The sequence below is a fragment of the Nyctibius grandis genome, chromosome 2, assembly GCF_013368605.1.
Source record: "Nyctibius grandis isolate bNycGra1 chromosome 2, bNycGra1.pri, whole genome shotgun sequence".
NCBI lineage: Eukaryota > Metazoa > Chordata > Aves > Nyctibiiformes > Nyctibiidae > Nyctibius > Nyctibius grandis.
The window spans coordinates 96,894,815-97,162,578 of record NC_090659.1 but is presented as its reverse complement, the minus strand read 5'-3'; the positions used below and the strand labels follow the sequence as shown (position 1 = coordinate 97,162,578).

The 267,764-nt window shown below is 42.6% G+C and overlaps 10 protein-coding genes across 21 annotated transcripts; 5 read left to right on the top strand and 5 right to left on the bottom strand.

Moving 5' to 3' along the window:
- Nucleotides 1-30,430: 30,430 nt before the first annotated feature.
- Nucleotides 30,431-54,284, bottom strand: MRPS31 (mitochondrial ribosomal protein S31). Of its 2 annotated transcripts, XM_068395265.1 has the most exons (7): nt 54,129-54,284; nt 51,669-51,959; nt 50,847-51,005; nt 44,390-44,536; nt 40,449-40,522; nt 35,967-36,110; nt 30,431-30,786 (listed from the first exon to the last, which is right to left on the bottom strand). In XM_068395265.1, exons 1-7 carry the CDS (start codon nt 54,257-54,259, stop codon nt 30,575-30,577), a joined length of 1,158 nt encoding a protein of 385 aa, XP_068251366.1. In that variant the 5' UTR covers nt 54,260-54,284; the 3' UTR covers nt 30,431-30,574. The 2 variants fall into 2 exon arrangements, with proteins under 2 accessions (XP_068251366.1, XP_068251367.1); XM_068395266.1 differs by lacking the exon at nt 35,967-36,110.
- A 6,600-nt stretch (nt 54,285-60,884) lies between these two features.
- On the top strand, nt 60,885-77,822 carry SLC25A15 (solute carrier family 25 member 15). 3 transcript variants are annotated; one of them, XM_068395523.1, is made up of 10 exons: nt 60,885-61,100; nt 61,795-61,905; nt 62,030-62,109; nt 63,315-63,399; nt 63,700-63,828; nt 67,474-67,732; nt 72,740-72,877; nt 73,202-73,371; nt 74,411-74,569; nt 75,494-77,822. In XM_068395523.1, exons 5-10 carry the CDS (start codon nt 63,774-63,776, stop codon nt 75,616-75,618), a joined length of 906 nt encoding a protein of 301 aa, XP_068251624.1. In that variant the 5' UTR covers nt 60,885-61,100; nt 61,795-61,905; nt 62,030-62,109; nt 63,315-63,399; nt 63,700-63,773; the 3' UTR covers nt 75,619-77,822. The 3 variants fall into 3 exon arrangements, with proteins under 3 accessions (XP_068251624.1, XP_068251623.1, XP_068251625.1); XM_068395522.1 differs by lacking the exon at nt 63,315-63,399 and having other exon boundaries at nt 60,886-61,100; XM_068395524.1 differs by lacking the exons at nt 61,795-61,905; nt 63,315-63,399 and having other exon boundaries at nt 60,886-61,100.
- Nucleotides 77,823-80,434: 2,612 nt separating this feature from the next.
- Nucleotides 80,435-101,871, bottom strand: LOC137677643 (phosphatidylinositol 3,4,5-trisphosphate 3-phosphatase TPTE2-like). Of its 2 annotated transcripts, none has more exons than XM_068425057.1 (19): nt 101,789-101,871; nt 100,197-100,270; nt 98,089-98,166; nt 95,761-95,808; nt 94,869-95,030; nt 94,334-94,453; nt 90,886-90,985; nt 89,984-90,047; nt 89,389-89,453; nt 88,740-88,800; nt 87,748-87,829; nt 87,577-87,665; nt 86,223-86,284; nt 85,172-85,252; nt 84,004-84,109; nt 83,248-83,345; nt 82,777-82,872; nt 82,223-82,293; nt 80,435-80,706 (listed from the first exon to the last, which is right to left on the bottom strand). In XM_068425057.1, exons 2-19 carry the CDS (start codon nt 100,244-100,246, stop codon nt 80,604-80,606), a joined length of 1,536 nt encoding a protein of 511 aa, XP_068281158.1. In that variant the 5' UTR covers nt 100,247-100,270; nt 101,789-101,871; the 3' UTR covers nt 80,435-80,603. The 2 variants fall into 2 exon arrangements, with proteins under 2 accessions (XP_068281158.1, XP_068281159.1); XM_068425058.1 differs by lacking the exon at nt 101,789-101,871 and adding an exon at nt 100,943-100,995.
- Nucleotides 101,872-108,382: 6,511 nt separating this feature from the next.
- On the top strand, nt 108,383-121,233 carry LOC137677727 (fibrinogen-like protein 1). Of its 2 annotated transcripts, XM_068425225.1 has the most exons (9): nt 108,383-108,481; nt 108,665-108,723; nt 110,039-110,123; nt 111,445-111,655; nt 114,923-115,082; nt 116,651-116,748; nt 116,833-116,921; nt 118,279-118,469; nt 119,465-121,233. In XM_068425225.1, exons 3-9 carry the CDS (start codon nt 110,049-110,051, stop codon nt 119,652-119,654), a joined length of 1,014 nt encoding a protein of 337 aa, XP_068281326.1. In that variant the 5' UTR covers nt 108,383-108,481; nt 108,665-108,723; nt 110,039-110,048; the 3' UTR covers nt 119,655-121,233. The 2 variants fall into 2 exon arrangements, with proteins under 2 accessions (XP_068281326.1, XP_068281327.1); XM_068425226.1 differs by lacking the exon at nt 108,665-108,723.
- THSD1 (thrombospondin type 1 domain containing 1) lies at nt 120,586-151,306 on the bottom strand. Of its 3 annotated transcripts, none has more exons than XR_011050313.1 (6): nt 151,129-151,306; nt 143,706-143,845; nt 137,339-138,304; nt 128,881-129,039; nt 121,986-124,672; nt 120,586-121,766 (listed from the first exon to the last, which is right to left on the bottom strand). XR_011050313.1 is itself a non-coding variant. In XM_068425224.1 (5 exons), the coding sequence occupies exons 2-5, from the start codon at nt 143,761-143,763 to the stop codon at nt 123,297-123,299; spliced, it is 2,559 nt and encodes an 852-aa protein (XP_068281325.1). In that variant the 5' UTR covers nt 143,764-143,845; nt 151,129-151,306; the 3' UTR covers nt 120,586-123,296. The 3 variants fall into 3 exon arrangements, 1 of the variants encoding a protein (XP_068281325.1); XR_011050314.1 differs by having other exon boundaries at nt 120,586-121,000; XM_068425224.1 differs by having other exon boundaries at nt 120,586-124,672.
- A 10,344-nt stretch (nt 151,307-161,650) lies between these two features.
- Nucleotides 161,651-186,645, bottom strand: VPS36 (vacuolar protein sorting 36 homolog). The gene is made up of 14 exons (XM_068422059.1): nt 186,472-186,645; nt 185,140-185,208; nt 181,544-181,614; nt 177,532-177,646; nt 175,997-176,086; nt 172,678-172,764; nt 169,385-169,417; nt 169,197-169,274; nt 168,647-168,781; nt 167,650-167,715; nt 167,025-167,089; nt 166,487-166,571; nt 163,917-163,993; nt 161,651-163,830 (listed from the first exon to the last, which is right to left on the bottom strand). Exons 1-14 carry the CDS (start codon nt 186,565-186,567, stop codon nt 163,737-163,739), a joined length of 1,161 nt encoding a protein of 386 aa, XP_068278160.1. The 5' UTR covers nt 186,568-186,645; the 3' UTR covers nt 161,651-163,736.
- A 305-nt stretch (nt 186,646-186,950) lies between these two features.
- CKAP2 (cytoskeleton associated protein 2) lies at nt 186,951-198,809 on the top strand. The gene is made up of 9 exons (XM_068395389.1): nt 186,951-187,011; nt 188,941-189,028; nt 191,410-191,485; nt 193,258-194,063; nt 195,087-195,273; nt 195,854-196,021; nt 196,542-196,614; nt 197,321-197,693; nt 198,572-198,809. Exons 1-9 carry the CDS (start codon nt 186,951-186,953, stop codon nt 198,807-198,809), a joined length of 2,070 nt encoding a protein of 689 aa, XP_068251490.1.
- Nucleotides 198,810-200,800: 1,991 nt separating this feature from the next.
- Nucleotides 200,801-213,562, top strand: NEK3 (NIMA related kinase 3). 5 transcript variants are annotated; one of them, XM_068421551.1, is made up of 15 exons: nt 200,801-201,033; nt 201,289-201,353; nt 202,063-202,291; nt 203,104-203,197; nt 203,415-203,512; nt 204,544-204,627; nt 205,280-205,347; nt 205,467-205,553; nt 206,603-206,657; nt 208,325-208,525; nt 209,671-209,770; nt 210,358-210,480; nt 211,543-211,677; nt 212,325-212,451; nt 213,390-213,562. In XM_068421551.1, the coding sequence occupies exons 3-15, from the start codon at nt 202,175-202,177 to the stop codon at nt 213,454-213,456; spliced, it is 1,356 nt and encodes a 451-aa protein (XP_068277652.1). In that variant the 5' UTR covers nt 200,801-201,033; nt 201,289-201,353; nt 202,063-202,174; the 3' UTR covers nt 213,457-213,562. The 5 variants fall into 5 exon arrangements, with proteins under 5 accessions (XP_068277652.1, XP_068277643.1, XP_068277628.1 ...); XM_068421542.1 differs by having other exon boundaries at nt 210,337-210,480; XM_068421527.1 differs by having other exon boundaries at nt 210,334-210,480.
- A 2,546-nt stretch (nt 213,563-216,108) lies between these two features.
- On the top strand, nt 216,109-245,404 carry LOC137675425 (serine/threonine-protein kinase Nek5-like). The gene is given in 23 exon segments (XM_068421514.1): nt 216,109-216,225; nt 218,008-218,104; nt 219,142-219,239; nt 221,210-221,293; nt 221,400-221,470; nt 225,575-225,661; nt 227,089-227,143; nt 228,655-228,855; nt 228,950-229,022; nt 230,605-230,741; nt 233,199-233,398; nt 234,734-234,800; nt 235,136-235,255; nt 236,513-236,596; nt 236,701-236,805; nt 238,509-238,589; nt 239,421-239,489; nt 241,077-241,221; nt 241,416-241,547; nt 242,621-242,758; nt 244,361-244,454; nt 244,456-244,470; nt 245,152-245,404. Coding segments are annotated over 23 exon segments (2,523 nt in total).
- A 1,523-nt stretch (nt 245,405-246,927) lies between these two features.
- Nucleotides 246,928-252,422, bottom strand: ALG11 (ALG11 alpha-1,2-mannosyltransferase). The gene is made up of 4 exons (XM_068425432.1): nt 252,310-252,422; nt 250,992-251,225; nt 249,338-250,269; nt 246,928-247,234 (listed from the first exon to the last, which is right to left on the bottom strand). The coding sequence occupies exons 1-4, from the start codon at nt 252,420-252,422 to the stop codon at nt 246,963-246,965; spliced, it is 1,551 nt and encodes a 516-aa protein (XP_068281533.1). The 3' UTR covers nt 246,928-246,962.
- Nucleotides 252,423-267,764: the final 15,342 nt, after the last annotated feature.

Genomic DNA, 267,764 nt, shown 5'->3' with positions numbered 1-267,764 from the left:
TGTTTTCAGACCGTGAGCTGGTGTGTTACTCCGTGAGCATGCACGGGAGCTCGGGATAATTTCATTTTAAGTCAACTATTAAACATACTTTATATTTTTTCCTGGCAAACCGCAAGGCCACGCAATTCAGTAAGGCTTGTATCCCCCCTTCCGAAGAGACAGCAGTGAGAGGATTTGCCACCTCTGCTTCCCAAGCCCACGAACATACAGAGAAATACACGTTCGAGGCAACACAGAAGTGCTATTCTGTTTAAAATTAAAAGGAAGACGTTGCTTAAGCTAGAGAAACGATCCCAGGGATGAGGCATGATTCAATGCCTTGGTCAAACTGGCAAACCCTTCTTTTTTAGAAAATCTGGTTTTGTTTTCAGTAGCAGGAGTGCTTTTAAAAAAACATATTTCAGGCATGGGTTAGTAAGTCACCGATTTCACAACTAGCCATGGCATTTGATGTTGCCTGTCAAAGAACCACTGGAGCGGGGTAACTGTTACTGTTAAGCCAGCGAACCTGTTATTCCCTCCTCCCTGAATCAAGGCAGAGAGCGTTAATGTTATTTAAATATGGTTCATTGTTCCTATGAAAATATTTTCTGAAAATGAGTAACAATAACGAAGGAGAGAGAGTGTAAGACTGGATTTAGGCACAGAGCTTATAGTTTAGTGACAGATCATACATCTACATACACATGCTGTCTATTATGAAAACACTTTTTAAGACACGCGATGACACCTAACTATATAGTTAGTGCAGCATATGCATAAGTGCGCAGTAACTGGTCAAATTTTAAAGCACTGTTTTTGTCATGTTTCTTCTCCCAAATGCCAAAGGTGATTATACCTTATTACAGGTTGGCTGCTCGTCAAATTTCAGAGTTGCTTTGCCTTTAAGTCATTTCTATGTTTCCAAATCCTGCAAAGGATTCAACACACAAATCTATATTGTTTAGCCGACGGATTTAAAATAAAAAAACTTTTTTTTCCCCCAGGTTAAAAAAAAAAAAAAAGGCAAAATAGTCCCAGTTCAACCTAATAACTTGCATGCCACATTTCAGCTTGGAACGGCTTTATCCGGCAGTGTTACACAACTCGGCTACAGTAGTTGCCCTGCAATAAGGGAGAGCACCCTGCCTTGGAGAAGCAGAGATTATATAATGGTGAGAAGCAGCCAGGGACGCGCGGCGAATGGACGTGTTTAAATGGGATCCAAAACAAAAGAAGTGCCCGAGAACGCTGAAACATTTTCTTTTTCTTTCCTTGGCATATGAAAAAAAAAAAATTTAAGAGCCAGACTGGCACCCATCCTGCTAAAGGAAATGGATTTATTACCCAGCCTTTCTTCTAAGTTTTTTTTTTAAAATCTTGCACTCCTTGCTTTTTTATTTTGTCAAAAGCAGAGATGTTATTCCCTGACCTCTATTGGTATATGCAGATGTTGAAAAAAAAAACCCTTTCCTTTGTCAGATGTCAGCTGTGAAAATGGGAAAGCAAGGTACTGCTGGGGCATTTTAGGAAGCCCTGGTGTGTGTGCAGTTCAGCCCGGCTCGTTCTGCAGGATATGGGTTGTGTTGCCCTTTCTTGGCCCCACATGGCGTTGCCGTCGCTCACCTCACCTTCTTGGCGGGGCTCTGCCACGTTTGTGCTCAGTGTCACTGATGTTCTTGCAGCTCAAAACTTAGCAGTGAATACAGGCAGCAGTTTGCAGTGAGGACTGAGGGACATGGAGGTAGAGAGCGATAAAACCAGAGCCTTCAAAATGCTGCGTTTGCTCAGCCAGCGGGGCCCCGTGACTCACAACGCAACAGGCACAGCTTAGCTCTGCCACGGGCGTTTTGACTACTGCACGCTATCGGCTGGGCCCAGGTCTGCCAAGGGCTGGAGGAAGGATGAAGGCCGATGAGGCGATGCTGTGCACTTTCCTGGATGAGTAACCCAGGCAGTCTGCTCTAACTTTGGCAGAACACCCTGGGTGAGCGAGTCCTTCTGTAAGGCCCCGGTCCATGCATACGCAATCCTCTGCTTTCCTCATAGGATTTCTTCTCTCCATCAAGGCTTCGGTAAGTATTTGGGCATTGAATCGTTTCACATCAACCAATTTTAGAGTCAAAGCAAGGAAGTGACACACATGCTGTGCACAATAGGAGGGTCACGCGAGCTGTGTGCTGTAACCCCACCTGCACCACTCTCCTAGCACACCCCAACACCGTTGACCACCCTTAGGACACGCTGCTGCGAATGAAACCACCCATTCGGCTGCTGAAGAGGGGCTTCCTCCTAAAACAGCTCAGCAGAGCGGTGGCTCAGTACAAGAAATTTTACCGCATCTACAGATGACAGCGTTAAGTTTATCTCATCTCCCACAATGCCGAAACGCTGATGGATGCACCACAATTCATTTTCTACTCCCACGGTCCTCCTCCTACACTCCACCTTTTCATTTCTCTACTCCTACACCTGCTCCCATTTTCCACTCCTCTACAATACAATATCTCCTATCATCCTTAGCATCAACTTGTATTTTTTCTCAAATTAAAGACCTGAAGATTGCCTTTTATCATCACTGGAATAAAGCAGAGCCTTCTATTCATATTCTGGGTTCGAGGCAGCCAAAATAAAGGATCTGCACTGTCTTTTTACTACTGCGTGTATAATTCACTTTCTGAGGTTTTGATCAAATTCAGCAGGAGATTACATGAAGCTGAAAGCACTCATACTCTATGTACAGCTCTTTTTTCTACATGTATGTGTGTGGTGAGAGAGTACAAACATTTTAACAGAAAAAAAGCAATGATGAAATACCATTTTGTGCCTGGTATCAGTGGAGCTGGGAGAAAGCTTATTTTATGAGGAAGGATGGGGGAGTTCAGCACCCCCAGTTTCTTCCCATGTCTCTCAGAAGGGATTGACTTCGGTTTGCCATCTGTGTTTCCAAGGAGCCTGGGTGCCAGAGGGGTGGCATGGCACCTCAAGCACATCCCCTCCCAGCCCAGCGTGAATGAGAGCCTCCCCACACAGCAGGCTTTGGACATGTCCCCGGTGGATGGGGCATTTGCAGTGTCCAGTTGAGGGAGTTCAAGGTGCCTGAAGCTCTCCCAACCAGTCTGAGGCTTCTTAGGGGGGGGTCTTAGGACTTGAGGGTGATGGTTGATGAGAAGCTCAACATGAGCCGGCAGTGCATGCTTGCAGCCCAGAAGGCCAACCGTATCCTGGGCTGCATCAAAAGAAGCGTGGCCAGCAGGTCCAGGGAGGTGATTCTCCCCCTCTACTCCGCTCTCGTGAGACCCCACCTGGAGTACTGCATCCAGCTCTGGGGCCCCCAACATAAGGACATGGAGCTGTTGGAGTGAGTCCAGAGGAGGGCCACGAAGATGATGAGAGGGCTGGAGCACCTCTCCTATGAAGACAGGCTGAGAGAGTTGGGGCTGTTCAGCCTGGAGAAGAGAAGGCTCTGGGGAGACCTTATAGCAGCCTTCCAGTACCTGAAGGGGGCCTACAGGAAAGCGGGAGAGGGGCTTCTTACAAGGGCAAGTAGTGACAGGATGAGGGGGATGGTTTTAAACTGAAAGAGGGTAGATTTAGATGAGATATTAGGAAGAAATTCTTTACTGTGAGGGTAGTGAGACACTGGCACATGTTGCCCAGAGAAGCTGTGGATGCCCCCTCCCTTGTAGTGTTCAAGGTTGGATGGGGCTTTGAGCAAGCTGGTCTAGTGGAAGGTGTCCCTGCCCATGACACGGGGGTTGGAACTAGATGATCTTTAAGGTCCCTTCCAACCCAAACCATTCTATGATTCTTACACAGCCACTGGAGAAAGGCAGCCCCTCCGCAGCGTGTTTTGGAGCAGGAGCATAACTTCACTGCTGTGAGTTACCTCCTGGGAGTGCGCATCTCTCCTCACCAACCACATGAATCACAGAGGGAATTAAAGCATCTGCTAATCCCTCACCACAATTTGGTGGTGCTAATGTCCCCACCCCCTTTCCGTCCTGCCCTTCGACTCTTGCCTCTCACAGCGGCACCCACATGCGGGTAGAGGTCCAGCTGGCCCAGGGAGAGGTGGGTGTTGCATTTAGGGTCCCTCCACAGTTGATGGAGGGAAACACGTTCCTCTCCATGGGTGATTCACCACCCCAGATGGCGGAGCTGACTGACCACAGGGATGCCAGGCTCTCACTCTGAGTAGTTCACACTCATTTTCAGCCAGCTGCCTTCAGGCCAGCGAATCCCATCCATCGCGTTTTATAGCATTTTATAGGGAAAACACGTAATTGCCGCTTCCCCTGCCATCGTATCCCTCAGATTTTCGGGGGTCCAGAAGTGGCTGGTGGCTCAGTGCAAGCCAGAAGTGATCAGCAGGACGATGCTGATCTCGAGGGATGACTTGCTCAAGCAAAACCAGTGGCACTCAGCCTTGCCTGGCACAAACTTTTACATTATTTCTTCTTATCCAATGTACACTAGCACCTACATACCCCAGAAGGGCTGCAGCCCTCCTGAGCTCAACAGTGAGAAAAAAGCCATGCTGCACAGCGTCGGGCTAACAGGCTAACCGGGCACTATGGAGAGAGGGCAAAAGAAAGGCAAAATGATTAGTCCTGCCTTGCAGGGGGGAAATCAGGCCACCATGAAGTCACATAATGTACAGAGGACCGCAGAGAGGAAGCAAGTGCAGAGATAGACTTTGAAGCCAGGTCTACCAAGCCCCAGTCCTTTTAGGCTTAAAAAAATCTGTATCACCAAATAGTTGTCAGGGCAATTGCTGGTGAGGGGTTTTGAAGTTACCTTGTCTCAGCTCCACCTCCTGCTACACACAGGTGAAAATCCTGAATGCTCCCAGTAGAGGTAGCAAGGCCCTCCTGGATTTACTTCTATATGGCAGAAACTAGGGCCAGGAGAGCTTTGTAAAAGCTGGCCACACTGCCTACCTGCCTCACTGGACATATTTCGGAGTTGAGAACTGCCAGATCCTCGCACAGTATGGTGCAGCTCCAGCCCCTAGAAAGTCTCCACGCAGCGCACCCCTTCTTCTCAGAGGGGATGGGGAACCACAGTTGGAGATGTGAGAGCTGCCCAAACAGCCAAACGTCATCTCCTTCACCTCCTCACCGCCTGCAACGTGGAGCTGGGCTGCTGCAACCGGGGCTCTTGCAGCAGCTGCTGCATCCTCCTCCTCCACCTCTTCCTCTTCCTTCTCCTCCTCTTCCTCCTCTTCTTCACCACCAGCAATCATCAGCAAGCCTCCAAACTGGACAGCAAGAATCTGCAGCTAACCCCCTCCTCCTTCCCCAATTTCTCTATAGCAGCAGTTTGGTGGCAGGGAGCAGCCCCAGGGCTCGGCGGGTGCTGCTGCTAGGAGGAAGGGCAAAAGGGAGCCATCAAGAGGGGTGAAGGTGGGGTTGTGCTCTCCAGACTGGGAGATGGAGATGCTGGGAGGTGAGCTCCCAAAATCTTGATGCAGACCTAGTGGCTGCTGAGGTTGGACCACCCTGGCTTAAAAGAAATGCCGCAATAAATATTTAGTTAAATAAATTAAAAAATTATTTAGTAAAAAAAACCAACCCCCTATTTTTTTTTGTTAAAAACAGCTAGTAAAAATATCTACTACTTATTTTTGGACAATTTCCTTTGATGTTGTTCGTACCTCATTTGTCCTCAGCATCTGCAAAAATGTAAACAATTAAGATTTGAGGACATGGTTTCACAGAAACCATTTCTAAGTTGCACTATTTGAAGGAAATGGAATTTAATTTTAAATTTCCTTGTGCAAGAATTCATGGCAGAAATGCTCGTATGTTTTTCCAGTCAAAGAAAAGAAATAATAATACGACGTTACTGGTTGGTGCAATTAATGCAGCTCAAATTCCTACTAAGTGTGGCTATTACTTATCATTTGGACAAAACCATATTCACTGAATGAGCTCAAAAGAGGCACACATTACTGGGAACCACACTCTGCTGCCACATTTCCTAAACAGAAGAAGAAGGTAAACTAAAGAAAACATTTGACACAAACTCATCTCTTGACCCTCTCAGAGTCTAGGCTCAAGACCTCCCATTTAAACATATATCCTCTAATACCCACGTATACACATCCGTAAGTGAAAGGCTGAAGTACAATACGCCTGAGAAATGATCCTTACTGGGATCGATACGATAAATACCAAAGGTAGCCTCTACGTAGGGATATCTGTTTTTTAATGTGTCATGTGCAATCACTGGCTGTGATGTAAAAACAGAAGGCAAGAGTTTATCGGGTTTCAGATTCAGCTGAATCACCTGGTGCCCCCGCTATGCAAAGGCCAATGTGCCTGGAAGTAAACACAGTTCAAGTGGTGTGTATGTTTTCCAGGGTGTTGGGTTTCTGTTTTGTCGTAAATATGATCTATTACAATACTCTCCCACATCCTACGGTCAATGTTTCAACATTTTCAGGTGCGTTTCTCATTTCTTGTTTTCCTTGATATATTGCTGGAGGAAAAACTGACTGGCTTCGCATGATAGCTTTTGTATATTAAATAATTTTATTGTGTTTGAGCAACAAACTGAAAACAGGACGCTTGACAGTTACGGTATAATTCAGCGGTTTCTCTTCAGACTGTAGGAAGGAAAATTCATGGCATGGTACAATGCAATGCTTGACAACTATTTCATCTTCTTTCCCTTTGTTTCACCAGAAAACTGATAGCTACCTGTCATCAACAAGAAAAATAATGTATAGCCAGAATCAGCACAGAGGCTGTGGCATAATAAAGGCTTACTTTTAAAAACAAATATATTTTTCCACTGTTGAATTTGTGCTTGAAAAACATATTTATATATGTATACAAATGTATTTGCATACCAGTGAGTGCATTATGTATATGTTACACAAATGCATATGCATGGTATTGTTATATACATTTTACGCTAGATTTATATAGATGGACACGTGGTTAGACAATAATAGTAAGACAGTATTTTGACATATATGCATATATTCCTACGCTGCTGGTGACTAACACATTACAGAAGGCAGCGTTTGAGCAGGATGCTCAATAGATAAGGTTTGTAGTGTACAAATACTCTCCACAGCATAAATGTCCACAGCAGAAGGACGACAACCCCAGGCAGCTACACCCTCTTTCTTCTTGTGAAACACAGTAACTCTGTGCTTTTCTTTACCTCTCTATAAAATGGGTATAAAAAATGTCTGCCCATTGCAACCCTGTTAGTTAACAGTTTAAGTGCTTTGAGGTCTGGTGCTGCAAATGCAAACCTTGCTTACACCTGGCCTGCGAGGCGAATATACTGATGAAACTGAAACCAGCAATGTCCCAGCGACAGGTTCTGCCTAAAGGCAGAGGCACACCACGTACCAGCCTGAAAACAGATAAAAGAGCAATCAGTAGTTTCAATTTTGCATTTGCATCTGCCAAACCCCAAATAGTGAACCTCAACCAGGATCAGACGAGCTTGTGCCACGTGATCAGTAATAGGAAGGCATATGGCAGGTGGCAGCTTGATGACTTCTCTTTTTATCCAAGAAGGAGATGGGGATCTCCAATGAGATTTAGGAGGGGGCTTGAAGTGGAGAAAAGCATCGAGTGCAAAGGAGTAAACGGTGGGGCTGTTCAGATCCATCCACCCACACGTTACAGAAATGCTGCTGCAGCTTCAAAGAAATCAGCAGTGGCTCTCTGAAAGCCACCCACTTTGACTCTTCACTCCAGTTGTAGCTACCAACCTTGCTGGCTGCCTTGCAAGAAAAAAAAAACAAAACCAAAAAATTCCCCAAGCAAACAAAAACCAAAGTGGAGTCTCAGGCAGCAGCTGGACTCTCTGGTATCCCTTCTTTGCTGCATGTGCTTGGTTCATTGAGGCACAGACTCATAGGGATGACTTGTCCTTTCCGATGGGTGCCAGAGGTGCTGGAGAATGGGAAATGCAATGAAGGGGGAGAAGGGAAAAGGTGAGCAGAGAGAAAAAAAGGCAAGGAGGAAAAGGTGAAGGGAGAGATGGAAATCACAAAAAGAAGTCACAACAAGGGAAAAATCAGCAAGAAAGGAAAGGAAAATATAGAAACGAGGAAAATGAGCATGAAAAAAGAGAAGTGAAAGATGGCCGGTGTATGAAGAAAGAGGACATGTATCAAAGCACCCTGAATTGGAGCTTTTGCAAAACAAAGAACCCACAAGAATACTTAAAACGCACTGAAGGACTGTCATCCCAGAGCTGTCCCTCCAAGGGACAACAGGCAACCACTGCAGTTGTCCAGGGCAGGTCTGCATGAGTGTCTCCCAGTGAGCTCACCCTGGCTGCATCCACATCCCCACCACAGTATGCCTTGCAGAGATTTAATGGGCAAACAGTTCCAGAGCTCCTGCCCCTGGTGCAGTCAGAAATAATTTTGCATTTCCAAAGTTTACGCTGCAGTGAAGTTCATCTGGTCAAGTGTGTGCTGCAAAGCTGGTCCTCCGCCTCACTTTCTGCCATGCAGCAGCCAGGCAGCGTTTCCTTTCCCTTTAATCCTGGGGCATGGCTGACGGTGCCCTGCAGCAGTCACAAGTCCAGAGTAAGCATTCCCAGGCCATGCTTCCATGCGGTGTTTCCAGCAAAGCCAGGTGGTGCTGCAAAAAGATGCAAGTTCTGTGCCTCCCAGTTCAAGAAAGATAAGGAACTACTGAAGAGAGTCCAATGGAGGGCTGCAAAGATGATCAGAGGACTGGAGCATCTCCCTTATGAGGAGAGGCTGAGGGAGCTGGGTCTGTTTAGCCTGGAGAAGAGAAGACCGAGGGGGCATCTTATCAATGCTTACAAATACCTTAGGGGTAGGTGTCAAAAGGGTGGGGCCAGACTCTTCTCAGTGGTGCCCAGCAACAAGACAAGGGGCAACAGGCACAAACTGAAACGTGGGAAGTTCCATCTAAATATGAGAAAAAACTTCTTTACTTTGAGTGTGACAGAGCACTGGAACAGGCTGCCCAGGGAGGTTGTGGAGTCTCCTTCTCTGGAGATATTCAAAACCCACTTGGACATGACCCTGTGCAACATGCTCTGGGTGAACCTGCTTTGGCAGGGGCTTGGACTAGATGATCTCCAGAGGTCCCTTCCAATCCCAACCATTCTGTGATTCTGTGATCTGGAGCTGGTAAAGGAGACCTCACCCTGCGGTGCTCCGTCCCAAACAGTCAGGCACAACGCATCGACTGGCGAGCTCAGGGATACCAGGGACTGACAGCTCTTGATGAAGTGATGTATCATGCCAAGGCCTCCTCAGCATTTCTTGCTAGCATTCTGCCTGGGAGCACCCAGCAGCAGTGGCCACTGAGTGTTTGGATACACACTTGAAGAAGGACTCAGGAGGCAAAATAAAATGGACAAGAGACAAAAATGTATTTTAAAGAATTCCTTAACATATATGCGTTGGTTAAAGACTTGAGCCTTGTATAGTTTTGTTGCAAAACTGCATTTTTACCTTACAGAAAATTCAGTTCAGAAAAGCAGGACTGCTTGCTTCTTTTCCAGACGTGCTTTTTTGTTTTCAGTTGGTATCTCCCTATAACTTTTCTTTAGTGAATCCTTTTCTTACAGCTTTTTTCTCTCTTCTACTTACACACCTCGTCTTACTCTTTGTAAAATCTCCCTAGGGTGGTTGAAAAGTCACTTTGCAGACAAGCAAGGAGCACACTTTTCTCACAAGACTCAAAAAGCATTACCCTCTCTGCACATCAAACTTCCTGCAAAATAAGACTTCTGTAATGAAAAACAAGAAATGCAATTCTAGATGCTGAAAGTGTTAAGTCTTTAACACAGCCAGGCAGAGCTGCCTTCTCTGTTGTCCCTGAACAAGCCTCTCCAGCCACTCGTGATGTCAGGAGGCGCCATTCAGACAAATAACAGCAACCCACATCTCTGTGGATTTGCCTCAGCCTTCATAAATAGGCACTTTCTTTGCTGCTCCATCATGTGAATCTAATGAGTTGGGTTTTTTTAATATTGGAACTAAATCAGGAGTGCAAATACAGGCACCGGTCTGACATTGTCTAGACCCTTCCTCCTCAAACCCTGTTAGCAGAGGGGCATTTACAGTGTGAAGCAGATGTACTGCCTCCTCCAGAGCAACACCCAAAATCCAGCATAGCAGTGTGTAACCCGTCCAAAGTGAGTTCCCCAAACCAGGCAGGCTCCATGGCTCAGCCTGGCGAAAAGCACAGAGGCGAGGAAAGGACTTACTCTCTCCAAAGCCCCAACACTGTAGAGAAGGAAGCTACAGAGGCAGAAGCCCAAGGCTCAGAGATGACCTGGTTGGTCAACAGCAGTCTCCAAGTTTGTCCCCTGGAGACTGCCCAATGGACAGTAACTACTTTTTACACTTTTTGTCTTATGGTGTTGGCACCTACATCATTCAGACCCCTCCAGAGCACCAGCTTTAACCAGTGCTGTACGTCTGGCAGCTTGAAGGGAGGGAGAAAGAGTGAAGAAGGTGATGTCCAGTCATCTTGTGGAGGTCTCTGTGAAGGGTATGAAGGATAAGAAAAGAAGACAACAAAGAGAGAGGACAAGGACAAAGAAGCCCAAAAAGATGTCACCATGTTCCTAAAAAGCTACCAAAACCTGATGGCTGAGAGGGGACATTGTAAAACTCACCACTGACACACTGAATTTCTCAGCAGCTGACTGTTTATCAAGGGTTGTAGTTTGCAGATAGCAATGGCCAAATATTTCTGACTCGACAGAACAGCTCTTGGTTTTACTTGCTTTTCTGACAGGTCTTCAGGAATATGTCTTTGTCCTCCTGTGGTTTTGCAGCATTATGGGTTTGCATTATAATCTTTGCTCTCGATTCTTGTTTCTCCAGAGACAGGACAGTACTCTGTGGCCCAACACAGCCCAGAACAAAGTCCCTGCAGAAGCAGTCACCTAGATCACTTTCATCCCCTCTTTGGTTTTCAGCTTGATCCAGCTGCAGGTGAGAAAGGCGACTCAGTGCTTGCTGGTGCTCAGCAGCCAGAGTAGCTCAGCGGCCAGATGGGTGGTTTGCAAAACATCAGCTGTGGATCACTGGCACATCTATTACACAACTCTTCATCCCAAACACCGTTGTTACAGCATGGATAGTGACTCCTCCTCCATGATCAAACCCAAGATTTTCTTATGGTGGTGAGGAAAAACATCTATTTGAGCAACATCTGTGAAGTCGTGCAAATAGGTCTACAAAAACACCTACACCAATGGATTCTTTCTTTGATATTTTAATCAAATTCATGTGCCAATGTCAGATGAAATCAGCACATCTTTTCCTCAGTGGGGTTACTGCCTAGCTGACAGATTGCTGCATGTGCAGTAATGTCTGAGCCAACCAATGAGATCTGCAGCTGAGCAAGGAAGTGGGTAAGTGCCACGGAGGTAAATGTAAGGTCGAGAAAATAGCTACACCAAGTGCAAAGGTAAATGCTAAGCAGAGCAGTGACAGGCACCCAGAAGGGGTTTTTCACAAGCATGCTGGCATGCTGTGTTGCACAGCTTGCTCTGCTCCCGTGGGTTTCAAGCAAAAGCAGTCTGTGACAAATATTTTGAGAGTGCTTCGTGGGAATCAAAGCTGCGAGGTGTTGAATCTGCACTAACAGAGCCAAGCACAAAAAGTGGCAAGTGAACTTTTTCCTACACAGATTGCTCCACAGAGTAAGTTTTCTGATTTGCAGAGGCTTTTTACACTTCTTGTCATAGGCAACCCTGGTATGAAAAAGTATCTGGAAACCTCTTTTGCAAAACCTTGCTGGCATATCTTGTTTGAATCAACTGGGGGGAAAAAAGGTCAAAAATTTTGAAAGTCATATGAATGACCCACGAAAGCTGTTGGAATGCTCATGTTGGGCATTGTCTTGCAGCAGACGAGGAGAGCAGCCTGGCAGCTGCTGTGCTCAGCACGGTAGTGGCACCGTGCTGTTCCCTGGTGGATGATTCACAAGGGCTTGGTGAGGGAAGCAGGCAATTCGCGACGGGGATTTCTTCTAATGCAGCGAGTTTAGTTAGAAACCAAAAGAGCAACCCAGGCCGTTGGAAACAATTCAGAAGTATGATTTTCCTTTTGAGAAGACAACAGCTTTTGTTAGCCATATCACTGCAGGCACAGCAAGAACATGTGAGAAAAGCCCTGTTTCTCAATATAGTGCGTGTGGCTTGCATAAAACCTTTGCTCAGCCTAGTTGGGGGAAAATTGAGTTAATTAACTTGTCATGGTGGTAAAATGGGCCTCTGCTGCCTTCTAACAATATCTCCAGGCAAAGGGGAAAGTACCTGCAATCTTCCCAGTCATAAGGTGGAAGAGCATCTTTCAAGTTGGTTTTGTGCTGGCCAAGGTTTCTGGGGAGATGGCTGTTTAAGAGCCCGTGTGTGGCTTCATTCAGCAGGGTAAGATTCACCTGCCATGACTCAGGCATCTAAAACTTAACGTTTAGTTCCTTGCCAACCATCTTCAGCTCCATTTGTAGTTGAGGAAGAACAATAGGCAGGGAAAATTCACTTATCCAAAGCCTGGCCTGAAAGACAGGAGAGCTGAGCGGTCCCCTGTTTTGGTTGGATGGGAATAACATAGAGGTGCTAGCGCTGACCTGGACATGAGTTACCTTTGCACCTCTACAGCTGGATACGTGCAGCTGCTTCAATAGCCTGTGCTCATTCTCCAAGGGTAATCCCAAGCCTCATAAAATCAGACATCAGGGCACGTCAATGAGCAAAAGAATTGGTAAGCATTGGCTCTGGCTCAGACCTTACATTCATGCCACTGACAGGACATTGACCAAGAAAGCCCTTCTCAAAGCAGTATTTAAAAAAAGTAATCTGCCTTCATCACTGAGATTCAACAAGGCCAAGTGCAGGTCCTGCACTTAGGGCAAAACAACCCCATGCAACACTACAGGCTTGGGGAAGAGTGGCTGGAAAGCTGCCTGGCAGAAAAGGACCTGGGGGTGTTGAATGATGGCCAGCTGAATAAGAGCTAGCAGTGTGCCCAGGTGGCCAAGAAGGCCAACAGCATCCTGGCTTGTATCAGAAATAGCATGACCAGCAGGACTAGGGAAGTGATCGTCCCCCTGTACTCAGCACTGGTGAGGCCACACCTTGAATACTGTGTTCAGTTTTGGGCCCCTCACTACAAGAAAGACACCGAGGTGCTGGAGTGAGTCCAAAGAAGGGCAACGAAGCTGGTGAAGGGTCTAGAGCACAAGTCTGATGAGGAGTGGCTGAGGGAACTGGGGTTGTTTAGCCTGGAAGGAAAAAAAGGCTGAGGGGAGACCTTATCACTCTCTACAACTTCCTGAAAGGAGGTTGTAGCAAGGTGGGTGCCGATCTCTTCTTCCAAGTAACAAGTGCTAGGACAAACAAACAGCCTCAAGTTGCACCAGGGGCAGTTTAGATTGAATAATAGGAAAGATTTCTTCACTGACAGGGTTGTCAAGCACTGGAACAGGCTGCCCAGGGAAGCGGTGGAGTCACCATCCCTGGAAGTATGTAAAAGATGTGTAGATGTGGTGCGTAGGGATGTGGTTTAGTGGTGGACTTGGCAGTGCTATGTTAATGGTTGGACTCAAATGATCTTAAGGGTCTTTTCCAACCTAAACGGTTCTATGATTCTATGACTCACGGGTGTCAATCAACTGCCTTTTTTTTTAAAGGCCTGTCAAATGCTTGATCCAATCTACGTCAAATATCAACTGATACTTTTGAGGCAATTTTTGTGTTTGAAGACAATGTGTTGGCTAGCGCCATCAATTCTAGACGGAAAACCTTCACATATTGCTATGTTTTGAGATGACTTACAGGTGCCCAATGGCAGTGAAGACTGAGAGAGTGCGCATTCTCTTTATACAAAGGTGAATCACATCATTCCAGACAAGAAATTGAAGCCAGCAGCCATGCTATATACAGCATCATTTCGTAACCTGGAAGATCTTCAGCTGGAACTGCAAACCGTCTTCTCTTCTGTAAAAGAAATTCATGGCTGAACATAAAATCATATGTATGATAGTACTGTGTAATAATAGTATTGATGTTATTAATAAAAGACTTATTTAAAAGCATCTTTGTACTTTACATAAATTAGTAATCTGTGAGTGTTGTTCAACCTCTGCTGTTGAATTTACTTTGAAATGCCATGTCAATGTTGTAGACTTAACAGCAACTTCAAAATGAATATGTTGACCTGAAAATGGGCTGGTGTCTGTGGAACGGGAGAGAAGACTGGCAAGGACTTTAAAGTCTGATCCTCCTGCATGGGTTATAGTCAAAATTACCGATGGCCTTTAGGAGACCAGAATATTCTTGTTTGGAAGAGCTGCGGATGGAGTCAGCTGGTACTACCATCTCTACAGGATAAGGCAGATTTCCCCCTTTCAGATTGCTCACTTCACCTCTTAACCTGTTATTATAACAAAGACTTGTCTTCGTTAGCCTCTCTGCCGCTGGGCTCACCTTATCTACCAGCAGAGAATGCTGATTTCGTATCAGAAGAGGAGGCAGGGCAAAGAGCAATGGGGAGGAAGGTCAACCAGTGGAGCAGGAACCTCGTGGCAGCAACCAGGGATTCCAGGGTGCTGAAAAATCCCGGGAATGCACCAACAATGGCAAGAGGATTTTTTGCCTTTTTGTGAAGGCAAGAAGAACTACCTTAAAGCAATGTGTGCAAAAAGGGGATACAAACTGAGGGTCCAGGGAGACACCAGCAAGAAGCACTGAGAATGAACTTAGAGGGGATGGTGTGGAAGACTGACTAAAGCATGGGAAGAAACACACACTAGCAGTGTCTGGCTCTCCAAAGAGCTGTTTCACTTAATAGAAGCAAAACCTTTTTGCAAGAATTTTGAGACAAGGGCTTCTAGTACCTACTGAGAAGCAGAGCATGCACAGTCTACACAGTTAAAAAGGGAAAGATTAAATAGTCACAGGAGACACTTTTCAGAAGACAGCTATGTTCAGTGCCAGAAACATCATCTTGACTGTGGGACTCTTTACATTAGAAGTGAGACACTGATTCACAAAGCAATGCTGCACCACGAGGCAGCAGGAAAGGTTTTGAAGAGCAAACCTGCTTTTGCTGAGCACAGTATCTCGTGGTTGGCTCAGAGTTAGTGGATCATTTCAGCGGTGACTATTTGTGAACTAGATAGATAGAAAGGCAGAACACACCCTCAAACATGCAAACCATGAAACTGTTCACAGGAATGGAGGAACAATGCTAGGGTCAGATGTCAGGTATCTCCAAGAGAAGCTATACTATGGGACAAGGGCTCATGAAGGTAAGAACAAACACATACACGAAGGCTGTCAGGCAGCCGTCCAGGTCACCTGGGATGAATGCCAGGGATTAGCATCCTCTGCAAATGCATCCCTCTAACTCAGTAAGTAACAGCTGAGGGTAAAAGTAGGGAATTCTTATAAAGACTATGAAAAAAACGGAGCAAAAAATGCTCTGTGATACCCCATGAGCTGAAACTCTGGCACAGGCAGAACCATGTGTAAATTTGTATGGACGAAGCATAAGGTGCTTGGGGAGGCACTCCTGATTCCTTTCAGGTGAGTATTAAATCGATGCAGGCCCACTGGGGAGACAGCCCTTCGACTTTTACAAAAGGAGGAAGATGATCAGCCTCCAAGACCAGCTGGCCCTTTTGCCGCGTTAAAACACTGGCTTGAAACAGCCCCAGCTCACATCAGCCTGTTAGTCAAGCACTAGTATCCTGATACTATGAGAAATACAGGTTCTTCTTCCCTCCTCACCAGTTTCTTCTCCTCAAATGTTTGCTTATCTATTGTTCTACAGAAGATGCAATTATCAGTCCAGCTCATCATCTCCTTCATCACCACTGGCACCACCAGCAAGGAGAGATTTCTGGTGACTTTTGGCCAGAGCCAGAGGAGTGATCCCGCAGCACCTGGGGCCAGTGGCTGTGCAGAGGAGCAGGGTGAACCCACCCACAGTGCTGACCCACAGCAGAGCAATCCTCCCACAAGGACTCACAGTGAAGCTACAGCCACTCTTCATTAAAACACACCTACCTCATTCCTGTCACTAAGAAGCAATTGCAACAAGAAGCACCGCTTTGTAGCAACACCCTTCAGGGAGATACACTGCACTGGATCTGGGTCACTTCTCCCAGCCTTTGAGGGACATCCATGCTGTGCTGGGATATGGGAGCATCCTAAAGCAGGTGTTGACAGTTCTTCCCAGCAGTACCTCTTCCAGCGGCTGCAAATGAGCTGATGGTGCTCTCGGTGCTGCTGTGCTGGTGTGGACGTGGTTCAGCACAGCACAGCAACTGGAGGACACGGCCTCGAAAGGGGCCTCAGCAGCAGAGTAGCCTGGAGGACAGGTCCTGTGGTGCACAGGTTTCCTTAGGTCCTCACCGTTACCTCTGCCACGCAGAGGAGAGCTGCACAAAGCTATCATCTTGCTACATGGGTGTTTATGGGCTGAAGTAATCTCCCCTCTAAACAGGAAAGGAGTGTGGGTGTATGTGGGGAAGGATCCCAGAACATGATAAACTGGTATTCACCACTCAGCAATTATGCCGCAGCTCTCCCAGGTGTGTGCACCAATGTCTGTAGGCTCATCTTCTGCCTCCCGGCTGGAGCGGTCAGCGGATGTTCACGTCTGTCTCCCAGGGAGCATGGGCAGGCGGGTGCTGGGTAATTGGGGACCTCTTTTTTTATTTTGGATGGTTTGGGTGAGGATAAAACACAGGGACATTATAAAAGGTTTCTGCCATGCAGGCCACGATCACACCAGTGCAGTAGGCACAGAGGAACAGTCGTCCTGTTCTGTCCTCAAAGGACTCAAATTCATTCACGTCCCACCAACTACGTCAGTCTTTCAGGGCTCCCAAGGAGATGGATTAAGGATTACGCTTTATGGGGCCTTCCTCAGACGCTGTCAGCCATGAACATACCCCGGGGACATCCACCACCCTCCGCTCCCAGCCAGCGCTGGCGACAGTGGGCTTTCGGCACAGCCGCATCTTGTCTATCTGCTCTGCAGCCCCAGGAGAGCTGGCTCCATCCTCTGTCCGGGAAGGATCCTCTGGGGTGTGATTCCTTGTTTTCTCCTAGCAAAGAGAGCAAGCAGCCTCTGGAAATGATGCATTTGAGTGCCATGGTTTTATGGCCCTTATAATCAGCATGAAGCAAACACTGAGTTGGAGGAACAGTAAATCATCACGGACCAGAAAGAATAATAATCCTTTGTGAGTATTTTCACAGGAGGTTATTGAAACACCGAACAAACATCATCCAAAAGACTTCTTAAGCTCCAAAATATTTGTGAAGTATGCAAAAAATATATGTTGGAGCTCTCTGTTCATGTCGTGAGTGGGAAAGCACAGCTTCTTGGCCATGTACAGCAACCATAGCACCAGCAGGTAGGCACAGGAAGTTAAGAAGAATACCACAGACAATTTACATGTGAAGAGATAAGTTAGCTAGTCTGAAAGTATATTACCTGAGTAAGGGTGTGACTAGTCTATAGGGGTTAATATCTTTTTAGGGTGTAACAAGCTACAGCGTTCGTTCTTTCGCTGGGCTAAATGTCCCCAGTCCTCCCATGGAGATTTCACCTGGGATGGAAAAGCCGTTTATTGGGACATCAGCTCAACAGAAAAGCTTCCAGCACGCTGGGCGAGAGGGAGGATGAGAGGCACAGGGACCGAGAACCGCAGTGCCATTTGCATGCAATTTCTCATTCATTAATGCAATTTCAGGAGAGATTTCAGAGCTTTAATCACTCTGATTGATTGTGATTAGTAATGACGTGTTGCAGTGGTTTGCAACATATTTCCGTATAATCCAGTTTAAGTATAAAACTGCCTTGGCAGCTTCTGGATAATGCAGATATAGCCTGTAAGAATTGTTCCCGTGGCAGCAAAAACCTAGATCTTGTCAATTTCCATCATAACATGCTTTTTAAATAAATCAAGCCAATTGTTTTCACTCAGGTCTTCGCACTGAAGCGGGGACTGTTTCTTGCCTGGCTGCTGCAAAGCTCTGACCCCATTTTTTAGAAAGCCTATTGTGACAATAAAATTGCTACATAAGCTTTAAAGGAATGAGTATCGACTAGCTTGTCATACCACAACATTCATAACACCGTCAGGGAGCAGAACAAACGGTTAAAAGGAAAGTTAGCTGACTCATTTCATGAGTAGCTGGTGTTAGTCGTAGCAGCTTGGAAGTTAACAGATAAAAATGTTATCACAGCCAGCAGCAATATAGCCCTAACGACGACAGACAGGCTTATGTATAAAATAAGTCAAATTAACAGTCTTAAACATGAGTGCAATTTGGATTTGGTATTAATATTCGAGTAGTATACTGGAGATCAATTGCTGTAGTATGCTTTAGAGGAAAAGTCTTGCACTTCTGCATCTTCCGCTGGAGAATAATTTTATTTAAAGACATATAGAGACTTCAAAGTGCTGCTCCTTTCGGGTAACTAGGCCAAATTTTGTATTCAGTCACACTGGTATAACTTGAGTTTACAGTAACTCCATTGACTTCATCAGCATAATTAACTGCTGGAACAACTTAGCCACCGATGCTGTGGACCCTTCATCACTGGAAATATATTAAGTCCAAAATGTTTGGCTTGTTTACTTGTTTTTTTCAGAAAAAAAAAGATGCTCTAGTTGAAATTAATAAGCCACCCAGCTTGTGCTGCACATGATATCAGATTAGAGGGTTATATTGCCTCACTTTGACTTCGTGATCCATGAACGATGGGTCTTGTTCACCTGGTGGCTTCAGGAGCTCTAGGGTGTCATGGGATGGTGTGGACAGCCTTACCCCCCAGCACGAGCAACTTGGAGCGGTGTAGCTGTCTCCATGTAGGACCATTTTAATGGGGAGTGAAGCACATTCCTCCCATAGACAAACCCTTGTCAGGGACCTTTGAACTGACTCAGCCCTGGCTGTCCTGGACTCAAATCTTCATCATCTCCATTCCTGCAAAAAGCCAAAGCGTGCAACCTGATAATCACAGTTCATTTGTCACCATCAAAAAACCCAGCATTCGAGTGTCTTCCTGTAAGTTTCTAGGCAATTACTCACCTACGTCATCTGGATTATCAGATACCATGGGTTATTTGTTGATTTGTTATGTTTGGCTTCTGTGCAGTAAAATCATGTGTCACCCTTTGTGGGGGTGAGCATGTCTAGCAAATGTTTCTGAAAAGGCTAATGTCTTTCCATAGCCCAGTTAAAATCAGGGACTGCTGCTGCAAAGGCTGTCTGACAGCAGCCACAGAAACTATTCATATTAGTAGCTGCTCTATCTGGCCTAATTACGAGAACTGGGGTGAGGAGAGGCGTGTTAACAGCAACGTCTAATTTTTATTGTAGTTACCTGACAGCCGCTGCCGTCATTTACTCCTGGGCAGGGTCACACTGCCAGGGCAGAGGAGGCACTGCTCGTCCCACACAACACTGTTACACCAGACCACAGCAAATTAGGGGGTTTATGTTCAAAGTAGGGTAGGTTTGGAGCTGACAGGCCAAGGTAAATGCTTGTGGAAGATCCCAAGCCCCTGAGCTTCTCTTCTTTAAGTGTAGGGAGAGTAAAAAAAAATAGGGGAAACTTGCCACGGGATATTCATTTCTCCCCGTGTTTCACATTTTGTGTCTGATTCTGCCTCCTCTTGCAGCAGTAACAACTCCTCCCGACTTGGGTACATGATGCTGGCAACTGCAAGCCACACACACAAGTTGGATGCACGGGGTGCTCTTTCATTGCCCATGACCGTTCCCACGCACTGGAGAGGTGAGCCACGTCCATAACCCTACAGCTGCTTCCAGACCTGCTGCCACAAGTGACCTCCTCCAGGACCAGCGTGTCCCATCTGATGCCCAGACCCATCCCGTCTGGGTGGAAGGGCTGTTTTTCCTTCTCCAAGAGGCTCTCGCCCCCCTCCAGTCATCACACAGAAATAGGCAGGGGCAGGCAGGGGCTGCGCTCCCTCTGCCAGCTTCCCCCTCACCCAGCTGCCTGCCCGCTCCCGCAACCCCAGCGCCCACCACCCTGGCACATACCCCTGGTGCTTGGTGCCAATAAATTGTTTTAATTGTTTTCTTTTATTTGGCAAGCATTAACCCAGCCTCACCTCCACATCTCGGTACCGCTCCACCCTTCCTCATCTTTTTGACCGCCACGTTCAGCTCTTGTTCAAGCCAGGTGTGCAGGAAATCTCAGTGCTCACCAAAGTGAGAATGGCAAAATGATGGGGAAAAAAAAAAAAACAACACAAGAGTTTCCCTGTTTCTTACCAGCTTAGTGCCATTTTCTTTCCTGAGCAGTGTCTTGAGGGGCCTTCTCTGGCTGGGAAGAACTGGGACAAGTAAAAATAATAATAATTAAATGTTATAAATAGCATCCAGCAACGTCCCTGACACAGCCACAGAGGGGACAGTTTTTTCCCTGGGTTGCCTTCCCAGTTTGCCCTGTACTGTTACTGTACGACTCAGTAAACATTTTCTCTACAAGGAGGGGTGCCACACCGCAGCCTGCTCGCCTTGTCTGCCCATTTCAGGTTTCAGCAGACCACAGCATGGTCCTCGATGGGGACACCCCTGTGCAGTCCTCGATGGGGATGCCCCAGACCCCAAGATTCTCCCTTCTCCCTTTCCACATCCCCTTTTCTCCTCCTCCTTCCAGCTACGAGGCGGTAGAAAGTAAACATGGCTTCTCTTTCCCATCGCAGCCAGGAAAGGAGGCCAGTGGGTTTCCCCTTCCCTAGTTCCACGTGGCGGCGAGGAGGCAGAAGATCTGATTAACAGGTCTCAGTGCTTTTCCCAGGGCTGGGTGAGAGGGAAAGCTGCAGCACTCACCCCTTCCACTCCAGCTGATGGCTGGAGGTGATGCTGCTGGGTCTCAAGGCTCTGGAGATCCTGGAGAGGAGCATGGACACCTCCTGTAGTGCTCTGACCAGGCATTAACTCCAGCTTTGGGCCATGCCCAAGCCTGCTGCTGTTACTGACACGGTGCTTTGGCAACCAGAGGAGATCCAGGGAAGGCTCAGGGAGGGATGCAGAACACCCCCCATATCACTGTACAGTTTAAATACTTAGCAGTGGTGATAAGAAAAGTGAAAGCTGTCTGCTTTCTACACTGGCATCTAATTAAACATCCATTTGGGGGATGTCCTGCAGAAGGAGAAGAGACAAAGAACAAGTTATTGCCAGCAGCCATGGAGAATTGGGAACAAGCTCTGCACTGCCTCTTCCAGCCTCCAAATACCACCACTGCTGAGGAAGAAACCCAGGTTCCTTTAAAAATTTTGTGAAATCCAGAGCTTGAGGAGCTGCAGGAGCTACAGCCCCAAGTCAGGGTGGTGTGCAGCCAGGTATGCCACGGTTGGGGTCTGGGGTTCTGCAGGCCAAGCATCAGCCCACCCAAGCCCACCTTGCTTGCTGCCTGGTGCCAAACCGAAACAAGTTCCTGCAAAAGCACAAGGCCTGCTCCCCTCCCCTCTTCACCATCATTTTTCCATGCAGAAAATGAACCACCCTGCAACCCAGGGCAGGGCAAGGCTCGGAAAGGCAGCTGTTCCCAGCTTCTTGGTTCACGACGGCAAAACATCTGGGTTGGGTATTTTAGTTACAGTTTTAGTAAGTCCTATTATCATCATCCTGCAGAAAAACTGCCTTGGGTGGCGGTTATGCTCAAACCGAACCTACACATTGTATGGTACACACGTACCCGGGGAGTTGATGCAGCCTGGAAGAAGGTGCATCCCCTTGGATGCTTGGCAGATGCACAGCCGCAAAGCCTCCTCCAGCAGGAACCCAGCAGCTGGTGAGGCCCAGCCTGACATCCTGAACGCAAGCATTGGTCTTGTCTTGCACAGGGATTGATGCTGGGAGCAATAATATTAATAGTAAAGCTCCCATGGAAGCCAATGCACAGAGTCAGGACTCCACGCCTTCTGTGAGTAAGTGACAACCTGCAGCGTTGGGCTCTGGGCAAGCAGGAGAGGCATGGCAGGCACCTGGAAAGACCACAGAGCTTGCTTCACCAGGTCTTTAAATATTATTAGATAGGGAAAGGAGCCTGGCTTCATTTGTTAAGAATTTTCACACTTGCAAACGCCCCTCAGATTAGGGTCTTTTCCCTATGGAGGGGGCGGACACACGCTGAGCATCCTCTGGAGCAGCCCTCGTGGCAGGGAAGCTTGCCAGTCGCTTTTAAAACAGAAGGCGCTTCCTAAGAAGCAGAAGATCTTTCAGGTCTGGGAGAGGAGGAAGTAGAAAATTAACAGCAGGCGGGATCTCTGGCCACTGCAGGGCACCGAGATGCCCCTCTCCTCCCCGCTGCATCCCAGTGGGACCCACAGCAGAGCAGGACAGCCTGCCTGCATCAGCCCCACCAGCAGCGGGGGTGCCTTGAGTGGCTTTAGGCAGCCTTCATCCCTCTCCACCGCTCTGGTTAGTAAATCACACGGCTTGCAATGACAGAGGAACCAATCTGACAGCAACCCTGAATTCAGGCAACCAACCTTTCACATGCCGGGCAGCTGCTTCTGATTTCAGAGCAATCGGAAACTCAAATTTACACCCTCACGGTACCGGGTCTGGATGTTGCCGCTCGGCATCGCTGCCAATCTGATATAGCACTGCCACACTCAGGCCTGGACATCTTGTGACTGTCCTAAAACAACCCTTTAAAAAAATTGCAATATCAAGTTGCTCTCAGGAGGAAGGGGGAGAAAAAAAGTAACTTCCAACAATTTCATTAGAGCAATGTTTCCCAGGGTTTTAAACTCAATGATCACAGGGCCTCTTTGAGCAAAACACATCGAGAGCAGCGCTGCTGAGACGGTGATTTACAGCTTAAAATTGGACTAAACTTGAAGTGTTCCTATTATTTTATTTTTGCCCTTTTTATCTTATGGGTTGTAGGTTTATAAATCCAGCTTTATAAAACTGGATTTACAAAAATAATGTTGCATTTGCTGCTATCTTATGGCTATCGTACCTTGTGTACATATATATATATATACACATATATAAAATGGAATAAACCCTGGTCTAAGGGACTGGGAGGCTTTTAGGAGCAGCTGTTGGTGTGTGGCTCCAGTTCCATTTTTCCCCTCAGAAAGCACTAAGCAAACATCCCCTCACCAGGGAGGCTTAGGGCGAGTTCACAGTAAAGTCTTCTTACATCCAAAATGGCAATTTGCTTGAGCAATCCTATTGATTTCAGGGGGTAATTGCTAACCTGAGGAACAAGCTCGCAGCTTTGCCCTTAAATCTGGGCGGCTGTTTTGTTTGCACCTTTTCCCTTATCCAACGTGGCTGCAGTGAGCTGAGCATCAGGATTCATTCTATTTAAAAACCAGCTCTAAAGATGAGATTATCACTTATCCTTTAAAAACCACCTGGCTTTGCAGAGCATCCCCTGTCCTGGGCTGTCTGGGAGAGCATCCCAGCATGAATGGCAGGCGCACGGGCAGAGTCCAGCCCTTGAACAGGCAAAACCACTTTGCTAGCAGAAAAATAAGAATAACGCTCCAGCACGGCCGCTGTTCAAGTGGTGCAGGGCAGGAAAACACGAGTGCCTCCTCAGCAACCCCTTGACCCCAGAAAACTTGTCTCTGCTGTCCCCAGGGTAAGCTGGTACGCTATGCACCGAGGGGAGGGGGAGTTTGCATCCCTGTAGCTAGCTGATCTGCACAACTGCAAACACTGGGGAGCGGCTGGGATCTTCTCAAGCAAATTTAGGTGGGAAAACGCTGCCCATAAAGAAAACGGGGCCCTGCTTTTCCCTCCCAGCTGCAAGGCAGGCCTGGGAACGGGGCTGAGCACCGCATTGGTCTTGGTCTCCCTCCCTGCCTCCCCACTTCCCCAGTGAAATCTGAAACGTGGCTATTTCTGCCACTGCTGACAAATACCGTCACCTTTCGCTCCCTCCCCTCCCTCGCGGGTGACAGGGTGCAGCACCGGGGACCATAAATGAATCATCGCACGGCGGCTCCCGCGGCTTTTGAGCATGGTGGTGGGAGCGGGGCCACCCACGCCAGGCCAGCGCCGTGGGGTGGGGGACCACAGCCCCAGCTGCGAGGAGAGGTGGGGGGTCTGCATCACATTTGGCTTTTATTGGAAAAATGGGAATAAATACCAGGGGCTGAAAGGGAAAAAGGGAGGGAAGCTGGCTCTGAAACATCCCGGTGGCTCCTGTCCACGCTGCCTTTCCTCATCGTGGCCACAGCAGCCGGGAGCTGGCAGACCAGGGGAACCTTGGCTGGCCACTCGATGATGCCCAGGGCAGGGTATTATCAGCAGAGGCTGGGCGGCACAGGGGCATGGGGAAGCCCAACCTGGCTGGGGAAGCTCCCTCCCCACATGGGGCCAGACCTGGGCTTGGGTCAGCATCTCCACCACCACCGCCCACTGCCAGTGCTTCAATGAATCTTCTTCGATGGATCTGAATTCACCTCGAAAGGCATTAAAAAGTTTCTCTGGCAGGCAGGGACTGCTACGCAAAAGAGCTCAAAGATGAAGGGGAACTCCCTTGGGCTGGACACTATGTCCTGGTTTCTTTGCAGGGTCCCAGTCCATCGCTCAGCATTGCAAGACCACTTTTTTTTTATATTTAAAGAAACACAGCAAGCTTTGGATACCACACACCAGCAGTCAAGCTTCTCTGATTGATATGTGACTTGATCCAATTGCCCTCAGATCCTTCCTGCCATCCAGGCTGGCCCTTCTAGTTTTAGTTCAGGCTTCCAGCTTTTCCTTCAGTAAAATGTAGAGCGCTTTATTGCACAAGTGCAACATTGCATATTACACATATGCAACTCATTCCCAAGGGGGTGAGGGCACCTCGACGTGAGCAAAGCGTTGCTCTTTTTTGCCAGGAGCCCTGCTCCCATTTCGGGGTGTCACTCGCATCCCTCCCCGGGGCACCAGCGCTCACCGCATCGCTCCTCCACAGGCGACACATTCCAGAGCACAATCAAACCCATTGTGCAAGCTCTAAAACAGTTTTTGCTTTAATCTGCCGTGTGGGGAACAGCACAAGGATTTTATATCTAATCCAATAAATGTACACTGACATCTTGTGGAGATCACGAGACCAGAATGCCGCAGCCCTCGGCAGGGTGGGATTTACACCCTCGTTGTGTCCTCCAGGACCCCATCGCAGCAGCAGCCGGACTTCCCAAAGCACCCACAGGTGTGTCCACAGTGAAAACCAGGCCCCACAATCTCAAACGTCATTGTTCTCTGTCCACAACATCGTTTTGCTAAGTGATCTTCACAAAGCCGACTAAAATGAGACTATTTACTTTTAAGTCCTCACTGAAAGCAATATCGTAGCCCCTCTTCCATAAATGCCACGATGCTTCAGGCTTCTTGTCTAAGAACAAGCTTCCAACAAGGGGCTATTTTCATGCTGGAATTTCATTATCTTTGTAAGCGCTGGAAGAAAATGGACCTGAGTAGCACTCCAGGACTCCTTTAATGCTACTCTTCATCTAAAAATACACAGTTCAAGCAAAAACTGCTTGCAGTCTGGGAACACACGCAAGATTTTCCTCTCTGTTCACGTCATCATTTTAGATCCTCTGCCGGGTCAGAAAGGTTAAATTAAGTCACCTCCTTCTTTCTTCCAGTGCTTGGGAAGTGTTCAAGGAATACAAAGCTCCCGTCAGGCACAGGCCACCATCATTGCCACGCCATAATTGCTTGGTAAGGGTGAAGACCAAGAGCTGAAATCCCAGCACAGATAATCTTGCAACCAAACCATACAATGACTCTTCCAGGTTCTTCCTAACACCACGCTGGGGAGCAAACATTTATGCGTTCTCCATTGGGGGGTGGGAAGTGCTTCATTAATTCTGATTTCTCGCAAACCATTCATATCAGTTAGTTTTGTGAAGACTGAGAGTGACATCAGATGTCAGAGACAAGGTCTGGGCTGGCGTACAACCCAAGGGGCTGGCATTTACACCCCACTGAGACCCACTGTGTTAACACAATAAATTACTCAGCCCTTCATGCAGTTTTCACCCTACTCGCTCCTATCCTTCCCTTTGGGCAAGGGACCATCCCTGAGAAGTTTGTTTTTTTTCCAGTCCAATTTCTGACCTGTCCAGTTAGGGGGGAGAGACACAGAGCCAGATTCAAACCTGGTTGTGAGCAAGTGCTTTGTGTTTAACTTCAATAATCAGTTCAACCATTGTCAGGGCAGAGCAAGATCAGCCGTTGGGAACCAGAAATAAACAAGTTACAGGGACAGAGATAGGCAGGTAATAAATGTTACGTCTTGACCTTCTCCATTACACCTTTATAAACCATATGGGCTTCTTTAATTCCCCCCCTTTCTTCCCTTGCTCTGCCAATGCCGAGTCATTGCCCTCTGCCACATCTTCTACCCACACCAGTGCCACCATCTCCTCCAAGATGGCCAGAGACCCTCTGGAACCGCTGTGGTAGCACCAGACAGGTGGGAAATGGAGATTACCCAGGCGTGACAGAAACAGGGAAAAGGAGCTGGACTTCTTCATGGTGTAGTAACAAACCTGGGGAAGCCATGACCATCATTCACAGTGCTATCAACAGCTACCACCATCACCAACAGCGAGTCTCTGCACCTTTGTGTGCAACTTTGCAGTAGCTCAGCCATCTCCACTTAAAAAGATATTCTCCTTCTGCTACCGATGCTTTGTAGCCACCTCAGAGGAAAAACTGTCACCTAAAAATCACACATGGACAACGTTCCCCGCAATTATGGCTCCAGGTCAATTTGCGCCATCTTCCCACTCTTCTCAGGGCTGCATCAATTGCCCCAGCCCCACCAAAGCCAGACAACTTTCCAGCGCGTGTGCAAAAGTCCCACGTGATGCCTGTGCTGCGGGTGTCACGGAGGTACAGCATTAGCAGCACATTAACAACATCTCCGCTTCATTTGTAAAGAAGGAATTCTAAGACCGCAGAGCACAACGAACGCTGTTTTGCCTTGGACAGAACCTAATGTCAAGTCCATTAAGTTACACGTAATGCCATCTAACCAGTTAAAAGAGGAGGGAAACCAGCCATCATAAGAAAAGCCCAAATGACTCCAGCGTGGGAATTGCTACCTGCAGCACTGGCTCCGCTCTAAACAACGGCAGACAGCTTTTATCCTTTGGGCTGCAGAAGAAAAGGGGTAATTTTTATGCTTCTAAGTGACTAATCTGTAAGCAATGCTTTACATTCCTGCAAGCCTACTCCTTTGGGACTACCAAGAAGTGTACACCCAAGAAAAAACCACCACACATAAAAGTGCTGCCACTTGGCCTCTCTTAATGTGCCTTGAGCAGTGCCAGTAAGCATCCGTACGTACGTATGTGCAGCTACGTCTGATTATTCAAATCCTGTTGCCTAGTATTAACCCTCAAATCTATATTTAAGCATCTAAGTAGGAATTACTACAGCTTTCCAAAGATCCTAAGTACCAAGAGCTCTTGTTAAGAGCCTGTCAAAGTACTGACCTCCTACTGAATCTGTTTAAATGATAACATTCCCCTCGCTCCCGGTGCTCTGAAATTCAGTACTTTCATACACAGCGAAAGCTCACAAACCTCTTCCAGTAAGAGCTGAGCTTGTGAGTCTCCTGTCTTTCATATCAAAACACAGGCTAGACACAAATACACAGAGGAGCTATTTCTAAAAGCCCGTGGTGAATTCAAAGTCACTGTACCTTGTTTGAGAAAAAACTTGAAATACAGCAGTATGCAGGCTGTGCATCATGGTTTGATGGAAATTTGGGATTTTTCAAGTAAAACGTGTCTGGGCATCGAACCGAAAATTAAAACCATCCTAATACGAAATGGAGATACTTTGATACAATTCTCACTCTCTCCACTCCAAAGCCATGAAGCCTCTGAAAATTTCTGCAGAATTTGAACTTTGCTGTTCTTACATCTAGAAAGTCAAAAAGCTGCTTTTCCCTTCCCCAGTCTCGCCCTTTGCCAGACAGGCAAACTCACATACTGCAGACGAGCGGAACACAGCAACAATATTCTAACCCATAGAAAAAGGCCAACTCTTTATTTTTAATTTGCTGTCTTGTAATTCTGATTAAAAATCAGTTTGCATAAGCAGCCAGTTTTTTACCTTCATTCCATAACTTCCTCCTTCCTGCATCGATTATGATGAAATGTGAGGAAAAGACAGGAGCATATTTATAGGGCAAATAGCTGCTAAAGTGGTTGGAGCGAACGCAACAGAACAAGGAAGAACTCAGTATGTGAGGCTGGAAATGCTCTGGAAATTTTAGCAGCGAGACATAATCCAAGATTCTGAATGACTGAGTGAATAATTTTGGATGAAAATTTAACAAAAGGTAACTGAAGTAAAACATATTGCAATTGCTTAACAGATACGAAGGACCATACACATTTAACTAGAATAAGGATCATCTAGAAAACATGAAGTTACTTCACCAGCATCAGAGGACCAGACAGAAAACAGCAGTGGCATCATGCGACAGCAATCTGTAGGCGACAATTCTCTTTGCCAGCAATGTCAAGTCCTCTTTCTAGCCCTGCAGCTGCAGGAGGCAAGGCCTCAGCTCCAAACATTGGAGTCATCATAAAACTGCTTGCTCTGATCAAACAGAACTTTATCACGGAATCACAGAATCAATCAGGTTGGAGGAGACCTCTGGGATAATCGAGTCCAACCATTGCCCTGACACCACCATGTCGAGACCACGGCACTAAGTGCCATGTCCAGTCTTTTCTTAAACACATCCAGAGATGGTGACTCCACCACCTCCCTGGGCAGCCCATTCCAATGTCTAATAACCCTTTCTGAAAAGAAATTCTTCCTAATGTCCAACCTGAACCTCCCCTGGCGAAGCTTGAGGCTGTGTCCTCTTATCCTATCGCTAGTTGCCTGGGAGAAGAGGCCGACTCCCACTCCACTACAACCTCCCTTCAGGTAGTTGTAGATGGCAATAAGGTCACCTCTGAGCCTCCTCTTCTCCAGGCTAAACAACCCCAGCTCCCTCAGCCGTTCCTCATAGGTCAGACCCTCCAGATCCTTCACCAGCTTGGTCGCCCTCCTCTGGACTCGCTCCAACACCTCAACATCTTTCTTGAAGTGCGGGGCCCAGAACTGGACACAGTACTCAAGATGCGGCCTCACCAGTGCCGAGTACAGACGGACGATCACTTCCCTAGACTGGCTGGCTACACTATTCCTAATAGAGGCCAGGATGCCATTGGCCTTCTTGGCCACCTGGGCACACTGCTGGCTCATGTTTAGCTGGCTGTCGATCAGCACCCCCAGGTCTCTTTCCACCGGGCCACTTTCTAACCACTCTTCCCCCAGCCTGTAGCGCTGCATGGGGTTGTTGTGGCCGAAGTGTAAGACCCGGCACTTGTTCTTGTTGAACCTCATGCCATTGGTCTCGGCCCATCTATCTAACCTGTCCAGATCCCTCTGTAGGGCCTTCCTACCCTCCAGCAGATCGACACTCCCACCCAGCTTGGTGTCATCTGCAAATTTACTGAGGGTGCACTCAATCCCTACGTCTAGATCATCTATAAAGATATTGAACAGCACCAGCCCCAGAATTGAGCCCTGGGGAACACCGCTAGTGACTGGCCGCCAGTTGGACTTTGCCCCATTCACCACCACTCTCTGGGCTCGGCCATCCAGCCAGTTTTTAACCCATCGAAAAGTCCACCCATCCAAGCCCCGGGCAGCCAGTTTGTCTAGGAGGATGCTGTGGGAGACAGTGTCGAATGCCTTACTGAAGTCTAGATAGACTACATCCACAGCCCTGCCCTCATCTACTAAGATTGGATTACTTGACAATCAGAGCCATTTTTAAACAACAAATACTGATGAGAAGTTGGTCAAAAGCTTCAGAAGTGATGAATGGATGGTAGGAGAGACTTTTGTATTATTTTATATAATTCATGAGTATCACATGCTGTGCACACATCTCAGGGATGCAATAGCCTTTCATTGAGCAGATGAACTAAGCAGCATTCAAATCAAATGACTTAGTCATTACCAAAAAATTTAAAATGAACCAATGAAGATGATTAGTGAAAGGAGGATAGAAAGGATTAGTATCATCCAAATACCAGTGTACTTAACGAATTAGCAAAATGAACTGCTACTATCTCAATAACAGCTTTTCAAATTAGAGCTGTATCAGAAGTTTTTAAAACTGAAAGCATTGCAAGTGTTCCAGAATGAGAAAGATGAGCAAACCTGTCAAGATACACACCAAGTGTGAAGGGTGCAGGAAGTGGAATTAGACCTATTACTTTGTATGGTCAAAAGACTAATTTCAAATTTAAAAGACAACAATTTTTATACACGAAATTTTAAATGCACATTATACAAAAGCCGTACTTTTCAGTTCCTTCTTTTGCTGTTAAAAAATATCTACATATACATGGACACACAGACGTGAAAGTATGACCTTTCAGTTTATTATTTAAAATACAACTTTCAGGTCACATGGTTACTATGCACTGACAGTATTTCCATTATAAAAAATCATCAATTTTGACATAATGATTCTTCATTTCAAGGTTAAGCACTTTCCCAAATCTCAAATCTCTTGAAGATATTCCTTCTTTTCCTCAAAATACTTCTGAAACCACTCAATATGTTCAATCTTCTGTTTAACACTGAGGTATGGGTTTTTTGAAAGCCCACATATGACTAGTTCCATGAAGTGGCGAATAGGTCCTTGCTTGGGGAAGTCTTCGAGGTGTTTCTCCAGAAAGATATGTTCATGAAATTCAGCATCATCCTCCATCCCTAACAGAAGGGACAAAAAAAATGACAAAGCCATTATCATAATATAACAGCAAATTTAACGAAGTAAAAAAGAACACAGCTTGCAAATAAACCTTAAATTAGTAAAATTAATGGTTCTGTGCCTTTTAATTCTTTTGCACAGTTAAGCCAACCAATACAGAAGTGGAAGCAACTGCAATTTTAATTTCTCCGACCACACAAAAAATGTCAGCGTATATCATAGTCCTGTCTACCATATAACTTCCATTTTGTGCTCTCATTTATAAGAATATCTAATATTTAAATCAACTTTCTGGCTGATAACCTCGCTGAAAGCTGATGCCAGGTGGGGGGCGGGGAATCAATCAATCTTCTTGCTTAAAATCCTGTTTGTTCAATACATGAAAACTTTGATTCATTACGGGTACCACCTTTTAGATTGTGGACACTTTCTTAACAAATTCTTTAAGATAACACTGACTGCCTAAATTCTGCAGAGGATTAAAGAACACAAGCTAGTCTTGAACAAATGAGGCAACCTCCTAAAATACCTAATACTGAAGAACTAACACACACTTGCATGTTTATTGCAAGTCATTGTTTTAATGTCTTATTGCTATCAAATGAGCACAGGAAAGTGTTTTTCTAACACTTTTGGAATCTGTGAGTGTACATTGATGTAAAAACGTTCTGTATCTCACCAGCTGCTACTTTTAAGTTGTAACCAGCGCAAAAGGTGATGCATTTGAAAGCATCCACAGGGCCAAGGGATTATTGTAGATCTCTAATCAAACACAGCTCAGATCCTATGGTAAATTTTTGTTCTCTGTTCTTGGATTTCCTTTGCTGCTGTTCATACTACGATGCTAACGTACACAAGACAAAGACTCAGAAAACAAATTTGTACATAGAGAAAAAAGGCTGCTTTCGCAGTTCCCAATTCTGAGATAAAAAAACAAGGCAAATTGTGATTTGCAATTGAAAGATTTTTCTTCAGTTAAGGATAAATTAAAGTTTTTATTTGATGCCAATCTGCTACAGATTTGTAAATGACATTTGCAACCTTAAGAAAGAGTTTGTCAGTAGAGAAAAAAATATTGCATATGAACATTTCCAGATGACACAAATGGGAAGTCTGCACCATAGACTAAGTGTAGGTGTTTTTCTGTACTAGCTAGGATGTATTATTTGACAACATTAAATCAGGAGTATTAAAATTGACATAATGAAGTCACCTCAGTCCTAGGCTTCCTCCTGTGTTAGAGATTCTTCCATTTCAGAGGAGCATCACTGGGATGGAGAAGTCTCTCTGCTCATATAACCTATTCATTAAGTGCACATTATTTCTTTCCTGTTTTAAACTTTAGGTACTGCAATGCCTGAAGGAGCTGGGAAATACACCTAGTTTTCCCACAGGTTTTTCCCAGAAATATGTCAGTGCCTATCAATGTCAACTACATACCACCTTTATCTGACTTGTCCTTGAAAAAGCAAGCATGTTCCCTTCTTCAGAAGCTCCCTTCTTTTTCCTTTACGTTAAAAGGAAAAAAAAAAAGGTCATTTCAGCTTCAGAAGTTCTATTTCTGCTGTGCTTGGAAACCTATGTCCACTTAGAGAAGCTCAGAGATGATCCTTTTACCATGCCATCCACACCGACTTTCCCCCACCAAGGGAAGGTGGAATCTCCCTGTACCTAGATGCTGCTGGTTGCTTTCACAAGCTAACACCCTTTACGGATTTCCATACTTCTGTTGGTCACAAAAATCCAGGAGAACCAATGAACCCACTACTGAAAGAATCTGCATAATACTGCCAGTAAAATTTGGCCTTTTGGATGCTCTTCTTTTGTGGACAGAGGGTATCGAGAGAGATTATGTCCAATTAATAATTTCTCCAATTTTTTTATCTAACCTGAAACAAATTAAACCATTTATAGTCTCGCACAAAATTCAAGTCAGAAGGAACTATCACATCATGTATTTTGATCTCCCATTTGTCAAAGACATGATATATGGTTTGGGGATGAAGTGCTAAGTCCAAACATTTCAGTTAGACCACATATTTCAGTCCTCAGAAAAGTAAAGCGTGCATCACAAAAAGAGACCACAATTGCCCAAAGCATCAGAGGCTGAGACCTCTGGTGGGAACTGATTAGATGAGATATGCTCACATGACTCCCTCACCCCCAGCAAGCCCTAACTCCTGCTGCATGGGAAGAACAAGCCCATCCCTCAGCCTCTCTTGCACGGTCCTCAGAAACCTAATTTGAAAGAACATGCATGGTGGGAGTCTAAAGTACAGGATGTTCTTTATCAACCTCAAAGCAAAAAGTCACCCACTCTCTATATCTAATTTCCAATCCCCTATGTACCACGAAACAGAAACTCTGAGGAATTTCTCTAGCTAATACACTAACTCTTCCAAGAGATGATGAACTTTGCCTTAAAGATGACATCTCAAATGCACATGTCCATCCTTATAGGGAGTCTTGTTGACATGCTCATACTAAATAAAGAGGACCAAGTATCCTGATCTAGTGAAAGATGTCCAAGCAACCTGATCTAGTGAAAGATGTCCCTGCCCATGGCAGGGGGGTTGGACCAGATGATCTTTAAAGATCCCTTCCAACTCAAACCATTCTACGTTTGTAGGATTTTTAGAGTGAGAAAAATCCTGCCCTTGTAGTAGGTCCCTAGAATAGACCCAGAATTAGTAAAACAATCCCAGCCTAAAATGACTGTGTAATATTTGCCACCTCTCTTGGCAAACTGATCCAAAGTTTCTCTGCTGGAAACAGCATCTCAGCAAAACAGCCACAATAGGACTTGGCAAACCTTTGCCTACAGAAGCCATCATGGGCAACTGAGGCATTAATTTTCCAAGACTTCCATTAAACCTATCACTTCTGCCATAGCAACCTCTGGCCCACCAGAAGCATTAGCTCCTCAGAATGAGGTGCTAAAGCAAAGTAGCACCAATAATCTGCACTGTCCTTTTTAACCACTTCACTCCTCAGGATTTGAGTCATCAAGGCATAAATGCACAGAAATAATTTTAAAAAGAGGCAGAATTCAACTTTTTTTTCCCAACTTTTTGCCACGGCAAGTAATGGAGCAGAACTAAAGCTACTAGAAGAGGCAAGCAGAAAGGAGGAGGAGTGAGAACAATGTTATGCAAGCTATACTAATTGTTTGCTAATCTGGTAAAAATTAATCAGAGGTCAGAGAGATGGAGAGAAAAAAATGTAGTTTTCTGCCTAGTAGGGATTTCAACTGCATCAGAGAAGGGAAAAGACATGCAGGGCAATGGCAAAATAACAGGGCAGAAGTGGGGGGAAGACTGCTACTGGCCATTGCAGCAAGCCAGTATGTCTAGCCACACCTTCAGATGTCTGCATCAGGGCCACAGAAATTTTAGAATTCACAGCCTTGCTCTGATGCCTCAAAGCACAGCACAGTGCCTTGGTAAAGCACTCTAACGAGACCACTGGAGATGCTCTGGAGCCAAGAAAAACAGTTATAAGCGGTCTTTCTTTTTTATATTTAAAACTTTAAAGGCTCTCATAATGCTAAAAGTTGAGTATACATGCTTCCTAAATAGAAAATTTAATTACACGTATGTTTTTAAAGCCACATTCTTGTGGCATAAAAGAAAAATCACACATTTCTTGATACAGAACAAGCTGAGGTAATGTCCTCCTATTGAGGAAGATGACTGCTACAAAACTGCAAAATTAACAGCAGGAAGGGGCATCTTTCTTTTGCAGAGCCACTGAAAGTATGGTACGTTGAAATAATCAGAGCGAGGTTCTCAAGCTTTTAACTATGCTTTGACATACCTGACCTGATTAACAGCTTGTGGCTGGCAGTTTGATAGGATGGAATTTACTGACTTGGTATTCCAGCCTGAGAGGTGATAGATTTTGGAACGCTCCACTGGAATTTTCCACATGACTAGTCTTTGTGGACAAATCAATAAAGATTTTCGTTTAAGTATATGTAAAGACTCTTTGTCCATTCGCCACCCTCTCCCAGACAGCACGGTTCCAGCCGCATTGCTGCAACAGAAAAACCATTGGCCGCCAAAGACGCCTGGTCCACTTACGGCCCCAGACAGCAGAGTTCCAGCCACATTACAACAACAGAAAAACCATTGGCTGCAGTGGTTTTAAGCTTGCAAAAACACGACTAGAATATACTCGGATTTCTACATGATGGAACAAACCAATTCTGGGAGCAGTGATTAAATTCTGTGAAGAAACTGCCAAAATAGGATGAGAATAAATATCAAGAAACAATGAACCACATTATGCAATTTGCAACTCAGTATAGGACAGATTTTCAAAGACTCCCAGCTTCAGATACTAACCTGTTCTGCTTTCAGTGACTGAATCATTCTAAACTAGTTCTGTTTGATGTCTTTAAAGTTTTTAAAAAAAAAAAAACAACAAACCAAACCCACAGCCAAGCTCTCCCTGAAGTTATGAAGTCCCCATTCCTAAAGTGCACACTTACTTTCTGTAGTTCTTCTTCCCTTCCTTAACATTCGCTCTCTCTCTCTGCTGGCTTAACTTCACACAGAGCTGCCTTTTTTTTTTTAATGGTAATAAAAGTAAATACATTGCACAAAGATGTCTAGTTAAGATAGATGCCCAGAGCGAGTGAATATTGTGACTGGTTTTTTTAATGAAACTGATAAAACAAAGGGAGCAAATAACAGTGTAACAGCCAGCCAGTGCAGATATGGAACTGGCAGACAGCTGATTAGGATCCAGCTAGCCACTTGGTTTGAAAGCCACACCGAAGAACAGAATCAGCATTATAAAACACATGTCAGTATTAAGATTTCTTGTCCTCTGCTAGAAGCTTCTTTAAAGAAGTTGCATAGTAAAAGGAATTATGTAATAGACTTGAACAGCCTTTTGGTGTTGAAAGCATCAGGGCTGAGGGAGCGAGGGAGCTCTCCCCTTTTTGGCAGCAGCTAGTCCTCAGATCAGCCAAACCACCTGCAGGACTTCACCTGAAGAGCACCAGAATGAGTTCATCTGAAGCATCTCTGATTTGGGACAGTTGGAAAGTTATATTTGTTTACTATCAAATGCATGACTCATAGCTGAAACACTATATTAAAACAGTCAAAGGTCATAACATGCTCTAATTCTCAAAAAAGATAAATATAGTAAGAGTTAACAGTGCACGTACCAGCTTCATTGTCAATTGGGAACTCCCACAGTATTCCTTCTTTTGTCCACTGGATCATCTCCTCAAAACCATTTCGAGGAGGTTGTGCAGTTACTGCTGCAACCTCCTTCGCAAATTCCAGATCCCAAATTGTTGGTGAAGATACTAAAAAGAAATTTTGTAAAGACCTGTCAGCATGCCAAAGACTTCTCACTAGCTAAAACAAAGTCCTTTTACATTAACCTTTACAGAGACTAATACTTCCAGGTGTGTGAATTTTTCTACCTGAGATGCCAGCATCACCTTTCTCAAATGAGAATTCTCTGTTGAAATGGAAGTGCATTAAATTCTCAAATGTCTGGTGAAAACATCTTCTGAACTCCTAGGGGACAATTTATTTTAAAGCCTTTCACACAGAGCACAAATTTAATTTTTCCACAATCTTTTTTTTCCTTTTTGTCTTTCACAAATTGTACATATGAGAAACTCTGAACTCAACTGGTGCGCTCTGCTAAAGGAATCTTGCTTACTGCAGCAGTTTTCAGATACTTCACAACTACACTCTCCTTCAGGGAGACAACTCAATGTACAAATGATGGCAATTCCTTCCCCAACACTCAAAAAGTGTCCCGGTTTTTGTCTCTTGAGTTTGAGAAATCCTGATTTCCTATTCTTCTCCCAAAGTCAAACAGTCCCTTTAGGGATGCATCTTTCCTGACGCATATATTTATTTTTTTTAATCAAAGTGTATTCATATGGCAGCAGAGTTCCTCTTAAGGAGTTCCTGCCCCTCCACCCAGGAGAACTGGTCATGAGCCCAGACTGAACCGCATCACTGAAGTGAAGGGAACAAGCTGTTACCACAGGACAGGGAGGAACCGCTGGGAGTGCCTCGGGCTGCTGTCTCATGAGCTGGCGTAAATCGTGCTCCCCTTTGTTTTCTCGTCTCACCCCAGTTATCAATTCACCCTAAGCTCCTTGGAACAGAGAACTTGATGTGAATTCAAGTGTTACAGTCCATTTGAAGTGGACCATGGCCAATCAGCTATTATTTTCCTACTCATACGTATTTGAAACTAAGATATAATTTCATCTTTGGCTCAGTGGCTTACAACTCAACTGGATTTAAAAAAAACACTCTCCCCCTTCCTTCAAGAAAAAAACAAAATGAAAGGGTAAACAGTATTTTTACATACTGAAAAGTATTTTCATTTTTTTTGTGTTAAATCAGAAGATACTTTTTCAAATTGTTTCTTACTTAGCAGGGAAATTTCCAGAACTCTATTCCCTAGCTGCCTACTTTGATTGGAGGGCTGGAAGCAGGAATAAAATACAGATAACAGATAATCTGAGAAACTACACCAGAATGAAATTATTGTCCACATCTTAATGAATACCTTCTAATAATGTGCTACTAATAAATCTTTTAATAGAAGAGAACAGAAACTCATTTTTTCAAGCTTGCAGTAAAGGTGATAAACATTACATTTTCACCTCTGTGAAAAAATAATACTAATATTTTATGTTAACACTTACTGGTATTTTATGTTAAGTTATGAATAATTTTTTCAGGATGTCAATTTACTTTCCAGTTAACATTCAGGTTTTCAAAATAAATATTCAATACATAACACAGAACTTGCTTTTCTGTCATGTATAAACAATATTTTAATTCATTATCACCACTAATATGAGCTAAGAAAGTGAAAGCAAATGAATCAAGGTATCAAGTACCATGCTGGTATTTCCCAAGATTAATGTAAAAAAATTTTTTGTCATCAGGCTTAGTCAGTAAGCCAAGTAATAAGCTCCCTGGCTTAGAATATATTGTAGATTTCCTCAAGGTTACCTGCAATAAAACAAGGAAACACCACATAAAAAGCTGAAAGCAGCTTATTTCTTAGTATCTAATTACAAATCCAATAAGGTCCACTTGCTCTGTTGCACAATTTGTGCACATTCCAGTTTCGTGTTTAAAAAAAAAAGTGTATCTCAACTTTTTATCTAGGGTGACTACTATGGGCCGTTGTGTCTGCATTGTGCTCATGCAAAAAAGAAAGGTTAAATTCTCACCATTTTACCTGAGCAAATTTAATCCAACTCAAATGTCAGTTACATGAACATCACATTTGTCAAGATAGCTAAAAACAAATGCTGTCTCATTCTTTTTTTTAATATGTAAAATGGACCAATTTTAAGGAAACTGGCAGTCATCAAAAAACAGCAAATTGAATTCCATTTTAACAAGCAACTTTCATAGTCCACCACAGAGGTGGCTGCATTCAGAAAGCTCACAGCTGCTTGAAAATATGCAAATAGCACTATCTGACATTTTACTAAAGAAATTAAGTAAACAAATTAATTTCTCCCTGCAGTTTCAAGCATAAAAAAAAAGAGAAAACTACTCAGCTAGAATCTGGCAAAAACTAACAGTCCTGCTCTTGAAACAGAAACAAATACAGATCATTTTCTAAGATATCAGAGAGGAATACTATTTCTTCTGCAGCTGCTGGCTTTATATATAGTTCTAAGTCACTACATTGGAATAAAGACTTTTTCCAAAGAGCCTCAGAATAGCTTAGGGAAATCAGCATGTTAAAGATCAGCGCCAAGAATGCACAGTTTCATTCTTCAGAAAGAAAAGGGAGGGAGAGAGTTCTTTACATGACTTGCCCATGTGCACACACTCTTAGCCAAAATCCAGTCTGTAGTAAAGTCGTCTTCATGCTTGAAAGCTATCCCCCTTACGTGGCATTAAGACTGTTCCTGCAGAGCTGTGCCATTCAGTGAATACAAAGGTGGGCCATACCTGTTTTGCTGTTGTTTTTTGTTTTTATCTTACATCAGTTTGGGCATGTATATTTGGTGGATAAGGAATTGGCTAGATGGTTGCATCCAGAGAGTAGCGGTCAATGGATCAATGCCTGGATGGCAGTGATGAATGGTGTCCCTCAGGGGTCCGTATTGGGACCAGTGCTGTTTAGTATCTTCATCAATGACATAAGACAGTGGGATCAAGTGCACCCTCAGCAACTTTGTCGACGACACCAAACTGAGTGGTGCGATTGACAGGCCTGAGGGACACATGCTATCCAGAGGGACCTGGAAAAGTTCAAGAAGTGGTCCCATATGAACCTCATGAGGTTCAACAAGGCCAAGTGAAAGGTCCTGCACATGGGTCAGGGCAACCCCTGGTATCAATACAGTCTGGGAGATGAAGGGACTGTGAACAGCCCTGAGGAGAAGGACTTGGGGGTGATGGTTGATGAAAGGCTGGATACGAGCCAGCAATGTGTGCTCGCAGCCCAGAAGGCCAACCGTATCCTGGGCTGCATCAAAAGAAGCATGGCCAGCAGGTCGAGGAAGGTGATTGTGCCCCTCTACTCCGCTTTCAGGACACCCCACCTGGAGTACTGCGTCCAGCTCTGGAGTCCTCAGTACAGGAAAGACATGGACCTGTTGAAGCAGGTCCAGAGGAGGGCCACAAAAATGATCAGAGGGATGGAACATCTCTCCTACAAGGAAAGGCTGAGAGAACTGGGGCTGTTCAGCCTGGAGAAGAAAAGGCTCCAGGGAGACCTTATTGCAATCTTTCAATACTTAAAGGGGGCCTATAAGAAAGATGGGGACAGACTTCTTATCAGGGCCTGTTGCGATAGGACCAAGGGGTAATGGTTTTAAACTAAAACAGGGTAAATTCAGACTAGATATAAGGAAGAATTTTTTTACAATGAGGGTGGTGAAACACTGGAACAGGTTATCCAGGGAGGTGGTAGATGCCCCCTCCCTGGAAACACTTAAGGTCAGGCTGGACAGGGCTTTGAGCAATCTGATCTAGTTGAAGATGTCCCTGCTCATTGCAGGGGGGTTGGACTAGATGACCTTTAAAGGTCCCTTCCAACCCAAACCATTCTATGATTCTATGATTCTAAACATACATGAACAGCTTTACAGTAGGTAAAGCAAGGCATCATTTCTCAGCCATTTACAGGATCTTTCAAGCTACATATACAACACTAAATAAGACAGGGCCACAAAGCAATCAAATGCGTGGTCTTGGTTTTTTTCTACCCTGCTTATGCTTAGCCACCTGTAGAGCATACTTGTTTCCCTGGGATCACAGTTTTGTGTTTCTTTGCCATAAAATGAATGCAGCAAGTTTACAACTTGACCAAATAAGCTACTGGAGCCAACATACCCATTCTCCAGACTGGTTTTACGCTCACACGAGACTGGCCTTAGCGACAAAAAGCCAGTTTTACCCTTCAAGTTCAATAACAGAACGTCCTCATTAGTACAGAAAACATTAATCTATTACACTGCATGGAAGTTTTGCTTACTAAAAATCAGAGTTACATTAAAGTATTCATTTTTTTATAGGTCTGAAAGCAGGAAGTTAAAAGGTCGCAAGACTCCTTCATAACAGTGAATCTCTTGATATTCTAAAAATTCAGAACTAGAACTTGGCTTCACTGGGTTTTTCATTATTGAATTTCCACTAACCTGTTTTCAGTGCATCTTTTGTTTCTGTAGAAGCCTTAGCGAATATATTAAGCCTTCTTCCTACTTTGAGACTTCTATAAACAAAAAAGAAAAGTGATATTTAGTATTTCACAACACTTCACAACATTGCCAGATAACAAATTTAAAAGCACAAAATATTCTCATGAACTAACAGATCTCTGGAGAAAAAAAAAAATAAGATAGTTACTCTCACTAAATCCTCAGGCTTTTAACCAGATAAAGTGTTTACGACTTTATTATTCGTCCGTAACAGAGCTTCCCAAAACATTTCCATGTGAAAGAATGACCATTAATCTAACATCATACTTGCAGTCATTTTTTACTGAAATATTTAGGAATCTGAACACAGGTAAACAGTATCAAACCACAGAACTCAAGCCATTTTACAAAGTTGCAACTAAAAAGTGAATCTGGTGATTTGGGTTTTTTCTCTGTAAAAAATATTGCACAATTCAGGAAGAGAAAAGGCGACAGCTAAATCAAACAATTCCTGCTTTATGACATAAATAGCCTTTTTGGAAGATTACACCGCCACCTTCTCTGCCATATGGCAAACGCTCAAAGTATATCTGTATGATATATTTTAAATAGCATCACCCTGATGCCCTCTCTTCTGAATATAAAAATACTTCACTCTAGATAAATCTAATAATTTTTATCTTTAGCATAAGCCTATACTAAAAAAATAAAAAATTTCCAAGAGTTCAACAAGTAATCAAAATAAATTTCCTTAAAAATGCAAACAAAGAAAACCCAGCGCCTTTACTGTAGAACCCACTGACCTTCAGAACAAATGATTCTTTTAATCATACAATCTTCCAGGTTTCCACTGAAATTCTAAAATTTCCTACTTCGTGTTATTACACATTCACTGTTACGTTGGCAATACTTGCCCTTCCTGACCTTAGAATTTCACCTCTCTGCATTTACTGCAGATTTCTGATGGCCACAACTACTTCTGCAAACCTGCTCTTATCATGTTACATTTTACTGATCTAACTACCCTGGACCTATTTCAGCACAGAGCAATCTAATTACAGAGTCTTAAAAGAATGTTGATTTAGGATTACATTTTCCTATCTGTGTGTAACTCCCAACAACACTGGCCGAAGATACGAGCATGACTTGGAAGAATGCTTATTTTAAAATGACTAGTTCAAATTACTACAAAGCAACATCACTCATTTCACTGAAATCTACTAACTCGATTTAAACTTTGATATTCTTCCTAACCCATTCTTTTCATATTATCAATAGGTAAGTATACTCGTTAGATTTTCAGGGATGCAGGAGGAAACTCAGGACTGAAACTGGAGACAGTTTGCTCATTACAGGGATTTTAAAAACTATTTTAACGTACTGCTCATGAAGTTATATACCAAGTACAGTTTCATCACACAAAGAGGGTGAGACAGCTTCTCAGATATCATAAATTTAATAATTGTTCTCAAACATAAGTGAAATTCACTTTACTTTGCAGTATGTTAATAAATGAAAAGTTTTGCAAAGATATAAAATAATATACACTGTACAAGCATGTAATAGCTCAGGTTTTCAGTTTATACTTCTACATCATACTATTTCTGTTCTTTCAAACTTTAAAAACTTCTAATCCAACACCTTAAATAAAGTATTTCTCACGGTCAGTGAAGAATCACAGCCTAATAACAAAATTACTTTCATGTGACTACCAACTCTGCCTGATAACTATCCCCAGATTAAAAATATCTATAGAGCTATGTAGCAACTGATAATGGTGTCGGTTCCCTTGCTCCTCAAACCAGCAGTTTATAGCTGAATGAAAATCCCAGGACAGAAATACCTAAGTCAGGAGGGCTTGGTCTGGAACCTTGTTCCACTTCTTCCTTTCAACTTCCATTACAAGAAGCCCCTCTTGCACTTTCTACAAGCTTCGCATCAGGAAAAGAAAACATTGTTTACTGGCCTTGTAACAGTGAAGAGACCCGACAGATACTCCCCTAACACACCTTAACAGTTGGTAGTTCAAGACCAAGGAAGTTACTCAGAAACATTTCAGCAAGCAGGATAAATTCTTCTGATGACTGGCTATAGCCACTTCTTTGAGGTTTTTGCATGATCTACATGGCTCAAAGCCTATGCTCCAGTTTGTTCCTTATGGGACGTCACAATGGTTATGATAAACTGAAATAGATGTCTCGGCCAAAGAGGGCAGAATAATGTACATCAACTCACCCATAAATTTATGCTTTTTTTTTTCTTAGTTATCTAAATTCTGCCTTCAGCATTATCTATCTAAACACAAATTACTCCCTCAACTTCCAGCCCCTAACTCCAAGAAAAGGGGATTAACTTGCAAATTAAATTAATGATTAGAGAAGTTAATCTTACTAAAAACAGAACTGCTAGAGAAAGAATATACTGAGAAGGAATGTGATGATGAGCTGGCCATGGGAAAATCAAAAGACTGCAGGCAAGAAAGCATAGCTTACAGGAGTGAAAAACAAAATATAAGAGTGCTCCTTAATTCATTAAGAAATAGAACGGCCACATAAACCAGCAGCAAGATAAATTTAAGGAGTACCCTGAAATCATCATGTAAATTATAAAGTTCATTTCATAGACAATTATAATGTCACAGACAATACAGAAATCAATTGGAGAATGACTTATCAGTTGCAACAAGGTGGCAAAAAAAAAAAAAAAAAAAAAATTAAAATCTCTTTAAAACCCCAACGGAATTGTCCTGGTTTGGCCTAAACCAGGCCAATTTTCCTTTCGGTGATTTTTACTTTCAGCTAAGTCTCTTCTAAGTAACTGCACTTTCTGAAACTAACTCCACGTTTTGCAGACAGTGTCTGCTTCTAGGACTGATAACGCTTGAAGTTTGTAGTTATCGCTGAGGCACCGGTAGGGATGTTGTGCAGAAAGGCTCTTGCTGTACTTAGTCTTAGAGAAACCAAGGTCACTGCTGAATTCCTCACTGCTTACGAGTGAAAAGCCGAAGGGGGGTCGCAGCTGCAGGGGGGAGCGGACAGGGCAGGTGACCCAAAATTGACCAACGAGGGTATTCCATCCCATACACGTCATTCTCGGTATAAAGCGGGGGGATCACGAGGGTCTCGCTCTCTTTCTGCTATGGCCGGTGTCCAAGGAGGACTCCATCTGTTTTCCTGCTGCCCCCGATCCCGATCCGTGCATCCCTGAATCCAGTTCCTGTCCGTCGCTGGGCCCAGCCTGGGCCTTCCCGGAGCCTGCCCTGCAGTGCCGGTGGTGACGTGGCTGACTTCAGGGGAGCTCAATCTTGGTTTTGTATATATATTTGTATATATTTGATTATTTCTATTATTGTTATTATACTCTTTTTCATTATTATAGTTTATTAAAACTGTTTTAACTTTCCAACCCGGAAGTCTCTCTCCCTTTTCCCTTTCCCTTTGGGGGGAGGGGGGGGGGATAACAGAGAGCATCTGCCACAGGTTTAATAGCCGGCCCAGCTTTAAACCGTGACAGGAATGGATGAAATTTTGCTAAACATGGAACACTTATCAAAGTTTTCTATTAGATGAAGGTAAGCCTTCAAAGCCTCCATTTCCCAAAAAGTTAAGAAAGTGATATAAAATTGTATTATGCGTAAGTGAGAATCATTTAAACTAGTTAAAACAAACACAATTACATTTCAGCACCAAATATTTTTAATTATCTAAAATTTAATATTCAAAAAGTGCACATTACTTGATTAGGTGGTTAACATCAACTAATGTGTTCTCACAGAAGTTTATTTCAACGCTAACAGCACTTTTCTTGAAAAATACTGAAGTGATTTCTTTAAGCTCTGAAGCACCATGGTAACATGAGTATGTACAACTAAATTTAAAATATTATCCATTAGAAATTTTTCTGCACACTCCTTCTATTGGAAGGGAATACAACAAAAATACCTTCTGGAGTCAGAAGACTGAGGTGAGAATCTTCCAAGCTTGATTCTTTGACCATCCTCATCCAGCTCCAAGGAAATGCGACTGGATAGCCTCACACCCCTCTGAGCTGGGGACTGCCTTTTAACTGCCATTTCTGAAATAACGTTGCTGAAATTAAAAATATGAATGTAAAAACTCAACAAATCAACAAAACAAGGAAGTTTGTCACATGTATTAACCAGAAACTCTACTCTCAATTGGTTTCATAAGCCTCTGTAAGACAGAATTATATATTCCTCACAAAATACTCCCATTTTTAAATTATCAAACATTCAAGTCTTACTTTTTAAACCACCTCAGTTGTTACATTCTATATAGATTAAAAGCGCTATTTTAGCCTACTCAATCTACAACAAATGCTTTCTTTGAAATTATTTAGTTTCCAACTAAAAGAAAAATTTCATATATCTGCACATTTAGCTTAGAGAAGAGGAGACTGAGGGGTGACCTCATTAATGTTTATAAATATGTAAAGGGCAAGTGTCATGAGGATGGAGCCAGGCTCTTCTCAGTGACATCCCTTGACAGGACAAGGGGCAATGGGTGCAAGCTGGAACACAGGAGGTTCCTCATAAATATGAGGAAAAACTTCTTTACGGTGAGGGTGACCGAACACTGGAACAGGCTGCCCAGAGAGGTTGTGGAGTCTCCTTCTCTGGAGACATTCAAAACCCGCCTAGACGCGTTCCTGTGTGATATGGTCTAGGCAATCCTGCTCCGGCAGGGGGATTGGACTAGATGATCTTTCGAGGTCCCTTCCAATCCCTAACATTCTGTGATTCTGTGATACCAATATTCACAGAGTGCACAAGGTATATTTTGCTTAAATAAATGAGGAATTTCTCTGGATACGAGGAACATGCTGAAATTGGGAGGTAAAAAATCACCATTTTTTTGGACAGGAACCAACACTGCCCAGGGACAAAGCTGTGCTGCTGCACATCAAAAGGAAGCTTGCTTTCACTAATCAGATGACATGGGTCAATCATGCCACCCCAACAAGTAGGTCACCTTTCCTGATTCACTGCAATCTGTTGCACTGCATAATCATATTACAGCATTAACAGAATCACAGAATCGTCTTGGTTGAAAAGCACCTTTAAGACCATCGATTCCAACCATTAACCTAACACTACCAAGTCAACCACTAAACAATATACCTAAACAATATCCCTAAGCACTACATCTACTCGTCCACTTTAGACCACATCTTCCTTCATAATTCTGTAGTCAAAATCATACATGAAGAACAAATGCTCTGATCTCTTCCAGCGCAGTTTGCAGCTCATTCTGAACACAAAGGGCAAAACACATCACCTTTCTTCTTCCGCTGATTAGTCCCCTTAACTGCTAAGTCTGTTGGTTGGTGAAGACCAAGCTGATAATTCTTCCTCACAGCTATCCTCTCCTCCCAACCACTTCCAGTAACATGCAGTCATCCAAAATTGCAGCACTCAAGTTTTAAGAGAAAAATTTGGTCTCAAAAAAACCAAAAATAGGCCAAGTGAAAAACACTGCATATCCATTGTATGAAAATCTGAATGAAGTTCAAACTATGTTTTTGGTAGGTTAAGTCAAAAGAGATTTTATTAACAAGCAAAAATACTTCTGGAAAATTGTAAAAGCTTATTGCCACAGCAACACAGTGGGATTTTCTCTTTGGTCTTAGATGTGGTTTCGAATGGCAGAACAAGAATAGCATAGCACTTCAAGTACCTACTCTGAAAGAAAGGCATCTGAAAACAAGTTTCAAATAATTTCATTTTAATCATAAAGAAAAAACAATCTCAGATTAGTTGCATATCTCACACTAGAAATTACTCTATGAAGTACCTACTGGCATTAGTGAGCTGGTGTTGGGCCAGAGGCTTGACACACTTCTGAGGGTCAAGGGGACATAATTCCTAAGGTCAGTCACACATGGCCCAGCACAACTGCTTGGCTTGGCTGCGACCTACAAGGGTGGAGTGTTCCCATGCCACAGGGGTATCAGGCGTCCTTGGAGAAGCTGTTCTCACAGCTGACATTGATTTATTTGTGGTTTTGCACAGTAGGTGTGGACAGACTATGCTACCAAGCTATCAGAACATGCAGTCAGTGGTATCATACTATCACTGGAAACTCCTAATGTCACCCCATCATTGGTATATGAACATTTCTGACAGCAACATTCATCACTCCATCACTAAAAGTGCCCCTGTATTAACTAAAAATAAAACTACAAAGATGTCTTTAATGTCTTTTGTAATGAAAAACATTAGATTACAAATTCATACTCCAACCCCAGTGTACCTACAGTGGTTAGCTACTACATGATATTACCTCATGTCACAAAATAAGGTTAAAAAAATAAGCTCCTAGATACTTTCCAGAGATGGGAAGAGGTAGAGCTTTTGTAACAAGCACAGATTCTCTCTCCTTCCTGATCACCAATCAATAATTATGACACTAAAAACGGAGACCCAAGGAGCTCTGGATATACTTTAGCCTAAGCGCTGAACTACTTTACTACTTCTTCACCCAAAACAGGAGCTGAAATTTCAACTTTTAGTGCTGCTGATTCTATTTTGGTATACTGCTGTTGTAATTTCCATTGAGTAAAACTTCATCCCACACTGAGAAAAATAAATTCCTCTATCATTAATATTTTCCCCTCCTAGTGAACATGCTGTCCTCATGCTGTCTACAAAACAAGAGACAAGCGCATACAGCAGTGACCTCTGGAGGCCATGCCACAGTCCTAGAAAAAAAAAATTAGTATGAACCAAAAGATCCAGACAATGTGCAATTTATTTCATACCCTCATAAATCTCAATAGGAGTATCCCAATTTTTTGCAGCTGAGCATTATATGGCTCTACTGCTTGTGAAGGTATCTCATTTTTAAATAGTTTTAAATAATGGAGGAATATATATTGGCTTTTAAAATGTGTCAGTATATTGAATGCAAAACCTTTATGGGAAAAAAAAAAGTTAAACTGCCCATATTCTGTTGTGTCAAAAACCAACAAAAATAATCATGTATGAATAAAAGTAACTGCTTTCTAATATATTAAAAGCATTTTAGTGCCTTCTGCTGGACTTTTTAAAATCAACAGTTTTAACACTGACCAGAAAGCCAAAAGTATCAAATTAATCTCAGAGTCTTAACTGTGAAACGCTGCTATTAACCGAGTCTTCAGTCATGAAAATGAGCAGGAGTTGCTGGTCTTTCTAGAAAACTCATCCACTGACAAAGTTTCAAACTGTTACCTATCTATTACGGAAGAGAATGGAACTTTTACTGTTTAATATCTGCATCAACAACATAAGACAGTGGGATCAAGTGCACCCTCAGCAAGCTTGCAGACAACACCAAGTTGAGTGGTGTAGTAAACATGCCTGAGGGACACATGCTATCCAGAGGGACCTGAACAAGCTCAAGAAGTGGGCCCATGTGAACCTCATGAGGTTCAACAAGGCCAAGTGAAAGGTCCTGCACATGGGTCAGGGAAACCCCTGATATCAATACAGTCTGGGGGATGAAGTAATTTGAGAGCAGCCCTGCCAGGAAGGACTGGGAGGTACTCGTGGATGAAAAACTGGATGTGAGCCGGCAACGTGCGCTCGCAGCCCAGAAGGCCAACCGTATCCTGGGCTGCATCAAAAGCAGCGTGGCCAGCAGGTTGAGGGAGGTGATTCTGCTCCTCTACTCCGCTTTCAGGACACCCCACCTGGAGTACTGCGTCCAGCTCTGGAGTCCTCAGTACAGGAAAGACATGGACCTGTTGAAGCAGGTCCAGAGGAGGGCCACAAAAATGATCAGAGGGATGGAACACCTCTCCTACAAGGAAAGGCTGAGAGAGCTGGGGCTGTTCAGCCTGGAGAAGGCTCCAGGGAGACCTTATTGCAGCCTTTCAGTACTTAAAGGGGGCTTATAAGAAAGATGGGGACAGACATTTTAGTAGGGCTTGTAGTGATAGGACAAGGGGTAATGGTTTTAAACTAAAACAGGGTAGATTTAGACTAGTTACAAGGAAGAAATTTTTCATTATGAGGGTGATGAAACACTGTAACAGGTTGCCCAGAGAGGTGGCAGACGCCCCATCACTGGAAACACTCAAGGTCAGGTTGGATGGCACTCTGAGCAACCTGATCTAGTTGAAGATGTCCCTGCTCATTGCAGGAGGGGTTGTACTAGATGACCTTTAAAGGTCCCTTCCAACCCAAACTATTCTATGATTCTATGACCCTTTTCAGCATATAATAAAAAACATTAACATATATTCCCAGGTAGAAGCAAGCTAGTTCACAAAGCTGCCTCTGGGAGTAGAACTTGCCAACTCAAATCAGAGCAAGCCAGTTACAACATTCCCAGCCAACCAAAAAGGTTGGTTTTGGTTGAGGAAAAGGCATTTTTCTAACCAGAGTGATTCATCCACAAGCATGGTATAGAATATTGTAACAGCACATCTTAACCCATCCACCAACTATATAGAGGCACTATATAGTTGCAGGGACTTGACCTTTTAAATTTCTGAAGAATTTAAACTCTCTTTCAAAGAAAAAAAGCCTTTTTGCTTAGACTACACTTCCTTAGATGCCTTCCTTCTTCCACAGCAGCCACAGCTGGGTAAGCGCTTCAGGGAAAGTGCAATGAGTGGTGAGGAGAGCAAGCCCTTGTTGCCAGCAGGCAGATCAACCATGTTTAGAGAAGACTATGTATACCTGAAGGAAAAGATGCAGGCCCATATGAGGTTAGCCACTGCAGTATTAGCTTAGTTAGTATCAGTACGGTCCTCCAACATCTTATCAGGTACTGAAGTACATTCTAATTAAATTTAAGTTGGCCACCCATAGCTGATGCCATTATTAAGACATTTATGTACTCTGCTCTTTCCAAACCCCAGTGACAGAAATGGAAAAACCTCACTGGTAATTAATAGTTTAATGAACATATGCTCTATATAAAATAGTTCTTATTTATTCTCTTTACATTAGGAAGTGTCTCAAGTTTTTGGTAATACTGCACACAAAAAAAAGGAAGAAACACATCAATTTTACATAAAACAGCCACACCTCTTACCTTTAAAGCCACTCGTTTTGGCTCCAAAAGCCTGTGGTGAGATAAGCATCTATCAAGTTCTCAAGATCTCCTATATTCAGGCTGAGAGGACATTATGAAAACAGAGCACATACAGAGCCTTTGGAGATGCTTGCGTGTACTACCTAAAATCATACTTTCTCCTCAAATAGCACCTACTTTACACATTTGGAGAGAATTTCATTCTGCTCTCCACAACCACCATTAGCGTTGTTGGTAGAGAATCATGAACATAGGCTAAAAGGGAAACTTGCATAGTTTCTTCCTTTTCCCTTTACAACCTCTGAAGAACATGTATTTTGTTTAACAAAGTTATTCACTGTGCATTGTGCTTCCCAATCTATTTGCAACCATCTAACTCAATCTATTTGCAAGCACTCGTCACATTCTTCCTTAGTTCCCACTCACGTAAAGGGCAGACATCAGCCACAAGTATCATTAGCTTGTTGGCTACTCTGTTTGCAGTCCATCAATAAACATACAAAGCAGATCCTTTACTGATCCCTAGAGCAACTTACAAATAATAATTCATGGGTCAAACTTAAATCCTGGTTTGGAGAAATTCATTTTCACAGAATAAATTAAAACTAAGATGATAAGCAGCTTGCAGTTCACACCGCAAATGGCCATAAATAAAGGTTTCACATTCCTATTTTGTTGAAGATCCAATTTTCTATTTAGTTCAGCATTTCATCTGGATTTAATGCCTTATTTTTTGAGTAGTTATTTGAATACTAGCTGGAAAAAAAAAAAAGAGAACGAAAAATCTGTCTTTACCCATCATCCAAAAGAGCAGTATGCACAACTGTTTCAGTTTCCAAACAAATGTTTCTCATCTGTTTGAAAGCCACACTGGAAACAGAGTTAAGCCAAGAGGTGAGTTTCTTAGGTTGACTGGAAAGTTTTGAAAGGAAGGGTGGGACTATAAATAGAGCTGCTGTAGTTCAGTTCTACAGAGCTGTCATGAAAATTCACCAGTCCAGACAGAACGTCTGAAACATTTACAAATCCATCCATTGTGTGAGAATTTCAGGAGCTTAAAAAAAAAAAAAACCAACCCAAACCTGTTATTTTGCTAGCCTGTCCAAGAACGTAATGATCCTGGGCAGGAAAACAATTCCATTTCTGCAAAACCATTTTAGAATGACGAAGGCAAAATTTAGGGAGTTTGGTATAATCACACCAATGACGTTCCCATTATTCATTAATTCCAAGTATAACCTGTCCAAATGTTCTTTTAGGGCCACCTTTCCAACACAGAACCCAGTCACCGTCAAGATGACATTGCAAAATCAGAATTTCGAACATTACTGAGAATAACATTCAACATACAGACCGTATGTTAATAGTTCCCCCCTTTTTCTGTTTATCTGTGGTTTCTTCGTGTCGTCTTAGTTGTGCAATTAGTTCTGATTCTGTCTGCTTCTTGTCGAGTGGTAGGGAAGATGCGACTGCAGAAGCAGCCGCCACCAGTTCTGGATTTAAAGGCCTGCTTCTGTAAGAGACAAAACAGAGATGGAAAAGTGAAAAAATAAAAGCCTTACTATATTTAAATTGTCATTTCTGTACTGTCATTTTATGTCTTAATAACCCAGAAGTTACAGTTACGCATTATCCCCAATGGGGGTGCAGGTGGCCAGAGGGAAGGCTAGGTTTGCCCTATGTTGCACTAATTATCAGTTGCTAAATGACACTGACAGGCTGTTGTACTCAAGTGGCCAAAGACCACAGGCAGCACAGACCCACAAGATTATAAATGCAATGTGGTGGGGAGCCATCCGTGAGTCTCAACAATCATGATGCCATTCTTAATTTTGGGTTTGGCTTTTCTTTTTCCTTTTCCCTCAGCTTTACGGTATTTTATCTGAAACAATATTTTCCTCCTCCCATTACAATAACTTCCCACAGGCAGCTGCTAGTGCTACCTTTCAAGAGTCTCTGCAGAAAAAGGTAAAATATTGTAGAAAGCACGCAACATCTTTTATCCAGATTCTCCCCTGTGACTTACTGCAATCTACATCTACACTACATTCCCTTACAAGACTCTTATCCATACTTGGAAATGGCATTTGATGCTTTATTTTGTCCCAGATAATGAAAAAAAAATTTGAAAAAAAAAAAAGGAGAAAACAGGCTAAGAAAGTTTCTTATACTTTACCGCTGGGTGTCTTCTGTAGTTTTCTGAAGCATACCACCTTCACTGTCTGGGCCTTCCAGCTTGTTTGTGGCTTGGTTTTTGATCTCACGTGTTTTTAACTCTTGGAGTTTCTTCCTGTAGCTCACTTCTACTTTCATATTACCAATAAGGTCTAACAACTTCTGCTTTGGTGTTTCTGCTGTACCCTCCCGACTCTTTGTTGCTGCTTCAGTGGTGCTGTCTTTGGAAGCGGTAGATTCATCTTTCTCAGTAGAAAGTAGGCTGCTTGTGCTGAAAAGTTTCTGTATTTTGCTAGATGATACATAAAGTTTAAGAAAAGTAAATACATAAAAAAATCAGACGTTACAAATAGGCAGAATTTTGTAGACCTACCAAACAAAAAAGCCCATCCATCAGTTACAACTGTCTAGGCCTAACCGAGTGCAAACTGAGTACGTTAAGGACACGTCAAATGTACCTTTTGACTTTTGACAAGGGCTAGGGCACTATTTAAAACTCTTGATTATTTATGGTTTCTTCATCACAAAAATCATGTAAACGAGTTTATTTCCTCCACGAATAAACTGAGTTTAATCTAGGGACTTAAAACTTTTTCAAGTATGGCTGCATTAGGTAGCAGACTGAGAATTTGAATCTAATGGTACCTGATATTTAAATTTTTTAGTACTATAAAAAACTCACTATAACTCTTAAAATAAGGCAGAGAGATCACTCCTAGCCACCTGAAAAAAGATTGTACACACACATTTAGCTTCACATTGTTTTACACTTGTGGCACTACTATGGATCACATTCCCTTACCCTATGTCCTGCAATATAGCAGCCAAGCATTTGTGCAGCCTTATGAGGAAACGGATCCTGCTGCAAGACAACCCAGTAACAAATAAAAAAGTTACTTTGGTTATTTTTCCATCTGGAACAGCTCCTCTACCTAGTTTACCACATCACTGCAAAGAAACTAAAACTGTCACGGTGCAGGCGAGGATGTGAAGCCAGGGACAGCAGGGAGCTGCTTAGTATATTGCTGTAACACAGACACAACTGCATTCTCCGGAAAAACTATCATAAAATTCAAAGAACTGTTCCCTTTAACATTCTCAAATGAAATGTTTAAAGCTTTACATTCACAACTACTTTTTTGCTTAAAAAACACCTTCAAGTTACTAAAATAAAGAAAAAAACCTTACCATTAAATATTTTTTTTTGGTTCAAAATAACACACTTCAACAGATTCGAAAGAATTTTGAAATTCTTTTCCCCGACACACACTCTCTCTGGCTCAAAAAGAAAATCCTGCTAGTATCAGCAGGCACCACATTATTACTTCAGTCACTCTGCACTTAATAAATTGCCAGCATTAAACTGTCAGCGTTAAAATTTTGCTGTTGAAAAGCAACAGAAAAATTTAAGGAAAGCTTCAGAACCACATTACTGAGACGATGGTAGGAACCCTGCTATTTTACACAGAGCTATTCTCCACAGATCTTTTTCAAACACTATCTCCATTAATTCATACCGCATGCTCCTTAATACTATCTATCCATTCAGAGATCTTTGCTTACAGCAATAGGAAAATACAGCAAGACTGCAAGCCTTAAACATTTAAAGCCAGTAGTACATTGCAGTTTACATGACAAGGGTGTGTAGTGGCAGGACGAGGGGTAACGGTTTTAAACTGAAAGAGTGTAGATTTACATTAGATATTAGGAAGAAATTCTTGGCTGTGAGGGTAGTGAGACACTGGCACAGGTTGCCCAGAGAAGCTGTGGATGCCCCCTCCCTTGTAGTGTTCAAGGCCAGGTTGGATGAGGCTTTGAGCAAGCTGGTCTAGTGGAAGGTGTCCCTGCCTGTGGCAGGGGGGGGTGGAACTAGATGATCTTTAAGGTCCCTTCCAACCCAAACCATTCTATGATTCTATTTCACCCACCATCAGGTTTGCGATCTGCTCACAAGCCCCAGCAACCCGAGAAACACAACCCAAACCAGTTCCCCCTACTCGACTTCGCTTTCCCCACAGCTTCTGCCCACCGGTGCCGACAGCACACAGCCCCAGCAGGACGGACGGCCCCGGGCCTGGCCTGCTTGCTGGCCGAGGGGGTTTAATCCCCGAGGCTCCCGGGAACAGAGCGGCTGAAGGCAGGGCACAGCGCGGTATCGGGTAGGCCCCGCACCCCACCCGCCCGGTGCAGGCGCCACGGTCACGGGAGAAAGTGGCTAAAACACGAGGCCCCCGTTTAAGGCAAAGGCGAAGAGCGGCAACCTGCTGTCGGGGCACAGGCCGCGGCGAGGCAACCTGCGGCGAATAGGAGCCGCTTTCCCCGGGGAGCTGAGTAAACCCCGTCCTTCACAAGGGGGAGGTTTGGGGCGCGGCGCTGCCGCGGACACCGCCCGGCCCCCATGGCAAAGCTCCCCCCGCCGCCGGGCGCCCCCAGGGGAAGGATTTACGGAAGGCGACGGTACCTGTGAGGCCTCCCCTGCAGCCGCGCTACCCCCGCCACCTCCCGGCCGCTCGCTGGCCCGGCGAGGAGCCGCGCGGCGAGGCGACAGGAGCCCCCGGCCGCGCCGCCCCAGCCACGGACGCGGCTCCACATCGTGCCCGCGGCGCGGCGCCCGGCTCCGGTCCGTCCCCCTGCGCGGTCCCCCCGGGCGCTGCCGGCTGGGAACAGGAGCAGCGCTGAGCGTTCCGCCCGCCCCGCTCGGCTCCGGCGGGGAGCGGGGTGCCTGGTCCCCTGCTAAACCCATCCCAATCACAGCCGGTTTCTTACAGACCTTCACGTGGTGCCGGGAGGTGCAGGCACGTAAACCAAGTCTTGGTTGGATTAGGAATGACCCTACTGTTCAATATCTTTATAGATGATCTAGACATAGGGATTGAGCGCACCCTCAGCAAATTTGCAGATGACACCAAGCTGGGTGGGAGTGTCGATCTGCTGGAGGGTAGGAAGGCCCTTCAGAGGGATCTGGACAGGTTAGATAGATGGGCCGAGACCAACAGCATGAGGTTCAACAAGAACAAGTGCCGGGTCTTACACTTCGGCCACAACAACCCCATGCAGCTCTACAGGCTGGGGGAAGAGTGGTTAGAAAGCAGCCCGGTGGAAAGAGACCTGGGGGTGCTGATTGACAGCCGGCTAAACATGAGCCAGCAGTGTGCCCAGGTGGCCAAGAAGGCCAATGGCATCCTGGCCTCCATTAGGAATAGTGTAGCCAGCCGGTCTAGGGAAATGATCGTCCCTCTGTACTCGGCACTGGTGAGGCCGCACCTTGAGTACTGTGTCCAGTTCTGGGCCCCGCACTTCAAGAAAGATGTTGAGGTGTTGGAGCGAGTCCAGAGGAGGGCGACCAAGCTGGTGAAGGGTCTGGAGGGCCTGACCTATGAGGAACGGCTGAGGGAGCTGGGGTTGTTTAGCCTGGAGAAGAGGAGGCTCAGAGGTGACCTTATTGCAGTCTACAACTACCTGAAGGGAGGTTGTAGTGAAATGGGAGTCGGCCTCTTCTCCCGGGCAACTAGCACAGCCTCAAGCTTCGCCAGGGGAGGTTCAGGTTGGACATTAGGAAGAATTTCTTTACAGAAAGGGTTATTAGACATTGGAATGGGCTGCCCAGGGAGGTGGTGGAGTCACCATCTCTGGATGTGTTTAAGAAAAGACTGGACATGGCACTTAGTGCCGTGGTCTCGTTGACATGGTGGTGTAGGGGCAGTGGTTGGACTCGATGATCCCTGAGGTCTCTTCCAACCTGGTTGATTCTGTGTGATTCTGTGTGATTCTGTGTGATTCTGTGTGTTACTGAAGCACCTACTGGTTGCAGAAGACCAGATACCCACGAGGGTTTGAGTTAGGGCCACAAAGCACTTTGCTCTAATGATTTTGTGGAAGAAACAAAAATACCTGTGCTTGTGAAGTTCGTGTGTCTAGTCAGAGAGTTCTCATTATTTCCGTCATTGAACACTCACTAAATTGGCTCTGCGTTAGGGACACCAGTCCTGCCCCAGTGGGAGGATGGCTCACCCACGCCAGTTTCCTGAGCGTTAAGTACATATGTCTTGATATTTATGAAACAGATTTAATAGAGTCCACAGATTTAAGTTCCAAAACGAGTCTTTTTTTTTTTTTTTTGACTTGTCAGCAGTACAGATGATGACAAACGAAACAGGTAGCAGCATCCAGAACTGTGCTGCCACGGTATCTGAAGACCAAAGTTACCCCTCCAAAGGACAGACGATCTTGTATTTCAGAGCATAAATTGTTTTAAGACATTTTAAATAATTCCTTTACAGACAGCCAATTCAAGCACCTCTCACCTTTCTCTAAAGCTCATGATACTGAAAACATTAAATATAAAACTAAATATAAAACACCGAGCCTTGGGTTTCAGCCTGTACAGCGCTTTTGGTGCGTGGCAGGTTCCACAGCGGTATTTCAGCACCCAGCTTCTGTTTGCTGCCTCACTTTTTGCTGTTTTCAGAGGGAACTCAGGTGCCCAAGGAGTGTCAAGCCCCTCTCTGTGCCCAGCAAGGCTGCCACACTTTTTCGCTTGCACTTCCCTTCCAGCTGGGTAGCAGGCATCAACCACGGCGTAGGAAGCACAAGCTGGCAAGGGAAGGGAAAAAGGAGACAACCTTCTTTTTCTGGACCAAATCTGTCCACAATTAAAAAATAACTGGGCTTACAAATACCAAAGCGATGAAAACTGGTGGTTTCCCAGTCTCTGCTCCAGGATATGCCCATGATGGCTTTGGGGTGTCCAGCCTGGGGACAGACACATACGGTGTCTTTCCTTAGCTGTTACTGAGGAAAATGGCTTCCTGCTGTGAGCACAAATACTAATGAGAACACTGATCTAGCTGAAAAGGATCAGAGGAATGTCAGATGTACCAGAAATAGAAGGAAAATATTGGTTCTGGCTCAAAGCAGTCTGAAACCAAACTGAAAACAAAAATCCGATTAACTGGGAACTGCTGCTGTTGGCCAGTTTCCTCAAACTCTGTCTGACTGTTGACAATACTCACTTGTCCATGTGCTTTTTGTACTACAAGGTTTTGTTTCCTATTGCATGCAAGAGCAATTTCCAAGTGACTTTTCTACCTTTGATACACAAATGCCCCATATTTCCCCCACACAGATCTTTCAATCTAGGTAACTTCACTAACAAATGACTTTTACTCCTAAAACCCCACTCTTTTGTATCACAACACTCCTTCCCTGTGAGCTGCTGCCTGGTAGTATCACGTTGCCTTGGCTGAGGCAATGTATCAAGACAATTCCCAGAGTTTGGTTGACATTCAGTAACTAACTCTCCATAACTCCATTGCATGCCTGAACCATTAGTCATTAAAAAAATATGTAGAATTCTTACAGAAATGTCCAAGAAACATACCATTTTCAGCTCTTTGTGTTGGTCTTTTGGGTTGCTGTTTTTGCATGAGATTTTAAGGATAAGTATTTGCAGTTGGCTAATAAACAGGCAGAAAAAGCTCATAGTGCACCATAACTCCATAGCAACTGGTAGTTATCACGAATATTAAGCAAACTAAGAAAAACAATTTATTGTGCAGTCAAAGTATAGAAAACAACCTGGAAGTACAATTCTTACACTGCAAAGAAACATTCCTCCAAAGACCTATCTCTACGGGTAGTTTACTCTGCTGTAAAGCAGACCATATCAATGCAATCCTTGAACACAGCTGAACACCTCTGATGTTTTCATTCCTGTTGGAATTAGTAGTCACAGAAATGTTTGTGTCATCAAAGCTGCTCCAAATTATTTTGGTGGTCTTCAGCTCTCTTTTCACACAGCAATGCATCCTGAGATGCCCAGCTGCACCACTTACCTGCATGTTCTCCATTGTTTTAGAGTCACAGTGAGCAAATACCAAGTGATAAAATGGTGGCTGCAGCTAGTCTCTTCACTCAGAATGATCTCTATAGCAAGAACATGAGCTTTTTTTCCCCTCAGACTCACACTGGCCTTCATCCCTATGCTTCCGGATAGATTTGTAGCAATGTCTTCAATCTCCACACTTACTAGGAAGATGCCACAGTCCAGGAAGTTCTGGAGTTCCCAAGGTGGTGGGACCATCTATGCTAGTAATTAATTTGGTGCAACAGAAATGGACTAGCAGACTGAAATGTCTAGTGCTGAGGGTCCTCACCTCTGACTTCAGGAATCTATTTTGCATTAGGTTAGGCCCAAACATCCTTGTGAAACATGTAGTTCAAAGCTGTCCCTCAAACCTTCACTTCACTGACTGCAACCTACTCTGGAAAGGCTGAACTGTCCTCTCACTTGCAACTGACAGTAGTATATCAGTACCCAAATCACTATCACCTGTGTAAGGCCTTACATGCAGAAGCCATCTTATGTTTCCTCCATGTACAACGCCCATGTGGTCCTGTACTTCTTGACCCACTTCTCCAAACAGTCTGGACAACATCCACTGCAAAGTTTTGATGGTCTTGTTTCTGCAGCTCTGGCTGCTATTCTGGGACGATACTTGTGAAGAACTGATGTTCATCCTCCTGCGCAGTCAGAATTTCCCTAAGAATTAGGAAAGGCAAAATGGCTTTCAGGAAGCAAATGGTTTGCCTGTGGTTGGCTGGAGATGGTGAGCCCAGGAGATGGGCTTGGACTGCTGGGATCTTGCAAGATGGAAAGGAACGCACATTGCAAGGAAACGCTTTCATCTTCCATGGCAGACAAGTTTCTATGGCATCCCTCCCCCAGCTTTTCAGCTCCCAGAAGTTACCCATCCCTTCAGTGCCAAAACACTCTGCTCAAGAGCGGTTGTGCCCCTCCCATCACACTGTGGGCCATCGCAACCAAAGCCAATCACCCATGCCCCAAGCCAGACCCCTTAAGTCCCAGAAAACACTTCCATGTTCCTGCAAAGCCCTTGCAAGCCAAGCTCTCTGCACACATATCCCACTTCTGTCCTGTCTAAACCCTTTGAGGGGAAGCTTGGAGTTAAGCCCCAAACAAATTGCCCATTAGGACCTCCACGCCAGCACAACGCAGGGGCAAAAAGTACAATTTGGCTTAGTAGACATGGGTGCAGGTAGCAGAAATAGCCATGTGGTGGCAATATGCTCATTGTAGTGATGCATTTCACGGCTGTAAAATCTCCCAGGCAACATTTCAAGTACTCCCACCATGTCCATCTTTTGTACGGGGTCCAAACAGGAGCAGGGCAGGCCTGGTGGTCTGCCCGAGGAATGTGGGTCTGAATAAGCATCCTGAAACACTCAAGGCCTCTTGTTTCAGCTGGTAAACAGAAACAGCAGGCAGCACGTGATTTAATGGCATATTATTTGCAAGCTTCATTACATTAGGGGTTAGATATTATTCACCAACTGAATCTTCCAACAGTGCTGCAGTCCTGCTAAAAAAGTAGTCAGCACACAGGTCAAAATTCTTCGTGACTAAACAGTAATCTCTATTTCAGATCATTCAAGACGCACAACTAACTCACCATCACTAACTAGTTACCACAGTGATTATTTCTACATTAAAGCAATAAAGTAATTTACTATTTGATGTATTGTTTCTAAAACCATTTATAACCTAGCCTGCTCTTCCTTAACAATTGCCATATTTTGAAGAATAGCACCAAACCATTTAAAAGGAATATTTCAAGAAAATAACCACGTAGAAATATCAGCTGTATCTTAAGCCTATAATTAATTAAAAGTGACAGGAAAAAATGTACATTTAGCTTTCTGGTATTTAAAATGCTTTCACTTTGGTTCGGGCTTTGAATGTAGGAACAGTCAGTTTTTATTTTGGGGAAAACACCACGGATCTAAACTCAAATATGTAGGTCTGCATGTCTCAATCCACACAAACACGAGCAGCTCAGCAGGAATTGCAGGTGTAGCGCTTCCCAGAAACACTGCCTGGTCTGGCAGAATATCTCCAGTATTACTGATCACTGATATATGTTATAGATAATGCTCATTTACCTTTCCACAGGATGTACAGTGTCCTACTGCTTTCACCTGGGCATTGCTTCTGAAAAGCCGTATTGCAAGCACTTCTATTAATTCCTAATCCAAAGAAGAAAAAAAACAAAAAGGAGTTTTGCACAGTTTCAGCTGAGGAAAGTGGTGTTAACCCTCAGCACGGTGATTTAAGCCACCATATTCCACTTCATAGTGCCAAAAAGTTAGGACCACAAAAGTGACGTCTCAGGTTAGCAAAAGTCATTTGTTGATGGGCAGCAAATTGCCTGCTGATTGCTTACAAATGGCTTACAATTGCAATGTCTGCCCGTGTCCAACGGGTGTCTATCTTTTATGTGCAAGTAAAGCTAGAGTTTTTAGCAGACATCTGAGCAGGAACACCTCTTACTTTTTATCTTCACAATTATTTGACTATTCAATTCAACTAAAGAGGCAGAAGAAAATCCTTTTTATTTCAGTATCCAGGATGTCAGGTATAACTTTACACCTTTAGATGTAAAATTTTAGACTAGTGTATCTTTATTTTTTAAGTATAAAATAGCTCCAAACCTGTATGGCTCAGTCCTGTAACACGTAAGTGAAACTTAATGGGGAATTTTGTCTTTTAGGGAAGGGGGAGTAATCATTTTTGTTTGACATAACTGTTATTCAGGCATGCAGTACAAAAAAATGGCCACAGGTTAATTTTCCTTCTCCTGCGTTGCTTCAATGACATTGGAAAAATGTGTCAAATACTGCAACTAGAAGGAGGCAAAAAAATAAAGCTCTGGTCTGACTATGGCTGCTGGATGAATACCTCTGTCGGGAGTTAGGGCAGCTCTGCTGTGTTTCCCCCGTAGGCACACACTGCTGTTATTTCAGGGTACTTAATTCCTAAATAAATCCTCCTTTAAAAACAAACAAAAAAAAAACCGACCCAAAAGATATTGTGGTTCTAATTCATAAATCCAGTTAAGTCCTGCTCAGTAACCTCAAACACAGCCCACCAATCACAGGTTTTTGGGGGGAAGAAACGCGGATGATGTTCTCTCCGACCTGGGCAGCCGCAGCCCGGCTCTCGCCCTCAAAGCCACCACCACGTCCACATGCCCCCGCGGGTCGTGCCGCGCTGCGAGCCGCCGCGCCGGGCAGGGCCCTCAGGGCGGCCTCGGCCGGGGGCTCCAGCGCCCCCGGCCGGCCCGGCCGCAGGGTTTGGGAGGGGAAGCGGGGCGGGGGCGGTGCTGCGGCTGGTACTTGTGGGGACCCCAAAACCCTGTTCCCGACCCCCCACCCCGCAGCCACGCCGGTCGCTAGGCGTTTCCCCGCCCGCCCGGAACCGCCTCTCGCTGCCGGAGGCACTGCAGGCCACCGCCCGCCCAGCGCCTCCCCGGCCCGCGTCTTCCCCGGGGCTGCCGGGGGGCCGCGCCGCCTCCCTCGGCCGCCTATATAGGGAGAGCGGTGGCGGGGCGGCGGGGGCGCCCGGCGTGCTGTGGTGAGTGCTGGCGCCGGGTGGGGGGCGGCCACTTTGCTCTCTCTGTTGGCGGGCGGGCTGTGACTCGATCGGCGTGGAGCGGAGCGGGGTCTCCCCGGGCGGGAGGCGGGCTGCCCCGCGGCCTGTGGGCCTGGCGAGCGGGCCCGGGGTGCGCCGCGGTGAGCGGCCCCTGGGGAAGCTGCGTGCGGCCGCCCGGGAGAGGCGTCGGGCCGGGGGCGGTGCGGGGCTAGGCGGTCTCCTGCCCCGGCGGGCCTCGGCCATCTCCCCGCGCCGCCCCGCCAAAGGCAGGCCGGGGCTTTGCTGCTCACGGTGGGTGGGTGTTGTGGGAACGGGGGGTTAGCGGGGCTGCAGCCTGAGCCTTCCTCTCCTCGGGCCAGCCGCCCGTCGCCTTTGCCCACCCTGGAGGTGGGGGTCTGGCCGGTGAAGAGCCCATCTCCGCGCCGGCCGTGAGCACGTGTGGCAGCCCGCCGCGGCCAGTCCCGGTGCTGCGCCGCTGCTACTGCGGGGCTGGCCTGCCGCGACCTTGGGGAGCAGAGTTACAGACCGCCTTGCTGGGCTCCTGCAAGGAGCGGTGCTGCCTTTTGGGTTTATCTCCTTAGCGTTCGGAGAATGCATCAGCGGAGAATAACGTCTGGGGCTGCGGGTGCAGGACTCTGCGGAACTGTTACACTAACTAATGCTTCTGGGTTTCCAGGTTTCAGGCTTGGAGTCGCTTTGGAAGTAACTGGGAAGTCGTTGCCTCGTATATACAAGCAGTTTTTAATTTGCTAGTGTTATTACAAATAGGAAAAAAATAGGAGAGAAGGTATGTACATGTATAATACTGGTGTAGTGTTGACTAAGTCTTAAATCTTCTGAAAGTGGCAATGTGCTCTTATAGTTCAGGAAACTAAACTTCCTTGGCTCTTAAAACTTCCATATTTTTACAGGCATCTCTGTTTTTCCTTCTACTGCCAAGCTTTCCGTGGGTGATTTGGCACGTGCTCCCTTTGGGGACTGGCACAAGTTGGTAAGTGCTCAACATGATGCAAGCAGTGTACATTTTACTGAATGCAGGCAATTGTTGCTCTCTAGTAATTCCCTTCATTCAGAGGCTGTCTCGCTGATCTGTTGTTCTTTTCCTCTAAATGAGAAGCAAAACTGCAGAGTGCTCTGTGAACGCTAATGAGGTATATAGGCTAGTGAAGTGTAACTTGGTCTTGGAGCCTCTGTTTTGAAGTAACACCTAGCATACTATGCTGTCAGTAGTGAAACGGTTCAAATCTGTAACCCCAGGTCGAAAATAGCATGTATTAGTGCCATTTATTACAAGAATAGTGTTTTGGTTTTGTTTTTGTTTTTTTAAAGCCGTTATGTTCAGATTCATGCAACACGTCTTAAACAGATTGGACATGTGAAGTTACTGTGTGACAGTGTTTGGCCTACTATGTATTTTTTTTAAGCTTCAGTAATAATAAATCTGTTTAGAGGCAGGCTTTCTTAAAGCCTTGCTTGTATGCAAATGTCTGTGCTTGTAATGTAAAAGTTGTACAAAGGATATGGTTCATACAGTGTGTTTTTTTAAATTATTCTTTCAATGTAGCCTACTGGAAATTATGTTTTCCATTCATATTACCCCAAAATATATCTTGGGAGGCAAAAGGCTTGAAAAGAAGCATTACAGTAGGTAGAAAAGAGAAAAATGTTCTGTTTACTGATATACTGTGCTTGAAACCAGGCTTAAAAGTCAATGAGGAGCTGATTCATGTGTGTATTTGTATGTTTTTTAAGACTCATGCAACTTTTTTGACAGCACTGCCAGCCAAGTGTCTTGCTCAGCAGCATGGGTCTGAAACAGTGGGAGCTCTTTGGCCTGGTGATTTTACTCCAGATAAGAAAGCTTGTTTTAACTGCTCGCCCAGTGAAAGTACCTTGCTGCAAACTTGAGAACTGAATTAATTTGAATGTTTTATTTGAAAGTATTGTCTCTGTATTTCTGCTTTCCAGCTGCCTTCCTGAGAGGTGTAATTCTTATTTTTAATATCCTGATGTGTGAGGGACTTACACTCGGAACATTACAGCCAAACACAATTCTAAATGTTCATATTCATTCCTTTTCTACTTATATCTTCCAAGAGCCACGTAGAAATACCTAATGTGCCTGTACCATCATGAATAGAGTTTTCTTAGCTGTTGTTCACCATGAGGAGAGCAGTTCTCTGTTTTGCTTTATAGGTGGGGAGCTGAGACAGGGGGAAATATTCCTGCCAGCTAGCCCTAGACACCTGATGGAGACTATACTTCTATAATCAATAGAAAGGTAATGCTCAACACTGTTCCCTGCAGGTAGTCTTTGCTTTCATTTGAGAGATCCAGGGAGACTAGAAGCTGGAAAGCCCAAGTAATCTGAAGCTAGGCAGTGATGCTCCAGAGGACTTGACTAATGTGGCAAAACTAGTCAGTCTGAATACAAATATGCTACATCTCAGTCGTGGGGACAAGTATTTTCTGTCTCTAAATGGTTTAGAACAAGCTACGTGGAAGAGTGGAAGTGAAAGTATTCGCGTGATGCTTTTGCCATTGTAAATCATCTTTGTACTTCATCTTTCTCTTCCCTCAGGATACAAGTATCTTGACACCTGCCAGGAAACAGGAGACTTCAACTCCAAAGTAACTGATAAACAAGTGTGAAGCATGAGGATCAACTCTGCTATTCAGGCTGCTATTGACCTCACAGCAGGAGCTGCAGGTAATGTTGGAGAGAACTTAATTGCACAAAACTTCTGAGGAACAGTTTTAATAGCTTTGACAAATGTAAAAGCAGTTTCCTGTTGCTATAAAAAGCCTCATCTTCTGTATTTTAAGGATATGGAGATGAAGCAGTTGACCTCAGCCAGTGTTGTAACTGCATCACTGTTGCTCCTCCCCGGTGAAATCCCTGCCACACAGTGAAGGTGTAACCCTTATTTCAGACTAATAATTTTCCAGAAGGAGGTTTAAGTTTCAGTGTTAGTTCTCGTGCTTACATGAGTTAAAGAATCAGTCAAAAGTAGAGTTTTGGAATGAACTCAAACAGTGTGTCAGTGATTGAGGTTCTGCTTTTGTCACAGGAACCCTCTCTAACTGAAGCAGGCAAGAGGCTATCTGAAGGGTTATTAGCTCAGACAACATCCCAGTGTGAATCTTTAAAAGCTGGGAAGCTGAGCAGTAGGACTAATGATGAATTCACTTAACTAACTTCCACTTCGGTCTAGGCTGTGCTATAAAGTTTTGCTGGACCAGTTGTGACAGTCACAAATGTGGAAACAGTTGGATTGTCTCGCTGCCATTACCATGTTGGTAATATCCATGGCTGAAGGATTAATCGATTTTTAGCTCTACCAGGGAAAAGGGGTCTTTTTGACGTTTCTAAGCTGGCAATGTTTATACAGAAAAGGTAGAAGGAAAGATTTGTCTAATGTACTGTTGTAACCTGTTTAAACAGTTTCATGTTTTTTCTTTCTGATACAATAGCTATTACAGTCGCTCCTTTTATGATGGTGTTAATGCTGTGAATATGACAGTATTAGTGGTGTTAAGTGCATTCAAGGGTAGTTATTTGAGGTCATTTGTCAGAGTGGAGTTAACCTTAGTGCAGTGACAAAGCAAGGGGTGACAGATACCATGAGTCCAATGTGGCACCTTTGTAAAGCGTTTCATCTGCCACCACATCTTGCCCCGTGAATACCTGCTTTGTTAGCCTTTGCAAAATACATTATTGACTAGACAACACCCTCTTTCCATGCAAGGGAAGAGAAGTGTTTCTGCTATTACCCCTTCATTGCCTTAGAAAAAAATGTTTCTGTTAGTCTGTTCATTCTCCTTGGTTTTTGTGTCCTCAGTAAAGAATAGCTATTCTATCTGCTCTGTTTCCCAAAGTGGCAATTTAATATCTGCACAGTTCTTGATGGTTTTGTGGGTGTTCCCAGGTGCTTAAATGGGAGGTGTGATCACTTTCCTTCCCGATAGTTCAGCTCAGGAGTGCTGCTGTTAATATCCAGGGCAGTGGAGCACTCTGGCTTAGGAAATTGTCTTTCTGAGTTGAAGCCTGGTGTGTCTCATCTTGGCTGCTACAAGAGCGGGAAACTAGCATTAGCTTAGAATCCATTGCTTGGTGATACTGTTCCGTGCCCACGTTCAGGCTAACAGGGTGGCATGCACTTGAGGTTTGCCTGGTTTTTGGCAGTAGAGCTTAGAGGATCTTCAACCTAATTATGCTGTTTTCTTCTCTGGTATAGTTCTCCTTCCTTCAGGTAAGATGAAGGAATTCAGACCTATTTCACCATGAGTTCAGTAATCCTAAGTATTGTTCTTTTTTTTGCTAGTTCTGTTGTAATAGATAGTTTTACTGTTCCTCTAGTATTTATTTTCCATATTCTTTCCACATAATCGCTTTGTATTGCCTGTGTTCATTGATAGGGCTCATTTCTGTGTTACATATCTCTGCACCCTTTAGGAAGTGTACTTAAACTAGGCAAACAGCTAGTTCCTCCAGCAAATCGTAACCTGGTTTTACCTTACTCTCCAGATACAGTCTTGACTAGCTGATAAGCAATGTCATATTGGGGCAACTAAATTCTGAACAAGAATACATAAGTCATTTAGCTGCCTGTGGGTCATAGTCCTTTGCCTAGGATCTGAGCAACCTCTAATCACTACTTTGATTAAGTAGTTTACTGGACTTCTTGTGCCACCTCCAATGACAGTGTAAGGAGAGCCCTTTCTCTTTTTGGAACAGCCATTCACAGGCAATTCGCAATTTTTCAGCTTTTTTTTTTCCTCAAGACCTTTCCTGGTTATCTTGGGCTTCTTCCAATAGCCAGTATTTTACTATGTGTGGATGTTTTAGGTCTACCTTTGCACAGGAACCTGTACATTTGTCCTGCAGATTAATATCTGCCTGACATGCCTGCAAGTAGTATTGGCTGAGCCTTTCCAGCTCTGCTTTTCATCTGAGGCTCACATGGATGTTGTTACTGGTCTGAGCCAGCTCTTTCTCTCCTTGGTTATCCCTCCCAGAGCAAGAAGTTCTTCATGCTTCCTTGCATGATTTGCTCTAAAGCTTTTAATGATCCATCTGATTGAGAATGACGTTTTATGGGAGGTAGGATCTTGAGTTCCTCTTAAACACCCAAAGAACCTTTTTGCAAAGGAGCAACAACAATGTAACACAAATGTGTTTGCAAAAAGTAAAATCGATTGAAAATCACCCTGGTGAAACAAATACTTGCTTACTCTTCTACTCCCCACTTAGAAGAAAAATAACTAATCTTAATTGAATTCACACATTTGTTTCTGACAGTTTCTTTACATTATCTTCACTTACAGATAATTATTTCAGTTTCATAGCTGAAAAAACATCTTGTTAACTTGCCCTCTTTGAGGTATATGCATGTCAACTGTGCTTTGGTTAAAGATCAGCTTCTGTATTAGGATGGTTCTTCTCTCTTGCTAAAAAAACAAAACCATAAAAGCTTATATAAGTTGCTCCTATCATATGCTTCCTGTTAAGTTTTGGCTCCTAAGAGATTGCTGTCAGTGTACGCTGGTATTTCTTACTGAAGAAGTGTAACATTAGCTCTTTCCGTAGACTGCTGAATTGAGTTAGATCTTGCGGAAGAACGCTGCACTGTGGGCAAAGTGGTTATTGATGGAAATACCTCACAAGTTTTCAGGGTATTGACCTTGCAGTTCCGATTGGAAAAGATAACACGTTGAGAAACTTTGCCCTTTTGCCCTTTTTCAGCTTGTCCTGGACGCTTTCTTCCAGTATGTGGGAATAAATGTAAATAAGAATCATCTGGAACTTTAAAGTAAAGAGCTTGAGTCTTTTGTTATCAACTTGTAATGCATCATCAGTTTTAGCGCTCTCTCAGCAGTGTTCCTCTTGTCCTGGGGGAATCTTTGTCTCACTTGATTACAAATCTTTTAGTTCTTCATTATTTTGGAACGTGAAAGCAGATGGTTTCTGAACCACTGCATTAATGAGCAAGGGAAAATGTTACTTAACTCGTTAACACAAGTGACTTGATTGCAGAACAATACCTCTAATTCAGTACCTGTTTATGTAAGTGCACTGATTCATTTAGATGCTTGCTTTTAGTACGGTAAAGAAATGTTTAATGACAATCAAGCTGTTACTGCTCTTACGCATGATTTTTTTTCTTCAGGTAACTAAACTCATCACTGACAATTGACGCCATTGTGCTAAAATCAGTGCAGTTGTCTTTTTCTGCGGAGAATTCTTTCATCTTTGCTTTCTGTGTGATTTTCCTCATAGTGCTCTTTGTGTGTAGGCATTTCAGTTGTGATAACTAACTTTCAGCCACCCTCTTAACTTCCCCTACTTGCTTAGGTGGGACAGCATGCGTGGTGACTGGCCAGCCCTTTGACACTGCAAAGGTGAAGATGCAGACGTTCCCTGACATGTACAAAGGAATTGTTGACTGTTTTGTGAAAACCTATAAGCAAGTGGGGTTTCGAGGCTTCTACAAGGGAACCACACCAGCGCTTGTAGCCAACATCGCAGAGAACTCTGTTCTGTTCATGTGCTATGGATTTTGTCAACAAATTGTGAGAAGAATTGTTGGAGTAGACAGGAAAACAAAGCTCAGGTTAGTAATAGAAATCTGTTTCGTATTTAAAAAAAAATAAATAAAAAGTCATGCAACTGCTAACTTGCAAAGACTGTATTGTCAGGGTGCAACTGGTGTCCCAGGCCCCCCTCTGCCGGTATGCAGTGTAGTAAGTTTTGGAATATAGACCTTTGTGCTAGGATATGGTGTCTTAACTACAACAGAGCCATCTACTTGTCACTGCAGCTGGCTGGTTTAGATAATCACAACTTAATTGCAATATTCAAGACCTGGAACATCTTACCAGAGGGAATGAGCATTGCAACACCTGAAAGTTGGAATTCCCTTGATCTCTACGTTGTTCTGATTTTGCAGGGGAGGTAATGGTTCCTCTTACAGGGAGCCATACTAAGGGGAAAGGACACTTTTCTAATATAGTCTTGCTTTTCAAATTTATTTATTTAAGTTTCAAAAGCTTGAATGTAATGGTGGTTAGATCGAGGGTCTTTTGTGCAGTGCAGTTGTCTACAATACTGGCAATAAGTGGTTGCCTAAAGAATGAGAAAGAAGAGCAAAAGTGTTTAATACTTACTCCGAGTCCTCTGCCAATCTGTGCTCTTAACTCAGAGGATTTCTTGGGCCTGGTGTGATCCAGTCAGTGATTTTGGATCTTTTTTTGAAGCACTTGTCCAGTCTCCCCTCAAATTTTTGTAAGTTCCTTGCATCTGTGGTATTCTTTGGCAGGAGTTTTGCAGGTGATAATCATTAATTCTGTAACTGGAAGAGGCAGTTGGTCCTTAGCCACTGTCTCCACGCCACTTGGGATTTTGTAGACCCCTAGCCATTGCTCCACGCCCCTTTTCCCCACCTGAGTCTTTTCCTAGGTGGAAGAATCTCATCCCTCCTGGTCAGTCAGCACTCGGGAGCTGTTCCTTTAACTGTCCTTGTTGCCTTTCTCTGAAAGACTTGTAATTCTAATGCTTCTGGGTTTGAGCTTATGAAACCAGAGCTGTGCAGTGTATTCAGGGTGTGAACGATTCATGGATTTATGCATAGGCATAATGATCATCTCTTTCTAGCTAGGATGGCTTTTCTCCAGGTGCATGACTTTAGAGCTGTCAGTGGTCCAGCAGTCTCAGCATGCCTTACTGTTACACATCACGTTTGTCAAGGTATGTCTTCTGTGCAGCACTCAGAGTAGCTGCACTTTCTCCATCTTTGTGCTGCCCCACAGTGTGTTAAAGACTCCTCATACTGTCCTAACTCCATTCATTCAAAGAGTAACACAAGGTTAACCACATTCAGCTTTTTATTAATAGCTTTGTTCTGTCTTGGTCACGTCTGTCTCCAAATGGAAGTAGCTGGGGAGGCCACATTTCTGCATTTGAGATGTCTGACATGATGTGGGTAGCTACCTAAGCGCAAGACAAGTATCTAAAAGTGGCATTATGTGAGGTATTCTCCTGTCACATGTTAAGATGTGCTGGATCTTAAGACTGAGGCATGCTATGAGGGAATATGAAGCGATGAAGAAACTTATATTAATTGCTGTCTACTTGCATTCTCGTTCACTGTTTTCTGGCAGTTGAGACCTCTAAGCTGAGACAGAATTATTTCCATCTTTTTTATTGCTTTCTTAGATCGGGGATTTTCCGCTTGTTCAGCTTACAGAACCCTTATCTTTTCCTACCAACTAAAATGTAGGAGGTAGGCCTGACCAACAGCATGCTTCACTTCGTAACCATGTTTTGTGATCCTCCTGGGAGGCAAACCACAGATTTGCAGAGGTTCTAGGATCATCTCTTCAATTGACTGAGACAGCATTTTTAGGGTGTATGTAGGGGAGGTAGCACAGGAAACATTTGAACAGTATACATAGCTGTACTACTCCACATCTTTGGAGTAGGATACAGAACGGAATGCAGTTTGAATACATTTCAATAAGAAGTGCCTCTGACATTTAACCCTTCTTTCCTTGATCAAGTACTGGTACTTCTCAGATCCAGGATGGCTGTTTAATACATTGTTGATTGAAGAGCAAATAGTGTGACCGCACAGCTGTACTAGGACAAAACACTAAAGGATTTAATTTTACTTGAAAGATTTCTCTCTTGGTGCTACTCCCTTAATCTCTTCATCTGGATCATTGTGGGGGCATGTTCTGAGGTGCATGTATGAGAGAATTGTATCGACAGGGTCTGCAGTAGTGCCCTGAGTACATGTGGTCTGCCGAGGACATCTCTACCCATTCTTGTTGTGGAAGAGTCGAGAAGCCTTTGTAGTGTACTGTAGGGGAGGGAAGAAACCCCGATGAGGTGGCTATCCTCCAGACATGACAAGTAAAGAACTATAATTACCTTAATTGCCCCTGCTGTTTGAAAACTGTCATACTGTCTTAGCCTGAAGAAGTGTGAAGTTGCAAACTGAAGTAAAACTGACCATTTTTCTTAGAATCATCATAGAATCATAGAGTGGTTTGGGTTTGAAGGGACCTTAAAGATTATCTAGTTCCAACCCCTCTGCCATGGGCAGGGACACCTTTCCACTAGACCAGGTTACTCAAAGCCCCATCCAACCTGGCCTTGAACACTTCCAGGGAGGGGTCATCCACAGCTGCTCTGGGCAACCTGTGCCAGTGTCTCACCACCCTCACAGGAAAGAATTTCTTCCTAATATCTAAATCTACCCTCTTTCAGTTTAAAACCGTTTCTTACCTATATCTAAGCAATGGCTTGACACTTTTTCATTGTTTTATAGTGTTTGAGATTTCTCAAAACCAGCTATGATGATTGATAGTTTGGTTTTGCTTTAAGTTACCTTTTCAGTCATACCTTTTAAATGGCTTGGAAATAAGCTTGCCTAGCCTGCCTGTGTTTAGGGATACCCCGGTCAGTGTGCGAAGCTTTGCAAAACAGTTACAAGGATGGTTACAAAACAACATGTTTTCCAGTTAAAGGAATATATGCCACTGATGCATGAGTGAAAAGAAAACAAATGGAGAGAGAAATGCTAAATTCTGTTTATCTTTTAACATCCATTTAGTCCAACCAAACTGATTTCATTCCAAGCTAAAGTCTAAACTGAGACAATCAAATGGAAAGAGAAGTGCTAAATTCCATTTGTCTTTAAATGCCTATTTAATCCAACCAAACTGTTTTTGTTCTGTGCTAAAGTCTAAACTGAGGGAACTGTTATCCTTGTTCACCCCAGTTTGACATTCTCAGTACGTGAGTAGTCATCTTCAGCAGGTTATTTTCTTTGAAAAAACAAGATAAATGCCTTTTATAGAAGAAGCAGTAGTGTAAGAGCAGAGGATCCTTGCTCCTCTGATGTATGATCAAAACTCTCCCATCCAGAAAAAATACTGAATTAGGCATTTTGAGTTGAGAGGGAACTTGAACAGGATTCAAGGCTTATCACTTCTGCAGTGAAGGTCACTATAACAAAGACCAAAGCCTAAACAGTGGCTCTAGTTGAATTTTTGTATGTAGAATTAAGCATCAACAGGCGAAAGCAGAAAAAATCTGAATTAAGGGTAAATCTAGTCCTTTATGTACATGTCAGAATTATTTTCAATTCTGATGATAGCATCTGGGTTTTTTCTCTCCTGAAGGAGGAAGGATCCTATGCACCCTTTAGCGCATAGTTAGAAGGCACCTCTTCCATATTTTCTTACCTAATTTTTCAATGTGTAACCTTATTCATGGAATCATAGAATCGTTTTGGTTGGAAGGGACCTTTAAGATCATCAAGTCCAACCATTAACTGTTATTAAGTTAACCGTTATTGCCTTGCTCTAGCTCATAGCATAATGACTGCAGGGCTCAGCCACGTACTGTATTTTTAACTCTGCCTTGCTCTGTTTTGAGCTTTAGTGGGTTGCATCTCGGATCCCTGTTACACCAAGCTGTGTGCGCTGTGAGAGTGTTGTGCCATCAGTGTTGCCATTTCTTATTTACTGCATATTATTCAGTTGCTGCTCTGCGGGCAGTTACTGATTTCTTCCACTTTGACAGTTCTTGTCACTGCCATATCTGAATGTCACGAGCTTTGCTTCATGTCACAACTTTAGTTCCGTGATGCTTCTGTAAGGTGAAAAGTAGCTTTAAGCTCTGATAGTGTAAGTGTATAAAACTGCCGGGCACTGGGCTAACATCTCCGTTGCACGGAAGGAGATTCTGTGCAGCAGAGAGGTCAATCTGTGCTGTGCTGACTCCCCAGGCTCTGAAAGAAGAGAGAAGCTCCACTTGCTTGTTCTGTGCTACTGTGCAGCTCCTGTCCAACACACCAGTGTCTGTAGGAGCCTGTTTAAAGCGTATCATAAAGCAGCACGATCCTGGAGTACCAGCCTGTTGCGTCCTGGCAGTTTAGCAGCCCAGACTTTGCGATATCTGTAATACCACCGCAAAGTAAGTCCCAGTTTTGGAATCCTGAGTCAATGCGGATTACAGTGCTGTTCGGTGGTGTCATTTATGTTTGTCTGTGCTCTCTCAGATTCACATGGTTACATTCACGGCAGCACATCAGTAGAAAGATTATAGTTGTCCGTTGTGCCTTGGTTTCAGATTTCTAGCATCTTCCATGGAAAACCTGTATTAATACTGGTAAGGTGAATTTGGGAATGCTGACATCTACATGAGGTGATTATTGCTCCTGTTCTCTTTGAGGAAGTAACTAATACCCAAAAGTTTCCCAGTAAGACAAGTCTATGGAAACTTTTATAAAAGCCTAGAAGAGGAAGATCTGATAATGTTTATTCTGCTGCAATCACTAAAGTAAAGCAAAAAAATGTATGAGTTGCAATGTACCTTCTCAGGTGTCAAAAGGATGTATTTGAGTTGTATATGAAGATGGGATGAGTTAGGTTTTTCATCTTCCCAGTTCAAGTAACTGCCCTTTTCCCTTAAGACTCTTTCCCCCAAGGCTGTCTGTCAGTTTTTCTTTATGATATTTAGAGTACAGGTTCAGGAAGCTGATTGCTGGTGCAGTGGCTCCACCGCACTGAAGGTCAGTGCCCAAATACCCTCTGCAGTTTCTCTCTTGCAGTGATCTGCAGAATGCTGCTGCAGGCTCCTTCGCCTCTGCCTTTGCCACCCTTGTCCTCTGCCCCACAGAGCTTGTGAAGTGCCGGCTGCAGGCCATGCACGAAATGCAGTTGTCGGGAAAGATAATTCAGGGACACAAGTAAGTATACACCCTGCACAGTATCTCCAAAACCCTTTTATGTGCTTTTATTATTTTTAATTCTGTATTGGCTCAGTGCCACACTTGTAGTGCGCTGTTAACCAGAGAAGAGTTGTGGCTGGGAGGGTCGCAGCCTGGAGATCTTTCAGGTACTAGTAAAGCTGGATGCCAGTGAAGGGCTCCTGACAGGATCTTGTTCTAAGTCTTGAATTCTGTTGTCTACACAATTGATTTAATCCTTAATTGTCACTGCAGTTGCCTATTGTACTGTAACCATCTCATCTGGCTATTAAGCATCACTAACTGGATCAACCTCTCTATCAGTACAGTTTGGTCAGTAGTGAAGGGTGTTATTCAAAAGGATGGTCCCCTCGGATTTTACCGTGGCCTGTCAAGCACTTTGCTGCGAGAAGTCCCAGGCTATTTCTGCTTCTTTGGAGGGTATGAACTGAGCCGGACATTCTTTGCCTCTGGGAGATCAAAAGATGAATTAGGTAAGGTGCCCCTTTTTCTAGGTGGATTTTAGCATCCTGTCATGGGGGACATGAAAGGGGCAGGGGGGGCATATCTTCCCTGAAGATATGCTAATGATGGACAGCAGTCGTAAAGCACATGTAAAATGAAGGAAAGTAAACATACAAAATACGGAGGTCTGCCTTTTGTGCATATATAGTAATGAATTGTTGAAGTGACCACTTTCCAATGGAGCAGGATGTATCATAAATAATAAATAAAAAGTGAGCTAACAGTAATACTACAAAACTACTTAAATATCTGACCCTACAGTGTAACACAACTCTGAACTATTTCATTTCAGCAGCTGTTTAGAGTGACTTTGAAGTCTTTAGCTGTATTTTCTTGAACAGTGTGTTCAAGTGTATGTTGAAATGTATGCTGACTGTTAGATGTCATTACAACAATAGTAAGAGACTGAAAATTAGTCATGAAAAAATGAGGAGAAGCCAGAATAAAAATTTCTTGTCTCCTGTTGAAAGACTGAACAGTAATACTTTGTCTCGCTGGGAGTTAGCTGGATTTCAGCTGCATGCATTCTGGTCTCTGTTGTTGCAAAATGTTTATAAACATCTGATCTGAAACACAAAATGAAGTTGCATCATGAAAAATGACTGGTCACAAAGTAACTTCACTGTACCAAATAAATCTCTGTATAGGTGAATAGTGACACTATGCGATGCTACTCTAAACCATTTTACAATTAGCACTGGAAAGTGATTACAAGTGTGAAAGGAATGGAGTTAATGTAGTTAATACAGTCAAAACAGAATTCCCAGTTATGCTTTTTTAGCGTGACCAATAATCTAAGAGGCACTCCTTATAACCTTTGAGCTCCTGGTTAGACTTGCAACTTACCAGTGGCTTAAAATTAACTTAAAGGTTTTGTGGGGGAGCAGAAACTGCTCTTTTGTCATAAGCAGGTTCCTCTGTGTTCTCTTTGACTTCTGTAGATGAAATAACATGATATTTATGTTGGTGAATATCTTGTGTATATAAAAGCTTATTTCTTAACTTTAGGTCCCATTCCTTTGCTACTAAGTGGAGGTTTTGGAGGCAGCTGTCTGTGGATTGCTGTGTATCCTGTGGACTGTGTCAAATCTAGAATTCAGGTTCTTTCAATGGCTGGAAAGCAGGCAGGCTTTATGGGAACATTTGTAACTGTTGTGAGAACTGAAGGTGAGTATGCAGCATATCAACTGAATCTGTAGGGCTGCAGGTTGAAATCTATACACTCCAATACCAAAAATTGCTTAAGAAATCTAGTCCACTGATAATGTATTATGAAATAGACAATAACCATTTCTAACAAACAAATATTGATGCTTCATGTAATCTGGAAAGCTTGGAATCTAGAAATTGAGACCTACTGCATCTGCCATGCCTCTTGGTTCAGGAGACAATTCACTTAAAGCTAACAAAAGCTCAGTATGCATTAAAAGCAGATAAAGGATGAGCTCCATTACCCATGACCAAACCTATACATGAAAATTGAAAGAATTGGTTAAGTTCAGTACAGAATTTTTCTTTACCTCTAGAAGTTAATATATGGCTGACTGAGGGCTCTTTGATAAATCAGTCCTATCTATATCTAACCTGGCAACTTGGGACATCTACCTCAGTGTCTCTGGAAAAGGTCTGCACGAGGCACTTCAGAGGTGGTGTAAGAATATACATGGCAGCAGATATGAATCCTGGCCCTGTTACTAGGGAAGATACTCCTCAGAGCAGGAGTCTGTCCTGGGGCACAGCTCCAACATAGTCCTGCTCTTCTTTCTGTCCCCTTGCCAGCTGTGGTACAGCTGCTGTGAACTGTATCCTCAGGTGACCAAGGTAGCCTTCTGAAGACTCCGTCATATCTGAGATAAGCTTCTAACATAAGCACTTAAATGGCTAAACTCATGTTACAACTCTAGATACATCTCCTATATCAATACCCAGTAACACTGTGGTTAGCAGCTACACCAGTGAGTTCAGCTCTGTGTGTGTGCGTGCCCCTACAAGCAGAAGCGTTAATTTGGTATCCTGCAAAGGTAAAAGCACAGTGGTTGATGCAGATAGGTATTTTAATAAATTGCTAACTGGCTCTGATTTCATTTCCAGGTGTACTTGCCTTGTATTCTGGACTAAAGCCAACTATGATCCGTGCATTCCTGGCCAATGGGGCATTGTTCCTTGCCTATGAGTACAGCCGGAAGCTTATGATGAAACAAATAGATTCTTACTGATACCTTCTTAGCAAATGGAGAAGAAAAGGTTGTTTAAGGATCATTTAAATGATTAAAAAAAAAACCTTTAGATCACATCATGGTCTGAGCAGGGCCAAATCAGTGACCTAATTTTAGGAACTCAGCTTCAGTTTAGGATTTGTAATCTCTTAAATTCAGGTGATCTTACAGAGATGTGTACATGCTGCTTGACTTGGACCAGCACAACTGTCTCCATCTTGCAGATTCTGCACTAGGTATATTGCACATCATAAATGTATTTTCCTGACCTGTAATGGTGCTAAAAAGAGTTGTGTTGACCTGTTTGGTTTAATGTAACATGCAGCAGTAGGCTGTGATTTGTTTAAGGCAAAGCACTGTTTTAAAATCTGTGCTGTGGAGGTTAACTCTCCCACTTCTTGCTAGCACGTGTCTGACTCAAAATAACCAGTCCTGTCTAATCTTCCTGAGGATGACTGACTCATTCATATCCCTCAGGCAGACCCCTGCCCTTTTCCAGCTCCCTTCTGCTCTGTGACCTTCCGAGGTCATGGCAGTTGGTGTCTGAGTTGCATACTCTGGCCCAGGGAATGGGCTTATAAAATTAGGAACCATTCACCCCCTACCTTATATAATTTAGAGCTGAGATATGCCTGTATTTGGGATAAAAACATATAGTTACTGGGTTTGAGGAGTCCAGGCAGCATTTGTAACAAGTGGGTGGCAGCATTTTACTGTTTTCTAAGTCCTTCTAAGAAGTGCTGGAGTACACTAAGCACCACTGAAGTAAACACTTAATGGAAGGGAGACTGGTGGAAATAGCTGCTGGCTGTGAGCATGGAGTAGTAACTGTGCAGGCTCCTGTTTGGGTCACCTTGACATGAATGAGTCCATGTGCTTGAAGGACAGGAAGCTGAAGAGGAGCAGAAAGCCAGAACTGAGTTCATAAAGACAACTGACACCACAGTCTCCATGGAGTAGCACACACTTCAGCTGAGTGGAAAAAGCTCATATGACTGGATAGTTTGTATCACGTTCAGGCCTGGAGGGCATGTGCCTGCTTAGTCATGTTACTTGATTAAACTTGCAGTTAGTGAGCGTTACTCAAAATGATGCAATAACACCTATTTCTAGATGCCACGTTCGTTCTTGAAGTAGGATGTTCTTTATATGAGCATGCTGTGCCTTGTAAGAAGCAGCTACCGCCTATCCTGGGAGAAGGCAAAGCAGGTCTCAGAGCAGCACAATTCATGACCCAGGCCTGGAGTTGTACATGCAGGCTGTAAGTGACAACCCACCCTTGCAGAGGGCACAGACAGAGCTCTTTGACCCACTAAGATCATCAGAGCCACATATAGACAGTAAGAGCTTGCCACAGCAACCATAATTTGTCAGTGAGTGACAACAGTCACAGCTGGAACAGCTCAGTTTTGCACATTACAACTTCCCTTTCAGACCCCCAAAACAGGAAAAAGCCTCAGGCATAGATAGAAGCATCTTGGTACCTACTATCTCTTGCTGTGTAGCCAGAGTACACTCAAACTGGCTACTCCACTGCATTGTTGCAACCTCTTTGATAAAAGGGGGTTGCTGCAGTTCCACAAACTCTTTGCTTCCCCAGCCTTCACATGCATGTCTCACTTTCACACACCCATGAGAACTGGCAGTTAAAGCAGGGCATGGCTGAAGAATCTTCAGTGTCTATTGCACCAATTTACCTTGATTGACCAGTACACTAGGAGCAGTAATACTGTGCATCCTCAGTACTTTAAAAGGAACTTATACCAAATGTTTAAATAATTCAGGTAGGAGGGTAAGGCTTTAAGAGTTATTAGACTTTCCCTTCTTTTCAAAGTTGTCTAGCCAAGAGAAATAGTATATTTGTACATCTTTCTAATAGTTATGAAGAGGTAAAGACTGATTCCACATCAGTGGAATATTTTGGTCTGTTTCTTAGATTTGTCTTTGCTTTCATTTTTTAAAGCTCATGGTTGCAGGTTTTAATACGAAAATTGAAGCTTCAAGAGAAGCAGGATATTTAGAACCGAACGTACAGTGAGAAGCTGGTGGCTGAAGTAGACATGCATTTTGAGAGTTTACCTTTTGAAGTTGATGTAAGCAGTAATTTTTCCTGTTTGCTGTTTACATATAGCAGTTGTTCAGCTCAGAACTTCATAAGGTTGGCACAGGAATTCATGGAAATAAAGTTTGATTTGATTAACGGAGTGAGTGCCTGACTGTTGTGTATGCAGCAACACTTAACAAGCTTGTCTAACTGAGGAGCAAAGAGAAGTTGAAGTCAGTGTCACCAACCCTCCAGAATTAAACGAAAAGGCTTTTTGCAATCAATGAATGTATAAAGCCCTCAAAACTGAACGGAAAGGACCAGCTATAAGAGGGTGTTGTGAAACAAGTGCAGATTTTACATAATCTGTTATGAAAAAGCCCTTGGCCTGTTGCTTTGTTAGTACCAAAGTTCTAATATTAAGGTTCAACTCAACTTCCAAGTTTCTAGGGTAATAGGTATAGGTACCCTATAAAGGTAAGTTTCCTGCCAGAAGAATGCCAAGAGTCCAGCACAGATCACCCAAATTCCACATATGTAAGGGATGAGTGTCCACTACCCTGAAGCCAGAGAAGGTCAGTGCTGCAGGGAGTTCAGGAACTATTGTTACCATCCTCTTAGCAGTGGTGCTTGGATCTCTTAAGAGAAATGTAGTATCTCCCTCATACAGCTATTTTGTTACTCATTCCTGTTTATACATCAGTTTTTACTTAACTGCATGCTTCAGCTGGAAAAAAATCTGACTCCCTGTTGCAGCCTTCACTGCTGCTACCTGAGGAGATTAGCTTACTCCATAAGCAGGAAGGTTCACCTTAACAGCCCTGCAAGCTGTTAGAAAGGGCTTCCTAGGACAGTGATATCCAATTGCCTAAGCTAAGCCAAAAGGAATTTAGTCATCAGCCACTTCTAGCTGCAATAAAATGGCATCCTCTTCCAGCTCCTAGTACCTTCAGTGCAGACACAGAGGCCTCATCTGCCTTCTTGCTCCATCGCCCTCTAGTGATGCAGCTTTGATCTCACTCCTGCACAAGTGGGTATTCCTTTTCTCAACCCAGAGATGCAGGGGTTGCATTAACTTTGCCAGCACCCCTTAACCTTGAGGGGCAGTTTACTAAGTTTATGTGCAATAACACGTGCAGCCTCTGAAGCAACACTACAGTTTGGGGAACAACGTTGCAGAAGTGGAACATGAGCCAGCACACCGTTGCAGCAAAGGCCAGGCTGCAATAGCAGGCTCTGGAGACAGCAGATCAGACAGTTCTGACCCTCTGCTCATACCTCTCACACCTGTCAGAGCAGATCTGGAATACCACATGCAGTTTCACATTTCCCAGTACAAGAAAGGCAGTGATATACTGGAGCAAGTCAAGCAGAAGGCAACCAGGATGAATGGTGGAGAGAACTGGGTTTGTTCACCTGTAACAGAAAGTTGAGGAGAGCTCTTACTGCTGTCTGCCATTACTTTGTTCACAGGAGGGGACAGAACCAGGCTCTTCTGGGAGACATACGGGGCAGGACAAGGGTCAACAGCCACAACATGGAACATGGGAAATTCCAACCAGGAAGGAAAAGTAGTTCTAAGATTAAGATCTCCTATCCCTGGAGATCTATAGAATTGAACTAGGGTGTGTGAGCCTGCTCTAGCTGGGCCTGTTTTGCAAAGGAGTTTGGACCACAGGACCTCCAGCTATTTCCACTCACAATATCTAAGTGACCCAGGCTCACTCTATCCTGCACCTAGAACAGCATAGAACAGCAAACAATTAGTGGAACACTTTTTGTCATTGAAGGCAGGTTTCAACCTCCACACTTGAAGTACAGTGCTGACAGAGGCAGCTTCCAACTCTGTGGGAGTTTCCAACAGCCCAGCTGCTAAATATCAAGTAATTACACAGCAATAGCAAAACTTGAGTCCACACGTGTACTTCATAGTATGCCCCTGCCCTCAGGTAAGCACCTGAAAGGTATGAGATCTCTCTGCCTACTCCATTACGTAGTTATTAGCCATGGAAAGCTATGTCAGTCCCCTTCTGCACTCGGTTCCTAACAATAAAAAGACTAAAGAAGCAACAGAACCAAGAAGCTAACCTCAATACATTTCACATCAAGGAAGGCCTGAACAGTGTCCACAGAAGAGATACACTGCTGAGAACAGTTGTGAGCAGAATAAGCATTGTCTGTGCATTACAGGCCTTAGTCCTGCTCACGAGGAGTCAGTGAGCATTTGCAGTATTATCTCAAAGGAGCAAACACACAGATCAAACCCATCACATGCAGGTATTAAGGCAAGCCTGGCTAACTGATCCCAGGCAGCTGGCATGCTCATAAGCTGATGTGCCATCTCAGCCCTTTGTGGGGAGGCAGAGTGGCAGAGAAGCACCTGTGCAGTCTCCAACACCCACAGTCAGCTCCCAGGCCAGGTGTTGCTCAAAACTCTACATCATGGATTGCTGATGAACAGTGGTTCAATACCAAGACTTCTACTCAAGAAGTATTAGTCTGCCTGTGCCAGATTACTATTCCTCCCTCCAAATTCCTATATTCTACCAACCTTTGGGAAACCCTGATGCTGAAAGAAGGTGTCAGATTTTTCCAGCAGTGTCCTGCAGACTTCTGGTCTCCACCCATCATCAGGTTAATGCTCTTCCTTACAGACAATTATCTTAGATTAATAAAGTAGGGATTACCTGTACGTAGATACCTCTAAACTCCAAAGGATCCAACAGCTCATTAACATGACAGTCAGCCAACACTAAGAAACTCTTCAGAATATTATTGCTCTGCACAAGAGAACTTCATGTAAGTTTATTTGAGAAGTTGTATCTACACAGAAATACATTAAGTACATCAAAATGAGACTGCCTCACTTTATACTGAAGCAGCAAGACATTCTCCAGGAAAAGAGATAAGTTTTACATGTTTCCCTTCTTTTGGCTTTCCCTTATGGTTCAATAAAGTTCACCTCCACAGCAAATGTCTCACTATAGACTTTCCACATTTTAGACTTGTGAGGGTTATCCAGCTCATTCCTGGGAAGGTAGAGTCTGAAAGACAAAATTCAGTAGCATACCTTACAGCCTGAGACACGGTTTTTCTTTCAGCTGGCCAAGAGAACTCCAAGCTCAGCCCTGGAATATTAAATGTAGCCCCAGATCTTGAATTCAGACAGACATCAGCCATGTCTGTGCAGGGCTTTGGATATGAAGTAGTCTGAGAAACATACAATCAACCTGATGGGTTTGTGGGTTGGGGTTCCCCCCCCCGCCCCCCCCAAGAGCCCCACAGTGCAAGACTGTTAAGAGTAAAGTTAGTGTTACATTCAGCTCAAGGCCTCCTGATGGGATGCAAGTGGCAGGAATTTAGTAACTGACCTTCCAAATCACAAGGATTTGCTTCAGTACCCAGTCAAGCTCATCAGGCATGTTCTCCACTTTTAATGCTTACCAAATTCATTTCTAGTTATCACTTAATAGAACTTGCACATCAGCTGTGGCTGAATCAGTGATACAGAGATAGGAGCACTGCCTTAACAGCTGTTTCACTTCTGATCAGACCTAGTCCATCTCAGGTCTACCAGAGTTCTCTGGGCAGAAAGGAACATAGTCTCTACTATTGTGTTTAAGAGAAGGTCTGGTGGGGCATACTCCCTAGCCCCAAAGCACTTGGGTGAAACTTTTGAGATGGCACTGTTGCAGGGCTGTCAGACAGCAGGCATACATTTCTGCCACTGGTTTGGTCTAACTAGATGTCTGCACCTAGACTGCAAGGCGCATTGCTGGCTTGACATATTAAGTTTAGAGTTATGAACGTAGATTCATGGCTAACTTTCCTCAAACTCTGATGGGTTCAATTAAATTAAAATGGTTTCCTTCCTATTCCAGTTGTGGAGAGAATAGTAATTATATCTCATAGGTCAAGTTCACTGTTCATCTGTCTAAATCTGTCAAGTTTTATAGACACAAAAGAAGGATCTCATGTCTCTTCATTTCCATATCACTCCCCTAGCGAGACAGACAAGACCAATTTTTGCTAGCTGGAGCTCCCCCAGGAGTTCTAGTCTCAACAAGAACAAACCACAGTAATTTCTAACTTTAACAAAAGCCTGAGAAGCAGTAGAAGAGTCTTTCTTTGGGATCCCAAGCATCAGTACCTCTAACTCTGGTCTTAAGGTTTGCCTGCTAAGCTTCTGAATGAGTTCCAGCCTCTCCGTCAGCCATGCTATAGAGGATGGGAGAGTTGCCTTAGGTTTGAATATTTCGCATCACTTTTCTGAATTCAAGTTCATTAATAATACTTAAAGTGCTGAGGAAAGAGTCCAACAGATTAAGTTGACTAAGATAAAGAGCTCACATGTTTAAAACACTTGGCACAGTGCAAGCAACTGTGTGCCAACTGCCTGCTCGCAAGTTTCAATTGTGAGTCAGAGACCAGTACCCACACAGAAGCTAAGAGAGGCTTGATCAGCCAGCTATCTCAGCTTTCAGTACCATGTTTAGGAACTTTCAGCTCTGTTCAGATGCCAGAAGTTAGGATCTGAAGGCAGTCGTTATGATCACTTACCTGTTATTTTCAATAAAGGAAGTGTTGAACCAGAAGAAGAATGGGCAGTCGTCATAGCCTTTTGGGAGATCCTAAACACAAAGACCTTGTTTAAGGACTCCATTAGACAATAGGACTTATTTTTTGCAGAGCAAGAGTACCCGTCTGCCCTCAGTAGTTTGGTTTACAAAGCTACAGTGCCAGATTCAGTACACTTGAAGAGCCCAATATCACACACAGATCACCATTTTCACTGAAGTTATTTCAGGACTAGGCCACTCAAAACTTAATATGATGAAGTACGAGATCCATGTTAGAAGCAGCAGGTACTCAACTAGGATGTCTTGGTTGTACTGTATGAACAACCAGATGCCTCCCCCACCTGCTCAGGCTGATGTAGCAAAATTTGCTGCATCACTCACTGCACGAGTTAGAATAACAGCTGCTACAGTGGGGCCACCCCACACAGCAGGAGTCACTGGGGAGGAACACAGATTCTGCCCCACACAGCCCAGCCAGCACCCACCTACAGTCTTCTCATACTCAAGTGAGGGTCTCCATGCTGTTATACTTACAGAACGTGATTCAAATCTGACTTTCACATCACCACTTATAACAGGGCTGTCTTCCAAGCCAATGACTACAGAGTCACTTTCAGAATCAAAGAAGAGCTGGATAACAGAATAAAGTATTACTTTTATGAAGAGTTACTACAGAGAGACAAGGGACTGATTCATGACAATACCTACTCATTCATGGTATACAAATACAATAGCAGTGCTAGAGTCATAGACAACAAGTTAAGCTACTGAGGTCAGAGCGAGTTACTGCATTTAACTGACTTCTAGGAAATCTTTCACTATCTTACCACTACTTTTCCCATGATTTAACAAAGCTTAGCTTTTTCATTCTCTCAGAATTTACAGCACCCATTTATCTAGATAGCTTTATGTCCAGCATTCAACTTTTACAGGAAGACACTTTTGACCTATAAGTCAGCTTTCAGCTTCTGTAACTCAACCGACACAATTTCATAGGACTCTTACCTTGCAGTTTCCTTGACTGGCACATATACATTCTAGTACAACTTGCTTCCTCACTATTATCTGCACCTTCATATCAGTTCCATTGCCTTTCCCAACTCCTAGGGAGAAAGAGTTGAATTATACCATGGTACATACATCAGCTGGAAACAGAAGGGGTCATGAAAACCAAGTGCAATCCTATTGGAAAGTGCTTTCTCTCCAGAACGCCTTGTGATAGACTTTAGAGAACTCAAATCCTAAAGGTAGCTCAAGATTCAGTGGTTGAAAGTTGTATTTTGAAGTAGCAGTGAATCCTACTAGTGGAGCAGAAACAGGCTAATGTAGATCCAGTTCCACTGACTGAACAAGAACAGCAATTTGAAGTCCCCTTGAACAAGCAGTGCTGAACTTCCACCCTTTTATTGAAGTTACCAGTACTTATGTACAGAAACAGGTGTGTATATCAAGCTGAGAAACATTAGCAGATCCAGTTTCACATGTGGACTTAATCTCACTTGAAAAGTGGTTCCCCTCCCAAAACAGAGCAGGTTGTAGGTGAGCCACCATTTGACCAAACACACAGAAAGTGACAGAACACACAGGGCAATTGCATTCCAAAATGCTCTCCATTGTATTTTAACTGTGCCATTTGAATTCTCAAATCCCAGTAAGCCTACATTCCTATCATCAGCTTAGGAAGAGAGACAGTAGAGATCAGCTGCCTGTACTAGAAAACCATTACTAGATAGAGGAATGCCCAAATTCAAGAGTTCTTACCATGTATAGAGTGGATTTTGAGGTTTTTTATTTTGAGTTGTCTCTCTGGTGGGAGTTTCAAGTTATACTTGTTTTTCAGGATCTCATAATACCCAACATACCTACTCTGCAATGCAAAAAACCCAGACACATTATGCAGTTTCTGTACCCCACACAGACTAATTCTAGGCAGAAGTAGGATTAAACAGATCTTCTACACCAAGTTCTTAGCTCTCAAGTCCAAAGCTAAGAAGTAGCTATTTTTTCTCCTTCCCCTCCCCAGTTCAAACAATCATCTAGACAAATTAAACATCTACATTTTTAAGCAGTATTTAAACTTAGTGTTCTAAGAGGAATTCTGTACTTTTGAGTTCAGCAAGAAGTGAGGAAATTTTATATTGTAGCTTTTTAAGGGGCAGAATATTTAAATGTACAAGATACTTCCATTTTACAGAAGCACATTCTGAAGGACAGCTGTACTTCCATTCTGTTTTATACCAGCAACTAAAGTACCTCTGTCACTAGTTTCATCTCACACCTCTGAATCTCACGGTATGCAGTGAATCAAAATGAGCAAAGCCCCAAACTATGGTCTGAGGCAATAACTTGTTTAGTATTTCCTTGTGAATGCAGTATCTAGAGGATGCATTCCTCCACCCAGCCACATGAGTGCCATAGCCCTCCTCAGGCCAGGCTGCAGGCTTCAGTGCATCCTTGATAAACAGCCCAATTGTCTTATAGGGTCATGGTCCTGTGAGAGTGGGCAAACACTGCAACAGGTTGCCCAGAGAGATTGTAGAGTCTCTATCTGTGGAGTTATTCTAGATTTGACTGGACACAGCCATAGGCAACCTGCTCTAACTCACCCTGATTGAACAGTGGGGTTGGACTGAAAGCTCTCCTAACCTCAACAATTCTCTTATCTTAGATACCATAATTCACATTTGGTAATATTATGCAGAGAAAAGCATAAGGAATGTGCTTGGACAAAGGGGAGGGAGGGGAAGATGCAGTTCAACCCTACCAGTTGATAGTCTTCCAATCCTTAAAAAAAGGGTACAGAAAGTTCAGGAGTTAAGCATTAGTAGGAACCTAAATCTCTGAAACAAGGCAGGGGAGGTGGGGTAGTGTAAGCACTCACAAGGCTAGTGTTGGTTTGGCTACTGTTACTGGACATGCTCAAGCTTACCTGGGATGGAGTTTCAACTCCTTGAAACTTGGTACTTGTGCTTCTATCAGTTCTTCTCTCCCCAAAGTAGTCCAAACTTTCCTATGTAGGAAGATAATTTCAAGAGTTAAGATATTTTTCCCACTACCATTCCCCTTCCTGAGAAGTGGATAGTAAACTAGAATTACACTAGTCAATTTTAATAAGGGAATGCAAGTTAAAATATGCAATAGTTGTTTTGGTACCTTCTAAAGGGGGAAGCTTTTAACTAAATGAAGTGCTAATTAGGAAGTCAGATACATTAAGTCTGTCATCCACAAAAGAGCACTAATAAAGCTCATTGAATGAGGACAGCAATATGCTTTTTAAGCAATTGCTTTAAAATCATCTATATTTCTCAACTGGTCTGTGGCAGACCAAGCTGAACATTAGTTTGAATCTTCACAAATCAAACTCAGAGGAAAAACAAGTGATTAAAGGGATACACACTCTGGCCAGACTATCTTGAGTGACCTGGGCCTTCTGCAACCCAGATCTCCGGATTAATAAACCAGACCTGGGATACTAAAGCAGCACATGCATCTGTTCTGGCTGGGGCTTGCTGATCTTTCTCTCTTTCCCCAGAAGGGCTTCTTGCTGTAGTGCTGGCAGTCAAGACAAGACAACTCTTGATGCCTCATGCTACTTGGAGGGAGGTTGAAGAAAAAATTGCACTTAAAAACAGTGACACTATTTTTAGTAGAGCATGCTCAGAAACCACCTATAGTTTAAGTTGTTGCTCAAGATCCTAGGTATATTATGCCTCAAGAAAAAAAAAAAAAAAGTGCTTTGAAATTGGTATCCTCTTAAATTCTACTTTCCCAGTTCTTCCTGATCAAGAACAGTCTTCATCAGAAAGGAATTTACATAGTAGCAAGATTTGCAAGAACTTTTTTTGTAAAACAGGTTGTTCACAGTATCCCTTTTCCAGTATAGACTTTTTGCAGATTATTAGTGCATTTCACCAATTAAGTAGGTTCTAAAGGGGCATTTTGAATACTAGAAGAATCAAAAAATAAACACCAGTTTTTACCTTTGCACTCTCAAACTGGTCACTGTCTATGAGCCACGTACAGACCATTGTTCCAGTCCTGCCTGTATTAGAAGTAAGGGACAAGTTGAACTATGGGAGTTCAAAGGTATTTGGGATTATTTTTGTGAAGATGAATTTATAACTTTTGAAATAGAAGAGATAACAGGAGATAAGTGACACCAGAGTAGTCAAGTGCCTGTATTTCTGGGAAGAATGAGTTAAAGATGAAATACTGCAGTTTGTTAACTTGTTCCTTGAAAGCAGTCCCCACATTTCTTTGTAGTATTCCTAGAGATACTTAGGAAGCTGGCTAGTATCTGCCTACACCATTTAGCAGGGGAGAGAGTCAAGTAGACAATACTAGATTAGGTTATAGACTGGCACTTGCCAATGCTCTCAGCCTCAAGAGTTGCTTCTCTGCTCCAACTTTTTCCATCCCCAACCCTACTAAGAATGCATCAAGACTGCTAGCACAAAGACTCCAGCATAGTCTCAGTTTTGAATTTAAAATCTCAGAAGTCAAGTCACCCTCCCTACACTTGTTCTTGAAGCTGCTTTTGGCCTGCAGGTAGTTTCAATGTTCTGTTTCACAAAGACCTTTTAAGCTATAGTTCCAAGCAGGGGAAAAAGCCTTCTTTATGTTAAGTAACCACCTGGTTTAAGCTAAGTATTTGCAGTAGTAACAGCAGGCAGCTAAAGACATGGCAGATGTTTGCAGGGAAATTTGGCTTATTTGCATAGTTATCTATGCACTTCAACAGCTCCTGCACTACTACAGGTTGCAGATAGCACCCACAGGTCAGCTCCTGTGCTAGTAGTAGCTTTGACTAGCCTGTCCCCACAAGACTACATTGCACTCTGCCACATAATACCTTATGCATCTTCATTAAGATACAGCAGTACATACAACATTTCACCCCCCCATCACAAGAAATTAAAAAGCCTGAGGTATATTACAGTGCAGGATATTCAGTGTGTGTGACCAGCTGCCAGGGAGCCAAAGCAGCAGCTTAACACTTTTGATAGTAGCAATTTCAGTAGCTCCAGGTCTCCAGCCTCTCCTGGGAGACTGCTGTCCCAGCAGTCAGGACAGCAGGAAGTTATTGAAGACTGTTTTAAGAGATCAGATGCCATCTTAGATTAAGAACCAATTTGGGCTACCTAGAATGACGTTGTGTAAGGCTAAATACACATCACCATACTGTTGCTAGTCATCCCAGTCTCTGCAGAATTTGTCAAGTTACACTCTAAACCCATGTCATGCCACAGCTTAAGGCCATACTTACATCAAAGAAGCCATGATAAGAATAACAAGTAATTTCTAGCACACACAGTTTACACATTAGAAGTTCACCTTTGCCTCCTTTACAGTGAATTGCTATGATGTTCTTTTCATCTTGATTCATCCATTCACGGACACTGGCAGTGAATTTCAGCATGTCCCTAGATAAGAGGGAAATTAGTGGATCAAAGCAAACACCTACATAGAACTATCATGATGTATGTATCTCTTGACAAGACTCACTGTAGTGCTGGGACATTGTGGTCATCAATAAAGATCCTTTCCACCCTGTAGTGGAAGTACTTAGGGTCATAGCCTTTTTCACCTACAAGGAAAGATCTGGAGTTATGCTAGGAAAGGGATTAGGTTTGCAACAAAAAGTGGCTTGTGACACACAACTGCTGGTCCAAGCATATACTAGTGTTTAAAGTACAGTAGTAAAAATAGATCAAAGTGGAAAAGCTATGAGGTAATTTGGCTAAAACCATGCTTGGTTAGCTTCTAGTCTCACACCTCTCATTTTTAAGTGAAAACTCATCTCCAAGCCCAGATGGCCATTCCTTTCCATAGGGGTTATTTAGGGATCTGAAAGTTAATGTTCTGATGTACTGTCAGGGTCAACCACAGCAACCACCACCTACAAAGTGGTAAGGAGCTGCTGACACCACGCTCCTCATCTGGGACCCCTCATCTATCCCTCTGCTGGCTAGAGGACAGTTTTACTTTTTCAGGACTTCAGTACCGATACTTCTATATCATACTTTGTCTGCTTCCAGCTCTGATGCTCTATTATGAAAGCAGAAACCACAGGACAGTTGTTCCTGAAGTATTTTTCATTGGTTTAGCCACCTCTAAACAGAAGAGCTTTTAACTATTCATTCACATAATTCTTCTAATCCTTCATTAGAAAAAACTTCCAACATCATCCCAACTTTTAGCCCAGGTTTAGTTTTCTACTTCTTTAGTAAGAGTTTTGGAACACTGAAGCAATTGTTCAGCATAAGTAAGGAAGTCTAAACCGCAAAGCATCCAGTATCTCCTTCACAAGCTTCAGTACAATATATTAGATGCTCAAAGTCAATAGCCGCATTCAGGACAGAAGGTAGTCAGAGACAGCTGTGTACTTCTGACAGACTTTAAATTCTTGGAGATCTAGTATTGCCAGCATCATACCTTGAAAAGGTGTTTTTCTGTTTAGCAGTATTTCAATACAGTCAGCAGCTAAACATACTTACTGCAGAGATTGTAGACTTTATAGTGGTCTGTATGTTTGGTGTCCAAAAATCTTGCAACTTCCTGAAGCAATAACAAGATACAAGTTCAGAGTAGTTAGTGCTCTACTCTTGATTTCCACTGCCACCTCATCCCCCACCCCCCAAGTGGTGTCAGCAACTGCATTCATAAACAGCCCTTGGACAGCAGGCTGCTTCAGCCCAATAGCTCACATTCTTGTCTGGAATAAAAGTACTACTGTGACTATCTTCCCTGCCCTACATATTTATGTTTCCACAATATCAGGCAGCATAGCTCTAAAGGGCATTAATGCAGACCTTTTAAACATCTTTATTTAGATGAGTATACTGTTCTCATTACTCATACTCTTACTAGCCTGAGACAGAACTGACTTGGATCTCTGAAGCATTCCCAAGGAACAGGAGCATCAGAGCACCAGTGTGCGCACATCATGAGATATATCCCACTAGGCTTAGCTAAGAGACTACATCACAAGCAGTGAAGCACAGTGGAGACCCCTATTTAGTCATTCCAACCAGCCAAGACAGGACTAAGATTGACTTGACAATCTAGTCCACATGCAAATTAGTGGGAACCTAGAAGTGAAACAGCATTCAGAAATGCTGAACTTGGTAGATGAGGGATTTTTACCTCTATAGGGTTCCTATAGAAAGACTGCTTCCCAGAAGATGGAAATGACATTGCAATAATGCGATCTGTGGAAAGACAGCAATCAGAAGTAACAGGGGGAACCCTCCCCCCATGTAGGGACTACATGATTGAGAGCAACATCATTATGAAACAGCTTATTACTATCTTAATTATAAGAACCACCTACCCATTTCTGAGAGGTTTTCTTCTGCATTTAGTATAGCTAGAGCAGGAGAATAATGCTTCCTGAAGCATCAGCTACCATTAAGTGTCAGTCTCCATAGAATCACAGGCAAAAATACTATGAATTAGTCAATAGTTTCTCAGCTCTGGTTCCCTAGGCCTCAGGAGAATTTCTATCATTTGCATACATCATGTACAGCCTCTCTCCCAGAAGGCTAATCCTTGAGAACAGTGTCAGAGTCAGGAATCCATATTTCAAAATCCCACAGAAAAGGAGTAGGCCTGGTTTGACTTCATACTTGAAATTTCATCAGTCAAACATTGCCTATATTTCATGTCAAGAACTTATTAACTGACTAACTAGTGTTAGCAGGATGTAACATGCTACAAAGCGTCATTTGCTTCTACAAACCAGTAACGTAAGTGAGATCCAGATCAAAGCCATCTTTCATATAACGCCTTTTGTTTTCAGAGACCTGCCAAAAAAAAAAAAAAGAGTAGAGTTTATTCTTCCAAAAATCAACAAGTGTTGCTTGTCACTAGGAGAAACCAACCATCTAGACTCTGAAGTTAAGTCATGAGTAGCAGAGCCTCATTTTGCTATAGCAAAGTTCACAGCGTTAGCCAAGAATAATGTTTATTGTGTTAGCTTTTAGGTAGAAGGCTCCATACAGAACTTTTACCCTGAAGTATTGAAGTTTATTCTAATGGAAAGAACACTGCAGATTCTTTGCAAACTGCAGCATGAATCTGTCATTGCTATTTGAGTGTTTGGGGGCTGAGGGAAGGAATTAAAAAAGGGCAGCATAACCAAGACTGCTTATTCCTGATCAAGAGGACATACTTGAAGCTTCAAGTACCACTTTATTGCCCCTGATGAAAATAAGAAGAGGCATTTACAATGGATAGGGCTTCAACAACTAGGTTGTTCTGTTTTCACCTGGAATAAACAGCAGAATCATTAAAATTACTGTCCTCCCCCCATGTGATGGAAACCAGTCTACATACCACACAAACCAGAAATTATCAATTGAGACACATGGTGGTGTTGCAATCACTTTGATATGCCAGCCCTCCAGGTCAAGTTGCTGCTTACTTGAGCAAAGTTAAGAATTATTAGCTATACTGCAGCTGGAGGCAAAGCTCTAGTACCCTGTCAGGGACACTGAACAGACATGCTGCTTAGGCAATATTATCAGTTGCAGACCAAAAGGCTGTGGGTAGTCTTGCTACTCACCACTGATGGCTACCTGGAGAAAAAGATAAAGTTGGAAACAATAGTAGTAGCCTAGATATATTAAGAGACCAACTTACCATTCTCCTGGTCACCACTTCAAGTTGCTTCTTCTGTGAAGCCAGGCGAAATATTCTTATTAAGATGACAATTCTCAGAACTCGGAGGAAAGTAACCATTCTAGAGAGTCAGATTCACCATGAAAGAAAATTAACACAAACTTAGATGCAAAGCTTGAAACTATTTAAAAGCTGTTTCAGAGACAGTTTAAAGCTTTGTTTCATATACTGAACTAGGACTTCTCAGGCTGGTTTTGGAGGAAGAATACTATGCTTGAAGAAATCATGGTTTTATGGAGGTTTTTTGGAAGGACATGTTCTGAACAGCTAACAGAACCAGGAAACCCCCTACTTGCTCAAATAGACTTTCACAGGCATCTCTGCCCAGCAAGCAACAAATTCCCTTAACACTACCTATGTTATTATCCCCAAACTCTTGTTCCTTGAAGCTTGTTCTCAAATATACATTTAAGTGTAAGTAGCCACCTGAAAAATAGCTGAAAAGAGAAGCTTGACAATCTATATACATCATGCCTTGATTAAGAAACTTGAGAATAGATCAGTATAAACCCTGTGTTTAATCATTCAGCAACCTGAGCTGATGATTTGGTTTGAGGAACTTTGAACTGCTGTTGAACTTTGAAGCAGGCAAGATGCTTATGTGAGTGGTTCTACCGAAACAACTGAACAGGGGTATCTGCTTTCACATACCCTTAGGGACTAGGGCAAACTAACATTCATTCCTTAAGGAGGTATATATAGTGTCAAGAGGATGGAGCCAGGCTCTTCTCAGTGACATCCCTTGACAGGACAAGGGGCAATGTGTGCAAGCTGGAGCACAGGAGGTTCCACTTAAATTTGAGGAAAAACTTCTTTACTGTGAGGGTGACTGAACACTGGAACAGGCTGCCCAGAGAGGTTGTGGAGTCTCCTTCTCTGGAGACATTCAAAACCCGCCTGGACGCGTTCCTGTGTGATATGGTCTAGGCAATCCTGCCCCGGCAGGGGGATTGGACTAGATGATCTTTCGAGGTCCCTTCCAATCCCTAACATTCTGTGATTCTGTGATTCTGTGTGATTCTGTATGTGAGCATATACTTTTAAGGAGCACACACATGTATTTTGGGTCCTGATACACTTGAGTAAGAATCCTGGTGAATACCTACAGTAATGGAGACAAATATTATGGAAACTTTATCTCATCACCTCCAGTTGAAGAAAGTCCGCTCTACACTGACATGGAACTTAAAGTCAGGAAGACAAGGTTGTCCTGGACAGCTGGAGGAGAGCTTCAGTTTTTCCCCCCAGCTCCTTCCTAGTCCAGGATCACCCTGCTGTTTTCAAAACAGTTCCCTTGGAGCTATCAGCCAAGGAGATGAACCAACACTGGAGTGAAGACTTCATAGTTCCTCTCCTCAGCCTGAACCACAACTGTGAGAAGCAGCTCTTCAAGATAAAAGCTGTTTGCATTCTGCCCTTTAGGAAGTTAGCCAGTTAAGCATTAGCTCCCAGACTGATACCCAGCTCTCACTCCACAATGTCCTTTTATAGATCAGACTTCAAGGAAACAGGTAACTCATCCCAACGCACACCCACCTAGACCAGATTAGATATATAGGCCATACCCCTCCCATCAGGGCTCAAAGCTGCTCAAATTATATTTATTCTGAGATGTATCAGGTGCTTTAAGACTGCTATTTGCTTCTTGATGAATGTCTATGAGGAAAGAAAACCAATAAATCCCAGGTAGGCTACTGGGAATTAGTTGGGGAGCTTTCTTTAGCATAGCTGTGGCTGAGAAAAGCCAGCACAGATTTGCCTTCACTTGGCAAGGGAAGCAATTAACCTGGACTCGGTAACCCCAGGGATTTACAAGCTCACCAACAATATTCTCCCAAATTTTGAAAGGAGATTTGGCTGATTTGGTTTTTCCATGCAAGTCTGAATTAATATGATCTAGGTAATCCTGCTCCGGCAGGGGGATTGGACTAGATGATCTTTCGAGGTCCCTTCCAATCCCTAACATTCTGTGATTCTGTGTGTGATTGTGTGGACACTACTGGAGTGTTAGGTGGGAAGATCATCTCATCAGTATTTGGCCAAGTCTGAGGTGTCATCTAGTGCCAGGTAGTAATATTTTGGTCAGAACAAGACTGAAGAGCCCTTAACAAAAGAAGCCTTAGAGGGCCTCAAGAATTGCATGGGTGAGATGGTAGGCCCCAGCTGAGTATCTTCTGAGAGCATCAGTGTGAACTCCTTTTTATGTGACCCAAAAGCCTATTCTAAATCCCCATCAGCTTCAGCAAGTCAGAATACAAGGAACTTGCACACTGATCTACAGCAGGATGGGTCAGTGCAGGATCAGGCCTATTATTAACATTGCCCAGTAAAGACAGCAGAGCAGATTACCCTGTCACAGTGCTATTCCTCCTACCTTTAACTGGATGCTGCCACAAGATGAAAGCTGCTTTAGAAAAATGTGGCCAGAGAAATGGGAAGTAATCATTAAATTCAGATTAATGTTTAAAAGACCTAGAAGGAAACAGCCTTTTATGATTCTGAGGCTGCAAAAACTATTCCTTTGACAGTTCTACTTTTTGAACCCCAAGTTTAGCTGGCATTTGAAGATATGACTAGTACTTCCAGATGTTTATCCAGCTCTGGATTCTTCAATAACTAGAATTGGAGTTGGTTTCTGTTTCTTCTAGAAGAAAGTTTCCCCTCCTTGTACCCAGTAGCCAGGTGTATTGGGGGCAGGGGGGTGATTTTTTTTTTTTTTTTAAAAAAAAAAAGCACAACCTTTCTCCCCTGGCTGATGCAAGCAAGTTTCACTAATTCAAACCTAGTGCGGATAAACTAATCTTAGAGTTGTAGTTCTGTCTTCATCAGGAATGGATTCCTCTCACAGGTTATCATCTGGTAAAGCTACAGAAATCAGGTGGAAATATGACTTGAATTAACTTATGCACACAAACAGCATGTTTCCCCGCCCCAGGCTGAAAAATGCAACATATGTTACTATGGGGCTTGTGGGAAAGCAAGGTGGAAGAAAAGGCAGGGTGGCAACTCCTTCTATTTCAAGGCCCATTAGATAGAGATCCTCCCTCAGTTGTCTATTGCATTTGCTATTACAATCCAACTCTTCTTTCTGACCTTCTTCAGACTCTCCTCTCTATCAGGGCTGGGCACACCTTCCCCCAAAAATGCTTAAGTCAGAGCATTTGATGGCCTTGCTATTCACTTTTAGTTGCCCCAGCTGGTATGTTTATATTATCTCTGCCTTTGAGACAGGGTCAGTCTACAGTATAACTCTAGACCAAAGTTAAGTGTCTCTATCCTTCATGAAATACTATGACAGCCATATTTGTGATCTAGTATGCACACATCTAGCTTAGAGGTGCCCAAAAAATTCTTAGAAGACTATAAAGAAAAGAGAGCTCACATTTAACAGCTGCCATACCATTCTTACCTTGGTATCTGATCTGCTGCAGCAAGGTCTGAGAAGGAGTATGTCATGTTGATTAACAGAGTGCACACCACTATAAATGCATCCAAAATATTCAGTTTGGACCGGAAATAGTTCCTGAAGCTGAAACAAAGGAGAGTTTTAGACAGATGCCCATATGGATAGCAAAGACTGAAACACATCTTCAGGAAGAGAGCCACCTATACAGAACTACTGCTAGAGACAAGCTCTCCTGAAGTAGTTCTTAACACTAAGCACTAGGGAATCACTAAGAAAATAATCTTACACCTGGTCTACACAGATAAGTCATAGCAAAGCTGATGCAGTTTCCAGGTGCTCACTTATACCAAAAGCACTTCAGAGATTATTCTATTGAAGGGTAACAGCCAATATACACAGCCAAGAAAAGATGTGGCCATTGTCTATGACCAGAAAACTAGCCCACAGGGCATCCATGTTCATAGTCCAAGCTTGAAGTATTGCTTCCTTACTAGCCTAAGGGCTTGCCACACTGACTTAACTTTCGCCCATGTCTTACCCTTCAACAAACACCCTCAGGAGAACATCGATGAGAAAGAAGAGTGCTATTGCCAGGGAAACACCTTCAAGAATCTCTCTAACACCTTTCTTCTTCTCACTGATAGCCAGGTCCACAATCACAACTACGATGTCCACAATGATAAGTACAACTCCAAATACTCTGCAAAAAGAAAAATACAAGCCAACTTGAGAGGCAGGAATGAAATACTGACATCGACTGGCTGAAGAGCACAAGCCCAGATTTTTGTTTTAAGCTGTTCCAACAAGAGTGTGCTCTCTTACATACAGATTGAGGCCTGCTTATATAAGCAGCTGAAGAATTCAAGTTGCATTTTTAGTCATCTGCACAGAGAACATCACTCATGTGGAACTGTACATTTATCTCAGACTCAGCTGTAGTTATTAACCCATAATTCCACAACTACCTAGAAGTGGTCCAAACCTGAATGCTTTATGGCACACAAGTGTCAGTACTGTCTTTCAGCTTACTTACCTTGCCTCCCACTCATGACTTAGTGTAGTCCCTTAAAAACAACTGTCTTTAATGGCTCATCTTGTCTCAGCACCTAGACTGCATACAACTGACCAACTGGTTGTTCAAAGGCTGCCACAGCCTGGAATAAGCCATTAAAGAGCTTTTATCCAAGTCAACAGCATTTACAGTTCTGACTTCCAGATCTCCTTGGAGAACATAGTCATATCTGTTTAAGACTTCTTTCCCAATGAAAGTACTTTTCTCAAGTCACCCTTTCAGGAGCTGATGGGGGATTCAGTACTTTCCAGACAGAGCAGACTGCAGTCAATGTTGTTCAAGGAACTCTCCAAGTTCTTACACCAGAAACAAGCACTATTTCTACCATGGCCACATCATTATAAGCATAATCTTTTACCTGAATCCAAATGACATCACAAATGGGGAAATTTTTCTCCTAATTGCACTGCAAGAGAAGAGAATTGGCATCAAGACAAGTGACATTTTGCTACTGATATCAACCACAAGAGCACTGTTACAGAATTCTAAAACCAAAAGAATGCGAACAGAAGAATGTATAGTAGCGATTTCTTTAAGAGGAGATTATTCAGTTGCATTTGTGAAGCATATAGGTTAACATAGTACTTGAAAGCAATACTTTGACCACTTGTTAGAAGTAGTATTCAACAGTTACAGCCTCTAGAAGTACAGCAGTATGTACTTATGCATAATACTATTCAGCATCACAACTCCAGTGACACTAGAAGTCTGCTTTAATGCCCAGTTATAAGCTTTAAGAAGTGGGCTTATACAATAGCTATTGCTCAGGAGGAAGATTAAAGGATAAACATCTCTTAAGGTATCTTGTACAAGATATTAACTTATATCAGAGGATATTTTTTTCCAGGCCTGGAAAAAGCTGCACTTGTTCATAGCTCCACTACTGCTTCTGTGTTCTTGGAATAGAGGAAGACAAATCTCTCTTCTACCTTTAAAAGGAAACATTGGTTTGGCTTTCAGATTGAAGACTCAAGTGCCTTTTAAGAAAATTAGTTACTGAAGCTAAGTTTTTCCAATTGTGAGAGTTATGTCCAGGCCTAGCAGGGTTCCAGCTCCTGTTTCAGTTACAGAAGATTTGTTGCCCCTTTGGTATGCTTTAAGGCTTCCGGTTTAAAGCTAGGCCTTTGTGTAACTATCTTACTAGCTGAAAGTCATTTTAGGCTATACCAAGAACTAAGGTAGAAGAAATTATCTGCAAACCTAAAGTTCTGACAGTTTGAAAAAAAGATTGCCAGTCTGTTAAGTAATCTTGGGGTTACTTAACTACTATAAGCACCAAGTCTTTTCTTAGACACTTAAAAGAAAACACCTTATCCAAGTATATCACTACCAAAAAGTTCTGACATACTGACAAAAAGTACTGGTAGATTCCTTTTGTACTGTTCACATATCTACCCTATCTTTCCTGTTATATACAGTTACTACACTTCCCCTCCCCACCACCCTGTTACAGGAAGTCTTTGCCAGCTCAATAATGCATATTGCACCCCAGTGATCCTGCCTGAGCTACTTGTTTCCTGTAGGGTAACTTGAGCATTGCATTCCACCTGGTGCATATCCTTAACACCTCAATAACTCTGTTTAAGACAAGGCTGGGTATCTTTGAAGTGATGAGGAAGCATCTTGCTGGGCTTATTGAATTAGCTTATACTTCTCATTATTAAGTTCAAACTTTAAATGAAGAAACAGGATCTAGCCAGCAAACATCTGCATCCTTAAGCAGGAAGGAGATGCTTAGGCTGTAGTACCCACTTTCCCCATGGAAGTCAATGATGTAAGAACAAGTCTTGTCTTGAAGGCAGCATAACATAGAGGAGGTTCTCCTTGCACTTAGAATGTCTAATATCTAAGGAAGCACTGCAATAATTACACTAACAGTTTGTTGGTCTAGGCCTTTGCCCAGTCAACCCTACAACACAAAAGTACTAGGTACACCAGGACTTCAACTTCTACAGTCTAAGGACAAGTAACTTCATTAGGTATACTAAAGACTGAAATATATACACACCACTCCAATTTGGCCTGCCAACATCTTAAATCAGTTGAAGAGAATGTGGCACATTTGCTCACAAAATTAGCTTAAAGCCTTTGTGAAATGCATTTGTAAACACCAATGTCTGAATTCTAGAAAGATGTGTTGTCACATAGAAGAACTGAGATCTTATTGTTCTTGAGCTGCAGGAACAGAGAAGTCTATTCACTTGTTACTGACTTGACTGAGTATGCTATAAGTTAGTAATCTGATGAAAAGAGCTAAACACTGTTAGAATTCTAACTACTTCAAGAACAGAGTTAATCACTAGCAAGTTTAGATAGTTTAGTCTTGACAAGGGCATAATGCTTATCATTTGCCTCAGATACTCATTCACCTCATTTTCTCACCAGCATTTTTCTTCTGTGCTCTCCCAAACTCATTCCTTTGGGAAAACTTAATCAATGCAGCTTGGACTATGCATTCTCCATAATATGATGGACTTATAGCTAGTTCTTGGATTGGTCTTTCATCTCTAGAGGCATAAAGAAGCTTCCTGAACTTACTTGTCTTTATTATGTACTAGAACAAATGTCAATATCAAGTAGAGACAAGCCCAGTAAATCACTTCCACAAGCCATCTGCCTTCTTATTTTGGCTCAAAAGTTTCCACTCTTGGGGCTAAGCAAGGCAGTTAGTATATCATCAGCTTACTTGGAACAGCTGTCTGGTTCATTATGCTCATCACGACCATCATCAATCTTTACTGTGGGCTCCTCTGCTGTTGGAGAGCTGGCAAAGGAATAACACAAGTCACATACTGATACAGATGTGAACTTTATACATTGTCACCCTTCATTGTTCCAGACAAAATATTAACTGTCAGCTGAGCAGCAGCCTGGGCCAGAGCACAGGCATAGTACCAGGGAAAGAAATACTTCCCATATGTTGGCACAGCAGAACCCCTTGGCTTGTACTGACCAAGTTCCCGTTAGCAATCCATCTTTCAAAAGTTTCTCTTTTGGGGGAGGATGGGAACAGATGTTTTCAGCAATAGGACAAAGGGCTTTGAAGCTGGGCATCCAAGAGTCTGCTGAGGACTTAATGGTCCAGTCCAGACTCTGGAAGTGCTGGAAACATGCATATGCAAAACTGCTTCAGAGAGTCCAAAAGACATTAATGCTATTACAGTAAAGTACTTGTTCAGAGAATTAAAGTTTTCACCAAGAAAAGCCATAGCACAGAGATGTTTTTGTGCAGAGCAGGATACCAGATCGGAAACTGGAAGACCAAAGCAGCAGCAGCTGAGCTAGTGCTAGAACAGCATTTTTTTTTGGAGTAGTGGCTGCTTGCCATAACTTCCTTAAAAGGGTCTCTTTTAGATCAAGTTTTTGTTCAGCCACCTGAGAGGCTTTGAAGGCCATGTGATGACTTCAGAGAAAATGAAGTGTAACATCCAAATTCAGGAGTTTCTAATTCAGCCTTCTCCACGGAAACGGTGTGCTGCATAATAGCACAGCCACAGCATTTGCTGTGGCTCTGTCTCTGGCATCTTTGCCTCTTGGGCAGGAGCAACTACATGCACATACTCAATATTGATGTTTCCATGCTGTTCTGAGGTAATCTAGCATATTTGAAGCATTAGTGTAACAACTCAGAGGATCCAAGTATTCTTCATCCTCCACAACAGACCCACACACCAGCACTGCTTCTGCAATGTGGGCTAACTCCTTTTTAAGCAAAAAATTTAATGATGCATTTCCTACAGTGTCAGCAACCAGTACTGATGGTTCACCACCTGCACTCAGTATCAGGCTGAAGAGAGGAATGATTCCCCACCCCCTCCCAACAATTTTTGGTATTTAAAGCTAATTTTCCAGCTGCAGTATCTCCAGACACCAGTATCCTCACTTTGTTCTAGAACTGAAGCAAAGCTTTAGTGATGCATGGCCATTCATCTTTGCTTCCCAGCTATTCTTATGGGATATTCACTTGGGAGTTTCCACTTAACTTACAGCTGAAATGCTTCACTCATTAAAGCAAGTTGCTGCTGCTACAGCAATTTTGCTGCAGGTCACTTGCTTATACTTGTAGACACATAAAGTGCACCAAATGCCACCTTCTTATCCTTCTTAGCCAAAATAAGAATGAGCAACAGTCATGTTTTGGGTTAGGAAGCCAATCTTTAACACAAAAGGAAAACAGAGGCCCAGTCAGAGTACACTGTTTTCACTGTGCTCTCACACAAAAATTCAGTTCTAGATAACGCTTTCCTCAGAGGGAGTTTGTTTTGCTAAGCACTCTACATCTACTTGTTTTCCAGGCTGGAACAAGCTCTCTGCCACAAGCTACTACATCTAGTCTTTGACTACTGGTGTGGAAGAGAAGAAAATGAGGATATACTGGAAGAACGTATTTCCTCCCCACACACTGAACTTCAGACTTGAGGCTTTTAAGGAGAGCAGAGCAAGAGCATCTTGCTCTACAAGAGAGCTTGACAGTGTTTCTGGAGGCTAGAAGAGAACAGGCTTTACTGCCATGAGCTTATTATACCAGGGCTGGGTACTTTGTACTTTTTAGTTAGTTCTTAACTACTTGTAAGAAGTCAATCACAACAGCATATTTCTCTCAAAGATATCACTCCTCACAGACAACAGCATTTTAAGAAGGGGGAATACAAAGACTATATGCTATATAAACTTCAAGCACTCCATTGTTATTCTCTTTGTTATATTTAAAGCAGTAAGAAACTCTGGACAGGGGACCACACACAGCATACTCAAATCCCAAACCCATACACTGGTGCAGTTCATTTCACTCACCTGGATGCTTCTGTCAGCTCTGCCCCTTGTTCATACCGCACAGTTGTCATTTTGCCTGTTGTTGCTCTGCTGGTCTTAAAAGACATCAGCACAAGAAACAGTGAGTACCAGCATCCTACAGCAGCCTCACACTCACGTTAACAGCAGGCAGTTGACAAAGCACAATCTTTATCTATAAGGCTAGTGAGAGTCAGTGCATTCAGTATGATGAAGGGTTTTTTGACTACACCTAATATGCCACAGTGACAATAACTTTAAAGAGCATCTTTACCTCATGATGAGGCCTTTTCCCCTGCTTCAAGCTATGAAGCACAGAGGAGCCCCAGGTGGCACCTCTGGCAGGGGTGCAGCCCCAGGCTGCTCCGGCAAGCGCAGGCTGGAAACCCCAGGGAGCGGGTCCAAGAGCTCCTGGCACCCATCAGCTCCTCCGACTCGGTCCCACTGCACCTCCACTCCCTCAGACCCGCCCCACCGGGCGGCAGTCACCGCTCGGGCACAGCTTCACAGGCCCGGGGTGGGAACCGGCTCCCACAGCGGCAGGCAGGGTCCCGCCAGCAGCCTTCCGCACTCCTGGAGAGGGACCGGCACCGGCAAGCCGCCGGCACCCTTTCCCAGCAGAGGCCCCGCAGGCCGAGCCCCGGCCTGGCGGCCGCCACACACAGTCTGCGGCTCCGCAGCCCCAGCGGGGACAGCCCGCGGTAGCCCCAGCCCCCCGGGAGCTCTCTCCCCCCCACCGCCGCCCTCACCTCAGCGCGGCCGCCCACCTCCGGCCGCCGGGCTCGAAGTCGAGCCCAGACACCCGCCCCCTGCGCTCCGCGGACTCAGCGGAAAGTTGCGTTAAACTTCCTGAGGGCTGTTCTCCCGACCCTCCCGCCTTCCCTCACCCCGGCCGAGCTGCGGAGCCCCACTCATCCGCCGAGGCAAAGCCAAGCCGCGGAACGGGAACGCGCCTCATGCCCCCGCCGGGACGCGGCTAAATGGTCCGGCGGCGCCGCACGGCTGCAGCTGGGCCAGGGCCGGGCCGGGCGGCACCGCCCGCTGCCATGGCGATGGGCCCGCCGCCGCTCCCTTCGCACCGCCCGTCACCTCGCAGTCAGCAGCAGCGGCGGCGGGCGGTGGGCAGCGGGTGGGCAACGGGCCCGCGGCGGCCCCAGGCGCCTCTGGGGGCCCGCCGGGCCGGCAGCCGGGCCAGGGCCTGCCCGTCCCCCCGGGATCACGCTGTCCCGGGCCCGCACAGGCCCGCAGGAGCAGGGAGGCCGCCAGGCAGCGCGCCCCGGCAGTGCCTGCCGCCTTCTCCCGAGCCTCGGCCGCGCGGGTTCTGTAGCGTTCGCTGCTGCGCTTTGATGCCTCTTAATGCATTTCCCGTGGCACGGAGGCTTTGGGGGCTGCCATCAGGACAGGGCTGGTGCACACAGGCTGCGGGCCAGTCAGGCCTCCCCGGCCTGTGACAGAGGCTGCCTCCATCCAGAGCACAGACGCGTAACTTCGAGCACTTATGTCTCTCACATAACATCGAGCACTTATGTTTTTGCAGAATCGGATCCTGCAGGGCAGATTTCTGACCCTGCACTCTGCAGAGGCTTCACACCTACCTCATCGGTGACCGACAGTCAAGTAGTAACAGCCCCTGAGCATGAGCATCTTAGGGTGGGGAATGCTGCTGGTGACGCCAGGTCTGCGCTGGAAAGGTTTTCTGCAGGACGGTGGGCAGCAGAGGGAGCTCAAAGCCAGCTTTTGGAGGCTGCTCCCAGGGCTGCTGGAGCCTGGTCAGGGGTAGATGCGATTAACGGATAGCAGGAACCTTTTCAGATGCTTCCTTGCCCAAAAGAAATAAAATCTTTGAGATGAATGCCGAGAATACGGAGCATTTCTGGACAGCAGACTAAATAGAAAGTTTCCCTTTCAAGTCTGTCCTATATATAAATATATGTGTACGTAGCTAGTACAGACAGTGGTAGCAAGTAATGAGCTAGGTATGTTTGGTATATTCAGATAATTATGTATTCAAGAAGCAGCTAAACATGGATAGCGACTAAGCTGGATGATGAGAAGAAACATTCGATTAATTCACTTTTAGTTCTGGAAAAAAGTTTACATGTGCAGGTTATTTAGTACAGGCTTGATCCTGTGGACCATGTGAGTATCCTGTCAGTTATTGTCAGCAGCAGCTTATGCCTGTGGAGCACCTTCACAGGGAGGAGCGTATCGGAGAAGAGTGTAGAAATACATAAGTCCAGTTTCCCCTGCCCTGGGCTGTGAAAGCACCAAGGTGTGAAGGCAGTTTGGGTATAGAAGTGGACTTTTCACAGAACAACCTGTAGCAACCAGTCAAAGGAGGGGTCGGAGGCTGGAAGCTTCCAGTTTGGCATTCAGTCTGAATGCCAGGGCTGTAAATGAACCAGCTTGCTAGAGGCTGCAGATGCACTTAAAAAGGAAAAACCGTTCTTCCCATTTTTCATCAAATAGGTAGACGCTGCATTGCCCGTGATGGCACTATAACTGTTCCTTTCAGTGTTGCTAATCTTAGAGCATTGGTGATGCAGTAGAAGATTTGCCAGCTCTCACGTGTCATTGTGAGTTTCCTGGTGGTTGATCTATTTTCTTAAAACCTAACTTCTGGAGTCAGATGACTAAAATAAAAACACCACTTTTTTTTATTAATAAAATCAAATTTCTAGCTCTCAGCTGGTGGAGAAAAGCATAGGAACAAGACCCAAGGTTCATAAAGCTAAAAATAAAAAGGAAGCATTAAAAATATTCTGGTTTTTAAATTCAGGACTTGTAAATCATTTTCATTATATTTTGCTGGTTAACTCATGATACTGATATTTAAAAACCCCTCAGAATACAGTTCTGATCCCTTGATGATTATTCATCAGTGTAAAATAGCAGAATTGTCAACAAAATGCAGAAAAGATCGAAATGTTCAGTAAATAATGCAGGTACATACTGGGTAGAGAGCAGGATGAAGTATGCATATCTCAAAGGGGTGATGACATACTTTACATTCCAAAAATAACAGAGGGGGTGGTAAACAGAATCTCTTAACTTGACAGATTTTAAAATCAGTAGGTATGGCGCATTTATATGTGATACTCTTAAGAGAGACGGCCAAGAAAAATAATTTTATTTTTATTAAGTCTTGGGATAGCAGAAATATGGAGATAAGTGGGAAAAAATCAATTCTCTGCCAATATTAAAAGCAGGTGGATCAGATGACCTGATGATTATAGATCTGTCAGCTTGGCTTTGCTCCCAGATGAAATAAGAGCAGAGTAGATAGAGGCTTCAACTAATAAAATATTAAAGAATCTTAGTGATAATAATAGTAGTAATAATAAATAATGCCAATCAACATGGGATTCCTGTCAAACTAATTTATATTTCTAAAACAAGATTACAAGCTTTACTGATAAAATAAATGTATTTTGTTGCTTCTGTAAGCAACTGTATGGCTAGAAAATCACATCTGATTAAAAAGGTAGAAGAGTATAAACTCAATCTGGTTCACATTGGTGAAAACTCAGCACACTAGTCTTAAAATAACTAAAAGGAGAACCATCCTTAAGCAGCTCCTTTCCAGAGAAGCTCTGCGGGGATTGAGTGTTGTCTTATGCTGTTCAATGTTGTGTTGTTTCATTTTAAACCATGCCCTGGATAAAATCCTGAGTGATGAAGTTTGCAGCTGATGCAGAGGTTGGAAAAGTGGTTGGATAGAAGGATGGCTGCCTAGCACTGAGTAAATTGTAACATCTGGTAAGTCCAGATGAGCGAGCGACGTTCATTTCCATACATCCACTGTCCATCTCTGAACAAAGGACCTCAGGATAGTGCTTTTCAGCCCTTGGTAGCTGAAGAACCATGCAACATCTTTAAAAGAAATCCTTGGTCTACTTACAGTTCTACTGACTGTCACCGAGAGGCATGTGCCACCTGCATGGGGTATGTGCGTACATGTCAAAAAGCTGGCGAGCATTTCTTAACTGAGTTCTCGTGTGTTGCAAATCACAATCATCCTGAGTGCAGAGAGTAACACCATGGCAGGTCAGACTTGGAGCATCAGTGACTGTATTATGAAAACAGGTAACGCTGAAAAGTCCTGAGGCAGCAGTAGGGAGTAGCCAGCCGCAGGTGATTGTGGCATGTGGCTCTGTGGCAAAAGGAATAACAAGATCCTTGGATCCACAAACAAGAAAGATGTTGGGTTGGAAATATTGCTTGAGCTCTTTACTTGGCTCCTGTGTGCTCTCAGGTCTCCAGTCCTGGTAACCACAGCTCCAGAAGAAAGAGCCATGGTGTGAGTAAAAGGCTATGAAGTGCACCCCATTGCACCTGGGTCGTGGAGCTCAAAGCTGTCCGCCTTCTGAAAGAAAAGATAAGGAGTGACTTAATCACAGTCGGTCAGGGCTGGATCTGGAAAAAAGTCTAGGTGCCCGAAGAGGGGTGTAAGCAGACTTAAAGCTTCAAAATTTAGATCTAGAAATGTACTTGTTCAGCAGCTGCCTAACCCTAGAGGCAATTCAATTGATATGGCACCTCTCTGCTGGGCTGCAGAGATTCCCCCAGAACCTGCAGTTCTGCTCCTGTGCATGCCCTGGACTGTCTTGGCCACATATCTCTGCTGCTTGTCCCTACCTAGGGTGGATCAGAGTCCCGAATCTGGGCAGAGGAGTATTGCAGTCCCCCCTCAACAAGTCCAGTGAGACCACCTCCATCACACACTGCCATACACCACCCACAGCTCTTCTCACCTCTTTGTACATGTTCTGCATTAAACAACCCTGAATGAAAATCAGGAGCAGAACTTGTTCTTGCCCTTCCTCCCTCCCCATGTCAGCTGAGTACCCTACCCACTAGTGCTCTTCCCTCGGGAGGTGCCCAGCCTTGCCCAGGACAAGCATCATGCAAACCCTCGCTCTGTGACCCTGCTGGTTTTCCCCCAGCACGTACGCCCGCAGCCGAAGCAGGTTATCAGGGTCTGGGTTCCCAGGCACGGGCAGACACAGAGCTTGTACGTACTTGGACCTAGCCTTATGCAGCAAAAAAGACCTTTGGCAGCAGAGGGGTCTTCCCCTTTTCACAGTAAGGCATCATGAGATTAAAAGGCTGCAGGATGAGACTTGGCAGATTCAGACTCAGGGCAAAACCCAATAATAAACAATGTGGGTAATTAAGCAGTGGAAGAGCATGCTAAGGTCTGTGGCTGGTTCTTCAGCACTGAATATTTTACACCAAAATGTCTTGTGCTCAAAGAGGTGCTCTAGTTCAAATGGGAGTGAATTAGGTCAGGGGAGTTCTCTGACCTGAGGTAGGTAGAAGATTACGCAGATAATTCACATATTCCGTCTGGCTTTGTGACTAATTCCCTTTGGTACAGCTATTCCTGATGTGAGTGAGATCACTTGGACCTGTGCTTGCCCTCAGGAACTAACTACATTTGTTGTGTCAAGCCACTAGATACTCATAGGCTGCATGCAGATCATTAGTTAGGCTGAATTATGTCTTTGCTCTTTGAACGTTATCAAAACATTCAGATCTAGCATGTTTCATGGTCTGCCACCATTACTTCTTTGTACACAGATTTCTGTGGTTACTCCTTGCTAACAAACCACAGACTTTTAATGCGTATATGCTGGTTTCGGTTATTTCGTAGATTGAAACTACGGTGGCTGATGTCATCCTGATCTTTTAATTTATCTTACTTTTGATGAAACTCTTTATTGTTAGATTTTTTAAAAAATAATATATAGTAGCTCACACATCAAGAGCCTGCAGGCCTCTGGTACCTCCACACCTGCAGTGCCTGCAAAGGAGCCTGGTCTGTGGTCTCTCCCAGTGAGCAGGACGTTCATGGAAAGTGGGATGTGATAGAAAAGTATAAAAAAAATGGCAAATGCATAAAGCACCTGGATTCAGTGCAAATGAGCTGTTTTGCACGGAGCTGGCTCTAGACTACTCTAGAATTTTCCTAGGGCACAGCTAGGCAGTCAGGCTCTTGCTGTGAAAACCTCAGGCCTCTGTACCTCCTTTGGAGTCTGAAGCACTCAACCTCATTTCTCTCTTTAAGAACAAACAAACAATGAGGAACTTGTCTTGGGAGAGTTTTGAGATGCCACCACTGTCTTCCAGCTGCAGTGGTGTTCCATGGGGCCTTACAGGGGGGTGAATGTCCATTATGTGTCATCTTCATGTCTTCATATCAAGCCATTCTTTCTGGGGGAGCCCAGCACCGCTTGAATGAAGGAATATCAAGACCTGCCCCAGAGCCACTCTCTTCATTCACATTTATCCACCAGTTTGCATTCTTGCTGTGCTGGCTGTGCATTTAATCTGTGAATAATAGTTTTTTTATGACTGTTATTCAGCACCTACCTACTTTTGCTGGAAGGAGGGTGGAGAAGAGCAGGGTGGGGAGGTTTTTAGTTAATGAAACTGTTATTATTTGCTGACAAGATCACTGAGTATCTTAAGAGGGAATTTGATCTCCTTCCAAGTAACTAAACAGGAATTTGCACTGCAGAATATGGGTGAAGCATGTGTATTCCAGGAAAAAAAAAAAAAGAAGAGCATTGCCTAGGGACTTCAACATCTGTGAGGAAACAACATCAGTGATCACACAGTGTCCACATTCTTTATGATGACTTGATTATTTTAGCTTCGGGCCAGTGGACCTGTACATGAACACACCCTCCTTCTACACCCACCTCATGTGAACTCAGCCTCATGGCAACCCCTCTCTTGTGCTTCAGATATTCCTGAAGCTTCATCTAGCCTGGGAAAATAAGTTCATAGTGAAGCAGGTATTCAAGAAACACGTTCCAGCTGACTGGGTTTTTCACATGCAGACATCAGTGAGGCTAACACTGGTGGAGTCCTTGAGAGAGCATGAGAGTGCTCCAGGTGTCTTGGCTCTGAGAGACATTTGGGGGGTCCCTGAAGGAGAGTTGGACTTTGAGTCCTGCTCCTGCAAAGTTGCAGTCACATAACATACACGTGTGAGTCCCACTGGGACTGCAGCTCCACCGCCCCCTGCTACCCAGGGACAAGCAGGAGGTAGAGACGTGCGGCCGGAAGCTGTATGGCCCTGCAGACAGCTGCAAGGGCTGACCGTGCTGCGCACACTGTGACTCCAGCACTGCCACTGCAGACCCAGGCCATTGCCCATCCCACCCAGGACTGGAGATGCTCATGGGCTGAGGAAGACATTGGCTGGCTAGGCAAGAGCATAACTTGGTGTGCAGTGTCTCAAGCGCTGGCTGGCTGGCTCCAGCTGAGAAAGAGACACTGCTGTGGATGAAAGCCCCAGGGGATGGCATGCAGCCTCCCTGTGCTCGGGAGTGCAGGACCCAAGCACCCTGCTGTCAGCTGCAGCTGCTGCCCAAAGGGGTGGAAGAAAAAGCCAAGTACCCACTAAGGATGAGAGGAGATGTTTCACTCATTTAATTTCACTGCTTCCAAAACCAGCCTAGAACTGGAGGTAGAGAACAAGTGAGGAGAAAAGCACTGTTTACATAATACTTTGGCAGTGAAATGGGTCAGCGGTTCTTGTGGGAGAAGAGGAATGCAGTTTTTAAGAAATAAACAGCATTGCTGTACTTGGAAATAGCTGGACAGTCCTGCTTTCCTGGAGAGTAACACAGAAGTTTATGACGGGCTTATATGCCTTGTCTTTTTGCCCCATGGTCTCTCCTCTGAACACAGCTCTGTAAAACAGAACATTCCTGCTGTTTTCTTTAAAATAATCTGTAATTCCTTGGCTATAACGCAAAGGGAGGCACCCATCTGTTTGGGTTTTTTTTCCTCTCTCTTCCACAAATGTCCTTGTTTGTGTTCACTAGCAAATCTAATCACCCAGCTCAGAGGAGTTACACAACTGCAAACCTCCTGAGATTTCAGTCGAATAGCAAATCTTACTTAATATCCCTGTGTTCACTTCTTGCTTCAGATTTGCAGCTCCTTTGGTGATACAGCTGTGCTGTGCTTTTACATATAAACCAGATTAAACAGCAAAAGGAATGCTGAACAGACAAGCTGTGTTATTTCCACCTTGCAGGATTTACTGAAATGAGCCTGGCTGTATTAAATGTGAGATAAAACTCCCGCAGGGAGCATTAGTCTGAGTGATTCATATAAACATTTAAAGAAGTCAGTCTTGGTTGAGCTTCCTAGTCAAATAAGGTGGTTAATGGTGCGCAACCAGCAGAGCCCCTCTCCTTGGGCGAGCACCGTTGATAGAAACCTGACTGTCGTTTATCCTCTCTGGGAAGCAGCAGGATGAGTATTGGGTAACAAGACAAACGGGGGTTTGGGTAACTCTTTCACGCGAGGAATGGCAAGTGTCTTTTCTCTGGAACTGTCTAGTGCTGCGAAACGTTCTTTGTCTGCGCCCTTGATGTGGGCCATCTGGAGAGGAAAATCTCCTCAGCCTCTAGAAAAACAGCCAGGTTTATGATCACTTTCTTTTGCAGTTGACTTTTAAGGGAGATAATCTTATCAGGAGGAGGTCGGAAGGAAAGGCGAGTTGCAGGTATGTGCATTTAATACATGTTGATATAGGCGTAGATGCAGTTGCTTTCTTTCCCTCTGGTCTTTACTGTCTGTTTTTCAGGAGCCGTCGCTCAAACCTGTCCTTCCTGTTAGCTTTTTGCCTCCATCCACATGCTACAGGGCCTGATCCTGAGCTCAGCGCCAGTGCTGCAGCCACTGCCACAGCTGCTGCAGGGTGGTGTGAATGAATAGCACCAGCAGTCACGGGCTGGGGGGTCCCCCGCTGTAATACTGAACTACAAGCTGAAAAAATGCTGCGTGCTGGGGCACCCTCCTGCATGACATCTTTTATGGGTGACTTTCACAGGGCACTGCTTCTCTCGGCTTGCTTTGGGCCCTTCCTGCCCAGCTTGGCAGGCAGCTCCCCTGTCGCAGCGGCTTTGCCAGCTCTGGAAGCAGCCCCAGCATCAGCAGCTGCAGGGATGCTAATAGAGCTGTAGCCGAAACAAAGCACGTCGCTGAGAGCGTAGAGCTGGGTAGCCAAGTTTCTGCAGCACTTCCAGATGTGAAACGGGGGAGTTGGTTTTAGCCTATTTTTCAGATTTTTTTAATTCTTTCTGGTTTTTCTTTTAAAGCGTCATGCAAGCATACTGTGAACAGTTTGTGCTGTTTGCTCGTGTTCAGCTGCTTGTTCCCAGAGGCGGTCACTTAGCATTTTTTCTAGCTGAGACTCTCTGATCGATGCTCTGTCTGTGAGCTGGGGCAGGTTGACAGCAGAGATATCTTCCACTGAAATCGAAGCAAAAACTGTGATGTGCCATGCCCACTCAGTCCCATGTGTGACTTCTGCCCTCAGCCTCCAAGCTAATCCCGTTCTGACAGACCACTCCATGGACTGAGGAGGGGCAATGCCTACGCTCACTCAACCAGGAGGCAAAATTCCTCTTAACTTTGGGGAGTTTGGACTGAATAAAGACTGTGTGATTTTGGCCCACCAGTTTGGCAAGGAGTGCTCCAAGGAGGCGTTATTGCTGAGTAACTTCCCATCTGCGTGGGCACTTGGGAGAAGGGGCAGAGGTTGCTGGAGAGTTACGCCGGGTATTTATCCAGGGAAGCAGGAGCTTGGACCCAGACCTCAGTTCCCCTGTCAGCACATTGCACCAGTGCTTCAGATTCTCCCTAACACGCATCTTAGGAATCAATGTCACCAATTTTGTCCTGCCTGTAGTTTCAAGCAAACTCCTTAACAAATATTGCAGCATTTTCTGGGGAATTAAACGTGCTTGTGAGGGGGGATTAAGTTGTGAGATAAACCAAATAAACCTCCAGTGCAGCCTGTCAATGCTTCTTTTCAGGTCATAAGAAATGAGCGTGATGATGGCCTGGTTGCTGCTGCTCCTTCTCCTGGTCAGCTTCGGCTCACCTGCACCCAGGTTGTCGGTGTGTATCTCTTAGCCAGTGTCTGTACAACCTCAATGGTTTACCGTTCCCAGTCATGTAGACATAGGTGCTCCCCCACCAAAGGGACATGGGCCTTCAAGAGCAGAGCAAGAAAGTGTCTGCCTGCAGCTAAAGGAAGGTCACTCTTGCTGTCTTGATAATACAGGCTTTTCATGGCATTAGAGGATGGGCAGCTCTCTGGATGGCTGTACTGACGTTGTCAAGAATTAACAACCCCAAAAAAAAAAACTTAAAGAAAAAAAAAAGTGATTTTACAGCCATCTGCTCCATTCCCTCAGGGAAAACTGCCTTCATTTATTCATTGTGATTTAAAAAGCAGGAAGGGGAAGAGGTGGTAGGCATAATCTGAGGCAATCTGCAAATTACTCTTGGGCCATCCTAAGGAGGTACAGAGCTTGTCAAGGAGAGTTTGGCAAGCTTTGGGCTGTCTGCAGCAGGTCCCTGTGTGCCTCCAACCTGGAAATCTTCCTCTGTGGAGGAAAACCAAGAGGCCTAGGAGAAGGAAAAGGCAGCTGGGAGGCCATGGTTTAGAATGCTCAACAGTCTGCTGTCACGGGCATCTGCTTACTTTTCTTATGCCTAGAACTGGTCCTGACCTGGTATCACTCAAGCCAGCTTGCTCAGAGCAAGAACAGCAACTGATTCTTATTGCACAGGTTTGCTTGGTGGTCTTGGAAGAGATTTTGCTCTGTTTTGTTATATTTTTAATGAAGTAACATCAGCTACGGACTAGATTGTTGCTGAAAATGTTTATCCCAGTCAGTGTGGGCTAGATTCTGGTCTTGGTTATGGTAACGCAGCTCTGAAGCTACTCTACTCTGCTGATCCTGGTAGGCTCACTTTTCACTGTTTGCACCAAATGTCAGCTCTTTTATCTTGAGTTTTACAAGACGTTTCTGGAACCTTGGTTGTTTGGCCTGGCTGCAGTGCAAGAGTGAGTTTTTCCCCCTCTTACTACCCTGAGCAGTTTCATAGTCTGCAAACACTCCTTTTGAGTTCATTAAATGGGAGTCAAGATGAATCATTTTTGTCCAGTCATTTTCTGCATATCTGATCATATTCTGGGATGCTCTGAGTAGTGGCAAGATCATTGTAGAAAACCCCTTTCCACTGGGTTCAACTCAACAGCCCATGTTGTGCACGATTCGTGTTATCTTTGAGACACCACCATCGAATCATCTTGATCCACAGAGGCAGTCTGACATGTTAGGATCAAGAGAAGGCAGATACTCCTTCTCTCTGCCTCTCTGTTCTTACCACTGACTGAAGCGTGGGGTTTTTTGTTTTATTTTCTCCATAGGAAAAAGATATCTGCCTCCTAGACAACAATAAATTAAGGCAAAGGTTAAAGCAGCTTCAAGACTTGCTTTACTTATATGAACTGCAACTGAAGGACATCCTGGAGAACACTTACCACAGAACAAGAAGTGGGCTGTTCTCAGGCAACAGCAGCGTGCAGCATGAGGTGCTTTTACCCACAACCAGTGGCAATTTGATAGTCTATGATGAAGGTACAGTTTGCAGTAGCATATGTGGAAATTCCAGCTTGCCACAATGTTTATTTCTCCCTGCAGTGTCCCATGTGGCATATTTTATTTCTGCTAAAAGTTTTAGAATTTTTAAAGTGAATTGTGTTTTAAAATGCTGTCAGATACATGGGAAGGAGATGGGCAGACTGGTGGCCCTGGTACCAGGAGACGTTCCCTGGGGCCAGAGTCAGCTGGCCCGGCTTTAGGCAGCTATCGCCCAGGTACAAGGCAGACACCTGCAACTGGGCTTCTCACCTGGCACTGTGGTACAGAGAGGAACAGGCACCTCTCAGCTGTTTTCCATCAGACCTACCTGAGACATCAGCTTTAGGAAGAGACAAGTCTTTCTCTTAAAGAGCCCATTTTCCCCAAGTGGCTTACGGGAGCCCAGAGTGGCTGGTTCAGCTGCAGGCACTGAAACCTCTTTGGAGGAGTCCAGCCTCCCTGTTCCTTGGCTCCTCCATCACTTCTGTGGCACAGTAGCAGGTGTGCATACTCTGTTCCTTGGTGTCACTTTGAGAACATGATCATAACTGGAATCATGGACTGCGGCCAAGATTTTCTCCTTCATGGGCATTACATTGAAAGTGTGAGGCACTGAGGTCCTGAAAGGCACTTTGCTGATACAGCCCTGGTAGAGCTGGTCATAGGAACTTAGCCTCTTATTTTAGAAATTTTGGGCCCTGATCCAATCTGAAGTACAGCTGAGGTTACCTTCCACATGGAAATCATCTTCCCTGCAAATGATCTTGCTGACAGAGCCAGTCCTGGTCTTGCATTGCTTAGCAATTAGCAAATGTAATGCCCATCTACAAGAAGGGTCGGAAGGATGATCCAGGGAACTACAGGGCTGTCGGTCTGACCTTGGTGCCAGGCAAGGTGATGGAACAGATCATCCTGAGTGCCATTACACGGCACATGCAGGACAATCAGGGCATTGGGGCCAGCCAACATGGACTCATGAAAGGCAGGTCCTGCTTGACCAACCTGATCTCCTTCTATGACAAAGTGACCCGCTTAGTGGATGAGGGCAGGGCTGTGGATGTAGTCTATCTAGACTTCAGTAAGGCATTCGACACTGTCTCCCACAGCATCCTCCTAGACAAACTGGCTGCCCGGGGTTTGGATGGGTGGACTCTTCAATGGGTTAAAAACTGGCTGGATGGCCGAGACCAGAGAGTGGTGGTGAATGGGGCAAAGTCCAACTGGCGGCCGGTCACTAGCGGTGTTCCCCAGGGCTCGGTTCTGGGGCCGGTGCTGTTCAATATCTTTATAGATGATCTAGACGTAGGGATTGAGTGCACCCTCAGTAAATTTGCAGATGACACCAAGCTGGGTGGGAGTGTCGATCTGCTGGAGGGTAGGAAGGCCCTGCAGAGGGATCTGGACAGGTTAGATAGATGGGCCGAGACCAACGGCATGAGGTTCAACAAGAACAAGTGCCGGGTCTTATACTTCGGCCACAACAACCCCATGCAGCGCTACAGGCTGGGGGAAGAGTGGTTAGAAAGCAGCCCGGTGGAAAGAGACCTGGGGGTGCTGATCGACAGCCAGATAAACATGAGCCAGCAGTGTGCCCAGGTGGCCAAGAAGGCCAATGGCATCCTGGCCTCTATTAAGAATAGTGTAGCCAGCCGGTCTAGGGAAGTGATCGTCCCTCTGTACTCAGCACTGGTGAGGCCGCTCCTTGAATACTGTGTCCTGTTCTGGGCCCCACACTTCAAGAAAGATGTTGAGGTGTTGGAGCGAGTCCAGAGGAGGGCGACCAAGCTGGTGAAGGGTCTGGAGGGTCTGACCTATGAGGAACGGCTGAGGGAGCTGGGGTTGTTTAGCCTGGAGAAGAGGAGGCTCAGAGGTGACCTTATGAGTACAAGTTGGGGACAGACCTGTTGGAGAGCAGCGTAGGGGAAAGGGACCTGGGGGTCCTAGTGGACAGTAGGATGACCATGAGCCAGCAGTGTGCCCTTGTGGCCAAGAAGGCCAATGGTATCCTGGGGTGTATTAGAAGGAGTGTGGTTAGCAGGTCAAGAGAGGTTCTCCTCCCCCTCTACTCTGCCCTGGTGAGGCCGCATCTGGAATATTGTGTCCAGTTCTGGGCCCCTCAGTTCAAGAAGGACAGGGAACTGCTAGAGAGAGTCCAGCGCAGAGCCACGAAGATGATTAAGGGAGTGGAACATCTCCCTTATGAGGAGAGGCTGAGGGAGCTGGGTCTCTTTAGCTTAGAGAAGAGGAGACTGAGGGGTGACCTCATTAATGTTTATAAATATGTAAAGGGCAAGTGTCACGAGGATGGAGCCAGGCTCTTCTCAGTGACATCCCTTGACAGGACAAGGGGCAATGGGTGCAAGCTGGAACACAGGAGGTTCCACATAAATATGAGGAAAAACTTCTTTACGGTGAGGGTGACTGAACACTGGAACAGGCTGCCCAGAGAGGTTGTGGAGTCTCCTTCTCTGGAGACATTCAAAACCCGCCTGGACGTGTTCCTGTGTGATATGGTCTAGGTAATCCTGCTCCGGCAGGGGGGACTGGACTAGATGAACTTTCGAGGTCCCTTCCAATCCCTAACATTCTGTGATTCTGTGATTCTGTGATTCTTATTGCAGTCTACAACTACCTGAAGGGAGGTTGTAGTGAAGTGGGAGTCGGCCTCTTCTCCCAGGCAGCTAGCGATAGGACAAGAGGACACAGCCTCAAGCTTCGCCAGAGGAGGTTCAGGTTGGACATTAGGAAGAATTTCTTCTCAGAAAGGGTCATTAGACAATGGAACGGGCTGCCCAGGGAGGTGGTGGAGTCACCATCTCTGGATGTGTTCAAGAAAAGACTGGACATGGCACTTAGTGCCATGGTCTAGTTGACAGGGCAGTGTCAGGGCAATGGTTGGACTCGATGATCCCAGAGGTCTCTTCCAACCTGATTGATTCTGTGATTCTGTGATTCTGTGCTATAGCCTCAGCCTGAACTGCAGCCATCCCGTATCTCAACGAAGATTTGGGAATGACTCCCTCAGAGGGCATGGCTGTAAAGGCTCGCAAGCCTTGCTGCTCTTTCAGACCTAGCAGTTTGCAAACCAGCATTGCTACCACCTTACTGAACCATTTGCTTTTGCTTTGTGGGTCTTGCAGAGCTACACACCCACTGCCCGATTGTCCTTGTCCCATACAGCCTTTCAGCAATGCCTTCTCTTGGCTGCACATACCCCTTTGTTTTCTTGCCCCCCGTTTAACAAACCGATATTATTCTGCCTAGATTGCTCCGCGGTGTATAATCGGAAGAAGACCAAAAACGGCTACTACCGGATCAGGCCCAGAGCAGACCAAGAGCCTTTCCTGGCATACTGTGACATGTCTGACGGCGGGGGCTGGACCGTCATTCAGCGACGGAGTAACGGCAAGGAGAATTTTAACAGGTGGGTGCGCCGTGGTTGCATCAACAGGGCTCGCAGTCAGGCCTCCACCTCCCAGTCCCTTCCTGCTGCCTGGCAAAACCCAATATTTGAGAAGCGGGTTACGTGAGACTAGCGATGGTAACTCTGTGCATTAGGACAACGTGGAGGTACATATTGGTACCAGGAGGCCATTTTCAAAATGGACCTATAACGCCTTTTTCATGGCTTCTCGGCATTTGAGTAAGTGTGTACGTGTTTGCATATTTGTTTTATCATTATTGGAGACTGTTGAAGGCTCCAAATGGGCAGGTATCTGCTGCCAGTGCATGGACTGAGACCCATTGAACATATTATCTGTTCTTATATCAAGAATTATGTTCAGCATGGTGTGACATATATTTCCTTATTCAGATCACTCAAAAAGATATCATACCACTGGTCCAGATTGTTCTTTCTCTATGTAAAAATCCCAGAGAGGTGACTTTCCCCTGGAAATCTCCAGGAGAGATGCTCTGGTAGCACAATGAAGAAGAAACACCTCCATGCAGATTACTTCACTATCACAGCACACACAATTTCAGGGCATGTCTAGTGTCTCTTACAGTGAGTGCAGTCCATTGCAAAGTTAGTTACCTCAACTGGCTCGAAGCTGGCTTGCCCAGAGAGTGGTAGCTACCTAGCAATGGTAGTACAGCTCTCAGCACAGGTGCATGAAAAAACACCCTGAGGAGGAGCACTGCCTAGTATGTAGGTCAGGAAGAATTAATATCCCTAATAATGACATGAGAAAGGGAATAAACACAGGGTTAGTAAAATTGGAAAAGTTGATACACAGGAAGTATATGTGAATATCAAAGATAATACATAAATAACAGAGGCGATTTTAAGAGAATGAAATCATGAGAAGAAAGTAACAGCAGGAGATTTCTCTTAGAAAGATGAAAACAGAGAATGCTGATGAAAAATAAATCTATATCTTTGAAGGACAAGTTGCCACATCCAAACAGCGATCCTGAAAAAAAGCAGAGGTGAGAGTGGTCAATGAATCAAAAATAAATAGATTTAAGTGGAACAGGAGCACAAATAAGACCCATATATTTTCCTTTTAACTTAATCTGGAAGCTTTTGTTTGCAGCTTCTCTTCAGTTTCTGATTCTTCACCTATCACACCATACATCCAAGACTGGAGAATATTTTAGACAGCAACATTGATTTCCAGCCAGGAGTGCATTTGAATTATGACTTGCTGAAGAACAGTATCAGATGCTTTGCTGAAGACCAGTATGACAGCTGCTGCTTTCCCCTCCCAGCTAACTGGCAACCCTATTCTGCGAGCACTGCGTCTGGCAGTTTGAAGGTTTGATCCCAATATATGTGTGTGCACAGGTTTAGCAGGCGAAGAAGCAAGCTGTGAGTTGTATTTACGTCTAAGGCAGAATGACAAATCTCAGTTCAGCTTGCAATGGATCAGATTCTTTGAGAAAACAATGTCTGGAGATACAGCTGAAGTTTTACTTGTTGCCATAGCTAAGTCTCACAAACTGTCTGTTCCCTCACATGCTGAAACTGATATTTGTATCTCACTGCAGGAAATGGGATGATTATAAACAGGGATTTGGGAAATTCCAGGGCAAGAATGATGAATACTGGCTGGGCAATGACCACATCTATGACCTGCTCGCTAGAGGTGCAAGTATTTTCCCTCCACAGATTTATTTTCAATTCGCATGAGATAGATAGTTCATTTAACAGGACACTGCTTTGTGTTTAGGAGAGAGCTCATTAAAGATTGACCTGATGGACTGGCACGGGGAAAGACGTTATGCAGTCTATGAAAATTTCCAGCTTGCAAATGAGCAGGTAAGAAATGGAGAGAGTGGCCATTTGCTTGTTTTATCTGTGAGGGTGCGGCATCTGCATGTGCAGCATCAGATTTCAGTATCAGGGTTGTAATTACAGCTCTGCAAAACTTACCTGCTCTGGTTCCCTGGGATTCCTGGTTTGGCTGACTGACAAACAGCCCTGGGAGCAGGGATGTAAGCCTGGGACTTCTTCCTCACAACCACTGAGTGCCCAAGCCAGTGGGTGACAGGATCATGCGTGCGTGCTCTCTTGCTAACTCTGCTGCTGCACAGAGGGCAGCTCTCTGCTGCAGGGCATAGGGATTCCCACGTGCATTTGCCTCTGGCCTCGTGGTTAAGAGAGTCTTCTGTGAGGGAGGAAATGAGGGTTTGAACCTCTGCAAGGAAACTGAACCCTATTCTCCTACTTCCAGGACAGTGTTTCAGGCTGTCACATAGAAGGCAATCACCAGAACAAAGAGCAGTTTTAAGTTCTTGAAGAGAGGTACCTGTAGCCCTACACTTAGTGCTACAGACACAGAAAGCCCAAAGACAGACACATCCCTGTATTTTCACGTTTGTTTTCTAGCTTTAGACAGCATCCTGCTCAATGTAGGTGCTGTTCTTTGCAGGCTTGCCTTTCTGAACACCACGCCTAAGTAGCCTGAACACCCAAGGACAAGAGTTCAATTGCATGGACCAGTCCTAGTTCCAACTCCATCACCGCTCCAGAAATGTACACATTACATTCAGTTTGCAATTGGGGTTTTCTTATGAAAAGTTTGAACAGCTTATTTTAATACCTTACTGCTATTTTTCATAAACAAAAGTGGAATATGATGACAGGAAAAAGCCCACACCACAGAAGTAATAATCCGTCTCATATCAAACGTCTCTTAGATCTGTTAGCTATGCACAATGGAACTATTATTCTAAGTATTTCTGCCAGGACAGGACCATTTAGCTAGAAATAGATGGTTTCTAGTTCTTGGAGGAGCAAAATTCCTACGAAGTTATTCTAGATGGACAACTGATCAGTTTATGAAGGCAACTACTTGGCACAGTTTCCTGCCAAGTTGTTCTTGATGAGCTAGGAAGAGCCTCCCAGATTGTTGTATAGTCTATCAAATGGTTATTTAAAGCCAATGAAGCCTGAAGCCCTTTGTAGCAGCACCAGTAGTTAGCAATCCCTTCTGGAAGTTTAAATCCCATATTGATCTACACTAGGATCATTAAAGCATGGGGCCAAAAGTCACCCTTGACTTCAACAGTCATGCCTTTGACAGTGGATACAATGGCCAGAGCAAATTTGATCTCAAAAATAGAAGGAAGGACAGAAGGAGCTGATATCAAACACGTTTCACATGTTCTTGCAGGACAATTACAGGTTATGGTTTGGCACCTATTCTGGTAACGCTGGCGACGCTCTGTCTGGTGGGAGCAATTTTGAAGATCAGTGGTCAGCCTCTCACAGAGGGATGCAGTTCACCACATCTGATAGGGATCACGATCGATTCCTGGCAGGCAACTGTGCATTAGAGAACAAGGGCGGTTGGTGGTTTAACAGGTATGGAAAATGGTTGGTTCCTCTCAGATGCATGGGGTGTGGGTGGCTGTACAGCCCAGAGGACTTGCCTGCCTTACAGCAGCTGGAGGTTGCTGTGTGCGTTTACCACCTCGCACAGCCAAATCTAAGATGTTCATACCTACAGATCCTCAAAGGAAAGCAATCTGCATCTTTCATTATGAAGCAAAGCAGGTAAGTTGCATTCATTTTAAGAAAATGGATCAGAATAAATGCATAGGGGTGAATGACCTGGAAGGAAAAGAGCCCAATTAAAATTCCTTAAAGTGCTTTGGGTTATATTCCAGGAAAGAAAACAATTGCAGCCACTGTAAGGTGAAGTATGTACAAAGGACATTTCTCTATTGTGGAGCACGTCTAGGGGGTCCTGATAGTATATTTGCTAGTTGGGCATAGCCCACACATCAACACACAGAGATTCAGGTTCACCAGCCCTGCAAGCATGGACACATCACTCTTGGTTTTTCTCTGCTTTAGTGCAGGATGAGCCTCTTCTTTGAACAGGCCCTCATCACATACAAATTGAAATCAGTGGAGCTACAAAAACATACATCAATAGTGGGATTTACCTTGATTAAAAGACATCTGTGGTTTTAGGTGTCAATACATAGCTGCCTACACTTGAACTAGAGCCTACTAAATGGCACTACACCCCTCTGTTTAGGCAACTGAATCATGTCCCTAGTTAATACACTTGAAGGAGTAAACAGGTTGAATTATCTGACCAGTGTAGGTGTCTACTTTAGGATGACCCACATACTTCTCTGGGTTCCACTAAATGCATTAACCGGATCTCCATAGGCTATTGCAGGACTTCAGATAACCAGTTCAGTACAGACAGATATATCTAGGTGTCTGAACCTGTCAATGAATCCCGCCCTGGTATATTGTGTGAAAATTGTACTTCACTGTACTGACGGAATGTCTTCCCACACAAAACCTAATCTCCTTTTTTCCCTCTCCTATATCGTTATAAGGTGCCATGCTGTAAACCTCAATGGACGATACTACAGAACAGGAAGGTACAACGGATCCCATGACAATGGCATGGTTTGGTCTACGTGGCATGGGATGTGGTACTCACTAAAATACTCGGCCATGAAAATCAGGGCTCCATTCTTCATTGACAGTGAGAGTGGAGATGGTGAGACCAGCCAGGGCAGCTGAAACCTGCTGCTTTGGAAAGAAAAAAAGTACAGGCTGAAAAGAATTGTATATGTTAATAGCCAGCCCCCTGCTGCTGCCGATTGCCAAAGCTGCACTGTGATAACTGGAGTTGCACCCATTTCTACTAGCTGAAGCTAATGTCATGAGTTTGAGCAAAGCCAGTCAACAATGGAAAACATGGATCTCAGGCATACAATAACCACAATTTTCTTTTCCAGCAATTTTCAGGACTTCATTGGCGAGTGTTTGTGAAAAACTCTCTGGACCCTGAATGATCAAGCATGTTCTTCTAGCTAGCTGTACTCTTTAAGGGCTAAATCTTTCTCATCTTGATTTTAACTATCAGTGCTTCCATTACAAGAACGTAAGAATAGAAACAAGGTGATGAGGAATTGGGCTTCATTTGGTGTGCCTTCATTAGTGCTTTGTTCTGGATCAGGAGAATGGTTTCAAGCAACTCTCCCTATGGTCCCCAGTTGCCACACTTCAGTTGCAGAATGCTCCTGGAACGTGGAAAGCAAACCACTGGATGGACGTGCTCCAACCGCTAATGTACATCCAGACTAAGGCTACTTCAGAGTAAACCCCCACAACATGGACAGCGTGGACACTGGGTTTCATTGGCAAGAGCTTCCCGCTGCAGATCCACTTCTCTAGCACACCGCAACACATTAATGCAGACAAAGACAATGTTGCCGGCCAGACTCAAACCCCAGAGTAAAATTATGCAGATTTTACTAAATTTAAGATGAGCACAGATATTCTTAGGAATTCATAAAAAGCAGTCATGATTCATTTGTATGTTCTTGTGTAATTTACCAGATGACTTTGAGTTAGTGAAGGGGAATCAGAAAGTGGAACGTGATTGAACCATAAGGCACACTGCTTTCATTGTCTCATCAGAGTGAAACAAAAGAGCAACACAAATGACTGAAGGAAATGGAACACTGAAAATTTATTTTCCACAAGTTATTAATAACAACAGTTAAAAATGAACAGTAGTATCAGCTTGATGCAAATCATGTAACTACCACGTTGTAGAATGAATTATAATAATTTTTTAAACTGGTAGTTCTTTTCCATTATTTGCTTTTAGATCCATACATACTGTAATTTGTATTATATATCCATGAAGTGTGAAATAAAACCATCTGAGTAGGACTTAACACTTTGTATCTGGTTTTCAACAGTACACACTTGAACAGAAATTTGGCTGAAGATCTTGAGAAAGCTCATAACACAAGAATTTCACTCTTTTGGTGTTGCCTCCGGTGCTTTTGCACCTGCTGTCCTGGGTAGTTGCGAGGGTCTACAAGGTAAGTTTAATTTCCATGGCTCAAGCTGTCCTGGAGACAAGGCAGAGACATGTGAAGGTTCAGTGTAAAATTTGGTTTGGTTCCTCTGCTTTGCCAAGAGGTAAACCTTGTTCTCACTTCTTCCTAGACATCGCAGTGATTGCAAACGTGAACATCAGAGTGCAATGGGCCATTTCTCCAGGGTCTCCCACCCTGAGAGGCTCACCTCTGTAAAGCAGTAAATAGATATTGTAGCACTGTAGGTCTAATGCAGATCACTGCTTCAGGGCGAACGCACTTCACATGGCAGAGTTTACCCTAGCACAAGGGTGGTAAGTAACCTGAGCAGCAATTGCTTCAGAGGTCTGATTTCCAGCTCGTTTAAGTCAATTTAAAGATTCGTTACATTTGATTAGCCTTGGATTGGTCCTCAAGCGTGGACATGTTCTCAAATAATTTAAACAGCATTTCAAGCTGACAGTTTATGGAACGCATAGCTAGTATGAATGCCGTGCTGAGCCAAAGGGCTGAACATCAACAACGCAGCGTGCAGCCGCAGCTCCTGAGAAAGAGGGAGCTCACATCACCCTGTGAGTCAGATCTGGTGCTCCAGCAGCAGCTGCCAAACGTTACCCATCAAAAAGGCCGTTCAAACGGCAAGGTTTGACTCTGGCAGCCAAATGCTGAGTGTCTGCCTCCTCCTAGGCTGTCGCAGCAAGCCCTCCCGCTGTGTCCCTGTCAAGTTACCTGTGCGCGCTTTAGACACTTCAGCGGGGTGCCATCAGTAACTGGCTAATGCACAGCGATGCTGCTCTCCCTTGAAAATCGTTGTTGGAAGAAAAAAAAAAGTGTGGGATTGAGAAATCTATCTTTCCACTCAGAAAGCCAGTTTTGAGAAAGATAGCAGCCTACTGCCAGAGAACTGAGCACAGGCTGATCTTTCCTTCACACCCACAAGGCGGGTTAAAGGGCATGTAGGGCTGGGCTCCTTGTGGGAGAGTTGTTTTAAGACCGACAGGCCTCTGCCTGAACTTACCTGCTCTCACTCCATCCTCCACGGGCAGCATTTCCTCTTTTCATGTTGTTGCCCAATAGCATTCCCCTGGTCTTTGCAAACGCCCTGAAGAGTCGGTTATCCTAACAAATGGCAAGCAAAGTCTCTGAGTCATTCTCATTGGCCCGAGCTCTGTCTCTGTTGTTAACTGAGGTTTCAACCCAGCTCTGAATACTTCCAGTAGTGTGTAATCGCCAATTCGCGATCTCTGGTTTTAAAGCACGACAAAAAAACCCCAACATAACTTTTGTACTTCACCGTAAGATTCTCCAGGAACGACCAGATGTTGTCAAGCCATTTTAGTTTTTCTTTTTGTTCGCAAAGCAGGTATTCATCAAATGAATTTGTTGTTCACTGGTTTTGTTCATAATTTATTTTGAGCTTGCTGTAGTAGTATTATTGTCTATTTACATTTAAAAAAAAGTTTAATAAAGGCAAAGATGATTAAGGAAAGGATTCGTGATTCAACAGTTCTCTCATTGCCTTTTATAGGTCCTTAAATGCTGCAGTAACATTTCTGTGAGGACTAAAATTGGGCCATCCATTTTCTTTGCCCTCCCAGTAGCATGCCCTTTTCTACTCATTTCCTGCAAATATTTGTACATTACTGTTTTCTTGGTATAAATATTGGCAAAATGAAAATATCAAAGTCTTTAATGATGAAAAATGCCCCCTCAATTTTAAATTCACTCCAAGTATTCAGCATCAATCGTTTGCACTTCCACGCAACCAGCTAAAAGAAACACCACCACAGGACTTACTTGAGCAACTATGACGAATTAACACAGTTCAATAATGACTACTAGAAAAACGATGAAAACTGCTCACAACTTGAGGTTTGTGTTTCCTAAATGGGGAATGATTCACTAATTAGGACAGATGGTTGAGGATACTGGACAATGGATGCTTTAGGACATCACAGTCTACTAGTACACGGTCCACAAGGCAAGAAAGGCTAGATCGGTGGCATTCATCATGTATGATGCACAAAACGTGACTGTTTTATGCAATAAAATCTACTGGCTATTCCTGCGTCACACCTTCACTAACAAACACACGTGTTCCCAGGGTATTCTGTGTGTATTGTACACACATACATACAAAAAATAATTATATGGAAGCACTTTCCACTAATTAGAAAGGAATGTGTTCCCACAAGCCAGACTTGGGGCATTATTCCCTCCTGCTCTGTGCAGAGGGAACACAACTCCCGCTGCTCCTTCCACGAGAAGCCAACAGATCCTGCAGATCCTCTCTGACACACGCCCCTCCTGCAGGGCTGCAAGGAATCCTTCAGATCACCAGCTTCTCCATGCTTAAAGTACTTGTTTCATCCTCTTCATTTGAGCCAAAATACCCAGGGAGGTCAATCATCTGCTGCTCTGCCTCTGTTAAGCCAAAAGTAGTATTATCATAAAAGGCAAACTCAGGGTCCAAGGGAAAGCTCTGGCACTTGTCCCTTCGGTACTGGGCAGGGCTTACACTTAGGCCTCTCTGGGAATTATCTTTGCCAGCCGAGCCCATTTCCTTCCGCCACACACCTCTGGGGTTAGGTGAAGGGCCCCTCTTACTTCGGCTAGGCTCAGGCTTATCAGCTGCCTTCTCCTGACCGGCAGGCTGGCGGTCAGTGATCAGGTCCAGCTTCTTCACCGAGGGACCTGCCCTGTGGTGGCACTTCATGCCATGGCCCTGTGATTCACACCCTGGCACAGTGCTGTGGGCCTGATCCAGCTTTTCACAAGTTGGATTAGCGTTTCTCGATTTTGGCCGCATCCTGTCCTCCAAACCCTGGTCCCACGTTCTGGTCCTGGAGTTGTAGAGAGGAGTCTGCCGGGGGGTGAGGGTGGACATGCTTCGCTCTCTGAAAGGCCTGGCCTTTTTAGTTTCGTGGAAACTGGCTGTTCTTCTAAACTGTGGGTTTCTGTGACAGCCTCTCTCAGTCAAATCCCCTCTGTTATCCTGGTGCTTGAAATGAGCTCTTCTTACCAAGGTTTGGGTAGGGCTCATCACAGGATTGGCCTGCGAGAATGGAAAATCCAGCCTAGGGTGAGAGCTTTCGCCCGGGAATTTGGGCTGACTGGCTGGTTGATCCAAAAATGGAGATTTGATCCTAAATTTGTTTGCTGCTGCCTCCTCTTGGTTTTCCCCGCTCAGGGGAAGCATCGTGGTGGCACCAACAACCGTGTCCGTGAGGGGATTCTGAGAGACGTGGTACACCTTGGTGGTCTCAGTCAGGCCTTTCTTCTTCATCTCTTTCAGCTGCTGCTGTGCGAGGCGGTAGCTGAAAATTGGGGGGATTATTTTTTGGGCGTTTGGCTGAAAGTTCTCACTCCCAGAGGCATCATCTTCTTGGGCAAATTGGAGGCTTCGTCTGTAGGTCAGAGGAATGTTAACAGGGGCATCCCCTCCTTCTGCGAAGCTGTCCCGCTGCTTGTTGCCTTGGCAAATGTTCTCTTCGTCGGAGTTTTTCCGGAAGCCGGGGGAATGGATGGAGTTTCGGCGGACGGCAGTGCTGCACTTCTGAGCTCTGCAGAGCTTCCTCCAGAGGGTGATGAGAATGGTGGCAAAGATGATGAACAAGCACAGGGAGATACCTGTGATGGTGACTATATTATTTGCTTTCTGGTCCTCTCCTGGCTGGACAGAAGGTGGGGTGGGAGGCTTGGTAGCTGTAACAAAGAGCACATATGTCTGTCAGAGTTGCACTGTCATCAGCATTTTGGTATTTCAGGATTGATACTTTACTACAAAGAAAAAATAACCAATTAATACAGTACAGGAAGTTGTCTGCCATTAAAATTTGCTCATTGTAGATGACTTGCTACTGATCACTTCAAACTGTCAGGAACAGATCTATTTACTTTAAACCAAGGCTCCCATGGACCCTTTAAATGTAGTCATTACTTTTGCCTGTTCTGCCATTTCCCTAAGGCACTCCTAAATACATCCTGTAAAACAGGATAACAATATTTGCCCTCCTTTATGAAGTACATTAAGATCCACTGGTGAAAAATGCCATAAAAGGGGTAAAAATAACCCAACCCAGGCTAGTACTTCAGGTATCACTTTACAATTACTTTTAGGATAGCTTAAGTGGGTGTGAGAATTGCAGTGAGTTTGAAGAGCAGAGAGGCAGCACTAGCAGGGGCAGTGTAACTTTTCTAAGCAGTCCTCTGAGGGTGCTTCTTCCACCACTGCCCATCATTGCAACCCCAGAGGACAAAACCTTCCCCTCCAGAGCAGGCTCCTAACTGAGAAGACCATTGCTCTGGTGCCCCTGGCATTCTGGTATTGACACTCTTCTGTCATAGACTGGAGATGGGCCTTCAAATGGGAAAGAACACCCTGCAAACCTGTAATGTGAACATCTCAGAGCTTTCCACAGCCCTATTTAAACCTCTCACCTGCACGTTGCACCACATTACAGATAGCTGAACCAATGAGATTAATAATTCTTTTTTTGGACAAGGTCTCCAGCGTTTCAGTGGCAGCCCTGAGTACAATACAGCAAAGTTGATGGATGAATTGGTCCAGCAGCTAATTTTAGTGTCAGGTAGTACTCCCCAACTTCTTGTGGCAAAATATCAGCTTCAGAAGGCCAGGAAAAGTCTGTTGGAGGACAAGGCTGTTCAGTTGTGGCTGACAAGTGCTGGCCATGAAACTGTGAGCTCAAACTGAACAACTTAACAACCTTCTCCCAGTCTCTAGTTTTATCCAGAACCCAGAACCTTCCATGAGGGTGATGGACAGTCTGCTGTAAAACTTGCCAGGTGCTCCTGCCTGCACCACAGTGACTGTCCAGTCATAGGAAATGCGTATGCAGAATAATGAGAAGGAGACACCATGTAGTTCCCATGATCCAGAAGAACACTCATTTAACGGTGAGCTGTTAGCACAGCTAACAGGTGTGCAGGATGCACAAATGCACTGATGAACACAGGCCAGAAGGTCTCAGGCTGCTATGATAACAGACATGCAGGGTGCTGGATGGGCAGGAGACCCATTTCTTTGGCTCAGGGCTACCTGACAGCCCCAAGACCTTTGAAAAATCCTGCCATGGGATTAACCTTGAGCTTCATGTCACTCTGAGAGCTTGACATCAGCATAAGGAAGACCATTGCCTGCTAAATCTTTTTTGAAGGATCCCTAGAACTTGCATTCAGCCCAACACAATCATGCCTGGAGCATGGAGCACTGCCATTCTGGGGGCCTGAGCAGGAAGAGAACACACTGACCCCAGAGGAGAAGGCAGGACCAGCATTTGCTTGGTTCAGTACCACCACAGCAGAGCAATTAATTCATTGCTCATCCTTCTCTCAGTCTCACAGCTATTTTCTGAAGACTGTTTTCTATCTGGAATGTACACTGTGCTGTTATCATTTGGAGCACAAAGCTAACAGCTAGCCAACAGTGAGGTTCAAAACAAGACTTAGTCACTTAGGTTTGCTTCTCTCCACCTCATCTACCTCTGCCCCTAGATTGCGGGCTGATTTCATTTATTCAGCCATTTGCTCCATCTGCTGGACTAACAACTGCAAACATTGTTATGCTGAAAAAAAGCTTGCCTGCTTCAGAAAGATGCAGACAGCTGGAGGTGGGGAGGAATGACACTCCCAGCCTGAGATCAGACAGCAAATGAACACTGTAAGATCACAGTGTCAAGTCACTTCTTGAGCAACCTAAGATGCAATGAGATGAAATCACGTAAAGGAAGCTGCCTGATGTGGGAGCAGAAGGATTAGAAACCATGTGCAAGAGAGAAGCGAGGTAGCTCCTCCAGATGATCCCACAGCAACGGGTGCAGATGCAGGCCTCCTGTGCATCTGGGGTTTCTATCTATAAACCCTCTTTATTAACCCAGAGAGCCTGCTGGAATTTGAGGATTGTCCAGACCTGCTGAGCGCTGTCAGACAGTAACTCCAACCAGACTGCCACTGCCATGTGTACTGCATACGCACAGGACAGCTGACCTCTCTGGAAACCACCATAAGCCTTATACAGCTACACACCTGCATAGAAAGAGTCACACCTCCAAGAAGCACCGGAGGCGCCTGTCATTTCTGCGCATGAAAAGCAAGGTGCACACCCAAATCACCTGTCTAGCACACACTCCACATGTACAGACCCCACTCCGGGGAGCTCTGTGAACTGGGACTGCTCTCTGAGCTCCAGAGGAGTGGGGTGAAACAGATCAGTGACGAGCCAAGCCAAACACTATGCTTACGGAAATACCCCTCCAGCAGGTAACAGGAGACACGGAATAGCACAGCTCAGCATCAGCTTTAGAAAAACACCAACTACCCTACTGCATTTTGCTGGTGGCATTGCTGCTCCCAGCAGTCTGACAGAGTTTGGCATAGAAAAGACAAGCAGCCCTAGAGCAGGACATTAGCTTTAAGCTGGGCCCCTAAATATCTGACTTGTTCCTCTCTGTTTACACCTACAGCTTTACGAAATAAGCAAACCCACAGGGCCAACACTTCATTAAAACACCAGACACCTTAACAACAAACTGCCAAAACATCCCAAGTGCTGCACTAACACTGACAAAATGCAATACGTGGCTTGATGGAATGTAATTTTTAATATTTTCCCTTCACCTGACCTTTTGTTCAATACCAACCCATTTCTTACGGTGCTCCACAACACATTTCAGTCCTGCCTGTTTACTTCTGAGGCTTTCATTCAACAAACACCTTGAAGCTGGTTCAAGCCAACACTTCCATCAAAAAAGTAGTCATGCCCTGGCTACACATTCTCCCTGTCTGCTACCCTTCCCTTTTCAGTGGCACAAGCATTGCAATGGCCATGTGATAAGCAACTTCCCCACATCCTCAAACTGTCCATTTTTTAGCTGACTTCACTCCAGTTCTCCATGCTCCACTTTTGCCAGCACAAAGAAGTGCATGGAAGCAGCCAAAGCAAGGGGTAAGGCATTGCTCACTTTGTAACAGCTTAAAACATCTGTTCAATTACAGCCTGAGAGCCTACAAGCCTGCACAGTCCTTGTGCACCTTCCCTTCCCCATCCCTCCCACCTGTGGCACCTGTGGGACACAAAGGCACTGGAGCTTGTAGATCAGCCAGTTTCTGAGCAGATGGACCTCCAGAGCCTCTTGCCATCAGCACCCTCCTTTTCAGCAGGGAGTTTGCAAGAAGCAAAACTTTTGCATGGACTGAGCACCACCACCCCATTAAAAGGGGCCACTTCTCCTGCCCCTCATGCTGGCTGCAAGCACCCGATTATGGTGCTGGCACAGCCTCATCCAGCCTCATGGGGGGCCACGCAGCTGCTGTAACCTTCTCTCACCCCACAGGAGGGTCAAGTCTCCTGTATCTGCACCCACTTGCCACCTGCCTGCATCAGCCAGCCTGCCCTGTCACCGGCCAACAGCAGCGGCAGGCTGGAGCAGGAGGAGACCTGGCACTGCCACTGCAAAAAACTCCCAGAATGGGAACCCCACACCACAGGTCCCAGCTGGAACCAGTCCTCTTTTAACAGGTTTTCACTTTTTAATAGGTTTCCATTGCCTGGAGTCTTTGGCCTTCGGTACTGAACATGTCCTGCTGCCCTAAGATCTCTCCTCCAGTCCTTCCCCACCCCCTGTCCATGCTGGAGATTTTAAACCCCTTCCATGGCACTCGCAGCGTGCAGAAATCTTCTTAAGCCTTGGAGCCCTGTCTCCAGCTCTCCCACAAACACATGTAGGCTCTCACCCTACTCCATCAACCGCAGGAACGTGACACCCCCCCAAAATCAATACGACTGAAGGAAAGATCGGATGCTTCCATTCTACAAAGCCCTTCTGATAACAGGCCCTTTGCTTTTGCCAGGGCAGACACACGACCACAGGGAAGAGGACAGAAGAGCTACCTACACAAACACTCCTCCAGTGAACACAAGGAAGTCTCCCTCGGTGATCCAGCACAGCCTGGTTTTGCCGGCGAGGAGGTGAGGCACTCTCGGAAGCGCTCCCGGACGCCGTCCCCGCAGGTGACGCTGCAGGGGCTCCAGGGCTGCCACGGGCTCCACATTTCTGCAAATACACAAGCTCACAGCAATGAGGAATGCGTCCGCCTCCTTACCTTTAAAGACACAAGCATATGTTTTCTCTTATTTAAGAAAACCAGCAATAAATAACCAAATAATGTAAATGGCAACACTGAAAGAGCAAGAAGCTTCCAGGGACCTGCTCCTGTTCCCATCAGAGTCTGGGGCAACACTCCCACTTTTTTTTCCTTTTTTCACTCCAGTGCCAGCCAGCAACACAGCAGTCAGTTAACTGAGGCTGGCAGGACCTGCCTGGAACAACAGCAAATGGAAATTAATCCACAAATCTTTGGAATGGGTTCGTAATTTATATATTAATCCAATTACTGCCTGACAAATAGTGCTTTTACAGCAGGATAACTTCATTGACTTAAGTGTAGTTACTCCTGATTTATATGACTGTGAAAGGAGGACAAGCCTACAAGGTCTAATGAAACGGCAATATCGGTTTTACTCTTTATTATTTTCTCAACACACAAATGCATTATTGAATCATTCACTTGACAGCTTACAGGTGCCTATTGTTTTATTGCTTATGGTTACGCAATTAACTCAAGATGAAATTTTGCAGGTTCGTTTATTTATTTTAAGTGGAGGCAGGCTCAGGTTCTAATGCTACCTCAAATATTATAATTTTTAATATGTAATGAAATTCCTCTTGCTTAGACAACATCCTCATCCAGTGTTCAACACTCAAACTTTACAGCAGCGAGAAACCAGAGCGAGAAAGTGACCATTCCTGCCCGTATCTGACAGCTGTGGCACTGAAGCAGGATCACAACTTTAAATTCTAAACCAATGCACGAATCCAGGTGCAATCTTTAAGGAAAGATACCCTGGGGACCCTCCTATGGGTCAGTTGACTCAGTAATCTGGCATTGAAATGCGCCAGAAAGAAAAACAATAGACCACTTGCTCCATTTCACTGCTCACAGAAAAAGTGGAAAATCAGCTAAATCACAAAACGTAGATGAGGTTTGCTGAAGTTTGCTCTTTTAAATAATTTATGGTGCTGCTACTGCCAACACAGGTCACAATCTTTACTTTTCTTACACCGTTGCTTTGCTGCTAGCATGCCACCGAGCTCCTGATCAGTGAACAATTTATGATGTTAAAGGACCAGACAGTGCTGCATGACTGGAAATGGCTTTATGATTTCATGTTGTATTGGTTGCTGTATTGTTCATAGTGTGTTATTATTTTTAAAAGTCTTGAACAAAAATAAATACAGCTGTGTTTTAATAAACACGAAATTTTAACTGCTTTGGGCCCTGTCCTACAAATTTTTGTGAGCACGCCAGTACGAATAACGTTAACACGAGCAGCGTAACAGGAAACAATGGGGCTGCTCTCCTGCGTGCAGGTACTCACCTGAAGTGCAGGACGAGGCCTGGAGGTTTTGAGCTTACACTTGTGCTGTCAGCCAAGGCTGTAAAGCGTGCGTGGGCACATACTCACGCACATCTGTGTGCATGCATGTTCGAGTATGTCTGCCTCGCCTAATGCAGAGTAGAGGTGGGCATGGCGAGACACCCCAGTGGTGCTGCACTTTTAAGCCCACACACCACCAAGTGACCTCCCCAGCTATTTGCCACTGACTCTACCACAATATTGCAATATCCACGATCCCAGGCTGTCTTTCACTTTGTGCTCTTTGTGCACCTCTCTGCTTCCACCCCTCTGGTCTCTGGAGCTGGAGAGCTGCTACATCAGGGGAGAGAAGCCCAGAGGCAGGCTGAGCTTTCCCACTCCTCCTCCAGTTTGCAGCCATGCCAGTTCCCAGTAAAGTATAAAATGGAGCATGACTGGATGGTGTGTGGTGTCAGTAGGAAAGGGAATCAGAGGATGCCAAGGAGAGTGGAACTAGGAAAGTTTGTTGGGGTAAGGAGTCCCTCAAAGGTACAAACCCTGGACAGCTGCAAAATCACATCAGCCAGCGAGCAGAGCTATTAGTGAGGGCAGTAAGAAAAATGGCCATAATCAATAGTCAGTCAAGGGCCCACTGATCCCTCCTTCAAAACACTTCATGGTATCAGAGTATTTGGGGATATAACGACACTTTTCTTCATATCAGTATCATTAAAGACTCCAGCAGTGTCCTTCATCACTGGCAGAGGGAGGTAGGCACCCACATCCTCACAGACTGCTTTATGTGAGCAGCTTGGTGAGTCCTTGCCATAATTTCCAGTGCGTGAGCTAGCTCCTTTCCATCTCTCCACATTCTCTGCTCGTTTAAACTTCTGTTAATTACAGTTAGATATAGAGCCAGACCCAGAAAGGTTCTGGTTGCCACCAGTGCTAACACCGGCGTAGTGGAGGGTGCTCCACAGCCTCCGCATTGATGCCTGTGGGCTTCAACGTACAAAAACATTTAGGATGAGTAATTTTCTAACTTTGACATAAAACCTATGATGTGCCCATTGCTCTGGGGCACTTTTCACTGACTTTGGCTTCAGCTGAGGGCACAGAGTTCCTTAGCAAATCACTTGGCATCCATAGCTTTGGGGCTAACAAAATGTGCCTTAAGCAGCAGGAGAGCAGGAAATCCTCCAGCTCCCATGAAAGACCGGAGATTGAAACTCCTGCAACTTGCTCTGCAACCTCCTGCAAATACCAGAATGTAAAAGAAAATGAAGCATAGTTTCTTCTCCCCCAAGGAAATGAAATGATCAACCTCCATTTAAGACAAACAGATCCAAAGCACCAGGGGGAAAACCAGAAGGTACACACTGCAAACTAGCTCTAATAAGTGTGAATTTTTTCACATACAATTGAGGAATCACTTATCAACATGAAGACATCTAACTGATTAGTTTGAAATAGCTGACAGTTGGTAATGTGCCAACATGAAAGATAAATGCAATTAACTGTGTTAATTGTTGCTCTGCATAAATATCTCCCCTCAAATCTCTGTGTTCATAAGACTTCGAGCATGCAGTGCTATCCAATGGTGCAGACAGTGAGGGATGCTCAGCATCGTCCTTCCAGCCTGACGCACGTGACATCCTTCCAGCCTAAGTATTTCAACAAGACCAGTCATATGGGACAAAATTACTAATTATTTACAGGCTCATATAAACGCCTACGCTAGCCTGGGGGATTGCAGGGTATCTGTGGAAGTTGAGATCAGTTTTTAGGTCCTGAGACTGGGTGTACAAACATTGTACTGGTGTTTGGATAAGACCTGGGGAAACACCCTTCTCACCCGTTCCGTGTTTCTCTGTTTCCATGGAAATGAAGCCTGGGTGGACTGAAATGGTGGCATGCTTCAACAGGTTACTAATTTGGACAACGAAAGGACAAGGATCCCTTCAAAGGAAAAAAAGACTCCGTCTGTGCAAATTACAGTCTTTTCCCCACAAACAGGCATCTTTAAGAATTGCAGAGGGATAACCTAAAATTTTTTTTCAAAAGCTAAGAGCTATCCCAGTGAATCCATAACACCCGATTTATTCCTAAAATGCTAGGGGTGTGGAGATGAAGCATTCACTGACACAGAAGCAGATGGGGCACAAACCAGCTCTGGCATACCCGGATCCCCTACATCCGCCTGTTTCTAAATAAACACAAGCCAGGTACAGATTCAGGCAACAGAGCTAATTGGTTCCCAGATTTTCCTACAGATAGGCAGAACTGATTCATGCAGTCTTATTCAGGGAGCAAGAATTTGATGGAAGTTGTATATACCTGCCTGACCCCTAGATACTCCACTTACTCCTCTCCTCCCTTACTGACCACTTTTCCCTTCAGAAGGTCTTCCCCTACCTTCCTCTTTCCCTTTGCTGGCAACTGCTGCACTTCTTATGCCCTGCTGACCTCCTGATAGCTTTTTTTTTGACAGCAAAAGTCAGAGGAACAAAATTCATCTCTGCTGTCGGCAAGTGCAAGAGGCTTCACTGGGAGTCACGCCGAAGCTGAAACCGGTCTCCGGAGTGTAACTTAAGAACTGTAAAAGAAAGTTAATTAACAACAGAAATATGAAGAAAATATGCCCATTTCTATGCTGCAGCATTACTGATTAATTTTATTAGTCTCATCCCGAATGTTTCAAGCGGGATACAGGCTAGGACATGGAACATCCTCCTAAGGAGTACAGAAGTCTCACTGCTGGGGATACTTAAATCCCAGATGAGCAAAGCACAGGATAAAGTGTTGAAAAGAATGAGTGTGCAATGCGTCTGTTGCTGGGTAAGATGATCTAACAGAGTTTCCTACCTCAGACATTCAAATAATCCCGTCAAACACAGGGAAAAAAAATAGCTGCATGACTCTCTCTAAGTCACTTGTGTGAAACAGTTAACACCCCACTGAGATGAATGAAATGACTCACATCTCGCTGTTATTTTTTCACAGGTTCTCCAGCTGGAGTCCACAGAAAGCTGCACAAGTGCTGGCTCACATTTAATAGACGTATTCCCCACCTTTAATAGATATAGTCACAGTCTTAGCACAAGCTTTTTTTGCCACACTCATTCTGAAGCTGATGTCCTGGGCTGGAAGAGCTGCTGTCCCGGCCCACTCAGGGACACTGAGAGCCTTATTCCTGCTCCAGACACAAGGCAGGTTCCTGTTCCACAGGCTGGACTAAACCTGGCTAGGATGAGGAGTAAAGAGCAAGACTGATGAAGGGTCAGGCATATAACTGATGCCCAATCTATGGAAAACGCGTGTGGCAAAATCATCTTTTATCTCATCCTCTGTGCTTTGGATAAAGGTGATTTTAATGATTTAGAAGCTTTGATCTTTTACAAGACGATATCTCTGCTTCATAATAATAGAGCATACGCTAAATGAAGTAAGAACTGGCTGAGCGACAGATTTGATACGCAATGTCAACAGAAAACCATCACCAAGTGGGAATGCATTTGGAGAGATTCCAAAGGGATTAGTACAAGGCTCAGTGCTGTACAACGCTTGCCTAGTTGATACGAAAATAAATGTAAAACCATTACTGATAGAATATGTCACTCCTGTGATGACATAAGTAGATAATGCAGTTGTATGGAGCAATGTAGGTTACTTGCTAGGTTAGGATAACTCAAGCAAAGTAGATTGTAAATCAGGAAAACGTAAAAATGTAGGAAGAAGGAATACAAATTGTACCTGCAGGATGGTAGACTACATATTGGAAGGTCATATGCAAAAAACACCTCAAGAGAAGTTTACAGGGTAAAAGTTATGGCAAAATTAGCTAATGCAATCAGTGGAAATTAAAGCAGAGAAGCAGTAAGTAGCTGCTCAAGGGGCATCAGTGAGGACGACATCAGAACACACCATCCAAAGCTGGCAATCCTGTCATCAAATAAAAGGACTGTTTAAAAAAATGGAAATGGAGCCAAAAAGGGCCAGAAAATTAATCAAATCCTGAAGAAAATACCTTCCAACTAAAGACTTAATCTTTTCAGTTTATTAAAAAGAACACTGAGATTATCTGGAAGGACCAAGATGATCCAGATGTGCAAACGCCTTTGCAGGGGGAAGACAGTGGATAGGAAACAGCTGTCTCCTCTAGCAGAGAGCAGCAGAGTAAGAGCCAGTCACTAGAGGATGAAGCTAGATGAGCTTTAGTTATGAAACGCACAGAGTTTCCCTCTTTTTTTACAAAAAAAAAAAAAAATCAGAGCAGAGCATTGAGAGAAATTACCAGAAGGGTCTCCATTTTGTGGTGCCGTCAACAAAAGACTGGATAACTCTCTGGAGGATAAGTGGCAGTTGAATGTAAAGACTAGTTGTGAGACTCAATACCAGGGTAACTGGACGAGAAGTGATGGCCCACACTCACAGAAGCCCAGGCTAGAGGATTTATCACCTCTCCTTGCTTTAAGCTGAGTGTGTTCAAAAAGTCCAAAGCAGAAAATAAGTGACTTGTGGAGAGGCGCCTGCTGTGCAGCAGCCGCATGTTTTCCATGAACAGCTGTCAGGGGTCCGGGTCTATGCACAGTGCCCTGCAGCTGGGTGAGAGGCACTCCCGAGCCCAGGAGAGGGCTTTCCGAAACAGCCGGGAGGCGGACGGCCATAGCAGCCAGCGCAGGTTCACTCTGCCTGCCGTGGCTTCAGGCTGATGTGCCCCTCCCAGAACACCCCGCTCCTTTCAAACGCTGCCTGCGGGCTTTGAAGTCTCACAGATACAGGCACGAAGTCAAATGTGCCGCAGTCTAATTAATTTCAGGTTGACATTTTATTTATGGCTACGTGGTGCGGTTTCGCTTTCATCGGCTTTGTAGATTTGACACTTCTAACTTGGCAGCTATTGACTTAACTCTGTTCTTCACAGGCATAACCTGATTCTTTCGACTGCAGTTGTATGGATGGTGCTATTGGGGAACCCAAGGACGCAAAGCAGATTGCAGGGAGTCATTGCTTAAGGTGTATCTCATCAATTAAAACAGTCAAATATTGGGAACAGTAACACATCTAGGTCATATCCTCGGTATTCATCTGTCAGGGTAATTATCTAGATCGCATCAGTGTAACATACCACCCAAGCACAGAGGAAGAATTGGAATTCTCTCTTCCTTTTTCCTTGAGAATTATCTCCATTAAGAAAATAATATGCTTTCATTTTTAGATAGACACTCTTATGCCAAAGGAAGAGAGAGAGTGCCAACAGAGAATGCAGATGGGAAATTAAGATGAAGAGAAGAACTAAGTATCAAGTTTGGCATATGGTGAAAATAGAGGTAATTTTTAGTACAGAGCGTTAATTAAAGAGCGAAGAGTTTCAGAACATATGAATAGTACAAAGTAAGCCCACGTGACATGATGAACCTAATTAAGGCAGGCTGTGCCTGGACTGTGTGCTATGGAGCATGTCCTAGACTCCCGGTCTCCGGACAACCCCACTCAGAGACCTGCCCATGAAGCGTAATGACCCTTTGTTGGCTCGAGCTCCTGCACTTTCTTTTCAGGGAGACCAGGGTGGGGAGGTGTAGAAAATGGTGTCCATCTCAAACCTTTCAACCCAAACTCTTTGAAGTGTTTACATGGGAAAGAATGATTTATTACGTATGGACACAACCCTGCTCCAAACGAGAACATTTACTTTTCTGTTCCAGGGTGTAGGCAACACAACCTAACCCAATCCAACCCCAATCCTCACATGCACATGCAGCCCTTCCCTCACTGTGGTTGCCTTCCACAAATGAGGGATGAGAAGGACATTTGGCTCATCTGCTTCCTCTGCCATGCTACTGTGACTTGTAGACTCTGCCAAACCATGGACTGCCACCTCTGAAGCTACATCTGTGTAAGATGTATAGATACAAATAGAATGTATTGATATTCCTTAAATGGGGCTGAAAAATGGGCTCAAGCTCTGTCTTGTCATCATACTTAACTGTGATCACTCCTTAACCATGATCATTCGTACTCCTGGACATGGTTTTGACTTCTGCCAACCAGCACTCTCCCAGACCATGCCTGGTCATGGCGCAAAGGACCATATGGACCACATGGACCACTGACTGTCCCTAGTTGGCAGTTTGTATGATTCTAATCTTTTCTGGGAGGAAAAGTTTAGCCATACAAATGTGAGCCATGATCTGCCAGGTGGCCTCATGGGTCAGAAAATGCAGCCTGGTCTGTTTTAAACAGAAAGGCATGTCTTGAAAGGCTGCTTGAAAAATCTGTAAGCTGTCCAAGTGACATGACAGTGTCTTTCGCTATGGCCAAATCCTGATTCATCTCACCAAAATTTGTGTATCTAACAGGTAGGACTCTCAACTCCTACAGCAAATGGGCTAAAGAAAAAGGCACCCACGTGAGCATTCAGCCCATGTATCTTCTATACCCATGAATCACCCTCATGAAATGCCTGTCTCTCTTGACTAAAAAGCTAGACAACTCCTTAATGTTGGACCCTTGGCTTTTAGACACTTAGATGTAGGTAAGACTAATCCTACCTTTAGTGTCTCCAATGGGCCAGATCTACTGCAGTAGCTTCTCATCTTACTGAGAGGGCCAAGTTTCAGTTTTACCCAGACTACATCGATACATCATGCAGAATGCCCCAAATGGCTTCGGTTGGCACTTAATGCTAACTTAGCGCACTTTTAAGCTACCACAGTGGCATTTGTTACCACGTGTCTTTTTGTATGCCTCTACGCAACGGTCTACTCCATCTTGTTCCCACCTGCATATGACATTACAACTATTTTGTCTGGTGTAGGAGACCCAAAAAGTAGCTATTCAAGAGGGAACACCACAATCAAACCTATTTATCATTATCCATGTTGGCTGGGAAGAGTGCTGATTTTGGCTAAAAGAGGACAAACATCAGTACAAACCCATATTCCTTTGGATCATCATACACTCCTTAACTCTTGTTGGGAAATGGCTTCGGTTTGAGAAATTCAAAAGGTCAAAGCAGTATTTGTTCTTCCCTGCATCAAACAAAGTGCAGTTAAATTCTGTCCTGTTGGCTCCTGGGTGAAGGGTGTTTTCATACAGCCAAGTTGTTCTTTGACTAGGATGCTTGAGAGCCTCTTTATAGACGACAATTTTTCCGCTAATAGAAGTGCACGGTGGAGAGACTACGAAGACCTGGACCAAAGTTTTGCACGTTGCTTCTGGTGCCACCACCAGTCTGTATCCAAATTTGTGGAGGAGATCTATGGGTCCTATGGAGGCAATGATGGAATCTGTTTCTAACGATTTCAGTAACACAGTGATGTATGTTTCTTGACCAACAGGTGGGCAATCAAACTCTACCCACTGGGACCTAGAGAGCGGGATTCCTTTGCTAGTTCTAATGCCCAGAGTCTCATCAGAGCTTACTCTTCCGAATTCATGAAGGGTGCTGGTGAATATCACATCCAGTGAAACCACTGTCTCGTTCATGGCACACAACTGCTCATTTGTAAAAAGTCCAACCTGAAGGGAGCTCCCAAGCACCTCTGAACTCTTGTTCAAATCAATGTGAAATACAGGCCACTCCACATGGAGGGTAGACACACTTCTTCTGCTCCACTGGGCAGCACTGCTGTTATCGCTGGGAGAGACCATTCTGAACAAGAAGTCCCCAGCACTCTTGAAATGGAAACACTCAAATTCTACCCTCCCCTGGGACTGATTTGCTGGAAGCTGTTTTCTTGCAATTATCTCGTCAGTGCTGGCATCCAGCAATAGGATGGACAGATGCTCTGCTGTCACATTACCACCACTATAGTACTGATATTCCACAGACACTGTGTCATTGCTGAAGGCTACATGATCTGGGCGCTCCAACAGGAGATACTCCACTTCGCCGAGAACTGAAAGGAAAACAGTTTCACAACAGTGTTAAGAACCAAAGAGACAAATGATTGTTCATCTACCATATGGAAGAAAACAAGGATTTATAAACTGGATATTCAAGAAGTGGTTCTCACACTTTTTAAAAGTGAATCAGTCCACAAAAAAAAAAAAGGTCCTAGCTATAGCAATTAAAGCTCACCACCTCTCCTTTGTGCAAGAACGTGGTTTGGAGCAGCTCGAAGTCCACTGCAGTAACATGTTCAGCAAGGTTAAAAACAAGTTTTAAAAAAAAAAGAAAAAAAAAAACCAACCCAAAAGATTCACAGAAAACTTCATTTATCAGGACAGATTCTCAAACCTCTCAACGTCTCTCACTTACAGATTCTTAAAGTCCACTTCACAGTGGCCAGCTGTTGTTCCACTTACTTTAGCTATAATTCAGAAAAAAAAGGACACTAGCTTCTTAATACAGAAACATGAAAAATGTCCCTCAATTAAATAAAATAGGAAGTCTGCATGATGCTTTTTGAAGCCTCTTCTCTTGCTCTGTCTTATGAATCTTTCATTTTGCTCATTTGCATCACAGAGACACTTGAGTGAAAGAGCTGAAAATAACAGTGACGGTGACTGCAGCACTTTTCTTGTCTCGGATGTGGTGTAACATGTCTAAATGACATCATTTCATTATAAATGGCACGGTCTTTTGAAATGCACTTCTTGCATGGCCATGTTTGCGCAAGTTGCCAAATTATCCTAAAACGTGCTGTAACTAGTGGGGATAGATGATATCTAAAGCAATGGATTGGGAAGATCACATTTCCGTTCTCAGCTCAGCTAGCTTTTCTGCGTTGCTTGAAACTTAAGCATTTCAGACATAGAAAGGTTATCTGAAAAATGGGAACTGCATACAACTATTCCAGATACAGAATGTGCTATGAGACATCTTTATTTAATTAATTGTCTGGGAAAAGCCTTCTGAGTCTTGGAAGGAAGGTGCTACGGAAGTGTAAAACTTCAGTTAAAGCAATCCTTTCATAAGTAGTATCAACTAACAATACTTTGACTTGTTAAATCTGTTACACATGTCTTAAGATTACCTCAAAGCAAGCTTTGCTGGAAAAACACTGCAACTGCCAAGGCAAGCACTCGGCAGTCCGGAGTAGCAGGACTCATCTCACAGAATATTAGATGCTTACCACTCTAAGCTTCATTTGAGTTAGTCACCTTGGATTCACTTTCTTGTCAGCAGGGAAAATTTTCAGGAAGAAATTCATCTGACCAGCTACAGACATTTACATCAGGGTGAGGTGCAGTGTGCATTAGAAGAGCCTATTACTCTCCACCAGCTATAACATGTGCCAGCTCTAACCACATCCATAAAGTTCGAATGAAGGTGGCACGCACAGCCCTACACACGTAAATCATGCATATACTCTTACATATATGTACTATAACTCAGTCTTTAATTTGTAGTTCCACAAGATGCTGCTTCATTTGGCAGATGGATGGTGCTTATTACCAGAGGACTCTTGTTCTCTTTTTTCCATGGGTGGTCCCATGTATTATTGACTACACACCATCCAAAATCCATCCTGATAACACAGAATTATTCATTTCCCCCACAGACTCTTCTATTGTGCTCTTATCATAGTATATCAGTGCATTAGAAATATTAATGAGTTTATCCTTTCAATACCCCCGAAAGATGAGACGATGTCACTATTCTTGTTTAGTGTGTTAGGAACCAAGGCACAGGCACAAAGGTGAAAACTAATCATGGATGCCCTAAGAAACCCAGGACCTGATTTTAAATACAACAGTCCTTCAGACATCCAAAGCAGGATCCCATTGATCCCAGCTGCGGTGAGCACATGGCACCCCAGCAAACCTGATCTCAACTTGGACACTCAGAGAGTAGGAAACAGACCCTGAATGCCTGTGAAAAATGGCTCTCTATGAGTTGCCCAGCAACACATTCTCCTTGCTCTTCGTGTTTTGGTTCTGTCATTTGTGCCTGCCCATATTTTCCAGTCCTGTTCCTACCATCACCTACTATCAACAACTCTTGGGTACCATCCTAACTCCATTACCATTACCATGGTTCTCCAAAATCCTGTCCTCATCTCTTTGCCTTATAGCTCTTCTACCTTCTCCTGTTTCTTGGGCCTGCCATTAACTCCAGTAAGTTCCCACCTTTCTTTCTCACTGCTAGCATGACAGCAGAGAGCACAGCACAAGCAACTCTAGTGCCCGATATTACAAATGTGGGGGAACTCCGCTGCCCTGGGCTGGAGCAAGAGAAGCCCCCATCTTGTGTGGGGCTGGCAAGAGGGGCCAGAGGTAGTTGGGGCACGCTCGACCCTTCAGAGAACTTCATCACTAACTCATCTGCAAGGACTTAAATCCAGACCACGTCTGGGCAAATCTTCATAAGGACAGCAGAAAGCATGTCCCATGCCACCATGAGCACTCGAACAAACACGAAGTTCCCACAGCTGTCTTAGAGTTTCCCAGTGAAATGGTTGCAAGTTGTTGGGTTTTGTTTCTTCGAACATGGGCAAAATGATGCATTTCTCTAAAAAGGAATAGGCTAGATTCAACTTAGCTGAAGCATTATAAGGGAAAAAGAAATCAGAACATGGCAAAAAAACAGCATGAAAAAATCTAAACTTCACGCTTTAAACTTACAGCAAAAACATTCAAGTCATAGTAATGAAAAGCATTGATGTTTGTGCCTACTGCTCTACTGTTCTTACTCTCTTTTACAACCGTCTTGACTCTCTTGCACTATTTTTTATTTAGAATGGCTCAGATGAGAAGAATTAACACCACTGTGTATGTGTGTGGGAGGATGGGAGAGAGGCCAGGGGACTGCCACGTAGCTTCCATCAACCCTAATGCAGATCACTTGGGAAGCGAGGGAAGTGAGCATTACTGGAGGATGCTGTTACAGCAGTGCAGAGCTCTGGCTGGTGCACCCCAGTTCACAGCATCCTTCCCCTCATCTTTAGTTAATAACACAAGAACTTTGCACTCTTGGATAGCCCACATAGTTTTTCACAACATTCCAAAAGGCACCAGTCAGAAGTAGCCAGCTTCCACCGCAAGCTCCTTCAGCCGCCCTCCAGCCTGCTGTGCGCACATGACTGTGTCACATGCCAAAACTTGGTCCCAGTTGTTTGGACAGCCAGTCAGGGGCAGCTTCCAATGCATTTGTATATTTTCGGTTGTCATTACAATGGTCTGCCATTGAATAGAGCCTTGCTGTGGCGCCAACAACCTGCCACAGGAGTCTTTGCAAGAACTCACGCTCAGAAAGATCAAAAGGAAAATCCTTGTTTTCACTGAAGAGCAAGAAGAATTATTTGAGGGTGCTATTCTGATATTTATTTATTTTTAATTGTGTTTAAGCCAACTTGGGTTGTGCTGTTGGCTTGTCAGCCACCAGCAGCACAGAGCTAAGAAGAACAAACACATCAGAAAAACTGATAAGAAATGCGAATACTGCTTTGTTGTATGTTAAGGCTTTTTTTAGCATTACAGTAATTTTCCAGAGAGTACTGGATCATTTAAAAAATAGTCTTGGTCTGAAACAGAGAAGTATATGAGTGAAATAGTTATCTAAAATCTATGTACCCATGTGATACTTAAAGATGTGTACACATAGAACTGGCTGGAAGTCATTTTCTGAATCATGGACTACCCTTTAACTGGAAGTAAGGCAAAACATGATGCACCTAAAGTTTGCAGCAGAGATTTAGCTCTTTAACTGCACCTTGTAATTACTTACTGTGCCACACTCTATAAAGTTCAGGAATAATACCTTTTATCTCTGAGTCAACTAGTTGTGAATGCCTACAGGACTGGCTCACCAAGAACCAGTGGATAGTGCAATCATTCACCTCACTTCTTGGGTTAAGTGAATTTAATGCTTGCTTTCACTGTGTTCCCCACTCAGTGCAGTGTTCCTAACTTGGCTAGTTAACTATGTCTTATTAGAAGAAGAAATGGCACTAAAAGCCATTGACAAGTGTCTCCACTTCTACTGGAATTAAGTTCATCTAAAAGATGGCAACTCTACATTCTTTACACCTTCTAGTGATCCCTTGTTCTAGAGCGTAGATGGAGCAAGCAAGGCATGAGTAGCTGAGCATACTTAGTATTTGGTCATTACCTATAATCAGATTTTTCTCACTCATACAAGGAGAGCAAACTGCATACATTTTTGGTCCATTTCTCTCCTTTGTAAGACATCTTCAGCCGTTTGGCGTGTGAACTACCTGCTACCACAGCTGATTCCATAAGTGGGGGCTAAACAATCCTTTTTCCATCCTACAGACATTTCAGCAGTACATGGCTTAATCCTTTAGCATGGTTTGACAATGATGTACTGCATCTGTCAGAACACCTGCTTTTAAATTAGGAATGTAATTTTTGAAAACACAGGTATTATTTAGGAATTAAAGCCCCATTTTCAAAATTTCTAATTCACTGTGCAATAAGGAATTAATTCCCTTTGCAAATATACTTCCTACTTAGTACATTCTTGGAAAAGATAAGATACCATGCATAGGATGCCCCTCAGCTTGTAGACATCTTACAGTTGTCTAACTTGAACTTAGATGTCTAACCTCCCTCCTTGCCAGCTGACAGTGAGAAGAAGGTGCTTTTTCATTCGACACATCTCAGATTGCAGATGGTTTTGAGCTGCTTTCAATATGTGCTGATATGTGCGCGCACTACTCAAATGAGACTGATTGCCTCTGACTAGCTGTCTGATTTTACATGACTAAAATTGAATAAGTATGAATACCATTGTTTGGCTTATTATATGGTGAGAAGAGAGAACACCTCTGTTGCTCTCAAAAGTTCTCTCTCTAAGTGGCAGCTTAGGTTCATCGGATGGGGGCTCACTCAATCATAGGAGGTTGCCTATACTGTAGATGCTTACATCTCAGCCAACCACCATAGGTTCCTTTTATAGTTAATGGAGAGAAACAGGTAGTTGTATGGTGCAGTTCTGCCCATCCTGGTGTGGATAGCTAAAATAGGTCTATCTTCCATGACATTTATTAAATATTATGAAATATGAGTCTTACAAGAGAACAGAGTTCCAGTTACTGCTGCTAACATGGCCAGTCCCTCAACGGTGCCCATGGAAATCAGTTCATTTATCTTGTTTATTTCTCTGAGCAAATATACAGCAGGAAAGGTTCCTGCCACTCTGACCTAAAGGGGCAGTTTATGCAAGTTGCATTTTCTGCCTAAATATTGCATAAGATCTAGACTATATTCTGTGCATATCAGGGGTGGCTTCTGTGGCATCTGATTTCAACAGGTTACCTGGAAACAGCACCATCCAAAACCACCATGTGAATACACATCTCACAGTTTTCCCTTGATAGTTCTAATACTCACCATAGTCACAGAGCACTACTAACAATAGATTTGAAAAATCTTTCAACATCTGTTTCATTCTGACCAGTGAGATCCCAGGTCCTTTTACTCCTCATGTCCTTCTACAGCTCCGAAGTGCAGGTACTTTTTTCCAAGAACACCTGGAAGTTAAAAAATTACAGCTGTGTTGACTTTGCTTCATAAACTACAAGGAAGACATCCCACTAATAAGTAACAAAATTACACTATTAATCAACACTTTTCTCCCATTTACTTAACAATTACTAATACTGTATCAATGGATCTGAATAAGCACAACTACAATTCACTGTACAATAAATTTTCCCTCCTGAAATGTCAGCTCCTGAGCCAGAACAACAAAGACAGGTCACAACAACTCACCTTTGCACTGCAGTAACTGCTGCTGTGCATGTCTCATATTAAGATCAAGACTCATGATAGTGAAATAACAAGTATTTTATACAAAATGTAACTCTGACCTCAGCACATATTGATATCGGAGATTTATTGCTGCTACACAATTCGTATCACTGTCAACTGCTTTCAAGCATGAAAGAGACTCAGTAGAAAACTACCGTTTTGGTCCTCAAACTGCCCTGTTGTTCAAGTCCAGTCATATATTTAGTTATCTTACTAGGTTTATAAAAGATCTGTAATTGCCTTTTATGTCATTCAGACTGATCAGATGGAGAAGGTGGTAACTTCCACTGTTTCCTCCATCATTTTTTAAGTTTACATTCTCCACAGCCGTGGTTAAGCCAACAAAAAATAGAGTTCCTTTTGGCAAGTATCACAATTTTATGTCCATGTGCTTTAAACTAGTGTTTATGAGTCTGGTAACAATCAGATAAAACAGTTTGGAAGCACAATGATAGAAGCAAAACCAACAGTTTGCTTCAGAACCAGCAGCAGGGGAGAATCTAAAAAGAGAAGATCTAGCTCAAGGGAGTCATTCTCAAAATAGAAGAATTGCTCTTTTGTACTGCGTAGGAGTGCTGGCAAGTCAGTCTTACTGTGCTCACCATCACGCAAACATGCAAGAAAGTTCTTGTTCCATAAAGTTTACAACCTAATTTTATGAGAGAAATCTGGCACTGGAGCAGGCATAAGCTAGGCATGAACAAAGCTGCAGAGCATAAAGGTAAAACGTAGGAACCAGGTACGGCAAAGATCAGGCACGTCTTTAGGAATCACAAATGAGATATTTCAACAATTACATTGTTAGACTTGTTGAACTAAGAGACAGCAGACGTGTTATTTGAAAGCTTTTTACACTGTTCTCTGTGCCAAGTGGCTGGAGAGACTAATTTCTAAGAAAAGACTAACAGCATGGCTCTGCTCAGTAAAAGCCCATTACAATAATAGCTGTACACATCTGAAGGGAATAATCATCATCCGGCCCACGAACTTGACAAGGCTCCAGAAAGAATTAGATAGGGACAGCGATACCGCCACCACCCACAATTTCACTTGATACGCCTTAAATTACAGGAAGAAAAACCTTATGCCCCAAGACAGGCGCGGGCTGCTAGCAGAGGGCAGGGGAGAGCCAGCCTGGCTCCCCGGGCGGTCGCTCCACAACTGTCCCCAGCTACGGGCAGTCATCGCATCAGGGACGTCATTCTTTTCATGTATCATTATGAATCATTAATTGGTTAATCAAAACAAAGAATCAGAGTGGTCCAAGGAAGAAAAAAAAGCAGGTTTCATTTTAAAAAAAAATAATAATTGCGATAGATGCCTTGGCCTCTAGCATAACTGCTGAAGGAAAACAGCAGAAGTTACGCAGAGTTGCTGTAAACTGCCCTGAAATAATGAGGGGGGGAAAATGCTTTGTGGGCCACAACTGTGATTGTGCTGGATGATTTAACGGGTCCTTTCCATTTCTAGCTTTCCTTGCTGTGTATTTTTCAAATGGCATTTACAAATACTTCTTTCAGAGCGTCACACACTGACAGGTGAAATTCAAATAATCCTAATCTCAGTCTAATGAGCGACACACTGCAGAGAGGAAACGACGCTATGGAAGGGAGAATAAATCCTCTGGAAGAAAGAAAAAAGCCTGCGTGGGAGAACACTCTCAATCAAGACAGTCACCTTGCATCTTAATTTGTGCGTGTCAGCCCAACCCAGGCAAAAGCAGCGTGGTTCACGAGACGGGGCGCCGGCGGGAGGCACAGGAGACCCGACTTCTGTTCCTATTCCTGCCATTGCCAGGCATTCGATGTCAGCAAACTGCAGCATTAACCTGGTCTACCTCAACACTAGAGCATTGCCCCAGTGGTGCAAGCCCAGCTATACCACATCCCCCTTCGAATCTAGTTTAAAGCTCTCCGAATGAGCCCTGCTAATTCCTGTCCCAGAACCCTTTTGCCCCTACGACATAAACCTTTCCCATGTATTACGGTCACGCCTGGTGTCTTATAAAACCAGCCATTATCAAAGAACCCAAAGCCCTGCCTGTAGCACCAGTCTCGTAGCCAGGCGTTAATAGAGAGAATCCTACTATTCCATCCCACGTCATCACCTGAAAATGGAAGGAGGGAGGAGAAAACAACTTGTGCCCCAGACTCTTTCACCAACCGTCCTAGGGCCTTGTAGTCTTTCTTCATTCCCCTCAGACTACGGGATACAGCTTCTTCCCCACCTGTCTGGAAGATCAGCAGGGGGTAGTAGTCTGTGGCGTTCACCAGGTTGGGGAGTTTCCTGGTGATATCCCTGATTCGGGCTCCAGGCAGGCTGCAGACCTCCCTGTGATGGGGGTCAGCTCTGCATATTGGGCCCTCAGATCCCTTTAGGAAGGAGTCTCCAACCACTAAAACTCTTCTCTTCTTCCTTGTGGAGGAGGTAGCTATACGCCTGTCAGGTTTTTCTGACTGTGGTGGGACCTCTGATATAGGTTGCCTCTCCACCACATCCCCATTGGACCGGCTGTATTCCACTAGGGCTTCATATCTATTGCTCAGAGGCACCTGTGGAGGCAAAGTAGGCAAGGAGGGCACTCGCCTTTTGCCATGGCCATAGACATGCCTCCACTCCCTCCTCTCCTCTAAGTTATTGTTTTCCACCTTAGAGGGGCAGAGTACAGGGGTCCCTCGATCCTGGGAGCTCTCCGGCAGGTGCTCCCATTTTTGTTGCAGGGAGGGCAAAGCCTGGCTCCACCAGTCTATCTCCATTTCAGCCTCCCCAATGCTCCTAAGCCTTTCTACTTCGGCTTGAACCTGCTCCTCTCTTTCCCGCCCCATCTCTCCCACTCTGTATTTATAGCACAGACTTTTCAGGACACGGACTCTTTCCAACCAAGCCCACGGACAAGCCCAGCACCAGGGCCCTGGGGTGTTTCGGTCAGACCGAAACCTCCTTCCCTCTCACCCTTCCCTCTGTGTTATCTGGGCTCGCTTGGGAAAAAAGACTCCAGCGTTCAGCGAGGGCAACACCCAGGCTAGAACTGGAGTATTTGAAACAGTACCAAAACGAACTTCCAATTAGTGAGATCAGGTACCTCTGGAAGCGTAGCCCGGGGCTATTTCACCCTCCGCAAGCCTCTGCCGTCACTGCATCAGAGCAGGAGCCCTCCCACCTCACACACAGCTACTTCAGGCTACCAGCTGCAATACAGCCCTACCTTTGAACAAAGCTCCAGTTAAAGTGCCTCCATGAAGCCTCCCTGAGTTTTTGCACCTTTGCTAGCTCAATTCTAATAGCAACTTTGAATGCAAGAATTGCCGGCCCATTCCTGGTGTAGTATTGCCCCCCTCCTTCTCCACTCCCACAGGTTTGTTCCTCTCCCCTCCTTCAGTTTTCCCTCCTTTTGCCTCACCTCAGTTTTGGACAGGCCTTATGCTGACCTCTAAGCTCGGTTCAGACTTCTCCGCTCTCTCTGAGTCTTCCCTAAACCAACTTCTTTCTAGATTTCTTCTCATTTTTAGGTCATCTTCAAAAATCTCCACATCTTTGCCTCCTGCCCCCCGCTCTATTATTTTTCCACTTTTCATACTCACATAAAATTTTGCTTTTCAAGGCAGACAGTACATCTGAAATGGTTTCTACTCTATTCAGATCTTCTACCTCAAGTTCATTAACTTAATGAGATGAAAAATGATCGAACAGAGAAGGCTATCAGACTTTCAATAATTGGCTTTTTAAATTTATTGCTCTCGTGGACAAGCACGGACTGAGGCTCTATTGTGTGAGACGCAGCAGAAGCACAGCAGCATAAAAAGATGCTTTCTTCTTCCAAGAGACGGTGTAATGGGCTGATTGGAAGTGGAAGACTTCCTCTGCAAAGGGAATGGGAAATGACAGACGAGGAAGGGATAAGCCACCAAGGGCCTTGGAAATGAAGACCAAGAGGCTTGTGTGTAACACAAATGACACGGGAAAACTTCAAGTCCCTGCTCTTCAGCAGATTTCCTGTGTGATCTTGGTCACATCACGTAGTATTCCTGTGTCATTGCTCTCCACTGGAAATAGTACCTCACTGTCTGGTACAGGTATTATGAGAATAAATCTACCATGAGCTGCAAGGCCTACAGGCACTACTACAGTGTCAGGAACTGTGCAAGAACCAAACATGTAATTTACAATTTTATTTACAATATTTTTTGCAAATAAGTAACAGAATAGATTATATATACACTAGTAGAGTTACATTATGTTCATCTATCCAAATAATGTCTCTATTTCTCTATGTCATTAAAATCATAAAGTATTTTGTGATCATTTCAGTTTTACAAAAAAAACCCAAACAAACCAACCCAAAAGAGCAACAAACCACAGGCTAACTGGATTTATGACTCCCAGTACTTTTTGCAGCAGTATCCAAAGCCACAGGGCAGCCATGACATTTCACAAGCCAGCCACCTCTTCCAAGTGCTGACACCTGCCGATTTAGCACAGCTGACCAGTTACCAGCTTCATTACCTGCAACACTAGAGCATTCAGCAGCTACTCCCCCTTCATAATGGAGATGAGCGGCAAATGAGCCCTGCAGTTAAGAAAGGGCTATCAGGAATTAATCAGCTACTCCATGACCAAGCACTGAGTTTAATGAGAACACAAACTCATGGCACTCAAAACCTCTGTGCTCTGGAGCCTCATTCACATGAAGGGGAGTACGACTTGGGTGAATCCCATATTTTGCCCTGGCCACCGGTATCCTCAGTTCTCCTCCTCTTTGCAAATATCCTGCAAGAGCCGAGCCCTCCCCTGTCCTCACTCCATTCTCCTTCAGGAATCAGGAAGATGCCTGTCCCTGCTCATCTCTCCTCTGAGCACAGCCCTGCTCCCTGTGTGTCCCCCAGACTCTGCAGCTCTGGGTGAAGGTGGAGCCAGCCACGGCACAGGACCCCCACAGCTCAGGGCAAGGTGAGAGTGAGGTGGGAGAAGGGGTCAGGGAAAAAGTGAGGAGTCAGATTGAGGACTGATCCTCTCAGAGCCAGCCTGGCTTCCCCCGAGCACTGCCCTGAGCAGTGGGATGTACCCCAGCCATCCCGATGGACCCAGGGAACCGGCCAGGGTCTGGAGAGATGCTGCCAGAAAAATAAAGTTATCTACTGGAATTTAAAACAAGCAGAATGTTGCCAGAATGTAAAGGAAAAAAAAATCCCAGATGAAAAATAGTTTTCTTAATAGCTGTCCATTAGTAAACATTTTTCAGTCATATCTGCAACCCAAAATTTGCACAATTCTGGTTATGCATGAAAGGCTGACATTTAAAAGGGTAGAGACGGAAAAGCCTGAAAGTCCTTAAATCCTCCCTCCATTTCACTTGAGGGACACCAAGCAGCACAAACAGCAAAGAGAAATGTGTATCATCTGCAACATTTCTGCAAATTTAAGATATTTTATCTGTAAGGCAGGAAAGAGATTAATTATTTTCAACCAGCATTCGCTTATTGCAATGTGGGATTAGGCAGCTATTGAAGTGTTACCACCTGCTGGGAATTTCAGAATTTCCCATATAATCCTCCCCCCTTTGACATTAAAGAGGGAGCACCTAGGTGTGCATCACATTTTATCAAAATCTAATCACTGCTGACCAGTCAGAGTGGTCAGGGCCAAAAATATGCCACTTCTCGGAAGATATTGAGTTCAGCAAGAGAAGTATATACGTGATGTCTGCCACAGCAGGGGGCTAGAGCTGACATCCTCAAAGGCATCTTTCATTCTTATTTACACATCAGACAATTTTACATTGTTATCAGATAATGGCTGTATTAAAATTATGCATCTAAATTCACTAGGCTGAAACTGACAGCACCAGATTCTCTGTGTGCAAGAAAGAAACCCAATAATTAGCTGGTAAAGCCTATTTTCATCAACATTTGGGGTCCGATCTCACAAAATCCTGGGATTTCTCAGCTCTTTTTGCTATCAACTCAGCAATTCAAGAGCTAGCTGGCCAGCAACACCCGTCCTTGGAAACCTAAGGGCTATAGTAGACTGAATATATGGATGAGGTTTACCTTGGAAAATGTACAGTGAAAATAAGTTTATTAAGCATAAGGAGATTTGGGAAAGTGTCCAAGCAATAATAAATAATGAATGTAAAGAATTAAATACATTATATCATCCCTTGCGGCATAAGGGGTGGAATGCAGTCATCCATTCTTTCCTTTCCCCTCTAGATTAAAAAAAATAATATATATATCTAGATCACTGTTTCTGGAATTCCCCTTTTAGTGAAGTTTATCTTAAAGACCATAGTATGGGGAATATATATTGCACAGCTGACAATTAGAAATATATTTGAGAAGCAGGTCTGAAATATCACGAAGTATCAGTATTAAAGAGAACTGGGAAGCTGTCTCCTACGCTTTACACTGATTTTGTCGTGTACTCGCAGGGTTTCGTCTGGTCTAGCGACTGATGTAAAGTAGAAATCACTAAACATACTGAAAAACGCTAAAATTAATCCTACTTATCGTAGCCTCGGGGCGACAAAACCATTACAACGACTTTACGTGTCAGCGCTACCTGCACTTCGGGGGTGCTGCACCACCCGGGCTCCCAGGCGGGACGGTCCCTGCCTCAGGGGGAGGCGGTCACAGGGAAACCCGGGCAGAGACGGAACCAGAGCCTGAAGTCACACGGGTGACTTTTAAAAACCTCAATAACTGGGTGTTACGGCAAAGGCGGCACGGTCCTGTCAGCACCCCTCGTAGGCGACCTACGGGCTGTCCCCAGCCTGTGCCGACTGCGGTCCGTGCCGCTAGACGCGCCCCAGCCTGCTCCAAGTCCGAGGCTGCCCCACGGCTCCGGCCCCTCGTCACCCGCGGCGAGGCGAAGCAACCTCCGCCGCGGGGTAACCCCACCCGCGCCCGGCGCCCCAGGGAGGCCCGGGATCCCCCGGCCCTCGCGCCCGCCCTGCCGGGCCGCTGCCCAGAGGACGCCGTTCCCCCTCCGCCCGGCCCGGGCTCACCTCCACGCCGCTGCCCGCGGCTCTGCGCGGGCGGAGCGGCCGCCGCACCGGCGCCGCCGGCGGGACGGGCGCACAGGGACGGGGCTGAAGCGTGATCCTTCCCGCGGAGAAAACGCCGCAGGGGCTGCCCCTCGGCAGCGGGCGGGCGCTCACTCACCTCCGGCGGCAGCGCCCGGCCCGGCCGGCGGCCGTGGGAGGGTTAAATGGCGGCGCGGCGCGGCTGTCAGGGCGGCTGTCAGCGGGGCGCGGGGCGGCGGCGGGCGCCGAGCGAGGGGAGCCCGCGCCCCTGGCGGCGAGGCACGGCGAGGCGAGGCGCTGCCCTGCCCAGCCCTGCCCGGCCGCGCCGGGGCCGCGCCGCCCTCACGCGCCCTCCCGCCCGCCGCCGGGGTGTGGCGGCCCCCGTGGGAGAGGGGCCGCCGGGATCCAGGGACGCGCCGGGATCCTTCGGGGTACGCGCCCCGGGCTCCGCTGCCAAGCAGGGCCGGCGGCCAGCCCCGGTGAGGGCCCTGCCGGACCCCGGCCTCCAACAGTGCTCTTCACCGGTCGGCGCGGTTTGCGTGGCCCCAGGGTGAACGGTCATGGAGTTCCCTTCGGTCATGGAGAAGCCGGACAGCCGCGGTGTGAGTCAAGGTGACACTCGGGAGGCAGGCCGGGCCTTCAGACCTGCCCAAGCTGCTGTTTCTCCACAGGTGCGTGGCTCTGTCCACCTCTTGCGCCTCTCCGCAAGCTTCCTTTCTGGTCAGTAGTGAGTGCTCACTACAAAACCAGTCCTGTCCTGCTGGGCGTTGGTAAAAGCATCCGTCCATGCACAGGCTTGCACGTTGGAGCCAGGTGTTGGTGTTGGTTGTTGTCTTGTGAAGAGAGCAGCGGGCAGACCAGAGGCCACTTTCCAGAGTCATCTTGCAGTGGTGAACACAAGGCACCAAACGATCTCATCAACGGCAAAGAGCAGCCTTGGCTCCTTAACGTGCCCATCTGCAGCCAGAGGTCATGTTTGTGTGGGTATTTGTCGTGTCCAGTGTTTGTGGATAGTATTCAGGGACTGTTGTGACAGGATAAAACTATCCTCTTGCAGAGAGACTTCTTTAAAAAAAAAAAACTTTCCATCTGTTTTTATGCAACAGACTCATCCATTTATCTCAAGCTGCGGTTAAATTTATTTCCCTGACATGGAGTCTGTGATTTAAATACAGACCGATGGATGCCCACATGCCCACAAAGCTACGAAAGGATTTCAAGGGGCATTTAAATCGACCGGTGTTACGAGTAATGAATCTTCCTGCTTTCATCTACAATAAGCGTGGTCATGACATAAAGGCCCAAGAGGAAGTAATTCTCAACTTTTGGTGTCCAAAATTAAAAACAAACCAAGCCGTTGCTCCTAGTTAACTTGTATCATCTGTATGACCAAGAAAATACAACTTCCACACAACACGAGTATCCCTGCCCCACGTGAATGCTGAGCCCAAGCAGCCAATTAGGGTTGCCACCCGCTTCTTCCCCTGTCATCGCCTGCCTTCCCGCTTTCGCTTGGCTCTGATCAATCTGCGCTAAAACCCTTTTCCAGGGGTCTGCGGTGGTTAATGCTTCACAGGCATGCTGCCGTCTGCAGTGCCGTCAAAAACCTTCAGGAAGGCAGGATAAACGCTTGCTGAGGAACTCGGACTGTATTCTAGACAGCAGAGAGTGAAGGATTCCTGTACCATAAAGATTTTTTTAACATTTTAATTTGAACAATCTGAATTCCTAATAGTCTCTTGTTTTGTTTTGTTTTTTTTTTTTTTAATACAGATATATACAGGTTTTTTATCTCGGCTGTCTTTTTGGTTTCTGTAAGATTTTGTTCAATGTTTGATGTTTCCTATGAGAAGGAATACACATGTGTGTTCAGTCTAATAAGTGAAGGTCACTGCATTTCGCTGTCAGACACTTACCGTGGGAGATGGGGCCATTGGTCTGTTCCACGTCTCATGGTGACACAGCTCAACTCTTCCTTTCAATATATAAATGGAGCTTATAGGAAAGACAGAGAGACTTTTCATCAGGGCCTGTAGTGACAGCACAAGGGGCAACAGTTTTAAACTGAAGGAGGGTAGATTTAGGTGAGATATTAGGAAGAAATTCTTGACTGTGGGGGTGGTGAGACATTGACACAGGTTGCCCAGAGAAGCTGTGGATGTCCCCTCCCTGGCAGTGTTTAAGGCCAGGTTGGATGGGGCTTTGAGCAACCTGGTCTAGTGGAAGGTGTCACTGCCTATGGCAGGGGGTTGGAAATAGATGATCTTTAAGGTCCCTTCCAACCCAAACCATTCTACGATTCCTTTGAATGCCAAGGAGCCTTCCATACCCGGTCCTGGTCTGTGCGACTCTTCTGGCAGCAAGAATTCAGCTCCAGGCAGTGCTGCTGTGGAGGGGCTGATGTGCACAGGTACACGGTCATGCCAGAAGCTCCTTCCATATTGATTGCGTAAGGTACCAGCTGACACAAGGGGATGCACCATGGTACTGGATTTGGTTTGAATTAAACAGGTAATAAATCAGGTATGGTAATAAAGAGATCTGTAAGGAGATTACAGATGATGGGGAAGCTCAGAGGAGAGGAAGTGTGTGGCAAATGGCTCCCTGCTCCGAAAGGTCTGCTGAAGTCTCAGGCCTGAAATTCTGGTCTCTCTTGCTGCCTATGTTTAACATCTGAAAAATCTTGTATTGGTGAGTGTTTTGCCAGGCTTTTTTTCCTGTATGAATCCAACTTCTTAAAAATTTAATCACTAAGAAAAAAATGTCATTCCTCCTTGTAATGCAGAGGAGAAAGTAAAGAAATCCATACAGCAGGAAAGAGTCTGGAACGTGTGGCAAGATGTTTTACTTATATTGCAGTATTTTGCGCTTATTACAGTGCCTTTGATCCAATGGCCTTGGAGTATTTTATGAGTTATGAGAGATCTTTGGTCTTTCGGTTTCCCACTCCTGATGAAAAAAAGCTTTGTCTTCATTTTTCTGCCAGCATAAAATGATTCGCTGAGATTATGCTCAAATTGTAAAGCCAGAAACAAAACCAAGACTGCAGCTCAGGTCGCTGTACTCCCTGCTCCGTGCCTCCTTTTAGACCCATCTCGCCTTTGTCAACATTTCCAAAAAGGGACACAGTCCAAAAAATAGTGATTAAAACCCACAAGTCGGCCCCTATGATTACATGATAGAAATTGTAAAGACCCCAGATAACAGGAGGATGGGCACGGGATAAATACGCAGGCTACATTATTAAACCCTTTGAAGCACGCTGGATTATGTTTGCACATAACACACCTGCTGTGATGCTGAGGACTAAGATCTGTCTTTGTTAACGTGCCGTCCAGATTTCATCAGGAACATATTTTTCATTAAAATACTTCAGCGGAGCTGGTCTCTGAGGCATCTGGCTAGCGGCGGATGAAATGTTGGGTTCCTTGCCATTAAAGCTGGTCTCCCTGGAGAGTGAGAAACTAATAACAGAAGGGACAGGAGAAAGAGGGAGCAGACAAATACTCATTTAGCCCACAACCGTAACATTGAGAAGAAAATGCATTTAGACACCGAAAGATACAAAGAGAGGGTGACCTTTAATGGCTGATCTGTAGCGCCAGCCGACGGTGAGATAAGCAAGTGGGGAGCGTGCAGATGAATCCCACCTGAGCACAGACCCCAGCTAGCCGCTGTGCTGAGGTCGCCTGCATGGCTGAAATGTTAAAGGCAGCCGTGACAGGAAGGTCAGGCAGGGAAAAGCGTCCTGGCCTGTAAAAATGGGATTACCTGTTTTCCAGCTGCTGGCAGCTGTGCAGAAAACACTTGCATGTGTAGTGATGGGTGGCGTCAGAGGCTGCGGGCAGCTGCCCCCTCCTTAGCCAGGCCAGAGCAGCCACGTTGACTCCAGCCACGAGCTGAAACCGATCCGCCTGATTTTACCCAAACCAAATTAAGAGTATTTATATGAAGGGCACCATCACCAGATTGGCTGTGTTGGTGGTTTTCAGTGGGCCACCACTGTTGTTTGTTGGTGGTGGCGTGTTGGTTTGTGGCTCTCTTCCCCCCGCCCCTGCCAGCACAGTTGGGTTGGGAAGAAAATGTCTTTTTTTTCTGTTGGCATAAAACCAAGATTGTGTAGTAGCACATATTGTCTACAGACCACCAGGTGTGAAAGCAGGATGGCTGGCTACTGAATTTCCTCTCTGCTCTGCGTAGGGGGGAGAGATGTGACATTATGTGTGATCTCTATCTGTGCAAAATATGCTAAAAGTCTCCTCTTGCTGATATTAAAATGACCTCAAGCTTCCTAATGGGAGCAGTAATAATATCCTGAGGCAGAAAGAGAGGCGTGCAAGCAAGAGAAATCTCTATTTGCCCTCATCTGCACTGGCAAAGAAGAATTAATTGTGAAAAACCCAAAGCAGGGCTGGCGGGGATACAAGCTAGTCATCTGTTATGGATGAACAAGGTAAGGGCCAAAACAGTAATATAAATATTTGGTGGTTCAGCGGGAAGCTTCAGAAAGCTGGAAACTGGGAGAAACTGAAACATGTCCTTTTGGAAATGATACCTCTGCATTGTTCAACAAATTTTCTCAGGCTATCAGAAAAAAAAAAAAGGTTGCACTGGCTGAAAGAAATAGAGTCTTGACTGAAGAACTGACAGGAATACTAATAATTTAGCTACAGAACGTATTTAAATTAATAAAAATAAGTAGAAAAAAGGTAAAATTCTCAGGAATTGCTAGAAATCAGAAGCATAAAACTGGTAAAGAACTTAAAAGAAGATGAGATCTGCAGCCAGCAACATCAAGTGATAAAGATTTTTCTGATTTTAATATATATTTAAAACAAAAGAATGGTAGCTATTCTACTGATCTACTGCTATGTGAAAAATTTGACTTGTCAATTGGAATGCAAAAGAAACACAGATGTTCAATAAATATTTCTGTTCTGTTTTGGGGCAGAAAACAGATGATAGAGCCATATTCCAGGATGGTAACAAAATACTTTGTTCCAATGCAAGCCTGAGAAAGTAAAACAAGAGCAGCTCCAGTTAAACAACTTCAAATCAGCAGCTCTGGATAAACTTGCAACCAACAATTTGTAATATTATTTTTCCAATCAGCCAGTCTGGAGATGCTGTGGAGGTTTCAGCCCACTGGATGAATACTCATGTGTGGGGTTTTGTTGGTTTGTAAAGTGAGAGCAGCCCCAGCTGATACAGACCTGTCAGCCTTACCCTGATTCCAGACCCAGGGATGGAAAAGCCAATAATGAAAAGGGAGAGTACCATCACCAATGCCACTTGACAAAGGTTGGTGGAAGATGTATTTTAGACAAAGTTACAAGTTTGGCGAGTAAAGGTAGCAATGTTATAATGTAATAATACTTTACATCTCTATAGAACATTTGGTTTCGTAACCCCTAACATTTCCGCTAAGGACACTTGTGCAAAATTAGCACAGCATGCATTAAAAGGATTTAATGTTGACTAATTGGTCTCAAAATGTCCTTTTAATGTGTCATCTTCATGCAGGTTGTATTTACCTAAAGATTTAAGCATGGATTAGGCTTTAGCGGTTTAAAACTTTTATCAGAGACCTAAAAGAGGATGTAACATCATCACTGCTCAGGTTTTGAGATAACACACAAATTGGCAGAATGGTAAGTCCTGAAGACAGGTCACTACCACTGAGGAATCTCTGAGTAAGCTGGGCTTAGCAAACAATACATATTTTAATATAGCTGCCATAAGATTACATACCTAGGAACAAAGACTGCAGGACATGCTTTATAGGATGTGCAGCTCCCTCCTGGGTACTCATTACTTTACAACGATCTGTAGATCATACTGAGTTGTTAGCTAATCTTGAGCTCCCACTGTCACATCAGTTAGTTTGTGCTGCTGCCCACAGGTTTTGAGCAAAGATGTCACCTTACTTTTACAAGTCTTTTGCCACTATCCCATCTGAAAGTATTATGACCAAGTGCAAGAAATATGACCTCGATCAAATTGCTATGAGGAAACACAAAACTCACAGGAAAATTGGGAAGAGAGTAGTTACCATTGATCTCTTATCAAAATAAAGAGATGATCAAGTGAAATACATCTGTCACTATGAGAAATAATCACACAACCGTAGCACACAGGACAACCCCTGAGGAAGCAAATCTGCAGGAAAGCATCTGCAAGCTGCTGGGGAAGCTGCTGGACAGGCTTCATCAGCTGAAGCCCTGAGCCTTTCCATCTACGCTGTTGGTTAATAACCCCACTGTGGTTCAGGCTCACAGTTTTTATACTGTGCTTAGGAAAAGTCTAGCTTTGGACACCCACTGGGAAACCAGGCTGCAGTGCACTTAGCCTAGCGCAGTTTTACAGGAGACCACCCTCAAACCCCACTTTCCGTCTTTCTTAAGGTACCCACGGGAATGAGAGCCCAGCAGAAGTCTGGCATCTAAATCAGATTTGCATCTGAGCTGTGTTGATGGGGAGTGAACTGAGCACAAACATAGGTTCAAGCACATGTTTGATAGTGTGGGCATAAAGTCTGTATGTGATGGCTGGGAGTATAAACACCAGGGAAACAAATTACCTCTGCAATTAGTATTTTTGCAATAGCTTTTCTGGATCTGGTGCTGGTGTTCACAACTTAAGGTGGTTATTAGGTAACTATGGAAAACCTTGGGAAGAGCAGAAAATAGGACAGTGTGGTGGGCAGAAGGACTCCGAATGATTTATCTGTTTAAGAAAGTTACATTCCAGGACACCTGGCATGAATGGAGCTCACCCTTAATAGAGGACTTATTAAATGGAAGGTCCAGTAAGAAGCTGACTGTAAGAAGCCAAAGCCAAACAAACCCTGATTATATACACTGAAAACATTTTTACAACAGGTAATAGTCATTGGAATAATTTGCCAAGAGCTGCAGTGGGATTTCCCAGCAGTTGCAATCTCTTTTTGTTCATAAAAGAGTTCTACTTCAAACACAAATTAAGTAAGGGAAGTCCTACAGCTTCTGTTACCTGAGAGGTCAAGCGAGATGGTCATAATAGTCTCTTCTGGCCTTGTAAGCTATAAATAGATTAGAGACCCAGTGGAAAAAAATTATCCTTATCTTGGGCTTTCCCAAAACACTGTGGAAAAAACAACAGGAATGCAGAAAGATCAGAAACAGTCACACTGCAACAGTTGTGCCTAGTTCAGTATTTCTACTGAAGAGGCCAAACCATGTTGTGATCTTATTCCAGAACGTCTTTTAAGCTCTTCCTTCTTGCTGGCAGAGCTCAGCCATACCCAATACACACACCCATTTTCAGAGCTGTTAACTAGTCAATGTTTGATAATTATAACAAAGGTTGGGTTTGAAGTTGGTGGGAGTTTTGCCATTCTCATTTAATGGGTGGATCAAACCAGAGTATCTTTGCAATTTAAGGACACACCTCAAATTCTCCATCCGATATGAAGTGAAACTCGGGGGAATTATGCCACACACACACACAACTGCTGAGTCTGGCTGAAAGAACAGACATTTCTCATATACTGTGTCAAATACTGTTATATTTAGGCAATATTTGAAAAAACTTCTACCTACATGAAGTGAATCATTAAATAGCCACAGTACAAATGCCATACCAGCAACAGACACAAATTTATTCTGTGCAACTGTGCTGCCTTTATTGTTCTTTGCAAATTTTTTGGTTAAAAGAAAATAACAAGTCCTGTCTTTGAGTTTCTGGGAGCGTTCTGCACGTATGAAGCATGGGACACAGGAGCACCAGTTTGTTTGCCTGTTGACTTCAAAAATACAGTGAAACAGCACTTAAATTGTATCACTCTCCTCCTTTACTTACTCCCTGAGATCATCAGCTAAGTGAAACCCTGCAAGTACATAAAATACTTTGAATTGAACAAAATAATGCAAAATATCTAAATAGTCTGAGCCTTATGCTCAGAGCAGGACTAGGTTCACAGAAGTGCTGCGACTGTTCCAGCAGTACCAGCCCCTTTTACCTTGAACTCGCTGTCCACCATTGCTGTGAGCATGGCACAGCAGGGTTTAATGCGCTCTTTCATCAGTGGGAGTTTGAAGCCACGGCATTCACAGTCCAGTGGGAAAGCAGGAGACACAAGATCCTACCTGTTCTTTGGTCTGGAGCAGGGATATGAAGCCAGGTGGTTTCTGTCAGGTCTGTCTCTCATGGATGTGTGCTAACTAGCAGGCTATGAGGTTTTCTGAAACTGAGGTTTCCTCACTCACTCCTGAAGCTTTTGGTTTTTGGTGGGTTTTTAATATTTGAATAATACTTTAATTCTAATCCACAAAGAAAAATGACTCTCAAGCCTGCTGGCCAAGACAACTACCTGGGAGGTATGACACTTGGGCCTCTGCTCCAAAAACTATTTAAGTATTTCCTTAAAATAAAGACGAATGTTGCTAACAGAAATGCCCAGAATATCCTCTTAGCATGAGTACTTGCAGCTCATTCTTGGGAGAACAAAATGATAGTTGAAGTCTTCCCAGCAGAAGATGACCTGGAACTAGAGTGTCCTGCATTTTACGTGAATGCCTGAAGCACTGAGAATTAGGATGAAATGGGAGCTGCTAGGACAAACAACGTAATTGTCAGATTTGTGAATCTAGCTCAGAAAAAAAAATACATTGGAGAGGGGGCTCCTCCCAAAGAAAACAATTATTTCATATCAAATCCACAAGTAAATTTGAATCAGCCATTCCTGCCTTTTCCATGTGTATTTTGAAAGAACTGTCCAGTTGCAAATGAGCCTCCCAGGCTTGAGGAATCAAGAACTTCTACTGTCGGCAACAGGCTCCTGCTGTCTCCCACTACTGTCTTTATGAATTCGGTGACAGTACTTCCACTAATTTTACAAGCACAGTCAGGCGCTTTGGACAAACTGTAAAAGTCCCGTTAGAAGACCTGAGCATTGAAGAGTTTAGCTAATGAATATGCAACCAGTAGTGATTATTAAAGATACACTTCTAAAGACTTCCAAATACACATCCATCCATATGTATCTTTCAGAGAAAAAAAATGTTTGCACTTCAGAAATATGGTTCAGATTAGATCCATGTTTCCATAGGATGAATATAATATTCCTGAAAACAAAGACAAAGGAGAAACGGAAAAGATGTACGGATTCCTGAGCAGCATTCTTTTCCTGTCAGAGGTATAAAAAGGCCTGTGTTTTCAAATGAAAAACATAATCATCATTTAAGACTGCTCCATAAAAAAACAAGCACTTTTTGAAGAGACCTCTGTTACAAACCTCTGTTCAAAGGACTGTACAACTGGGCAGCCCTGGCTGGCAAAATGAGATTGTGTTCATGTATCATAATACAAATATTCTAGGAATAATCAAAACATGAAAAGAAATTAGGTTCACATAAACACCTTCTGTGTCAAACTGGAACGATCTGTGAGAATGGTAGCTCCTATATTTTCCTCTCTCCAATAATCCTCCTTCAATACAGTCAATAGATTTTTTGCTGGTAGTACCAATGGAAACAGGACTGGGCAATGGCAGTTTAGGAGTGTGATGTACTACTATGATATCAGACACCTGTAAATCATAGAATCACAGAATGGTTTGGGTTGGAAGGGACCTTTAAAGGTCATCTAGTCCAACCTCCCTGCAGTGAGCAGGGACATCTTCAACTAGATCAGGTTGCTCAGAGCCCCATCCAGCCTGACCTTGAATGTTTCCAGGGATGGGGCATCTACCACCTCTCCGGGCAACCTGTGCCAGTGCTTCACCACCCTCCTTGTAAAAAATTTCTTCCTTGTATCTAATCTAAATCTCCCCTCTTTCAGTTTAAAACTGTTATTCCTCATCCTATCACTACTTGCCCTTGTAAAAAGCCCCTCTCCCGCTTTCCTGTAGGCCCCCTTCAGGTACTGGAAGGCTGCTAGAAGGTCTTCCTGGAGCCTTCTCTTCTCCAGGCTGAACAGCCCCAACTCTCTCAGCCTGTCTTCATAGGAGAGGTGCTCCAGCCCTCTGATCATCTTTGTGGCCCTCCTCTGGACCTGCTCCAACAGGTCTATGTCTTTCCTGTGCTCAGGACTCCATTTGTTCTCCCGGCAGCTGGCTCTCAGTATGGTATGAGATAACATGATTTCTGTTGTCTTTCAGCTGGGAAAACACATTCAAATGTGTCAAACGCCTTTCCAATGCTAGCACAGGATATATGCTTGGCTCGGACTCAGACTGGCTCCCTCATGAAGCTGGTGCTTGTGTAGACGTCTATAGTTTTGCAATTCTGGCCTGGGATGGGTCACAGGCTCCTCTGCAACAGAACCAGGGCATTCTAATTACATTTAATTCTGCCTTTTAATTTACAATCAAAACTGTCTTGTACCCTTTTGGGTACAAAATGAGACAGCAAAAATATGAAGCATTTTAAAAACCTTCCCCAGGGAACCACAAGATTTTGATGTGTAAAGATTTTAAAGCTGCCCAAAACATTTAAGAAAGAAAAAAACCCAACAGAACAGTCTATTTAAGAAAATCTTTTAATTTTTATTACTTTCTAGTAGTAATTGTCTCATTTTCTCACATATATGTTTAAACTCTAAACCAGCTATACAATTTACCCTATAGATTTCTTCCCTGTAGGAAAAAAAAAAAGTCAAGGAAAAATCTTGGGAAAGAAAACCTCAAGAAGGTACCATCACTCTAAATAGGCTGTCTTGTTATTGCTTAATTAAGATAATGAAATGCTCAGGGTTGGAGCAACGGAGGCTGGGAGTTTACACTTGGCATTTCGTTTCTGGTTTTGTTCTTTCTGCAGAAGACATGCCCCCTTGTGGGGAGAGGTTCAGGCCCATAAACCACTGCTCTCCATTGACAGGTTTGGGTGTCGGGCAAAAGAAACAGCTGTCACAAACCAGCTTTTTACTTCTAAATTTCTCACTTTTCAGTCCCTCCTTAGATGCGTGATGCTTGGTCTACCTTGTGCAGATCTCTTCTGTGGGTTGTGGGGAGGATGAAGAAAAGCAGCAAGCCGTGAGGCTCCTGAAGAGATGATACTAGATGGTTAACACAGTACGAATAGTGTGGAACCAGTTCCTTCAGCTGTGTCAAATACATTAGTTTTAGCACCTTCACAAAACAGAGGAAAACTGCCCTCAGGAAAGCACTGCATAAAAGTTTGCTTGTGACAAGGATAAGAGGACACAATTCCCTGGATCTAAATGAGCATCCTACAAACCAAAAGCATCACTGTAGGGATCTCTGCACTGAACTCCTTATTAGCAAGCTCTTAACCGTTGTCTAAGGTATGGTAACACTGAAATAGTTCTGAAAATATTTTCAGGCTCTTAAAGGCCTTTTTCTCCTTTTTTTGGATGTTGAATTGGCCATTACAACAGCAATGCAGTTAGCTATATGTTGTCCTTGCCCATACCTTGAGTGAACTTTGTTATTTATTAAAACTGATCACTTCAAAATGCCAAAAATTTAAGTGATGTGGATTGTAAACATCCACTTACCATTATTACCATAACAGATCTTCCGGTAATGTAACAACTCCACTGGAGTTATGAAAACTGAGACTATCAAATTGCATTCAGTGTAAACACAGGGTGAGGAATCCCAAACAATGTGATACCTCGTGGCTATTAAACACAGGGTGATAGTCTTCTTCCTCCCTTCAATATTGAAAGCATATTAATTTTTGCATATGAGATACAAGCAAATGAACTGTCTCTCCAAAACTGATAATAGGCTGATGAAACAGACAAATGATCTTTCATTAGAAGTACAAGATAAAAGCCAAGCACATTAAAGCACAGAGTCTGGTAGGGTGACAGGAGGCTACTCCACTCTGCTACGTAAAGAGAGGACAGAGAAAGGGCACCCAAAGTGCAACAGTGAGACAGGAAGGAAGATGGCAAGGAAAGAGAAGGGAGGAAGTCTGTGCTAACAATGCTTCTATCTGAGACATTAGCATAAGACATGACAAAATAAACACCGTGTTTTCTAGGTTCACATAACATATGGTAATCTCTCCTGCAGCAGGTTCTTTCTGTCTCAAAGTACAAGAACCCCAAGATCCTCTCTTAGAAAACTGTTCATCACTTCAGGGAAAAGGGGTTATTCTACACTGGCTTGTTCCTTATACTTCAGTACAAACCAAAGTCACTTTTCTTATCACTACAGATACATCTGTCTGCTTTGTTGCTCTAGACATAAACAAACTGAAATTGGAGTATGCAGTAACCTGTCTTCTGGGTGCCGACCCTCATGGCAGACTACAGGGGTATTCTCTTTGCTTTCACTTGTGTGGAATCTTCACCTGACTTCTCTTGAAATGAGAAACTACAGAGTACATCAAATAAAACTTGAAACATGAGCTAGCCAGTTTCAGACAATTAACACACTTCTGACTTAGTGATTCCTATTTCCTTTCAGTTCCACGTAAGAGGATTCAGCACTTGAAATACCTGAGAACTGTAAAGCGTTGCTATGTCCATCACTGTTGCAGTTGACTAACAAAATACAAATTTTAAAGTCAGTTGTTGGAAGGGTTCTGCCCTCTGCTCTCTTGTTCAACTTTTACATAACAAATTGTACACAAACTACACTAGCTTTGTGTCAGAAATAAATTTGGGTAGAATCTCAAGCCTTCCACTGAATCATCTCTGCAAAGATGGCCCATCTTTTCAGCAAGAAGCAGCCTACAGAAAGCAAAAGAAGACATGCTGTATTACTTGAGGACAACATCATCATGAAGGTATTATTAAACACAGCAATTATTACTTACCTTTCTTTAGCTAAGAGAACAGACATCCCCACCAGCTTAGCAAACTCGTCAGCTGTGAGAGAACCCTTTTCAGATACCTGTCAAAAAACAAACACACACATGAACAAACTATGGCATTGAAAGAACAATGAAGTTCTCTCAGCTACTGAATCAGGTCTAGCCTCGTGAAGTGATAAATTGGTAGCAGATCCCTTGTGAAGACAACTAGTTTGTCTGCGCTTTAAAAAAGTACAAATAATTATGAGTATTTCTGCTTAAAAATACCTCTTCTGTGTCCCGGTAAAATTGCCAAGAATAAAAAAGGAACGTAGTAAGAGTTAAATCTGTAAAAAAAAAAATCGCATGGTACCGCTTCCTTCAGTTTTTTTTAAAAGATGCCTTGGGACAAAATGAGCAGAAAAACTAGAATAGCTCAGACAAGAGTATACTGTCACAATCAGTATTTACACAGCCCAACTATACTAAGTGATTCTGCAAACAGCAAAGCCTAAGTGAGGAAATAAAAGACCTGTTCAGGGCAGGTCATCAATTTAGAAATTTAAGTCATCTCAGATGTAAGTGGAGAACTTGAGTTTAATGGGATTTCAAATATCCCTACTGCCTACAGAAAAATCCCCAAACCTTAGTACTCCACCCTATATTATGGCATACTAGAAGCATCAGTAAAAGCCTCCATCACATTCAGATGACACAAAAGATAGGTTCAGTCTTGGGACTCAAAACTTTGGTGTCATTGTCTCAACGACGCTAGTTAATACATGCTAAAATGAAACCTTCTCACACAGGTTAGACATGTGGATGCTTAAAATTATTAGATATGAAGCCCAAACTTATTACTGCATTGAATTTTCCTGATAAACATGTTTTATCACCCTACAAATTACTAATTCTTCCATTTCTCCATTGCTGCAAATTCAAGAAAACTTGTAAATCCAGATGTAGTTGCCATTTCCTGCTTCCTGTGTAAGTAGGTGGGGAGGGGTCTATTCTGCATCATTCTCAGCAGGAGTCTTTTTACAGAAACTCAGATTAAATTAGTCCTAACTTGAGATTTTATGAAGCTAAGTGATCAAATCTGAGTAATGGCAGTCAGCTATACAATCTAATATGCATATGAGTGATTAATTATCTTTCCTTCCCAAACCACTACTCTCATCAAGGGTGACTGTGGGTTCCTTTGACTTCCATGTCATTTCCTGTCTTCACCAGCCATTCAAAACCACATCTCTCTCCTGTTTGAAACCCTGTGACTTCCTTTCATTTCTTCTCAGAAGTTTCATGTTACTGTACATTATATATTAAGTACAGGGTGCTTTTGGCCACAAGTCTGATCTCATCCTTCCTTTTCCTTGTGGGCTTCCTCGTTCAAAGCCTCTCCCTTAACATTTTCTCTATGAAGTCAAAGTCTCATATTACGAAAATAAAAGAAAAAAGTCACTTCAGTAATAAATCCACCATCTGTTGCTTTTTGCAGTTGACCTCATTTGTTATCAAGAAAAGGTTTTTCCTTTCTTTTCAAAGCGATAAGCACTCTTACTGAAGGCAATAAATTAATTGGAAACCAAAAATAATCAGAAAAAAAACTAAAATGGACTAGGTATTTTTCTGTAAAGATAAGAAAATAAACTGGAAGGATTAACATATATTGAAAGATTTAAGGATTTTAGTTTTGATAATTTACGACGGGATCTTTTAGCCTGCTATATACATTTCTCTTATCTAAAAATCTTTTTGATGAGAGAAAGCTATACATTAACAATCATGCAAAATGCACTGAAGAGTCTACCTCGTGTCAAGCAAGAAGGTGCCTGTGATAGCTCTACTTTTTCTTGACTGCCCAACTCAAAGTCCTCTTTGACTTTGATGTTTAACTTTGGATACACTGCATCAGCCTTTACTCTACCTTATGAAAAACAAAAAATTACATTCCCCTGAAACAGACACAGGAACATGTATCAAATAATGGAACAGCAAGACTTTAAAGAGTGCAGAAGTAGAAAGACTACGTAGGTTTACCACACTGAGCAATTTATACTATTTTTCTTCCTGATGAAGCTAGCTTAATTCTATACGTCCTACTCTCTAACTGGGCACGCTCTTCACAGCAGCAAACTCGGTACAGGATTTTATACATACAATGTGCTATTTTATGAAATAAACCCAAACCAAACAACTGCCTATATCAACATTTAAGAGCTACTCTCACTGCCTTCAAGCACATTGTGTACAGTGTCTGAAGTCCACTTCTGTTAAATTAAGTGCTTAATACATGCCATGAATTTCATCCTACAGTGCAAAAGATTTGGAGGAAGGCTGAAAGTTAATGAAGTTTGAAAAGAGATGGAAAAGTGATTTATTCCTTAGGGAGAAAGCAATGACTAAGATTACTGCTTGCACAGCACTTTGAAGATGAAAAGTGCTATTTAAGTATTACTGTTAGAAGATTTGGAAGTGAAATATTTTGTATTTTAAAACCTCAAAAGGAAATCCTGTATCTCAAGTTTTTATACCTAATGTGTTTAAATTTCCCCAGCACAGTCAGAATACTGAAGGAAATGAAGTACACTTACTGTCTCTAAAGCAGAAGCTACCATTTCCTCTTCGTTATGAGACTGGAGTTCAATCACCATCACACCACTGTCGAATATCCTAAGCCTAAAATCAAAAGAGAGAGTCAAAGTAACTAAAAACCCTGTGACATCACCTATGGTCACATTTCTAATGCATCCACACCTATAGCCACATTACCAAAGGGAAAAAAAAAAAAAGCTCTGTAAAATGAACTTAACATTAAAAGCATCTTCAAAATCTGAAGAGACTGAAAAGAGCAGGGCATATGTCTGAGCTTAGTTAAACACTTTCCCGGTCTGAAAAAGCTGTATTGGAAGTGAAAAGAATATTGTCTTCCTAGCAAAGTAAACCATGGTTAAAAATTCATATTTTAATATAGAGTGGATGTTGGTGCATACAGCAGCATCCTTTACGCAAAAGATGACTTTGTTTAAAAAAAAACAAAAAATCTACTGCGGGTAAAATATTAAGTCATCCAAGCACCATGGTCTGACTTGTGAGTGCCAGGTTTTATAAATATAACTGTAAAGCTCTTACCTAAGTGGTAATTTCAGTGACTCTAGCATCTTACAAGCATTTACTAAATCTTCTGGTGACAGCAACTATTAAGATAGTAAAACATATTTATTCACAGCTTGCATTTCAAGTATACAGCATAACACCAAAACAAAGAGTTTTAATAACTACAACTATAAAATACAGCAGGCTACACAATATTGTTAATTTTCTTCCTTCTATTGTCCAGTCTATTTTCTTGGCTTCTATGCTCCTTTCTGTTCCCTTACTATATGTTCTAGAATAATCCTTCTTGCCCTGTTTACAGACAGAATTGATGTACTTTGTAAAAAAAAATTTCACCATTCATTAATATTCTCTGTCCTTTCAGTTTTGTTTCCAGGTAAGGATAGATTTTCCCTTTTATATGGTATTATAAAAAGCAGCATACATTATGACAACTTAGAGAGGATACATAAATGTTATATCGAAGAAGGAGAAAGGAAAAAGGTAAAAAACCCGAATTTTAATAAAGGGCTGATCACCTCATGTGATCACTTAGACACGCAGAGTGAGCAATTGGTAGGGAACATTTTCACCCTTTTTCTTTAATTATCTTATCACTGAAGTACATTTTATAAAATATTTAATAAAACCAATTTCTCACCTCTAATCCTCGTGCGCGATTTACCAGACAGTACACTTCTGTAAGTGACATGATCCCTCCTCGCTCCTGTGTTAAGCACAAGACTGGTAAGAGAAACAGCATTAATCCAGTAAACACAGTATCTCAACTGGCATTTGACTGATTAAACAAGTAAAACAGAGGAGCTAAATGATGGGCCTTAATGAAAAAACTACTCAGGCAATACCACGTATTTCTAGCATGAGAGTTAAGTTGTTATATCTTTCTCTAATCATTTTAAAATGCAGAACACTGATAATACATCCAAAGACTGTGAATTACTTTGATTTTAAAGCAGATAATAAATCACAGGAACAAGAAATTGCAATATATTAAATCTATCAATCAATTTACCATTTTTACTTTTCAGACATTCGGTTTTCCATTCTGATCATAGTAGTTAGCACAGAGCTTTCACAAAAACACTGTAATATGGATGCTTTTTAGTAGACACATAGCCTTATAAATTGCAAAATGAAATCTAACTATTGTTGACAATCTTGAATCCTGTAATAGCTTCAGATAAATTAAAATATGAGATATTACTAAGGGGGGTAATGTATGTAATAACTCTGTGCTGTATTTGCAAAATATGTAATTTTTAAGCAGTGTAAAGACTGACTAGCTATATTTTCAAAGTCAGTGTGGTTTCACTCTTTCTTTAAAAAAGTAATATTCTGTAGCAAGGGATGAATACAGGGCTGTTCAAATAGAAGAAAGACTGCTGGTATGACTTTCTAAGTATCACTGATATTTCACAAATTAGAAATGGAGATGCCATTACTCCAGAAAAATTCTTACTTATATTTAAACTTTCTTATTCAGAAAGAGGATATATATTCCTTCCATAAATGTTGAATATGAGGCTGTGCTGCTAAATCTGAGACTTTAAAAAGAGGCACAGTGCTACAGCCAAAACACAGTTACATCAAAATTCAGCAACACACAGAAAATGCTGCTGCAAAATTAGGTACTTTACCTCTAATGGTGTCTGCAGTATTCCAGCTAGTTGCTTAGCCAGTTGCATGTGGTAATGTGTACCAGATCCATACGTTTCCCTAGTAACTGGATTAGCTATACCCATACTCAGTAGATAGGACTTGAACCTAATAGTCTAAACAAATAAATAAATAAATTTAAAAGTACATCAGCTAGTGAACAATCCTGGTTTTTAAAAGTCTTTGATTTTATTACTGTAAGACAGTCTTGGTGAATAAATCCATTCGGTTTACTACCAGCAAAGTCGAATACTAGCAAAAAGAAGGCAAAATTTGATACAATTTATTTTTGACCAGCAGAGGCCAAAAATATAAAAATCTACACAAAAGCAGTAAAATCTTTGCTTCTAAGAAAAGGTCAAAAGAAAAGCAAACACCAAACAAGTAAGTCACTTTTACTTTGTGTAGAATTAAAACACAAAAAAAACCCAACCATGAAGCGCTCTTTATTAACATTACATGTATTCAACGGATAGCTTTTTGCTTTGCATAGGAACATTTCTGTTGACTTTAAAAACAAAATTCATTTACCTCATCCTCAGTGATGTCACCTTGTTTTTCTTTAATCTTATTAGCAATTGACTTGGATAACTCCACCATTTCCTTAGCCTATCAAGAAAGACACACAGATAAGTCAACTTTCAGCTCAACAGAGAAAAGCATGCTTAAAAGTGAGAAAACAAGCATATGTCTACTTGGATGAGTGACACACGCCATACCTTCTCCATTAGTTTGCTAAGGTCCTCAAAAGCCTGAAATGAAAAGTAGACATTGCAGATCAGTATAAGTACAGCGTTCAGCTTCATGGGTACAGTGAGCTGCCTTTGTCCACCTATCCAAGCTATTCCCAAGAGCTGCCATCCCTTTAGATTAGTATGTTACAATGTGAGATATTATATATAATTGGTTGATATATCTGTTTTATATCAGGTCTTAAAATCAAAATTGTACAATCCATAAACAAGAAAGAATGAAGAATCAATCAATTACACACTTTTCTAGTATGTGAACACTAGTTCAACACGATTTACAAAGTCCATATGATAGGAAGGAACAATGAGATACCGAGGCCCAAAAAATAAACTGTCCAAGTTTATTATGCTCTCCTAAAAGCTGGGGGAAGGTTTCTTGGTGGAGATGGTAGGTTTTCTTCCAACAGTTAACCCTTACTTAAGGAGATCCGTTGTTTCTGGCCAGCAGCAAGCCAGCTGTAAAGCTACAGAAGTACTACTCCTGACAATTTTACTTTAATCAGTAAATGTTACTAAGTTAGTAAGAAAGAGTAATTTTAAATGAGCAAGGAAGAGGGTATATGCTTTCACATGTATGCTGAACTGAAGAGACAAAACCTCTGAAAACGTGTGGCAACACCTCTTAGGTATCACATACATAGGAACAGCGGTGCTACCGTAATAAACAAAAAAACAGTTTAAAAATGAATGAAAAAAGGTTCACAAGACAAATGATCCGATTTAAATAAATTAAGATAAAAACTAGATAAAAAGCATCCTCTGAAAACTCTAGCTGTTGCACCTAAAAAAAACCAAAATACCTGCTAAAGCAAGGGAAAAAAATATTTGTACAAAACAATTTTTTCTAGTCTAAGAAACCTCGTATTTTGTTTCCATAAAAATATGCAATAAACTGGACATCCATCACAGGACCACAATTATACCAAGTCCATTAAGCTTAGTAAACTGCTATGGTCTCAAATACAATTCTACAACAACCCGCAAAGGGCATTTTTAGGCTTAAATAAAACATACTTTAAAAAAAGCTGATGGTATACTGAAATTCAAAAGTTTTAGTGATGATAACCAACTGGCATAAAAACATTCATGTAAAAAACAAAAGAATTAGCAACTATGTTAATGCAACTATATTAAAAAGAAACTCTAATTTCTCCCACCCTCAGCAACACACATTCAGCCTTCTCACCCACTTCTCTCAAATACATGACAACATGCCCAGGTGGTCAACCTTTTCAAACCACCTTTTTTTGAACAACTGTTGCGAGAAAAACTCCAGAACCTTTTCAGCTAAAGCTTGACTGACAGCAGCACCCAACCCTGCCAGCCACAAGCAAAGAAAGTTGTTCAGTTAGAGTATGTCAAATGATACCTACAGCTTCTAGCCATCGCTTCTATGTGATTACCAGTTTATTCTGGCTAATCCCGCAATAGAAAGACACATTTTAGCAGAATTTATGCAGGAAGACCCAGTTGTTCCCATCTACATTTAGGCATCTGACTTATAAGCTTATTGGTCTGAGATTCAACATGCAAAAAAGATAAAAGAGATGTCTCCAGGAAGGGACAGGGTTTGCTTTTCATCTGAATCCCTCCTAATGGTGCCAGTGTTTCTCCGCTGACTGGAGAATTCTAGCCTCTTAACACTTGGTACCTAAATTAGATATCCAAAATAAAGCTGGTTTCAAGGGGAGAAAAGAAAATCCACCACCGTATAGCAATAATCCACTACTATCAGAACAAAAGCTTCTCTTTGGGAAATCTATTATAAATTGCTGAATTTGGCAGATTAGGAAGTAAGAAGAAATACTCCAATCTCTAGTATAAATCAAAGTCCTTCTACTGTACTTGTATATGATATCAACAAAAAGTTTTCTAACAAGGCTTTTCCCAGCTTATTTCTAATCTCTATAACCTGCATGAAAACATCATTCATCAAAAGAACCCTTGATTTAGCTAAATAAACAGCGTGCTGTGTCTAACTCCTCCTCTGCCTGACTCACCAAGGGCAGGCCTGGAAACAAAGGGGAATGTGCACACACCTAACAGGAACTTCCTCAGATAAACAAAAGGCTAAAGAACTGGATTCTTATCAGTAGTGAACAGCAGATGCAGGAAGCCTTTTCCTGGAAGCCAGGGCACCATTTTTTAAATTAAGTCATTTATAACATTTAAAGCTGGAGGAAGGCAGGATTTTACAAGTCATAGTTTTCCTCTGTCCATACAACACACAAATGGATTTCTTTTACTCTCTGACAAAGCTACTAAAGGAAAAAATAACCAGACAATACCTTTTGAACTATATACACACACTTGTAACCACAATACCTTTTGAACTACACACAGAACTCATTCATTACGTTCTTCATAAACAGAAAAGAAAAAGTTTAATGCTAGCAGTATCTGAAAGAGCATGCAGTCTGCAAAGGTACTATAATTTTCTTGTATATCAGAGCAGTGAATGCTTTTTTTTACTGTGGCACACTGAATCCCATAAAGCTTTGCCACAAGAAAAAATCTGTTGCATGTAGTTTATGAGTAATTCTGTATTAATCTCTATTACCAAGACAGAATCAGACTATTTTTGAGGATATTGCTCCCAGGTATATATGAAGAAATTAATTGCCTCTGTTGTCCATCAGTATTAATATCTGGAATTCAGCTACTGTGCTGTTTCTGGGGAAAGGGACAGTCTCCATGTAGCCCAGGTATTTTGCAAAGATACTTGTAACATCTTGCCGATGCCTGGACTGCAGAACATTTTACTGTAATTATAAGCCTAAATCTAACATTTAAAAACTGAATATGAGACAAAAGCCTAACTTCACCACAGTTATGTGCAGACACTTGGATCAGCGTATTCTTCTTTATATTAAATTTTCAAGTGAAACCAAAATTAGCTGTAAAAAAAAAGGAAAGAAACCCCAAACTTGTAATAGCCTTTTTCTGCAGATGCCTTTGTGTTCTGCTTCTCCTGATGAAAAGTCACTGAACTCAGATTTCTAATTCTACCAAAATTAATTTTATAAATACACACTGTTAGTTTCAAAGAACAGTCTTCTTGAAAGGAACTGTTTAAATGAAGTACCTTTACATATATTGAAAAGCCAGTTAAACAAAGTAAATAACTGTAAATTATACACTCTTAAATCAATTCAGACTTCTCAACAAAAACAGTGGTCTCAGCTGCCCCTAAAAGAAAGTGTGAATGAATGTAAATAGCTCAGACAGGTGGCTGACCTTGAAACTTCAGTAGTATTTACCTCGGAAATGTTTTTGTCAGTCTCTTTTCTTTTTTCCTCTAATTTCCTTTCGATCCCTACAATTCCTACAGCCCTTATTCTTCCTGCCTGCAAAAGAAAATAATGAAAGGAATCAAAATAGGAAATGCTAAGTTTTCTCATCCGCCTCACTGTGAAAAACCTTACATTAGAAGACAGGAAATGTTCCCCCAAAGAGCTGATATCATGCATACAATATTTCATATATTTCTTGAAAGTATTTTTTAAACCAGTGTCAAAAAATAAACAATAAGCGTAAAGCATGCATGAATTTGCTGTAGTAGACAGATAGTAAGATTATTAGATTGAAGCTATTAATATGAAGATGCTTAATAGCCTGATCCAGAGTGAGCATTCCAGCTCATCTCTATTAAAGCCACCCAAGCCCATGTGAACATCTGTACTAGAGCTGTGGAAATGTGTGAGTGTATCTAAATATGATTACCTCAAGAAATCTAGCCTGAAGAAACACAGCCACAGAAACACAATGCTAAGTGCAGTCCAATTTACCTTGCTGAGAAGTACCAGTATGGAGGTGATGGTGAATCTTTCTTTGATGCCAAATGTGTTTTAGAAAGGCTGGTACCTAAGTGGCAGCGGTGCCAGCCCGCAAATTTCTGACTGCAAAGCTTGGCAGTGGTGTTAATGATTTGCTATGACTTAAGAATGAGAACACGAGGTAAGGCATTTTCATTAAGTGATTCTTGATGCAGGGTACAGGCTTCCTCACTAGTCCATCAAATGCAACTAGGGTTATACGTACCACATTTACAAAAGAGCACATACATGATTTGACATTGAATAATGTTTAAATCATCCCATTTAATTCATAGTACTATATGTTCAATATATTCATATATTCAACATATTCATATACAGAAACAACATCCACATGTTTATCAGATGGAAGTATGCAGATTATAAGTATGCAGACAGATAAAGAAGGCAATCTAACATATGACAAAGAGATTCTCCATAACAACTATCCATTTAGAACATATATTTAAATCAAACATAGAATCATAGGATTATTTAGGTTGGAAAAGACCCTCAAGATCATCAAGTCTAACCGTTAACCTAACACTACCAAGTCCACCACTAAAGCATGTCCCTAACCACCACATCTACATGTCTCTTAAATACCTCCAGGGATGGTGACAAAACCACTTCCCTGGGCAGCCTGTTCCAATGCTTGACAACCCTTTCCACGAAGAAATTTTTCCTGATATCCAATCTAAACCTCCCCTGGCACAACTTGAGGCCATTTCCTCTCATCCCATCGCTTGTTACTTGGGAGAAGAGACTGACACCTGTCTCACTACAGCCTCCTTTCAGGTAGTGGTTGCGAGCAATAAGGTCTCCCCTGAGCCTCCTTTTCTTCAGCCTAAACAACCCCACTTCCCTCAGCCGCTCCTCAGAAGACTTGTGCTCTAGACCCTTGACCAGCTTTGTTGCCCTTCTTTGGACTCGCTCCAGCACCTCAATGTCTTTCTTGTAGTGAGGGGCCCAAAACTGAACACAGTATTCAAGATGTGGCCTCACCAGTGCCAAGTACAGGGGGACAATCACTTCCCTAGTCCTGCTGGCCACACTATTTCAGCCAGGATGCTGTTGGCCTTCTTGGCCACCTGGGCACACTGCTGGCTCATATTCAGCCAGCTGTTGACCAACATCACCAAGTCCTTTTCTGCCAGGCAACTTTCCAGCCACTCTTCCCCAAGCCTGCAGCAGTGCATGGGGTTGTTGTGCCCCAAGTGCAGGACCCAACACTTGGCCTTGTTGAACCTCATACAGTTGGCCTCAGCCCATTGATCCAACCTGTTGAGATCCCTCTGCAGAGCCTTCCTACCCTCGAGCAGATCAACACTCCAGCCCAACTTGGTGTCATCTGCAAACTCACTGAGGGTGCATCGATCCCCTCATCCAGATCATTGACAAAGATATCAAAGAGAACTGGCCCCAATCCTGAGCCCTGGGGAACACCACTTGTGACCAGCCGCCAACTGGATTTAACTCCATTCACCACAACTCTTTGGGCCTGGCCATCCAGCCAGTTTTTTACCCAGCAAAGCGTACGCCCTTCCATGCCATGAGCAGTCAGTTTCTTCAGGAGAATGCTGTGGGAAATAGTGTCAAAGCCTTTACTAAAGTCCAGGTAAACAACATCCACAGCCTTTCCCTCATCCAGGAAGCAGGTCATCTTGTTGCAGAAGCAGATCAGGTTAGTCAAGCAGGACCTGCCTTTCATAAACCCATGCTGACTGGGCCTGATTGCCTGGTTGTCTTGTACATGCCACGTGATGGCACTCAAGATGATCTGCTCCATAACCTTCCCCAGCACCGAGGTCAGACTGACAGGCCTGTGGTTCCCCAGATCCTCCTTCCGGCCCTTCTTGTAGATGGGTGTCACATTTGCTAATTTCCAGTCACCTGGGACCTCCCCGGTTAGCCAGGACTGCTGATAAATGAAGGAAAGTGGCTTGGTGAGCACTTCTGCCAGCTCCCTCAGTACCTTTGGGTGGATCCCATCCAGCTCCACAGACCTGTGTGTGCCCAAACGATCTAGCAGGTCACTAACCATTCCCCCTTGGATTATGGGGGCTTCATTCTGCTCCCCATCCCTGTCTTTCAGCTCAGGGGGCTGGGTACCCCAAGAACAACTGGTCTTACTACTAAAGACTGAGGCAAAGAAGGCACTAAGTACAGCAGCCTTTTCCTCATCCTTTGTCACTGTGTTGCCTTTCACATCCAATAAAGGACTGAGATTCCAAACAGTTATATAAAAGTTACATGTTATATATCTGACTTCCAGCCACAAAATAAAAAGAAACAGAAATCACAATTAAGACCAAAAATCCTTCAGCTTCATTAGATCTCTCATGCTGAATAAAACTACATGCAAATATTTACATAATTATATATATATATATGCATAATTACATATATATGCACAATTGTATAATTTGCATAATTATATATACATATATGTGTGTGTCTGACTCCATCAAAAATACAGAGCTCATTATCAACTATTCAAGTCTAAACGCATTCAAGGAAGAGAGGCCACAGTGTTCTCTATCAGGTGAAAACTGCAAAGGAGAAACTAATTTATGCCAGTGAAGAAACAGGCAAAGTAAAGCTGAATTCTTACATGTGCCCAGAGTGTTTGGTTAGAGAGACATGCCAGATGCAGTATATGAGGGCAGCAAGAAATGGAAACAAGATTACATGCAGGTTCTGCACTTAAGCTAAACAAAGTAACATGTGACATACAGAAGGATGTCAGAAGCTCTGCACATACCTGTGGATCCTTGTTAACTTGAATGGTCTGATCAGTAGGCATGTTCTCCCACCTCCTCTGTGTGACTTCTTCTGATAATCGTCTATAGAACTGCAAGCATTAAAGATGTTTCATAAACTGTGCAGAGTACTTCCAAATATTTTTAGCATCTTGGTGGTATATAAAACAAACTTCACTATAAGACAAAGCATGGTTATACCTACACATCCACGGTACAACATTCATTATCTGGAAATTCTTAATGTCCAGTCTTCAAAAATACACACATTAGAGAAGGAGCCATATAGTTACTAGTTAAACTTGCACGAATACTTCTATTGCAAAATGGTTTTTTTTCAGATATTCAAAATGTTCCAAAACATGATAAAGTTAAAAACGTCAAGGCTTGCTCAAAAGCATACTTTTAAAAAGAAGGAAAGTTGATCAATCCAATTAATCTGTTAATTCAACAGTATAAAGACAATCACATAGATCAATTACACTTACTTGTTTATTGCTAATACTAGAAGGTGGCATTAGTTAATTAGTTATCAGTAATTGTATGACACTGACCAAAATCCAGAAGGAAAATCTATTCCATTCTTATGGTTGTTCAAAGCTCACAGCAAAGCATTCTGAAGTCACAATGAAAAGATCTGGAGTGTAACTGACATGCTAGGTAACCAGTAGGCATAGTAAGTTTGATTCTCAGACATGAACATTAATGTTAAAATACATAAGGTTATGATTAGGCAAAACACCCATACAATTATAACTAGGCATAAATCCACACTCATCCTAAGCTGAAAACTGTTCACAAAGAAATTAAAGTGAGTCTAATCATGTACATGCATTTATAAGACATTTATAACCAATTCAAGTTGAAAATCTGATTTTCTGCAGTGAACAGGTATGGCTTTTTTCCTTTTTCAAAGTTAAAGTTCTCAGTCTCTTCAAGTGAGGATCTTTACTGTGAAATTTCTTTACACAGTGCAATTTCTTTGTTTTTTAGGATAAGCCTTATCTTAAAAATACATTACATTTTTTTTAGAATGCTCAAAGCCTTTGAGATTTGGTGTAGGTTAAAAAAATAAAGATTTATAAAGCATAAAATGAAACAAAGCTCTGAGGTAACAAAAAGTGTTCACCAATAAAATTAGAGAGATGATTAGGAATAAGTTGCTTGATTCCTGTTCAGCAGAGGGTTACCTTTTTACTCTGTTAAACACCTAACGGATTTCAGAGATATCATCTTGGAAAATCCTGTGTTCAATTTAAAAGATTAAAAAAGGAAGTATAAGATTATATTAAAACTACTAAAATAAGGACAAAGCCTAATAATGCCTCCTGACATTTTTGGAACTCTATTTGCACTATTTAACCAAAGTATAGAACCCTGAAGGCTCATAGTGTTTGTCTTCAAAAAGGATGTATTGAAAAAGCTCCACCTCAAAAGTAAACATGGAAAGAACACGGAAAATTATCACTAACACAGCAAGAGGAGAAAGGCATGTGCAAAGATCTGATGTGCTGGGCTTGCACGGTACAAAACTTACCTCAATCTGCCCGTGTTCTTTGAAAGAAAGTTTGATGTAGGAATATTTGCTGCTTTGGAATGGACCAGGCTCTTTGTTTGAAGAAGCAGGATGAAGATGAACTACTATTTTGGCACTAATAAAAAGTTAAAGGAAAGAGAAGAGGAAGCTTTCTGTAATATCTAAAAAAATTACTTCTACAATCAAAGTTAACAATTTAATCAAAACCTCTATTAACTTTATCTCACATAAGAGCTAAAGTACATCAAATAATGCTTTACGTTTTGTGCATCAACATTTAATTTTAACTCAATATTATAATAGATCTTGCATAGAAACTACTATAACCTCTAAAACCGCAACACCTCACAAAATTAAATTGTACCCACCATCAGTTCTTAAGAAATAAACATAACAAATTTTAACATTTCGAGAAATAATTTCTGAAAAATCTTTTAGTTAAGATAAAAATGAAAAATCTTTTAGTTAAGTTAAAAACTAATCGTCAATTAGTCATTTTAGCTTAGAGAAGAGGAGACTGAGGGGTGACCTCATTAATGTTTATAAATATGTAAAGGACAAGTGTCATGAGGATGGAGCCAGGCTCTTCTCAGTGACATCCCTTGACAGGACAAGGGGCAATGGGTGCAAGCTGGAACACAGGAGGTTCCTCATAAATATGAGGAAAAACTTCTTTACGGTGAGGGTGACCGAACACTGGAACAGGCTGCCCAGAGAGGTTGTGGAGTCTCCTTCTCTGGAGACATTCAAAACCCGCCTGGACGCGTTCCTGTGTGATATGGTCTAGGCAATCCTGCTCCGGCAGGGGGACTGGACTAGATGATCTTTCGAGGTCCCTTCCAATCCCTAACATTCTGTGATTCTGTGATTTGATTTGGCTTTTGAGTTGCAATAACTACTGCCAAAATACACTATCTTTGTCACAGGAAAACAAAAGGTGTCAATATTATGTTTTATCTATCCCACTTGTATATGTCACTTGCGAACACTGTATGTGAATTTGTCCAAAACCAACATTCAAAGGTAACATGCATGGAAATAACAGTCTAAAATGACACCTACCACCAAAACAAACCTTGAGATAACATTATTTTAGGAACATAACAGACTGCTATCACAGCGTAACGGCAAGTCCACCATTCCCATTCCATTTTACTGATACTTTTTTTCACAGGTCTTTATTTACTTGACTTCTCCAGCATTAGTAAATTACCTGATTTCTTCTGGATACACCCAATATATTACCATACCCATCTGACTGTAGGCTGCAAGCAGATGTCAACTACATATCACAGAATCACAGAATCACAGAATGTTAGGGATTGGAAGGGACCTCCAAAGATCATCTAGTCCAATCCCCCTGCCGGAGCAGGATTGCCTAGACCATATCACACAGGAACGCGTCCAGGCGGGTTTTGAATGTCTCCAGAGAAGGAGACTCCACAACCTCTCTGGGCAGCCTGTTCCAGTGTTCGGTCACCCTCACCGTAAAGAAGTTTTTCCTCATATTTATGTGGAACCTCCTGTGTTCCAGCTTGCACCCATTGCCCCTTGTCCTGTCAAGGGATGTCACTGAGAAGAGCCTGGCTCCATCCTCATGACACTTGCCCTTTACATATTTATAAACATTAATGAGGTCACCCCTCAGTCTCCTCTTCTCTAAGCTAAAGAGACCCAGCTCCCTCAGCCTCTCCTCATAAGGGAGATGTTCCACTCCCTTAATCATCTTTGTAGCTCTGCGCTGGACTCTCTCTAGCAGTTCCCTGTCCTTCTTGAACTGAGGGGCCCAGAACTGGACACAATATTCCAGATGCGGCCTCACCAGGGCAGAGTAGAGGGGGAGGAGAACCTCTCTCGACCTGCTGACCATACCCCTTCTAATACACCCCAGGATGCCATTGGCCTTCTTGGCCACAAGGGCACACTGCTGGCTCATGGTCATCCTGCTGTCTACTAGGACCCCCAGGTCCCTTTCCCCTACGCTGCTCTCCAACAGGTCTGCCCCCAACTTGTACTGGTACATGGGGTTGTTCTTGCCCAGATGCAGGACTCTACACTTGCCCTTGTTATATTTCATTAAATTTCTCCCCGCCCAACTCTCCAGCCTGTCCAGGTCTCTCTGAATGGCTGTGCAGCCTTCCGGCACATCAGCCACTCCTCCCAGTTTTGTGTCATCAGCGAACTTGCTGACAGCGCACTCTAATCCCTCATCCAAGTCATTAATGAATATATTGAATAGTACTGGTCCCAGTACTGACCCTTGAGGGACTCCGCTAGACACAGGCCTCCAACTGGACTCTGTCCCATTGACCACCACTCTCTGGCTTCTTTCCTTCAGCCACTTCACAATCCACCTCACTACCCGATCATCCAGACCACACTTCCCCAGTTTAGCTGCGAGGATGCTGTGGGAGACCGTGTCAAACGCTTTACTGAAATCAAGATAGACCACATCCACAGCTTTACCATCATCTATCCACCGGGTTACGTCCTCATAAAAGGCTATCAAGTTGGTTGAGCACGACTTCCCCTTGGGGAAGCCATGCTGAGTGCCCCTAATGATCTCCCTGTCCTTGATGTGCCTAGAGACAGCATCAAGAACAAGTTGTTCCATCACCTTTCCGGGGATGGAGGTGAGGCTGACCGGTCTATAGTTACCCGGGTCCTCCTTCTTGCCCTTTTTGAAGACTGGAGTGACATTCGCTTTCCTCCAGTCCTCAGGCACCTCTCCCGTTGCCCACGACTTAGCAAAGATGATGGAGAGTGGCCTAGCAATGACTTCCGCCAGCTCCCTCAGCACCCGCGGGTGCATCCCATCAGGGCCCATGGATTTATGGACATCCAGGTTGCTTAATTGGTCCCTGACCCAGCCCTCATCAACCAAGACAGATTCCTCCTCTATCCTGACTTCTTCTGAGGCCTCAGGGGTCCGGGGCTCCTCAGGACAGCCTCCAACAGTATAGACAGAGGCAAAGAAGGCATTCAGTAACTCCGCCTTCTTTTATCCTCTGTCTCCAGGGCCCCCACCTCATTCATCAGTGGGCCTACATTGCCTCTAGTGTTGGTTTTACCTGCAATGTATTTGAAGAAGCCCTTTCTGTTGTCCTTGACCTCTCTTGCAAGGTTTAATTCCAAGGAAGCCTTAGCTTTCCTAGTTGCCTCCCTACATCCTCTGACAACAGACTTATATTCCTCCCAAGTGGCCAGCCCCTCCTTCCATGATCTGTACACCCTCTTCTTCCACTTGAGTTTGCCCAGCAGTTCCCTGTTTAACCATGCAGGTCTCCTGGAACCCTTCCTTGACTTCCTACTTGTTGGGATGCTCTGATCTTGAGCTCAGAAGCAGCAGTCCTTGAATGCTAACCAACTATCTTGGGCCCCCTTACCTTCTAGTACCCTGTCCCATGGGATTTCCCCTAGCAATTGCTTGAAAAGGCCAAAGTTGGCCCTCCTGAAGTTCAGGGTTGCGATTCTGCTAGCTATTCTGTTCCTGCCACATGAGATCCTGAACTCTACCATCTCATGGTCACTACAACCAAGGCTGCCCTCAACCTTCACCTCTTCAACCAGACCCTCCTTGTTAGTGAGGATAAGATCCAGCAGCCTTGCTGGAACTTTTCATATTATATGAAAAGTTATATAATATGTGATCTGGCAGAGTTTCTATCCCCAACCAGTTCTGTGGCACAAAAGACTAAAATTAGCTTTCAAATTTAGATCCAGCAAAATCACTGTTGTCATTTATGACTAATCAAATGAAAATGGCAAGCTAGAACACCTGCTTGTTTAGTGATGGCAAGACAGTTATTTAACAAATCACATCAAACACTGCTTTGTCACAACTCTCTTACACATTTGACCTCAAGTGAGGAAAGCAGGTCCTTGTGGCTGTCAATCTGGAAACTTGGACTGCAAATGGAACATACCATGAAGTCATATACAATCTTGGGTACCTCACATAACATGCATGTGCAAACTATTCAACTGAAAAAGACAATGACTATCACCTTACCTTTTTCCTATCCCAGCTGCTTGTTCTTCAATAAAGACAATCTGAGACAGAGGTATAGCAATGCAGCACTCCTGGAATAATCAACGCAAACACAAGTGAAATTAAAGCCATATCCTGACTATTCATTCTCTAAAACCAAGTGTTCTCTTTCCCCATTTCACAAACAGTACAGATTTCTACAGGTGCTGCCTGAGGCACTCCATATGAAATACGATGGTAACAACAGAAACAATCTATTAAAGAGAAATATAAGTAGAAAACTAATACAAAGTCGAAATTGAGTTCTAGTTAATCAAAAAAACAAACTTAAGTGTCATTGTGTCAACTTTAGACACCTCAAGCTAGATTCATAGAAGGACTTGGGAATTTAACAGATCTTCAGTATCTAAGTTCAAAATTTAAACACTAGAATCTCCACACTACCGCAGCTTATCCCTGTAGGTACACAATACTCATAGGTTCTTAACATTTTTGCACTGTTGTTACTTTGGGAGCTAAAAAAATATCCAAAAGCACCAGTCTTTTAAGTGTTGAATGTCTAAAAAACTAGACTATCCTCTGCATGGAATAGGAATTTCTCCATCTATCCCACACCCAAGGACTTAATCCAGCAGTTGATGCATCTCAACACACATTTATTGGACTGTGCTTTAGATAAAACAAAGCACAGCAAGAAACAGGACTGTATCCATCTGTGGGAGACTAACCTACCCAGGCTAAACTCTTTCTATGTTCATTTGAGACAGAAATTGCTCAAGCAAGCAATTCAAAGCATCTAATTAGGTGCCTGGTCTTGTTTTGGTAAATACCCTTTTGGTGAACATCGTCTTCCGCACAATAGCTTGGTGATTGACAGAGTCACCCAGAATACAGGAAACACAGGTTACATTCCCTCTTTGAACCTCTCTCTTCCATCTGCCATGAGGGTGTGCCTAACACCAGGTTACAGTGAACACTGTTACGGGGCCCTCTCAATCCCTACTACCAAAATTGTTCCTCTTTGCACGGAATAATTAAGTACTCATTAAATTGGAGATTAGGTAAGTATACATGCAGGAACTCCAACTAATGAGTAAAACTCTTCTTGGGAAAAAACACGGGTTGTACTTCCTGTTCTAAAAACTCTTAATACAAGCTATCTAGATTCTTCTATGACTCCAGATTCTACAGTTGTTACATAGAACAGTTACTGTTTGTATAATGCCCACATACCTTTGGACACTTTAAATATAGGCAAAATGATACTTCTGTTAAAAAAAGTTTTTGAAAATGACAAAAGAGTCCAACTATATCTAGTACGTACACTGTCAAAATGATTGATTTAGTTCACAGCTAGAAAGTTACGAACTTATTGTAAGCACAAGGACTTAGAATCACTCCTCCCTGGTGAGAGAAGCAAGAGGAAGGGATACAAAAAGAGAGATGTGTTAAAAATGCTGAGAGTTTATTTGGATTTTTTTTTCTGTTTTTTTCTAATGACTCATGCTCACATTATGCATGATTTTATGATTTAAAATGTTGTACAAATTTAGCTATGCAACAAACTTTTTTTTTCCTTTGGAAATCACTGTATTTTCTATACTGTTCCACTGCAGATGGTATGTAACAACAGCAGCTACAAAACACAGCTGTTTTTGTAAAAAGGTTTGCTATGTTAACCTAATGACAAGTGCCCCATTTATTACAAAAGTTTGCTGACACAATAAAACTCTCTCTACAAGTTTATTCTAGGTAAGCTAGCTAATGTTTCTAAGGTTGATGTTATATCACAGCTGAGCTTAGCCAACAACTCACCATGAAGATAAAAGGGCATCGTGCTCCCCATGTTTCAGTTCCAAGAGCTTGAAATAGAATCAGCTTTATTTACCACACTAACAAAGTTATTAATATTTATATTCCCCTGATCAGAACTGGGTAATTTTGCCAATCTCTGGGCCACATGTTTGTGCCCCTTCTGTTATTCAAGCCTGTAGCTTGTCAGAATCTTTGCTGAGTTAAATTAATTTGTTAAAATAAAACTATTTTTCTTATTCTCCAAGGTTCTTCTCTGCTGATTTAGCAAATTCAGTGATCTTGGAAGAGTACAAGAAACCATGTGGCCTAGGAGCAGTAGAAGAAGTCGGGGAAAAGAGATAAATGTCATCCTTTTGTTGGGCAGGAGAGAATAGGGATATGGACAGTTGTAAGATGTGCAGAAGCCATAATGATTAACGTTACTCCAAGCAAGCAAAAAGTTCAAGCGAGAAGATTAGAAGCAGTACATGTTGCAGTACAGACCCACCCCTGAAAAAGAGATGCTGATGGAGAAATAACTAGTGATTAACACAGACAGTTTAGCACAGATAAATTATCTTACACTGACTGTGGCCAAAAAAAGTTAATTTATACAGAATAGCTCATGGTCTGGACAATCAGCCCCTGACTTGTTTAACAGTAACCCCACCCTGGAGACCAGCTCTCAAAACATTTTGAAAAATTTGTACTGAAAATAGTTCTGCTTCCTGTAAACAATCCCTAAAGAAAAAAATATATTGCTTTGCCAAATTAAGAACATCCTTGGGGACCTTATCTTCAGAAGGCTCTTAGTAGCTCCCTGCTTTAGAGCAAGGATGTGATATTTGGTAAGGAATGGTCTTTGGGTGTGAGAGGTGCTTCAGCAATCCTTGCACAAAACTAGTCCACTGGAATATAATTCGCCTTTGAAAAGTTGGCATATGAACATGCTCTGTCTAAACTTTGGCTTTCAGGGCTAAGTTTCTAAAAGATTGTATCCAAAACAAGCATAATCCAGCCTGGTTCTGAGGAGGACTTCTTCAGTTGGAGCTGTAAAGTGGTGCACGTTGTCACAGTCTGTGCTTAGAGCTTTGTATGTGTCTGTAGTCTGTCTCACCCTTTTCTAGCCTGCAATCTCAGGCTGTGGCTTGATGATACAAAGCATTCAGCAGCAGTAGTACTACACTGTAGTTCTGACACTGCTACTTATCCTCTGAGTCAATTCTCCATAGCTGTGCAGACAAATGTTCTGGCTTATTGAAGGGATGGTTCAGCACAGGAACAGGCAGTTGGGAGGGTAAGACCCATACAAAACAATACTGCCACCAAACACATCCTATCATCAAATCACAGTCTGGGACTATATGGTCTGCTCCCACTTCTGGTGGGAGCCGAAGACAAGGAAACTTGGACTTGAAAACAATGAGGAAGAAAAGGTCTTGCTAGACAAGGAGCATGGGAGAGTTCACATTATGATTTGCCTGACACATTCAACTTCAGTCTCAAAACTGATGTTTTTTATTGCATGATACCAGACTCTCTTCTATATTTCTGTGCTGTAGAAAAGGAAAACGTATATGATACATTCCCATCCCTCCTCATCTCTGCATTATTATTTTATTAAAGCAGAATTGGGTGAAAGAACATTCCTGTGCCCAGTTTTCTTTCCACTATGAGCCAAAAAATGGACTATACTTGTAAAACAAAACACACACAAAGGAAAGAAAAATCTCTCCGTGTGCAGACTTTTCATTGCAAGCTACCTGTTGTTTATGACAGAATTTACAATTGAACGACACAAAAGAGACAAAAGTGGGACTTACATGATTCTTCTGATCCCTCCAGATTAGTCTGTGTGTGCTAAGCAGTAATACTCCACTATCAAATTTCACCTAAACAGGAAAAATAAAACAGATAAACAACAAACATAACCAGTAAATTGCATAAATACTAATCTTGGAAACATTACAAATGACCACAACATAGCAGTCAGATTCAACCTGCCAATAGTTTGAGAACACTCTCTTTTTTCAGAAAACACAATAAATTAAGTTTAGGAAACAATAGAGAAAATTAGTACAAAATTATTAGATAGATATAAACAAACTTCCTTTTTCAACTGTATAAACTTTCCCCCAGGAAATCCTGAAGGATCCTCCCTTCATATGCTGTGCAAAATATACAAACGTTCTTAAATACCATATTTTAAACAGGGCTATTGGCTTTGGAACACTATTTGCTGACAAAGAAAGTAAAAGTTATGCAAAAAAGCAAAGCAATCTAAGAAGATGCTATGCACAGTCTGAAATCTTACGGCCTGTCACATAGGAGAACTGCTTCTATCCATTTTACTGTTGAAAAGTTCTTTATTTATCAGACAGCAATCAGGATGTGGAAAACCCGTGTTAGCAAATTGCTTCCTACTTGTAAAACTTGAGGCATGTTTTCACAGCTTTTTATGAGGGTATGTAACTACTGTGGTGTGGAAAAATCAAGAGATCAAGAGTTGGTCCAGCAGCGAGGCAAAGAAATAAGCGGGCAGGATCAGATAAGAGCAGAGGGCAAGAGAGCACCCTTCATGACCAGAGCTAAGGAGCATTTTACAGCCACCAGGATGACTCAGGTGTGAACTGTATGACATGCCCTGGACATGACACCAAAGCCACAGAGCCCAGCTTGCTGTGCGGAGCAGCACGGGGGACTGCTCAGCCCCTGAGGCAGGAAGTGACAGCCCGAGCAGCGGAAGTCAAGTTTCGTGACAATGACACCAGCTACACGCGCCCTGTGGGGATGCCAACCCTCCCTCCGTGTGGCACACACCGTCCAAGGCCTTTCTCGGTCCCGCAAAGCCTGGATCTCCTCCCTAACAATCTCCTCACTGAGCCAAACCCTGCCAGACGCTGGACCAAACACACTCATCCTCCCACGCCTCTGGGCGATGCTCCTCCAGCAGCCCAGGCCCCTTCACACCCTTCGTCCCGCCCCGCCGCCAGCCAGGTCCCCTCGCACCCTCTGCCCGATACCACCCGTAGTCACGTTCCCCGCCGCCCCCTTAGCTGAGGGCCCCAGGGCCGAGCCCCGTGCGCCCCCTCCCCCGCCCCTGCACACCGGGCCCCGCCGCGCCGCCAGGCCCCGCGCAGGGCCGCTCCCGTCACCTTCTCCTCCCCGTCGCAGAGTCGCACGCCGCGCTGCTGGACCACCAGCGTCTCCCCCAACTCCAGCAGCCCGCTGGTCCACGCGAACCTGTCCATGGCGAGCGCACAACCCCCCGCCCTCCCTCGCCGCCGCCGCCGGCAGACCAGGCCGCAGCCGCCGCCTCCCGCCTGCCGCCGCCGGGCCAGCAGGCCCCATTCCCGGCCGTTCCGCGCCCCCTAGCGGCGGCCTGAGGAGCGGCCGCCATCTTCCCGCCGCCTTTCGCTCCAGCGCCCGCCCCGCCCACCCAGCGGACACCGCCGCGCGCCCCCTGCCGGTCCGGCCGCCGCACCCGGCGCAGCCGGCACCGCCCTCCCGCTCGCCATTGGTCAGTTCAAGCCCCGCGGCCGGCCCAATCAGGGAGGTGCGGTGCGGCGGGTGATTCGAACGGCGGTGGCGCCGCGCGCAGCCCCTTGCAACCGCCTTTATGTCGCGGGTGGCCATGGCGGCGCGTTCTCCTCCCCAGCTACCGGCCAGCCGCAGGTCCGAGCCGGCGTACCGAGGTAAGGCCGCAGGGCAGGCACCGGCAGATAGAGCCCTGAGGGGCTGAACCGTCCTCCGCTCCCGGCCGCGCGGAGCCGAGGCGCTCGCTGCCGGGGCTGTCTGTCGTTACCGCCCCGTGTAGCGCCGGGTGAGGCCGCGGCGGGTAAGGGAGGAGCCGGTGGGAGAGGGGAGCGGGAGACCAGGGCAAGCGCCTCAGGCCGGGTCGGAGACCGGGCAGGTCTTGGCAGCAGCGCCAGCTACCGTGGCCTTAGAGCTTCTGACCGGTGCGAGGCTTCTGACTTCTTCACCCTCCGGTTTGGCTTCTGCAAGTTAAACGAACTGAATTGCTTTGATGGGGTTTTGCTGTTTGGAGTCGGTGAGACCCGAGTTTCTGAAGCAGAAGGTGCCTGGGAGGCTCAGGGATGCCGGCTGAGCTCGCTGCTGTGCAGCACCTCTGGGCGGGTACCACCCTGGCGTATGCCTCTTCGGAAGCAGGTGATGCCCACTGCCCCTCGGGCTTGGACAGCTGTGCTAAAAAAGCACTATATCCTGAGTGAAAGGCAGGGTTGTAGCAAGGCTAAGTCTCAATCCGCTCTGCTGGCTGTGTGTTTCAGGCTTTGGTGTGTCAGTGCATGAGAAAGAACTTGCCTTTTTCAGCTCTCCCATACTAGGAGGAGGTTCTGAGGGTCATTACCCCATTCTGTGGGATGATAGCTTTTTGTCACAGAGAGTGTGCAATCAATTAATTCTTTTCAGGATTAACATTCAGGTTCTCAAAGGAAATAATGTTTTAGCAGTTTCTACTATCTAAACTTAAGTAATACAGCAATACCTCAGTGTTGAGGGAACATGTTGATGAACCTTGCAGAGATTTCTGTGAATCAAGAACAACGGGCAAGGCAAACATCAAATATAAAGAACACATGCAAAGAGATTGAAAAGGTGACTCATGCCTGCCTAGGACGGGCAGAAGTTGAGTCTTACATGCAAGTTCATTGAAGACTTCTGCTGAATGAGCCTATCTATGACAGAGGATGGTGCAATGCCATGAGTTCCTGAATTCCACAAAGGAATTGTTGTTCTGAGTCAAAAATAATGCTTTAACTTCTTGCTCTCACATCCCACTGCATGTGAAAGAAACAGTTGTAAGACTTGGAGTCTTAACTATCTAGACTGGTTGTGTGGATGCTTGAGCTTGCTTTGGGTGGCAGGACCATCTTATCCCAGTTGCTTCTGGCAAGCCAAGGTCACTAGCTCCTTACAGGAATAAGGAAAGGTGTCTGAAAGATCAACCGTGTAGCCCTATGAAGGATGTAAGTCTCTGGTGTGCGGTCCACCAGTGAAAACATGAGAAATAGTATCTTCTTCTGGAATAGCTTTCTGTATTAAGACAGTGACAGCTGGCTTAAGAACTTTTCAGGATCATTTTGTGCTGTTATTAGCACTCCCATTGGTACAACATTTGTGCATATGCCCAGATGGCAACGGAAGAGAAGCAAATGATTTTACAGATGGTCAGTTGGGTTTGTGTGCATGGTGTTTTTCATGTATGCTGTACTTACCTTACTACTGTCACAAGTGAAAAGGGTGCTTGCTCAACCAACAGTAAGTATGTGAAATACTGGACAGGCATCCAGAAGGTAAAAGAGCGAGCCTGACTTCTTCCCACCACAAAATTGTGTTTCTTCTAGCTTAATGCAGCAAAACAGCCATCTTGTATAGCTGTGAAATTACATTCAACTGCTCCCTGAATACAGCCTTTCTCAAGAAATGAGAGAATGTGTAACACATTGTAAGATGTGAATATTAAACTAAAGACTTTCTTAATCCACAGAGTGTATATTTCATGTCTAGATCCTTTTCTAATTGCATTTTCTTTTTCTAAGAGACAAAGTTTGGCATTCCTGTTTTAGCTTAAAAAGTAATGTCTTTTTTTTAAAACCCACTAGAACAAAGACGACAAAAAGTTGAAGAATATCTATCAAGAAAAAAGACTTTTTCTGGCGTGCCCATTCAAGAAAACGAGGCATCAGTCAGGTAGTATTTCTGCTATGGCTTACATTCCTTTAGAAAGGTCCATGGTTGGTGGGAAAGACATAAATAGCAATTCTTGCAGAGAACTTCAACCAAAAGGTGAGACTGTGCAAAGACACTGGTGACCACATGGCGTTCCCACAGTCCTTTTATTGTCAGCAAATACTAAAAGTTTTTATTGACCAAATGCATAATAGATACAATTATTTAAGTATATTATCTGTTCCTCTAGAGACTGAGGACAGGATACCTTCATGGTAGAGCTCCTATTTCAGATACCACTTTGCTGTTTGCCTCTATAACCTTTCTTCTGCAAGTAACTTTTTTCTCCCTCTTTCTACTCAGGCTATGCTGCATGTGTTCACAATCCACGTAATCTAGTTTCATTGTGTTTTTATAGGTACTAATTCACCATTTTCTGCTAAAAGCAAATATACTGTAATAAAATCCAGCCTGGGTGATGGCCAGCAGGTGGGCATAATGTTCTGTAAACAGAATGTGGGCACCTATGACAGTTAGTAGTGCTTCTTTTTATTGACCTGTATTTAAATCTTCTTCCTGATGTTTTCTAAAGCCTGGACATTTAGTATAAGACTTTCTAATAAGCAATAGAAGTTTCTCTAGAGAAGACAGTGGTGTGAAGGAGTACAGAGGGTTCTAGCTCTAACATTAGTTCATGGTGAAGCAATGTTTTTGCAAATGGTAAATTTCAGCCTGAAATTTGTTCCCATCTAAATGGGAAGTCTTGCTTGCCATTTCCTGTACTCTAGATGGCATGGTCCCATGTTTGACAGCACAGAACTACTTGGCAGTACAAATCTAACTGAACACTGACCGTTGAATATAAAATACACATAAATGACAAGGATAAATATAATCTGTCAAAGACTTGCTCTGTGTAGCAGGAAAAGACAAGTGCTTTCAGGTTGTAGAAAGCTATCTTGTGTTAGAAAATCACTGCTGACTACTGTCATTGTAGCAATGCTCTTAATTTAGCATTTGATCTACTTTGCTTTTCCTTGCTTTCAGTTTCTTCTCTGGCTATTAAATTCCAGGGCTTTTCACAGTCTTCAATGAACTCATTGTTTAGAGCCATCATGTATGTGGGTGTGACTAATGCTTTTATTTTGCAGATATTTCCCTTTTGTGAAGCTATCACTGTTCCACACTGTTAACTACCTAAAAGGAGATTGTAGCAACCTGGGTGTCTTTTCCCAAGTAACAAGTGATAGGACAAGAGGAAATGGCCTCAAGTTGTGCCAGGGGAGGTTTAGATTGGCGATTTGGAAAAATTTATTCACCGAAAGGGTTATCAAGCGTTGGAATAAGCTGCCCAGGGAAGTGGTTGATTCACTATCCCTGGAGATATTTAAAAGACATGTAGATGTGACACTTAGGGACATGGATTAGTGGTGGACTTGGTAGTGCTAGGTTTACAGTTGGACTTGATGATCTTAAAGGTCTTTTCCAACCTAAATGATTCTATGATTCTGTGACTTCTGATCAGTTCCCTTCGCATGTATTCTCTATCATAGGTGACACGGAGGTGACAGTGTGATGCAGACTGCTTTCTCCAGCATTTCAAAGTCACTAATTATCTGTATATTTATTTTCACTAACGTACCTTCATTTTCAACTCAGCTAGCTTCCAGAAGATCATCTGATGCCAAGATGTCAGTTACTAACTGGAATGTTAATTTTCAGTCACATGCAATAGTGCCATATGTTTCATATAATGCATCGTGAAGCATTTGAGGAAGAATTTGAATTTGTAACTTTAAACTGAGGTGTTTTTCTTCTGAGCTGTCAATACATTTTCATAGCTGCTAGGAGACAATACTGGTCTTGGTGGTTTTGTTACTCACTGGGTAGTCAGATGCCAGCTCTGCTGTCTGACTGCAGGTTTTGGAACCTGACAGTGTGATAGGAACTACATATCCTTGTTCAGACTCGCCTCAAATGGCCTGGCCTCTGATGACTGTAGTAGCAGAACTTCAACTCCTTATGCTGCTCCCTCTTCCTCCTCAAGTGCAGCATTTAGAAACTTGACCTTCTGTAGCAGATGCATCAGGCCAGACAGGTTGGTGCTCATCCTTAAATATGAGAATGGCACCTGCAGTAAATAGGGTCTGTTCTCTTTTTTTTTTCCCTTCTGTTAGCCAGCTCTTTATGGTAAAAGAAGGGATGTTTTGCAGCCTGGGCCCTGATCAGTGGTTGCTTAGCCATTGATTTTGTTCTGGAGGGAGAGTACAAGATGAACAGAAATGCTTCAGTGTGATTTCAGTATGCAGACTGCCACCTGGACCCTGTGAACTTACTCTGAAAATACATTTGTATTTGTTACGTCGCAGGATGATTTAAGATGTCTTTTTTTTTTTAAGCAGTAGCAGAACTAGGAGAGCAACTATCAATAAACTGCAAGACAAAATACAGGTCTCGACATCTCTGAAGCCAGGAATGGTAAGTTTTGGACTGATATTCAAATATTGATGGCACTCTTTTTCTGTGGCTACAACATTCCACTCACTCAAACTGTATTTTAAGTAGTTTGCAGGTGCAGAGGTGTAGTTTGTTAAAACTTCATATGTTATGCAGCTACTAAATTCTTTTTAGAGAGTTGTCACTTTACTGCATGTAATGGATCATATTGATATTCAGTTGTAACTGACTGGAGAGGGGGTTAAAGAGGATACCATTATGGATGAAATAATGATTCAATTTTAACAAGTTCTCTTGAGACTCTTGGAACTTTTTGGATATAATTTCATTCTTCAGGGAAGTTATTTAAAATCTGAGCAAGGTCTTCTCTTAAAGTAGAGAATTATTCTGTTGTACTATGTTACTTGGGAAAAAAACAAACAACTAACAAAACTAACTGTTGACTGTGTGGTGATGCTGGCAAATCTAATGTAATCAGAAGTAGATGCTAATACCTAATCAGAGTTCAAGGGAATGTTTTCCCTATATCCATTTGTGTCACTTTTTCAGAATTAAGATGCACATGGTTGTGCTGTTTAGAAACAGCAAAATTCAGATTCTTTTCCAGACCTGTTCTCAGGGAAAGGTGAGGAAAAAAGTAGACACAAAACTTGTGTTCATGTTAGATGGTTTTGAGTTTGGGTTCTGAAAGATTTGAGAGATCTGGTGTTATTTGAGGAGGAAAGCAAAAACCTTAAAACTTCAAAACTGAGTGTTGAGAGGAAAAAGTCCAAAAATGAGAACAAAGTTGTGTTTTAGAAATTCCTGAAGGGAGATATTTTGGTCTGTGTTAATGTCTCGTGTGATTTTAAAGTTGAGTTAAACTACATAGCTTCCTTAAGTAGCAGCCCTTGTACTCAAGCTCTAGTTGTTGGCTTGGTCAAATCTAAGCCTGAATGACAAATCAGGAAAGGAGATACAGTGTAGTTTTCTTACAATTCAAGGGCATCTCCCTTAAAGGAGAAGAGTATCAGCTTTTGCAGACTTTCATGTGTCATTCACATATTTTTTTCCTGCCTTTGGATCTTTCACTCTTCCATAAGTTGCTGCTCGGACAATGCTGTAGGGTTGCTGTACAGTTGCTTTAGAGCATCAGCTTTGGAGGAAGGTCCTACTTCTCATGGCCTCTGGGCTTGGCTTATGCTAAAAACATATGCTTGAGAGTTTCAGGGAGTAGTAAGGCCATCTAAAACTCGTGTGTCTATTCTTAACCACAGCATCCTACAGCTCATTAGTAAGAAAAATTCTCCTTCTTCTGGTAACATATCCTAATGCCCTAATTAAAGGCTTTACTCACTACTTAGTGTTAGTAGGCTATCCACACTAAGCGGAGGAATGGTGCTGCCATTAAGTGATGGGGTATGCAAACTGAGATATTGTTTTTGACTATATACAGCCTAAAGCAAGTTTCTACTTTATGACTCTTCTTAGAAGGTGGTTGTGGCAGTTAAAAGCCAGCAGTTGCTTTAAGAGAGTTTTGTTTCTGTAAGAATAGTGTAGCCCTTGGCTTAGGTCTTCTTACTTCCAAGGCAGAATTTAAATACTCTTTATTTGATTTTTTTAATGTGAATTCTGCAATAATAGTTGACAAATATTCTACTCAGTATATATATGCTACTTTTGTAGATACTTTTAAAGTGGCATTTACTGTTAATTACTCTAGTCCTGTAAATGAGTGAAAGCCTCTTTGGAAACAAGTAACATGCAGCATGAATGTACTTCTGACATCTACATGGATATGCTTTTGATTTCAGGAAAATAAAGAGAATGCTAATAAACCGTCATGTGACCAATCAAGTGGCACCTCAGAAAAAAATGTTATTTTAAGCTCTTCTGCAATCACACTGACAAATTCCATATCAGGCACAAGCTATAATCCTGAAGATCATGAAGTCACCGAAATAAAATGTCGTCATGTGTCACTTAGCAAGTCCTTCTTGCAAATAAAAAACATAAAAGAGAAGCAATTGATTGCAGAAAAACAAAATTCAAGTGTCAGCCTGCCAAAGAAACCAGTGCTTGGTACATATCGTGGCAAAGTTATCCAATCCAAGATAGACTCCTTCCGAAAAGCACCAAAAAATGAGGGGGAAAAGAGTTCTTTGCCAGACAAGAAGCTTCCTTCTGCCAACAAACCAGCAGCAAGTTCTTTGTCCACGAGCAGCTGTAGCGTAATTCTGAAGACCATCAAAGTCACAAACAACCCTAATTCTGTAAAAGCAAACAGTGTCCTCCCATTCCAGAGCAAACCATCTGACAAAGCTGCTATTAACGCACAGTCCAGTCTGAAGAAACGGCAACCGATATCTGCTGTAGCGCCAAAGAAAGTAACAGTCCAAAGAATGATTGGGGGAAGGGGATCACAACCACCGAAGGCTGCTTCTAACAATTCTGACCGCCAAGTACTCGTGAAGAAAAGTGCAGATTTTTGTGAAGATGCAAGACCCGAAGCTCCATCAAAACCAATTTCTGTTGTTCCTAGTATAAAGTCGGGACAGGATTCTAAAACTAATGGCAACAGAAAAGGTGTTCTGCCAAAAGACTCAGCAGAAGAGAGAAGGTAACTCAATTACTCACTGTCATATCTTTATCTTGGGAGGTATTTAGACCTTCTTACCAATAATATCTGTTTTGATCTATTTCTTGCTGTAGATGCACCAAAAAAATAAGAGAACTGAGTGTTTGAACTTGATTCCCAAGGGCAGCAGACTAAAACTGTAGACTTAATACTGAGAAATCAGGATTCAGACTGATTGCAGCAGCTCTTCAGGCTCAAGCTTGTCCTGTGCAGTTATAAATAGAAAATGTATATTGCTTGAGATCTCTGGTTTTTAGGCGAAGTGTTGTGACAGCCTTAAGCATGACAGATAATCCTGTAAGTGAATTGCACGTGTATGCCACTACTTTTAAAAAAAAAAGATGATTGATGCAGGATATATGTAGAAGTGAGCATGTTTATGGACTGAAGGAGAGCACTTGTCACCGAAGTATTTTTCGGCTTGGTGAGTTTCATAATCTAAAAGTTATTTAGTATTCTTGGTAGAGTTCCTTGTAGAAAGCCACATTTACCAAAAATTGGTGGTCTAGGGGGACGGGGTTGAAATTAAATGGATATGATGACTGAATTACACTTATACATCAGTTTCAGATTTTAAAAGCTGTGTGATAAGATTGTTCTGGGCTGCTCTCCATGCTTTGTGTCTTCAGAGGTAGAATTCCTGTTCTAGTTTTCTGGTTTGAAGTGGGATTAGGGAAGAGAGGTGGCACAGATGAATATATCGGAAGCATTTTTCACCCTTCCTTGAAAAAAAAGGGTCTGTAGCCTAAGTCTCTTGTTGCTGCTGGAAAGGGAGAAATTAAAGTGTTCTGACATGATAGATACCTAAAGCAGATAGTGATATGCATGGTTCTGAAATTTCCGTGCAGGTCTAAATGGCAGCTCTATTCCTTTTAGGATTAAAGGGAGAGGACTCGAGAACTGCCTGGGAAGCACATCTTTGTATGACTTACCCTAGTTAGTGTCAGTCAATGTAAAAAATGATAAAACATCTGTCACTTCAGCTAACAATATTCTTAAATGCAGAACTCGCCTGGGTGAATGGAAGGCATCTAGAGGAAAAATGATGAAGAGACCTCCTATATCTGTGCTTCTGAGACGCCAGTCTAAAAGTGAAGAACAAGAATTCTTTTCTGGTGATTCTTTAGAGCACGTATTACATAGTGAAAAAGTCAACAAGACTCTCGCAGAATGTCTGCAGTTAACCGAACAGGTATTCAGTCCCTTGCCTACCAAGTTCTAATCATATAGGTCCCTATAACATGCAAGTCCTATGGATGTGCTGGACCTGTGAATCAGATGCAGGGAACTAATTGCTTCCCAAGTTAAGCAATATCATAGCTTTTTGTCAACACCTGAAGAAATTCTCACTTAAGCTTCACTAACTGAACTATGCAATAAGATTAGGCAATAATGGTAACATAATAAAGTAGAAAAGCTATAATGTAGTGAGAGGAGCTATGAAGTACTCAATCTAAAACAAGTTTGTGTTTGTGGAAACTTGTCTGGACTTCTGAAAAAGTCTGTTTTAAGTAGTTCTGAAGATGTCTATGCATTCTGCTATCCCTTCTACTTACAATACTGTATAAATAATTCTCATTTGGAAGAATGGGTGAATGACAGTTCGCCTGCTCAATTTCATAGTTCAATCTTGGAAATACTTGCCATCTTCAAATTTCAGGGTTACTCTCCAAAGAAAGAAAAAATACTTGCTTTCTAGTTCAAAACCAGCTAAAATACAGCACGTCAAAATGTTCACTGCATTTAAATCTCTGCTCTTGTGTTGACTTTAGGGATGTGAGGGTGATGAAGTACGTGCCATGTTGGAAGATCTGACACAGAGTGCTCCTGGGGCTAAAAAACTTGCAAAATATTGGATCTGCTGTATGCGTCTTGAACAGACGGGCCCTCTTGAAAAGCTTATTGCTGTCTATGAGGAGGCCATTTTGGCAGGAGCAATGGTGAGCAGCTTTTCTTGAAGTTTAAGATTAACAATTATAAAGGTATAAAAGTTATGGTATATAAATACAACTATTTCTGATTTTAATAAATCCTTTTATAGTACAAGAAGAGCCATGTGACCTACTTGAACATTAAAATATAGGATTTGGTTTGTTCTGTAACTGCTGTTACAGAACTTAAAAACTTACTACTTTCAAGAAGAAAGGTTTAGGATCATCAAAATACCGCATGATGTTCCACCTAGAAGAAAGTAAGGACTTGGACTCCTAGTATCACTAGAAACCCAAACCAGAACTTAATTTTACATTTATTGATGGGCTTAATTCCTGTGCTTTAATATCAGCAAGATTTCAGGGCATCAAATACAGAAAATACAGGGGGTTTTACAGTAGAAAGGGTTTGTAACATGAACATCATGTGGTCTGTACCACTTTCCCTATAACTGTTACACCAAATAAGCTGAAATGATGATTAATTGTGGCATTGTTTTTCTAAAACAATACTTTTTTTTTTTCTCAGCCTAAAGATGAACTACGACACACACTAATAGATACTATGAAACATACTGAAAGTCTTCTTAAGTCTGAGGATGGTAAGTCTGAGTACTCTATTCTAGTTAAATGTCTGGCTTGACAGGCAACACAAGCTAACTGCTTAAAGTATTTGTGCCTATGGAAACTTTTCATGTGATCATTTTGTACTCAATTGTCTTCAAAAACAGCCTTGACTAAACTAATCCTTTTCAATCATGGGCATATTAAAATGAGTAGTGGAGATGCTTTCGTATTCAAACTTTCTACTTTATTGAAGCAATGTTGTCCAGCTATTTTAGCCTGATAATCAAAGAGTAAATAAAAGCATTCTTGTGAGCTAAAAATCAGTTGCCTCTTTGACACATGAACTCCTTCACTAGCAGATGTGTTAAGACAATAGTGTCACCTAAAGGTGGTAAATATTCCAATTTTGGAAACAAAGTAACCATATACATTCCTGTTCAATATAATGTAACCTGACAAGTATTTGATCCCAGAAACCGACTGAAATACTTGTTCAGAGCTGCTGTGCTTGGGAAGGAAGAGAATGACTTCTCAGGATGCACTTAGCCTGAGTTTTCAGTTGCACGTTCTTGAAGGTGACTAAAATTATTAGCAACTTAAATTGCTGTGGCTAAGACTCAACACATACATAACATTCATTCTCATGTAAAGCTTTAAGATTTCAGAGATGTCTCTAAAATACTAACTTCTCTTTAGTTGTAACTAATCACAGCTGTACTTTCTTCAATATTTCAGTTTTAGGGGGAACTGTGATAGAGGCTCATTCACATGAGGTAGTGGAAATCAGCAAGGAACCAAATTCATCTGTAGAGCAGGTTCAAGAGGCCTTCAAGGTTCTCTGCTCTGATGATGACCAAAAGGCAGAGACTACCAGTGAAGTGATCAATAAAGAAGAAATGGATTTAGACTTGAAACCAAGAGAAGAGATCTTGCCAAAAAAGAATAAAAAGCACAAGACTAAAGAACGTACAAAAAAGAAAAAAAAATGTGAAACAGAAGAGCAGAATGAGGATGGGGTAAAAGATATAGCCCAAGCAGTTAATTCTCCTGAGAAGGAGAATGACACAACTTATTTAATGAGATACAATCCATCTACCACACCATACTTGGAAAGGTAAGATTACTTCAGGTAACAATGGAGAGTTTGCAGTGTCTGGGGTAACAGCAATCTTTGTGCCCTGTTGGAACAGGGAGGCACTGCATTTGTGAACGCCTAGTTAAAAGCTCTCAAGAACTTAGTTTTTCAGGATTGCTTCCTCTTCCTTCAAAAGGAGTCTTTTTAAATAAGTTTCGCTATTTACTCGAACTGTTTTGCTTTTTAAATGCCTCACTACAGAGTAATCAAACCTTTGTGGCAGAGATGTAAATTTCAAGTTTAGGAGCCCTTCCCACATCCCACAAGGCAGCAGCAGTTCTACACTGAGTTACCTAAAGACAAAGTAGGTCTCTCCAATCCTCCCCTTCTCAAATGTAGATGCGCTTGTATGTCACACAACTCGGGAGAAGTGAACAAGATGTAACTGTCCTGTAAAGATTATCTTAATTGTATCTTGAGGCAAAAATCTGAGTAGTAATCTCAGGACAAAACAGATAACACTTAAATTCCTTTTTGCCACAAAGTTTATTCTAAGATAGCAAACTTAGGAAAGCTGTGCTCAGTTGTAGCATCTGTTGAAGGTGGACTCCTGGCAGCTGTCTGCTATCCCTCATAGCAGGAAGAACAGTTTCCCCCCTGATGGGATGCGGTCAAATCTTCCTTTGGAAACTCTTTTCAGGACTTTCCCCAGATTAAAGCATTTTACCCAAGAAAAGAGTTGTGCATCTGGCTTTAACTGTGTGAATGGGAAAGGGCATGTTTCCCGTTTCCTTTGGCTATGCAAATGGGAAAGAGTTGAATAGGAATCATGACTTGCTCTTTCTGCTAGATGCTACAGAGGTAATTTGTATGATGGTGTGCCTATGTTTAGTGATTTATTATTTTTGTTCCCTAAGTGTGAAGATGCATCATGAGGCAAATGACTCCAGTGCTAAAGACCTGAGAATTGTAACCCCTTTGCGATATTCTCAACGCATTCGGGAGAAGATGTGCAAGCTGTCGGATACTGTTAAAGATCAAGATCCATGTGTCTCTTCATTTGAGCAGCTGGGAGAACTGGAATCAGAAGCCACTGCATCTATCCACAACCAGAGCAGCATGCTCAAAGAAACAAGTGCTGAAGTAGAAGAGTAAAAAGTGTAGCATTAATGCTACACTGGGGTTAAAGATTGGATCCTTTTTAAGGAGAACTGGGAGGGTGTTTGGTTTTAGAAGTTTTGAGAGAGGAGCTATCTAAAACTTGCGTGGATGGCTTAAGATGAAATTTGACTGCCTGAGTCACTAAATTTTTGAATTTATAAGTTTCTGCCTTTTCAAAATTATGGTAAATCTTGTCTGTTTTAGTACTTATAAACATCACTGTCTTCATGTTAAATATTCAGTAAATATTGATTTAAGGACTAGGTTTAACACTTCATATAGCTGTTTGATTGTAGTATATTGCTAATATGTACTGTTTTCCTGTTGCAATTCCTATAAACTCTTTAGAATTGCACAATATAACTTTTAGTTTAAGAAACAAAAATAACATAGGTATTCCAACAGGGCACTGTCTACTACAGCAACATTTAGTTTTGAAAACTGAAACCAGCTAGTAAGGTGTACACTAAGTTTAAACTGTTGTATCCGTTTTTAGGAGGTATTTCAACAAAACCGAGTTTAATTCCTTTAGTTACCGGGATTATTCATGATCAAGTAATCTCCCTTATATGAGGTCTGATACACTAATTACTATGTGACTGTTATAATGGTGCTTTGCAGTAGTCTGTAATATGGTAGACTTATTAAACTAATCAACTGAGTTGTTTTTGTTCTTTCTTTATGGGCTTTAGACAAGAAACTAGTTGTAGAACATGGCTATAGGCCTGAGACTGGAATTCTGAAAACTATTTTAGTCTGTTCTTGGAAGCGAACTGTCAGAGCAGAACATTGTGAAATTTTTCACATTCAGCAGAAGATGAGTATTTCCATATCTTCAGTATGCAGAGTTTACATGAACCGCTAAGGTTTTAAGGTTTAAATCTGAGCACACAGCTTTCAGTGTTAAACAGACCTTGGTCCTTATGGCTAGCTAGAATCTTCTGTTTGCAAAAGGGACATGCTCTTAGCATTTAACAAGATGCATCTTAACAAGAAACCACACTTTTAAGTGTACTGTTGCACTAGGTTTTCCTCAGAGAACCTTCCTGATCACTGATGAGCAAATCCAAGCATCCAATTGTAGTACTATAAGGAATAACACAGGACCATAGAATCATTTTGGTTGGAAAGGACCTTTAAAGATAGAGTCCAGCCATTAACCTAACATTGCCATGTCTAGCACTAAACCATGTCCCTAAGTACCACATCTACTTGTTTTTAAATACCTCCAGCGGTGGTGACTCAACCACCTCCCTGGGCAGCCTGTTTCACTGCTTGATAATCCTTTTGGTGAAGAAATTTTTCCTGATATCCAATCTAAACCTCCCCTGGCACAACTTGAGGCCACTTTCTCTCATCCTATCATTTGTTACCTGGAAGAAGAGACTAGCACCTTCCTTGCTACAACCTCCTTTCAGGTAGTTGTAGACAGCAAAAAGGTCTCCCCTCAGCCTCCTTTTCTCTAGACTAAACCACCCCAGTTCCCTCAGCTGCCCCTTGTAAGACTTGCTCTCCAGACCCTTCACCAGCTTCGTTGTTCTTCTTTGGACTCACTCCAGCACCTTGATATCTTTCTAGTAGTGAGGGGCCCAAAACTGAACACAGTATTTGAGGTGTGGCCTCACCAGGGCTGAGTACAGGGGGACGATCACTTCCTGTGCCATGCTGGCCACGCTATTTCTGACGCAGACTATTGAATGCATCGCAGTCAGGACATGGTCTAGGCAGACACTTCTGGTTCTCTGTTGTGAAGGATTTAACTCTGCTGCATCTCATAGTTCATGTGCTGACCAGGGCCTCTGTGTTGTGCCAGTTCTCTGTCATGGGCAGTGACTGGGGCTGCATGGATTCATGCTCAGGGTGATTTTTATTTTTAACCTGGGAGTCTGTAAAGCGGAAATGCTTTTGCCAGCATGGAAAACAAAATAGCGGAAGTCATTGTGCCAACTTCTACGCTATGCAAGCAGCTGAAGCGGGAACGCCTCCATGGAGGGCAGGGCCTCTATGGAGGGCCGGGCCGCCATGGCCGCACGCAGCGCTGCCTCAGAGGCCGGGCGGGAGCGGGGGCGCGGGCGGGGCGTTCTCCCGGCCGGCCTCTGAGGCAGCGCCATCCTCTCCGACCCTCCGCTCCCAGCCTGGGGAAGCTGCCGGTGCTGCCCGGCCCGGCTGTGGAGCAAGCGCCGGGCGTAGGCCTCGGCCATTAGCGCGGCCCTCCGAGGTGAGTACGGCCACTGCGCCTCACGCGTTGAGGGCCGGAGGGGCTCGGGGCGGGCTTGGCCTTCCCGTCCTGAGGGAAACGGAGCTGTAGCTACCAGGTGTAACTGCTATTAACGTAGTGCACACACAGAGTGTGCCTGTTCCCCTGAAAAACGCCATCCTTCGTCATCACTTAGGTGCCTTCAGAGCTTTCAAGTAAATTAATCAGCGTGTTTATTTTTCAAACTCTGAGTAAATCGGCATTTTATCCTTTCAGAAACAAGCCCTGAGATGCCTCTTAAAAACAGCTCATCAGCCCATTAAAACACCGTGTGCACACAGGTATATACATAAAGTAATGCTTGAACCGTGGATAACTAACTTAAAAGTACCAGCGTTTTGAAGAAAGCACATAATCTGTAATTCCAGTGATAGGACACATGGGAATGGTTCAAAGCTGCGCCAGGGGAGGTTTAAACTGGACATTAGGTAGCATTTGTTTACAGAGGGGGTGCTCAAGCACTGGAACAGGCTTCCTAAAGAGGTGGTCGATTCTCCATGCCTGCCAGTGTTTAAGAGGCATTTGAACAATGCCCTTAACAATATGCTTTAACTTTTGGTCAGCCCTGAATTAGGCAGTTGGACTAGATGATTGTTGTAGGTCCCTTCCCTCTCCTCTTTGATCCTTCTTATGCTGTTTTAGGTGAGAATTATCACTGGAAGCTTAAAGTTTATTGTTTATATTATTGTGCCTGTGAGTTTTGTTTAGCATTATGAAACCACCTACAGAAGTGCGGGTAACAAGAAGAAGATGCTAAGTTGTAGGGCTGTAATTTACATTTTCAAAGAGCTTTAGCATTCAAAATAAAAAGAATTGCAGAGATGCACTGTACAATACTTAGTGTTGAACTTTCTGAAGGCCTTATTTTCAGCAAAATCACAATAAAAGTGGTTGGAATTGTATTTATGGTAATGCTGAACAGTTGTGGGTACCCACATACTACATTTATCACCCGTTCTCGTTATTTAGTGGGTTTGTTTTCTCATGCAGGTTATTTTAAGAACAAATTTCAAAAAATGAATCAAGGTCATGAAAAAGCTTAGAAGGTCATCCTGTGAAAGAGAGTGTTTGAAGAGAAGTGGTGGACCTAGGCTTATAAAGCATGGAAGAATACAAAGTGCTGAAAGTACTGGGAGAGGGATCCTTTGGCAGAGCTCTCCTAGTTCATCATAGAATCAGTGACCAGAAGTACGCAATGAAGGAAATAAGACTTCCTCTGGTAAGCGTGACATGTAGATCACCTCATCCACCACTTCAAAAATATATCCAGAATTATGATTTTTTTTTTTTTTAAGTGCTGAACACTTTTGCTGAGAGTTTTGTGTATTAGGCAGTTGCATGGTGTGGCTACTATATAACTATGTCTGAGTCAATGTTGTTGATAATAACTAAAGTAGCAAAATCTGATCTGTTTCAGAAAGTATGTGGTTACATTTTGGGCAGTGTAGCACATAGGAAGACCCCTAGAATGAAACCCCTGTGCCCCTGACGCCTTTGGCAGGCTTCCCGTTGATTTCACTAGAACGCAGATTTCATCTGCAACACCTAATGAGGACATTAGCCTCATGTTATTGCTGGTAATCAGTTTTTCAGGTTACCTTCTCTGCACTTAGATAAGCAAAAAATCACAAAATGGGAGGCACTGGCTGTATCGAGGCTGAAGCTCAGTTAATACCTGGGCACTTGGCTTTGTACTGAATTCATGCAATGTAAACTGTCAGCTGTTCCAAAGTCAGTGTGTGCTGCTTTGTTACATAGTTCTGCATTGTTAAAATAGAAAAAATCATAACTGAAGTAGGACAATATCCTCTCAAATTAAAAAAAAACAATCCCCCCAAAAATGAGGAAGTTTTCAACTAGTAATAAACCATAAATAAAGAAATTATGGGGTTTTCATGTTTCTAAATGACTTTTTAAAATAACCGAAGAACAATTCTTAAACATATTTTCCTTTTGGAAGGTGAGATGCATTATGTGTATATATGAAAATCTGTTAGTGTGACATTTATAGAAGTGTCCCTACATTTTCAGTCTTCATCTGATGGAGAGAACTCTAGGAAGGAAGCAGTTCTTTTGGCTAAAATGAAACACCCAAATATCGTTGCCTATAAGGAATCATTTGAAGGTAAATATAAAAACTTAAAATGTCTTTATTTGTTTAAAGTTGCATGCTCCTGAGGGATCAAGATTACTTTTTTTTGTTTTTATAATACACGTTATAAACAAATACATGTTTATTGTAATATATAATACATAGCATGTCGTCGAACCTTTATAGTAAAAATAATATACTTAGCCTGCTAACGGAAATACTAATTATTCTTACATTACCTAAAATTTAGCTGATGGACATCTGTATATAGTGATGGAATATTGTGATGATGGAGATCTAATGCAAAAGATTAAACACCAAAGAGGAAAGTTGTTCCCTCAAGATACGGTAAGAAAAGACAGCATTTTGAACCAAGGACCTAGGAACCCTTTTTCATGTAAACTGAAGCATCCTGCATCACATACAAAAAATTATAGATATGCAAACACCTTGAAGTACCTTAAATGAAACAAAGATACTTACAGATAGAATAGAAGCATTATTTCTTTGATGATTTCCAGCAGAACAAGATGAGAACTGGACTGAAAGGAATAAAAAAGAAATAGGTGTCTGTATCTGAGAAATGTGCAGGCAGTGTGAAAAACAGAGTCAGGTTTGCATGCATAAATTTGTGCAATTAAGGAAGAATTTAACACAAACTTCAGCTAGAATTTAAAGCATAGTAAGAGGTACTGCAAATGAAAAGTAAATAAACCACTCTGGTAAGATAAATGAAACTAATTGGGAGACTAAATGCTTGCATTTTATATAGCAATTAAATGTTTAAGCCATTCAGCAGGCATTAACTCCTTTTCTCACAGAGGCTATAAAATTACTTAGGAGAAGGTCCAAAGTGATATTGTAGTGATTTAAAACTACTTTCTGCCACAGTTAGAAGCACCAGCTTAGTTAAAATGAAAAGACCGGAATCCTCACCTAATCTAATATTTAGATTGGCCAAGCATCTCTAAGAACTTTATTTTGTAGTTTTAGAAAGAACACATATCCTTTCAGAAACAATATATTAATTCAGTATGGGGTTTTTGTTTTGTTTTTTTTTTAATTTGCTAATTTACTATGAAATTGTAATTGACATGCTTATAAAGTGCCATATAGTGACTCCCTAGCTTTACTATTGTTATGTATTATTCAGGTTTTCTAGACACAGGTAGCAAACATTCCTTCTCCCATGTTAAAATATACTTTATCTTAAAGAATTCAGTCTTTCATGCTGACTTGCCATTACGCTAGAGTTACTTTTAACTCCCAGATGTTCTGAACATGTGGGGTTTTTTTATTTCTTAATAGTTTTGTATCTGTTAGTAAAGTATTCACTATATACAGCATTGAGCTGTTGTAACTCTTAGTTACTCTTTCAGATCCTTCACTGGTTTGTGCAGATGTGCCTGGGTGTGAAGCACATTCATGATAAACGTGTGTTACACAGGGATATCAAATCCAAGGTGAACAGAGGAAGTTTTGTTGCCATTAATAAATTCTATTCTGCATACAAAAGTTCAACTCCCTCTTTCATAATTTCGTGTTACTGCTACGTGCTGTGTTTTTCATTTAGGCTTAAGAATATTAGGTAAATGAAATTGCTGAGTGTATGGGATGATGTAATATTGTGGGTGCAAACATCGTCTAAGTATAGCTATACCCTTCATATCCACACTGCTGATAGAGCAAATTGCTTGTGCCAGACTGCATATAATTTAAAACAATAACAAAAGTTTTAAATGTGTATGGAGTATGCAGTTTGTAAATATCTTGCCTCTCATTCTTCTTTACTCTTTCCTAGCGGAAAGATAAAAATTCAGAAGTAAGTGTGACCTTAGTGGTTTGAGAACAGCATAGAGATTAAGGCATTTCTGAACTCTGTTTTATGCTTTGCTACTGACTCTGGGGCTTTAGGCCTGTATAACCTTTCCATTTCCCTTTAAACACAACATAGTTTTAAACTTTTTTTTGGTAGAATTGTTAGGAGAAGCACGTAAAAGGAAATATAAAGATAAAATATCAGAAGTGATTGTCACTGTTTTCTGTACATACAAACTGCAGAAATGTCTCCTAGAAGAATATTTACGTATGTTAATCTGTCCTCTTGAAATGCAGAATGTCTTCCTCACTCAAAATGGAAAAGTCAAATTGGGAGATTTTGGATCTGCACGCCTTCTTGCACAGTATGTGGCTATCTTCACTGATCTCAGCGGTGCAAAGTTTTATTTTACCTTTGACAGATAGTACAGATTTCTTAAATCATTACTTTTCATCTGGCGTTTCTTCTTTGTCATTTCAATAGTCCAGTGTCATATGCTTGCACATATGTGGGAACTCCTTATTACGTACCTCCAGAAATATGGGAAAGCATGCCATACAACAACAAAAGGTATTCATGTTTTCAGTGGTCACAAATAATGTCTGACTGATATATGTCTTTTTACTGTTGTCTAAGCTGAGGAATATTTAGAAAGAGGTAATTACAGGTTTTTTAAGATGAAAATGCATAAATTCCTCTTTACTTAGGTAACTGACAGTACAATATCTTTAGTCTTAAAAGTTTGAAAACTAGTGTGTGGACCTCTCTGTGCATTCAGGAGAGTGAATATATACATACAAACATACATATATGTATGTACACACATACTTATATATGTGTTTGTGTCTTTTGGCTGGTCTTATTTTTTAAGCTCTTCTTGCCAGTCCTGATAATGTAGGGATAACAGCTACAGAACTGATGACTTAGATTTATAGAGCCCCGTTATTCTGGTCCTTACACAAGAATGTCTGAGAGAATCTTGATAGAATGGTGTTTACAGCTTCTTCCCACACTCCAAAATACTAAGTCATTTTATGTCCCCTCCCCTAGATCTGTTCTGTGACCCTAGCTGTATCTGAACCAAGTGACTCAGTTTTCCACAGGAGGGAAGAAACCTTCTAGCACTTAAGGGTTTTTTTGCTCCTCTTGCAAGAAAGGCACCTGTTTCTTCTTGTGCAGGTGGCAGTACTCACTTTTGGTGGAAGATGATGGTTTTTTTCTGAGTAGAAGAATTCTTATTGGCAAGGCCAGAATTCCAGCTCTCAGAATTAGGATTGTGTGTCTGCCACCTGATGTTAAGGGCCATGGAATACAAAAGCTTTCAAGTGCAGAAAGATAAATATTGTAGCAGCAAATTGCTTAAGAGATGTTCTAGGAATAAAAAGCCAACTACAACTGTATGACAGTCATCTTTTTTACACCAGGGTAGGATAAAATAAGCAAGATCATTTCCACTGGAGAGGTTAAACACGTAATTGTATTGTCTTTTATGGTTACTTACATTTATTTTTAGTTTATTCAATTCAGTTATGTACACATAATGAATTTCACTTTTTCTAGGCAGGATATTAAATTGTAATTTTGGACTCAAAATTTCTCATCTTCTTCTGTACCTACAGTGATATATGGTCTCTGGGATGCATTCTGTATGAGCTGTGCACTCTTAGACATCCAGTAAGTATAGCTTTATTGCTATCAGAAAAGTTTTGAATTCCTTAAAACTTAATTAGCAGTTAGCTGTAGTTTGATGGATTCACAGTCAATTGTATATTTGACTGACATGTTTGCTGCTGCTTCTGAAAGAGGGAAGTATTGCTCCACCCTTCCCACCCCTCCTCCACTACATGCCTTAAGTTTTTCAGCAGTTCTTGGGACCTATTGGATCCTTCTGTAAAACACTTAATTTTCTAAATTGTTAGAAAACAATTCTTTTTTTCTTTCTTGGTTAATTTTCCTCAATACCAGGGAGTTAATCTGTGACTTATAAAGGAGTCCAGCAGCTGCCAGACTGGTTCCAGATACCTGCAGGAATGCAATGAGCATTGCGTTTTACAGGATCAAGATGATCACAGAAGATTTAGGCAAGGGCACTCAATATCTTTGCTAATGAGAATACGTTGTATGCAAGTATAGCAAAATGTAGTAAGGAAGAAGCAGTTTGGTACCTTGCATCAGTGATATACCTATTTGCTTATTCTTGAAATCAAATAAGTTACTGTCCAAGCACTATCCTCCTATTGGGACAGTGGAAACCTTCATGGATGGTTCTGTTTTTCTGTCATTTCTGAGACACTGTCTTTTACAGCGCTGATGCTATGCTTCTCATGTGTTAACTTCCTCTGGCTTCTGTATACAGACACATGACTAACACAAGAGCCCTTATCAGAATATTTTTGTTTTCTAAGAAAATGAGATCATCCTAATTTAAGGTCATTTTGTCTTAGTTTTTTATAAGCCAGCAGGGTGTACCGTAAGAAAACTTTCTGCATGGAGATAGAAGTTCTCGGCCATTTTTGCTCAGGCTGTCCCCATCCATGGTCATAGCTGCCCCTCCTGATATTGCAGTCATCCGATGACTTGTACGTGGAAGCAGTAATTCCTGACTGAAGTCTGGTTAACAGTCAGCTGAGGAAAGTAACAACTTCAGCCATTTCATGTATTGTTGGACTTGATGATCCCAGAGGTCTCTTCCAACCTGATTGATTCTGTGATTCTGTGATGTAGATTTGCAAGAGGATATTTATGCATTGATATGTTACTTTTGATGATTATTCTTTTTTTTTTTTTTTTTTAATCAAAGTCTGCATTTTTCCTGGCCTACAGTTTCACTCTTGCAGTTTGGCTCTGATCTCAAGTATATGAAGTAGAGGACACTAAGATGATCCAAATTTTCTCAATGCTATATTCCCACAAAAATAAAATTTGAACTATCCTAAATTTATAGGAGTAACTGCCACTTGGTTTCCAGTTGTACAGGTTATTGTTTGCAGTGTCCGTTATGATCTGTTTTTAGTTAGACTTTATGCAAACTGTGATGTTTTCATTCTCAGCAAATTATATTTCTGTCATTGTTAACATAACTAAATGCCTGTGTAATAGCCCTACAAAATGTAAAGGAAAGTTACTGATGTGTTCACTCAGGGTCATTATTCCACAGCTCTGAATTAGAGCCCTGGAACTCTCAAAGTGGGAGCCAAATCAGTATGGTAATGGCGAGCCTGCATAGATACATACCATGCATTTTTATCTAACAAATGTTAAAATTGCTCTTAAATTATGTCAGCTTCTCTTTACCTTATGCTTAAACTCCATGCTTTAATATTCATTTATTTTTAATGCAGTTTCAAGCCAATAGCTGGAAACATCTCATCCTTAAGATATGCAAAGGGTCCTACAATCCACTACCATCTCACTATTCCTATGAACTTCATTACTTAATAAAACAGATGTTTAAGAGAAATCCCAAGAATCGTCCATCAGCCAGTACTATTCTTGCCAGAGGTTGCTTAACCAAACTTATCAAAAATTGTTTGCCTTCTGAGGTACGGTATGTTCTTTGTCTCTAGATTTAAACAATAGTATTTACATTTTAGATACTAAATCAGTTTATTTTGTGGTTTGTTACTGTATAACAATCTAAAGTGTAGTGTTGTGTAGGTCCTACTCCAAAAGCCATAAATTCAGTTGTAGACTTCTCAGAAAACTGAGTTTTTGGAAGGGTTTGTTTTGAAAATAAAAGTTGAATATTGACACTATGCTGCTAAAATTAGATATTGTTAGCTGTTAGCTGTAACAGTGCTTTTGTAAAGTAAGTCTGTCTTTAACAAATGCATATACATTAATTTGAGAAAGGTTAAAATGGTACAGTACTTGCATATCTTCATACACATTCCAGATGATGAATGAGTTTGAGCAGGTTCGAATTGCAGAGTTTTCCTGTGCATTTTCCACCACTGTAACTTTTTGATGCTTCCCACATTTGGTTTAGTTCCTAGTGGATTTTCTTACAGCCCTGTCAAAAACAAAACCACAAAACAAAAAAACCCTCTCCTGTTTTTCTAAGTTTTAGGATATTGCAAATATTGATGCATTTTCTTTGCTTTAGGGACATATTTTGAACAGGCCTCTGTGGAAACAGTCTAATCTGGAGATAATTCTCACTAGGTTTTAGGGCCCGTGTGAGATTTCAGGTGAGGAGAATTAAGTCACAAGTGGCCAAGAAGTCACCTGTGGGTACATTATAGCACAGCCTGGCTCAGCCACACTGAGTGTATTTTTCAAAACATGTTGCCAGTGGGACTTATTTTTTTTCTTTTAGTAGACCTGTCAATCACCTGAGAAGCTTAATATTTGGGTGCATCTTGTTTTCCCTGGGAATATGACACATTTATCTTTATATCGCTACTGTTCTTAAATGTAATAAAACCACAAATTGCATCAAGTAAACACGTATGTGCTGAGCTTCAAAAACTGAGATTGTGTGTCAAAAAGGGCACGCAGTGTGAAATGCAGTGCAATAACAGATACAGTGCAATTGCAATTGGCTTCATGGTGTCAGTGGTTTAGTTTTCAGATCTTCAGGCCAGCCATTTAATAGCAACACTAAAATAATTAATGCCATATTAATATTACTGCTTTGTTTTTCTTGACAAGGATAATAATTAATACGGTCTTTATTCTTTTAAAGCAAAGTAAAGATGAAAGCAAGCATAGCCCCTTAGAAAGGAAAAATATTACTAAGGATTTGAGTGAAAGCACAAAGGAACAAAGGAAATCTGATGAAGAAGGTAAGTTTTATAGTTTTAAGGCTGATGCATTTCCTTCTGTGTAGTGATATCTAAAAGTCAATGATCCAGCCATTTAAATGGGTACTACTAACTACAAACTTCGAGCGTTATCAGTCCTGGAAGCAGACACTGTCCGCAAAAACATGCAGTTAGTTTCAGAAAGTGCAGTTACTTAGAGGAGACTTAGCTGAAAGTAAAAATCACTGAAAGGAAAATCGGCCTGGTTTAGGCCAAACCAGGACAGTAGCGCATACAAACCTGCACCTATAGAAAAACATGCCACTGTCTACTACTTCTGCAATTATATTGATTCTTACTGCTCATCTGAGATTTAAAAAATAAAATAAAAAAAAAAATCTTGGCCAAAGCGTTAAAAAACTGACTGTTTGAAAACATTTGGTATAGAGTAAATCTATGGGGAACTCTTACCAAGTTCAGACTTGTACCCCCAGAATCAAACGTCACTGTTAGTCAAGTGCTGTATGCTTAGAACTAGTTTGCATGGACAGAGAATCAAGTTAGATGCTGGTTATTATCCTTTTTTTTTGTTGTTCTCATTAAAGTAGAAACTTCTGATGTCCTCCCAGGAACTACTGATTTATCACACCCCCACAGGAGGCAATGGGAAAAGGGGGTATCCAATACTGTAGTGGATGTCCTGGAAAATGCATCTTTGCTTTCTTCCAGCTTTACATCTCAAGAAGCTAAAAGTAAGATTTAATTAAATGTGGTTTTAATTCAAGTAATATCAGTGGTTCTTTACAGATTTTAAAAGCCAAAACTTTACAAGGCATATTTAAAATTATGTCAAAATAATTTTAAAATATTTTATTAACAAACACTCAAAAAGTCCACTGTGCTGAAGAGAATTTCTTAGTGGTCTTGCATGACAGGAGGATTGCAAAGAGTGATGAAAGGCACAGATAACATTAGCAACCCTAAAGTTATAATCATCGCTAAGAAATTATCCTCCCAACCCTCCTCCTAATATGCTGTTCGTGGGGGTAACACAGGAATTAATTTGATGCAGAATGCAGCTGCTTGTCTTTCAAGTACAGCATACTATTGGGAGCATATAACATCCATACCTCTACTCCATTGTCATTTAACATACAGATAATGCCAATGACCAGAATTATTAATGACGCCTCAGACGTGAGGCAGAGATTCTTTCTTCCACATCAACAGCTTTTAATGAGCACAGTTAACATGGGGTTTCTTCTGAAAAATGTTTCAATTTTATAATACCCCTCACTGTATGAGATTGTTATAATTATTTCATGTCATTATGGATATGTATTCTAAGTGTGAGTAGATGCTATTGAAATAAATAATCAAGATATGAATAGTCAGAAAATTCCCAAGCTATAGTAGGAATGTTACATGACAATTATATGCAGGGCAAGGGAAGGTGACAGAAGAATGGATGTGTTTAGGTGTTTGGCTATCAAAAGGCACAAAAATGGCCACGGGCTCCATTTTGTGAGATTTATAGAGCCACCAAATCAGCTTGCAGAGACTGACTCCTCACACCCCTCAGCCAGTTTCTGCTGGCTCCCTGCTCGCAGAAGGCTCTACTGTGGCCTTCTGTGATTTTCTTTACTCTTAATGCTGATAGTGTCAACCTCAGCCCATTGAGAGGTCAGCAGTGCTACAGATGGAAACATCTAGACTCTTTTCTTCCTGTATTTCTCTCTTGAATGTGATCTTTGTAATCTACACTGCTGATGCAATTTTGTCTAAGTAGTATTTATTAATGATTTTATACCTAGGTGGCTGTGTTATAAACTACAGTGAAAATAAGCCACGTAAGCAGTGGAACAAGGAAACTCCTCAGACTCTGATGAACATTCTCAGTAACGCAGATGTCAGCTTAGCATTTAAAACGTACACAATTTATAAACCAGGTAAATCCCCAGTTTGTGGGCAAACATTTTTGCAAACAGGTTTATTAATAAAGACTTTTTTTTTTTACGTACATAGCCCCTGTGTATAGAGCTTGTGCACCTGAGTTCACGTCACAACAGGCTGTTTTGTTTTTTTTAAAGTTTGCCAAATGAAATGTGGGATTACAAAAATCCAAGCTAAGAAGTCATGAGTGATCGTACATCTCCACTACATCTCTTTATGAAAGAACTTTCTCTTGCAGCTCAATAGCTGAATAAAGTTGTGACAAAAACACAGCGACTGCAGAGCCATGCAGTCTCCATTCTGCTAAGTGGCCTGGTGTGTGCGTTAGGGAGCTGCAATAACTGGGCTGTAGCCCCATCAGGTAAATCCACCTTCGCTAAGTCAGTAGTGCCCTGTTTTGAAGATAGGATGGTAGGATGGCACGGCAAAAGATAACTAGTCTATAGATGTGCACAGCTACAGTCATAAATACTTGGTCTGCACTTCAGCTGGGTTATTAGTTCATCTCCACACTTAAAACAGGTAACAGCTTGTACTGGAATCTCCTAAGAACTGGCGACAAATTAGAAAGACTACGTTGCATTTATATTCTTAATAATTTTATTTTTAAAATTAAAGGATTTTCATTTTTATACTTTCAAAGCTTCTGGAAATATATTTAGAGGCCCGCTTTCCAATGAAACTGAAGCATCTGATGAAGTAGATGGTGAACATGAAGATATTGTCATAGATTCTGAGAGACTTGAGCCTCGATCTGATGAAGATGACACGTATGTCCAAATGACATCCTTGTATTTTTGTTTTCTTTGGTTCCTCGAAGTGATTTTTCCAAAAAGACATTCCCCTGAAAAAAAATCAGTATTTTTCTCAGCAGCTAAATCCATCCCTCTCTTACATAATGATATTAAAATTTAGTAGCATTTGATATCTTACAGGTTTTCTTTGCTATATATATAGTTGTTGATGGTGCTGAGATTAAACAGGTTGCTTGTTAGTAGCAGATATGCTAATAATTTGCTGATGACTTTTGTAAAAATGAAAGCACGAGATGAAATTAGATCCACAGTAAAGTGCAAAACCTTGCATGAAACATCTTTGTACTCTGACCTTGAAATCAGGTAACCAGTGGCAAATCCACTTGCCTAGTGGTATGTTTGCTGTATTTGTGTATTATTCTTCCTGCTCTTTCATGCATAGTGCAATGAAATCACTTTGGGACCTACTTATTGAGACATACTTGTAGAAACTTACTAACTTCTATGTTCTGCTGATGAGTGACCCATTTTTTCCTGTTTTTGTGTGCATCAACACATTCTGAACAGAAATACTGTATTTTACAGATGTGTGTATGTTTTGGGGAGTTTTCTTGGAATCTCAGTTTATGTCATTGTTTATTTTTGTGGCACTTGGAGATGAACTACTTAGGCATGTATTTCTGCAGTTCAGCTGCAAGCTGTTAGTATCGACACATTTGCAGTCTCTTAGTGTATGCATTTGGTTTTGCTTTTGATAAAACTTACTTGGGTAAATTCAAAAGAGAACATGTATTGGTTCCTTAATCACAATGGTACAGGAAAGAAATCTCTCATGTTGATATTTTTAGCATAATTTCTCCTAGTCGTAGGGTAATTCTAGGGAAAAAAAGCAAATAAATATTTATAAAGTTGTTTTTTGCTTTGCAAAATAACATTTCAAAATCTATTTTTAGGGACTTCGAGGAAGATGACCCAGACTGGGTGTCGGAACTGAAAACGGTATTGAAACACAGCAACTGAACACTTGAATTTACCTACAATAACTGAAGTTAGGCTTGCCAGTATTTATAATCCAAATCATTGTTGTTAATAGTTGTAGTTATTAATAAAATTATTTCAGTCAAAACATTCTGAGTGTGCATGTTTTCTGCATCAGAAAACAGGGTGGAAAATGCATAACAAACATTTTTAGCTAGAACACTTGCAAATAACTACACAAGCCTAGATAATGTATTTGGAGTTGGTAATAGCTTTGTAGAAATGTTCAGTCAAAAGCATTCGTGCTAGTAGCGTTCAGATTGCCCCCTGTTGTATTTCAAAGAGATGGTGTAATGCTATGAGAGTGTGTAAGGTTTTTCTTCCTGACTACATACTGAAATACTACATAGTAGGAATAACTGATCTTGTCTGAATGGCGTATTATGGAAAACCTTTAGCTATACTAAATATTTGAGGCTTTAGTTCATGCAATTATTAATCTTCTGAAAACTTTTGAGGCTGAGCTTTTGCCTTAATTACTTCCGTGAAAAGGTTTTTATGTATGCCGTTGCATGTGTGGAAGGAAGCTAATTCGTTCATAAATAAGGATGAATTTTCCGATTTGGTAAGGAGACACACTTCTGCTGCAGAAAGCATTATGGGCCACGTCATGTTTGGGCTCTGTGCTGGCTGCTGGGTACTAAATAGCCATTTTACAATAGAAGCATGGCAGGGGAGAGCAGAAATGCTCTCAGCAGAGTTCTCCTGGGGAAGCTGTTCTGAACTGTGTCCATGTAATAAATAATAATAGAGAATACACAAGAACAGCTTTAGGAAATTGGAGCCACTTCATATCGCACCTCCCCTGTTGTACAGAGGCTGGTACTCGAGGCTCTGCCAAGGATTTGGTCAAGGAAGAAATTCTTGACTGTGAGGGTGGTGAGACACTGGCACAGGTTGCCCAGAGAAGTTGTGGCTGCCCCCTCCCTGGCAGTGTTCAAGGCCAGGTTGGATGGGGCTTTGAGCAACCTCGTCTAGTGGAAGGTGTCCCTGCCTATGGCAGGGGGGGTGGAACTAGAGGATCTTTACAGTCCCTTCCAACCCAAACCATTCTGTGATTCTATGATTCAAGAACTAGAGGCAGTCGAGATTTTCTTTTGGGCCACCCCACTCCTGTTACTGACCACCCTAAGCAAAAGACCCTGTTTGTTGGAGGAAAGTGCGGTTTGCGTGAGTGAAATAAGGCTTCTGCTGCTCCCGCCGGGCCCTCCCCGTTCCTGCCCGCCTCTGCGGGCCTGGCCGCGGGCGCTGTCGCCGCACCGCTTCAAACGCTACACCTCCGCTGGAGGGGTGCGGAGCCCGGGGCAGCTCCTCCTCCCGGCCGTGGGGGCTCCGGAGGCGGCTGGGCGCATGCAGGTACCGCGTACCCCGGCAGCGGGCCGGGCCGGGCCGCAGGGGAGGGAGGCCCCGACAAGCGCTGCCCGCCTGGCGCGTCCCGTCGCCGTGGCGACGGCACCGCGGCCGGGGCGGGAAGGGCGGCGGAGAGCGATCCCCCAGCCCCCGAGCGGGAGGCTGTAATCCGCCAGCCGTGACTCCTGTCGGTCCTGTTGCGAGGGAGGCGGCGGCCGCCTCCACCGACAGCCCCGGCGGGTGGTGGCGGTCGAGCCCCACCGCCCTGCCCGAGGTGTGGCCCTGCCGCCATCACCTCCCCAGCGCCCCGCTTCCCTTAAGCTGCCCGCAGAGGCACGGCCGTGGGCGGTGGGAGGCCCGGGTGTATCGCAGGCCGAGGGCAGACCGGTGGGTGAGGGGCCGGGCACTGGCGGGCAGCGCAGCCCCGTCCGGGGGCAGCTCGTCCCGCCTGCGTGGGAGGCCCAGCTGTCCCGGGTGGCTGCTTCTCACCTGTGGCTACGAACAGGAGCTGGCTTTGACCCAAATACCTAATTTATAAATGCCCGAAGGTCACCCAACCTGCGCTGTCGAAGTGGTCCTCAGAAACGGCCCCTCCTGACAGGGACAGTCTAGTATATTAGCAAATCCCCCTTGCTAAAACTCAAGCCAACTAATAAGAATAGTTTTATAGTGTTTGCTCATATTTAGCTAAGTTTTCTCATAGATACGGTGCAAGTACCCAGTGACATTACTGTTTCTGCCAGGGGTTTCCAGACAACTGCTGATGCCTGACTGCACTTGGCTGTGGTCTCCTGCAAAATGCAGTGGCTTTTCTTTTTGCTGCCAGCATTAGATCACATTAGTTTAAACTAAATCGACATGAAATAGATTATCAGGATTTTCCATTAAAAGAACAAATCTGCAGTATTGTTAACTTCAGGAAATAATGAGTCAGACTTTCCAAAATCATATTATTACATAGTACTTTCTACTGCCTTCTCATGTTTTAACTTTAGGGTGTACTAGGACTAAGCTTCAAGGTTTTCTTTATGAGACACTCATAAACTTGCTGCTTACTGAAAGTTCAGATAGGCAGTAATTTGCAGGAGATGACATTTTGAGGAAGAATCATCAGCAGTAATGAAAGTGTGATAAAATGTGATAAAAATGTGATAAAAATGACAGTCTTAAAAAGTAATGTTCTATTGGGTTTGTAGTACAAACTCAGATGTTACAGCACTGACTATGTGCAATACTAATTTGGGGACTTTTTTATTTTAGACACTGCTTTAAGACGAAGGCATCATGGATAAATATGAAATTGTTAAAAAAATTGGAGAAGGATCTTTTGGCAAAATATTCTTGGCAAAAGGAAAAGTGGATAATGAGCAGTGTGTTATCAAAGAGATTGATTTAACTAAGGTAAAACAACAAAACCTGGATGATAACGGTAGTTGCTTACCTGATTGTCCTAATTGCATTTAGCTAGGGTATGATCTTGGGTTATGTTTTATCTCCTTTGTAGTTCTAGCATGATTATATAGCGTTAAACTTTCTGAAGACTGTACTCTTTGCTAATTTAGTGATTTACAAGCATAGACAAAATATGTATTTTGATATAAACAGCATTTACATTTTACTGCATTTTTGTTCTTTTCAAAATTTCTACCTACAATGCGTGACACTGCCTAATTCAGATTTTATAATAGATGATTCAACTACAGTGAAACTATTGCCACTGAAATAACAAATCACAATTTTGTGATACATTTCTCTAAACTTTTTAATTTCCTTTTTTTTTCCCCACTTCCATATTTTCAGAGGTTAGTAATTTACAACGGAGTCTTTCCAATTCTCATTTATGTTTATGGCGGTTTGATTCATCTCATCTAATTTTAAATGTCTGTTCTGTCGCTCACAGCATCTGAGCTGCTTGGCTAGACTCCCTTTCTAGGAACAAGAGAAAAATGTATTTTTAGGATGTTGTTGATCATGTGTGTTTTAGAATAAGCTGAATCGGGCCATAAAAGTGCTCTCTTTCTTTCTGTTGTCTGTGTAGGCAGGTTAGGGTCACTAGCTCAGGTATAAGAGCAATACCAGTCCTATATCTATCTAGAAAGACAGGCAATTAAACACCCTGGGATTTCAGTACAGGGGTTTCAACAGTCAATTTCAATGAGTGCCTACATGCTTTTGACAGGTCTTTTGCTATTCTGGGCCACACTAGTGAATTTCTAATATATTAGAGAATTATAATAGAAGAGTAAATATATATCAGTTCTAGAAAGAGCTGTATAACTTCCAGATTCAAACCCAGAAAAATTGATACGCTAGTAAGGACAGCTAAATAAAAAGTAAATAGTTTCTCTCTATGCTCATGACCAATAAAAAACATATATTTGTAATCTGAGATTTTGATGTATGCAAAGTAGAAAAATGGAAGTTAATAAAAATATTATTGTGGATCCCACTTGTTCAAAAATCAGGAGCTGGATACAGAAAATTATTACTTTGAAGTCATAAGGTTTTTTATACGATAGAGTGTGTTTCATTCACTTTCTGATTTTTCAATCTTTGAGGATTACATTTCAAAACTATTTCTTAAGAATGAGGGTAAGAAACTTTTTATAAATACAAGAGGACATTTTGCTGTATGGATATTCAGAGACATGAATTTTTAAGAAGTAATATTGATGAAAGCGTGATCACACTGAACCAAATAGAAGTTTTATATTTAATGTAACAGGGCAAAGAGTTTGCCTGAAATGTTGCGAGAACTCATAACACCAGTAAAACAGAAGGACTTTTTTTTCTTTTTATTTTATTCTTTTGAGATCACCTGTATTAAGAACATGGAATCATCTAGACCCTTATTCTTAAACTACTTAAGGGAAGTTTAACTTTAGAGTTTAACTCTATTCCTAGCTTAGCAATAGCATTTGTGTAAAAAGTTTAAGGGTATACATTTGACTGTTTGTAAAATGTCATAATTTGGTTTGACTTTGGTAATGTTCCAATATATTTCCAAGCATACACTGCAAATTGATATTTTACATTATATATACATCATTTTTTATAATATTTCTGCATCACCTTGCTACACAGCCTTTTTATATTTGGGGGAATGGTTTGATAATGATGTAACTATTTTTGAAGAGAGTTAAATATATCATTGCTAGCATATAGTTTCTTAATTCTTTGTAGATGCCTGTGAAAGGAAAAGAAGCCTCTCAGAAAGAAGTCATTCTTCTGGCCAAGATGAAGCATGCAAATATCGTAACCTTCTATGCTTCTTTGCAAGGTTTACTTTTAACATTTTTGTTTTATTTGTGATTATAGGAGTGGAAGGCAGCAAAACCTACCTTGTTAATATTGCCCAACCTTAAGCCTGTCCCTGACCCCTTACTTACTAGTGGGGACAGGTCCCAACTCCTAAGAATGAACATGAGGTATCAAACTCACTTGTCCTCTTCGTGTGTGTGTGGGGGACCTAAGGTGTTGTGGCATGAATGCTAGATCCTGGGGTGTCTGCATTGCTTAAGTTGAACTTTAGTCTTGACCTTCAATAGGAGTCCAGAGTTTTATGAGACTTTTCTAGGAGTTTTAATAAAGAGAGCTTTTGAGTACAGCAAGAAATAGGTCCTGTTGGCCTTTTGTCATGAGACGTATTTTGAGGTATCACTCAAGGATACAGAATTCTTCAGGACTGAAAGAGATGGAAGGAAGTCTGTTCTCCAAAAAGCTAATTCCCTATATTTATTTTTCCTGCTGACATCTGTCATAAGCAATGCCTTATGTAATGAATGCTATAGTTACAGCTTGTGTTCAAATTGTTTTCTGTGATCAGGAGTGTAAATGTTTTAAGGGACACATAAATCTGGTAGTCCTCTGGACCCCAGAGAGGTAAGAATAGGGTGAGTTTCCATATTAAGTAGCCCCTGCTGTTTATTTCTACAGTTTGGACACTGTCTACTTTTAACCTTTTCCCTAAGCCTAACTGTATACTTAGTTGTTATTGGGGAACAATCCCAACTATGAGGCATTCTGCTAAGCATTGCCTGAAAGAACATCTGTCTTTCTATCAGTGTGGTCTCTTGAGGGTTTTCTCATGTATTTAACATTTTGGTGAATCTCTATTTAAACATATTTTCATATCTTAGTTTTGCATCAGTTTTCACTGAAAGTATCCATTTTTTCCAAGTTACTCTTTGAAATGGAGGAGTAGACAGAGGATTAACTACTCCCTTTTAAAAGAAGGATCATATAAAATAAAAATAATTTAATGCTGTATTAATGAGTAATAAAGGAATAAAGGAAAAATTATACTTTTCCTTTCAGAAAAGAACAAGCTATATATTGTGATGGAATACTGTGATGGTGGAGATTTAATGGAGCGGATAAATATGCAGCATGGAGTGCTGTTTGATGAGGACCAGGTGAAAGTAGTTATGTTTAGAGGAAATGACATATTATGTAAAACATGTGGTTTGAATTATCTAGTACAAGCTACTGTTTCTTTTCTGACCTGTTACAGTAATTGAATATTTTAAAGAAACTTTGGTAATTTAAATGAGAGTTTAGCGTTTGCTTTCTATACTGGTTTAAGATCTTAAATTAATTCATTAGCAGAGTTTGGATGCTGTTTTTATCCCCCCTCCCTCCCATTGCTCCTTCCACTGTGGATGCCCTTTTTCTTTGTATTAGTAGTATCCCTACTAAGCCATGAAGACTTTCTTTTAAATGGTGCTTTAGAATTATGAGGGGATATGTTATATACGAGTTCTCAATTTGTTTACGCTATTTGCATCATGGCGTATCCTGCTTTATACTGAAGTCAATGGTAAATCTCTCATTCATTTCATTTGGGTCAAGACTTCTCTGATGCCATTTAAATTGTTAAACCAGCACAGAGAAATATGCCCCGAATTCTGACTGCTTTTGGAGCTTGTTCACATATTTTTTAATTTGCAAGTAGGCGAGTATGATAGGCATTTCAATTCACAGAAACAGAATTTCTCACTATTCCTTACTTACTCCTTTATTTTTTTACTAACTCTTAGCTTTCTGAAGGAAATTTTCTCTTATATATTGGACTTAATGTACTGAACTCTGAGGTTATTTAATCATGTTTTGGTCTTCCACCTTTGCAAGTACAATGAAAATTTACCTAGAAACTAGATAGATAGTATCCAACCTGTTAGTAGCAATATACTCTAAAGCATAAAAGTGGAAAAAAATGGAGTATTATGACTTTTCTTTTTGCTTTAGTGGTAAAAGAGGAACTCCTTAGTGTAGAAGTCAGTTGGAAGTGAATTACTGGTTCAGTAATAATGAATTTTAAGATCCTATTGGGAGTCATACTATCAGCAGAGAGAACATGAGAGAAAATGAAGAGAGGACAAAACCACAGATCGTGAAAACACAAAAGAAAGAACCAAGGCACACAAACCCCTTGACAAAATAATCCATATCCAAAGAAAGGCAAAGGGAGTACAGGTAGAAGAATGGATTATAGAAACTAAAGATATATCTGCCAATCATGAAAGGAAAGCAAATTGCCCAATTTAACATAACGTTGTTAAAATATCTTTAGATTTTCAAATGTGTGCCTAAGAAAGTCTCATTTGTGGCATCAGCCCTATTCAGGAAATCATCTGCTTAATATGAAGCATTACTAAATAGAAGATTATTACTTGAATCAAACTCTTTCATGACCATCAATTTTCCTAAATAGAAAAGCATATAAGCACGTTGTACTTTTGTTTCTGAATTAAGTCCAAAGGCCCTTATTCAATAAAATGCATGTATATTTGAAGTTAAATATATGTTTAAGAGCTGTACTGGGTTAAGGATAAAGGATAAACCTGTGTGCTTTCTTATTATGCAAATTTCTTCATAGCTCCCTTCTTTCACCACATTTCAATCCTCTATCCTTTTTTTTTTGTTTGTTTGTTTGTTTGTTTTTCTGGACCACATTCAGTAAGACTACAAATATTGTAACGAGGTGGTGTGGCTTCCACCACTGAGGGTTAAGAAGACGCTTCCCAATTCTGTTTTAGTTGTTATTGGAACTCACTCATTTCTAAATAAAAGTCTAGTATTCTTACTGTCCTTTGACATTATTATTCAGTCCTGTTCAAGTACTCATCCTGTCACAGTCAATGAAAACTTGATGGGGATAAGGAAAATGGAGCAGGTATTTATGTCCATTTAGTTTTGTGATAGCACTAAAAAGAAAAATCTATGGCATTTATTGTAAAAATATTATTTTTTACTATTTTATATGGTATATGATCTAGGTATTTTAGATTTTGTTGTTGTCTTTATATATTTCAGTAAGATGCCCCATTGGACATTAGAGTCATGCAAATTTATAGATATCTGTTCCCTTTAACTTTCACTGCAGATTCTGAGTTGGTTTGTGCAGATCTCCTTGGGCTTGAAGCATATTCACGACAAGAAGATTTTACACAGAGATGTAAAAGCACAGGTAGTAAAACTGGTACTGGAGAAGGGGTGATTTTGTCTTTTAAAAATATGCTTAAGAAGCTCTGCCATGTATCATTTTCACATACCAGTTTTGTTTTTATTTGCAGAACATTTTTCTTAGCAATAATGGAGAGGTAGCAAAGCTTGGGGACTTTGGCATAGCAAGACAGTTGAACAGGTAAGCACCTTTTTTAATTAGTCTGTGACCTACACCAAATAGGACTGTTTATGAATGTTCAGAATGCAACCTGAATGTGCAAATTGTTTGTGGATTATGCTTGTTCAAGAGATCTGGGATACAAAGGGTCTGACACTACATTTTTTTTCTGTTATACTAAAACATGCCATCCTGCATGAAACCACAGATGTATCTAGCCTAGTAACTGGACTTCTGTTATAAATAGGACATAAGGTGGGGAAGCCCCAGTCTTTCCCTGTTCTCTGGGGAACTGACATAAAGAGATTCTGGAGGCACAGCTGCTGCTCTTGCAGCTGTTGATAATCACTTCTGGTGCCTCATAAAAAAGAAAGCAAAGAGCCTGAGAAAAGAGTTTGTACAGATTTTCTTTGTATGTCCTCCAAGACTGTGCCTATATTAACTTTTAAAAAACGGGCCTGAGAGTAAATGGCATGGCATGGCTTGCATCTGTATGGCTAAACTCCATTCTCCCAGAGAAGGTGGCCATATCTTTACTGACTTTGGGGACAAGGTTGGCCTGTCCTGCATTGTGGCCAGGTGTTGTCTAGGAGAGTGCTTTTTGGTGTGGCCAAAACATGCCAGGGGACATGCTAACAACAGGACAATGCTTGAATTTGATCTCTTTTTGAGCCGCTTGATTGTCTTTGACCTTGGCAGGACATATAATTAGGACAATTTAATTAGGTATTGTGTGGAAAGGTAATTTCCTCTGTTGATCATTTTGCAGATTGTCCCTCTAGTATCAGCTCTTCTCAGTCGCTTTGTACTACACCTGCAGCAACTCACTTGTTAAAACCTTTCTTATCCCTAAATAAAATCAGTGTAAGTCTAACCATGTTTCTGTCTACACAGCAGCAGTAAAAAAATAGATAACTTTAACCAATATAGACAATTTGCTCATTCTCTTCAGATGTACTTAACTGTGTACATGTATTAGGTACCTTTATGCATTCTTCACATGGACATACAGCCCGTGTAATTTCTGTCAAGGCCCCATCAGCTTGGCTTTGGATTTAGGCCTACATAACTGTGCCAGTTCAGTGATGCATCAGAGCTAGGAAGTCTTGCTGAGAGCTGGAGTTTATTACAGAATCACAGAATCACAGAATCACAGAATGTTAGGGATTGGAAGGGACCTCGAAAGATCATCTAGTCCAATCCCCCTGCCGGAGCAGGATTGCCTAGACCATATCACACAGGAACGCGTCCAGGCGGGTTTTGAATGTCTCCAGAGAAGGAGACTCCACAACCTCTCTGGGCAGCCTGTTCCAGTGTTCAGTCACCCTCACCGTAAAGAAGTTTTTCCTCATATTTATGTGGAACCTCCTGTGTTCCAGCTTGCACCCATTGCCCCTTGTCCTGTCAAGGGATGTCACTGAGAAGAGCCTGGCTCCATCCTCATGACACTTGCCCTTTACATATTTATAAACATTGATGAGGTCACCCCTCAGTCTCCTCTTCCCTAAGCTAAAGAGACCCAGCTCCCTCAGCCTCTCCTCATAAGGGAGATGTTCCACTCCCTTAATCATCTTTGTAGCTCTGCGCTGGACTCTCTCTAGCAGTTCCCTGTCCTTCTTGAACTGAGGGGCCCAGAACTGGACACAATATTCCAGATGCGGCCTCACCAGGGCAGAGTAGAGGGGGAGGAGAACCTCTCTCGACCTGCTGACCACACCCCTTCTAATACACCCCAGGATGCCATTGGCCTTCTTGGCCACAAGGGCACACAGCTGGCTCATGGTCATCCTGCTGTCCACTAGGACCCCCAGGTCCCTTTCCCCTACGCTGCTCTCCAACAGCTCTGCCCCCAACTTGTACTGGTACATGGGGTTGTTCTTGCCCAGATGCAGGACTCTACACTTGCCCTTGTTATATTTCATTAAATTTCTCCCCGCCCAACTCTCCAGCCTGTCCAGGTCTCTCTGAATGGCTGCGCAGCCTTCCGTTGTGTCAGCCACTCCTCCCAGTTTTGTGTCATCAGCGAACTTGCTGACAGTGCACTCTAATCCCTCATCCAAGTCATTAATGAATATATTGAATAGAACTGGTCCCAGTACCGGCCCTTGCGGGACTCCGCTAGACACAGACCTCCAACTGGACTCAGTCCCATTGACCACCACTCTCTGGCTTCTTTCCTTCAGCCACTTCACAATCCACCTCACTACCCGATCATCCAGACCACACTTCCTCAGTTTAGCTGTGAGGATGCTGTGGGAGACCGTGTCAAACGCTTTACTGAAATCGAGATAGACCACATCCACAGCTTTACCATCATCTATCCACCGGGTTACGTCCTCATAAAAGGCTATCAAGTTGATTAAGCATGACTTCCCCTTGATGAAGCCATGTTGACTGCCCCTGATGATCCCCCTATCCTTGATATGCCTAGAGACAGCACCAAGGACAAGTTGTTCCGTTACCTTTCCGGGGATGGAGGTGAGGCTGACCGGTCTATAGTTACCCGGGTCCTCCTTCTTGCCCTTTTTGAAGACTGGAGTGACATTCGCTTTCCTCCAGTCCTCAGGCACCTCTCCCGTTGCCCACGACTTAGCAAAGATGATGGAGAGTGGCCTAGCAATGACTTCCGCCAGCTTCCTCAGCACCCGCGGGTGCATCCCATCAGGGCCCATGGATTTATGGACGTCCAGATTGCTTAATTGGTCCCTGACCCAGCCCTCATCAACCAAGACAGATTCCTCCTCTATCCTGACTTCTTCTGAGGCCTCAGGGGTCCGGGGCTCCTCAGGACAGCCTCCAGCAGTATAGACAGAGGCAAAGAAGGCATTCAGTAACTCCGCCTTCTTTTTATCCTCTGTCTCCAGGACCCCCACCTCATTCATCAGTGGGCCTACATTGCCTCTAGTGTTGGCTTTACCTGCAATGTATTTGAAGAAGCCCTTTCTGTTGTCCTTGACCTCTCTTGCAAGGTTTAATTCCAAGGAGGCCTTAGCTTTCCTAGTTGCCTCCCTACATCCTCTGACAACAAACATTAGCATGTTTGGATAGTACCTTGATCCAAGCCTGCTCATCTCCAGGGATATGCCATGTCGCTGTTATAGCTGCAGTCTCTGCCAGCTCTCATTCCTTTGTGGAGTGTTTCTTTGTGGAGCATAGACCTGCTGTCAGTGCCTCAACTCTCCACATGTAAACTGCTTATGCAGAAAGTGCTTACCTTCAGAAGTGTTCTGGGGATAATTGCTTTAAGGATTAAGAGTATTTAATATTCTTACACAACAAAATAATTGGAGCTTGATAGTACTTTTCCTCATATAAGAAGTGAATTAAGTTTCTCAGCCTCTCTTTTCCTCCACCCTTGGAGTGTACAAAGACATTTTCATCTCCATTCTCCAAAATGCAAGATAATGTCCAATAATTTTACCTGCAGTTAGGTGTCTGTGGCACCTCTGGCACTCAGACTTCATATACTCTATAAAGACTGTAACGTACAACTTTCATTGACATCTAGTATAGAGTGAGAGGAATCACACTCTGCAAGTACCTGTTTCTCTGCACTGACTTCCCAGTGACTCTTGATGACATCCACAGAGTAGATATCTAAAAGTGAGTGAAATGAATCCAAGTGGTGATATTTGGCTGCACTTTCACAAGTCAGCACCAAAGATGGAATTAGAATTCACTTACTCCTCCTTTAGTTTCTGGACAGCACTTTCTCCTCCCACTGTTTCTGGCTTGTGTGACTGACTACCACCTCCCATATTCTTACTTCAGTGAATATGTTGGAGACTTCTCATAATTCACGGTGTCTTTGACAGCTTTCAGAGTTCTGTGTTAATGAAAAACATTCCTTGAAAATGTTGATTACAACGCTGGGGAAAAGTGGGGAAAAGAGTTCTTGTGCTTTCTGTTGAAGTGCAAATACTCTCCACTGTTAAAATAGTTGGTCATTTTTACACAGAACTGGGAAATACTTTAGTTATTCTTGGGGTGTTCCATTATTCAACTATTTGGAGAGCAGAAATCATGTCCCCTGCGGGCTTTTCACCTGGGTCAGAGAAGCCTCTAGTTCAATTGCTTGTAAACTTTTTCAGTGTGTAAGCCTTTTTGTTCATTGTGTTTCATTAGCACTATGGAGCTTGCCCATACCTGTGTAGGGACTCCATATTATTTGTCACCTGAGATCTGTGAAAATCGACCATACAACAATAAAACGTAAGTCTCTGTCTTTCCTTCATATGCTTGTGTGTGAAAGTGTGCAGATGCGGGAGGACTTATTTTAGTAATATCATGGTTTGAATCAGTATTTCTGCAGGGCACCAGGAATTTCACGTGTCATCCTTTGTGAAGTTTTGTATTATTGTGTACAATAATTTGGTGCATCAGTCGTATACAACAACTATGTTACACTGTACAACACTGTGGGTTGTATTTTGACTCACAGTGTCAGAGTATAGCAATCATAAATTTGTTGTGATTCATCTACAGGCTTAATATAATTATATTTTTTGTTTTTATAAAATTATTTGTACTTTAAACTTAAAGTTTAATCTCATTCTCTTTTAATACTCCTTGTCAGTAGTGGCGTGGAATGTAAAATAGACCTTTTTTCCTTTGCTTTATCTGGTTCTGCATCAAATACTAAATTTCTCTCTGTGTTTCCAACATGTAATAACCAATGCAAGTATGGATCTTTTCATTTCCAAGTTCATTAATTTTTGATACACTCATTTGTGATATATAAAAATACACTAGAGGATGGAGCCAGGCTCTTCTCAGTGACATCCCTTGACAGGACAAGGGGCAATGGGTGCAAGCTGGAGCACAGGAGGTTCCACTTAAATTTGAGGAAAAACTTCTTTACGGTGAGGGTGACTGAACACTGGAACAGGCTGCCCAGAGAGGTTGTGGAGTCTCCTTCTCTGGAGACATTCAAAACCCGCCTGGACGCGTTCCTGTGTGATATGGTCTAGGCAATCCTGCCCCGGCAGGGGGATTGGACTAGATGATCTTTCGAGGTCCCTTCCAATCCCTAACATTCTGTGATTCTGTGATTCTGTGAGTAAAATTAAAGCTGCTAGGTTGGCAATTCTGGAACTTTGCTGTAGCCACCTGCAGGAAAGACTAATAGGTCTGAGAATTGTAAAGGCTCACTCAGGCTTAGCACAAATGAATCAGATGAGAAGCACTGAAAAGTTAGGAGCTGAGTGGGCTAGACCGCCTTCTCTGTGTGGGGGATGTGATCAACACCAAATGTCCTGGAGCCCAGACTAGCTTCTCAGCTCTAAGTTGCTATTCACACAAGTTTATTCCCTTATTGTCTCCTTAACTATCAAGTCAGCCAGAGATAGCTTTGCCCTTCATCCTGCTAGGAATATTAAACAGGCATTCTTTATGTCATGTGCCTTTTCCAATGATAATGGTAGTACTTATTTAGGTATCATAGAAACGTTGGTACCACAACTAAAAAGAAATTTCTAGTTGTTCTTTTTAGTGCATCTTAAGAAAAATTAAAAGTTGCACCAATATTAATCTGTGATGGAATAACGTTAATAAATTTGAGAGCTGAGAAGAGGTACTGATTACATGTATGAAAATATTGTAGTCTTTTCCCTGAAATTTTAATTACTTTTTATTCACAGAGATATTTGGTCTCTTGGCTGTGTGCTTTATGAGCTATGTGCACTAAAGCATCCTGTAAGTACCATCGAATCAGATCATTATCATATTATTAAAAAAAGATAGTGGACAACCTGGAAAAACTGTAGTAATAATAGGATTCATAGTCAGCTGCTAGAATTATTTGCAGCTTGTTTATTGATATTAAAGAATGACTGCTAGTGTTTAATTTTTCATATTGTTACTGTATTGTGCATACTAAAATACAATATTGTATTTCTACAATTTATATATATGTGTGTGTGTGTGTCTGTATACATACATCGAACATCTATTTACTCTTTAATAAGTACTAAACTTTTTCAAAAGGCAGATGAACAATGGAAAGAATTAAAGCCAAACTTCAAGGTTAGGCTTTAGGCATATAATTTTACTCATTTCTATTTGAAAATAGAAATTTATACTTACTTACTAAAGAGTTTGAAACCTACTTTTCCCCACAAAGGAGTTTGAGTCCCCAGAAGCATTTTCCTAAAGGTTTCGTTTTGTTTGGAAGCACATTCATGTCAGAAAATAACTGAGATGATGGATAGCATCTTCAGGAAGCTGTGTTGTCCTTAGCCTGATCTGAGCCTCAGATAATCCCCAGCCTGTGAGTATTATGTGGAGAAGGGAACACAGCAAAGACTAATCCCAACAACAGGAAAAGGATCAGATTCCTGGCCCCAGCAGAAGCTGATCTTTTGCTGAGCTTGGATGCAGGAGAAGGCAGAGCAGCACTGATAGGGAGAGCAATTGTGCTGAGCTGAGAGCAAAATTTCAGATTTCACAAAGTGAGAAAACAATAATAATACTTCTTATGACTATTAGGTGTTTTATTTTGTATTGCTGCCCGTTTTTTTTAATTGAAGGCAGGGACTAGATGCTGATGCAGACAGGAAATGCAAGTGAAGATAAGGCAAATTTTGGTTACACCACCTTCAAAATAGCCACATAAATAAAATGGTAATTTTAGAAAGAACTTGCTTTCAAAATTATTTTTGCCTGTCTAAGGCTCTAAGAGCTATATTCATGCTGATCTGTTAAGAGATCTGCTGAACTGAGAGGGATGAGTTACCTGAGTGGCATCAGTTGTAAAATCAGGCTTGTACCTTGGTTCCTGAGAGAACACAGAATGCAGAGGCAACGTTGTGTGGAGTGAGGTTTTGAAGGTGAACACTGTGAAGACAGTATGTATGCAGGTCTCTGCTGAACAGCTTTTGGCAAAATAAATCATGTTTCATTCTGGAAAAATTGCTTCTGTGTTACTGTATGACAGCAGAGTATGAATAAAACTTCCAGGTACAAAAGCTATCAGACCTCCTAACTTGTGCAACTGAAACAAGGAGAACGTAACCAGAAAATAAAATCAGAGAGTGGTTATATTAATTTTTTGCAGCAAACTATGGGTAGCAAGAAAGGATTTGTGAAGAGATTGCATAGCACAGGGCTTCTGTCAGCAAGTACCTTTTTTCAAGTTGGGGTGTCTAGTCCGTCATTTCCAACCAGCACTACTTACTGTTCTCTTTTTACTGTTTTAATTGATTAAGTTTGAAGGCAATAGTTTGCACCAGCTGATGCTGAAGATCTGCAGAGGATGTTTTCACCCAGTGTCTTCCAACTATTCGTATGACCTGAGGATATTAATTTCCCAGTTGTTTAAAATTTCTCCAAGAGATCGACCATCTATCAATTCTATTCTAAGGAAGCCCTTCTTGCAGAAGCTTGTTCTCAGGTATTTGCCCCCTGAGGTACGTGCTTGTATGCTGCTTGCTGAGAGAAAAATATGTATCAAAGTAGTATAAACAGTTCTGTCAGATAGCTTTTTTCTTATACATAACACAGGAAGAACTCAGTCACGCTGTGACACATAGAAAAAGGCCTTCAGCATCACAGTCTGGAGCCAAGCTGATACAAGGTAATGATAATATTATTTAACATTATTTCTACACTAACATTTGTTTGTTATGATATACATGATGGCTGTAAATTTCTCCAGCAGTCTTTATTGCACATTTGGATACAAGAGTTTCACACGAAGTTAAAAATTAAAAGAGGAGAGAACTGCAACAGTAGAAGCATTCACCCCAGACAGTGCATCACTATTCTGTTCAGGAAAAGACAACTTTAAGACCAGCTCATTAGCAATGTTCAGCTAGAAAAGCTGCCATAGGAAAATGCTGAAATATTAATCTTAATTCTTTTAGGAAAAGAATTTACAAAACTGAGAGGCTTTAGTCTAGATGCGGTTTAGGTCCATCACATGAAAAATATCCTTACTTAATTTTGCCAAGCTACGTGCAAAAACGCAAAAATCTTACAAAACATGCTCCATGGTATTTTACAAAATAATAAAAATGTATTTTACAAAATATTATAAATTATATTAAATTGTGACAGACAATGAACTCTATTTGGATTTAGTGCTCATTGATAGATCAGATTATGTATGCACCTTCTTAGAAAACATGAATGAGACTAAATGGTATCTCTGTATGAACTGCTGAACATCTGTCATGTTCCTGGCAGCATAACCTTTTCCTAGTTCTATATTCTTCAGTAGTTCATAATTATTCCTTAAATTTATCTTTGGAATATTAAAGTAGTTTAAACAGATTTCTGAAAATAAACTTATGTAGTTACTTAACTACACTATGGACTTTTTTTCCCCCCTCCTGAAAAAAATTCTTCAGTAGTGTAGGAACCCATGTTATTTTGGAAATTACTTTCAATGCGATTTATCTGCCTTCAGGACTAATGCAATTTGGACAGAGGCACCTGAACACCTAAATCGCTTAGGCATTTTAAAAATTGTCCATGGTCATAATTTTCATATATTTTTATCTCCCAGACATTACTCAGGAAAGATTTAAAACTCACTTAGAAACTACTTAATCCTAGCAAGGACACTACTTTTCATTATTGCAACTAAGGTTTTTGCAAAATACTGACTGACCAAACTGGAATGGGGTGTATTTTTATTCTCCTACATGGGGAACTGATAAGGTAAATTTTTCACTTTTCAGCCCTTCTTTCCAAATTTCACAAGTACTACAATGTTGTCCAGCAATTTGTAGAGTACCGAGGGCTGGGTTTAGAAAGGGAATGCCTAAGCAGTTAGACACCTATCCTGCAGTGAAATCTGAGCCTAAGAATCAGACCTCCTGTATTCTGTTCTTGGTACTAGCATGGAATCAGCATTCTAGTTTATAGAGGTCTCCCTTTTATTCAATCTGCTTTGCAAAACTAATCAGTGAGATCCACTTTACATGACTGTGACAAATCATAATGTTTTCACAAGCATGTCATGCTAAGAATGAAAGGCAGAGTGCCTAGGAAGTGTGAAGTATGGTGATGATGATGAAAGGACGTAAGGAGCGTTTGTTAGCCCAACCTGTCAGTGTTAGGTGTATGCACCCTACTATGGTTTGCAACTACATGATAATTAATCACATAGAGAGCACAGAATGTAACCTTTTAATCTTTTATTGTTAAAAAAGCATATAAACTTCAAAAAAGGAGAGTCCAGGACCAAGTTTCTCCAGAATCTGGAATGGTGGTGCCTGTCGAGAAACAGGAATTATTTCAAAGAAATGAATGGAAACCTCCTTCAAGAGGGCAACAACCTATTCGTCAGGTATTGTGTATCCACATTCCCATAATATTTAATCACCTTCAGAAGGCAAATTCCTGCTCTTTGAGAAGGCCCTTTAAAAGGCCTCATTAAGGTGTATTACATTTAGCTTGATGCCTACACTAAGTCAGCAGAGACAGTTAAGCACTCCTGAAGCCTCAGAAGAGGTGTTTTAGAAAGCCTAAGTGGGAAACACTGAATTTCAGCTGCTTCACTGTCGTCCTTTGTAACAAAAGGTGTGGGGTTCCCACGGGACAATGGTGGGAACGAGGTACTGAACGAGCTATGTCCAGGCATGTCCAGGGGGTGGTAATGGGGTGGTAATGAGCTAGCCAATCATAATAAAGAACAAGGACTTTGGCTATGAGAAAAATAAGATATGGGGAAGTTGAAAAATAAGAAAGAATGCTGCACCTGCAAGATATAGCTTTTTAGCATAAACCAATCAGAACTAATATAGAGGCGTGTGAACAAAGCATACTAACCAATCATAATAGAAATGACATGTACACAGAGTGTGTACAAAAACAGAATAGTATAAATGTACCCTCAGATACGTAAATAAACGAGATCTGCTTAACGATCATATTGGTCTGCGTGCATTTACTCCGTGCCCTCTCAACAAAAAGGAGTCAGACATGCTTTGCATTTACATTTGCACAAAGGCAAATAAACTCTGTGTTTGTATTTTTGCTATAGAAGCAAATACACTGATCCTCTTACCTCAGCCCTTCTAGTCCAACTAGACTTTGCACTATGATCACCACCCTCTGGGTCCAGCCATTCATCCAGTTTTCAATCCACTTCACTGTCTGCTCATCCAGCCCATACTTTATCAGCTTCTCTATGAGGATCCTATGGCAGACAGTGTCACAAGCCTCCCTGAAGGCAATTGCCTGGTAGGCAATATCCACTGCTCTCCCCTTGTCTACCAAGCCAATCATTTCATTGTAGAAGGTTATTGGGTTGGTCAAGCATGACTTCCCCTTGGTGAATCTGTGCTGACTACTTCTGATGATTTTCTTGTCCTTCGTGTGCCTGGAAATAGTTTCCAGGATTAGCTGTTCCATCACCTTGCTAGGCATGAAGGTGAGGCTGACCAGCCTGTAGTTCCCAGGGTCCTCCTTCCTGCTCTTCTTGAAGATATTAATGACATTTGCTTTCCTCCAGTCCTTCTCCCAATCACCACTATGATCAATCAAAGATAACAGAGAGTGGCTTTGCAATGACATCTGCCATCTCCCTGAGTACTTGTGGGTGCATCCCATCAGTCCAGTCCACTTATGTATTCTCTAACCTGATCCTTTTCCACCAAGGGTATGTTTTACTTGCTCCAGACTTCCCCTTTTCATCACAGTGGCCTGACATTCCTGAAGGCCGGTCTTGCTAGTGAAGACTGAGGCAAAGAAGGCATTCAGTACTTCAGCTTGTTCCATGGCCTGTGTGATCAGGGCACTTGCTTCACTGGTCACAGTTCTCAATCCTCTTAAATTAAAAAAAAAATAAATTAAAAAAACCCCCCTTATTTCAATGAGGGACAAGATAAACACTTTTTGAGGTTACCTCTTCCTTGGGAACATTATTGGCAGTGGAAAATTTTCTTCTTATATAGATATGAGTTTATATTCTACTGTACTCTGGACTATACCATAGGTAGATGAGCCTACTTTCAGTGTTTCTAAGAAGGAAAACAAGGAGGAATAGTTAATATATTTACCATCTATGGAAGCAATACTTAGATGCTTTTTAATTTATGTAAGAAAATAAGCAAAATTCAGCATTTTTCTCACATACCATATAGTCTCCCACCATGGAAGTTTGTGAATGTCTTACCACACTTATGTCATGCAGTGGCAGCTAGATGATCACCTTCTCTCCATTGTTCTGATGAGAAATGGAAAAGACAGTCTTGTCACAAAGTAGAAATACAGGGATGTTTCATCACAGTAAGGACTTTGAGAAATGAAAGGCGAGCTCTCACAGGCACGTAATCAAAGAGATGGTGAAATGAAGTAGCACAGTGCTCCCCTGAAAGCAGCAGTCAACGTGTATACTGCCCAAAACTACATCCCAGGTTCCCCTTGCTCTCATATGTCACAATGAGACTGTCCTGGAATTAATTCAGCACTTTAGGCTTCAGAACAATGAAGTGACTTTATGGCAATGACACTACAAAGCCCCATGCTGATTGACTCACACAACAATATGGGCTGCTGCTTAATGACAGGAACAGATGGAACAGGGGAAAAGGAAAAGACAACGGTGAGATCACATAAGCCCTAAGAAGTCAGGAAGTTTCTGGGTTATATGTGAAAGGATTTGGAAAACTTACACTAATTATGCTGTAGACAGCCTATGTTACCATGCAACTCAGACTAGGGAGAAGGACATGAAGTTAATTCAAACTTGTACTGATACAAATGAGAACAGGTAAATTAACATCCTTTATTATATTTTCAGCCACAGACCTCCAGATTTAAGATGGAAGAAAGGCCAGGAAGAATTAGAGTATGTGACCATTATGGTCATTACTATGATAAGCTTGACAACTTGCGGAGGAAAGCTAATGCACATTATGACCTTTCTCATATCAGCCAAAGAGTTGAGGAATACTACAAACTAAAAGGACAAGTTGCACCTCCACCCCCATCACCTGACTGGTAAACTTTTCTCACTCTATTTATTAGTGGTGAACTGTCATGCATGTTTTGAGCTATCAGCCTTCCTGATTAGTTAACACTGGACATGGCTCATTCAGTGTAATTCCTTCTCTGCTTGGTCTTTGATAATTTTGTACATAAGTTTATTGCACAACAACATAACTCCGGTCCCTACCTATTCAGAAATTCCTTCTGAATGTATTGTCCTGATGGTTGACATTTCATTGTCAAAATGTCTCCCAAGTCTCAGCATTTTATTGGGTGAGAAATAAAACACAGACTTTTTGTAGACTTTCTGGTTATATCAAGGATAAACGCTGTCTTTCCTTCCCACCAGGATCAGAATGATATAAAGACCAAAAGCAGTTCTCCACTTGAGGGAACAGAGTGGGAGGCAGGCCATGGAAAAGTTTTTTTTTCCTGCAGAGCTTACATTTTGGTTTCAGACATAAAGACGGTTTCTCCAGCAGTTTGTTTACTTCAAAGCCTTTCTCTTACAAAGTAGAGGTACAACCTTTTTATTACTTTAGAGATCGCCTGTCCATTCCATGATTGGCCATTTTAGGTGCGGATGAGCTTTGAAAACCTTGAGAAAGGAAGGTAAGGAATTTTGAATACTGCCGACTTTTGGATCCTTCCTCTAAGGTTGACTGAATCATTAATTTTCATTCAATGATGACAGTATTTAGAATGTTTCAGTTAAGGATCATCAGCTCTAGAACATCTTGTCTGAGCTGAGTTTCTAGTGCCTTATTTAGGGACAAAGTCAATTCAGTTTAACTCCCTGGGGTACAAGTGGATACTGAAGATAGGAAATGAAATAAATAGAAATCAGGGAGCTGACAAGTGACTGCTGGTTATTTTATACCAAAAAAAGAGGTAAACATTTAGGAACTACAAAACTACATAATTGCAAATTTAGGCTGGTAGAATTAGACACAGAGGAGAAAAGAAATAGAAAAGTTGTTGAACATACAACCTCCATTCTGACAATTTTCACTCATTTTGAGGATCAGGAAAAACAACTTTATTTTCATTAACACTTTCACATACCATTTATCAAATAAAAGGTGGAGAAGGACTTTGCTGCACTCTTCAGAAGGCTGATGTAACTGAAGTAATAGGAAGGGGAATGCCTGAAGTGGATGCGTTTTCTTTTTGTTATTTTGCTGTTGTTCCATATTTATACATATTTTATCATATTTATATATTCATGTAGTACAAAGAGAACTCTGTTTGTAATAAGTGATAGAACCTATAGGGAATTATTTGTGCAGAAGATAGCAAAGGCTGTGAAATAAAATGTAGTATATGAACATCACTTTCTTCTCTCAGGCCTACAGAATATCTTCAAAGGCGTTTTGAAGCCCAACAGTACAAGATTAAAGTGGAAAAACAGCTGGTAAGTAAATACTGAATCATAGAATAAAATCTGTAAAAGAAACTGACTGAAAATCCAAAAGATGAACTGATGTCTTTCTAACAACAAACTGTAACTCTGACAGGTAGAAAGTTCTGCTGTAGTGACTTCGTTGATCTGCTCCGCCAATGCTCATCTTGAGGTTTTATTTTCTGATACAAAACTGTAGCAATGTAAAATTCTACTATAACTTTTTCCTCCAAAAATATACACTTACCTTACTGCACTCTTCAGTGGAACAGGGAGAGCGAATTGAGTGAAGGAAAGGATTCTAAACGAAAATTCCTTTGCTCTGGGATTTATTTGTACATCCACAGGGACTGCGACCATCCTCTGCTGACCCATATCATGACCAAATACAGCAGCAGACCATAAAGGAAGACCATCTCAAAAACCATCAGCAGGACATGTCTAGAAAGAATGAAATGAAAGAACAGGTAAATGAAATATCTTCCTTAGCTGCTTAAAGCTGTCTTCTTACACTCCTTGACAGTAGTATTCTTTACATAAGAATTGATTCTTTTCCATCTGACCACTAAGAAAACATAGGTTGTTTTCGTCTGGTTCCATCTTACATAAACTGGTGAAGACTTGTACAAAAGCTGATGTCCATAATAATTTCATAAACCATGGCCTTGATTTTGATTTCACTTCTACTGAGATTAGAGGAGTTACATCACTGAACAAACTAATGTTGGAGGACAATAGATCCTCACATTTACAAATCAGAGAAAATAGTCATATGTGCATTATTCATGTATGAATATTCATTGTTCATAAATCATACTATGACATTTAGAATGTGATATAATATACATGATGCATACTACTTCCCTGGTATGTTATAACTTTTGGAGATTATTTTGTATAGAAACAATACACTTTTCTGGTTTTGCTTTTGGGTGACAGAGAAAACAAACTGATACTTCTGTTTTACATGAACACATGTAAATACATTTAGTCTTTCTATCTTTGATTTATAAAAAAATGCCAGAATAAATATGAATATATTAACTTTTATGTAATGGTCAGGCTTTGGAATAAGAACATACTTATCATGTACACATTCTTCAGAGACTGCTGCTGTTTAGTTCCACAAAGTCTGTACTAAATATGCCAAAAAAATGAAATTTTACAGATTTGTCCATTTGTAACATGGTCAAATTGGGATAGACTCTCATATAAACATTAACAGGGATGTGCTTAACAGAAAAATTATCTTTTGGCCAAATTTGAAGTTTTTACTTCAAAGCATAGGAATGTTGAAGCCTCTCCAAGAAAAGGTTACCAGGTTTTGTTTCATTTTGGGGAGCAGGTTGCAATACAATAAATATGACATCATTTTTTGTCCTCCTGATTTCTAGTCCTCTATTTTTGGATTGCAACCTTAGCATTATTACTCAGACAGTCCTTAGGTTATTCTTGGAATTAGCTGTTTTAAATATAATTCTACAGAAAAGCCAGCATGAAACAGTCTGGAAAACTTCAAAAAGGTTAAAGTCTGGAAGAGTTATAACTCCAAAATGTCCTCTAATAGAAAGTATCAAGCAATCTTTAAAATTGGCAGTAAAGGACACTGATCCCTTTTTCTCGTATTTACACAGTTTGATATCTATAGAATATTTTGTTTAGCTAGTGTTATTTCTGTATGTATTTCTAATACATATGTATTCTACCTTACTCTTCTTTAATAGGAGTACCTGAAACAATTGCAGAAAATTCGGGAAGAATACCACAGCAATATGAAAGAATTCAGATTTAGAGCAGGGGTACTCCAGGTAACAAAGCTCAAACATACACACAGCCATATTTCCTTTTTCTTTTTTAAGCTAGTACACTTAATCAGAAATTGAAACGAACATTTTATAAAAACATTCCCTAGGAGAATCAAAAAATACAAGATAAAACCTATCTTGTGAGGCAAGGGAAAGCTGAGGACCAGTCTGAAACCAAGGATACAGCTGGAACAAGAGAAGAATCACTTCAGGTACCGGTACCATCTCCTACTCTAAACAGAACTCTTTATGCAGGTCCCGCATGGTCTTTGATTCACTCTCTGTGACAAATTTGAAAAACAGTAAAGCTTAAATCTCACCTGATGCTTGCACCTTATGTGAAAGTCTCCCTAGGTTCACTTCAGAATTAGCCTGGAAAGTATCTTTGAGTCCTGACTTGTTTTGATAATTCTTTTTCACCTGTAAATATTAGGATGTACTTTTACTTAATTTCTTTTTGTGATATGTTTCTTTTCCTTGCTTTCTGAGTGAAGTAAAGAAGCAGCCACTCACAGTGCAAAGCTTTATGAGAATTCCGTGCAGAAGATACAGCAATTCGTGACAGCCCAGAGTAGCACTGTGTGGGAAGCGAGAATCCGGTTTTATGCGGAGACCTCAAACAAAAATTTGGGAGAAGCGGGAGTAAGAGGCAGAGCCAAAGCTTTCCAGCTACAGTACTCCTTCACTTCTTTCTCATCAAATACTACCAAAGCAGCTACTGTAATGGAATTTCAGAATTGTTCCACTTTCACTTTGCAATATTGGCATTGTGAACACCAGATGAAGTTTCCAGACCACATGGAGTTCTGCAGCAAGAAGTCCACTTTTCTTCAAGTGAAATGATGAAAGCCTCAATTTATGGAAATGAATCTCAGTGTGCAAATTCCCAGTCTATTCTGAAGGGAAAACAGCCCTGATGTAGCTACTAGGATTCTTCAGTCAGGGTTTGCCTCCTGTGGTGTAGGAGTTCCTGCACAGTTCAGTAGCAAGGGGCAGACTTCCACATAAACCGGTGACAGATATTGCTACCCCATTGCAGCTGGAACTTGGGACAAACCTGCCAATATTAATAGGATTCTCTTCAGTGATTTTCACAAATCCTGGATCTGGATTTTACTAAAATGAATTCACAAATCCACTTGATGGTATAAAGTAGGTTATAGGCAGCCAAAGCCACGACAGGACAGAAATTATATTTCCAGTGGTTTAATGGCAAATGCATGATAACGAAAAGGAAACACTAGATTTTGCACATGCTTGATGTCACCTTAGTTAATGGGCACTCCATCTACGGGAGAAACTGCATAGATATTTTTGAAAAGTAAAATCTGTGAATTCACCTGAGGTTGAGGATGTGCCCTAATTGCAGCAGATCACTGAAGGAGCTGCATACAGTTATTTACTTTGCTTTTATTTGACAGGTTCTAACATAGGACATAGGAATATGAAAAGGAGTGATTACATATTTTTTAGGTGTTACTAGAAAACAAGATACTACGAAATACAGCTATACTTTCTACAGGCATAGATTTCCATTATAATCTTGATTTTCATCATTTCCAAAGTTTTCCAGAATGAAATCAGCCTGAGTCACCTTGCATATGATCATAAAAAATAAAAGATGTATTATTTGTTTTTTGACACAGTACTGTATCCTTCAAACATAGGTTTCTGAAAAATCAGAGTTTTGCACTTTATGCAAGGTTTCCTATTTTTCTCTTTGCCAAAAAAACCAGAATTATAATGTCTTTTAGTATTAGAGTCTAAATAGGACAATGAATGGAATATTCTTACAGATATATATACAAAGGAATCAGTGACTTTTACTGATTAAACAAGTCTTTTTTTACATGGTATACACATCTTCTGGTTCCAAAGAGTGTATTTTAAAGTGTGGTTTTTTTCCTCCTTCCAGGACATGGAAGAAAACTTTAAAGAAGTCAGACAGGAGGATAGGCAAGACCAAAAAATCATAGAAAAGAAACATAACACAAAGGTATCCATCCTTATTGTTGTATTTTTTCCCATATTCTTACATCTGTACGTTTCAAATGATTGTATTATCATGGTAGCTCTGGAAATCAAGTTATTTGAGAGTCAGTTAAGAGTGCTGGTCTACTGTTCATTAAAAGTTTATATGAGAAGATAGAATCACTAAGAAAATAAATATATAGCAGAGCTTTTCTGATCATTTGAGGGAGACTCCCTTTAGATATTTCCAGATAGCAGTCAGTCCCTACCTACTCATCTTTATATCAAACTGCATTAGTAGTGTACGGAAACTCATGTTTTCTCAAAGTTTAAATGAAGTCAAGTCAGGCTGCTAATTTCTTAACATTTTGATATAAAACATTATTCTCTATAGTACTTTTTAAACTGTAGAAAGGGATGGGAATTGAATGGAAATGCATATAAGTATCACGAAGGTTTGTGACCGTAAGATCATTGTAAAGTGGGCTAAAGATCTTTTGTGAAATATTGCACGGAAGCAGTACTCAAATTTTAATACCGGTTGAGAAGAAGCTGTAAGAACCAACACTGTGTATTGCAAGGATTTGAATTAAATGATTATCAAAGACACCTTTCCTTAAAATCAAAAGTGGATGCAATTGTTTGAAAATATCCATAAACTATATTTAGAGAAGCCTATTTTTGTCCAATTTGTTCAACTTTGATCTTATTAAATAGACAAAAAAAATTGTCAAATAGAAGTTATTTTCAACAGAACAATAACTTTCAAGTTTGTAGTTCCATAGAAACTGTGTACATTTAATTACATGCTTTTATTTAATAAAATAAATTAATGAAGTGTGTGAATTTTCTCTAGGGAGGAATAAAGTTTGAAATTAATTTAGATGCATGTGTTCCCGAGGAAGATGACATTCAAGAGGCAGAGGTACATTGTAGTTATATTCAAAGCATTTACATTAGTAAGCTGAAACCATGACAGTAGCTCTATGATCTAAGGTTTAATTGTTTCCATTACCATCATAGAATCATAACATAAAATCAGAATGGTTTGGGTTGGAAAGGACCTTAAAGATCATCTAGTTCCAACCCCCCTGCCACAGGCAGGGACACCTTCCACTAGACCAGGTTGCTCAAAGCCCCATCCAGCCTGACCTTGAACACTGCCAGGGAGCGGGCATCCAGAACTTCTCTGGGCAACCTGTGCCAGTGTCTCACCACCCTCACAGTAAAGAAGTTCTTCCTAATATCTCATCTCAATCTACCCTCTTTCAGTTTAAAACGGTTCCCCCTCGTCCTGTCACTACATGCCCTTGTAAAAAAGTCCCTCTCCAGCTTTCCTGTAGGCCCCCTTCAGGTACTGGAAGGCTGCTAGAAGGTCTCTGAGGAGCCTTCTCTTCTCCAGGCTGAACAGCCCCAACTCTCTCATCCTGTCTTCATAGGAGAGGTGCTCCAGCCCTCTCATCATCTTCGTGGCCCTCCTCTGGACTCGTTCCAGCAGGTCCATGTCCTTCTTATGTTGGGGCCACCAGAGCTGGACGCAGTACTGCAGGTGGGGTCTCCCGAAAGCAGAGTAGAGGGGCAGAATCACCTCCCTCGACCTGCTGGCCACGCTGCTTTTGATACAGCCCAGGATGCGGTTGGCCTTGTGGGCTGCAAGCGCACACTGCCGGCTCATGTTGAGCTTCTCATCAACCATCACCTCCAAGTCCTTCTCCTCAGGGCTGCTCTCAATCCATTCTCTGGCCCGCCTGTATTTGTGCTTGGGAGTGCCCCGATCCACGTGCAGGACCTTGCACTTGGCCTTGTTGAACCTCCCTCTGCCTTTGTTACAATGAAGTTTCCTACTGAAGATTTGTTGACATACTGCATATATCTGACCTTCTTCAAGAGGATAATTGCTTAGAAGAAAACTGGATGATATCTGGGTCAATCTTTCACATGGTAGAAGATGAAGGAGTGCAGATATTTAAATTTTGTAAATTGGGCTGAGGGGAAGAACTCATCTCAAAATTGAGTTAGTCTGAAAATGCCAAATTTGATTTGTAAATTGTTGTAGTACCTCTCTGTTTCTTTTCACTGGTATTGTATCACAAAGCAATAATAATATTGTGACGAACCAGCTGTTATTTAGAAAAAGGGGAAGTGAGACTACAGACAACATGATGGGATTTCATTTATTAAAATTACATTTGTGGCTCATTGACATGTAATAGCTACTATTAAGATTTTTATATTAGAATGTTTAAAATATTTGTAACAGCAACATCAAAAATATAATTTCTTTCTAGTATATATATTCTTAATTTATAAAGCACTATTCGGTCATTCTGTTGTTTCGCATCTCTGCAGAGCCCCACGCAGCCCTCTGATACACAAATCACAATGTGACTTTTGAGTTCTGCTGCTTCACTTTTTGTTACACAATTTTCCTGTGCATACATGAGAATGGCTGGCAAACACAGTAAAATGAGAAGTGATGAGGTATTGTCCCATATTTGTTTTCTCTTTCCAGAGTAAGCTATTGTTTTTTCAGGTACTAGATAAATTCAGTGAGACTTTAACTTTTGTGGATGGTGAGAATCTTAAGGAGACAATGGTGGAAGTTTATGAAGATCATATGGACAGAGCTTTGGAAGAACTATCTGGATACCAAACAGGTATTTCTTGGGGAAATGCAATGCTGAGTATTAATCCTAAAAATTATATTGGAGTTAGGTAAATTCAGTAACTCCATGCTATAGCCAGTTTATCTGATGACCTCTCTCTCTATAATATCACATAACATTATAACCACACTGAAATCTACTTTAAAAAAGGAAATAACTTTGCCTCTTCTTTTTCTTCCCCTTAGAAGCCAATGACATTGGTGATACCAAAGAAAACAGAAAACATTGGCAAGCTGGAGCCCCTCAGACACTACTGAATTTTTTAGCTGACGCTGATGTCACTTCTGTATGTCCTACTGTGGCTGAAAATGAACTTGGTAAGGAAGTTTTGGGTTTTGGTGAGTGGAAGTAAAGAGCTGCTAAATTTCAGCCAGGCTACTTACACACCTTTGCCAAAACAGTTCCATACCAGAACATTCACATGATCTGGCAGGCTTTTAATTGCAGGACTTCATAATAACGGAGGTTATTGTCTGTGTTAAACCATAGAATGAAGTCGTCATTTTCCCCTCTGTCTAATATTGCAATCATGTTGTACTGCTCATACATATTAAGAGGGCTGCATTTTATGAATCACTCTGTGGCCTGGGTAACAAGGGCTAACAATGCCAGTCTATGCAACTGATCAACACCACTTTCTCGGGCCTTGTCTTCATGACACACAAGAACTAGGGCAGTCGGTTGCCAACGCCATCCCAGAGTGTGGTGGAGTTCTGGTTCCCCACTCCACACGCTAGCGTTGCCACAAGTCACAAGTGCATCCTCACACAGGTGTGGCTGTGCCGATGCTCCTTCTCAGAAGCAGCCAGTTACTATGTTTCTTACAGTACTGGTGCATATACTGCCAGGCAGCCAGGTATCTCCAGTGACTGGTTGATGCAAACGAGGGGCTCTTCCAGCATTCCAGCATGCTCCCAACACCATACACAGGAGCAACCTGAAGAGTTTGCATGGATAGTGAACACAAAGCAGAATATTAATATGCCACTTCTTGTTCATTCTGCCTTAGATGAAAGAGCATAGGGCACGAAAGAAACAGGAACTTCTCTGAAGCTTTTTCAGAGAAGCCAACAAGTTTGAGACCAAGGACTGCTCAATGAAGCTGCACCTGTCTGTTCCAGGCCTAATAAGCAGTTACTTGAGATTTTACTTTATTAAAACTGGTGTTAGAAATTTTTAGTGACAAATAGCCCAAACTGTTATCTATGGCATCGATCAGACCAAATACTTACTAAAACATCAGTATTCCACAAGGGAAAAAAACCAAACAGGTTCCAGCATTACACAAAAAGAAGAAACCAGTGTCAAGACTAGAAAGTCTGAATCTGACAAAAGACAGTGCCAAGCCATAGTCATGCTTTCGTGACCCAAGAACTTTCCTGTCCTTCAGCTGACTGTGCTATTCTGCCTGAAGACATCCCAGAAAACAGGAAGCAGTGGAAACAAACACCACCAGGGACGCTCCTGAACATCTTAGCAAAAGCAGAGCTGTCTAATGACTCCTTCAACCAGCTTGAAGAGGAAATAGGTAGGATGTTTGATACTGTAAATTCTACAAATTTTTCTTTAGTGTATTATTTCTTTTACCATTCGCAGAGGATCTGTGATGAGAACCAACATTTTGAAGCAGTTGGCAAACTAGAAAAATGTGGGCAGCCTGTCCCAGCAGCCACTGCTCTGTCCTGTAGCTGAAAGAGCCTGTCCTCTTTCAGGACGTTGCTGTTTTCAATAGCAGCGAAAAGGGCAAGCCCTACTTACCAACTGTTATTTCATATATAATTCTTTCATTTCCTTGAGTAGACAGACGTATGCTACTACTGCCAGCAAGTTGGCAGATACCACAAACCTGGATCTAGCCCCTGCAACTGTTGAGGTTGAAGAACCCTGTAAAAAACTTTGATGCAAATATATGTATTTCTATAGAGCAGCTGTAAATTGTAACACATGATGGCTTAAGCTACAGTGGTGACTTACTTTACAACATGGTCCATGCTGATACAGCTGACACTGAAATTCATTTGAACTCACTCACACTGCAGTACACTTTCCTAAAGTAACAGACTTGTTTTAAAAATTACATTTACGTTGCATCAAAGTTGTCAGCTAAAAAGCCAGAGTATTTTCCCTAGAAAGATGCAGCAAATGTTAACCAGATGCTGTGGTTTTTGCACAATTGCCAATCTACTGAACGTGTAAGTGGATGACAGGCCTTTTAAGGCAGCTAAATTGTACCTGCCAAGTTTCAACAATTTTAATGGCTTGTGAGAAGTATCTTTCATTTGCAACTGTGCAGTCAGCACTCTCCTGCTAATTATGCCTCACATACATGTTTGCTCATAGCAGAACAAGCTCTTTTAAAACTGCCCCATCCTGAAGGCTAAACCACCTAAATGTACCAGCTAAATTCCTCTCCTAAGATTAGCTTTATAGCTTACACACAGAAAAAAAGAAAATGAAATTCAAACCACTTTTCACTAATGTCAGCACTTCATAGGGCTAAAGCAAGAGTAAGTCACACAGGTATTCTAACTGCTGTTGCTTTTACCAGTTACATATATTAAAATATGGCACTCTCAATACCCAGTTCTGCCTGGCTACTCAAGCTGACATTGTGGAGTACAGTGTTACCCAAACTGACAGATTTCTGTTGGATCACATGCAGAATTGAGTCTTTATACTAAAACAATAACTCTCAGCATTGTTCTCCCACCTTCAGGTTTGGGTTGCCTTTGAAAGCGAGCATTTTCAAGGAACCATAGCTACATCTAAGCAGTGATTTTCAATCTTTCCCAAACAGTACTCCCCTAAGTTTTCCGCTGGAAATGCAGACCCCTGTGTTGGGAATTTAAACCTACTAACATCAGATCACCTTTCTTACTTACCTTTTGTAGTCCTTTCATTATGGTCTACAAACACGCTAGGTTCCACTGAGCAGAAGTTACAAACCACTGACTAAAACGTCTGATCAAAAATAACAGAAGCACATTTGTAAATACTGAAGAAACAGTATTTACATTGTTGTCATTTGAACAACAAAAACAATCAAGCATTTACTTCCTTCCTATTACTTTACACACACTTCTATATATAGCCAATATACAAATAAAGGAATGTTTCTCTTCCTATCCAGAAGAGAGATTAACTATGTTGCCTCCAAAAGAAGACAAGGAAGATGATTCAGAAACATACTCTGCTGTTGCTGTTGATGAAGGCAGACTTGAGCCAAGATGATGAAAACGCGTAAGTGAAACACATCGGAAGAAAAATCCATACAACTGAACAGTTTTCATGAAATGACAGGTTGTATTGCCTAAGCTTTTAAAGGTGTATAGGAGACACATGGTTGGGAGTGCACATCACAGCTTGGCTCCAGGGAGTAAGGAGAGACCCAGCCTGGCCTATAGAGATCCCTCATGGATCTCAATATCCACCTAGATTATAAAAGATCTTCAGGGAGACTGAACCTCTCTGTCTTCACAGAATCACAGAATCAATCAGGTTGGAAGAGACCTCTGGGATCATTGAGTCCAACCATTGCCCTGACACCACCATGTCAACTAGACCATGGCACTAAGTGCCATATCCAGTCTTTTCTTCGGTTCTTTTAAATTAATAACTGAAGAAAACTACTTGTTTTATAGAGTCTGCAAATTTAACTTTTAATTCTGTAATTTGTCACATGCCAACACTGCCATTAAAAATGTTATGCAGAAATATTAACAAGGCTTTGTAGCTCCTGTTCTTTTACCTTATAAATACAGGTAAACAGTCTCACGGAGAAAGAAGAAACAGTTCACATTATGTGTGTCGCTTGTATATTCTTTATAAAGTGTTTAAAAAAAATCTCAAAGACCTTGAAAGAAGAAAGACTTGTAACGAAGATATATTTAATTAATATAATTATCTTGGTTTACTTTACAGAAATTTTGAAGATTCTGAAGATGAACTCGGACATGAGCTGCAGGAATCTCTGGAAAAAGCGGCAACTTTTCCAGCAGAGAGAACCATGGAGTCTCCCATCCTTTCAATAAATAACGGTCAAACAGATGAAGAAAAGATGAGTTTACCTCGCAAACTACTTGGAAAATCTGATGATGATTTAGAAAATAACCATGGGCCATTGAGTGTTGACACACATAATGAAAAAGGCAAGCAGGAAGCAAGAGCTACCTAGAACAGCAGCACAGTTATTGTTTCAAAACTTCAGCTTGCTTGAAATTTCAGCCACATCAGTAACAAAATTTAAGGATAGCTGACATTAAACACCAAGTAAATCAACTGCTTTTCAACAGTGCGAAACACTCAATTAAAATTAATAGAAGGTTGTTACTATTTCGTTTAAAAGGGAAAAAAAATCAGGCTACTTTTCAGATGTCTAAATGTTGAAAAATCCTCATCCAGACTGAAAAGCACTTTCTTATTCTAAACTCCCTGGGACATCTCCAACACCACTTGCTTGAGCAAATTTCTGATTGCATACTCGCTTTAACCATTTTTGTATCATGTAAGAAAGTCTCCTAGTCAGTATATTGTATTTTGCTAGCTCAATCAACTCCTTGTTTTAAGAAGCTCTTCCAGCTTTTCATAATTTCTATGTACTGGCAATACAGCTTTATAATCCACAGTTTCATTTACACGGTACTGACCCTACATAGCATCACCAACTGCTCAGCAGTTTTATATAGTAGCAGTAAAAGGGTTTATTAGCGCCATGAGAATTGTGCATTCTCCAATTCCTAATAAAACATGGGACAGTAGGTTCTTCCAACCATATTTTTTCATATACAAAATTTCATATAATCCAGGTGAAGCTTAAATAGAGGGAAAACCACATTCTAAAGTCTGGTTTCAGTAGCTTTTTGCACTTCTCTCAGTTTGCTAAAATATAAAATACTGCTTTGATGGCTCAAAAAAGGTCTATGTTTTTCCATTTTTGATACAAAAGCAGAGGTCCAATTTGTGAACATTTTGTTCACAGTGTTCTCAGTTTTATAATAAGCAGTTTAGGGCTTTAATGTTCATGTTTGTATAGCATTTAATTATGCCCTCTAATTTAGACCCTCCTATTCCCTAGGAACAGAAAAACTTTCAATAGGGTAGGGTTTGAAAAATACCATTAAGTTGTCGTACTGTGAAAGGGCATGAGGAAATAGCTAATTATAAGGATCATAGACAAGTGCAATTATTACACTTACTAAAAAGCAAGCTAGCAAAACCACTGTATGATTAACCTAAAGGAATCGCTGTAGGTAATGAAATCTCCAGAACCACAATTAAAATCCCACATAATAGAATTTTGCCACACAATGGGGGACAGCAAACTGAAAATGTGCTACAGATTCTGGAAAAAAAATCTTCTGGGTACAAAAGCTATCAAAGAAAAGTGTTGACTCTAAAAAGTGTGACTGTGGGTGAAGAGCCATGAAATGGGTAGAGACCAAAAGTATTTAATAAATAGAAGAACTTCCAGATGTAGTTCTGTTACCAAGGAAATATGATGGTTCTGAGAATCCAGAGGGTTTTGAAAGTGCACTGCACTGTCATGTAGTCAACACAGAAAATTTTCAGAAGCATTTCTTTCCCAGTAAAAAAATCTCTATTACATAAAGCAGATACCTTGACAGAAAGAAAAAAAAAACCTCTTCATTGAATAGGTCCAAGGGATCCTAGATTAGATATATTTACAGGTGACACATATTTAAATATAAAAAGTTTATTTTATTCATATACATCTATTTAAATAATGGTTCCACAGATAGCAGGAATGTCTCTTCAAAATGCCGGTCAGAAAACCTATGCACAGAGCGACGAGCGTTTTCTCTGACCTCTAACCTTTTTTCAGGAGATAAAGAGAGGATATAAGCCATCGTCTCAGCATAACTGTCCTCATTTTCTGCTAAGAAGCCTGTAATACATCCTTCATAGGGTACCACGATATCTAATTTGGGGCCTCCAGAATTGTGAGCCAGGATAACTGTGCCAGCTGCCATACATTCAACTACTCCTGTAAAAGACAGAAAACATGTTGATATGAAAGTGCACATCATGTACTTCAGCTTTCTATAAGGCACTGGAAAGTTAAAATCATGGTGAAATTCACCCAGAATTAAAAGTTACTATAGACTGCTGTTCCAGATCAGTTTGAAAAATGCAAAGTAAATGATCTCATTAGAAAAACAAATTTAAGTTTTTTAATTCTAAGGACTGAAACAATAGTTTCCCTTAAACACATAAAATTTAAATTAGAAATCAGATATAATTGGTTAAGTTGTGGTTCTTGTAACATATTTGATTTACCTTAGATAGATTCTATCTATCTAAGTACATACGGTGAAAAAAAAGCTAGATATTGAAACAAATGTAAAGATATACACGGAAGGTAGCTCTGTGACAGAGCACTGCATAGTTGTGTTCTGCTGTTCTGAACACTGCAACACTGGTTTTATGGTATGGTGGCAGCTGCAAAAAATAATTAAAAATTAGAGCTGAATGTAACTGTATGCATTTTCTCATTGACACTGAAGATTTTTAACGTTTAGAAAGATATTCAGAGGAAAGCTGACTATGCACATTTCAATCATGATATTCAGAAGTTCAGTATTTTGCAGATTAACAAATCTTTATAGCTTTTGGCAACTCAGCAAGACAAACTAGTAAAAATTGTTATCGCTACATCTGTATTTTTGATGGAAGAAGTTTTAATGAAATGGGAATCTGATAGTAAGCTTTTCTCAGCCAAAAGCAGTGGGATGGGAATAGCATATAATGTATACATCAACTTCAATTCTCCTCCATGGTTCCAGAACAGACCACAGAAATCACTTTAACTGCTAATTCTTCTCAGTGCTGATTTGATTTTTTAAAAAGTTCCCCTAGCTCAAAAACTGACAACTATAAATAATGATCTAAAGTTTTGGAACACGTTTTTTACAGGTAAAAAGCCACTGGAGATGAAGCTACAATCATGCTGAAATTCGAAATCACAGTGTGATTGTATCACCTTTTCTTTTTTAAATTTACTCAATTAAACTGTTTTGTGTGGGAAAAAATATGAGAAACCATTATTTCCATTTTGTGGCAGTTGCTTCTGGGAGACACTTCACAGTAAATTTTTTTATACCAAGTTCTTACAGACTATAAACTGCTACTCCTGATGCTTACTTAACTTGTATTCTAATAAAGTGATTACATTAACTGCAGTTCAGTCACATTATAGCCAAGTACGGCATCCCTCTGCTTGGCTGCTAACTTCCCCTGCTGTAGATTTATGGCAGATGGGCGATCTTACGTTCCCTTTCAAGGTCAGGACTCAATCCCAATAAACTGAGCCCGATACCTTAATTCTGTATGACAGCACATTGCAAAACAGGTCCCAGCTCCTTTGGCATTCTGCTCCATGCTACGGCGACTGATTTAAGGACTTAATGCCTTAGCACAGGTGCCTAGTGCAATAGATGACCAAGGCTACCTGGTGGCATCTGCATGGGGCTTACAAAGAAGAGACAGGATCTGTGTGAGACTCCCACCTCTGAAACAGCAGCTAGAGCCACATGACATATACGAGACATTTCAAATGGCAGCTGAGGCAGGTGAAACACGATCAAAATCTCTACACGTGGATGTCTACATGTGAACTGTGTCTATGCTCCCTCTGCAGTCAGTGGAGTCAAGAGGGCACAATCTAAGGTGCTTATACAGAAGTACCTGCTGCCTTTTGAGGCTCCATCAGGTACGGAAGGCATCTGCATAAGGCTGGCAAACCTACCACAGGATCTTAGGGAGACCCATGACCTTGCAGAGCAATAGCTGGAGGTCAGGCAGGACATCTTGGGCAGCACAGATGGAACTAGCTGTCTGTTTAGGTGACTAGAAAATGCCCACAATTAACAGTCTACATCTACAGTGCTTCAGCTTGCACTACAGTAGCACCTAGTGGTTAGCCATTTGAATTGGTCCTGTAGGCTTTACCTCAGCTACATCACCTCTCATGAGAACAGGAGTTAGACACCTGCTTGGCATGCAGACCTCTACGCTTAGGCATCTACACTAAGGAGCCTTAATCACGAACTGAAGCCCTCCCCAACTGTGTCCCCTTATAGATACTGACCGATCCCGAAGTGCTCGTTCCACATCGTATGCAGGCCGATGGTGGCCTCTGCCAGGTGTCTCTTTAGCTCCTCAAAAGGAATGTTTATTCTGAACGTCACATAGTTACTAACTCCCAGCTCTTCACAAAGACGTTTAAGGTTATTTACACGCTCTTCATCTTGCCAGTGACGACAGCCTCCAATTAAGATAAGCTTCAATGAGGGCTGCTGCCCCAGTCGCTTCTCTTTCAGCAATTTAGCAAAGGCTCTGATTTGCAAAGGATGATCTTTTTCAGGCCTGAACTGGCTGACAGAAACAATGGAATACTCAGTGGTGCTCTTTTCCTCTTCCAGTGGAATATCCAGGAAGGTCTGAACATCGCACGGTGGATACACAACGCTAGTGCAAGCCCCAGCTCTCCAGAGGGAAAGGATGTGGTTTAGCGTCCAAGAAGAATTAACCATAATCACATCACTGCAGGAACCCACCAATCCGTACATGAAAGCAAAGAAGTAGTAGTAGACAAGTTTAAATTTGCTGAAAAGAGGATTGTTTGTAATGAAGGCCGCATTGTTAAACCTGGTATCCTGATTCCTAACGACAGAAAGCATATCGGTGCTGATGGTGGGATAATGGACATAGCATCCAACACGACAACCTCCTAAATATTTAAAGAGGGGAAGTGTGAAGGCATAACCCATTGAGTCAATATAAATATCGGGAACACACTTTAGAAGAGCTTCCCAGCCAAGAAACACTGATCCTAAACTTTGCCCCAGCAAAGTGAAGTGAGGGTAAAGAGAAGCTTCCACAAGGTAGCGTTTTTCTAGAAATACAAACTTCACAGGATGAGTTAATTTAATATTGAATCTTCTGAAAGCGCCTTCTACTATTTCTTCTCCAGTGGCATCTCTGTCACCAGTGTAAACAACACACGTTACGTTTCTGTACCTGCAAGAGTAAAGAAAAAGAATTTCATACATTTTTCTCTTCCTTTTTTTTTAACATGAAACTAAAATATTATCCATACACAATTACTCAAAAAGTATGTGAGAACAAATGTCTGCCCTAGCTCTGAAATGATTTTAACTAAGTTATACTTTTTCTTACACTTCCACAGTTTTTTCTGACCTGCAGAAAAACATGGCTGAGGACTTGGGGAATATTTTTTTTTGAGTAAAACATAAAAGGAGCTCAGTATTATTCTACAGACCCAACAATGCCTTGCTTTACATTAGGAGACGTCTGTCTAGTGCACAGCATGAGTAAAATGCAGAAGACTGTGCATGCCAGTGGATGTGCCAACATTAAATCCACTTTGGATATTAACTTGTTTTGGCTGCTGCACAAAGAGGCAAGTATCAAGTTTATCTGTTATCTACTGATGAATTATGCCTATACAAAATTCCATACCAGTAGTGGAAAACTGATGAGAGAGGAGGGGTTCTCCCAAGGAGAGAAAGAAGAAGTGAGATGCCACAGCAGGAAAGATCAAAATCTGGGTAAAGGGACGAAGTGGAACGGTGTAACCAGGTGAAACTCAGATGTAAAAAAAATGTAGGACCAGCAGATTTATGATACCTATTTAAATATGTAAAATGCCAAAATGTGCATAAATAATACCATCAGTAGCTGAGAATGAAATACAGTATTTGATAAACGTATATGCTTACTTTTTCTGGAGCGTTCTTATGGCACACCACAAGACTCTCTCCCCTCCACCACCTGCATTGCAATATGGGTGAAAAAAGGCAACAAGCAATGGCCGCTTCCCGTCTTTTCCTGCTGAGGTCAACGGTTTTTTCCTTTGTTGTATCCAGAGCCGTATTCCCCACAGTAGTACCACCAAGCAGACACACAAAATTCCACTTAGAAATAACGCAGGGATTAACAATGAGCACAGCAATCTGAAACAAGCCGGAAATTTTAGAATATAAAATCGCTTTAAAGAAATACTATGTATGAAATTTGAGAGAGAAGGGCTTACAGGCAGAGAGCTACAGGGAGTTCAACAGTTTCTTGACTTCTTCTAATCTAAGAAATCATCAATATCTGTGTATCATTTCAACAATTAAAGAAAAAAAAATCACTATTGTACATTGTTTAGCAAAGATTTTTCCCTACTGTTACCTTGCAACCATTTATTAATGTTTATTCACTCCATATACCTATATACATATATATATCTCCATGTGCTATATACACTGTAAAGCTTGCATGCCCTTAGCAATCTGGCAAAACACAACTAGCAAAGTGATTTATAAGAGTTTTCTTCAGTCCAAGCTCCTAATTGGCCTGCCTTAGCGTGAACTGCTTTCGTACAGAACCACTTGGGCCAGCCTGCAGTGCATGACCCAGAACCTGCATTTTCTATTCCCCTGAGATTTGAAGAGCTATGTCAATTGTCCAGAAAAGCTCTGAGCAGTTTCTGTTTGGAGAGACCTGTTCCCTCAGATCTCTGAAGTGCTCTCTGACATGGGCATGCCCTTAGCTCACCACCGCCTCCCTGCACAGCTCTCCTAACCCAGGAACGGGAGGTTTCTCACAGGAATCTCTTCTCGGCCTACAGAGCTTCACAGGCGCCAGAGCCTGGACTCTGATGCTGTGCTACGCGTTACGATAAACATAATTGACTCGACACACAAGGGGTTGCCCGCGGCGAGCCACCCGTCACGACTGACACGTCAGGTAAGAAAACACTTTCACGTTCGGGATGAAGAAGCGGAAAAGCACATTAACGCAACAGCGGCAGAACGAGAAGGAGCCAGGCAGGGACCCGCCCCACTTCGCCCTGCCCGGCGGCCTCCTCTCCTCGGGGGGGAGGGCACGGGGGGGCGGGGCGGGTGCGTGACGCTCGGGGGGGCTCGGGCGGGTGGGGGAGCGCGGCCACGGCTTGCCAGGAGGCCATAGAGGCGCGGGGGTCTCCTTCTCCCCTCCCTCTCCGCTGCCAGGACGCGTCGCCCCCACACACGGCCCTCGCTCCCTCGGTACCTGATCAGCCCACACAGACACAACCCTCCCGCCACCATCTTGGACAACGCCGCAACGCCTTTCCGCCGGAAGGGGTGGGCCTTGGCTGGGCGGGGGCGGGACCAGCAGGGCATTGCCTCCCTCTCATTGGTTCCCGCGGGAAATAGACGGAGGGGAGGGGAAAGGAGCAGAGCTAGGAGCGGCGCGGCCCTGCTGAGTGGGCGGGAGCGGCGGGGGGGCGTGGCCGTGCCTGCGGGGGTGGGTGGGGCGGGCCGCTGCGCGGGCTGGCAGCGCCCCCTGAGGGGCGGGAGCGGCGCTGCCGTGGCTGTAGCCGGTACCGCCGCCGCCTCTTCGTCGTCGTCCTCCTCCTCCTTCGGCTCTGCTTCCTCCTCCTCCGCTCCCGCGGCGGCGGGTCTCCTCGGACAGCGCCTGCCGCGCGTCCCTCCAGGCTGAGCGCGGGCCCGGGTGAGCGCGGCCGTGCCGCGGGGGTGTGCGCTGTGGTGTGTGAGGAGGCAGCGGCCGCCCCGGGACAGGGGGTTTCTTCTCCCGCATCCACCACGTGCAAATTTTGTCTCTGTGAATACTGGCCCCTCTCTTCGGCCAGAAGAGGGTGGTATGCGACGTCCTGTCTTCCAGCCCTGCCTTAATCTGCTTGTAAGTGAATCCCTCTCTATAGAGAGGTGCCCGTCTGCCCTCTGCGAACGTGTGCAAGCTGACGCTGTGAGGCCGAGGACAAGATGCCCAGCGTACCCCGCGCCTGGTGCCGTCTCTAAAAGGATCCCCATGAACATGCTCATCAGGGATAATCCCCACTGGAGGATGTCCAGGCTGTCTCTGGCTAATACACTTTGTCTCCTATTTTGTCTTGACTGGGGAGTATACGCACAGACCAGAGGGTTAGTGTGGAGATGGGACTGAACAGTGCTGTTTTTTAAAATGCTACTAACGGTGTGTCAGTAAACAGCAAGACTTCGTATTTCTAAAATGGCTTCCCTTGGAAGGATGTAAGAAACTCGTCCTGCTCTCCTGGATGCTGGGAAGTGTTGGGTGAAGCCACCAGGCTGTAGGTGAGGAGGGGCTTAGGCAGAACAGGCCAAAACGTTTCTAATCTGTCACATCACTGGGTGCTTTTTTCCCCCCACCACATTCTCCATGTAAAAACAAAAGAATGCTTTATGTGGCACATTTGATCCAGATGACCTTCTCAGAACCTGTGATCTTTCAGCCTCTTTGAGGTCAGTGTGATCTCTTTCATGTCATAGCCATCTGTGCGTTTTGAGGTCTTGAAGCTGTTAGGGATGTTTATGAAGGTCATCCTGTGTCTTCTTCATCAGAAGAAAGTTGGAAAATGCTGAATCGTTTTTTTATTTGGCCATTGCTATAGCCCAAAGCAGAGAGATGAAGTCTCCACTGTAGTGGGAATGGGAAGAGTTCAGCTTAAGTAATGGTTATTTGATTCTGTCCTGCCTGGATTGAGTTTTCCTCTTACAATGAGGACTCACCATGTGGGAATGGAACTGGAAATGTGTCAGGCCCTCAAAGTTAGAGTTTTGTTGGTTATTTTACTGGTGTTTTTATTTAAATGTCTTCACTGTCCTAAATACCACTAACTATAGGTTTTACCAGGGCATCTCTGCCTTTATGTAAGCAGGTAAATTGGAAGAGTTCTGTTGGGAGGTCCAGCAAGCATGATCTAACATTTTGTTTCTGAACAAACAGCTCTCATAAGAAGGCTGCCGCAGGCATTGCTCTCTCTCTTAATCTTTTTCCTCTTCCCTGACAGAGCAGTTGCCTGAGAAGCACGTGGGATATTTGCAGAAGAGCCATTTGCTGGATTCGCATCACTCAGCTTAAAACACCTATCTTTTAATGTCAACATTTGAAGATAATTGCCTGGGTTCAGAGAAGAGGCACAGTTCTTCCAGGGAACAAGAAGTCTGGTCTATTTTAGATGATGAAATTTGTGTGTCTCCCCACAGACTTGAAAAGGAGCTTATGGCCACTCCCTTGGAAGGTATGAATCTTAGATTGAGTGTCTTTATGAAGCTGAAGGCTCACTGTGGCTTAATTAAGATGAGACTTAAGTAATGCTGAAGAGTTCGAGGAAGCAAGAAAATAATTAATGAGGGAGACACCTACATACCTGGCTTTTGAGTTGCCTGGGCCATAAATGGCAGATGCAGTGTTTTGCATTTAGGTTCAGCTCTCTGTTCAGTAAATCATATAGCAAAAGTAGCAGGAAAGGCCTTTGGCTTCATGTGGCTGGAAGAGTACAACTTGTTCTTTCTGGTCAAGGCTCATTGCAAGGTTAGCTGTACTGAAATGAGGATTTAACCCATGAAGCTTCCAGCACAAGTCCTGCACTTTCTTCAGGGTTTCAGTCCTAAGTGTCAGAAGTATGTTTTAGCTTGAGCCCAGAAAAATATCTTGCTTTTCCTGAAACTACCTAATCAATTTCTTGGAAGTTCTTCAAATCTCCTATTAACGAATGCTTATGTCTGCATTTGGAAAAAAAAAAAGACTGATTTGCATGGTCACAATGCAAACAGCTGCCTTGTGGCAGCGTACTGTATTTGCAGCACATGAACTTTCCGACAGGGTGAGCCTCAGACTTGATTCAACTAGCTGTACAGCCAGACATGCTCTGTGTGCACAGCATAGCCAGTGTGAGGCGTAGGTCTGACACTTCCTTGAAATACTGGAATTTTTGCATGAATGCAGATTGACTGTCCAGCATTAGTGTTACACAGCATATACAGTGACATAATCTTCCCTGTGACAGCCAACTGGGAAGCCATGGCAAACAACAGATACACCAAAGGAATCATTTTGGTAGGAGCAGCCCTCTCTGATTTATATTCCTTTTTTTTTTTTTTTTTTTTTAAGCTTTGTGGCCCTTTTCTTACCATGTGCACTCACTTCTTGAGTGGAGTAAGCCAAGAAACATGATGTCCTTTCAGGCTGCATATGACCTGTGAGTTGTAGCTCAGGCACATTGTAATAAAGCATCTGCATAAACAAATAGATATTCTGGATCTGGATAACTTTTCTGGATCCTTACCAATGCTAAATGGGGGAAGAGAAGAGTTCTTCACAAGACAACAAGACTAGATAGAAAAGGATGTGAAGAAAAGCTGTGCTGATTCTGCTTGTACTCTCTGCCTGGTTTAGATGTGTCTTTCCACTCCCCCCCCCCAAAAAAAAAACAAACTACATGAGTTGCTACACACATAAACTGTCAAAGTTCAAATGATAGTTTTGAAACCTCTGCCAGACCTGGCACAAGTTCCTCAGACCTGACTTTGCAGAGAGAAGATGTTTCGTTTGACGGCCCCTCTTTCTTCTGCAGTCCTTCCTGTGTGTTTTGTAGTCACCTCAGACTGCCTTCCTTTTCACGGAAGGCTGTTTTTATTTTGGAAGCAGTGTTCTCTTGCTTGTTGTAGGGAGAAATCTGCGTGATGGTGCGAGTATCAAATAGTTTTCTCAGTTCTAATCATTTATAGTTCACAGAATCACAGAATGGTTGAAGCTGGCAGAGACCTCTGGAGGTCATCTTGTCCAAACCCTCTCCCCAGGTGAGGTCATCTATTGCTGGTTGCCCAGGACCATGTCCAGATGAGTTTTGAATACCTCCAAGGGTGGAGACTCCACAACCTCCCTGGTCAACCTGTGCCAGTGCTTTGTCACCCCTCCAGTGAAAAAGTGTTTCCTGATGTTCAGAGGGAACCTCCTGTGTTTCAGTTTGTGTCCATTGCCTCTGGTCTTGTAACTGGGCACCACTGGAAAGAGCCTGGCTATGTCCTCTTTGCACCCTCCCTCCAGGTGTTTATATACATTGAGAAGATCCCTCTGAGCCTTCTCTAGGCTGAACAGTTCCAGCTCTCTCAGCCTTTCCTCATAGGAGAGATGCTCCAGTACCTTGATTATCTTAGTTGTTTTATTTTTTCTTAGTCCTTCTAGTAGTAATTGAAGTACAGATGTATTAATACTTTCAGAGTTCTTTTGTTAACTTTTCTTTAATCACAGGTTATTTGGCTTCTGATGTGAGCAATATGAAACTGTGTTGCTGACAGCCTTACACACTGCGAGGGATACCTTTAAAGTGTGAACATCCAACACAGACTAATTGAGTTGTCACCACTTAACAACTTCCCCACCTTAATGCATATATAGCAGACAATATTGTATGCATGCATTAGGGTATTGGCAATAACTTCAGCAAGAGCAGTGCTGAGCTCTCTGTGGTGTTCCCACTCCAGCAGTGAGAATGCTATTAAAAACCTTGTCTGTAGAAATTCCATGTGGCTGACATACAAACGAAATTAAACTAATCTTGTCATGAAGTCGGCTCTGTACGCACCTTCCTAGAGATGTATAAGTTTTTAATCTTTTGCTACCTCTGTGAGCATTTTTGTCCTGTTTTAATTGCTTTCCTTATTAAGGTACTTACTCTGAAGGAAAATAATAGAATCATAGAATCATAGAATCATAGAATGGTTTCGATTCGAAGGGACCTTAAATATCATCTAGTTCCAACCTCAGGCCTTCTGAAGTGAGGGGTATTCAGAACAAATAGCAGAATCCACTCACAGTGTGTTCGCAAGCCTGCAAGGCATTTAAGACAGTTTTAAAGTATATTTTTGTAACTCTCATTCTTGCTGAGTACTCCACATACAAGTAACTTGGTAAGATAAAACCACTGGCAAGTAATAACACAAAGAAACGGGATTAATATTGTGTAAGGATATTCATATGACAGTCATGTGGTCTTTTATACTTTCTTGTACAGTTGATTACTTTCCTTCAGAAACGTGCACTGTGTAGCCCTGAGTCTCTCGTTCAGGGCTGCAGTCTTAGCAGCCTGGGACTGTATTTAGCAGAAGGAATCTTAGATCATTCATATACACAGTAGGTTTCTCCTTTTTGCACGTGTCTCATGATAGGCTGTTAAACATTACAGTACCTTTGTTCTTCATGGCATAGTAACAGGAGGCAGAAATAAAGTTGCACCAGTTGTGTGCTAAATACTTGCAAAGCAAAAAACGAGTATTGGAAATAAATTGTGGCACTAATATATCTAGGGCAAAACACTATGGCGTTGTTTTTACTGATATGTTGTAATATTAAAGTTGCTAAATATAAGCAATTCTAGTAAAAAAATTTTTAACTGTCATCTTTAGTTTTGAGCTAGATGTTCTAGGGTATGAGTGCTCGCACCATGTATCTGTGAGCAAAAGCTGCCCTTTTTTTTGGCAGAAGCAATGAAGAATTAAGCAGCTTGGATCTACACAGAATCTACACAGAATTTTGGCAAGAGCTCCTATGAACCACGTTTATTTGTATCACCAGGCAATTTAATCAGATTGAACCCATAGCTTTTGATTAACAGAAGATTATTTTCACACAAATTGTCCCAGTTGGGCAAGTACCATGTAGGAAAACAAATCCTTTCCACTGTTGGAGTTTAATCCTGTAGATTGTGCCAGTGGTTTAACCTCCCATAGGCTCTTCTGTTGGTTCTCCTAAATAGTCATCAGCAGGAAAAATCAAAATGTCTGCCATTTTTTAGGGTGGGTGAAGGAAATATGTTCAATCAACTCGGAGCATAGGTAGAAATGAGATGGCCAATGATGTAGCCCTGCTGATAACATCACTGAGCTTGCAAAATAACATGTAGACTCACCTTAAGTCCCTGCTTTTTCAGCTGGAAGTTTGGAATTCTTGAGGGGCTGGGGACTATTTTTGAGTGTCTGTGATAGCAGAGCCAAACCCTTCTTGCTTTTCTTTCTCCCTTATGCAGATATTAATGTCCCTGTGGCCATCTTCACCGAATCAGGACATGAAGGGGATCACGAAGGACCACCTCTTTCACAGTCGTACCTTAACATCTGTTTAAATCAACTATGAAACTGCTCAGGAAGCTGCAAAACTTCATAGTGTGAAATCTTTACCGAGTTAGGCACCTCCATCATCAAACTTTAAAAGGTTCACATATTGAAAAAGAAACACCCTGCACTAACTTGTTCCAGGTGCATTGGTGCACATGTGTTTGTGCATGCTTCTCTTTGCCTGTTTCAGGAAGCAAGGGAGAGTGCTATTTGGATGAAAATCCAAATTGTTTCACACGAAGCCATGACAAGGCAGGATTTGCATTCCATGCTCACGTCTGGCTCCTTGGCACTGATCAAGAAAGAGAAAGGAGCCAGAAACTGGCTGCGGAGCGGGACAGAAGGGAGTTACAATTATTGGAGGAGGCTGTTTGGCTAGTCCAGACATGAGAGATGCAGACACTGTGCTTCGTCACCTCCTCTGACTTATTTCTATTCTGGGGATGAAGAAAGCTGGAAAGGTTGGTGATTTTCCCATGGGGTAAATTCAATCGAAGATTCTCTTCTGGGGGGTGAACTAGGGCTGCTTAGAAGTAGTTCCCTGCTGCACTACCTTTTCTTTCAACAAGCAGAGGTACCAGGAAGGAATGATAAATGAACTGAGCCTGAATTTCCATGGATTAACGTCTCTGCTTCCCAGGAACTGAAGGCAGTTAATAAATCTCAGAAGGTTGCTCAGCAACTCTCAGGATGGTTACCTTCTTTATACTGAGCTGCAGAATGCATCAGTTTTCACTAAAAGTGTCCTTGGAAGAAACATTCTTTGTCTGGAGAACAGACTGAGGTGAACTCTGGAAATGACAGCATTGCAGAGAGCTGAAAAATACCCTCTGTTTTGCTGTCAGAAAGCTTTTTTGTATTTCCCTTTTCTCACAACTGCAGGCTCCCAGGAACTCTTTCTTTAGGAGTCAAATGTCTCCAGTTTCCTCTGTATGCTCATGCAATAAACAAACACTATTTTTACAGTGAGTTTGAGTCGTGATGAGCCAGTATGCATGCCACAGAAAACAACCTGAGAAAACCCAGCTGCTTTTGAAAGCAGGATTTTAACTGCATATTTCAATCCAGGTGTTAAATGTTTCAGATAAAAATACTTGTAAACAGAAGGAGGTTTACTCTGTGTTGCCATTTCTCTTAGATGTTTTTTGAAGCATCTGTTTGTATGGAAGAGATTGTGTAAAGTTAGTAGCAATTTCCTGTGTTGATACTTTCATCCCTGACTGTTACTTTAGTTCTGACATTTCCACCTGAATTTTTCCCCGCTACTTGTTGTAGGCTGCCAGTGTTATTTGATGTAATAGGGAATTATTATCAGGTATTCCAGGAGAAAAAAATAACAGAAAATATGTTTTCATCTTTATTTTTTATTTCTCCACTTAGATTCTATAAGCTTCTGCAGTGAATCAGTATGGCTCTATCCAGGCAAGCTCCGCATATTTTCATGGTCACTTGGAAGTATGTTTTGTCCACTGATAGAAACTGGCGCCTCCCTGCCCATGGCTTCTGCCTGAGAGTTGACTGTAAGTTCATGTGAGATAATAGACCTGGACAGGGCAGTGCTGTAATAGTTCCTAGCCCTGAAAAGCAAATAATTAACAGGATTTTTGTAGAAAAATGTTAGCTAAACAGCAGCTCACATACATTACAGTTTGGACCTCTAACAACTGGGAACAGCAAATCCTTTACCCCGTGCACCTGTAGTATCCTCGTCAGAGGTTTTCCTCCTCACTTCTTGCCTGCTATGGCAGAGGGAGTCAGCCAGAGAGCTGGCAGATCTTCATCCATCTCTAAATCGGGAAGAAAAACCCACCTAAGGGCAGCGTTGTAGTTAGGGATGCCCCTTCTGCTGAACGTCTGGACCCTTCTGTCCCTTCAGTCCCACTGTGAGTATGGTGATGCTGAGGTCAGTGGCGTGTAAGCAGTGCCCTGGTTTGTTCGCTTATGGGAGGGTAGTAGCCTTGTCTTGGCAGCATGTGGCAGAGCCCAAAAGGCTAAGTAGTGGAGGATAGGTGAGAAGGACCTTTGTGCTGGCCTGTCTGGGCTGTGGCTGAGCCCCTGTGGCCATAGGATCACCTGAGAGTCTACCCTCTCTGCAAGGGTGAGATCACAGAGAGGGCCCTAACACCCTCATGCCTTTTTCTACCCAGTAACAGGAGCCAGTCCACAAGAAGAGAGGGGAAAAAGGAGTAAAAGAACCAAATGGATAATGTAGAAATTGGAATCTACCCTACTTCCCAGGCAGAGTTTTCCTTGCAATAGCAAGAAAGCAGATAGGACTTTGCTTAGGACTTTATGTTGGAGGAGCCGAGGTCCTGTGGTGAGGAGTGCTGCTATCAAGCTTTCTTATGGATTTGGGAATTGCTGGAAACTCCTCTCTTCTGTATAGAGGTGATTTCTGCCAGGATAAGATAGCCAGAAAGAACTGTTAAGAGAAACTGAATTTGGGCTTGCCTTTATATATCTAGCCTGTGCCAACAAAGGCAGTATGTTTATATTTTAGACATGGCATCTGTAATGCAAACACAAGGTGCTGTTTTGTCTTTTTTATCTTGAAATGAAGGTGTTTGTGGTGTATATAAATGAAATGGGATAAAATAACCACTTATTCAGAGGCCAAGCAGTTTGACTTGGGATTAAACACTGGCCATAGAACCAGAAATACAGGCTTAAATCAGGGTTACACTCCTTTTTTTTTTTTTTTTTTTGGTAATTTTTCTTTTTTTTTGCATGCTTTACAAATATGATGTGCTTTTTGTTATTTACATAGTTTAAGGTGTCCCATCAAAGTGAAATCTCTCTCTCTGGCTGTCAAACATGACCACAAGAATGATTTGAAACAAGTGCTGGCAAGGACCTAATAGTAAATTTCAATGGTGTGGACTCTACAGTCAGGGACGGTTCAGAGGATGTATATTATATATGAACATCACTTAATACACAGGCTTACATTCCTGATCCGTATAGGGAAAAAAATAATTGCAAATTTGGCAAGGCATCTTAGGGTCTGCTATTATTTTGCCTTTGACAGGGTAAACAGCAGCTTACTTTGGGAAAAAAAAATCAGTCTTCCCATTTACTTAAATCACAATTTAGAGACTTATCACTTTATTTATTCAAATCAAGTGTGAAATATATTTTTAAAAACCCACAATAAATACTAAGTCATTTACAAAACAGAAGTGGAATTAACAACTTGAGTCTTGTTTCTAAATGTGGATAGCAAATGTAGGTGACAAAAGCTATGATCTTTAGCAATGACTGATGTAGTTCACAGGTACAGGTCTTTCTGTCTTCTCAAATTAGCCTTTGAAAATAGTTGCTTCTGTAATATTACTTATTCTCAAGTTATGTTTGAAATATTGCAGTTAAGATGGATAAAATGTAGGTCCTTTTTCTCTGTATGGAATTCAAAAAAGCTTTTGCTCAAACTTTGCAAGCCAAAACCAGCTCTGAGCAAGAGCAAAGCATGGACAACATCAGAAAATTAAATTAGAAGCACAGAAGTGAAAATACTGGTTTCATTGTGGCTCTGCCCGATGCGTTTTACCAGCCTGCTTCACCTGCTAGGTGAGTGAACGTTACTGGAAACCTGGACTCAAAATAATTCATGCAGATTGCAGTTGTTCTTTGCCCTTAAACCCTGACCCAAAAGGTGTGCCTTTTCCTGTGGTAATATGATCAGCCTGGTAGCTTCCAGGCTCTTGAAAACAAATTCCCGCAGTATAAATAGACAGATAACAGAAATTATCATAATGAAATCAACACTACTAAAAGCAGACAAAGTACCAAGTCCACACCATTTGCAATCATATTAGAAGCCATGGAATGAAAATAATTAGTACGTGTTTTGGGGCCTTGTTACAAAAGAGATACTCAGCTGAGTTTTGCTGGCTTAGAGTAAACAAACCTTTTTTTAAATATTTAGAGAAGATTGAGTCTGCTTCCTGAAAAAATGAAGCCAAAGTCTGATCTGATTTGATTTCAAATGAGGCCATCAACTCTTAGGCAATTTTATTTCAGAGTTATGTGCGGTTTCCTTTTTTCTTATAGTGTAAGAAATAATATTACTTATGATCATGCTTCCTCGTCTCTTGAAAGAAATATGTATACCATTCATGCTATAGAAACGCTTGTGTATCTGATGGCTGCCAGTTTTCTTAGGACTGTAGGCAGAGTTATCTTTCTGATTTCACGGCTCAAAACTAGGAGCAAATGTAGGTAAAGAGGGAGTTTTGTTGCCTCTTCAATGCTAAAAAGGTATGGCGTTTTTTTTATTTTCTGTAATAAATATGTCAGTCAGTTTGGAAAAGTCAAGGACGTAGTTGTGTACCATGAATCTGACCAAGCTTCCACTGAACTTTCAGCTGCAACTGATTGACTTTGTAGGGGGAATGTGAGGCTTGTTTTGCTTAGTAGGACTGAAAAATGACTGCTGAGCAAGCGCAGGGATTTGCTTGAAGAAAAAGTGCATACCTTTACTAACTACTTCTCTTTTGGCTTAAAGAGGACACTGACAGAGGAGAAATAGTTGTTTCACATGAGGGCTGGGTGTTTCATGGGTTCCCCCCCAAGCAATGTTGTTAACAATTTGTTGGTAACTGTGAGTTACCAGCACTGTTGTTAGTGATGTTACTAGGAGCTTTGCAACACTTTGCTTTTTTCCTTTTTTTTTTTATTAAAGCTCCAGTTCCCACAGTTGCATTATATGTGTAAAAACCAAAGTCAATCTAACTCTGTTGTGATGGGGAAAAAAAATACAAAAATTTTGGCTGACTGCATCCTGAACACAAATTAAGAAGAACTCAAAATACTGTCAAATGTGAAACTGCTTGGGTTTTAGCCTCATATCATTGTTTGTATGCCTCTGGGTAGATTGTATTTCAGTGGTTTAAAATGGTATCTGAGGAGGAAAGTAGGAAAGAAATTAACATTCAAAGGCAGACTGGATTTCTAGAGTGGTGTATTAATACTAATACATCCGTATTTGCGTTGACATGATGTGCACGTATCTGAACCGGTTCCTCTTGTCTCTCTGTCCGATTAAGGCAATATGACCCCCTTACCTCCAAGCCCCCAGTTTTTTTCCTTGAACCCAAGCATCTCATCTTTCAAGGCATTGTTAAGACTATTTTAAGATGCTTTCTTTGGGCAAGGAACCAGAGAGATTAGACGCAGGCCAGAACATCCTATAAAGGCAGGGATGAATGCACCCAGGAAACATAATTTACCTGAAAACACATAGTTCTTGTGTGTTTATTGTATTCTATGAGACTAGTGGGTAATGTAAAGGGGAAAACTCATGTTTTACTAGCTCTTGAGGCTTTAAGTCAAAGGGATTTAATTTTCTTGTGATGTTCTGCATTTTCTGACATGAAAATGCAAACATCTCTGCCTGACACTAGCAGAGAGCTGCGAAGGCAGCAGGCATATTTTCTATTTGGCATCTAAATCTCATGCTACCAAAGCTGAGTGATTCTTCCTGGGGAAACTCTTAAGCTGTGCAAAATCTAGCCTTGAACCAGGGAATGATACTGTTAACAGATGAGACAATCAACATTGCCTTTCTTATTTCAGCCTTAACTAAAATGCTTACCCCCAATTCGCAGCTAAGACAATTAGCATCAACTCGAAGGGGCAATTAATCGAGCCAAAATGGGGAAAATAATTTGGAAACCAGTAGCAGTCTGTCGGAGTTCAGCAGCAGGCGATCACAGCGGTTAGCTCCAAGCAGCTGCCTTGCTCCCCTGGCAGACGTTGCCACCCTTGAGGTGCTGACATTGGATCCCTTCCTGAACTGCCTCCTGAACAGTAAGAGAGTTGTGGAGTGGTTGGGATGGGGCAGGGCCTCTGAGCTTTCAGTCTGGTGTATTAAGGCAGACGGAAATTGTTTGGTTTGACAGGATGCTCAGCAGTTTCTGCTTTGTGAATGGTACCTCTTCTCCAAGAGCTGCTCGTAACTCAGTCAGCTGCACAGGTTTCATTTACCATTGCCATATAGCTCTGCTTAAGCCCGCAGCTAAACTAGGTATTTTAAATCAGCTAGACTGGTTGAAATATATCTTACATCCCTTTCATCTGAAGAACTATAGCAAACATTTTTTCCAGCCAAATAATTTTTTTTGATGTGGGTAAATATCTTGTAAACTGAGCATGTTCGAAGCACAACCTTGTGTGTTTCTTCTCTACATCCAAATCAGTATTCAGGGCTCTGCCAAAGGCAAAGGACTATGGGGCACTGAGAACTTGTCTCCACTGCTTTTAGAAGCAAACAGATTTTTACCTTAGAGTTGCTCAGAAGTTGGGGAAAAAAAAGGATGATTGAGGGGAATCTGAGAGAAGATACTTACTAAACATCTCTTTATTCTGTCAGCCTAAGTTGAGCTTTGGTGGTGAACCTGAAATGAAGAGGAAAAAAAACAACTTGTTTTTACAGTATGTTTCATCACATGATAATTTCATGAATATTAGTTATATTGCCAGGTAGGGTTTGGGATATTTTTCATAGCAAAGATACTGTCTGAGGTGAGTGGACCAAGTATATACTTCAGATCTGTCCAGAAACTGGAATTTCTGTTCCCTAAGACATTCTAGAATTTGAAATTGCCATTATTTGGAATTAGGATGCAGAGCTGAATTTCTGAATATCTGTGATTTGGGATTAGAGAATTGTTTTGTTTTAGACAGGCAAAAAACAGATTTTAAATATGTATGTATCTTTAGTATGTAGATATAGTGTTAGTATTTAAAGATACTGTAATGAAATGTTTTAATGTAAGTCAAATTGTGTGATTTTCAATTGCTTATTTCAAAACCAGTTAAAACCAGTAATTCCTGAAAAGATTTCAACTGTAACACAGTTTTCTTTTTCAGAAAAGTGCTCCAGCTGAATTCAGGTGTGTTTTTAATGGTTTCATTTATAAATACAAAACAAACACAAATGCTTTACTCTTTGTAGGAATATCTTTAGAAAGGCCATTTCTCAAAATATTTTCAAAATAACCCTTTTTAAAAGTTTAATATTATCACTGATCTTGTATATTAAGACAATGATACAAAATAGTGCTACAACAGTATTTTGAGTTTCACTTCATTGGCAGAAGACCTTCTTTTTCCAAAGATGGTTCTTAACTCTGGAGTCAAAGGACTGGACAGTGTGAGCAGAGCGGAGGATTCATCTTTGTGTGAAGTTATGACAGGAAGACAAGCCAGGATGCTAATGATGTCCTGCATGGTTGCTTTCTCCGCTGTCTTTGTGGCAGGGGTGTGAGTGACGTGCCTCTGCTTTTGGAAGTTAAAAGAATCTGAATTTGTCCTGCCAGACAGGTGGAGTGTCTGTCATCTGCTCCCTCAGGTTTTCGTGACGTGACATGGCTCACATCATGATATGGGGTGCATTAGGAAGACCGTAGCCAGCAGGTCGAGGGAGGTTATCCTCCCCCTCTACACTGCCCTAGTGAGGCCACACCTGGAGTACTGTGTCCCAGGTGTGAACTGGGCTACCCAGTTCAAGAAAGATAAGGAACTACTGGAGAGAGTCCAGCAGAAGGCTACAAAGATGATTAGAGGACTGGAGCGTCTCTCTTACAAGGAGAGGCTGAGAGACCTGGGTCTGTTTAGTCTGGAGAAGAGAAGACTGAGGGGGGATCTTATCAGTGATTACAAATACCTTAAGGGTGGGTGTCAAAAGGATGGGGCCAGACTCTTCTCAGTGGTGCCCAGCAACAGGACAAGGGGCAACAGACACAAGCTGAAACACGGGAAGTTCCATCTCAATATGAGGAAAAACTTCTTTCCTTTGAGGGTGACAGAGCACTGGAACAGGCTGCCCGGGGAGGTTGTGGAGTCTCCTTCTCTGGATATATTCAAAACCCACCTGGACACGACCCTGTGCAACCTGCTCTAGGTGAAACTGCTTTAGCAGGGGGTTGGGCTAGATGATCTCCAGAGGTCCTTTCCAACCCTGACCATTCTGTGTGATTCTGTGACATAGATATGCCGAGATTTTGACCCTGTGTGATAACATCTGCACAAGAGTAAATTCTGTGACTTTTTCCAACAAGCCAAAGAGATTCTGATTAAATGTAAAACAATTATTTTAAGTCTTGCCTGTGCAGTGAGGTCACTGCATAGCCAGTGAGCGTGTGAATTGATGACACATCAGCTATATTATATAAATTCTCTGCATGGCCATTCTTTAGGTGTCCCTGTTCAGGGGTGTCTTCAGAAGTGGACTGCACTACTGTGGGCTAAGGGAACTAGAGATCCCACTTACCAAGTTAGCATAGTACTGTGAATTTGCTGCGGGCAATCTCCAGAGAAATATATTCAGGCTTGGCTCCGGGCACTTCTAGTGGTGGTACCTGTCCTGTGTATGGCTGTCTAAATTAGATGTTCCTGTAGTTGCCCAGAGGATTTAAGGGGAACTGAGTTTGCCAAAGGGAATATCTTCTTTTTTTTTCTTTACTTTCTGGCACTAATTGCTGGTTTAATTTTGTTTGTCTCTTTGTTTTTTAGTAAAGCTTGCTGATGGTGAAGAAAGAGGCACATTTCAGAAAGTATAAATATTGTACTCACTTTTTTTTCCACTCTTGAAACAATGTTCTCATGCCCTGAATGAGTGAAAGACCTTTGGTCTAGGAACCTTATCTAATGATATAATTGTAGGCACGTTTTCAATGTTAGAAGGGACTACATTTTATCCAACAAATCCCTGGTAATTTCATAGAAGAAGGAACTGGAATAGCATTGCTCTTTGTAGGAGCTGTGATTATGCACATGGCCACAAGGAGCTAATGCCCGTCTGGCTGAGTTAATTATGCACCGGCTTGCAGCACACAGGTCATGTTTGCCTAGCTTGTGAAAGGCAGCCTTGGCTGAGCTCGCTGCAACGCCGTGCGCAAAGATCAGCAGCGCTGAACGCGGCTCAGTAAGCGCAAGGGATGCCAGTCGGTGGGAGGCTTTGAAACCGGCAGGAAGAGCAGGTAGCCGAGTGCAGCGAGCGGTGTACACAAGGATCACAGGTTACATCGGGGATTTCATGTTGAATGCCTAATGAGCGTGTTGATTAGGCGGTCAGAACCCTTCAAGCCGTTGTAAATGTAGCTGAAAGAAGCGCAGCTGATAAGACACCAAATAACCGCTCTAGTAAAGCTTTCCTTTGGCGTTGCGATATTTAAAGCCCAGAAAGATAATGGAGAGAAAACTGGACAATAACATGAAAAGGGAACGGTCCTGCTTAGCTACTTTAAACAACAAAAACATAACCCTGGTGTCTATTCGTAAGCAGCAGGCAGCTCATGATGTGCCTGAACTACTGATTATCGGTGAAAAGTCCGAGACAGGATCTCCGGTAAAAGCAAGCAGTAACTTGCAGAAAGAAGAGAAAGTTTTGCAGAGTTACTCCATGGAAATGCCAGAAGTCAATACAGTTGAAAGACAGGTCAGTGAGCTGGTGTGTGTGTGTTGGGAGAGAAGAGGTGTTTCTGAACTGGAGAATTTAAAACAAAGTGTGTTGGATGCGGGTTGTATATTAAAGGAGGTTAAACCTTCTTTATCTAAATTGTCTCAATCCCCAGCATGGATGCCTGC

Bases quoted from the DNA above. Each gene is read 5' to 3' on its own strand.
- MRPS31 (XM_068395265.1), bottom strand. From the start codon at position 54,259: ATGTGGAGCCGCGTCCGTGGCTGGGGCGGCGCGGCCGGGGGCTCCTGT. The intron at 51,960-54,128 runs GTACCGTCGCCT...TGTATCATCTAG, and splicing joins CTGCAGGGGAGGCCTCACAG to CAAAATACAGAAACTTTTCA. The intron at 30,787-35,966 runs GTACGTGCACTG...CCCTTCTGTTAG, and splicing joins CCCAATTGACAATGAAGCTG to GGATGGAGGATGATGCTGAA.
- SLC25A15 (XM_068395523.1), top strand. From the start codon at position 63,774: ATGAGGATCAACTCTGCTATTCAGGCTGCTATTGACCTCACAGCAGGA. The intron at 63,829-67,473 runs GTAATGTTGGAG...CTACTTGCTTAG, and splicing joins CCTCACAGCAGGAGCTGCAG to GTGGGACAGCATGCGTGGTG. The intron at 67,733-72,739 runs GTTAGTAATAGA...TCTCTCTTGCAG, and splicing joins GACAGGAAAACAAAGCTCAG to TGATCTGCAGAATGCTGCTG.
- LOC137677643 (XM_068425057.1), bottom strand. From the start codon at position 100,246: ATGACAACTGTGCGGTATGAACAAGGGGCAGAGCTGACAGAAGCATCC. The intron at 95,031-95,760 runs GTAAAAGATTAT...TTCTTTTTGCAG, and splicing joins GTGATGTCATTTGGATTCAG to AGTATTTGGAGTTGTACTTA. The intron at 87,666-87,747 runs GTGAGTCTTGTC...CCTCTTATCTAG, and splicing joins CACAATGTCCCAGCACTACA to GGACATGCTGAAATTCACTG.
- LOC137677727 (XM_068425226.1), top strand. From the start codon at position 110,049: ATGAGCGTGATGATGGCCTGGTTGCTGCTGCTCCTTCTCCTGGTCAGC. The intron at 110,124-111,444 runs GTGTGTATCTCT...TTTTCTCCATAG, and splicing joins CACCTGCACCCAGGTTGTCG to GAAAAAGATATCTGCCTCCT. The intron at 111,656-114,922 runs GTACAGTTTGCA...TATTCTGCCTAG, and splicing joins TTTGATAGTCTATGATGAAG to ATTGCTCCGCGGTGTATAAT.
- THSD1 (XM_068425224.1), bottom strand. From the start codon at position 143,763: ATGAAACAGATGTTGAAAGATTTTTCAAATCTATTGTTAGTAGTGCTC. The intron at 138,305-143,705 runs GTGAGTATTAGA...TTTTCCTTTCAG, and splicing joins AGTAGTGCTCTGTGACTATG to TTCTCGGCGAAGTGGAGTAT. The intron at 129,040-137,338 runs GTTTGTACTGAT...GTGTATTTGCAG, and splicing joins GATGATCCAAAGGAATATGG to AAATGTGGAGCCCGTGGCAG.
- VPS36 (XM_068422059.1), bottom strand. From the start codon at position 186,567: ATGGACAGGTTCGCGTGGACCAGCGGGCTGCTGGAGTTGGGGGAGACG. The intron at 168,782-169,196 runs GTAAATGAATTT...TTATTTGTTTAG, and splicing joins GTGACATCACTGAGGATGAG to ACTATTAGGTTCAAGTCCTA. The intron at 163,994-166,486 runs GTAAGTGTACTT...GTTTTTTGACAG, and splicing joins TAGCTTCTGCTTTAGAGACA to GTATCTGAAAAGGGTTCTCT.
- CKAP2 (XM_068395389.1), top strand. From the start codon at position 186,951: ATGGCGGCGCGTTCTCCTCCCCAGCTACCGGCCAGCCGCAGGTCCGAG. The intron at 196,022-196,541 runs GTGAGCAGCTTT...TTTTTTTCTCAG, and splicing joins CCATTTTGGCAGGAGCAATG to CCTAAAGATGAACTACGACA. The intron at 196,615-197,320 runs GTAAGTCTGAGT...TTTCAGTTTTAG, and splicing joins TCTTCTTAAGTCTGAGGATG to GGGGAACTGTGATAGAGGCT.
- NEK3 (XM_068421536.1), top strand. From the start codon at position 202,175: ATGGAAGAATACAAAGTGCTGAAAGTACTGGGAGAGGGATCCTTTGGC. The intron at 203,198-203,414 runs GTAAATATAAAA...CCTAAAATTTAG, and splicing joins CTATAAGGAATCATTTGAAG to CTGATGGACATCTGTATATA. The intron at 212,452-213,389 runs GTATGTCCAAAT...ATCTATTTTTAG, and splicing joins CGATCTGATGAAGATGACAC to GGACTTCGAGGAAGATGACC.
- ALG11 (XM_068425432.1), bottom strand. From the start codon at position 252,422: ATGCCCTGCTGGTCCCGCCCCCGCCCAGCCAAGGCCCACCCCTTCCGG. The intron at 250,270-250,991 runs GTAAGCATATAC...TTACTCTTGCAG, and splicing joins ATAAGAACGCTCCAGAAAAA to GTACAGAAACGTAACGTGTG. The intron at 247,235-249,337 runs GTCAGTATCTAT...TGTCTTTTACAG, and splicing joins GAACGAGCACTTCGGGATCG to GAGTAGTTGAATGTATGGCA.